Source organism: Malaclemys terrapin, chromosome 13 (assembly GCF_027887155.1).
Source record: "Malaclemys terrapin pileata isolate rMalTer1 chromosome 13, rMalTer1.hap1, whole genome shotgun sequence".
NCBI lineage: Eukaryota > Metazoa > Chordata > Testudines > Emydidae > Malaclemys > Malaclemys terrapin.
The window spans coordinates 25,790,414-26,078,771 of record NC_071517.1 but is presented as its reverse complement, the minus strand read 5'-3'; the positions used below and the strand labels follow the sequence as shown (position 1 = coordinate 26,078,771).

Below are 288,358 nucleotides of genomic sequence, written 5' to 3'. Positions count from 1 at the left end.
ATGTAGTAATCTGGAATGATTACTTTATGAAGGATTAAGAGTATATTTAAAATATAAAATCAGCTTAGAAATACTGATTAAGAAAATGTAAAAAAGAGAAGAGCTGCATCATGTTTTCCATAATATTTAATGTTGTATTCAGCAAGACAGCTGACTCACCCTTACTACAAAGTTTTAGCAAATAAATGTCTGACAAACTTCAGGGCATATCAAAAAACCTGTGACTGACATTTTTTATTCCCAAGTTTAGTGCTTTTAATTAGGTACTTTCTGCATGTCCATTCTGTGTGAGTGAGAGGGTACAGGGGTCTCTGCGGGGAACTGTGACTCTCCGCCACCGTAAGGCGGGCCGGGCGTCTTGTTGTTCTTTCTGCCTTGTCCCTCTGCCCCTGCCCCTGCCCCCGCCCCCGCCGGGCTGGAAGCTCAGGCTGCCGTTGGGCATAGGGGCACCAGTTTAATAATACTGCATAGGGCTTGCAGGGGCGGTGAGCCCCAGCCATGGAGGAGCCGGCGCGGCGCAGGGGGGCAGGAGCCGTGCAAAGGTGGAGGCGCCGCTAGCGGGGAGCAGTTGCACCCCCCTGCCCCTCCTGCCCAGGCTGCGGCCTGGCGCCCCCCCGGGGGGCCCCAGCAGATGCATGCAGGCAGAGGCCCCCGTGTGCCCCCCAGCTCCCCCACCACGCTCAGGCTCTGCAGCTCCCAGGCATGTGAGCCGCTGCCGAGGTGCGGGACCCTGAGACTGCTCCAGGAGGGGGAGGGGCGGCGGCGGCTCAAACTCCCGGGAGCCGCAGACCCCGAGCGCGGCGAGGGAAGAGCCGAGGGGGTGGTGCACGGGGGCCTCTGCCCACATGCATCTGCTGCAGGAGCCCCCAGAAGGCAGCTCCTCCCTGCCGAGCTGCTGCAGCGGCCCAAGCCCGGCAAAGCCAGTGAGTGGACTCGGGGTGAGGGCTGCCAGGGTGGGGGGGGGGAGGGCTCGTGGGGGGGGGCTGTGCGCCCTCCAGGGGAGTTCAGGGGGCAGGGAGGGGGGAACCTGGTCTGGGGAGCAGCCCCTAGGCACAACTGGCCCCTGGGGCCTATAAAGGCTCATTGGGATTTGCCCCTCAATGAACCGATGTTACGGGGGGAAGGGGGAGCAAGGTGGAAGGGCGCAAAATATCCTTGCACCGGCCCTGCATGCCCTCAACATGCCCTCTACTCCCCTGCCTTCTTCTTCTCCTTCTCCCACCTTCACCCCAGTATGTGCCCTTCACTAGGGTTACCATTCGTCCGGATTCCCCCAGACATGTCCGGCTTTTTTGAGTTAAAAATAGCGTCCGGGGGGAATTTGTCAATGTCCGGACTTCCCCCCCATGCAGACCGTGCGCGGCTTACAGGGCAGCCGGCCGGATCCTGCCACTCGCACGGGCTCCGGCAGCCAGAGCCCTTCCTTCACTTCCCCCTCCTCTCCCCTGAAACTTGAGACCAGTCCCCTCCTCTCTCTCCCTCCCCCTCCCTCCCTGCATTCGCAGATCGCCGGCCTGCCGTTCGCCTCGGCCTCCGGCAGTCTGGAGCTCTGACCCTGCTCCCCTCCCCCGCTTCCGAGCGCGCTGCTCTGCAGCACAGTAAGGGGGCCGGGGGTCAGAGAAGTGGCAGAGAGGTTCTGCGGGGGGTAGTCAAGAGACAGGGAGCAGGGGGGAGGGTTGGATGGGTCAGGAGTTCGGGGGGGGGCTGTCTGGGGGTTGGGGGTGTAAGGTTTTGGGCAGTCAGGGTACAGGTGGGGGGGGTCTCAGGAGGGGACAGTTAGGGGACAAGGCACAGGGAGGCTTAGGTAGGGGGTGGGGTTCTGGAGGGCAGTTAGGAGCAGGGGTCCCAGGAGGGGGCAGTCAGGGGACAAGGAGCGGGGGGGGGTCGGGAGTTCGGGGGGGGCTTTCTGGGGGGGGGTGAATAAGGTTTTGGGCAGTCAGGGTACAGGTAGGAGATAGGGTCCTGGGGGGCAGTTAGGGAGAGGGGTCTTAGGAAGGGGCAGTTAGGGGACAAGGCACAGGGAGGCTTAGGTAGGGGGTGGGGTTCTGGAGGACAGTTAGGAGCAGGGGTCCCAGGAGGGGCAGTCAGGGGACAGGGAGCAGAGGGGTTTAGATGGGTCAGGAGTTCGGGGGGGGGCTGTCAGGGGACAGGTAGGGGGTAGGGTCCTAGGGGGCCAGTTAGGATGTGGGGAAGGTCTCAGGAGGGGGCAGTCATGGGACAAGGAGTGGGGAGGAGGGTTGGGGGTTCTGAGGGGGCAGGAAGTGGGAGGGAGTGGAAGGGGAAGGGGCGGGGCTAGGACAGGACGGGGGCAGGGCTAGGGCGGAGCTCCTCCCGTCCTCTTTTTTGATTGTTGAAATATGGTAACCCTACCTTCACTCCCATATCCCAAACACAAGCCCCCTGCTAGCCCCACAGACCCTACACACTTCCAAGTAATAGCCACAAGACCTTCTGCCCAGCACCACCAACCAAGAGAAACACATGCTCCCTCTGTATGCAACACAAGAGGGCTCTTCATTCTGGCAAAGGGAAAACAAAAGCCAATGGATAGAAGTTGAAGTCAGCAAAGTGCAAACTGGAAATAAGAATCAAATTTGTAACAGTGAAGGGAATTAATCACTGAGATTAATAATCAGAAGGTATGGGGGGAGAGGGAGGCTCCGTTAATGCACAAGTACAGGATCCAGGGTGAATGCAACAGCACTAGTGCAGCCAATGGCACGTCATGGCCCCAAGAGTGTGTGCCCAGGCAGATTAGGATCCTGCCTCCTGAGGTCTGCTAGTGTTTGTTATCAGGAACTGGGGAGTGCACGTCACTCTGTATGGGAAACGCAATACAGCCTGCTCAGTCAGGTCTTCCTCAGCCATTCTGCCCAGCGGAGACACAACCCAGCGCACCCCTACAGGCACAGTGAAGAGCACAGTTGCTCTTTGGTTCTTTATCTTTCTGGGAGCAAATCTTTCAGTTCATTGTGCAATGAATGAGGCCGGACGGGTGCTGTGTGGTCTCTTGATTGCCTTCTTTGTGACATGCACTGCTCTGTGCAAAGCTGAGAGACTGCAGCTCTGTGCTGAAGAGCAGTTTGCGTGCTGTATTCCACCCCCGTCACTGCAAAACTGCTCTCTTTTAAGGTAACAGGCAAAGCAAAGTCAAAGTTGGACAAATGTCTGTGCTTTTTCCCAGCATGTTTTTTCATTGGAAATTGAGATATGGTCTACCCACGAGCAGATTATATGGCACATAAGAGAACTTGTATGTTCATGCAATCCTAAGGACAAAGGAACTGAAACCTGATTGAGATGGGAAAGGATTTATAATCAGAGGTTCAAGTATCTTTCTTTGGTAGCACACAGAAAACATTTGGGAGAAAAGCTCTTGGCTAAAGATCACACACCCCTGTTCCTTCATTTATAGCCTGAGAAAGTTCCCACCCTCCTACTCTGCCCTCCAAAGAGACATCAATTAAAGGCAAGGTTTGATGTTCCTTTTACTTCCAAAGCTTTTTTTTAAAAAAAAAGAGAGGCAGAAAAGATTTTTTTTTAAAGAAACAAACAAACAAAAAAGGACAAACCCAATTTCACCTGATACTTAGAGCACTCCTAAAGCACACAAGGTCTGATATTCTCCTGGGATCTATTCTGGAATACTCATAAAAGTGTGTTTTCTCTTGCCCCTCTGAGCATACTAACTCTGAGGACGCCCACCTGTGCTGTCCCTCTTAGTTTTGAGGGACTCGCAGACTCTAGCTAATTCTTACATCTTAGCATTGTCATTCTATTGGAGAAGCACCCTTTTTTAGCTCTTCATGCAGCATGCCAGGAATGCGTTGGGTGGGCAATTGCTCCTCAAGAAGACAAAAGGAGCACTTTCTCATTCTTGAGACGTCTCTCTCATCTAGCTGGCATGGAATAGGCTATATGTAGGATGGCTGCAGTGCCAGCTCATCTTAAGAGATGCTATTTTCCACTGATGTTTAAAAAGAAAAATAGGCTGAGCCAGGATGCAACATGAACACAAATAGACTACTATAATGCAGATTCTCATCTAGCATGATTATATTACATTATTCATTTGTACGGCGGTGGCACCCAAATGCTCCAGTCTTTCTATTTATCTAGATACTCACCCAGTCCTCATCACAGTACCATCTAAAATTTGCATGACATTCTGACAAAAATTACCACTATAAAAAAATCAAAGTAGTCCATATTAAATGGATTAAAAATCTTTTAACTGGTAGATATCAAAAAGTAGTTGTAAATGGGAATTGTCATCCAATGGGAGAGTTTCTAGTGGGGTCCCACAGGGTCCAGGGATCTGTTCTTCACCCAATTCTATTCAATATCTTTATCAAAGATCAGGAAGAAAAGATAAAATCATTGCTTGTAAAGTTTGCAAATGACATAAAAATTGGGGGAGTGGTAAATAATGATGGGGAAAGGCCAGTTATATGGAGTGATCTGGATCATTTGATAAGTTGGACACAAACAAACATGTTTTAATACAGCCAGATGTTAGAGCATACTTCTAGGAACAAAAAAGGACAGAGTCAAGCTGGGAGGTCAGGCTGTATCCTGGAGACTAAGACTTTGAAAGAGACTTGGAAGGCATGGTGAATAATTAACTGAACATGAGCTCCCAGTGCAATGCCATGGCTAAGAGAGCTAACAGTCCTTGGATGTATAAGCAGGGTAATATCAAGTAGGAGAAGGGAGGATGCTATTACCCCTATATAGACCACTGGTAAGACCGCTGCTGGATATTCTGTCCAGTTCTGATATCCACAATTCAGAAAGGATACTGAAAAATGTGAAAGGGTTCAGAAAAGAATAAAAAGAATGATTGGTAGTTTGGAAAACTTGCCTCACAGTGAGAGACGTAAGAAGTTTAATCTATTTAGCTTACTCAAGAGAAGGTTAGGCATTGACTTGATCATGGTGTACATATATCTTCATGGGGAAATTATTTCTGATTGTAGAGGGCTCTTTAATCTAGTGGGCAAAGGCAGAGCAAGACCCAGTGGTTGGAAGCTAAAGCTAGACAAATTCCCTGTTGTTGCTGGTGGAGGCACGGCCAGACAGCTCTGCACGCTGTCTCTGCCCGTCCCCCTCCCCTGAGCGCTGACTCCGCGGCTCCCAGCCCATTGGCCAGGAACTGCGGCCAATGGGAGCTGCGGGGGGCGGTGCCTGCAGACGGAGGCAGCGTGCCTGTAGAGCTGCCTGGCAGCGCCTCCACATAGGAGCCAGAGGGGGGCCATGCTGCTGCTTCCGGGAGCTGCCTGAGGTAAGCGCAGGGCCGGCTCCAGGCACCAGACGAGAAAGCATGTGCCTGGGACAGCACATTGTAACCAATGCCGTGGTTTTTGGTTTTGTTTTTTTTTGGCAGCCCCCTCAGACTCCTGGCCGGCTCCCCGTGCTCCGCTCCTAGCCCAGCCCAGCCCTTCAGGGGCATGGACCCCAGCCCGGGGGCAGGAACTAGCAATCCCCGCCACTCCCCATGCCACCGGGCTCCCCGGGACGCGCCACTCCCCGCCTCCTGCACCGGCCTCCGCTCCCGCACCGCTCTGAGCCTGGCCCGGCCGAGCCGCCTTTAAAGGAGCAACTGAGCCAGCACCTCCTGCAGCCCCCGGGGCTCTGCCTGCCCGTCTGGGAGAGGCACCCCAAGGTTGGAGAGGGGAGCCCCTCTCGCCCGGCTGTGAGTAAGCTGCAGCGCCTGGCTGCCCACAGGTGGAGGGAGTGGGCAGGCGCGGCCCTTCGCCCCCCTGCGAGCCACCTTGGCCGCCCTCCACGTGTTCCCTGCGGCTGCTGTTTATTTTTGTTTGGTTTTTTTTTGCTTTGGCAGTCCGGCCGTCCTTTTTGGGGGCGGCAAAAAAGCTAGAGCCGGCCCTGGGTAAGCGCCACCTGGAGCCTGCACCCCTAGCCCCACCTCCCAGGCCACACACCCCTCCCAGCCCTGATCTCCCTCCCACCCTCCGAAACCCTTGATCCCAGCCTGGAGCACCCTCCTACACCTCAACCTCCTTACCCCAGAGCCCGCACCCCCAGCCGGAGACTTCACCCCCACTGTGCCCCAACCCCCTGCCCCAGCCTTGATCCCCCTCCCGCCCTCCGAACCCCTTGGTCCCAGCCTGGAGCATCCTCCTACACCCCAAACCCTTCATTCCCAGCCCCACCCCAGAGTCTGCACCCCCAGCTGGAGCCCTCACACCCCCCCACACACCCCAACTCCAGCCCGGAGCCCCCTCCCACACTCTGAACCCTTCAGCCCCAGCCTGGAGCCCCCTCCTGCACCCCAAATCCCTCATCCGCAGCACCACACTAGAGCTTGCACCCCCAGCTGGAGCCCTCACTCCTGTTTGCACCCTGAACCCCTCATTTCTGGCCCCACCCCAGAAACCACAGCCTGTACCCTCTCCCACACCCCAACCCCCCTGCCTCAGCCCAGAGCCCCATCCTGCTCCCTTCCCCCCCCCCCCCAATGTCCATCACTAAGTCCGGTAATTTTGTCAAGTGTCCATTGCACAACATTGTGGTGCTCATCCCTGGTGCAAATTTGAAACAGGAAGGGCAATGAATCATTGGAGCAATTTATCTTGGGATGTGATGGGTTCTCCATCTCTTAACATCTTTAAATGAAGCAGTTTTCATTATCTTTCTAAAATACATGCTGTAGTTCAACCAGAAGTTACAAGCCTGAGGCAGAAACCAGTGGGTGAGATTCTAGAACTTGTGCTATGCAGAAAATCAAGCTAGATTATCATCACAGCTTTTATCCTCACAAACCCCCAGAAAGGTAGTAACAAACTAGCCCCATTTTACAGCTGCGAACCAAGGCTTAGGATAGCGTACCTGATGTAATCAAGTCACAGACAGAGCCTCTGGCTGAGCTAGAAATTGAATCTCATGCTTTTGTACCCCAATCTGCTGCCCTTCCCACTCCACAATCCTCTGTGCTCAACAGGCAAAGACAGACTTTGCCCCAAAGAACTTACAGTCTAATGTGAAACTAGACACAATATCGGAACATAAGAACCACAAGGAAGGAAGAGAGAAAGGGGTGAGGGCCCACAGTTTCCAAGCTTTTCTCTTTCAGAGGAGACTAGCACCCCAAGTAATAATCTCTCAATACAGACGCTTCTTCCATGCAGTTGTCATAGGGGTAGTGTTGTGAGGGGGGCTGTGTTGACCCCGGCTGCGAGGCTGCTCTACCCTGCATCTGATGGGGGTTGTGTTGACTCTAACCATTGGACTAAGCAACCCTGAGGCTGGGCGCAACCCCATTGGCTTCACCGTGGGGCTAACACACCCTTGCCCCACCCCCAGGGTGACTGGGTGTACTGGCCCCAGGACGCACCGCCATAACACTTCAGTGTTGACACTACCTATGCCAATGGGAGGGATTCTCCCATCAGTGTAGGTACTCCACCTCCCCAAGAGACTGTAGCTAGGTTGACAGAAGAATTCTTGTCGACCTAGCACTGTCTACACAGGGACTTAGGTCAACTTAACTACACCATTCAGGGATGTGGATTTTTCACACCCTGTGCGACAGTTATACTGACCTTATTTTGTAGTGTAGACCAGCCTTAGGCCCCAATGCACAAAGGTACTTAGATGCCTAAATCCCAGATTTAAGTGCCTAAAGCCCCGTCTACACTAGAAAATTAAGTAGACTTAACTTCGTTGATCAGGGGTGTGAAAAATCCACACCCCAGAGCAGCATAGTTAAACCAACCTAACCCCCAGTGTAGACAGCGCTAGGTCAATGGAAGAATTCTTCTGTCACCCTAGCTGCCATATTTCAGGGAGATAGATTACCTACACCAACGGGAGACCCTCTCCCTCCCATCAGCATAGGTAGCATCTATACTGAAGCATTTCAAAATGAAGCCATACCCTAAGTCTCCTGCTTAGGTGTCTAGTCACAGTTTTAGGCTCCACTATAATCCACAAAACTGCTGATCCCTGTGGGAGCCTAAACTCACTCAGCACCTACATTTTCAGGGGAAAAGTTCTCTCAGCACCTAAGTTTCTGCCTCTGGGCATGTACATGGCTGCCTCCCACTAGGCATCTGGGTGCATGTATCCCACCTAAGCTCCAGAGTGACTCTTAAACCAAGGAAGACAGGCGTTCGTCTGCCTAAGTCACATGTGGGGCCCGATCCGGCAGGGATGCTCAGAGCCTGCCCACAGATGAAGTCCCATTCAAAGCCTGGCCTCCAGAGAAGGAGACAGTAGTACATAACTTGTAACCCAGTGGTTAAAGCACTTGCCTGGGATGTGGAAGACCCAGGTTCAATTCCCCCCTCTGTGTGCGGAGAAAGGATTTGAAGGGGGATGTTTTACCTCTCTGGAGAGTGAGCTCACCACTGAGCTGCAGGATAGTCTGATGGGAGAGGGGCTCCCTCCATCTCTTCTGTTGAAGCTGTTCTACTGTGGATAAATAGAGACTGGAGCAGGGTGACGGAGGGGGGAGACCCCAGGTACACAGGTGGGTGCCCTAACCATGAGATTACAGATTCTGTCTCTGGCCCAATGAGAATTTAAGTGTTTATCCACAGTAGAATCATCACTGGACAGAGGGAGAGCAAGAGTGAATAACCCTTAGTGGTTAGAGCACCCAGGGTCTGGTCGCTTCAAGGAGAGCAATTGAAGGACTGCTGTCTGGGAACACCCCAGAGCTCAGTGGTTAGCACACTCGCTGAGAAAGAGGATTTGAACAGGGGCCTCTTTCTCCTCTTCTGACACAGGGGAACTGAGCCTGGGGCTCCCACATCCCAACTGAGTGCGCTGACCACTGGACTACAAGTCATACGGTGGACGCCTCCTCCAGCCATTTTGTGTGTAGCAAGGCAGGCACCTAACCCATTGCAGCAAGAAACTGCCGGAGGTCCCCGTTCATAGACGTTTGCACAGCTAGGTCTCCCACATCCCTATCTCCACAAGAGGGATGGGACTTAGGACACATCCATCCTGCCAGCATCTCTCATTGGCTAATTTAGACGGCTCCTGCCTAGTCTGCTGGCATTTGTGGCTCGCATTCTGAGACCTCTCTCTCTCTCTCTCTCTCTCTCCCCAGTCGCTGTATAGAGAGTCTCAGCGCCTAATTCAGGCTTATTGGATCAGTGTTCCTGTGACTTTTCTGGGCACCATGATGCTCAGTGTGGCGATGCCTAAGTGGCTTTGTGGATCCAGGGCATAGAGTCTAAGGCCAGAAGGGACCACCAGATCTAGTCTGACCTGCTGCACATCAGACACTAAACTCCATCCCACTCTTCCTGTGTTGAACCCAATCATCAGGATTCAAATATCACATCCTCCTTCTATAAGTTGTTCTATGTGTTGGGTCATATTTGGCCAGTACAGTATCCGCCTGGCTTGTGTTTGTTCTCTGAATGCCATGGTATGACTCATACAAGTGGTTAAGCATTTCCTGCCTTGTATCGTTAGGAAGAACGATCTCGTCACCAGCCATTAACAACCCTTGTTGTAATGAAATATTGTCTTTCAAAGCTCAGTATGGTGCAGTGTGGGATTCACCTGTCTTCTTCTGCATAGCCAGTCCTTGTGTACAATATTGTGTAAAGCTTACATTACAGGGTTTTTCTGTGTCCTCCTTCAGTTTGATTACAAATCTGGGCTGAGTGTAGGGTGGCCTCAACTACCTAGAGCACCTTCGCATCAGTAATTTCATCATCTGGGTCTGTAGTGTGTCCCACTGCAGCTTTTGATAATGTGTCTGCAATTAACATGTTGTTACCAGAGACGTGTGATTTTAAGATCATATTTCTGTAACTGAAATAGCCTATGTTGTAGCTTTGCACGTGCTTTTCCAAAAGGTTTGGAGAACATTGCCTCCAATGGTTTATGATCAGACTACTTCAAGCTATGCGCCATATATATATATCTATGTATCTATCTATATATATAGATAGATACATATATATACACACACACAAGTGACATTTCTGTGTGGCAAACACAATAGTCAGTAGTTCCTTCTTGATTTTGGGTTTAATTTTGTTCTGCCTCTGTCAGAGCTCATGATGAATATAAAACACTGCCTCTGTCTGGCAGAAGACAAGCTCCTAAACCATCTTTAGATGCCTCTGCTTGAATAGTGATTGGTTTGTTGGGATCGTAGAATCTGGTGTGTTACAGAACACTGTCTTTAGTTGTTGCAGTGTGTGAATGGACACACCCTCACCCTAGTATGAAGGAAGCTAATGAACGGACTGGGCCTGTTCCACACCGAAACACACCGAAACGCTGGTGATGGAGGGAATCCAGCCAAGGAGGAAACAACCATGAGACACACCCCTCCTGAAGCCATCCTGGCTGTTGGTATACAACATGCTGCAGGAAGAAGCATAGAAGGTAAACCCCATGAGGAGGCAATAGACTCTGTGGGACTGAGCTCTTAGAGCTGACTTTCCAGGGGCTGCCGGAGAGACTGATCCTTGTACCAGCCAGAGCTTCCCCCCTCTCACAAAGGAAGGGGAGGAACAAGAGCCAAACCCTGGCCTGTGGGCAGCAGCCTGCAGAGAGGTTCCCCCAAAGACTGCCAGCTGGGGGAGAAGAGGGGGTAAACAAAAGACAGTAGGACCCTGGGGTGAAGGGTCCAGGAAGCCCCCCTCACGCACCCCCTCCCTCCCCCAGTGCCTTAAGTTCCTATGACCATTGCCAAGTTATGTTCTCACATAGTAATTGTCTCAGTGGAACAATCAAAGTTGTTTCACCTGGGATGTATTGTGCAAGAAATCTAATAATCTGTAATGCCTTCTTGTCCTGCAAAGCTTTCATGTCAGCTATGTCATCTGTACTCTCATCTGGCCTGATTCCTTCTGATGGGAGAATGTGTCCCATGTATTTGACCTCTTTTACCATGAACTGGATTTTATCTGGGTTGAACCCAATAGTCTCTGCTTGAGGCCTTGCCATCAATTTCTTTAGTGACTGACCGTGTTCTATGTAAGTAGTTGTTGCTGCTATGACCATTTTGTCTGCTAGTACGTGGACACCTGCAATACCGCCAAATGTTTCATTATTCCTTTGTTGAAACACTTCAGTAGCTGACTTTATTATAAAAGGTAGATGGAGAAACTTGCCCCAGGGTGTGTAGAAAGTACATGGTTCTGATGACTCCTCATCTAATATGGTTTGCCAGTGTACATCTTTCCAATCTAGAACAGTGAATATGCTTTTACCAGCTAGTCAGCCCTGGATAACTGTTGGTTTGGGATGGAGTAGTGCTGCCTCACTATAGCCTGACTAAGGTCTCTGGGATCCAAACAAATCCCTAGTCTTGCCATTTTTTTCTCACTAAGGCTCTTCATTGTCAATTTTTTCCTGACTTTTTTACCAAAAAATTCCTGGGTTATACAAAAGCCATTATTCAGTTTTTACCAATTTTCACCCAAATTTTGGAAGTGCCAGAGCTGCCTGGACCCAGGGCCTTTTCCAGAAAGAGAGATGGAGGCTTGCCAACCTGAGTGGCCCACAGCACAGCCTAGACCTCTACCAGTGCACCTATAGGAATAACTGGTGGGGGAATTATCCTGTCATCCTCTATGAGGAGCAGCCCATAGAGGGAGCAGACACTTTATCCTGCGTTATAAAACCCTTGTGAGCTAGTATTAGAATAAGGGGTGTCAGGACTCCTGGGTTCTAGGCCAGGCTCATAAAGCAGAGTGTTATCTGTAGAGGACACCAACTAGTCCCCCATATTGTGCTTTATCTGCTAGGACATTGTTCCAAAAGTATTTAAATTATTTTCTTACAAACTATCTGTGACTCAGAAACAGGTAATGCCATTTTGACATACAGTGTCACTCCCCCTCCCCTTTTGCCTACTTGATCCTTCCTAAATAGGTAATAACCATTGATTAACACTCCAGTTGTACAGATCTTCCCACCAGGTTTCAGTAATACCAGCTGGATTGGATTTATGCCCATAAATGAGCAATTCCAATTCCTGCAGTTTGTTACCCAGGCTCCTAGTATTGGTGTACAGGCAATTCAAGAATTTCTTCTTGTATCCTTTGGTTTCTGGATGAATTTTGTTCTCAACATCACAATTTTGTGCTGAGTGCTCAGATATTCCCTCTTTTTACCCTCCCCTTTTGCTATTAGTTTAACCACCCCCCCCACAACTCTAGCCAGCCTGTCCCTGAGGAGATTGGTTCCCTTTCTACTGAGGTGGAGGCCATCCAAACTATACAGCTCCCTCTACATAGAAGGTGGACCAATATTCCATAAAACCAAAGCCCTCTACCCTATACCAGGTAACTAGCCAACAATTCACTTCCAGAATCTTCTGCCTTTTTGGTCTTCCTTTGCTCGTGGGACAGGAAGGATCTCAGTGAAGATTGCTTGGACATTCTTCTTCTTCCTTCAGCACACTTCCGAGTTCACTGAAGCCATCTACTATCTGTGAGATAGCATGTGACGCAATGTCATTAGGGCCAGTATGAACCATTACCAATGGATCCTTGCCCATAGTCTTCAGGAGCTTGTCCAATCTTAGAGTGATGTCTCAGGTCTTGGCTTCAGGAAGGGCAGCACACTGTCCCATTGTCTGCTTGTCTCTTGCAGAATGTCCTTTCTATTCTTCTGAGTATTGAATCGCTAACAAGGATCAACACTCTTCCTGGTGTAAGGGGACTGTTGCCCCCTTACTAACATTCAGTGGGGGTGTTTTGGTTGCTAGCTCCCAGCACTAAAAGGGGAGGGGTCGATGGGAAATCAGGACCCTGAGACTGACAGTCCCCAGGAACAATGGCGAGAGGCCAATGCTCCAGGTAAGCCTGATTGACAGGGCGGGCAGGCTAATCAGCATGACAGGAGGCCAGGGTGGGTCCCGTCCTCCGTGTGAGTTGGAATTGCCTGGGTCAGACAGAGTGGGGCCGAGCTAAGGAGAGAGCAGGGGCCCAAGCTGAGCTGGAGAGCAGAACCGAGCCAGAGACGCAGCCCAGGGGGAGCAGATCCTGTGCTGGGAGCAGAGCTGCAGCCACAGAGCCAGAGACGCAGCCCAGGGGGAGCAGATCCTGTGCTGGGAGCAGAGCTGCAGCCACAGAGCCAGAGACGCAGCCCAGGGGGAGCAGATCCTGTGCTGGGAGCAGAGCTGCAGCCACAGAGCCAGAGACGCAGCCCAGGGGGAGCGGATCCCGTGCTGGGAGCAGAGCTGCAGCCACAGAGCCAGGTGTGGTGAGCAAGTGGGGCCAGCCAAGGGGGGGCCTGGGCAAAGGGCCCAGCACAGAAAGACACCCCCAGACAAGGGCCCTTGCAGGCCAGACCAGGAGGGGGACCTTAACCCTACGGAGGGCTGACGCAGGGAAGAAGGGTCCCACCACTCAAAGCCCGGAGGTGTGTGGCCACCACCATTGCAAGTGTCCAACCCGCAGCATCTCTGCAGCACGGCCAGGGCCTGAGAAGGAGCCTGGGACCTACAAGGAGCAGACTGTGACCTGCCCTGACGTTCCAGAGACACTGTTTGTGATGTTCCCTGACACAGAGCGGGGTGATGTGTTTTCCTTTAACCTTTCACATTTTTCCTTGTTCTTTTCTTTAGATTAATTGTTAATTAAATAACTTGTGTTTGCTTTAAATTGTACGGAATAATCAGTGGGTTAGGGAGGTGCCCAGTGCAGAGAGAGTACCCCGGAGTGGGGACACCCTAGCCCCTGCCCTAGGTGACCACAGCAGGGTTGGGGGTCGAGCCCCCCCAGGAATCCTGGGCCCAGCCTTGTTGGGGTTACGAGGACTCAGACAGACGGGAGAGTGGAAGGGCAGGGAGGCCTCTGGGTAAAGGAAGTGGGAGCGGGGACTCAGATCCTTTCGCTAGCCCACCTCACCGGGGTAGTGCAGAAGTCAGGAAAGTTCCCCACAATAGCGGGACCATACCCCCGCTTACATAATTGGCGTCACGAACAGGATCCTATCCACAGGATCCACCCCATTGGTTTACTTGTTGAATTCTAGTTGCACGGTCCGGGCCTGGTTGAGCATCCTACCATGGCTGGAATTGAGGAACTACGGGCCCAGTTTGCTGAACTTCAGCGCAGATTATCAGACCAAGCTGAGGCATTACAGCAAGCTAGAACAGAACAGAGAGAAGCCTTATCACTGGCTAAGGCAGTAATAGACCAACAGGCAGCAGAAGCTAAGAAACCCCCTACTATTTATGTCCCACGGGAGCAGAAGGTCACAGAGTTTGGTGGCTTCCCGACAAGACCAGGAGACATTACGGTAGAAGAGTGGGTCAAGTCTGTGAAGGCGGCTCTGCGTGTGCTAAGAGTACCTGAAGAAGATCATGTAGACTTCATAGAGGAACACCTCAAGGGCCAGGCCAAGGCCACAGTAAAGTTCATGGCAGTGGCGGACAAAAAAAATGTGGAAAAAGTATTTGAACTCCTCCTAGAAGTGTATGGGGACAAGGTACCTATTGGAACCCGACTAAAGGAGTTCTTTGAGAGAAAGCAGGAGCCCGGTGAAACTATCCGGGCATATGCATATGACCTCCAGGAGAAAATGAGCAGAGTGGAGCGGCGAGACCCTCAGCGGGTTCCAGACCCAGATACGGTTCTGAAAGAGCAGTTAGTGCTGGGGCTCCAGGATGATTCCCTCCGCCGTGAAATGAAAAGGAGGTTTAAGGAAGAGCCCAGTAAGAAGTTCCATGAACTCATGCAGGCTGCTATTATGTGGTCAGAAGAAGAGGAAGTTCCTGTGGCAGAGACAGCCAAGACTAACCCCCGTACACGAAGTGGCAGCCTTGTGAATGCAGCTGCTGGGGAAAAAGCCCTGCCCCAAACACAGCTAACATTGGAAAGCTTAAGTGAAGCTGTCCAAAAACTGGCGGTCCAGCAGGGGGAGATGCTGAAAATGATGACTGAGGTGATGAAAGGAAAACCTCCCACTAATATGCCAAGATATCCAAGGGCCCCAGGATCCCGAAGATCTCCACTGAAGGACGAGCTGGGAAGATACATTTGTTATACTTGCGAAAGGCCAGGACATACCAGCCGAGATTGTACACTGAGAAGGAGACTGGAGTCCCAGGCGCCTGAAATTCAAGAGGCACCGGGAGCAAGCAGCCAACCATCAGAAGGCCAAGTGGGGACTGAAGGGTTTCTACGGCTGTCCCTAGGAAAAGGGCAGTGTGTCAGCAGCGAGGAAGAGGACCCTGATGATGTTAGTGTATTCAACGACTTCTGTGGCCGAGCTTTCGGGGACTGCTTGACAGTGGATATAACCATAGCAGGGGTGAGAACCCGCTGTTTGATAGACACTGGCTCAGAAGTCACCACTATTTCTGAATCATATTTCCGAAACTACTTAAAAGAGAGAGATCTGACCATGCATAATACCAGATTTGTACAGCTAACGGCAGCTAATGGACTTGCCATCCCTGTGGTGGGGTGTCTTGAAGCTGATGTAGGGTACATGGGTCGAACAATCCCTGGGAAATGCATCTTTATCCTAAAGGACACAGCTTCAGGAAAGACTTTAATGGAGAACAGAGTACCGGGAATTCTCGGGATTAATATTATAAGAGAGCTGAAAGAATTACTGTTGGTAGGAGAAGGAACCTTGGAGATGAACCGTCACGGGCAGCCTAGGAAGGACGCTACACTGAAGCGGGTACTAGCCCAAGTGGAGAGACATGGACGTTTCCCGGGTCCAACGGGACAAATTGGCTATGTTAAGGTGGCAGGGAGACAGAAGGTGATTATACCTCCCTGGAGTGAGAAGATTATTGATGGGCGCTGCCGGGTGCCAAGCGACTTTGACGGATACAGAGTGCTTGTCGAGCCAACACCTGGGGCCAGTCTCCCTAATGGGCTCCTGGTTGCAAATGTACTTGCTAATGCCAGCAAAGGAAAAGTGCCAGTCAGGCTGTTAAACTCAAGTAAGAAGGCCATAAAATTGTGCCCCCGAACCAGAGTGGCAGAAGTACACCGTCCTGAAGGAGTGGTGCCCCCAGTAGGGGTGGCCTTGGAAGAAAATGGGGATGAGCTGCGGGTGACAGAAGTAAAAAAAGGCACACAGGTTATCACATCGCAAGCGGCACCTGATGGAGAGCTACCCATTCCAGTCCAAGTGGACCTCCAACAGCTAACCCCTACACAGGTTGGCCGTTTGCGGGCGCTACTGGAGAAACATCGAGAGGTCTTTTCCAGGGATGAGCGGGACTTTGGTTACACCACCACAGTGACACACCAAATAGCCACTGGAGATGCTGTCCCGATAAAACAGAGACACCGGCGGATCTCACCACGAGTGTTCCAGGAGGTAAAAAAACACATTCTGGACCTAGTGACTCAAGGTGTCCTTAAAGAAAGCCACAGTCCGTGGGCATCACCCGCAGTGATTGTAATAAAAAAAGATGGTGGGGTGCGATTTTGCTGTGACTACAGGAAACTGAATGAGGTAACGCACAAGGATGCCTACCCGCTACCCCGGGTGGAAGAGTCACTGGATGCATTAGGAAGTGCAAGAGTGTTTTCAACCCTCGATTTAACTTCTGGTTATTTCCAGGTTGCAGTGGAAGAACGAGACCGGGAAAAGACAGCAGTGACGACTCCGTTTGGGCTGTTTGAATGGACACGTATGCCCTTCGGCTTGTGTAATGCACCTGCTACGTTCCAGAGACTAATGGAGGGGGTGTTAGGAGACTATATCTTAGACACTTTGCTGATATACCTGGACGATGTTATTGTGTTTTCCAAGGATTTTGAGAGTCATATGGAAAAATTGGACTTGGTTTTCACACGATTGAAGGAACATGGATTGAAGCTGAAGCCGAGTAAGTGCTGCCTCCTACGTGAAAAAGTCAAATTCTTGGGCCATGTGATTTCAAAGGATGGAATCCAGGTAGATGAAGAGAAGACCAGGGCGCTGGAAAATTGGCCGGTCCCCAAGAATGCCAAGCAAGTGCGGCAGGCTCTAGGTTTCATGAGCTATTACAGACGATTTGTTCCAAAGTTTGCGCACATTGCTGCACCGCTATATGGACTAGTGGGCCAACCTGCCCAAAGGAAGGGAAGGGACCAATGTTTTGTGTGGGATGATGCCTGTCAGACAGCTTTTGACAAATTAAGACATCGGCTGATGTCACCACCTGTGCTTGCATATCCTGACTTTAGCCTGCCATTTATAGTGACAACGGACGGGAGCCTGCACGGCCTAGGTGCGGTGCTCAGCCAGAAGCAAGAGGGGGCTGAGCGTGTGATCGCATATGCGAGCCGAGGGCTGAGGAGGTCAGAAAGAAATGACAAAAACTACAGTGCTTTTAAACTAGAACTGTTGGCCTTGAAGTGGGCTATCACTGAAAAATTTAAGGATTATTTAGTGTACTCTAAATTCACGGTAATCTCAGACCACAATCCACTCCGATACCTGGCAACGGCTAACTTAGGTGCAATGGAACACCGCTGGGTGGCCCAACTCGCTGAGTTCACTTTTGAAGTACAGTATAAACCTGGAAGGCAGAACATCAATGCTGACACCCTGTCTAGATTGCCTCTGGAGGAGGAATCAGAAGAGGGCGAGGATCTGGAGAAAGACTTCCTAGTCATTCCTGCAGATGTCGTGCGTACGTGTTTGTGGCTAGAGAATCCAAAGCCCGAGGACGAAGTGACGGCAAAGGATGCAGTACAAAACCTGGTAAGAGGGGAGAGCGCAATAATCTCGGGGTACTCATGGGAGGAGATTCAAACTCTGCAACGAGAAGGTGATGTTGGACCTGTCTTAGTGGCAGTCATGAGCCAAACGAGGCCAGACAGGAGATTTGGGGCCAGATACCCCCAGTCTAAGAAGCTAGCCAGACAGTGGGAACGACTTAGATTACATCGTGGAGTGCTGTTCCGGGTAACATATCATCCCCGAGATGGTGAAGAAGTGTGGCAGTTAGTGGTGCCTGTGTCACTCCGCCGTCAAGTTTATGAAGCCAGGCATGATCACGGGGGGCATTTTGGAGACAGGAGCACTCTGGAGGTAATGAGGAGAAACTATTACTGGCCCACGATGGGTAGTGACGTGCAAGTGTGGATCCGTCAGTGCAAACGGTGTGCCTTAGCCAAGGATGTGTTTCCTCCCAACCGAGCCCCTTTGACCTGTACTAATGTGACTGCCCCAATGGAGGTCCTAGCGATGGATTACACACGGCTAGAGAGATCTTCAGAGGGGTATGAGAACATACTGGTTCTCACGGACATGTTCACCCGATTCACTGTTGCAGTTCCAACTAGAAACCAGACAGCGCGGACAACGGCTGAAGCCCTCATAAAACACTGGTTTGTGTACTATGGTTGTCCGGCACGGTTACACTCGGATCAGGGGAGGAATTTTGAATCAGAGGTGATATCTGAATTGTGTAAACTGAATGGCATAGCCAAAAGCCGAACAACACCCTATCACCCGCAAGGAAACGCTCAGTGCGAAAGATTTAACCGGACAATGCATGACATGCTAAGAACGCTCCCGCCAGAAAAGAAGCGAGCCTGGCAGGAACATCTCCCTGAGCTGGTGTTGGCCTATAACAGCCATGTTCATTCGTCGACAGGTTACGCTCCTTTTTATCTCATGTTCGGGAGGGATCCCAGGTTGCCATTGGATATTCTGGACAGAGAGGGCCCTGAGGAGGATGAGGTGACCAATTTGGATGACTGGGTCAAAGGTCACCATGACAGGCTGAAGATAGCCTGTGACGTTGCTCTCAATACAACTAAAGACACAGCCCGAAGTAGGAAAAGGACTTATGATCGCAAGTCCAGTGGGGCTCTCATCAGGCCTGGTGACCGTGTACTAGTTCGTAACCATAGACACCGGGGGCGTAATAAAATACAGGACAAATGGGAGTCAAATCCCCACATTGTAGTCGCTCACAACAATCCCGAGCTACCAGTTTACACCATCCGGCCTGAACGAGGAGGTCCTGAGAGAGTAGTACATAGGGACCAGTTGAAACATTGCACCCTTAGTCCAGACAGGGACCATAGGAGGCGTAGATCAGTACACCCTGAGGAGGCTGAAACCAATTGGGAAATGGTTCTAGTCCCACAAACCGAATACAGAGGGGGACAGAGTGGGGCAAACCCAAACCCTAACGAGAATGGCCAGATCCTTCAAACTGACCCAGTATTACCCGAGGATAGGGAAATAGAAAATATGGGTAACGAACCACCAGTCTTAAGAAGGTCCCAGAGGGCTAATAAGGGTGTACTTCCTGTTAGACTTAGAGATAATTATATTATTGGTTCTATGTAGTGTTTTAATGAATATTGTTATGTATGGTATTAAGAAGTAGATGTGGAATGTTAGGTATGTTAAATGTTCTTTTGATAATTGTTAATGGGTTTTTAATATAATATGATGTCGGTATATGTTGTTATTATGGGGCCCGGATGTACTGGTGTGAATATTGTAGCTGTGGCAGAATTTTAGCAAGGGGGAATGTAAGGGGACTGTTGCCCCCTTACTAACATTCAGTGGGGGTGTTTTGGTTGCTAGCTCCCAGCACTAAAAGGGGAGGGGTCGATGGGAAATCAGGACCCTGAGACTGACAGTCCCCAGGAACAATGGCGAGAGGCCAATGCTCCAGGTAAGCCTGATTGACAGGGTGGGCAGGCTAATCAGCATGACAGGAGGCCAGGGTGGGTCCCGTCCTCCGTGTGAGTTGGAATTGCCTGGGTCAGACAGAGTGGGGCCGAGCTAAGGAGAGAGCAGGGGCCCAAGCTGAGCTGGAGAGCAGAACCGAGCCAGAGACGCAGCCCAGGGGGAGCAGATCCTGTGCTGGGAGCAGAGCTGCAGCCACAGAGCCAGAGACGCAGCCCAGGGGGAGCAGATCCTGTGCTGGGAGCAGAGCTGCAGCCACAGAGCCAGAGACGCAGCCCAGGGGGAGCAGATCCTGTGCTGGGAGCAGAGCTGCAGCCACAGAGCCAGAGACGCAGCCCAGGGGGAGCGGATCCCGTGCTGGGAGCAGAGCTGCAGCCACAGAGCCAGGTGTGGTGAGCAAGTGGGGCCAGCCAAGGGGGGGCCTGGGCAAAGGGCCCAGCACAGAAAGACACCCCCAGACAAGGGCCCTTGCAGGCCAGACCGGGAGGGGGACCTTAACCCTACGGAGGGCTGACGCAGGGAAGAAGGGTCCCACCACTCAAAGCCCGGAGGTGTGTGGCCACCACCATTGCAAGTGTCCAACCCGCAGCATCTCTGCAGCACGGCCAGGGCCTGAGAAGGAGCCTGGGACCTACAAGGAGCAGACTGTGACCTGCCCTGACGTTCCAGAGACACTGTTTGTGATGTTCCCTGACACAGAGCGGGGTGATGTGTTTTCCTTTAACCTTTCACATTTTTCCTTGTTCTTTTCTTTAGATTAATTGTTAATTAAATAACTTGTGTTTGCTTTAAATTGTACGGAATAATCAGTGGGTTAGGGAGGTGCCCAGTGCAGAGAGAGTACCCCGGAGTGGGGACACCCTAGCCCCTGCCCTAGGTGACCACAGCAGGGTTGGGGGTCGAGCCCCCCCAGGAATCCTGGGCCCAGCCTTGTTGGGGTTACGAGGACTCAGACAGACGGGAGAGTGGAAGGGCAGGGAGGCCTCTGGGTAAAGGAAGTGGGAGCGGGGACTCAGATCCTTTCGCTAGCCCACCTCACCGGGGTAGTGCAGAAGTCAGGAAAGTTCCCCACAATAGCGGGACCATACCCCCGCTTACACTGGGATGGTTGGAAAATGTGTTTTTGGGCAAGCTTGATTTTTCTACTCAAGTGGTAAAGGCACAGTGCTCAAGTGGTAAAGGGTCAGGCTTTTAGATCCAGAGCCCCAGTTCAGTGTCTGTAGATGGGCCATGTGTGGGCTTTGTTACACTTGGCTATGTTGGTTCTAGCTGCTAGATGACACTCTGCTCTCGGAGCATTGACTAGAACCAAGGAGTCCTGATACCCAACATTCTAGTGCTAGCTCACAAAGGGTGGTATAACTCAGTGATAACGTATCTGTGGAGCTCCCTCTATGGGTTGCTCCTCATAAGGTGCATTTACACTAAACACTCCTTCCAGCAGTGGGTACAGTACATACACTATGCACCCCTAGCCTGAGTGTAACCCTTCTGCCAGGTGGAATCGGCAGCAACAAATGCCAGGTTCAACAGTCAAGGGTTCCCCTTAATAACACAACACAAAATCAGCTTGAGCCCTCACCCAGTATCCTGGGCACCACCCCTGGGCACCTCTAAGAGGCCATACTTCCCATCTTGCAAGCACTGAGTCTGTGTATAACAGAAGAGAACTTCTATTAAAATGGAAAGGGAACCAAACATTAATTTTGGTAAACAGCACAAACACATTGAAAAGCAAATCTGACCCCACAGTGCATTGGGCAGTGTCCATGCCTCAGTTTCCCACCTTTCAGTGGAAAAGTCCGACAAATGAATGTTCCTTTAACACATCACTCCCATCTCCCTCCACTGCACCCACTCACAGCTGGCTGTCCTTGGTCAGCGAAAATCCAGAGTTCAGAGGTACATTCATGGGTTTCACCTTCCACCCCAGGGAAGAGGCATCAAGCAATACTTCTGCTGCTCTCTCTGCAATGGGGTCACAGCTGCTGCTGTCTCTCTACTGCTGCTGGCCACCGCTGCTTGTTGCTCTCATGTTGTCACATCCTGAGATTCTACCTGTTACCCAGTTCTGAATGATTTCAGCAGATAGTGGGGAACCTCATAGAATCATAGAATATCAGGGTTGGAAGGGACCTCAGGAGGTCATCTAGTCCAACCCCCTGCTCAAAGCAGGACCAATTCCCAACTAAATCATCCCAGCCAGGGCTTCGTCAAGCCTGACCTTAAAAACCTCTAAGGAAGGAGATTCCACCACCTCCCTAGGTAACCCATTCCAGTGCTTCACCACCCTCCTAGTGAAAAAGTTTTTCCTAATATCCAACCTCATGGCCAATGTAGCCTCTGTGTTGTCTTTCCTGTCCCCACATAAGGTCTAAGGCTTCGCTCCAAGACCAGCTCAGCAGAGATATCAACTCTAGGGATCACCAACCACAAACAAGGACTCTCAATTGAGCCTATCCAGCTCTGCTGTTAAACACTGGAAAGGGACAGTCCAAATGGGGTCTAGGAATCTTTAGGCAGAGTCGATACTACCACATAGAAACACCTACTCCTCCTCCCCTCTTTGCTCAGATCTGGCATCTCTAACCCCTGCTTAGCAAGTGAGGTTCAGCTTAGGCTGACACCCTCAATCAGGGCCAACTAAGCACTGTTCTGCTGCCCTTTACTCGTACAATGAGGATAACAACATTTCATTACCCCTGCATTCAAATACTCGGGGACTCTCTTTCTGTCCCACCATCCCCATGAACACGATACAGTTCTGCGGTGATCTGGAAGCCTACTTTCGTTGTCTCCGACTCAAGGAATATTTTCAACGCACCATTGAACAGTGCACTGACCCACAGGAACCCTCCTACCAACACTACAAGAAGAAGAACTCTGCGTGGACTCCTCCTGACGCTCGAAATGACAGACTGGACCTCTACATAGAGTGCTTCCGCAGACGTGCACAGGCTGAAATTGTGGACAAACAACATTACTTGTTCCATAACCTCAGCCGTACAGAACGCAATGCCATCCACAGCCTCAGAAACAACTCTGACATTATCATCAAAGGGGCTGACAATGAACAGGTCGGATTATGAACAGGAGGCTGCCAGGCAACTCTCCAAGCCCACATTCTACAAGCCACTATCCTCTGATCCCACTGAGGAATACCAAAAGAAACTACACCATCTGCTCAAGAAATTCCCAGCTACAGTACGGGAACAAATCTACATGGACACACCCCCAGAACCCCGACCAGGGGTATTCTATCTGCTACCCAAGATCCATAAACCTGGAAACCCTGGACACCCCATCATCTCAGGCACTGGCACTCTTACAGCAGGATTATCTGGCTATTTGGACTCTCTCCTCAGACCCTACGCTACCAGCGTTCCCAGCTATCTTCGAGACACCACCGACTTCCTGAGGAAACTACAATGCATTAGTGTTCTTCCTGAAAACACCATCCTGGCCACCATGGATGTAGAAGCACTTTACACCAATATTCCACATGACGATGGACTACAAGTTGTCAGGAATAGTATCCCTGATGAGGCCACAGCACGCCTGGTGGCTGAGCTTTGTGACTTTGTCTTCACCCACAACCACTTCAGATTTGGGGACAACTTATACCTTCAAGTCAGTGGCACTGCTATGGGTACCCGCATGGCCCCACAGTATGCCAACATTTTTATGGCTGACTTAGAACAACGCTTCCTCAGCTCTCGTCCCCTAGTGCCCCTCCTCTACTTGCGCTACATTGATGACATCTTCATCATATGGACCCACGGAAAGAAGGCCCTTGAAGAATTCCACCTGGACTTCAACAATTTCCACCCCACCATCAACCTCAGCCTGGACCAGTCCACACAAGAGATCCACTTCCTGGATACTACAGTGCAAAAAAGTGATGGAGTGTAACATCACCTGGCACAATGGGGTACCTTTTCTGGTTGTCCCTGAGGCACTATTTGTAAAGAACATAGTTAAGAATAAAAGCAGGGCAGGGCACAAACAATAGGTTTATGTGAAGAAGCCTGAGAACAGCAGGTAGGAGATGTTACTTGTTAGTCTCTCTAGACAGCTGCTTGGCCCCTCGGTGACAACTTCCGTAGGTGCTGAAACTAGGGATGCTGCCGCATCCCCTTGCTCGAAGTGGATTCCGTCATATACAGCAGTTTGCCTCTCAGCACCCCCACTGTACAAATTGTTCCAGCCCCCCTGACAACTTCTAGTCTCCATCTCATCCAAGCCCCGATCAAGGCATCAGCTCACATCACAAACCCTTTTAGCCTGTTCATGTAGCTGGGCCAGACCCAGAGCCTCTGGTGGCAACTCAGCTCAGCAGTGTGTTAAAAAGCTACAGCACATCCCTTGCTGTCAGAGAAGAACTCAGTTTCTTCTAATTAAGGAGGTGAAGGTGGTTCATCCTTCTGCCCACAAAAGAACTAAGGCAGGAACTGACCACTAGGCAAAGGTGTGCTGATGCCAGTACAAAGTCCCCCGTGCATTTAGGGCTCAACCTTCATCTCCTGGGAATCTGCATTGGAATGTGCCATTCGCCTGCAGCAAAAGGCTTTGCAAAAGAAATCAATCTGACCAGCATATTAGGAAACATCTGAATTCTCCCACATCCCTGTGCTGAGTGCTTAACCCCATCCCCGTGGATATGGGCAACGGAGACAGCTCCATGTGATGCTTTGACTTCATTTCAATATCATTTCCACGTTTGAAGACACTTTATAGCAGTGCAAACTTCTCCTGTGTCTTGGACCAGGCTCCTGAAGAAAAGACCAAACCTTCCCCCCAGCTATGGCTTTGAGTGGCCTCTTCTGTCTGCTTAGGGTATGATTCACCCAGTGCAGAGAAGAAAGGGCTCCTGCCCAATGACTGTGACTCTAGTTATTTGCAGCAATTTACAGACAGCGGAAGGAGTGCCAGAAGGAATCCATTTGCCCCTTGGAATGCTGCAGATGTCTCTAGTGTAAGGAGATCCCAATGGCCCAAGCAAGGAAAGTGCTGACAAAAGCAAAAGTGTAAAGGGCACAATGTGTGGATGAGCCGCCTGGCTTAGGGACAACAAGCCCCTCCAGCTCACACCCCAGGAGACTGGAGCCATTCTTGTCAAAGACAGCCACTGTCAATGGGGCTCCTCCAGGATCTGCGGAAGACACTCTTATCCCTAAGCCTGACACCAGCTGTAAGGGCCTGAAGCGTGTCCCCTTTCTGATAACCCTGCTCTGGTCATTAATTGTATTCTCTTAGTGCCCAGGAGTCTCAGGCCCAGACCAGGGCCCCACTGGGCTAGTGCTGTACAAACACAGAACACAAAGACACTCCCTGTCCCAAAGAGCTCAGAAACTCAAAGTCCAAAACAACAGAAAAAGTCTACAGACCAATCAGCTAGGAAACAAAGAGACAGCACTGGGCAGCACGCTGAGCAGTTGGCACAGGACACCAGTCTCCTGACTGTCGTCAGGTTTTTGCATGCATCCGAAGAAGTGGGTATTCACCCACGAAAGCTCATGCTCCTATACGTCTGTTAGTCTATAAGGTGCCACAGGACTCTTTGCAGCTTTTACAGGTTTTTGTAGGCATTGCATGGCAAAGGATCAGCTGTGCAAGTAGGGTGGCACGGTATGGTACACTGTACCAGTAAGATATTTATAGATGGTATGGCGTACCGGAAAGAGGAGCAGCAGAATGTGGGACCACTGGGTGGCCCCATGCCAACAGCTCCTCCGGCCTAGCCGTACCGCCCCCAGCCCTTCCACACAGGGTCTCCTCCATCTGTACAGCAGCCCCGCCGGAGAACAGGGCTGGGGGCAGTACAGCCGCCAGAGGAGCTGCGGGCATGGGACCGTCCGGTGGCCCCATGTTCTGCTCCTTTCCCTGCTGCGGTTCCAGGTCTCTCCCTCCCCCTCCATGGATGCTCCTGGATGCACTGGTTGCTGGGTCTGTCAGCAGGGGTTGGGCCCTGCCCCACTCTGGACATACCTGGGGCACAACACTAGAGGAGCAGCTGGTGAGCTCCCCCTTCCCAGGAGCAGTGGGACTCAGGCTTTGGGGTTCAGGCTCTGGCCGTGAGGCTTAAGGGTCCAGCCCTGGGCTCTGGCTGCACAGCGGCAGGCCCCAGGCTCCAGCTGCCTGGCTTCAGGCTCTGTCCCCCGGCCATGGGGCTTTGGGCTCTGGCCCCCACTGCCTCTCCCGGCCCCCAATCTAGGGCTTAATTTGTCTCCAAACTTGCCAGGGCTGAATAAGTCTGCTGTGAAAAGTGCTACTTGTATGTTTGTTAATATCACTTTTCACAACAGACTTACTGGCTGGCAATAAATAAATGACAATGATTTGCACGTGTATATGTGCATATTTATTTGTTTTTCCTAAAGCTAATTAAGTATTTTAGGAAAAAGTGTGAGAGCAGCCACCAGTAGGAGTTTGTGGCCACACTCTGAGGCCACACCTGCCCTTGAGCCTAGTGCTGATGCTCTAAATGTCAACACTAACTGCTTTTCTGCTGCTTGTTTAGCAGATGGGCTAGAGAAAGGAATGGAAGGGAAGCCCATGGGGGTGGAGGGGAATGGGGAAGGAAAAGGGAGGGGAGAGAAAGAAGGAGACACACAAAGACAAGGCAGAGAAGAGAAACAGAAAAAGGAGATTGGGGAAGGAGGAGGCACACAGGTCAGAAATAGCAGCAGCCCAAGGAGAAATATTCCCCTAATGGAAGATGGAGAACACAGAGTTCATCCTGGAAGCACTGGGCGTGACAGAGATCACCCCACCTGCAGATCATGCTGCAGAGCCTTCACCAGCCTCAACAGCAGCAACCCTGCCCCCCCCAGCTACCAAAAGGAAGCAAAAAGTGGGGAGGAGCAGCTGTCTCTTTTGTTCCCTCTCCAACCCAGAGAAGAGCAGGGAACCATCCCAGCAACCCCAGGAGAGGAGGCAGAAATGCCACCCGCCTTGTGGACCCTCAATCTAGTTTGAGGGGTGCCTAGAAGATGCTAGATTGATAGCAATGATAAGGGACTTAAGCGGTAACCCAGGCAAACCCACTGATCTATGGGGGGAACCCACTGTACAGAGTGGTATTGGCCCTAAACTTGTATCTGGGCCATGGAGCAGAATTCAGCTCTCATTGCACCGTGACTTTAAGAGCCCGGCTCCACCCCCAGCTCGGTGCTCACCACAGTGCAGTCTGAGCACCCAAACGAGTCACGTGGGTCCGCCCCATGGCTCCATCCCTGGTTTTGCTTCCCCAGACTTTTCCCTGGCTCTTCTCCCAGAGCTGTGATGTGTGAGTGGGGCTGGCTGGCTGGCTATGGACATGGGCTGGCCAAGGTGCTGAGCATACTATGTGGCCCATGACCAGAATGGAAACAACCCAGCTCTGCCCTATTTTGAGCTGCTGTGGGGCAGGTGCACAGGCAGCATTTCCACCTGATGGAGTTCTCAGTTCAAGAAAGCAGCTTGGAAGCTGGGAACTAGATGAAGGGAATGAAGCCTGAATTGCCCTGGTATAAATCTAGGCAACGGTCTCCATACAGCCCTGCAAAAGCCAGCAACATGGTGGGGACTCTAGATGGTGAAAATTCCAGGACAGAACAAAGTGCATGGCCAGGAGCAAGCGAACACGGGGAGCCCTGGGAAACAGGCAGCTCACGGTTGCTGCTCTGTCATGCTGCCAGCCTCAGCATCTTCACTCACAGGCATTGAAAGCCCCACTCCCCAGCAAGCTTTGGGACTCTCAGACAAGACTCTTTGGCAGCCCAGGAAGTAGCATGTACATTAGGGACAAAGGCAGCTCCCTCTCCCTGGATGTGAATGGTCTCAGAACCTCACCAGCCCCTCCCTCGAGAGACCACACACAGGATAGTGTGGTTAATCAGTCTGGAAAGGAGAGCCTTGCTGGGGCAGCAGTCAGGGGGAACATTAGGGCCTGAAGCACAATGGGAAGAAAGAATAGGTATGAAATAAGCTGTGTGTCAGAACCTGTCTCTGCATCAAACATCACCTGTATCAATGTCACCTGCAGCCCACTGCAGAGGGCTTCTCCTGTCTTGTCCCGTGGAAACCCACTAGCAGTCTCCTGAGCTCTTTCGGGATGTGCCAGGACAAGACTGTATGGATACACAACTTTAAGGCAAACTGTGGGATAAGAGAGGACAGAAACCTCAGGCTCTGCCTATTCTAGTGTTGGGAAGCAGTGGCAACAAGCTTATGGCAGCAGCTGCAGACAGGGTGACCTTGTGCCCTGAAACGTCCATAAGCAACAAAGTCCAGCACCTGCTGGGAATTAGAACTCATCAAAATACTAGCCATGCTCAGTACAATTAATGAGCTGGCCCTGGTTCCCCAGCTCTAGCGGAGGGGGTTGGAAGCACATCGAGCAGCGCTGGCCAGTTTGTTCACATGCAGATCACTCTCTCCCCTCATGCCCTGCTCAGTATAAGCCAAGGTTTTCTTCTTACACTTGTTAATTAACTAACTGTTCATCTTATAGGAAACAAAATGTTTTCTCCTGCACACGGTGGACAGGAGATCAAATTGCTCCATAGAAGAGAAGGCTGACAAGCAGTGCAAATGAGACCATGGGTAATCAGAGAAAACAGAGCTTCAATTGGCAGCAGTTCTTTCCACTATGCTGTTTATCAGTCATGCAGCAGCAAGTTTAGAACATAGACAACCTAGTACAGTCTGTCTGATCAAAAACGAGCTGACTTTTCCCCACAAATGTATTAGAGAAGTAACAGTGACACCTGAAAGTCCCTGGCAGGATTACTAGTACTGTCCATTCATTTTTCACTTGCTGAAGCACCCTCTATAAATTCATTGGCAAGAGTTTCGTAGTCAGAGCTGCTTTCTCTTACCATCTCATTGTATCTCGACATCAAGCTGTCACCAATCGATAAAGACTCCCTAGAGGGCACAAGGCAGATCATGATCACAGTGCAGAAAATTGGCGGCGCAGTAGGGCTAAGGCAGGCTCCCAGCCTGCCCTGGCTCCGAGCTGCTCCAGGAAATGGCTGGCACGTCCCTGCAGACTTGGGGGGAAAGGGGGAAGTTGTCTCCGCGCGCTGTCCCCGCCTCGAACGCTGACTCCACAGCTCCCATTGGCTGGTCCTGGTCCCCCTGCCTAGGAGCTGATGTGCTGGTCGCTTTTGGGAGCCACCTGAGGCAAGCGCTGCCCGGCTGGAGCCCGCACCCCCCTCCTGCATCCCAACCCCCTGTGCCAGCCCAGTGAAAGTGAGTCAGGGTGAGGGAGAGCGAGTGATGGAGGGGGATGTAGTGAGCGGGGTGCAGGAAGAGGTGGGGTGGGGATACAGCCTTTGGGGAAAGGGTGGAGTGGGGGGCACAGCCTGGGGCTGAGCAGGAGGGTTTGGGGGGGGTCCCTGAAAAATTTTACATCGAAATGGGGGTCCTCAGGTTGCTAAAATTTGAGCACCGCTGTGCTAGAGGAATGGGTGCAGAGAAGTGGATTGGGAACTTCTTCAGTCCGTACATGAAGGCAGGGTTTGAATCCTTAACAAATCCTTAAAGAGCTTTTCTCCCCAGTGTTTCTCAGGCATTTGAGTTAAATAGGTGATAAAAAAAAGAAAGACTTAAACAGCCCAACTAAAAACTCCTTCCCTGAGTGCTCACGTCTCAGTTCCCTACCACTTGTGATGCCTTAATCCCACTTGTTCTCCTGTCATACATAGAGACCTCTAGGAAAGGCCGGGTAGACACGACCTGAATCTCTAATATAAAACACCAGGAGGAAAAAAATTTTAAATAAAAGACCTTCAGCCCCTTCTTGATTCACCTCTCCTATCCTCTCTCTCTCTCTCTCTCTCTCTCTCTCACACATATACTCACCCCCCCCCCCCCCCCAAAGGCACTAACTATTTGTCCCCTAGGCAGAGCACTAGCTTCAGGGGACTTTAACAACTAACTTGAGGGAGGCTGACAACCTACCTGGTAACCTTACCAATGCAGTCTCCACCACCACAGGACCAGTAGTCCCCACTAACTGTTATTAGTCAGGAAGTAAGGGATGCGTTTGGAGCTTGCAGGGCAAAGCTCCCACAGAGCATCCTGAGTTTCAGGGAATACAAACCATGAAAAGAAACTGGTGAAGACACTATTTTGAAATTGATTTGCTCCTGCTACTCACTCCGCTCCTCCTGCATCCAGAGCTCCATCTATGATCCCCCAATCACCTTCAAAGCAACTACTTCTGATGACAGGAGTTCAAGCAAGGCTTAAGCTGATACTTTCCTGCTAAAGGCCCTAGTAAGAAAACATGGAAGTACAACAGAGGCCAAACAATTTCTGACTATAATGCTGAGAAATATCAGCAGGTTGCACTGGGTCCCTAATGGAGCAAAATGTTTAATGCCCACAATGTGTTCTACACTGTACAGAACACAAAAATAAGGACAGGCCCTGTCCCAAAGAGACTACAGTCTAAAGGACTATGACATGCAGAATGAGGACTTGAGGGTTTGGATTTTCTTTTAAATCTTTCTCATAATTATTTACAACCTCAGGGCTTGTGGGCAAAAAAACATTAAATGGGGGATAAGGATTTTGAGAAACATCATAGTGGCACTTGCACCTTTAAGGAAGCTGTGTGGCATCCTTTAAAATGAGATCTAGTCTGTTTTCGTGTTATGGTTACAGGCAGCAGGGAATGGAGAGTCCTCAACATAACGACAAGATTCTCAACAGAGCTAGTAAGGAATATTTCGACTTTTTTTGGGGGGGAGGAGGGGGACCCATGGGTTTCAATGAAACTTTCATTGAGGTTCTCTTGTCCAGCAAGAGAGATCCCAGAATAGCCAGATGGATAGGATATCTAGGCAGTAGGATAGCCAGCTTCAAGTCCCTGCTCTGTCCTAACCACTGGGCAATAGGGTCAGTCTTGCTCTGGGCCAGTGAATAATGTATACAAAGTGGAACAGCTTCACCAGGAGAGAGAGAGAGGCAGAATAGCCAGTAGTCAGGGTGCTCACCTGGGATGCAGGAGAAGCAAGTTCAAGTTCCTGCTCTGACAAATAAGGCTAGTCTGGAGTTGTTCTTTCTTTCTCCCACCCCTTTAAATAAAAACATTTAGAAGGTCTTGAATTCATCCCAAAGCAGAATGGAAAAATTTTTGAAATCTCAAAATTTCCATTAAATAGAAAAACTGTTTCCTGCCCAGTTTGAATTATGAATAACAGTCTGGATTTGACAGTCAGTGTCTACAAACAGATCCTATGACAGATACAAGATTTAAACAGGAGACTTCCTTTGGAAATCACTTCTCCTGGAACATTACACATGACAGCCACTACTGGACTGCCACCATAAGGAATAACCCTCAACAGCTGAGAATGAAGGTTAAATTCTACCAAGACACAAACACACACAGTGCAAACTGATCCAAGGAAATTCTTGGTGAGAACTTAAAACAGAAAAAAACTTCTTTAATCTATCCAGCATTTCAGAGGTAGGAAAGATATCTTAGTTCCACAAGAATCTTCTTACATTAGAATGCACCCCTTGACAAAGATCTGTTGAAGCACATTCCAACTAATACTCCTTTCTGACATGCAACTTGTTCTAAACAAAGTAACCGTTTCACTTCCCCAAACCCTCTGCAGGAAAGAGGGGCCTAAGATGCACTGCCATTTCCTAAAGCTTTGTAATGGCATGTCTATTTTCTAAGCTTAGTTTTCATCCAGTTATTCAGGTTTTTTGAAAGATAAAAAAAATACATATTAGACACAGCACTTCTTCGTGAATCAGAAAATTGGCCATCTACTCTTCGTCCTAGGACCAGTACAAGACTGCTCCTGATTGTACGTAAAATCATAGAAAGGTAGGGCTGGAAGAGACCTCAAGAAATCAAGTCTAGTCCCCTATGCTCAGGCAGGACCAAGTATACCTCTAGACCATCCCAGAGAGGTGTCTATAAAACCTGTTCTTAAAAAACACCAATTATGATGTTAGGGTTTCCTCCCCATCCTAAACTCTGGGATACAGATGTGGGGACCCGCATGAAAGACCCCCTAAGCTTATAAGTACCAGCTCAGGTTAAAAACTTCCCCAAGGCGCAAATTCTTTCCTTGTCCTTGGATGGTATTGCTGCCACCACCAAGTGATTTAGACAAAGATTCAGGAAAAAGACCACTTGGAGTCCCTATTTCCCCAAAATATCCGTGCAAGCCGCTTCACCCCCTTTCCTGGGGAAGCTTGAGAATAATATACTAACCAGTAGGTTAACAAAATGAGTACAGACCAAACCCTTTGGTTTTTAGGACACTAAAAACCAATCAGGTTTTTAAAAGAACTTTATTATAAAGAAAAAAGTAAAAGAATCACACCTGCAAAATCAGGATGGAAGTCAACTTTACAGGGTAATACAAGATTTAAAACACAGAGGACTCCCCTCTGGACTCAACTTCACAGTTACAATAAACAGGAATAAAACTACCTCTTAGCATAGGGAAAATTCACAAGCTAAAACAAAAGATAATCTAATGCATTTCCTTGCCTTTGCTTACAATTTTTGTAATTTTAGATGCATAATTTCAGCTATCTTTTTAGGAGCTGGTTTACCTGCTTGATCTCTCTCTCTGACCTGAGAGGGAACAAAAAGAGAGCACAAACAAACCCCCCCCCCCAGATTTGAAAGTATCTTCTTTCCCCATTGGTCCTTCTGGTCAAGGGCCAACTAGATTAATTGAACTGATTAATCCTTACAGGTAAAGATTCAGTACATCTGGCCAGGAGGGATTTTATGTTACTGCATACATAAAGGTTGTTACTCTTCCCTTTATATTTATGAGAGATGGGAATTCCACAACCTCCCTAGGAAGCCTATTGCAGGGCTTAACTACCCATATAGTTAGAAAGTTTTTCCTAATATCTAACCTAAATCTCCCTTGCCAAAGATTAAGCCCATTACTTCTTGTCCTACCTTCAGTGGACATGGAGAACAACTGATCGCTGTCCTCATTAGAGCAGCCTTCAAGTATAGTGCTGTTATCAGGTCTCCCTTCAGTCTTCTTTTCACAACACTAAACATACCAAGTTTTTTTTAACCTTTCTTCATAGGTCAGTTTTTCTAAATCTTTAATAATTTTTGTTGCTGTCCTCTAGACTCTCACCAATTGGTCCACATCCTTCCTAAAGCGTGATGCCCAGAACTGGACACAGTACTTCAGCTGAGGCCTCAGCAGTGCCAAGTAGAGTGAGACAATTACCTCCCATGTCTTACATACAACACTTCCGTTAATACTCCCCAGAATATTAGCTTTTTATTTTTTTTGCAACTGCATCACAGTTGGCTCATATTCAATTTGTGATCCACTATAATCACCAGATCCTTTTCAGAAGTACTACCAGCTAGTCAGTTATTTCCCATGTGATATTTGTGCATCTGATTTTTCCTTTCTAAGCATAATACTTTGTACTTGTCTTTATTGAATTTAATCTTGTTGATTCTAAACCAATTCTCCAGTGTGTCAAGGTGATTTTTCATTCTAAAGTGCCTGCAACCACTTGCTGTCATCCACATATTTTATAAGCACATTCTCCACTCTATTATCCAAGTTATTAATGAAAATATTGACTAGTACTGGACCCAAGACTGACCCGTTAGACCTCACTAGATACGTCCTCCCACTCTGACAGAAACCATTGCTAGCTACTCTTTGAGTACAGCCTTTCAACCAGTTGCACACCCACTTTATAGTAGTTTCATCTAGACCACACTTCTCTAGTTTATGAGAATGTCATGTGGAACTGTGTCATATGTTACTAGAATCAAGATACATCATGTCTACTGCTTCTCCCTTTTCCACTAGGTCAGTAACCCTATCAAAAAAGAAAATCAGGTTGGTTTGGCATGATTTGTACTTGACAAATCCACGTTGGTTATTCCTCATAATCCTATCATCAGCTAAATAATTACAAATTAATAATTTCTTGCAGTATCTTTCCAGATATTGAAGTTAGGCTGGGTAAAGTTTTTTTGTTGAAGATTAAAAAAAGATTTGTTGAACAAAAAAAAAAAACCTTAAAAAACAGCCTTCAACGAGAAACTGCAGAACTGGAATTAATGTGCAAACTTAACACCATCAAATTAGGCCTGAATAAAGACTGGGAGTGGCTGGGTCACTACAAAAAGTAATTTCCCCTCTATTGATATTCACCCCTTCTTGTCTACTGTTGGAAATAGGCCACATCTACCCTAATTGAATTGGCCTCGTTAGCACTGACCCCCCACACACACACTTGGTAAGGTAACTCCCATCTTTTCATGTGCTGTGTATTTATACCTGCCTCCTGTATTTTCCACTCCATGCATCTGAGGAAGTGGGTTATAGCCCACAAAAGCTTATGTCCAAATAAATTTGTTAGTCTCTAAGGTACCACAAGGATTCCTCATTGTTTTTTCTGATACAGACTAACATGGCTACCCCTCTGAAACCTGTCATCATGCAAGGACTGTATGAGGCCACCATTAAGGCCCTGTGGAGTGCTGAAGAGTGTTATTGACAACATTGTAGGGGATGTCGAAGTAGCAAGGAATACAGGAGACTCTTCCCTTAACTTCAGAGGGGTTGCCGTGTTAGTCTGGATCTGTAAAAGCAGCGAAGAGTCCTGTGGCACCTTATAGACTAACAGACGTATTGGAGCATGAGCTTTCGTGGGATGCAGCTGACGAAGTCGGTATTCACCCACGAAAGCTCATGCTCCAATATGTCTGTTAGTTTAGAAGGTGCCACAGGACTCTTTGCTGCTTCCCTTAACTTCTGATTTAAGGCCTGAAGAATCTTTAATTGTCATTGATAAAGTTTTAGTTTGTGTTATTTTGCTAAGGATTGAAGCTCTCCTCAGAGCAGTTGGCTGGATCATACACAAATCTTGATAAGGCTTGGCAAATAGTTCTCAGGCTCTTTAAAACACAGTAACTGTACAAGACAGCTTTAGACTGCCAAGCTGAGCCGCCTCTCTGCTGTGAATGTGCCAGTGACAAGGAACACATTGCCACTCTACTACCCATAAGGCTACACTGTGCACTTCTGACCAGGACTGTTCACATGCCCATTTAAATATGGATTTTAGCCTATTCAAGGCAACTGTCAAAGCACGGTGAGAAGTCATTGCATATATCCAGTGCAGCACACTGAGCGCAGAGAATGCAACACTCACACTGCTCCCTTTGAAGGTGGTATTCAGATTTGATAGCCGCTGTGAGGTCCACAAAAATCAACTGCATGCAACATAAGAGTCATTCCTTTATTTTACAATCAGAGCATTGCACACATTTTACCTGATCAATAGCCTTGGGCACATACACCAATCGCTGATCATTCCTCCACTCCATTATTCAGTGCTTCATAACTGTCAGACTAAAAAGCTGCAGGCGGCTGGTTGCACCAGAAGAAAGTCCATCCCCAACTCATAACCTATTTCATTACTAGTAAGAGTAACACCATTCTACATTAGGACATTGGAAACCTTGCCTGGAAGTGATGCTGCATCCCTGGGCTTGAGCCCAAAGATACTCAGTCATTGTACAGGGCTCATCCCACAAGTGGAAGAGGATGTGCCTTCAGTGCTCTCCAGTAAACCACAGGGTAGGAGTGCTATTAAGGCTCGTTACTGTAGACGGAACATTACAAGTGTCTGTACAAGAGCGAAAGGCACTGCAGGAAAGGGGTGGGGGGGAGAGAGCCCTTTGGGATGCCAAAGTCTCCGCAACTCACATCAGAGAACAGCCTTTCCTGCAGAGAGTAGTTCTCACTTATCTCTTCCCAAAAGTGAGCGCATAACTGATATAGAGGTACCTTCACCAACAAAAATAGTTTTGTAAAAATATTAAATTCTTTGCTCCCGTGTTCCATAAGCGTCTCAAACGAGTTCCGTATTCTGCAGCATGGTTATTGCTGCCAAATACACCCAATGGGAAAGGTTATGTACAAATTTCTGATAAGCAGCTACATTTCACAGAAATAAACACAATGTACCTTTCTTATATGGAGAGGAAATATGTGAAATAAGGACAGTCTTATAAGTTCAGTGCAGTTGAAAGCAAAGACATGTCAGTCCTATTGGAGCCTGCCTTACAGTTTGACTTTGCACCGTTCTTTGCAGATCTTGTATTTTAGCTGGGCTTATACTGTCTCATGTGTGCAGCAATAGAAGTGGCAATCTCAGAATTCTTCTTGTTCTGGCCATAGTAGTCCACAAAGCCTCCATCTGGCCCAATGAGGTACATGATAATTGTGTGATCCACCTGTAAGACAGCAGAGAGCAAATTTGTGCTGCAGGTCCTGAGCGTCACTCAGAGGGCAGTAAGGGTTAGTGCCCTGATTAGCCTTTCAATCCGATTATCTCTGACTGGAGATTTACCAAGAAGAACAGACTTGTTACAGACTAGAAATGGGCCAAGCAGGAGGAAATTCGAGAACAAGCTGTAAATAGATAGGGTGAAGAAGCACTGCAAGTAGGAGAGCCTTGCAGGAGCTGTAGGCAGCTTCCCCCGTTCCAGTCTTCAAGCAGGGTAAGTACAGAGGACAAGATGGAATGAGAAAATGAGACTTGACCTGTTTTCCCCCTAACTTTCCCTCCTCCCAGCTCTTCTGATGCCCGGATTAAGAGGAGAAGTTCTTCCTGCTCCTGCCGGCCTAACATCTCAGAGCTCAATGTTTGCGAGACCCTCTCACTCCTTGCTGTCCTACACCCCCGGCTCCTGCAGTGAGACAGGCACTCGGATCCAGACCTTCGCCTGATGTAAAAGAAAGGGATATGGTGTGGGGACGCTGCAATAAACCAAATTCACTCTCAGAGGAGATATTGCTCTCACTAACATTACTGAGAAAAGTGAGCTATGGAGAGAAGGCCTTGTGTGTACTGGGAAAGGCATAAGTACCCAGCTATGGGGCTCCCTCTGCTGGCTACACTGTGCTAGCATTCAAAGAAGCTTCAGCTGCCTTTCAAGCAGGGTGGAAAGGTTTAAATCAAGGCAATATAAATTTTTTTTTTTTTTTTTTTTTTTTTTTTTTTAAGTTCACTCATGTAAATCAGACTGAGATTTTGCAAAAAAAGTCTTTTTAAAATATGTGCTATTGCAATTTAAAACTTAAATGTATAATTAACTCAGTTATTAACAGTTATAAATGTTTAAATAGCACTCTCCTGGTAGGGTCTCTTCTCTGAGCTTTACAAGATTGCTATGGGCAAAAGTAGAATTGAAAACTAAGGCCGTGATCCTGCAAACACTTACGAGGGTACCTAATTTGATTTACGTGAACAGCTCCACTGACTTCAGTGGGGCTACTCATGTGCTTGAAGTTAGACGTGCACATAAGTGTTAGCAGCATCACAGACAAATTGTATTTTTATTAAAAACTTCTCATAGCTGCATAAAATCTTTGAAACTTCAAAACAAAACTGCTTCAGTGTTAACAATGAAAAGTGTACGCAGTGTTGTAGCCATGTTAATTGCAGGATATTAGAGACACAAGGTGTGTGATACAGTATCTTTTATTGGACCAACTTCTGTTGGTGGAAGTTGCAAGCTTCTGAGCTACACTGAGCTCTTCGAGTCTGGGGAAGGAAGAAGAGTATCTGAGCTACACACAGGTTGGGACAGATTGTTAAGCAGGAGGCCACGTAACTTGAAATGAAGTGGATAATTGGGGGTTAGGCTGTTATGCATGAAGGGTTTGAAGTGTGGGTGAAACCAGACAATCATTACATTCTAGAATGAACTTACACAAAAAAAAAGCTATAAGACAAAACCACCACATCACCCATGGGCAGACACTTTTCACAAAGTGATTACTCCATATTGGATCTTTCAGTACTTGTCCTCAAAGGAGACCTGTACAACACCTTCAAAAGATGAGCCTGGGAACTTAAATTCATGACAATTCCATGGGACAACTTCCTTAGCCCTCTCTATCCCAACAATCTGCAATCCACTCTATTGAAAACGGAAGCCACTGACCCTTTGCAAAGGGCAGCAGCTCAGGGGAGCATCAACCCATTTTCTTCCGATCACCGATCTGCAAGCACACTATCATGAGAGCTTCCTGGGTTTGCAATGGAGAGCAAACTGATCAAGCTTTTTGCAAAACAAGCTGCTTCAAACTACCTGTAACTTGCAAGGCAGGCAGTAAAGTTTTCCCACAGTCCTGGGGCTAGAGCAGCCACATTTGAGCAGGGTCGTGGGGAGAGAATGGTGCTTCTAGGGACTCGTATATGGTTACTTTGACTTGGGTCTGCATGCTGCAGTGTGGACTCCAGAGCCATAGGTTCGAGCATGGGTTAGAAAACAATCTTCAGGTAGGGTTAAAAAAAATGTAGATGCTCAAGTCCAGGGTTTCCTAACACAGGTCAGCTGACTCAATTTCTACTAACTCTGGGCTTACACTGCAGTGCAGACATCCCTCTGCTACCTTACAGACCTGAAGAAGAGCTCTTTGAAATTGCTCTCGCCCACGTATCTAGCATATGTCCACACAGAATGTAAGCCTAGGCTTTAGCCTAAGCTCAAGCCTAATGCCCCTTGCGTCCACACACCAATTGTGTTAACCCAGGGCTCAAACCTGAGGTCCCAGGACTTTGCAGAACTGCAGGGTCCAAGCCAGTGTTAAGCTGGGATCTAGGGTCCAAGCCTTATTGCTTTTCTGTGTGCACACAGCCCCAGAAGTCTTCCAGATGTATCCCAGAGTTCCTTGGGGCAACTTCCTTAGTCCTCTCTATGCCCACAATCTGTGGTTCTGTCTATTGCACTCTATTGCAAACAGAAGCCACATCTCCTTTTGCAAACAGCTTGCACCCAGCAGCTCAGATCAGTGTTAACCCATTGTCTGCTGAGCACCACCAGTCTGCACACACACTACCAGAGATCTTGCAGAGTTTTCAATGGAAACTGATCAAAACAAGCTTTTTGCAAAGAGAGCTGCTTCCTGGTGACAAGAGCAGAGCCAGATTTTGGTGCACACTGCCCGGGCACCCCTGCACATGCAGCCCCAGGGCAGGGAGGGGCAGAGAGCAGAAAGGGGACTAAGCAGCTGCCGTGCAGGGAGGGGGAGCAGCAGGGCTCCTGGCTCAGCATGGTGATAGAAGGGATGACCCCTAACACCTCAACTGCTCCTGCTCCCTGCAGGGCAGCCGCTTGGTCCCGCTCTGCTCTCTGTCTCTTGCTCCCGGGCCCTCCTGCCCTCACGTGGGCTGCGTGTTCAGAGAAGCCTAGCCAGTGTGCACTGTAAGGTGGTGAGTGGGAGCCAGCCCCAAAACTTCCCCACAGCCTCCCAGGGATCCCTTATCCCTGCCTCCCGGGGGTACGGCTGGGGCAGGGATAAGCGATTCCTGGGGAGTGCTGGAGCACAGTACACCCCAAGTCCTGGGGATACCCTTCATAGCCAACTAACCAAATACACTTTCATTGAACAGCCCATTTTAAAAATTAAAAGTTGCAAAGTTTCATTTTAATAGTTTGGCAGCCCTGGAGACTGATGTCCTAATTATCCTCAGAACAGGTGCACATGGGCATTTTCCTGCCAATGTGACTCAGCGTAGAGGGAGAGAGCCCAATTCTCAAATTAGATGGTAGAGTTCAGTATAAAGCTTTCTACTGACACAGCCAAAGGAAGTAATTATGCAGTTTATGTACTCCTTATTGACCCGAGTCCCATCAACAGCACCGTCAGTTAGGAAAAAGGGTGGGCATTAATGTTTTCCCACTGTGCAACACATGCTCAAGTGCCGAGGAGGGGGGGGTAGGAGGGGGCAGATGCTAGGCACTCTGGGTTAGGGTTACTTTGACTCAGGTCTGTGCACTGCAGTGTGGATTCCAGAGCCCTAGGTTTGAACATAGGCTGGAAAATCCTTAACCTAGGGTTAAAATGCAGTGTAGACGCTCAAGCCCAGGGTTCCCTGACACAGTTCAGCTGACTCAAGTCCCACTAACCCAGTGGTTCTTAAATTATGCATCAGGCACCCAAAGTGGGCTGCAACCCTGTTTTAATGGGGTCACTAGGGTTGGTGTCAGATTTGCTGGGGCCCAGGACCAAAGCCATCCCGGGGTCATGTAGTAGCTTTTGTTGTCAGAAGGGGGTTGCGGTGCAATGAGGTTTGAGAACCCCTGCATAGCCTTGCATTGCTGTGTAGACATACCCCTAGTGACTTCATCCTGGTCAGGTCTCGCGGCTACTACTCCCTCCTCCTCTTGGCTACTGACAACACTTCCTATTTCTTGAAATCCAGCTCTGCACTCGCACCATCTTCTCATGGTTTCCCTCCTACTTCTCTGATCACTCCTTCAGTGTCTCATTCAGTGCATCCCCTCACCCCCAGTCATTGTACTTGGCCCACTCTTCTCTCACTGCCTCTACATCAGGGGTGAGCAAACTTTTTGGCCTGGGGGCGACATCAAGGTCTGAAACTGGGCAGGAGGGATAGTTCAGTGGTTTGAGTATTGGCCTGCTAAACCCAGGATTGTGAGTTCAATCCTTGAGGGGGCCACTTAGGGATCTGGGGCAAAATCAGTACTTGATCCTGCTAGTGAAGGCAGGGGGCTGGACCTTTCAAGGTCCCTTCCAGTTCTAGGAGATAGGATATCTCCATTAATTTATTTAGAATTTAAACTGTATGGAGGGCCGGGGTGTAGTGTATTAAATTGCTCCCCATAGGAATATGCTACTTATGGTATACTACTTATGGCTGCCAGTCCTGGTGCTCCAGCTCGCAGCCCCATCCCCCACAGCGCTGGCGGCACGGCAAGCTGAGGCTGCGGGGGAGGGGCCGGGGGCTAGCCTCCCCAGCCAGAAGCTCAAGGGCCGGGCAGGACGGTCCCACAGGCCAGATGTGGTCTGCGGGCAGTAGTTTGCCCACCTCTGCTCTACATGCTCTTATCTGCAAGCACAACCTTAAATCATCTACCTCTCAGTGGGGAAGCTCTCCGCCTCCTTTCAATCCCATATCTCAGTAACTGATATCTTTGTGGATATCCAGCTGCCAATTTAAACTCAGCACACAAAACCAAACTCTTGATCTGCCATCTCCCCTTCCCACCACTACAACTGAGGACAACACCACCTTCCTCCAAGTTACTCAGGCCTATAACCTGGGTGTCGTCTTTGACTTCTCTGTATTCAGGCCATCTCTAAAGCTTGCTTATTCTTCCCATACATCCCTTAGATCCACCCTTCTCCCTTTGCCAATATTGAAACTCATCCAAGCCCTTATTTAGTATCTTGACTACTATAATCTCCTCTTCTCTGGTCTTGACTCCTGTAATCTCTCATGCCTCAAATCCATTCAAAACACTGTTGCAAAACTCTTCTTCCTGGCTCATCACTTGAACTACCTCACCCCTTGCTGAGTCCAACATTGGTTCCCCATACTTCCACAAACACAAGAATTTTGTCTTCACCTCTAAGATCTTTCACAGTACTACCCTGCCCCACCTACCTAATTTAGTCACTTGTGGTGTTAATCCTCCCCTTCACAATGCCAACGATCCCAGGCTTTACTGTGCACCGATCCTTAAACAGCTCCACATTTTCTGCATGTGTAAATTGCAGCATGGGAGAAAGTCTCCTATTGACTGTAGACACTGACTTATCTTCCTTCAAATCCCACCTCCATCTACAAAACCCTGCCAGTTGATCATAGCTAGGCAGTGATGAGCTGACCATCCCTCTTCCTACTCCTTTAATTCCCAATTCCTGCCATTCCCCCTCACCCTACCTCCACTTCCACTTAAAAGCGAGACCAAAACAATACAACTTGGAATAAAATTCATGTAAATTCATAACCATGAGTTGTATGTTATTCCCCATGCCCACCGTTTGTGTGCCTCCTTTAGAACATGAGCTCACTGGAGCAGAAAATGCCTCTTTGGGTAAGTCTACACAGCAAAGAAAAAACCACAGCTGGCCCATGCCAGCTGACTCAGATTCATGGGACTTAGGCTGCAGGGCTGTTTCACTGCTGTGCAGACTTCCAGGCTTGGGCTCTCTGAGACCCACCCACCCTGCAGGGTCCTAATCTACACAGCAATGAAATAGCCCTGCAGCCCAAACCCTGCAAGCCTGAGTTGGCTGGCATGGGCCAGCCGTGGGTTTTTCTTTGCTGTGTATACATACCCATTATCTGTGTTTGTACCATATCCAGCATAATGGTGCCTTGGTCCCAGTTTAGGTCTTTGGGGTTAATTCCCCTAATGTAAACATTTAGTAGTAGCGATAAATATAAATAGGCATTTGTTATGCAGGATCTTCGATTAGATTATCAGAATGATCTCTTCTGGCTTTAAAATCAGTGAATGAATCTGAATAATAGAGCACTCGGGCACAGGCCCTGCTTTTACTTACTATGTAGTCATTGTCTTCATCCTTGGGGCCGGAGCTGTAATACACACGATAGGCTCTGGACACCTGCTCAATCTGCTCTTTGGTACCAGTCAGTCCAATCAGTTTGGGAGAAAACTCTAAACAGAAATGCAACACATTAGCCATGCTAAGGATCCTGCCACCCAGAACCAGCTTTGGTAGAGCCCAGCCACCATTTTAATCACAAAAGAAAGCAACGAGTACAGAACAGCTACACAGTGCAAGGAAGAGAAAGGCAAATGGTACCTTTAACATATCTGGCAACGGCTTCTCCAGTGTCCCTCTCTGGGTCGATGGTAATGAAGAGTGGGGTCACATTTGGCAGAGATGGGATCTTGTCTGTCACCACAAAGATTAACAGTTAATATTGGTCTCAGCAGGCCCAATGCCACAGCTCATCTCCCACATAATGAGGCTATAGCCAAACTCATAATACACAGTGAGTATAAGGGGCCCTTTTTGGCACAGACTGAAATGATGACCACTTTGGAATGATATTGGGCAGGTTAAATGACATCTAATGAACTTTTTTAAAGGCCAGGGAGCAAGTGCAATGAGATAAAATGGAGTTCTCCAAACCCTTGTGTCTGCCCTGGGGGTCCCTTCTCCTCAGGTGGCGATCCTACCTCTATTTACCAGGGCTGATAGGCCAATTGACGTGCAAGGAATGCAGATTATAACCAAGATCAGGCAGCTTGAGAAATAATAACCACTTCTCCCTGTTGAAAGGAGATGGTATTTTCCATTTCACCATCTATCCTGCTACCGCCTCCTTCCGAGGGAGCAATGCCACATCACTGAGACATGAGGGAAGCCTCCTCCTGCAGCAGTAGTACAAGTAGCAGCAAAAGCTACTTGCTGCTGCAACATTGCACATTCCTAGAGGGGAAAGGGTTATCTGCTTCTCCTTAACATATTAGGTTTGCTTCTGGAGAAGCTTACAGAACCCATCGTCAACAGAACCTACAACCCACCTGGCCCAGAGGCCATCTTTCAGCCATCCCCATTGTCACAACAGAGCTGGACTCACCTTTCTGCCCGCCTCCTTCCCTCACCCCTTTGACCAGAGCACATTAGTTTCTTTCCTGCTAGGAAAGGCTCCATCCTGCCAGTAGTTACTATCCATGCTTTTCCTCCTTTATTCAAGGTGCTGCTGGAGGGCCCAAATCTCCCTCCTCAAGAAGCAGATGTGGACCTCGCTCAGCCTGCCATCTACAATCACACCCTATCAAGTGGCTCAACTTCATTGGTGCTGGGAGTGCCACACAGGGGCAAGAAGCTAGGATTTTAAACATTCTGCTAGACTTCTTCTGTACCCAAGAAATATTAAAGACTGTAAAAAAGAGAGCATCCATCGCAAAACCTTTTTGTCTGAAAGGAAGTTTTGAGCATGCAGAGTATTGGAAATAATCCCTGTCCTGCAGAGCGAAGATCTTTGCCACAGGATCTTTCACCTATTGACAGTACCTCCTCTTAAATGAATGTTATTGGTAAAATTGTAACAGGAATGTTTGTGAGAGTCATGAGAGTTCTATAGGGGCCACCTCACCCGAACAATGGGGGCTGCAGCACCATAAAGGCATGTGTACAGCCAATTCAGGGGCTCCCGGATATTGCCCCATAAGATGTTGGGGTAAGTTACACTGATTGCTGCTTCCCCGGCATTTTTGCACGTGGACATAAGGTGTTTTTCAACAGAATGATAGGGATGAATGGGAAGATTTTTCTAATGTAGACAAAGCTCTATCTTGAGAGAGCTCTGTTCTCCAGATTAGATCCAGCCTTTCTTTAATCAAGAAGCTGCTCTTGGTTAGCAGTCACTACTGTATTTCCTTAACCAAGAAAACCCTCTTCTAGCAGGACAATACCACATCCCAAAGGGTAGTGCCAAGTACAAAAAACTATAGGAACCCAACACTGACTCAGAGCATGCCTTATATGAGGCTTCCCCCAAGATCAAAGCATGAGGCCCAGTTTGACCTTGTTTTCTATAACTTTGCATCTAATGTGAAGCAATGCAGAGACACAGCCTAAAAAGGCTGAAATTTTCACATACATTAAGGAGCTGGTCCCATTGCCATTTAGTAAGCTGGGAGAAGCACTGTAGTATTTCACTACATGAAGTACAGCCTATTTTAAGTAGAGTTAGGATTCTGACTGGATTCATTTACCAATTTCATCCACCGCTAGAATCATTTTCTCCAGTTCCTCTGGACAGATATCAGGGCAGTGCGTGAAGCCGAAGTAGATTAACACCCACTGGCCCAGGAAGTCCTTGTTGGTCTTGGGCTGTCCCTGGTGATCCACAAGTGAGAAAGGGCCTCCCAGCAATGGCTTCCCAAGAGCCCGCTTCTGCTTCTTCTCCAGCACTGAAACCAGACAGCAATGGAAGGTTACTACCAGCTGTGTCACACACGAGAGGACAAAAGATCCCAGAAACCAAAGACAGTTTGAGTCATAAGGCTCTCAAAGGCAAATATGTCTAGTAGGACAACAGTAATGTAACACCTTGAATTTCAAAGCCCACTGCAAAATATAAGCCCAACATGGACAAGACAACTTTATAGTAAACAGAACAGTTTTACATTGTGATATTTTCCATATAAACGATATCCTACTGTGCTCCAAAAGGAGCTTATCATCAAGATGGCACTGAAGCTCATATGCTGAAGTCAGGAAACATGAATTGAGATGGGACGCCTGCAGTTAAGATTCAGGCATCTTTTAGAGACTTAAGGGAGGAAGGGAAACTGCTGTGCTGCCATGGTCTGAGTTTCAGTATCAAGACAAGAATTAGGTAAGTGTTCACTATAAAGAGAGCATTAAACAGTATGTGGTTAAAAAAAGCATACAGGGGTTAAAACCAGAATTGGGAATCTAAGCTCTTAAAAAGTCTTACACATACTTCCACATAACCTGGCGAAACAAACATACACACACACACTTTCATCCAGGAAGTTTTTGGAAAGTGTAGGGGACAATTTCCTGGTGCAAGTGCTGGAAGAACCAACTAGGGGCAGAGCTCTTCTAGACCTGCTGCTCACAAACCGGGAAGAATTAGTAGAGGAAACAAAAGTGGAGGGCAACCTGGGAGGCAGTGACCATGAGATGGTTGAGTTCAGGATTCTGACACAAGGAAGAAAGGAGAGCCGCAGAATACCGACCATGGACTTCAGAAAAGCAGACTTTGACTCCCTCAGGGAACTGATGGGCAGGATCCCCTGGGAGAACAACATGAGGGGGAAAGGAGTCCAGGAGAGCTAGCTGTATTTTAAAGAATCCTTATTGAGGTTGCAGGAAAAAACCATTCCGACGTGTAGAAAGAACAGTAAATATGGCAGGCGACCAGCTTGGCTTAACAGTGAAATCCTTGCTGATCTTAAACGCAAAAAGAAGCTTATAAGAAGTGGAAGATTGGACAAATGACCAGGGCGGAGTATAAAAATATTGCTCAGGCATGCAGGAGTGAAATCAGGAAGGCCAAATCACACTTGCAGTAGCAGCTAGCAAGAGATGTTAAGAGTAACAAGAAAGGTTTCTTCAGGTATGTTAGCAACAAGAAGTCAGTCAAGGAAAGTGTGGGCCCCTTACTGAATGAGGGAGGCAATCTAATGACAGGGGATGTGGAAAGAGCTAATGTACTCAATGCTTTTTTTGTCTCTGTCTTCACAAACAGAGTCAGCTCCCAGACTGCTGCACTGGGTGGCACAGTATGGGGAGGAGGTGATCAGCCCTCTGTGAAGAAAGAAGTGGTTCGGGACTATTTAGAAAAACTGGACGAGCACAAGTCCATGGGTCCGGATGCGCTGCATCCGAGGGTGCTAAAGGAGTTGGCGGATGTGATTTCAAAGATAATAGCCAATGGCTCTGCAAACTCATGGCGATCAGGTGAGGTCCCGGATGACTGGAAAGGAAAATGTAGTCCCCATCTTTAAAAAAGGGAAGGAGGAGGATCCGGGGAACTACAGGCCAGTCAGCCTCACATCAGTCCCTAGAAAAATCATGGAGCAGGTTCTCAAGGAATCAATTCTGAAGCACTTAGAGGAGAGGAAAGTGACCAGGAACAGTCAGCCTGGATTCACGAAGGGGAAGTCATGCCTGACTAACCTAATTGCCTTCTATGAGGAGATAACTGGGTCTGTGGATGAGGGGAAAGCAGTGGATGTGTTATTTCTTGACTTTAGCAAAGCTTTTGATATGGTCTCCCACAGTATTCTTGCCGCCAAGTTAAAGAAGTATGGGCTGGATGAATAGACTATAACATGGATAGAAAACTGGCTAGATGGTCGGGCTCAACGGGTAGTGATCAATGGCTCCATGTCTAGTTGGCAGCCGGTATCAAGTAAAGTGCCCCAAGGGTCGGTCCTGGGGACGGTTTTGTTCAATAACTTCATTAATGATCTGGAAGATGGCATGGACTGCACTCTCAGCAAGTTTGCAGATGACACTAAACTGGGAGCAGTGGTAGATACGCTGGAGGGTAGGGATAGGATACAGAGGGACCTAGACAAATTAGAGGATTGGGCCAAAAGAAACCTGATGAAGGTCAATAAGGACAAGTGCAGAGTCCTGCACTTCGGACGGAAAAATCCCATTCACTGTTACAGTCTAGGGACCTAATGACTAGGAAGCAGTTCTGCAGAAAAGGACCTAGGGATTACAGTGGACGAGAAGCTGGATATGAGTCAACAGTGTGTCCTAGTTGCCAAGAAGGCTAACGGCATTTTGGGCTGTATAAGTAGGGGCATTGGCAGCAAATTGAGGGACATGATCATTCCCCTCTATTTGACATTGGTGAGGCCTCATCTGGAGTACTGTGTCCACACTACAAGAAGGATGTGGAAAAATTGGAAGGAGTCCAGCGGAGGGCAAAAAAATTATTAGGGGGCTGGAGCACATGACTTATGAGGAGAGGCTGAGGGAACTGGGATTGTTTAGTCTGCAGAAGAGAAGAATGAGGGGGGATTTGATAGCTGCTTTCAATTACCTGAAAGGGGAGTCCAAAGAGGATGGATCTAGACTGTTCTCAGTGGTATCAGATAACAGAACAAGGAGTAACGGTCTCAAGTTGCAGTGGGGGAGATTTAGGTTGGATATTAGGAAAAAACTTTTTCACTAGGAGGGTGGTGAAACACTGGAATGGGTTACCTAGGGAGGTGGTGGAATCTCCTTCCTTAAAAACCTCTAAGGTCAGGCTTGACAAAGCCCTGGCTGGGATGATTTAGTTGGGGAGTGGTCCTGCTTTGAGCAGGGGGTTGGGCTAGATGACCTCCTGAGGTCCCTTCCAAGCCTGATATTCCATGCTTCTGGGCTTTTATACTCTAATCTTGTGTAATGCTTACATACCACAATAATAGGTACAATATAACAACTTAAACTACAAGTTTTAAAAGAGGACTTTAAAAGAGCAAAAAGAAATCAAAACAAATGTAGGAAAAGTAAAATACTGGATAAACTGAAAACAGATAACGGTATAAAATATGTATATATGCACACACGGGGTAAAAATACAAACTGACAATCAAAGAGCAAATGGAAAATAAAACTAAGTGGGTAAAATAGGCCAGAACAGAAAAAAAGACAATGTGCCAAAAGTCTTGTGCTCCATCTCATTCCATGTATATTTAGACCAGAATCTCTTTTGGACAGGGAGCTATCATCCTGTGTCTTTGTGAGGTGTCTAGCACACTGATAGGCAGTCTGCTAAAATCAGCATATCAATCTCTCATAGTTGTCACCCTTCAGAGTAGCAGTACCACAGCTAACATGGCCACAAGATCTTTTTGTCTGCACAGCTATAAAGGCTTGGAGGGAGAATTACAAAGGTTTTGGGGTGATGATGTAACATATACATACTTTCTTCCTTTTTTTTCTTGAAGTATTTCATCCCTGCCAATAAAGCTCCACCAATCGCAAATGTGAGTGCCAAGGACTTCCAGGAAACTGGCTACTAGGAGAGAGATTCCATAAAAATTAAACTTCACCATCTTCAACTATTTTTTTGTAAAACATAGGAAAGTACTAAGTATGTATTTATGAAATAAAACTCCACTCTTGCGATATGACAGAATACCTGTATCCAAGATCAACCACAATTCTGTTTGAAGAACCAATCCACAAAAACCAAACCCAGGTAGTTTTGTAAATACAACCACTGCACAGAGACTATCAACACAGGGGAGAAATTCCGGCTATGGCTGCCACAGAGGAACCCTCCCCACCCTGGCTTCCCCCTTGACCAGGAGAGCAGGGCAACTCTTGCTACACACAAGGAACATGAGGGAGTTTTAGGCCTTAGCCCGCAACCCCTCTTTGTTTAGATTAAGGACATGACTATGGCCGCCATTGGGAACGTGGCCTCCTTACCCCGGGCTTCGAGGGGCCCGTCTTCGCTTTGTCTCCCTGAGGTGCAGTAGCCAGGTGGCGAGTCACCGCCAAGGAACCCGGGAGATCCCAGCATGATGAGCGGCGAGCAAGGCTGACAGCGAGCAGCTACACAGAGAGAGATGAGATGACCAGGCGGTTAAGGCGTGAGGCTGCTCGGGTCTGGGGGCGCGCAGGCGGGAGTCGGGCCCGGCCGGGAAGGGAGGGGGCTCAGGCACGGGCCGGGCCCGGCCGGTGGACGGTCGCCGGGGCGCGGAGCAGTTGTGACATGGCTGGGCCCTAGACCTGCCCCCAGGCAATGTCGAGCCGGGTCAGGCTGCTCAGTGCAGGAAGCAGGACCCCACCAGTCCCCAGGGGACGCGGCTCCCCGGACCGGAAGTTCCCCTCACCGGTCGCCTCCACCCGCCTCTATGTCCCGGACCGTGGAGTCCCAGCGCCCAAACGAGGGAGACCCGCCCGGCCGCCGCCATCCTGCAACCGGCGTCACCGCCAACTAACCCCGCCCTCCGCGCAGCTTCCGGCGTCACCGCCAACTAACCCCGCCCCCCCTCAGCTTCCGGCGTTACCGCAATTAACGCCACTCCCCCCCGCAGCTTCCGGCGTCTCCGCTAACTAACCCCGCCCTCCCCCGCGCAACTTCTGGGGTTACCTCAATTAACGCCGCTCTCCGCGTAGTTTCCGGCGTCCTTCAGTTTCTGTCAGCGGGCGCACAAGCAGCAGCCCGGCCCTGGGGCGTCAGGTGGGGGCGGTGACCGGCTGTAGGGTTGCCAATTCCTGGAGCTTTCATCACATGACAACCTTCAATTACAGATTAATCTTTAGTTCCTGGCGACTCCAGGACAATCATGGTGGGCTGGCAACCCTAGACAACGGCCAAGCGTGGATAGAGCCAGGTTCGTAGTTTGCGGACTTGCTCGGTGGTGGGGGATATCCAAAGTAGGAATGGGGTCCGGGCGAGGGTTGTCACCTCTCTAATGGCTCGTAACCTGCCCCCTGAGGTCCTGCCCCTCTCCTGCCTCTTCCCCTAAGGGCCCCCTCACGCACCGGATTGTCTCTACCTCCCTCCATGCCGCAGCTGGGCTCCCTCCGCTCTGGGGCTGGAAGGGGAGCTGCTGCAGTCTGACAAGGAGCTGCCCGCAGGTAGGAGGTGGCCCCAGCTGGGAAGAGCTGGGGTGAATGACCGGGCACCTCCCCTCTCCCTGCAGTAACTGGACTTTAAGTGTCCAGTCAGTACATCTGACTGGACGCTGTCAGGTTCCCTTTTTGGCCGGACTTTCCAGTTGAAAACCATGCACCTGGCAAAACATTTCTCCTCAGGAAATGGGTTAGAACCAGAAACAATATCAGTTGAAGGGTGATGTCGCTGTTCCATATGATGATATCATGCCAGAGATTGTGGAAGTGACATCATAACATGGTGACTTGTGTTACCGTGACAACCCCAGACTCTCCTTTTTGGTCCAGACCAGATGACCACCCACACCTCTCATCAGGCCATGCTCTTTCCTAGAGATTGTCCCTGCCCCATGCAATACCTGGCACCAAGCCGATGCACAGCCTGTGGAGGATGAGGCTGGAACTGTGGTTCCAGACCTGTCTTGGAGAACTGGGCTCCATACCTGCCTCTGCCAGAACCCCGCTCAACCAGTCAAACTAAACCCTCCACGGCTGGTCTCAGGCTGCATGATGCACCTTTCTAGATGTCTAGCTTCAACTGCTGCAGCCCTGGTTTATAGAAGGTCTGAGCACAGTACTGGGAAACTTGTGTGTTCAAAAATGATGAATTGACCCTCAGAAAATCATGAAATTGGCTTAAAAATCATGATATTTTTAAAAATAAAAGTTGGATTCTTTTTGCCTTCTGGTTTTCGAGCCTTTGGGATTTCCAGCTTCAAGCTTTTCTCGTCAGCCATGAGGACTAAACGTCTTTTAAAATCAGTTTAAACTAATCCAGGACCACACTCTTAATAAGCAGGGTTTATTTTTTAAGCTCAACCTTAACTCTGAATTTCTTGGGTTGGTAGTGCTTATTTTGGGGATAATTACATCATCCTTACAATGTTTTTACCCTTAAATTACTGATATGTACTCTCAACTCAAACTCTAGTTTAACATAGTTTTTAATCTGGGAATGTCACATATTGAAGGAATATTACATGTCTATTACTGTACAAACGTGCAACCCCCTGCCCCCTTTGCCTTTTTCAAGAGTGGCAGGCTCCTAGTGCTTCTGCTTTTTTATGAAGTGACAACTCATGCCAAAGAGTTCTGCAGGTCTCTAGCTGTATAAAAATGAATTTGGAGAGATTTCTCTGTTTCTTCTGGGTGTTGCAGCTGATTTTTTTTTTTTTTAAAGCACCCAGCTTTGTTTGAACTGAGTCTTTCTTCTCTCTTTTTTCCTGCATTAGATTTTGGGAGCCTGGTTGACAGTTATGGATGAAACTCCTTCCTGGAGACGTGGATCCTTGACAGGGAATTCTGAGCTGTGCTTTTCCTTTGGAGTCATAGCAGATATTCAGTATGCTGATCTAGAGGATGGTTATAACTTCTGGGGGTCCCGGAGGAGATACTACAGACACAGCCTTCACCTTCTCCAGAGCGCAGTTGATGAGTGGAATAAGGAAGACGGTCAACTTGAGTTTGTGCTGCAGCTTGGGGATATTATTGATGGTTTTAATGCCCAACATAAAACATCAGAAAGTGCTCTGAGAAGAGTTATGAACAAGTTTAAAAAGCTTAGAATCCCAATCCATCACACATGGGGAAATCATGAATTGTACAACTTTACTAGAGACTATTTAACACAATCTGAACTTAACAGCAAGTCTTTAGAAGACCAGATCTTCCTTGGCTCTGCTGCCAGTGGCCAGGACTCTCCTGGAGCCACTGCTGAAGAACATTACTATGCTTATCATTTTAGCCCAGTTCCAAAATTTCGGTTCATTTTACTTGATGCTTATGATTTAAGTATCCTTGGGAGGGATAAATCCACCCAAAAATATCAGGATTCTTTGAAGCTGCTGAAGGAGAAAAACCCAAATGAGAATCTGAATAGTCCCACAGGTATTGCACAGCCTGAGAGAGGTTATCATGCATTCCCAAAATTCTGCTTCAAATAATATTCCTCTTCATAGGAGAAAGACTTATAATTAATGTAAGATATGTTACTAGGTGGTAAATCAGTGTGAGCTTCGTTGACCTTGATCCTTTTTGCATAATATACACACAGAATTCCCACTCTTGGACATCAACTTCTTAGTGCAAGAAAAGTCAGAACTTTCTTGGCTCTTAGATTTGTCCTGTGAGGTGCTGGCCATTATGCACAAGTCCCTTCTTTAAGTTCTATGCCAACTTTCTCAGCTGGGTTCTTATTGAACAGTCAGAAAAAGAGTGCCACACATAAGCTGCACGCCAGATTTTTTTTTCCCCCAGTGCTGTTCTGGTGCTTCCTAAGTCTTATTTTAGACACTTCCACATATCATCTTCTGATCTCTGTCTTCTGTGGGGCTTATCAATACTAAAACACATGACCATGGAGGGGCTTTGGAGGCATGCCTTGACAAACCAACTGATGACTAATGTGGGGGCGGAACTATTCTGCTCAACATCAATGCCTTGTTTTGGTTACACTGTGAGACTTTGTCTAGGCCAATGCAGAGGCTGCAAGCCTAACATGTTTCTTGGAATAACCCCATTTCTATACTTTAGAGTTGCTGTCTTCCAAGGCAGAATGAAATAATATAGATTTGTATGGTTTACAAATCTACATTCAAACAGTGCCTTGGGAGCACAGTTCACTGGTGAATTTGGCAGGTCAGGGCTGGGCTTTGTGGATACAGGGGTTTGGTGCCCCTTTGTACCTTTTAAAGTAGTTAGCCCTGCTTTTTCAACACTAGGCCAGTCTGTTCCAGGGAACTTTTTGGTGGGGAGTAGTGTAGATGGTCCTGCTTACAGGACCTAAGCCAGACAGAGCTCAGGAGCTATCTGCCAGCTAGAATTCAGCAGCTCTATGTTGCCTGTTCTGAGGCTTCCTACATGCCAGATTTTGTGGCTACTGTACCCTGGGTGAAGATTTTTCTTTAGGCACTCGGGGACAAACACCTTTTCCAACACCAGATGCCTTAGCACTGTAGACCAGGGGTAGGCAACTAGTGGCACTCTCAGTGCCTGGGTCCTGGCCACTGGTCCGGGGGGCTCTGCATTTTAATTTAATTTTAAATGAAGCTTCTTAAACATTTTAAAAACCTTATTTACTTTACATACAACAATAGTTTAGTTATATATTATAGACTTAAAGAAAGAGACCCTCTAAAACTGTTAAAATGTATTACTGGCACGCAAAATCTTAAATTAGAGTGAATAAATGAAGACTCGGCACACCACTTCTGAAAGGTTGACAACCCCTGCTGTAGACCACTAATATTCTGGGACCATTGCACTTTTCCCAAAGATCTAGCTCACTGATGTCAGCTCCGGCACCTCCAAGGAAATTCATCTTATTTGAAGTGGGCTCATCCACTTGGCCCTGGAACAGGGACATTTCTATGAAGTGCCAACTTAAACAGCATCTACATTACTCAGGGAGTTGAAAAATTCACACCCATGAACATTGTAATTAAGCTGACCTATGGGAGTGGACAAGCAACTGAACTACTTTTCAGCTGCATGCCCTCAATGCTCTGAGACCTTGATGGGGTTTTTAGTTCATAATGAACCCAAATCCACATCTTTCAGCATTGTAAAGGTTTTGGAACTTCACAGCAGAGGCAAGGGCAGAAGTGCAGTTTAATGAACAGTCTGACAGAATTCCATACAACACTGTATGGCTTGATCCAGCAAGGAATACAGGAGCCCAGCACACGCATATGTGGAAGCTCTCTGATGGGTGGTTTCTTTCTCCTTGGTCTGGGTCCATTAGCCATCCTTACGAAGGCACTCCTGAGTATGTTAAGACATCATTACCTTTTTTCTGTCAGGAAAACTTTGGGGCAAGAGTCCAATGTGACATATGCCATTGTACTCACCCCTGTGTTTAGGAGTCATTGTCTTTAGGTCACCAATACAGTTTCCAGAGCAAACTTTGACTGGGCAGTGTATGTTCAGTGCCATATGAATAAGCTATTTCATTCAAATAACGCTCCAAGGACTAGAATTTCTATGATGAATGTAGAGGCAGAACTTTTTATCAGTAACTATTTTGTTGCTTTTTTCACCCGGAGAACCACTGACCTAGATGTTGATTTGGAACTGACAGTTGTTCTTAGACTGTCTCATTTCTTTCTAGACACGGAAATGTTTGAAGGTCATAGAGGTACTCTTTCAACTGATACTGCCTGACAATCGTACAGCAAAAATCTTGGTACAAGCCTTGTGTGTTTTCAGTTTACAGACAGTTGCATAATTGTTCTTACATACATTTATTGAGCTTTATTGCCTCCGCCTGCAACCAGTCTCCTGGAGTGACCCCTTTAGTGGGCCGGGCCCCAAGGACCAACAGTCCACAGAGGCAGGTCTGTGCCCTTCTAGGATGGGCCTTCAACACCAGCTAACCCTGTCTCTCTACATGGGTCCCTGCAGCAAATCCAACCAAACCAGATCCTGCGGGAGGCTTGTACTGTCCCCTTCAGGACACAGGGCTCTCAGTGAGTTTACAGTGACACAGGCAGTCATTTCAACACAATTTATTAGTCACCTGGCTACAGAATCTAAAAGTCCTTAGGTCAACGTAGAGAAATGAAAGTTAAGGCATAGCCTGTTCTGGTTACCCCAGAGCGCAGCCAAGCTGTTGTGAACCCCATGTTCAGGCTTGGTCTCTCCCTCTCAGGCCATGTCTACACTACAAAATTATGTCAACCTAACTTAAGTCGGCAGACAGTCACTGCAGTTATTAAATCGCTTATGTGTGTGCACACGTCAGAGGTGTGTATTCTCACCAGGAGTGCTTGTATCAATTGTATTATCAGTGGGGGGCATTTTGAGATAGGGCCTGAAAGCTAGTAACAGTTGATGTAAGCAATGCAGTGTCTACACTGACATTTTGTCAACCTAATTACACCGACCGCGACTACATTGCTCGGGGAGCTGATGTTATTAAATCGGTATAGAGAGGCATTATATCAGCGGGAGTCATGTTTACGTGAAGACACTTCCATAGCTAGGCCAACACAAGGCAGCTTACTACATGTATAGTGTAGACCAAGCCTCAGTCTGACCTCTTTAATCAGTTCCCACATGAGAGAGTACAGACTTCTTCCAGAAAGTAACTGTTTATTCCACATCTCTCCAGTCCTTTGTTCTCGAGCTGTGATCTTTGCTCAGCTGAGCAGCTTTCCAGCTGAGAGATGGGAAAATCTATCTTCCTCTGAGTCATTGGTTGCTAGGTGCCAGTATCCTGGAGATTGGGTTTTCCATTGTCTTCTTGGATTTTCCATTGATATGGGGTCTGCTTCAGCCAGTCCTTTTTAATGGCCCATTCAGGCTCAGACAGGTAGGCAACACACACACACCTATGTCTCTTAACCTACTCTGAGAGCAAACTGTAGGGGAAACTGAGGCACCCATAGGGTTCATAAAAATATTTCAGAAAAGTCTCACTTTGTCACAACTTAACTTTAGCTTTGAAAGTGAATATGGGATCACTCTTAGCACTTCAGAGCCTACAGGTCAGCTATGGAGTATGCTCTGTCTTTGTAATGTTTCTTTCCTGATTGGGCCTTATTTTTCTTTGCTGTAACCTCCCACCATTCTTACTGCTACCTGCAGTATATTTATCAGTTTAGCATGAGACATCCTTGAGCTTTTTACTGTTCAAGAGTGGGAATCCTGTGTGTAATGCATCTTTAAAGATGGACAAATTACTTCTATAATTCTGCTTCTTTGACTATATCACACCAGATTCACCCTTACCTCCCCTGGGTTTGCAAGTCTGTTCTAAAAGGGTGTGCTGCTGTCATTTCGGTCCAGAAGATGGCCATTATCTTTTGAAAAATTCACACACATGCTTTTGTTTAGTTTTAATTTTAGAGGAGCCCTTGCTTCTGTCTTGTAGAGGGTACTAGATGATATGGTTGCCAGGCGTACAGTTTTCAACCGGAACGCCCGGTCGAGAAGAGACCAGGCCACTGACCGGGCTGCTAAAAGTCCAGTCAGCAGTGCAGCAGCGCTAAGGCAGGGTCCCCGCCTGCCGTGGTTCTGCACGGCTCCTGGAAACATCCGCATGTCCCCCCTTTGGCTCCTAGGTGTAGGGCAGACAAGGGGCTCCAGCGCTGCACCTGCCCCAAGCACTGGCTCCACAGCTCCCATTGGCCAGGAACTACGGCCAATGGGAGTTGTGGGGGTGGCGCCTGCAGATGGAGCAGCCTGCGGAGCCACCTGGCCGCACCTCCGCATAAGAGCCAGAGGGGGAACATGCCGCTGCTTCAGGGAGCTGCCTGGGGTAAGCACGGCCTGGAGCCTGCACCCTTCACCCCCTGCCCCAGCCCTGATCCCCCTTCTGCACCTCATTTCTGACCCCACCCTGGAACCCACACCCCCAGCCCAGGGCCCATACCCCCTCCCACACCCCAAGCCCCTGCCTCAGCCCGGAGCCCCCTCCCATACTCTGAACCCTTCGGCTCCACCTCCCAGCCCAGAGCCCCCTCCTTCACCCCAAACCCCTCATTCCTGGCCCCATCCCAGAGCCCGCACCCCAAGCCGGAGTCCTCACCCCCTCCCACATCCTAATCCCCTGAGCCAGCCTGGTGAAAATGAGCGAGTGAATGAGGGTGGGGGAATGGAGTGAGCGGGGGTGGGGCAAGGGTGTTCAGTTTTGTGCGAGTAGAAAGTTGGCAGCACTACTAGACGAAGCTGTGGCAGTTGGAATTCAACACAAGCAAGGGACTCGTGTCCAACTGCCAGCTCAGAAAGCCACTCATGAAGTTCTGGACTGTGTTCTGCTAGGCTGCAGTGATGCAAGAGTGGGAATCCTGCATGCGTGGCATAGTCAAAGCAAAATTACTAGTAAATCACTTTCCCCCATTTACTCATGAAGACTGTGAATTTTTGGAGGCACAAGATACATAAGAGCCTGTCAAGGGAAAGGACGCTGCACAGATGTACATAGAAAACCAAAGCTGGTAGGGAAGCAGCTATTTGGGTGTGTGTGAGCTTGACCTTCTTTCTTCATTACAGGACTTGCTGAACCACAATTTGTAGAGTTCAATGGAGGATTTAGCCAAACACAGCTGGATTGGTTCAATGAGGTTCTTACATTCTCTGACACTAATCAAGAGAAAGTCGTAGTTGTGGGTAAGTCAGCTTTTTTTATGTGTGAATGCATGTGAATTGAGACATCTGTGAGGGAATAAACCCCAGTGATAAACTGATAGGATGCTGCACGTAGTCCAGTGGAGTACTCCAATTTTTCCCACTCATAAGCTTTCCTACCAATATGTTATATTCTAGAATCATTCAGTTTCCCCCTCAAACATACATTTCATTTTTTCCACAACAGGAGGAGGAGACTGTGATAGACAGGAGCAAGAAACGGGGTTGCAGATTTGAGGGGGTCCTAGGTGGGGGGCAGTAGGCTGCTGCGAGGTATTGGAAGTTGCTGTGTTAGGGGAGCAATGGTGCTGGCATTTGGGGGAAGGAACTATTAGAGACTTGGGCAAGGGAAAGATTTTGCATTAGAGGGTGTCTAGATCCCGGAACTCCTTGATCCAAGTGGCAGGGATTTTGTTCTTGGAGCCAAGTGCCCAGGGCGGTGAAAGGCACTGTGTACCAAAACATCTGAGCTGCTGTGGACCATGGAACAGCAGTAGCCACAGTGGGAGCTCTCTTCCTCTCCTCTCCCTGGGCTTTAGTTGACACCTCCACATAGCCATGCAGCTAGGTTGTATGCCAAGCCAGCTGCCCAGCCAGAACAAGGGCATGGCAACTGAGCTGGCTGCCCAGCAAAAACAGGTACGCTCACTGAGGATGCTTCATAACTGGAGCAAGGGCATGCCCCACCCTGAAGCTAGCAACCATTTTACATCTGGTAAAGAGTGATGAGAACATTTTACACTACATGAGCTTTGTGAACAGAAGTGTAAATCAGACTGTTTTTCCAGCAGTGAGTGCTGTAGGCACCTCAAGAGGCTGGCATTATCATGTTCAGGCTATGTCTACACTGCATCATTTACAGCAGTGAAGAGGCTCTACGGCTTAATAACTCCTGCCTCCAAGAGGTGGTCGCTGTGTTGGCGTGAGAAGCTCTCCCACCGACATAGTGCTGTCTACACTGGTGCTTAGGTCGGTATAACTTACCTCATTCAGAGGTTTGGATTATTCACAACCCTCAGCGATGTAAATTATACTAAAGTAATTTGTAGTGTAGACATAGCTTCAGTGCACAGTTTTAGATTTGATGACCCAAGGCAGTGGTCTTGTGAGCATAACTCAGCTGGGATTCAGTACCTAGATACCTTCGAAATACCTGAGAGATAGAGAGCGTTCTCATTATTCCATATGACTGGACAACCTGTGTGCAAAACCTCAAACTTAAAGAAAAGTTCTATGGGTTTCACTGCACCCCAAGCCTCTAAGATTCCAGCATCTATAAGCAATTTCCAGATGGGGAGATCTTATAAAACACTCTTAACTGTGGTTGTTACCAATGATGTCTCTTACCATTATTCTTGTTTTTTTCCAACTGCAGGTCACATTCCAGTTCATCCAGGTTCTTCAGAGAGTGTTTGCCTTGCTTGGAATTATAAAGATGCCCTTTCTGTCATCCATTCTCATCAGTGTGTGGTGTGCTTTCTCGCAGGGCACCTCCATGATGGTGGTTATTATTTAGATTCTCATGGAGTCCACCATCTTACTTTGGAAGGGATTGTTGAAACTCCACCAGAGAGCCATGCCTTTGGAACGATATATGTCTATGATGATAAACTGGTATTAAAGGGAAGAGGTAGAATTCCAGACAAAGTAATGTATTACACAAAACATTAGGATAGTTGTAAATACAATTGTGCATGATCCAGACAATGCTCCAGAAATTAGTTTAATAAATAACAGCTGACCATTGCAGCCATGGTGTTTCTGTTTATAGAAAATCTGCACGATGATGCTTACAGCTTCAAGCCTGATAAATAGAGCCTCAGTGCTGCCCACCTTCTCCTCTCAGAGCTGGTATCTTAGAAGCTTTACTTCTTCAAGAAGCAAGAAACAAGATCTAGCTTCCTGCTATAGGGCACAGGAGGGACAGCCAACAACTCAACACAATCTGAAATAAATGCAAGTTGATTTGGACAACTTCTGCTTGAAACAGTTAAAAGTGAACAATTTGTTGTTATTGTGGCACAAAAGGCACAAGCAACATTAAAAGGTATGTGATCACACTAGCAAGGAGTTATTAGTGCATCTTTATTAGTCACACTGTGTTATGAAATGAAAATCTTATCCCTATCAGGTGTGATTCAGCTTCTTTTCAAACACTAACATTGATGATATTCTTCAGCCTGCCAGTAGCTTGCTTTCTGAAATCAGCAGAAATTGTAGATACTCTGCACCTCTAAAAACCAGATTCCTTGGAATGTTTTTCTTTTTTTGTCTAGGGAGGGGATTTATGATTTTATAGATGAAATGCTCAGGGAGATTATCCCTGTATTGACTGGATATATGTCACCTCAGGAGAGGATGCAGAAATAAAATGTCTAGATGCCATAAATGACTACTTCTTGGATCTGATAGTCCTGTAAACCAAAAGGGGAGAGACAAGTCTTGATTAAGTCCTAAGTGGAGCACAGGGTCTATATATATATATATAACTGATCCGCTGAGTAATAGCGGCCATAATGTAATTAAATATAACATCCTTGTAGGGGGAATATACAAAAGAAACCCACCACAGTAGCATCTAACTTCAAAAAGGGGAACTACACAGAAATGAGAAAGCTAGATAAACAAAAATTAAAAGGAATAGTCACAACAGTGACTGCAAGACACCTTGACACTATTTAAAATAACTATAATAGACGCTCAAACTAAATGTATACCCCCAAATAAAAAAATAAAACCGTAAGGTATGCCACCATGGCTCAACAGCAATGTAAAAGAGGCAGTTACAGGCAATAAGACATCCTTTAAAAATTGGAAGTGAAATCCTACCGAGGAAAATAGAAAGGAGCATAAACTCTGGCAAGTCTAGTGTAAGTGTAATTAGGCAGCCCAAAAAAGAATTTGAAGACCTTCTAGCAAAGGCAGTACATCAGATGCAGGAAGCCTGCCAAAAAATCAGTGGGGCCACTGGACAATCAAGGTGCTAAAGGAGCACTCAAGTAAGAGAAGGCCATTGAGGAGAATCTAAATTAATTCTTTGTATTAGTCTTCACTGCAGAGGAAGTGAGAGAGATTCCCACATGAGCCATTCTTTTTAGGTGACTAATCCCACATTGAGGTGTCAGTAGGGAAGGTTTTGGAACAAATTAAATTAAACTGTAATAAATTACCAGGGTCATGATATTCACCCAAGAGTTCTGAAGGAACTCCAATATGAAATTGCAGAACTGCTACGGGGAAGGTAGTTTTTGAGTTGGGTGAAACCTGGGGGTATGCAAGACAAATTAGACTTCTGAAAGGGGTACAGTAATCTGGAAAGGTGGAGAGCTGCTGGCTTAAATTACAATTGTGTCCAAAAGTCCTAATCAGGGTTTGGACAGCCTGTTGTTAGTTTCTGACAGTGTTGGTGGATTGTCTTGGAAATGTGTTAATTAAAATATCAGAGAACCAATATCTGCTTAGAGTATGAACACAGTTTTATTGAATAATTCTGTAGTTAGGAGGGTTTGCGTATCATTCATATGCTTAATTATTTTAAAAAATAAATTCATATAGTCCATGAGCATATTTTCAAAAAGTCAGTACAATAAGCTAAATATATTGGAGTGGAGGACTTTCAAAACAAAAATCAAAGTTATGCTTGTACTTTGAAGCTGTTCATCCGACCATCCCATTAGGCAGGTGGTGTTTAGCATGATGATGGCAATTTCTTTGCTTGAAGTCCTGTGATATGAACAGAGCATGTGAGAAGTAAAGTAGGGCGGTATTTTAAACCAGTGGTTGTGGTAGATCAAGACTAATGGAGAGCTTAAATTACTTTTGATAGCTGGTATGGGTGAAAATATTAAGTTAATGTTTTGTTTAGTTTGAGTTAAAACTTGATTAAAAATAATTAGTGGTCAAAAGCACCCTTTTTCTTTTGTTAGAAAGGCCACTATTAAGAGTACTGCTTGATGCTGCTAAGTAAAATAAGCTATTACTTTGATTTATTTTGTCTGTGATGCAGAATGCTTCTAGCAATTGGCTTATCTGGTGCACTGTTTCTTTATTCTGTCCCCACCCACCCTGTCTAAATTTGATGCAAGATCACATGTATCCCATGCCTTCAGAGCCTGCTTCTCTGCCATCTATTTACACCCGTACCAATTATAAAAATTGTTGAACAAGAGAATCTTTCACCATATGCTCATGACTGTGCTTTCTTCATATACCACTTTCACTCTCATGCTATCACTGATCAGAAACTGATGAAAGGTCATGCAGTTCTCATGAGTTTTTTTTACTTTGCTTCTATTTGCTGTGTTGTGAAAGTGGTATGTACAGGAATAGTACAATGCTATTGTCTGCAGTGGTGGAGGGAAACTGAAGGTGGAAAGAAGAGGGTGAAGATTACTGGATGAACAGGTGGAAGAAGACAAAACTAAAGAGGGGGATGACCAGTGGTCTAGTGCAGTATTTCCCAAATGGTAGGTCTTGACCCGCCAGTGGGTCATGGGAAGATACTAGATGGATTGCCACATTCAGGGCTGGATTAACCCATCACTGGGCCCTGGCCTGGGCAAACATACACTATTCCTGGCCCACTGTGGGTGGAGGAGGTATGGGGCAGAGGGAGGACTGGAGAGCAAGCCCACCCTGCAGCAACCGCTCCTATTCTACGGGACTAAGCCCAGCTCCCTGCTCTGGTGATGTGACCAGGGGCATAGCATCACTTAAATTTGGCCTGGCCACTCTTGATTGATGCTGTGACCCCATGCTCCACGTCGCAATGCCACTCAAATTTGGCCCAACTGGCGGAGGGGGAGCCTCCCATAACACCTCCCACAGGACAGGAGCTGCCACAGTGAAGTGAATGAGGAGCGGGGTCACTTTCCAACCCTTTCTTCTCAGGCCTTCCCTCTGCATTGTGCCTGGATTAGGGTTGCAGGGCTGGGGCAGAGAGGACATGTGTAATGGTGGGTCATTAAAAAAAAAAAAAAAGACAAAATGGAATTGGTGGGTCGACTTAATAAAAAGTTTGGCAACCTCTAGTCTAGCAGTAGTATATCTGGTTCTTGCTGAAGGACAACCTAAAAAGGTGTAATATTGACACTTGGGAGACACTTGCCCAGGATCGCTTAAAATGGAGTGAAGTCCTAGATGGTGGTCCCCTGCATTTTGAACTTGCTCACCGACAAGCTGAAGAGGACAAGAGGCGCAGGAGGAAGGAGACTCGTTTCCAGTCATGGTCAACAGCCTCCTGCTGAGCCTGAAAACATCTGCCCTCATTGTAATAGAACTTGTGGTTCAAGGATTGGCCTTATTAGCCACCTGAGGACCCATAACTCCCATGGAAGATGATCATACTCAGTAAAGAGTGATTGCCCATCATCATCTGGTCCTTTTCTCTCTGAGCCAGCTGTGGATGGAATACTCCTTTGGGAATGGGGGCTATGTCTTGCCTCCCCATCTAGTGACCTCCACCTTGCCCAGAGTAAAGTAGTAGCACAGTAATAGTTTTAACCTAGCTTTTTTTTTAAAGTTTTGACACTTTGCTGAAATCCCAGCATGTATCATTCTGTGATGACATATTGAGAGAATATCTTCAGCAAACCATTCAGTACCAGTAAGAAGTCAGAGCCTAGTCTTTCCCCACCCCCCTTCTTCTTTTAGAGAAAAAAAAATAGCCATGTATGTGTTATGTGCCACTTAGAGCCTAACTAATGGAATTATTTAGCGTAAATTTAATTTTACATGGACTGTAAAGATAACACTTAAAATTCTGACACATTCTGTTGGCATATCATATGTTGGCATATGTTAAGGGCTCTTATAAAGGTGATGTTATAAACTGTTCTCCTGAATCTGATTGATTTAGGTAAGATATTTGGGGGGGAATTTTCTAACTATAAGGATAGTTAAGCAATGGAATAGATTTCCAAGGGAGGTTGTGAAATCTTCCTCATTAGAGGCTTTTAAGAACAGGTTAGATAAACATCTGTCAAAAATGGTCTAAGTAGACTTGGTCCTGCCTCAGTGCAGGGGCTTGGACTAGATGATCTCTCAAGGTCATGTCAAGCCCTACATTTCTAAAATTGTATAAGTGTGGTAATGTAACCTATCGCTTAAATTAGCTCCTCTACCAGATAACTGGAGGAAAGTTAATGCAATGTCAATTTTTAAGAAATGCTTCAGAGGTGATCCTGGCAATTACAGGCTGGTAAACTAACTTCAATGCCAGGCAAATTCGTTGAAATTATAGTAAAGAACAGAATTATCAGACACATAAATGAACAAACTATATTAGAGAAGAGTCAATATGGGTAAAGGGAAATTGTGCCTCACCAATCTATTAGCATTATTTGAGTGTATAAAGAGCATGAGGAAAGGGTGATCCAGTTCATGTAGTGTACTTGTACTTTCAGAAAGCCTTTGACAAGGTCTGTAGTGAGGCAGAGTGGCCTCCCTCCAGTACAGAGGGGGTTAATTCCCCCTGGTGGGTACAGCTAACACCACCTCATTCACAGGAAAGGCAGGGGCACAGCAGGAAGTATAGGAGCAGGATCCTGTAGCTAGTTGGGGTTGGACCAGGGAAGGAGGCAGACGTCCCTCCCAGGGAGTTGAGCCCTCAGTCAAGCCTGTGACCGGCAGCAGAGAGAAAAGACAGACCACTGCCCCAGGAGACAGGAGGAAGGGCTGCCTGACCACAAGTCTGAGAACCAGGTCAAAGTGGTGATGGAGCAGCGCCAGCAGGAAATAGCCCAGGGAAACAAGAAGTTGGTCTGGTTGTACTGCTGAGACGTGAGGCATCTCGTCAGATGTTCGGCTGCGTGCGTGTGCTCTCTCTGCATGCTGCACTGACTCTAGCTAGATAGCCCGTGCAGCAGGCTCCGATCAAACTACCCAATAAGACCACCAGACTTGGTTTAATAGCGAAGGCGCCTGGCCAGGTTTATTACCGACAAAGCACAGTGCTAATGCCCCTGCTCAATGGTTACAGGTACACTAACACGTATGCCCATGACAATGGATGTAGCTGTCAGTGGCGGGACTTTCCACTGCCCCCTCAGCTGGATAAAGACACTTCCTCTGAGATACATCTTTATATACTGATACAAACAAGTTACGTATCACCCTTGACGTATCTGATGTATTAGGGTGCCCCCCATTGCCTTGTACCTGTAGGTTTGATCAAAACAGCTCTATTCTTCATGCTATCATCCTGACCTTATCCTTAAGCTGCGTCAGCATGTTCCTGTTATCTTTGGGGAATGTTTATCAGGGTGTTCTGGTACCACCCTTCTGGAATGTGCTTGTGTGAGTGTTTTGTGCCTAGCACCTCTTAGGAATATGTGTTTTTGCAATATCAGCCCTATGCTAGCTAAATTCTCTGAGCAGGGCCTTCCTCTTGCTCACAACTTAACTTTCTTTTATATCAGCAAGGTTTTGACTATAGCGCAGGCCTCATATCAGGCCTCTGATACATGGGCTTATGTTTCAGGCCCTGTTCCTACTACAGCATGTTTCCCCACTGACCCCGTGTAGGATTACCCATCACTTCTAGGGCTCTGGGCAGGGACTCAGTGGAGCAGGATGGGCCTGGCTCCCCTTGGCCCTGTATGTGGGGCTGGGTGCATGCTAACCTTTTGCCTGGAAGGCTGAAAATGCTGCCTGTTTGTTTGCTCAGCCCTCATCTTAGCAGGCCTGAGATATAGACTACCTGTTAACATACTGAACCTGCACCCTGCAGGTTGAACTGTCAATTGTGTGACTGCAAGCCAGGCTGCCGACCACTTCAACTGGCAGGTGTACCAATCCCCTAATGCTGCCACAGGGGGTGCCCTAACAGAAAGCTTACAAAGTCCCACACCAAAGGCTTTTAAGCAAAGTAAGCAGTTATGGGATAAGAGGGAAGGTCCTCTCATGGATCAGTAACTGGTTTAAAAGATAGGAATCAACAGGTAGGAATAAATGGTCAGTTTTCACAATGGAGGGAGGTAAATAGTGGGGTCCCCTGCTCTTTTGGGACCTGTTCTGTTCGATATATTCATCAATGATCTAGAAAAGGGAGGTAAACAGTGAGGTGGAAAAGTTTGCAGATAATACTAAATTACTCAAAAGAGTTAAATCCAAAGCAGACTGCAAAGAGTTAAAAAGGGATCGCAGAACCTGGTTACTGGACAACAAAATGACAGATGAAATTCAATGTTGATAAATGCAAAGTAATGCACATTGGAAAACATAATCCCAACTATACATACAAAATGTTGGGGTCTAAATTAGCTGTTACCACTTAAAAAAGATTTTGCATTCATCGTGGACAGTTCTCTGAGCACACCTGCTCAATGTGCAGTGGCAGTCAAGAAAGCTAACAATGTTAGGAACCATTAGGAAAGAGAGAGATAATAAGACAAAATATGTCAGTCTAAATCCATGGTATGCCCACACCTTGAATACCGCATGTAGTTCTGGTCACGCTATCTCCAAAAATATATATATATATATATATATAAAAACAGAAAAGGTACAGAGAAGGGCAACAAAAATGATTGGGAGTATGGAACATTTTCCATACAAGGAGAGATTAAAAAGACTGGGACTGTTCAGTTTAGGAAAAAAACAACTAAGGGAGAATATGATAGAGATCTATAAAACCATGAATGGTGTGGAGAAAGTGAATAGAGATAATACAAGAACTAGGGGTCACCCAATGAAATTGATAGGCAGCAGGTTTAAAACAAACCTAAGTACATCTTCACATAATGCGCAGTCAAACTGTGGAACTTGTTGCCAGGGGAAGTTATGAAGGCCAAAGTATAACTGGATTAAAAAAGAATTAGATACGTTCCTGGAGGACAGGTCCATCAATGACTATTAGACAAGATGGTCAGGTATACGACCCCATGCTCTGGGTGTCCCTAAACCTCTGCCTGCCAGAAGCTGGGATTGGAAACGGGGTGGATCCTGTTCTGTTCATTCCCTCTGAAGCATCTGGCACCGGCCACTATCAGAAGACAAGATACTGGATTAGATGGACCCTTGCTCTGAGCCAGCATGGCCATTCTTATGGATTTAAGTAGTTAATGTTAAGCACCTTGTTTTGAACATTTTTGTCTTTGTGGACATGGGCACTGAAATAGGCATGCCAGAACAGAGGGGGCTAGAGGGCCATGGCCCCATCACTTTTAAAAGTGGGAGGGCTACACTCTCCCTCTTTACTGGCTGTAATGGCAAGCAATGTGGGGAGGGAGAGGAGCAAGCAGGGGCAGGACCTCAGAGGGGAAGGGGTGGTGGCAGGAACAATGCCACGGTTCAGGTACCAGTATGCCCTCCCCCACTTTTAGGGAGCTTCCACTGCTCCTGCACGGAAAGATCTCTGACCTTGTAAGGGAGCCTGCTATACTTGTGCCACTGTGAGATAACGGAAATCTTGGCAGGTGCCAGAGAAAGTGGAGGGACTACAAACCCATCCCCCTTGATGCAATGTAGGATGCATGTTATTGCACCTGTCAAAGTCCCATTAGAGTTTCCTCAATACTACTGGGAAAGAGGAAAATGGGTCAGATTCTCATCAGATTCTTATCCTGCTGTAAAACTGGAATAAATCTGGATCTTGCTCCATTTACTCCAGACTTACACTGGTGTATGCAAGATCAGAAGCTGGTCAATAAGCACATTTACAAGTCTTAACAAAATTCTGAGCTAAGCCAGTGGTTCTTACAGTGGGTATGTCTATACTGCATTTAAAAACCCATGACTGACCCCTGTCAGCTGACTCAGGCCTATGGGGTGTTTAATTGTGGTGTAGACGTTCAGGCTCAGGCTGGAGCCTGATCCCTAGAACCTTCCCCCTCCCAGGGTCTGGAGCCCAGGCTTCAGCCCACACCCAACTGTCTACACTGCAATTAAACAGCCAGGGCTCAAGTCAGCTGACATAGGCCAGCTGCAGTATCTAACTGCAGCATAGATATACCCACTGAGCTATGCAGAGCTCCTTTTTCAATGAAGATGTGACAATTAGGGGATTGTGTCTATGTACAATTTATGAATTCCCATTTGATATTATAAACTCTCCATATAGATTATCAATCTATAAATGCCATTTTGATTGGGAGGCTACTCTGCCTTCTCTGCTGACCTTTTACCTCCATCTTGGACTGAAATTCCAAGGAGGAGTGACGCAGACTAACAATGGAGGGTCGTTAAACCTTGACTATTCTCTATGCCCATGGAAGCACCATTGGAGGGATATCACAGTTGTCTGAGCCTGAATGGATCACTAAAAAGGACTGGCCAAGGCCAACTCCATGTCAGTGGAAAATCTGAGAAGCCCAGGCCAAACCCTGTCTCCAGCACATTGACAAACCTACAAACCAACAACCCAGAGGGAGATGGATTTCCCTGCCTCTCAGCAGTGAAACTGAGCAAAGACCCCAGCTCAAGATCAAAGGACTGGAAGATGTGAGATGGGGGGATAAAGCGTTGGTTTCTGGAGGAAGGGATAGACACCTGGGAACTAAGAAAGTGAGAGAAAGTGCATGAGAGCTTGCACATGCGTTCACAACAGCTTGGCTGAGCTCTGGGGTAATTAGCATGAACTATGCTTTAACCTGTATTTCTCTGTGCTGACTAAGGATTTTCAGATTCTGTTGCTGGGTGACTAATAAATAGTACCTTGTTTTGCAAAGGCTGCCTGTGTTGCTGTAATACTCACTGACAGCCCTGCACCATGGAAGGGACAGTACAAGTCTCCCACATGAGTCTGACTGGGCTGGATTTGCTGCAGGGAGCCATGGAGAGACAGGGATTGCTGGTGCCAACAGCCCAGTCTTGGAACCTACAAAGCCTGTGGACTGCATGCACCCTTGGGGCCCAGCCCACTAAAGGAGTCACTCCCAGGAGACCTGTTACAGGCTGGGACACAGACCAGACCCTGTGACTCCACAATGACAAGGGCATAGAAGTGTTTTATTGTTTTTGTCTAAATCTGTATATTTCTTGGGGTATCTAAAGAGTATTTGTGTTAAACCTTTGCAAAGCCTGTGTGTTATGTGCATCAATTATCACATAGCCCTGGAGAGAGACACCGTAAACCAGACTGCCCACAAGTTTGGAGCACTGGGAAAAGGTTTGCTGAGGTTATCAGTGTGTATTGTGGGGTCAGAACCAGCCAGGATGTGGAGCTGGGTCAGCTGGACCACCAGCTCCACTTATCTAAAGGGGCAATAGGTAGAGTCTGGGCCCACTAAGCATGCCCGAGGGGCCAAAGACTCAGACAAACCTTGCTGGATCCTTCCGAGACCAAGGGAAGCTTAAGAGCACGTGGTTCCCCATTAGGACCCAAACAGCAGCCTGGTGAGTATCCAGCAGGGGGAGCTGTACCAGAGCTGGGACAGAATGTCAGTCTTCAGGCAGTAACTTCCTGCTAAGTCTAGCCAAAACCAGGACCCTCTTAGGGCTTCATGACCAACTAAAAAGTATTTCTCCCCCCTCCCCCAACCTCTGCACAACTGACTTGTGTCCTCCTTTGTTGAGTGACTATTTACTGAAAATTAAACTATGCTCAAATTTGCAGACAACTCCAAAATTAAAGGAGGGGAGCAAATGCACAGGAAGACATATCCAAACGGCAAAGAGAGCTGCAAACAGGAGAAGAGACTGCCCCTCAAACAAAATATTTTGGATTAATGATCATTGTTTGCCATTATTTTTCACAGCTGAAAGTTTGTCAGTAGAGAGAGAGACCTGAAGTCTTCTCCAGAGAAACTCACAAAGAGTTGCCCTTTTTTTCAAAATAGCCATCATCTCCCGTTATTCTCAGTAGGACGGAGGGCAAACATTGCCCTCAGTTAGGATGTCCTCTTTCAAAATGGTGACTGCCTCCCATTGTTCCCAGTGAGAATGAATCAAAACAGAACTCAGGGAAGAGGTATGCAGGCTTTTGGGAGGCAGAGAGGAAACTGTGAGGAGCAGTGGCAGTGCCATATTTCCTGAGGGCAGCTTCTGCTCTCAGTCCCATTGAAAACAACATGAGATGGCAACCATTTTAAAAGACAGTAGGACTTCATGGAATTTGGTAGAACATTTATCAGCACTGCTGAACATTCAATTATGAAGAACAGCAAAAAGTGACCAATACCCTTAAAATATTTCTCCAAATGTAGTCAACCTCCCTAAAAGCTCATGCACAAAAAGTCTGTTATTCCATTAATAACATCAATAGGGACAACAAAATATCTTCACATAAGATGCTAAATTTCTAAAAATACCCATTTAATTTTAACTAACAATTACTTGTAAATGCTTAGAAAATTAATTCTATATTCAAATGGCAAATATTAAGCTTGAAGAGGACAGTCTATTTTTCATACACGGAGGCTGAATCCCTGCTTTTAGTACAAAACCAAACTTAACCTTAACTATGAAACTGGAATTGGTGCCTCCGTAATAGACAAAGCAGACAAAGGGCAGGAAGGGAAATCAAAGAACAGCTTGGTGTAATGACTTGGTTAAGGTCACACAGGAGGTCAGTGGTGGAGTTGGGAATAGAATGCAGGCCTCTGACTCCTAGGCTGGTGTCCTCACCACTGGACCATAGTACCTGTCAATCCTTCCCATAGTCCCATGTTTTAGCTGGCCCATGAGTCAGTAACAAAGACCACAGACATACTTGACACCTTTAATACTTTGTGGAGAAGATTTCTAAATTTGTGATTCAGCTGAGAAGCAACTCCGCAGTTACCCAAAAACCTTGAATTCCGTGTCCACTTTCAGCCTAGGCATGATGGAGACTGAGCTATTCTCATTGACTAAACAGAGAGAATAGCTATCCCTGCTAGTTGTTTCAGATCTCTCAGCAGCCATTGATATCACTGTCCATAAGAGTATGGCTGCTCACCTGCAGGCCCTGAGAGAGGAGAGGATCATATTTGAATGCTTCTGTCCTTTCTAGGAGTTCCTAGCAGATGCTGCTGTACAATTGCTCATCCAAACTAAGGGCACATATTTACTGGGATCTAGTCTGCCCCTGTTCCTGTTCATTGTGGTACATTGTGGAGGAGACAGTTATACAGGGGCTGTGGTATCATCATTACATGAAGGACACAGGTTGAAATCCACAGGTTGGTCCATGGAAAGAGGAGATGGCTGGATAATAATGATAACAAATCTCAAACTGCGCTGTTTGAGGCAGTAAAGTGCTCTTGGTCCATAGCTGCAGTTCCTGTTGGTCTGATACCAGTTTTCAACTGAGAACTGAAAGCTGAAGGCAAACAGCTGTTAGAATATTTATTGTGTGTGTTTGTTCCTTTCTGGTTAAATCACAGTTTTGCAGTGAGTTGGCCAGGATGATCGCATCTCTGAGTTCATGTAAATGTAAAGCCATGTTACAAAGGGGAAGAGAGAGAGAGAAATTGCAACCATCAGACGAATTCCACCCAAAGGATTTCTAGAAAGAACAAAAGACAATGGTGTTATTTCAGATCAAACCCAGCTAGCAACAGAGGGGCCTGGGCTTGGGGTGAGATTCCTCATCACACTGAGGAGCCTGGAGAAAAGCAGTGCTGATGAGCTGCAATCAGCGTGCCACAAAATCTCCCTGGCCGCTGCTGCTATAGGTGGCTTCTCTGAAGCTTTTGTGTCTGCTCCCAAACCCTGCCTTTACTGTGACCGGAGAACGGAGCAGGCAGCAGCACTTATCCAGGAGCCTGCCCACTTGTTCCCCTTCTCTGCTCCTTCCCAACCTGCACTGAAGAGCTGCTCAGCTGTCCCAAGTTCATGTGGCTACATCCCCCTCAACTTTTAGGGATGGACATCAAAGACTCCCTTCCTGCAGCAGCAGCACAGAACTAGACCTCTGTTCAGCAAGTAAGAATCCAGGCAGTGTCAGAGCAATGGAAGGAAGAAAGGCAGGGATTTCAACCCAGAGGCAGAAAGCAGCCAGATTTTCCTAGACTGATAGTTTGGGAGTACTACTTTTTTTCAGCTTACACATGCAGATTCCCCAGACTATATTTTCACTGGGCATGTACCAAAGTATAATTCTTAGTGACCTGGTGTAAATGAGGCAAACATACATGCTGCACCTCCACTGCTGCATCTTTACTGATGGGGGAAGTGACTACCACAAGGAACAAAGACTGAGTTAAGAGTATTTTTGTGTTTGTTTCTTTTTGAAATAAGGGTATATTTTAGTCCTTAAAAGTGAGGTCAAATGGCATGCCCTAACGGCAGGCATACTCTTTGCACCCTTTACTACGCTAGGTCTAGGCCTTCCTTGATTTGAGGAACTGCGCTGAGATTTTGTGGTGTGGATAGAGATCACCACACTTGTGCTGAGTCTGGATTTGATTTGATTTTAGCTCACCAGAAAAGCTTATGTAGTAACACTCTGTGCCATTTAACTCTTCTCTAGACAAATAACAAAGCAGATGGATAGTCTCTATTGCTACTTTCCTTTAAACACTGGCTCCTAGCCTATTACAGAAACTATTTCCTTGCAGTGCATGGCACACAGGTACTGCTCTCTAGAGATAACATCTCTGTAGGGTTCCTGGATCTTTTCTCTTTAGTTCTAATGGAACAGCCCTTAGGCTAGGTCTACACTACCCGCCTGAATCGGTGGGTAGAAATCGATCTCTCGGGGATTGAATTATCGCGTCTCGTCGGGACGCGACAATCGATCCCCGAATCTACGCTCTTACTCCACCAGCGGAGGTGGGAGTAAGCGCCGTCGACGGGGAGCCGCGGAGGTCGATTTTGCCGTCGTCCTCACAGCGGGGTAAGTCAGCTCCGATAGGTTGAATTCAGCTACGCTATTCGTGTAGCTGAATTTGCGTATCTTAAATCGACCCCCCCGTAGCGAAGACCTGCCCTTAGCTCTTAAGGCTTTCTGATGGATGAGAGCAGTATTAGTGGGACAGAGCACAAGACAGAGCCCCTACTGGGCATCACACACCACTCTTTTTAGAGCAGTGGTTCTCAACCAGGGATACATGTACACCTGGGGATACACATAGATCTGCCAGGGGGTACATCAACTCATCTAGATATTTGCCTAATTTTACCACAGGCTACATAAAAAGCACTAGCAAAGTCAGTACAAACTAAAATTTCATACAATGACTTGTTTATACTGCTCTATATACTAACTATACACTGAAATGTAAGTACAATATTTATATTTCAATGTATTTATTTTATAATTATATGATAAAAAGGAGAAAGTAATCAATTTTTCAGTACTAGTGTGCTGTGACACTTCTGTACTTTTTTGTCTGATTTTGTAAACAAGTAGTTTTTAAGTGAGGTGAAACTTGGGGTACACAAGACAAATCAGGCTCCTGAAAGGGGTGCAGTAGTCTGGAAAGGTTGAGAGTCACTGCTCTAGGGTATAAATACTGCCCTCGAGGCGCTCAGAGGAGCAGGAACTGCAGCATGTTGCAGACTGCTCTGGAGTCTAGCAATGCTCATTGAGTAGCTGTTCATTTTTCAACCCCATCTTAAAAGTCAGACCTGGTACAGTTTTTCCAAACACTGAGGTCTTTGCTTTGATGCTGGGTTAATGCCCAGCACAATTTTGTCATCTCCCTCCCAGGCTCTGTCTTCCTCTCCTCCTAAGACGACTGCAGGCTGCAGAGAATCTGCTTATGCTGATGGCACCGGAGTCGGCCCACTCCTCATTAGGGTCCTTTCTTACGTACGTTATGCCCCATTACTAGTGTGCGGAGTGGGAGGTTGGCTGCACTGGGCCAGCTACCAAGCACTCTCCTTGCTCCACCAGGAACTCTCTCACTCAGCAGGGACTCAGAGTAGGTAACACAGGAATTGCTGCCTGCATCTGGCTGCTATGTGCATCCCACCTCAAGGAAACAATCAGACAGCACTCCACTCCAAGGATGTGGGCTGGCAACCTAAACAACAAAGGATATTCCTAGTAGGGTGACAGATAGCAAGTGTGAAAAATCAGGACGGGCGTGGAGGTTAATAGGCACCTGTATAAGACAAAGCCCCGAATATCGGGCCTGCCCCTATAAAATCGGGACATCTGGTCACCCTAATTCCCAGTGAAGGCTGCCATACAGCAAATGCCACTGTGTGGAGGTGCTGAAGCACATGCTGAGGTCCAGCAAAGAGGCTCTGCGCAATGGGATAGGCAGATCAAATTATAGTCACATTACAAGGAAAAAACATTAATACAACAGTAAGGTAACACAATTGAAATAAAGTTAAGGGATACAGAAGTGAAGGTTTCCATAGCAATGACACCTACCTCAGCATAAAGCACTAATCACTGTGCTATCTAGCTACCAACTCAACCCTACTGCATTTTATTAGAAACGTTTAACAAAAAACATATTAAACAAGAAAACACACTGAGTGAGAGGGGGACAGACAAAATGGCACGTGCACTTCAACCAAGTTACTGTTCAGGTTTCTACAGCAACTTTTGCAAAGGGTTTACAATTTAAAGTCAAAAATGCATTTACATGGTCTTTTGCAGTTAATTCCCTACACTTGTTTTTGTTTTGTTCATTTGTTTTTTTAAACAGAAAACAACAAATGGACATTTCTCAGTTACATGGCCAGAGGCCACGTTATCTCTAGTACAGGGATGGGCAAAATACGGCCTGTGGGCCGGATCCAGCCAGTCTAACATTTCTGTCTGGCCTCCTCTGCCCCCTCGCAATCTCTAAGTCCGGGCCGCTAAAAGTCCCACGGCACAGCGGGGCGCTCAGCCAGGCTGCCTGCCTGCCGTAACTCCATGCTGATGCCAGAAATGCCCGGCTGCTGCTGGCAAGTCTCTGCGTGCCCCTGGCGGAGGGGGCTGGGGGAGAAAAGGAGGTGGCTCTGCACGCTGCCCCCGCCCTGTCCTCACAATTCCCAGGAGCTGTGGGGGCAGTGCTTGCAGGTGCAGGCAGCACATGGAGACCCGCTGCCCCCTTCCCTCCAAGGGGTGCGCAGAGACGTGCCAGCAGCAGCCAGCCACAGCAGGCAGGCAGCCTGCCTAAGCCCTGCTGCGCCACCTGTGGTAAGCGCCTCCCAGCCAGAATCTTCACCTCGGACTCTCACCCTCCCCACCACCACCACCCCAACCCCAGGTCAGAACCCCCTCCTGCACCCAAACTCCCGCACAGACCCTGCTGCCCCTCCTGCACCCCAATCCCCTGCCCCACCTCAGAGCCCCCTCCTGCACCAAACTCCCTCCCAGAGCGCACACCTCTCACCCTCTCCTGCACCCCAACTCTCTGCACCAGCCCGGAGCTCTCTCCTGCACTCAGACCTTGCACCTCCTCCATTAATATAGTAGCAATGTGCGGCCCGGGACGACTTACCAAAATTCGTGGAACGGCCCCCTTACGTAACGTATTGCCCACCCCTGCTCTAGTACCTATCAAAATCTTTCCCAAACTGCACACTTATATAGGGAGCAGGAACCAATAAGCCACAGGCTGACAAGTGCCCTGTAGCTGCTGGGCAAAGCTGTGCATGGCTACAGTTGTGGTCCAAGACGCATTTTAAGTGTGTACCTGGAGAGCAGCATTTTCATGTGCTAATTGAAATAAAGTTTATATGAAATTTATATAATTAAACTGTCAAAATGCTGTACAAATAATCAAAACAGTATTTTTCCAACCTATCAGGGGTACACGCTCCTCGACAAGGTATTTGACATTTCAAGAGCCCAGTACTGAAGAGTCTTGCTCACATGAGTCCTCTCTACTCAGAAGCAGTCACATGGTCACATAAGACTTATAGAATTATTATTATTCATTTATTTTTGAATTGCCTATTTGGAAAAACTGGTGGTCAGAATAGGGGGGGGGGAATTGATCTTCATATAACAACAGATGAACAACATTTGCTCATTTTCAAAACAAAACAAAAAAAATCACCTTGGGAATTAAAAAAAAACCTCAGACCATTTTGGCTTAAGTTCACTTATCAAAAAGTTCTGAGATCATGTAAACAATGTTCTAATGGAAACACTTTTGCCACCTTGGTTTTTGCAGTTACTGCCTGCACCCACTATAACACTATGCTACCTGTATACAAGACATACAGTCTCTTTTTATGAAGAAACATCCCCATCTTCAGATTCTGCAAGAGGAGCACAAGGTTTCCTTCAAGTTGTCCGAAGGACAAGGCTTGCCTCACCCTTCTTCCCTTTTGCTTTACGCTGCTTATGACCAGCAGACCTTGTCCTTCCAGAAACCCAAATGAACATGGTGCTGTGCCAAAGTCTGAGCAGGATTTAGACAATAATATGCAGCAAGGCAGCACACAGCCAAAATCACCTATGGATAGGAAATGGCTAGCTGTAGTATATACCCTTTTACTATCACTAACCAGGAATATACAAATAGCTTAAAGACTTACTTTGCTGAATTGCGACAAAGATTCATCCATATTGTAATAATCACCAGACCAAACAACTCTCTATACAAAATAAATAAATAAATGAAAAAAAAAATCAGAATACAATGTGCACAAGTATTTGCTTACACAAGGGACAAATTCTCTGCAGAGAAGGGTAGGCATGCAAGCTTCCCCTAAGGGGAAGTAGATTTACTATTAAAGCAGGATCTGAGCTAACAGAAATCTGAATGAAATTCCTACCCCTCACTCCACATGCACACAACCAATTTACAGAATCTGCAGAGATTTCTGCTTCTGTTTTCTATTAGACTCCTTTTAATTCTAAATAGAATGATATGATAGCTGAATATGTACAAACTCACACCACAGCCATTGAACCAAAATTTTTACAGAAATACAGATAAACCTGTAAACTACACCTCAGGGTGTCCATTTAAACAGCAACATAAGACACCATCACTTTTAACTTGTACACAAGCAAGCACCTTGCTTACTCAAACACACAAAGGAATATCTGAGTCTCTGCCTAGTGGGAGTTTGCCTCCTTCACTTTCAACCCCCTTTCCCCCAGGCTTGACAGCAGTGGGGATTGTGCCATCAAGTCTCCAACAGCTTGACAGTATTCCAGCCCAGACAAGCAAGTACATGGTACCATCCAAACAAAATTCAGGGGATACAAATTGATTTTTTTTTTAATTTTTTTTAACGTTTTCTATTTTGTTATTTAAATTATAATATTTTTTTCTTATTAAAAATAAACCAGTTTAAAATGAAATCTGAATTTAATACAAAATATGCTAAGGCCTAAACTACTTATATCTTTGAACATTTAAATAAACAATAAATATACTGAATCCATGAGCCTCTATGAATTAAAGGCTTCTTTTCTATATAGAGAAAGATGTTTTGCCCCGAGTCTAACTTTTGAGGTCAAGCTTTATAAATATGGCACAATAGTTCAGCCTAAGTGATTTAGGAGACTCTCTCACTTTCAAGAGACTTAGGTGAGAGGAGGAATTTAAACTCCAGTCACTTTTCAAATATGCTTGTGTAAAACTTTCCCGGGCTGACCTGAAATAATCCATTTAATTCACGGATCACAGTTAATCCCTTTGTTTAATAAATCGTTTAGTTGTGAATGTGAAGCATGTTTTGATATGGGAAGTTTATTTATCCAAAACATTTAGGTTTGTTTTAATAAAAAATACATTTTATATGCTGTTGTATGTGTTTAATTAAATTCCTGTTACCATCCTAATGAAGTTAACTTTTTGCTCATGATTTGTTTAACTATCTAGTAAATAAGCAATATATCATTTGCCCTTTTCTGACATACTAAAATGTATGGTTAATAAGAATTTGAAAATATTAAGCTATATAATTGTTTACATAAATGTATATAGTTATAGTGCACCCTCTCAGGTAGCAAAGAGATGTACCAAATCTAGTGTAAAGGCTCTATTTAGTTGTAAATCAACACGTAATGGTTATATCAACCAATGAAAGTGCACCTTTCTTCAGAAAATAACTGAAGTGCAAATGGAAAAGTTTATCAAAACTGATGATTTAAATCACTTTATTTACATCAATCCACCCTGAACACAATAATGAAAACTTACCCAATTCCCGCCTCTAAAGCTCTGGAGTCAGAACACAGGGGACTTTCAAGGTGCACACTGCCAGTCTTGCGAGTTTTGAAAGCCAGAACCAACCCCTACCCCATCCCCATCTGTGACTGACCAAAGCAAAGAGAACAGGGGATTCAGCCAAGCTGCAACCTGTGCTCACTGGCCCCTTCGTCAACGGTTTGTCCAACATACTGCTGGACTAGCAACGCCCAGGCTGAGTTCCTTACTAGCCTGACTCCCTTCTTTTTAGGGCCAACTCACTCACTACAGCAACCAAAAACTGAAGCTTGGTCTGCCTGGGAGTGAGCTGCCAGAAGGACAATCTGCTTCATGCATGGGCTGTATGGATTAGGACAGAACAGATGCATTACTCACCTTCCTTCCTCTTCATGCAAGATGTTACTTTTTGCATAAGCGAACAAAGAGCACCCCAAGGCAATGGTCCCAACTAAACAAGCAGCAGAATGCAGATCCGACAGGCTCCTCCAGACAACATTATCTGGGGAAGAACAGACTGGAGCTACTAAATGTGTATGAACATATTACATGAAGTACATCCCAAGTCTTCCAGACTGTAAAGAAGCTGTGTGAAAATGGACCCTTCCACAAGCACTAGGAAGGAGGGATGCAGGAGCATCTGCTGCAATACTAGGCAGGACTTGCTCTTTTATATATACAGGTGTTTGGAATGGTGAAGGAATTCTGGTCTAGAAATACTGTTGACAAATGCAAGCTCTGGGTGGATTTCAGATTCTGAGTTCCTGGGAAACATCTCCTTGGCAGCTCCACAGCTATGAAGACCATCACAGATCCTCCCTAGGAAACAGAAACATGCTCCACTGTTCAATGGCTTCAGAAAAGGCCATGGAGAATTACAAACTGAAGCCTCCACATAGCAAGGAGCATGACTTCCTGACACCCTATGCCCACTATCAGGCTCTTGGCAGTGACATCAAGGTGCTCCCCAAAATTCTAGGGCATGAGCTGTCCCTGTCTCAAGCAAGGAAAATATTCCAGGAAAGATTAGAAGGGGTCCGGACACAGGATCTTGTGGCTTACAGGTCCATACCGGAAGGCTATGGGAGGCCGAGGTAAGTGAATAACAAATGGTTCTCTGGCTGACCTCTATAATAACAAGCCAATAAATGGAAAACCAAAAGGCTTAACAAACAAAATCTCTTCAGGGCTGAACCCTCATTACAGGCTCCCAGTATAGAAGAGAGCTGTGTATGACTTTTTTTACTTTGCAATACGTCTACATAGAAGGCTGATGGTTCTGTTGAACTGGCTGCAGCTCAGGGCCTTTCACAGCCCTGATATGAAATGCTTCTTACTGATTTGGCAATATCAAGATAAAAATAATTAGGAAAAACAAATGTCCTTAAAATGTACAAGTATGCTGAAAAGAAACTTTAGGCTATCTAAACCCAAAGAATCTGGAAAAATTATTTCCCTTTCCAACACTCCTGTTTGTTTACATTTGGCATTTGTCTCAGTTTGGGCCCTGAAAATAGACTTTCAATTTCATTTTCAGGCTCACACGCACTAGCAAAATGCTGCAATGTTGAGGTTGCAAATGCTGCAGAGCAAGGTTTATTTATGAGCAGTGACTGTTACACTTTTATTTAACAAAGCCAGCATTTTAGGAAGCAGAGTTGATGCAGCATGTTACAGAAGAGACACTGTGCCCTCTCATGGAGACTTTACTTTGTTTTTGTCGGGATTTTCCTTAATTCAAAATAATACTCATTCAGCGTATAGGGTTGTCATTTAGCATACAGAAAACAATTTTTCAAAATTCTTTCCAATGAGAGAAAAAAAATCAAGGAAACACTGCTAGTGATCTTAGATTGTATAAATCTTACTTTTATTTTCTGGGCCAAATTTGGCCTTACAGGGTCCCTGTAAATACAGCCGCACCAGTCTCAGCCAGCAGATAACATTCCCCAGTGACTATACAATCTTAGAACTCCTACCATGCCATATTATAACCACTAAGAATACAACACTGCTGTATGTGCACCTTGTGTGGTAATCACAGTATTTGGTAATTATACTTTTATCTCTTCAGAACACTGTACAGACATTAACCCTCAGCCCTCCTAGGAGACAGGTAAGAATGATGCCAATTTTACAGCTGGGGAAACAGAGAGAAGTTCAGTGACTTGCCAATAGGAGTGGCAGAGCCAAAGACTAAAACATGGAAGTTTCTGTCTCCCAATCTCATGCTCAGCCCAATAGATCACCATTCTGTACTAGAACCAGACTGTTGCAGCATGGGTGCAGTAATAAGGATGTGTCGGAGCAAGGAATTTATGCAGAGACAATAGACTAAATACATTTCCAGGACGTCCACCTGCAAACAGGAAAGCAGTCACCATCACTCCTGCGAACGGGCACCTCACTACCTGCAGTTGTGGACAGCTGAGCACACTTCCATGCAGCCCTGGGTTTGCATCCTACCACGACAAAAAATTAAAACCAATCTCTTTGGGGTGAAGATCTGACCAGCGAGTCCATTTAGAATGCCAATATCATACCTGTAATTGATGGATTAAGGCCAACAAGCAGTGTAAGGACAGCAGGTACAACGTAGACCACCTGTTAGTGAGACATTGCAAGTCCACTCTGTAGCATGAGAAGGCAGAGCACAGAGAAGCAGCCACATCCCATCCAAATCATTTACACAATGCAGCAGAGCGGGTGATCTGGAGCGATTACAATATAGAGAGGTTATGTGGAGCCCCGAGGTACTCAGGTCAGGAGGTATGAGCCCCAGGGAAGTAGGAGAAGAGATAGTTGGTGCCTGCCCTAGACAAAGATGGCCGGGGGTGGGGGTAAGCAAAGTGGAATAAAAAACCCTGGAAGTACCATGCAGTTAATGAAACTTGAGTAACCTGTCCACCGCCTCCCCACACCCAGGGCACTATTCAGAAGGAAGATGATGGTCCCAAAAGGTGTCATTTTAAAAATCTGCTTATTTTATCAAGGATGAGGATTTAAAGCTCATCCAAAGCAGGCTTCAGGTTTACCTGCTCCAGGCAGAATTACAGAACCCAATCAGATGGTTTGAAGTCACCCACATGTTGTGAACTTGTGCGCCACAGGTCAGGCCGAAGCTAGAAGAGCCATTGTAAACCTTTCAGAAGGGGGTTGTAACAGAAAAGAGGGCAGAAGTTCAACAAAGGAGCGAATTTAGGATTCTCTCCTATAAAATGCTCCAGATTCTTCAGCAGCTAGGAAAGTCTGTAGTCATACTCACTATCCACAGTCCTGCATCAGGGTCATTTATCTGGAATAACAAAGAGGTCGGAATGAGCACTCAGACAAGATCTTACAGGCTTTCACCTAGTGTCAGGATTCTCAAACCTGTATTTGTCCTCCCAGTTCGATCAAGAATAAAAAGTACTTTATTAAAAGGATCCTCCTGGTTCAGATTTCTCTTATTTTGGAGAGGAGAGTTGGTTAGAGCCAGCATGTGTGCATAGGCACCCTGCACTGCTCTTATCATCATCTGGATGCACGTAATAGAGAATCCAAAGATCAAAATGTTGTTGTGCAGGGGAAGCACATTTTCCCCAACTATGCCAACTGTCACCAGTTTAAACAGAATTATGGGTGACAGTTTCTTCTTGATAACACCTAAGAATAAGAGCAGGGGGCAGCTTTCAATGCTAACACTAGGGCAAAACTGCCAATCTGAGCCAGCTGGAGTTTGGACTCAGTCAAGGAAGATTGTACTTTGGATTCAGTATTATCTTGCAAATAAAGAGACCTGGGCTCTGTTCCCAACTGTACTTGGTGGGTGACGGTTCCCTTGAGCAAGTCACTTCCCCTCTCTGTGCCTCAATTGCTCCATCTGTAAAACACATCACCTCTTCAGAGACTTTTAATTTTCCATAATATTATATTTTGGTCAAAGATTTTCTAGATTTGCCTAAGGAAACTCTCCCCTGAGAGTCATACTTTCTCAGGTCCCTCTGGCTTGGAGGCCCAGTCATCACAAATGCCACAGTGCACACACACTTTTTTCTTGTGCCAAAGTGGCACAATGGGGTTCAATTACAGCTCAGGATTTATTTAACTTACCCATTAAAAAAAAAAAAAAAGACTGATGGCAAATAAAACATTTACCAAACAGTCAATAAAATGTCAGGACAATCAGGAGCAAGCACTTTCCAAAGTACCCAACCAGGTCTAGGACAATGATTAGCAAAACTGTATGTTTTTCATGTGTGAAAGTCTGAGCAATTTAAAATGACATTTTACTTTGGGGGGGGAGGGGGCTGTTTGGTGTTCTGTAATGTAATTTAAATGAAAATCCCGGATTATAACTGGAATGCAGGGTATTAGTTACCAAGTGTTTGTAACTTAACTTTCATGTGTTTAGGAACTGCTGAATAGTTATTGTGACTTTTTTCTACATTATAGTTTAAATAAATTACCAAAACAATTGAAAGTAGTGTAATTATATTGCATTGTTTTGACAAAATGTGCAGAATTCTGCAGAATTTTTAATTTTTTGGTGCAAAATTTTTAATTTTTAGTGCAGAATCCCTCCAGGAGTAAATCCTGCCACGTATCTCCACCCTCCATACGTGGAGTCATTGGCACATTAAGGGTGCTCCACGGTTCTACTGCCTGGTGAACTGGGAAAGCCAACTCGATGTCACAGGGGAGCTGTACATGGCAGTCATGAGGATGGGTTAAACCATTTCTGTTGTACTGGGAGAAGTGGGATGGAGAAGAGCCGGGCTTTGACAAACCACCTATGGTATCCAGCAAACCCAGCTCCTCTCCAGCATGCTTCTCCACGTCTCACATCAGCTGGAGGTTGAGTAGGATGGGTGGAGATAGGGCAGCAAGCTGACTCTGTGGTTGTGCATAGCCCTGTTACCTAGCCCAGCTCCTCAGCTTTAATACACAATCTGATGCAAAATGTAGGTCCAGTTTGCCATAGAGTCCATGGAGCCTTGCTTATGGCTTGGCTGAGGTATAGCGAAGTAACTTATCTATTTTGTCCACCCTGGGCAATCTGATTTAATGTCCGTCTAGATTGAACCTGCATTATGTACACACAGGCTATGGTGGTGGATTCCAGTCACTGAAGAACTGTATTTCCTCCTTTTCAATTTCCTTGTCTATTTCAAGTCCCATTTTATGCTGTAATAACAGTAGGTTTCTCCAGCATTAAATTATTTTTCTTTATGTAATATTTATTAATTACCAATTTTCCTATGTTCCCTCTTCAGTCCTGCATATAGCCAGGTTTGATAAAATACTGTCCTCTTTCCTTCTGATTTTATCACTGGAATATACATACATTTCCTCTCATCTGACTTTCCTCGTATGAATTGCTCCACCTAATTAAAGGGAATGACAATCCCAAAGAGAACTGCTCCCCTATAAAACTACACTTCCACTAAACCCCTTGAGGGGCCCAGGAAGCCCCACTCCACCATGAACAGCCCCACACTGGCAGTGTATGATGGCAGGGTTAAGCCATGACAAAGGTTCTCTCTTATGACAGATGAAAGCTACATCACTTCTTGATGACATTCCTCACAACATCTGGCCACAATGGGCTGCAGCAACTAACTACATAGCCAAAACCACAGGACCTCTGACTACATGCAGTATTCCACAGAACAGAACATCACAGGGAAGTTTACACACTGGCCTGTTACACAAGCACAGGAGCAAGCGTCTCTATGAGCCATTTCCACACCAAACTCCATGAACAATAACCTGCAAATGAAAACACCAGTCTTGTGAGCTGGCACGGGGACCAGATTATCATTAAGGATGTCAAACAATTACAAAAATTAATTGCAATTAGCAATTATTCATGAGCCTAAAAAAAAAAAAATCAGTTTTTAATCACACTGTTAAACCATAACAGAATAACATTTATTTAAATATTTTTGGATGTTTTCTATATTTTCAAATATATACTAATTTCAATTACAACACAGAATACAAAGTATACAGTTCTCACTTTATATTATTATATCAGATTACAAATATTTGCACTGTAAAAAGATAAAAAGAAATAGTATATTTCAATTCACTTCATGCAAGCAGGGCCGGCTCTAGGCACCAGCAAAACAAGCTGGTGCTTGGGGCGGCACATTTTTAGGGGCGGCATTCTGGCGCGGGCCATGCCGCCCCTAAAAATGTGCCCTGGCCGCCCTAACTCACCTCCGCTGCTGCCGCTTGCGCACCCGCCCTCCCAGGCTCTCAAACCCGGGAGGGAGGGGGAGATCCCGAGCGGCCACAGCGCGCGAAACAGCTGATTCGCACGCCGCAGCCGCTTGGGATCTCCCCCTCCCTCCCGGGTTTGAGAGCCTGGGAGGAGGGGGATCAGCGGCGCACGAATCAGCTGTTTCGCATGCCGCGGTCGCTCGGGATCTCCCCCTCCCTCCCAGGCTCTCAAATCTGGGAGGGAGGGGGAGACCCCGAGTGGCCGCGGCGCTCGCGCTGCTTCTCCCTCTCCCTCCCTCCTAGGCTTGAGAGCCTGGGGGGAGGAGACAGGGCCGGGGATTTGGGGAAGGGGTGGAGTTGAGGCGGGGCCGGAGGTGGGGTGAGAAAAAAACAGGGGGGGGGGGGGGCAAAATTGTTTTTGCTTGGGGCGGCAAAAATCCTAGAGCCGGCCCTGCATGCAAGTACTGTAGTGTGATCTCTTTATTGTGAAAGTGCAACTTACAAATGTAGAATTATTATTTTATTTTTGTGTATTCAACCCCCTCCCCCAAACCCCTTTCCCCATTCACCCCCAGCCTGACAGACCCCATCCCCATTCACCCTCCTCCCCCAGCCCCTTTCCCCATTCACCCCCCAGCCTGACTGACCCCATCCCCATTCACCCTCCTCCCCAGCCCCTTTCCTCATTCACCCCCAGCCTGACAGACCCCATCCCCATTCACCCTCCTCCCCCAGCCCCTTTCCCCATTCACCCCCCCAGCCTGACTGACCCCATCCCCATTCACCCTCCTCCCCCAGCCCCTTTCCCCATTCACCCCTCCAGCCTGACAGACCCCATCCCCATTCACCCTCCTCCCCCAGCCCCTTTCCCCATTCACCCCCAAACTGACAGACCCCGTCCCCATTCACCCTCCTCCCCCAGCCCCTTTCCCCATTCACCCCCAAACTGACAGACCCCATCCCCATTCACCCTCCTCCCCAGCCCCTTTCCTCATTCACCCCCAAACTGACAGACCCCTTTCCCCATTCACCCTCCTCCCCAGCCCCTTTCCCCATTCACCCCCAAACTGACAGACCCCGTCCCCATTCACCCTCCTCCCCCAGCCCCTTTCCCCATTCACCCCCAAACTGACAGACCCCGTCCCCATTCACCCTCCTCCCCCAGCCCCTTTCCCCATTCACCCCCAAACTGACAGACCCCTTTCCCCATTCACCCTCCTCCCCAGCCCCTTTCCCCATTCACCCTCCTCCCCCAGCCCCTTTCCTCATTCACCCCCAAACTGACAGACCCCGTCCCTATTCACCCTCCTCCCTCCATTCGGCCTCGGCCCGGCCTCACCTGAACGGCGGCCGCCAGCCCGAAGAAGGCGGCCATGAGCAGGTTGCAGAGTCTCCATAGACGGCCCGGCCCGGAGCAGCTCCCCGTCATGGTGCAGGCCGCGCCGAGCTCCACCTCGCCTAGGCGGGCCCGGCTCGGAACCGGGGCTAACGGGACGGGACGGAGCTCGTCCTGCTCCTGGTCCGGGGGAGTGTAACGGGGCGGGGCTCGGGCCTGGGCCTGGTCAGGGAGAGTATAAAGGGGGCGGGGCTCGGTCCCTGGGTGGGGGTAACGGGGCGGACGCGGTTCTTTGGGGCGGAGGACAGTAAGGGGGCGGCCTCAGTCCCCTGAGGGCATGTAGTGGGTAGGGGCTCCCCCCCCCCCCCCCCCAAAAAAAAGACACAGGACGTAGCAAGCTGAGGACGGAGTCGCAAAAGCCGAGGATAGTGTTCCAAGGAGCCTGTGATCAGCCGCATCGAAAGCAGCAGAGAGGTCGGGGCAGACCAGAGCCCCTGTGATACCGTCAGGAAAAAAGCCATTAGAAAGTTTGGCCAGGTCAGTTTCACAGGAGTGGAGGGATCCAGGATGGAGCTGGAGGAGAGAAATCCAGGCGTTGGTTGCAAATTGTGTCTGAGTTTAAAAGTGAAAAGAAGAAGGGGGGGATGGAGCTGGATTCTGCTTTGGGAAGAAGAGCCAGTGCAGAGAGCAGTATATCAGGTGGCTGGCACGTTCCCAGTGACCCCTGCTGTTGCTGCTTTCCAAACCAGCTGGCGCTTTCTCAGTGCATGGGGCTTCATTCTGAAATACAGAGAACTACAGTAGCTGCCTATAGACATTACAGAAGTATGGATCACTGTGGAGAGAGTCGAGTGTGATGGGACTGGATGTGAGCTTCTGGCCAGCTGAAGGCTTTCACACACCCCGCACAGAGGAAGTGGACGATCAGCTCTGTGCTGGCTCTTCCTTTCTCCTACAGCAGGGGTTCTCAAACTGGAGGTCGGGACCTCTCTGAGGGTTGCGAGGTTATTACATGGGGGGTCGTGAGCTGTCAGCCTCCACCCTAAACTCTGCTTTACCTCCAGCATTTATAATGGTGTTAAATATACAAAAAAGTGTTTTTAATTTATAAGGGGGGGGGGTCACACTCAGAGGCTTGCTATGTGAAAGGGGTCACCAGTACAAAAGTTTGAGAACCACTATCCTACAGCTTCTTTGCTGAACTACAGGGCTGTCTCCTAGGGTGAGGGAGGGGTGTAAAATGAGCAAGCTCAGAACTGCTGTGGGTCTGCACTGTGCACCGGAGAACACTGGATGGCAATGTTGTGCAGTCCTGTCAGGCACAGCTTTAGAGCAGCAGCAGTAGCTCTCATGCAATACAAAGTGACCCTCCAGTGGGACACAACAACCACCCAGCACAGCCCACGTTATCAGGAAGAGCAAGGCTTCCCTCCACCCTGGGAAAGGAAAGTAGAGGGAGCAGTACCTGAACATCAAATTTCTGCCCTTCCCTGTTATCCTCTGACATTTACCTTTCAGGGGTATTGAGAGGCATAATGTATTAAATGTTCAATAACATACACTGATATCTTTGCATGCAAGATGCTATACACAATACAAGGGCAAAGTATAGTGGCTTGTTTTGTTTAGCAAATCACAGAAAGACTAGTCCTTAATGTAGGTGCAATTATTGTACTTTCACAGTAATATAGTCAAATTTAGGCATGTAGGGTATAGGTTCTTAAGATGTGAATTGTGACAATGGTGTGTGTGACAGGGTGCAAACAAAAGAAGAAAACAGCATGTACTAAAGGACTTTTTAACATAGCAGGGAAAGGCATAACAAGAGCCAATGGTTGAAAGTTAAAGCCAGACAAATTCAAATTAGAAATAAGGCACACATTTCTAACACTGAGCATGATCAACCATTGGAGAAAACCACCACAGGAAGTTGTGTATGCTCCATCCCTTGAAGTCTTCAGATCAAGAGCAGATGCATTTCTGGAAGGTATGCCTTAGCTAAACAAGTTATTGGGATCCTTACAGAGTAACTGGGTGAAATTCTACAGCCTGTGTTATACAGGTCGGACTAGATGTTGCCTTTTGGCCTTCAGTGGAAAGGCTGTAAACATGAAGCATCAGACTTGGTGTCACTGCAAATAGAAAGCCTCTTTATAACTGGGGAAACATTGACTCCGATGTTGGGATGTGTAGCTGCCAGTCAAGTGAGAGTAATTCCCCTTTCCAATGACAAAGTCAGCTGACAGATTCCTGAGTTGTCTGCAGGTGTTCATAAACATCTGTTTAGAAGAGTCCAGTATAACTATTACTTCTGCAGTTTCATCCAGCTGTACTGAGCTGTCTTCAGCTCAACTTGTAATATTTGTCCAGTATGAGCAGAAAAGATTGATCCATCCACAAGGACTTCCTGTTTTGCTGTCCATGGATAGGACATTGTATAGAGGGAAAAAGATCTTTGAAGCTTTCCAACAATCAGTTTTGAAGGTGTGGTAGATTGGCATAACTACATTGACACTTATACTGATGATTAGAGCCCTGCGCGGATACAAAATGCATATCCGCCTCTGCTCCGTGATCCACAAACATGGTCCACAGATATAAAGTGAATATCTGCAGATTTGCAGGGCTCTACTGATGATGCTTAAGCTATGCTAGGAAAACAACATGACTTTTATGACTAACCAGTTGGATACACGGTTCAAAGTGTAGGCTGAGGAGCTTGCTGAACCGTTAATGTTGATTTTCAATAAGTCTTGGAACACTGGGGAAGTCCCTGAAGACTGGAAAAAAGTTAATTGACAATATTTTAAAAGGGTAAATGGGATGACCCAGCTAATTGTAGGACTGTCAGTCTGACACAGATCAAGGCAAGATAATGGAGAGCCTGATAGAGGACTCAATTAATAAAGAATTAAAGGAGGGTACTATGCCAGTCTGCATTGTGTCATGGGTCATAGGGTCTGGTGTATGCCCCAGACTGTAACCAGTCTCCTGGGAGTGAACCCTTTAGAGGGCCAGGCCCCAAGGAACCCCACAGTTCCACAGAGGCAGGCCCCTGGACTCCAAGACTGAGCCTTCAGCATTAGTGTTCCCTGTCTGTCTCCGTGGCTCCCTGCAGCACCAGACTCCTGCAGGAGGCTTGTACTGCCCTCTTCAGAGCGTAGGGCTCTCAGTGAATAATGCAGAAGATACCCAGCCCTGTCTCCAAGACTCTGGTGTCCCAGGGTCTGGTGAGGCAGCAATTCCAGGTGCTCCCCCATCCTGGCAGGCCCCTCTGGAGCTGTGTCTCAGACGCAGGGCTGTGTGTATGGAAGGAGCTGTCTCCCCTGTTGGGATTAACCCATTGCCCTCCCTCCCCTCAACAGAGTCCTGCTGGGATGACATTCCCCAAAAGGATATCAAAGCTGATATCCCAGAGAACCCCAACTACTAGCCAATCTGATCCTTCCTGGGTTTGCACAGAGATGTGAGCCATGGGTAAGGCAAATGGCTTTACATTTGTAACCTCATCCCAGGTTACACAGCCCTTCAGCATTCGATGGGGCTATACCACACATGATTTGACAAGGGTTCTCTCTGCCCCAGAATCTTTCCACCCCATGAATATTTTCCCATTAGCTACCACCTTTCACTTTCACTGAGGATCAGACAGATCTGAGCCCAGGAGAGTATATCAGGACATGTATACCAGTGCCTGGAGTGGGAGCCCATCTGCCACCACCCCTCTACCCCCCTGGCTGTGTAACTGATTTCCTCCAAACGTTCAGTCACATAGTTTGTTCTCTGCACCTGAGATACTGGCTGCCTTCTTCTAGGCTGGACAGAGGAAGAGTTAGCTGCTCTGTCCTGGGCAAACCTTATTTCATCAAGCTTTGGGCATCCTGCCCACTTATGCCTGGTTTTCCTACAAATGTTGCACCTCCGGTCCTTGCAATCTCTTGGGGATGGTCTATCCACATTGGCCATCCCCCCTAGGTTCATTTTACCTAAACCCCCATTTGGGTCTGCTTCATAGTGCCCCCTTGTTGCGGCCTCAACTGAGGTCACTCTCCTTTGGGTCTCTTTTAGTGGCCAGACCTACTGTCCACACACTGACCCACCAATCAGCCCGTGCTACGTGAGTCCTTAGGTGATTATTCCAGTAGCCACATTTTAAGCTCAAGAGGACATAGGCCTTCCCTAACCTTATCAGATCATACAATGATTCCAGGGTAGTGACACCAGCCTCTTTACCCCACTTGTGGGGGTACTCATGTATCCCGCTGCCAACGTCCATATACGTTGCCCCTTGTTCTTTTGCACACCCTGAAACCTTTTCTTATAAGCCTCAGGTGTTAACTGAAATTTACACAAAAAGCCTCCTTTGAACTGTTCATAGGTCCCAGTCTCAGTCCCATCCGGTTGGTTATACACCTCAATGGTTCTGGAACTCAACAAGAGAGTGAGACTACACGGCCAGTCTGCAGGGAGAATTTGGTTCAGCTCAAGCCTTTTCCAAGGTGGCGAGGCAGGCATCTGTATCTTCCTGTTAGTATATATATGTTTGTCAGCCTGAGATAGAATTTTGGGTTTGACTTTTTGATACTCATATCTTATACTAATATATGTGAACAAAGGGATCCTTACTAATATGTGTAGTCAAAGACAATGTGTATGTTGCTTCTGCCTAGCATGGGTTTGTTACAGATAAGAACAGTTCAAGTGTAACTGGGCATGATGGGAGTATAATATACAGGCGCACACTTTGCCTCAACTCCTATCTCAAGGCAAGGTCAAGCAACCAGTCGGGAGGGGCAAGGGAGGGGGAGCAGGCATAAGAAACACTAAAAGCCAAAGAAAATACCTGGCCTTGGCCAGAACACAACCTCACTCCTTACCCCTCCCATGGGATACAAAAGAGGTGGGACGAAGACCCTAGACTCACGACCCTCCAAAACGGAACATGACTATGAGTTGTAAGGGGCGGGACCGAGGGTGTGCATTGTAGGTATATTCGGGCCTGCTAAGAAGGAGCAGGTGGGAATGGGGACACAGGCAAGGCTCTGCAGTGTCAGAGCTGGGAAGGGGGACATGAGGTAAACACTCTGCAGTGTCAGGGAACGGAACACTGGGAAACAGACTGCCGGCGTGTAGAGCTATGAATATGCTTGCTTGGAACTAACCCCAATAAACATTGCATTGCCTACATTTCGGACTTCTGGTCTTCTGCTTTCTGTCTGTGTGACAAGAACCAGGGGAGGAGGTGAAGGGAAAGCCCTCTCACACTCCTGGAATGGGGCCAACAATTTATCATCTATGCCCCCTGCAGAGTGGGCACTTTCTCCACTGACTGTTCCCTCCTGTGTTTCAGTCCCCTGCTTCTGCACACCGAGACTTCTTGCCTCCATCTCTAGCCTCTGCCTCTCCAACTCTCAAGATGGGTCGAGGGCAGGGCTGTCCTTAGGCATACGCAGCATAAGCGACTGCATACGGTACCCAAAAATTTGGGGCACCCCAGGATCTTAGTGTCCACCCTCCCGCCTCTTCCTATCCCTATTCTGACTCTTCCTGCAGGCTCCCACCACAGCTAGCTGCTGCAGCCTGGCGAGTCTTCCTCCTGAGGGGTTCTAGTACTTAAAAGTGAAAAAGCCTTCCAGCCTGCCAGTCCTATTAGCACAACACTGAAACAGTTAAAGAGCAATTCAAGGGGTACTGAAGCCATTTAACAGGCATTTGCCAACCCCCGGGTATATACTGTCAGTTTCTGAATTTACTGACAAAAACAGTTGTGCATTACTGTAATATTTACTCAGAACATGTTAGTTGACAGAACCTTAATTTAAAGTTTGCTTTACAAATATTTCATTAGTGTGTTGCTGAAGATTATAAAATCACATCTCTAAAAAGTCCTTGCATAGATGCACAATCTGAGTATTCATCTTTAGCCTTAAATGCTTCGATCTTCAGACATACAGTTTTTTAAGTAAATCCTTCAAAAGCCCACCCTTATCTAAAATACGCATGCGAGCCCGGGCTGCCATCGGGCATAGGGACACCAGTTTAATAATACCGCATAGGGCCCCATAAACACTAAGGACAGCCCTGGTCGAGGGTCTGCCCTGTTGGTGCTGGGGCTGCTTTGGGGGGGAGATGGGGGTACTTCCCCTGGCACCTTCAGACTCTCCCCCTTCTTCAGGTGGCTCTGTATCTACCTGGCTGATGCTGGTGAGCTGGGCCACATGCCTGGAGCCCCATCTGGGACTGGACTCTGGTTCTTGTCCTGTTTGTCTTTTTCATGCAGTTCCATCAGCTGCATCTTAGCCAACTTTCCAATATTTAACCTTGACTCTGCACAGCTCCATGAGCTGCTCCTTAAAGAAGTGATCGTACACCATTTCTCTTAGCTGGTTCCTTGCATTAATCTTGTTTTTGCTGCTGCAATTCACATAATATTCCTGGTGTATTCAGGCAACCTAGCAAAATATTCCTGGTGTATTCAGGAACCATCCTCTGTCTGGCTGTCACAGTCACAGGGTCCGATCTATACTCCAGCCTGTAACCAGTCACCTGGGAATGACCCCTTTAGTGTGCCAGCCCCAAGGGCCCACACAGTTCCACAGGGGCAGAACCATGAGTGACACTATGTCCCATATCCTTCATAAAGATATTATGATATGACTATAGCATAAGATCTGTTTTATGCAAGATGGGTCATGTAAGATATCATTGGAAAGGTTATGATTTACTGAATGTGATTATCCTATTTGTATGCTTGTATCATTTCTGTATCTGAGGTTAGGAATATTGACTGTATCAATTGCAAAAGTGTTTGCACCTGGGGAACATGCACTAGACAAAATGCAATCAGTCCGGCTGGTTAGTTAATAAACCATAGGGAGAACAATAGGGCTTTGCAGATGCTAATCTCCCACCTTCCTGAGAAGCTTCCTGGGATGCTTCTTTGACGCTGCAGAGTCATGTGATTCTGTCACCTGGTACTGGACACCATCTTGGACTGCTGGTATTTTTCCACTAGTAGGGAGTGGGGGGTCAAACTGGGAAGCAAAGGATTCCCACCATATGTAAATCATATTTAAGGCTGGCTGTAATAATAAGTAACCCTGTGCTGAGTGGGAACAGGTAGCTAGCAACTCATGGAAATGCTGCTACCCAGAGCACAGAGGCACCTCAAGCAATTGTCACTTATCACACATGGTTTGTAAAAATAGCCACTGCACAGCCTGGCAAGATGCACATAAAGTCTGTCAGAATTAATGGGAAAGAGCTCCCTGGATGGGGAGATACTGGTGCAGAAATGTCTGTGGTCAGGAGAGACCTTGTTCAGGAGAAAGACATACTGCCAGGACAGATGGCAGAGCTTTTGTTAGTAGGAGGTCACAAAATCCTTGTGCCTTTGGCTAAAGTGCACATGGATACTGAGAATTTGGAAGCTGAATTAACTGCTGAATTAATTGCTGCTGTTCCCCATAACCCAACACATATATTATTGGGGGACAACTTTTTCAGTGTGGCTCAGGCTGTCCAGGGGTCTGTAAGGAACAAGGAGGAATCTTGTGCTGAAGCCCCAGAGGGAAAGAGTAAAGTCACAGAAACTGCTGAGGAAATGGGAGAGTGTCTCTTTAATCCTCTGTAGCAGTGGATATCAGTCTGCTGCCAGGGGTGGGTGTGGTTGAGACTAGCTCTTACAGCTAAAGACAGGTTTTTCTCCAGGGAGGAAGGAAATGTTTTGCTTATCTGTGAGAAAACTGTCCAGGTTGCAGTTGAGCAAGGGATAGACCTTGCTCTAGAATGCATAGGAAGATGTATCCTAGAGGGAAGCGCCGAGGAGGGTGGTGGAGTTCTACAGACCGCTGCAGTGGGTAAGGGTTCCATGGGCTCTGTAACTGAAGGCAAACCCAATTCAAAGAGGGAGGAGGGTACAGTGCTTACTACCGAAAGGTCTGCTCTGGCTGTTAGCTGTGAGCCCACAGCTGAATGGGATAAATCCCATTCTAGAGAGCACAGAGGTGTATGCCTCAGAGGGGGACTCAGAGAAAGAGGTTAAGAAGGGATGTGAGGGAGTACAGGAATGTTTCCTTACTGATTACGTGGGAGGGTTTGCCCAGGAGAGATTAGCCGGAGGGAACTGTGTAACTGACCTCCCGGAGGGGAGCAGTCATACAACTGACCTCTTGGGAACAGAGAGAGGGGTAACAGTGGGTACCCCAATCCAGTTCCCACTTTTGCAAAATGTTGTTCCTGATGTATTTGTAAAAATTAACTCTGTCTCTTTAAGGCAGGATGAAGGTCTTTCTAACGACTCAGTGAAAATGCTAATGACCCACCTGTCAAAGGGGAGGAGCCATCCATTTCCTGGGCAGGTAAACTCCTCCAACAGCTAAGCATAGGTCACTAAGTAATGGGAGTAAGAACCACAAAGAAACCCCAGGAAGGAGGGGGTGGATTCTTTGCATGGGCTTAGCTCTGGAGATGAAATGCAACTCCACAGTGGGAGGGCCAGTAACATGCAAGGTCTCCTTACACCCTTTCCTCCCTAAAGACATACATGAACTAAGAACCTTTACTAAAGGGAAGGGAAAACCTGTATCTAAACACATACTATGATACAGGAAGGGGTTGGAAAATACAATAAATGCTGAACAAACTGGACTGCCTAAACAGAAAGTGTGGTATGATAATCATACTTGGAAGTGCCTCCCTGTCATGAATTTGCTGTTACTATTATGTCTCTTCATACGCAATCTATGGGGTGAGACAAAGAATTTGGTACCGATGGTAAATCCCTTAAAAATGTGTAACATGCATGATTTTTGGAAAAATTTTGTACATGCTAGGAGTGGTAACAAGGAAGTCCTATAAGAATACTGCTTCTCAGCTAGTACCTGTAAACAGGCTTAGAGCTTGGCACAGCAGAAAAGCATAACAAATCTAGGCTGCTGTGTGGAAGGGGAAATTGAGGCACAACACCTCATGGCATAGGTGGCTAAGTGCCAAGACACCTACACTCTAAAATATATTAATATCTACATTGTGTTAACAATGCTGTACACTAAAAGGCTTTCAGGTAACTTGGAAAAAGGAACCCTGAGTTGGTCTACACAGTAAAGAAAAACCCATGGCTGACCTGTGCCCAGCTGACTCAGGCTTGTGGGGCCCAGGCTAAGGGGCTGTTTCATTGCTATTTAGATATCTGGGCATGGGCTGGAGCCTGAGCTCTGGGACCCTCCTACCCCACAGGGTCCTAGAGGCCAAGCTCCAGCCCAAGCCCCGAAGTGCAGTGAAACTACGGTTATCATATTTCAGATTCCTAAAAAGGGGATATTGGGGCAGGGGGAGCAGGGACTTTGACTCTTATTTAAAAAATCTATGGGATGGAGGGCGGACTACCAAAAAAGAGGCCATGTTCAGAAAACCTGGACATATGGTAACTCTAAGTGAAACAGCCCCGCAGCCTGAGCCTCAGTCGGCTGGCACAGGCCAGCTGTGAGTTTTAATTTGCTGTGTAGACATACCCTAAGACTCGAAGACTGGGCTGTTGGCACCAGAAATTACTCTCTCCCTCCGTGGCTTCCTGCAGGGAACCAGCCCAGCCAGATTCCAGCGGGCAGCTTGTACTGCTCCCTTCAGTGTGCAGGGTTCTCACACACAGTGGCACAGGCAGCCTTTGCAAAACAAGGTAACCTTTATTCATCACCTGGTTATAGACTCTGCAAGTCCCTAGGTCAGCATAGAGCCATGAAGGTTAAAGCATAGTCCATGCTGGTTACCGCAGACAATCTGCAGTGTACCCCATGTTCAGGCTCTGTCTCTCTCTTTATCTGTTCTTCTATGGGCTGGTCTACACTAGTAACTTATATTGGCATACCTACGTCTCAGGGGTGTGAAAAATCCACAAAACAGAGAGCATAGGCGCCGAGTTTCTAATCTGCTGGGGGTGCTCCCACCTGGCTCTGCTCAGGCCCCACCCCCACCCCCACTCCACCCCTTCCCCGAATGCCCCACTCCTGCCCTGCTATGCCCACGCCCTGCCTCTTCCCGCCCAGTTCCGCCTCTCCCCCAGTGAACTGCGTCCTCGCTTCCCCCCGCCCCAGTGCCTCCTGATGCCACGAAACAGCTGATCTGCGCCAGGTAGGAGGCACTGGGAGGGAAGGGAAGGCGCTGATCCTTGGGGCTGCAGGTGGGCAGGAGGCGCTGGGAGGAGGGAGAAGCGTTGATGGGGGGCTGCTGGTGGGTGCTAAGCACCCACCATTTTTCCCCCCCATGTGTGCTCCAGCCCCAGAGCATACATAGAGTCAGCGCTTATGACTGAGAGATATAACTATGCCGACCTAAACCCCATTGTAGACAGTGCTTGGTTGACAGAACAATTCTTTCATTGACCTAGCTACCACCTCTCAGGGAGGTGGATTGCCTACATTGATGGGAGAACCCTTCCCACGGTGTAAGTAGTGTCTATGCTGAAGCGCTTTTTTTAGGCCTGGTCTACACTATGGAGTTAGGTCTACGTAAGGCAGCTTACATCCACCTAACTCTGTAAGCGTCTAAACTAAAATGTTGCTCCCGCCCATGTAACTCGCCCACTACACTGACTTAATAACTCCATCTGCATGAGAGGCATAGAGTCAATGTTGATGTAGTTAGGTCAACACAGTGTCGGTGTGTTGCTTACATTGATTGTTGCTGCCTTTCAGAAGCTGTCCCAAAATGCCACACACTGACAGTTAAAATTGGTGCAAGCGCTCCTGATGAGGACGTGCACTGCCGACACAAGGAGTGCAGGGTGAAAATGCAAAAGCGATTTAATGACTGCGGTGGGTGTACATCAACGTAACCAAGGTTGACGTAATTTTGTAGTGTAGACATACCCTTAGCATTTTAAGTGTAGACATATACTACAGCGGCATAGCTGCACTGCTGCAGCTATGCTGCTGTAGCGCTTCAGTGTAGACACTACCTATCCTGATGGGAGGGCTTCTTCTGTCGGGCCTGGTCTAAACTACAGAGTTAGGAGTGACGTATGGCAGCTTACATTGACCTTACTCAGTGAACGTCTCCACCAAATTGTCATTCCTACCACACTGACTTAATAACCCCACCTCCGCGAGACGCATAACTCTTAGGCCAATGTACTTAGGTCGATGCAATGTCAGTGTGGACACTGTTATTTACATCAAATTTAGTGGCCTCCAAGAGGTGTCTCACAATGCCCCACTTTGATCATTTGGGTCAGCATTGTGAACTCCACTGCCCGGCGGTGGCTAGGAACACAGTTATATATCCCTCTCTTCTAAATCCCTCCAAATTTTTGAAATTTCATTTTCCGTTTGCTCAGCATGGAGAGATTACCTAGCAACTGCCTAGCTGACCATCCCGGCTACACACTGCAGACGTGCTCCTGCCTGGAGTACACAGGAGGTGGTGGATCTCCCAGTTGAGGGGGGGGGGTGTGCAAGGCAGTGTAGGCACAGTTCTGATCCAGCCATACCATAGAAACATCAATATCTAGGAGCAGATCGCTGGGGGCATGGGGGAGAAGGGCTACAAAAGGGATCCACAGGAAAGCCAAGGGGCTGTGGCAAGCGTACCAGAAGGCAAGGGAGGCTAAGAGTTGCTCTGGTGCAGAGATGCCGACATGCTGCTTTTACGAAAAGCTGCAAGCCATCCTTGGCAGAGACCCCATCACCACCCCCAAGAATCCTGTGGATACGTCAGAGGAATCAGAGTCACAGGCCTCTGAAGTGAACAGTGAGCAGCAGGCGTTGGACGAGGAGGCGGGGGAGTATGGGGGACAGGCAACCAGGGGAACCAGTGGCATAGTGAGCCAGGACCTGTTTGTGACTCCAGAGTAGTTAAGCCAGTCCCTACAGTGCAGCACGGGTGAGTCTGATGCAGGGAAAGGAACCTCTGGTAAGTAGTCAGTTTGCATTGGTATTGCAGGGACACAGCTGTTCATTTACACTTTGGGGTTTTTTTAATCACGCTAGAAGAGGTAGTAAAATAACCAAGAGAGGTAGAGTTGCTGTCTGCTTCTCATTCCCCTGTACAGTTAGGCAAAGGGGGCCCTGCAGAACAGTTTATGTGCACCAGGATGTCCTGTGAATCCTCCATAGAGATGTCAAGTATACTTTCCTGGAAGTATTCTGCAATCCTCTCCCAAAGGTTACTAGGGAGGGCTGCCTTATTTCTTCTGCCATGATAGGACACTTTTCCATGCCACTCAGCAATTACTTCAGCAGGCACCATTGCAGCACACAGCCTAGCAGGGTATGGATCTGGTCTGCAATTGGACGCACGTAGGAGCTGTTCCCTTTCAACCTCTGATACCCTCAAGAGTTAGATATCAGCTAAAATCACCACCACGTCAGGAAAATGGTGCCAGTATTCAGTTCAGTTGCTCATACCCGTGAGCCAACCCCCCCCATTTATTGTCCCAACACGCTTCCCTGCCCCCGCCCCTCCCCCCACTGGTCCGTACTCACCAGGGCTGGGACTGTCACTGTGCTCTATGAATCCCAAGGAGAAGTGAGAATGTAGTGATTGTAACCTGTGTGGATCAAAGGGAGTGAGTTCAGTATACCAAGTTCCATTTATCTTGTGACTACACTCACAATAGTACCTCTGTAGTGCATTGTATCTTTTGCAGCTGGAAATGTGGCCTTCAGGGTCTCTCCACACCAGTGAAGCAGCTCAGCCAGATAATGAGGAGAAGGAAGAGGACGTGGGATGACATGTTTCAAGAGATCCTTCAAGCCTCTAGTGCTTCAAATACTGAGCACTGGCTATGACGGAGTCAAAGGCCTGATGCTCTGTATGAAGCCAGACAGAACTCGAGGTAACGTGACTCTCCTTAGGGCACGCTATCCAGGGCAAGTAGCCTCTTCGGCTATGGCCTTCCTGGGTCTGAACTCGGAGCATTCGGCATCTCTGTTCACACCGTATGCTTCCTGGAGCGGGTCCAACTGGATGGGACCCCTGGGGAAGCCAGAGGGCCCTGCCCCTCAACTCCGCAGTCAGCTGTGACTCTCTGCCAGCATGTAACACAGAAGGTTTATTAGGCAACAGGAACACAGCATAGAACAGATCACCTTAGCACAGAAATAGTGACTTTCAGCAAAGTTCATTTTGGGTGTGGGAGGGATTGCTGGGTCGGACGCCCTGGACTACCCCTCTGTGAGTCCCCAACCACAGACTGCCCAGCTTCCAGCGACCCGACCTCCAACACACGTCACCCCACCTCCTGGTCTTTGTCTCGCTTCCCAGGCAAAGTATGACCTGGTCGCATCCCCTCCCCGCCTCCGCCTCAGGTTACGAAGAGCATTGGCCATCACTTATGTGCAGGCAGCTGGAGCTGCCTCACCTGCCCCTGAGGGCCTCAGCAAAAGTCACACACCCTTATTCTCACCACCTAGGCATTGGTGCAATACACAGGGAAACTGAGGTACACACAGTATTCATGCAAAACATTAAGACTCACATAGGCTCAAGTACAACATAATGAGGAGGAAAAACCTACTTTGTCACACAGGGCTTGGAGGATCACCCTCACGGACAGCATGAACAGGGATAGAGTGGAGATGAGAAAAGCACAGGAAAAGGAAATAGAGGTGCAGCAGGAGAAGTTAGCACTTTTCAAGCGGCAAACAAACATACTGGAGACACTTGTTGACCTTCAGATTCAACAGACCCATGTTTGCCTCCCTCTTCAGCCCATAGAGAACTGCATTCTGGGAATCTCCCTATACTCCCGCCCCTCCTCCTGCCCCCATACATTCCACGTGGCGTCCGGAGACGCTGCAATACCCCTACCACTCCACGCCGGGGGAGAGTACAGACAATCACAGCCCCACATACACTGACCTGTGAGAGACACGGTTGGTGTATGTGTTTGTGAAATGGAAATGACTGTTCTTTCCCCTTCAAAGGTTTTTCTCCCTGTATTTATAAAGTTTCATTCAGCTATAAATATGTCTGTTTGCATGGGTTTGGAATAAAAGTCTATTTATGGAAACTTAATTCATTTTTATTAGTTCACAATATATGCTGGCTGGGGCTGACATTCACAGATAATAGCAAAAGATGCATTTGCAGTGTTTTATTACTACACACACAGAACATTCATTACAATACTTATATCGGGATAGGCAACCTATGGCATGCGAGCTGATTTTCAGTGGCACTCACACTGCCCGGGTCCTGGCCACCGGTCCGGGGGTCTCTGCATTTTAATTTAATTTTAAATGAAGCTTAAACATTTTAAAAACCTTATTTACTTTACATACAACAATAGTTTAGTTATATATTATAGACTTATAGAAAGAGACCTTCTAAAAATGTTAAAATGTATTACTGGCATGCGAAACCTTAAATTAGAGTGAAGAAATGAAGACTCGGCACACCACTTCTGAAAGGTTGCTGACCCCTGACTTATACAATACACTACAACACTTATTATTACAATATACAACACTTACCCTGTGTTATAGGGCTAGCTCAGTGGTTTGCGCATTGGCCTGCCTAAACGCAGGGTTGTAAATTCAATCCTTGAGGGGGCCATTTAGGGATTTGGGGATTGGTCCTGCTTTGAGCAGGGGGTTGGACTAGATGACCTCTTGAGGTCCCTTCCAACCCTGATATTCTATGAAACAAACTATATCTGTTTTTTATGAGATTACAAGTTTGGTTGATAAAGATAATAATGTTGATGTAACAGATTAAGACTTTGCTAAGGTGCTTGACTTGGTACCGCATGACATTTTGATTAAAAAAACTAGATTGATATAAAATCAACATCATATGCATTAAATTGATTAAAAGCTGGCTACATGATCAATCTCAAAATATAATTGTAAATGGAGAATAACTACAGAGTGGGTGTGTTTCCAGTGGGGTGCTGCAGCATTTGGTTCCTGGCCCTATGCTCTTTAACATTTTTATCAGTGGCCTAGAAGAAAACATAAAATCATCACTGACAAGGTTTGCAGATGTCACAAAAATTGGGGGAGTGGTAAATAATGAAGACAACAGGCCACTTACACAGAGTGATCTGTATCACTTGGTAAACAGGGCATAAGCAAACAATATGTGTTTTAATATGGCTAAATGTAAATGAATACATCTAGGAAAAAAGAATGTAGACCATATTACAGGATTGGAGACTCTGTCCTAGGAAGCAGTGACTCTGAAAAAGATTTGGGGGTTGTGGTGGGAAATCAGCTGAACATGAGCTCCCCTGGCAGTGCTGTGACCAAAAAGGCTAATGCAATCCTTGGATGCATAAACAGGGGAATCTCAAGTAGTAGTAGAGAGGTTAATGTACCTCTGTATCTGGCACAGGTGTAACTGCTGCTGGAATGCTATGTCCAGTTCTGATGGCCACAGAAGGATGTTGATAAATTGGAGAGAGTTCAAAGAAGAGCCACGAGAATGATTAAAGGATTAGAAAACCTGCGTTATAATGATAGATTCAAGGAACTCAATCGATTTAATTTAACAAAGAGAAGGTTAAGTGGTGATTTGATCACAATCTGTAAGTAGTTACATGGGGAATAGATATTTAATGATGGGCTCTTCAATCTAGCAGAGAAAGGCAAAACAGGCTGGAAGTTGAACGCAGGCAAATTCAGACTGGAAATAAGGCATACATTTTTAACAGTGACAGCAATTAACCACTGGAACAATTTACCAAGGGTCCTGGTGGATTCTCCATCACTGGCAATTTTGAAATCAAGACTGGATGTTTTTCTAAAAGATCTGCTCTATGAATTATTTTAGGGAGGTTCTCTGGCCTGTATTATACTGGAGTTCAGACTAGATGATCACAGTGGGCCCTTCTGGCTTTGGAATCTATGAATTATGTGAAGGAATGGGCACTCAGCACCGGCAGCTCTTTTATCACCCCAAAATTTGTTGGCGTTCATGTGGCAAAGTTTTCAAAACATTTGTTTGAGCTCAGAAGATGCTAGGATTTTCCTGGCTAAATGAGATTCTGCCCTTATTGCTTCTCTCCAAAGATAAAATATGACATAGGTTCTCAGCTAGGGGACACAAACAGGCTTTGGGGTTGTGACCCCATTGCTAGACGGGAGGGAATCTGAGTTAGAGAGGCAGGGGATCTAAGGCAGTCCTGGTGGGGAAAAGGAGTCTGGGTATGGAAAAAAGGTAGCAGACTCCACAGTGCAATGTCATCAGAAAAAAATCAGGCTTAGTGCCCATATCTTCCACTGATTCACATGCAGTAGCTAAGATGGATGGGTCTGTTATTCCGTAGCCCCATATCCTAACTTTAGTTATGTCTACATTAAACTTTAATGTGAGTTAACTGATTGCAAGTTAACTTGAGTTATCCAACACTTTGAGGTATAGCTGGTTCAGGAAGGACAGACAGGGAAAAAAGGAGGTGTTGCATTACACATCAAGAATATATATATTTGTTCTGAGGTCCAGAGGAGGTGAGAGACAGACCAATTGAAAGTCTCTGGGTGAAGATAAAAAGGAGAAAAAAAATAGGGGTCACAGTAGGAGTCTATTACAGACCACCAAATCAGAAGGAAGAGATGGATGAGGCATTTCTAGAATAATAAAAATGTTCAGCACACAAGATCTGGTAGTAACTGGGGACTTTAGCCACCCAGACATCTATAGGAAAAGTAATACATCAAAGCACATTATGTCCAATAAATTCTTGGAATTTATGGGACAACTTTTTGTTTCAGACAGCAGAAGTAGTAACCAGGCAGGGGATAGATATTTTAGTCTTGATTCTGACCAACGGGGAAGAATTGATTGCAAATCTGAAAGTTGAAGGCAATTTGGGTGATAGTGATCGTGAAATGATAGATTTCATTAATCTAAGGAAAGGAAGAAGTGAGAGCAGCAGAATAAGCACAATGGACTTCAAAAAAGCAGACTTTAAAAACTCAGAGAACTTCTAGGTAAAGTCCCATGGGAAGAAAATCTAAGGGATAAAAGAGTTCAGAAGTGCTGGCAGTTTCTCAAAGAAACAATATTAAAGTCACAACAGCAAACTATTCTGACGAAAAGCAAAGACAGAAAGAGGAAAGTTAAGAGGCCAACATGGCTCCATCAGAAGCTCTTGTTCCACAAGCATATAGGGACGAAATCAGAAAGGCTAAGGCACAAAATGAGTTACAGCTGGAAAAAGACATAAAGGACAGTAAAAGGTTCTATAAATACATTAGGAGCAAGAGAAAGCAAAGGAAGCATAGGTCTGCTACTTAGCAGGGAAGGACAGCTAACAAAGGATGACATCAAGAAGGCTGAGGTGTTTAATGCCTATTTTGATTCAGTCTTCACTAAAAAAGTTAATGGTGACTTGATACTCAACACAGTTAATATTAACAAGGGGGAAGGAACAGGTTAAAGAATATTTAGTTGTATTCAATATTTAGATGTATTTAGATATGCAGGGCCTGATGAAATTCATCTTGGGATACATAGGGAAGTAGTTGAAGCAATCTCAGAACCATAAGCAATTATCTTTGAGAATTCCTGGAGGGCAGGTGAGGTCCCAGAGGACTGTAGAAAGGCAAACACAGCACCTACCTTTAAAAAGGGGAACAAAGAGAACCTGGGCATTTACAGGCCAATCAGCCTAACTTCAACACCTGGAGAAATATTGGAACAAATTATGAAACAATCAGTTTGTAAGCACCTAGAGGATGATAAGGTAATAAGTAATAGCCGATATGGATTTGTCAAGAAATCATGCCAAACAACCTAATTTAGTTGACAGGGGATAGGGGATGGAGAAAAGCTGTAGAGATGATATATCTTGATTCTAGTAAGGATTTTGACACGGTGCAGCATGACATTATCTTAAGCAAAGTAGGCAAATGTGGTCTAGAGATAAAATTACTATAAGATGGGTGCACAATTGGTTGAAAAATCAGACTCAATGGTTCTCCGTCAAGCTGGGAAAATAGTAGGGTCCCTCAGGGGTCTCGCCCTGGGTCTGGTACTATTAAACATTTTAATTAATAACTTGGAAAATGGAGTGGAGAGTATGCTTATAAAATTTGCAGACAACACCAAAATGGGAGAGGTTGCAAGTACTTTGGAGGACAGGATTAGAATTCAAAATGACCTTGACAATTTGGTGAATTGGTCTGAAATCAACAAGAAGAAATTAAATAAAGAGAAATGCAGAGTATTTTACTTGGAAGGAAAATGAAATGCACAGCTACAAAATGGGGAATACCTGCCTAGGTGGTGGTACTGCTGAGAAGGATCTTGGAGTTCCAGTGGATCACAAATTGAATATGACTCAACAATGTGATGCAGTTGTAAAAAAGGCTAATATCGTTCTGGGGTGTATTAATGGGAACGTCATATTTAAGATATGGGAGGAAACTGTCCCTCTCTACTTGGCACTGAGGCCTCAGTTGGAGTACAGAGTCCAAGTTTGGGTGCCACACTTTTGGAAAGATGTGGAGAAATTGGAGAGAGTCCAGAGGAGAGCAACAAAAATGATAAAAAGATTAGAAAATCTGACCTACGAGGAAGGTTAAAATACCTGGGCATGGTTAGTCTTGAGAAAAGAAGACTGAGTGGGGACCTGACAAGTCATCAAACATGTTAAGGGCTGTTATAAAGAAGACGATGATCAGTTTTTCTCCACGTTCACTGAAGGTAGGACAAGAAGTAATGGGCTTAATCTACAGCAAGAGAGGTTTAGGTTAGAGATTAGGAAATAGCTTCTAGCTATAAAGATAGATAAATCTCTGGAACAGGCTTCCAAGGGAATCCCATCATTGGAAGTTTTTAAGAACAGGTTAGACAAACACTTGTCAGGGATGGTCTAGGTTTACTTTATCCTGCCCAGTGCAAGGGGGTGAACTAGATAACCTTTCAAGGTCCCTTCCAGCCTTATATTTCTATGATTGACCTGACCTGAGGCAGAGTCACAGCAATGTAAGTTTAGGGTTAGTGGGACTCGAATCATCTGACCCATGTCAGGAAAACCTGGGCTTGAGCATATACACTGTATTTTAACCCTAGGTTAAGGATTTTCCGATCTGTGCTCAAATCTAGGGCTCTGGCATCCACCCTGCAGTGCACAGACCTGAGTCAAAGTAACCCTTTCTTAGAGTGCCTAGTGCCTCCCCCCCGGCACCCATCGTCACTCTAGCCCTACACATGTGTTGCACTGTGGGAAAACACTAGTGCCCACCCTGTTTCCTAACTGGGATGGTGCTGTTGATGGGACTTGGGTCCATAAGGAGCACATGAGTACAAAACTATTCCTTTGGTGGCTGTGTCAGTAGAAAGCTTTATACTGAACTACCATCTAATCTGGGGCTTCTCAAACTGTGGGTCAGGACCCTATTTTAATGGGGTCCCAAGGCTGGTGTTGGCCCTGGGCCCCGGCAAGTCTGAAGCCCAAGCCCAAGTCCAAGTCCCAGCCCCACCTCCCAGGGCTGAAGCCCAAGCCCGGCCGCCTAGGGCTAAAATTACATGCCCCCTGCCCAGGGCAGAAGCCATTGGGCTTCAACTTTGGCCCCCCTGCCTGGGGCGGCGGGGCTCGGGCAGGCTCGGTCTTTGGTCCCCTCTCCTGGGGTCATGTAGTAATTTTTGTTGTCAGAAGGGGTTCATGATGCAATGAAGTTTGAGATCCGCTGATCTAATCTGAGAATCGTGCTTTCCCCCCTCTACACTGAGTCACATTGACAGGAAAATGCCCATGTGCACCTGTTCCGAGGATACTAGGACATCAGTCTCCATGGCTGCCGAACTATTAAAATGAAACTTTGCAACTTTTAATTTTTAAATTAAATTTTTAAATGTTCAATTAAGGTGTTTTTCGTTAGTTGGGTTTTTATTTATTTTTGTCTCTTAGTTTTGACGTTTGACATAAAATGCAGGTTTCAGAGGAAAAAGACACATACACCCCCAGCCTGGCTGCTGCCAGCTGCAGGGAGATGAAGGGCATCCCCAGGACTTGGGGTGCAGTGTGCTCCAGCCAGGAGCGCCGCCAGCTTTTTTGCTGCCCTAGGTGGCGGAAGGTCCTGCCCCCAAAATGCCGCCCCCAACAGAGGCGGCGGAAGATCCCGTCCCTGAAATGCCACCCCTGACAGAGGGGCAGAAGGTTCCCGCCCCCGAAATACCGATGACGACCGAGGCGGACGAAGATCCAGCCGCTGCGGTTGCCGCCCCCCAAATGTTAGTGCTCTAGGCAATCGCCTAGGTCGCCTAATGGGTTGCGCCAGCCCTGGCTCCAGCACCCCCAGGAATCCCTTATCCCTGCCCCGGCCATACCCTGGGAGGCAGGGATAAGGGATCCCTGGGAGGCTGTGGGGAAGTTTTGGGACTGGCTCCCACTCACCACCTTACAGTGCACACTGGCTAGGCATTTCTGAACACGCAGCCCCAGGGAGGGCAGGGAGGCCCGGGAACAAGGGACAGAGAGCAGAGTGGGACCAAGCGGCTGCCCTGCAGGGAGCAGGAGCAGCTGAGGAGTTGGGGGTCATCCCTTCTATCACCATGCTGAGCCAGGAGCTCTGCTGCTCTCATCCCTGCAGGGCAGCTGCTTTAGTCCCCCATTCTACTCTCTGGCCCTCCCTGGGGCTGCATGTGCAGGGGTGCCCCAGCAGTGTACACCAAAATCTGGCTGTGCTCTTGTCACCAGGAAGCAGCTCTCTTTGCAAAAAGCTTGTTCTGATCAGTCTCCACTGAAAACTCTGCAAGATCTCTGGTAGTGTGTATGCAGACTGGTGGTGGTCAGCAGACAATGGGTTAACACTGGTCTGAGCTGCTGGGTTCAAGCTGTTTGCAAAGAGAGGTGTGGCTTCTGTTTGCAATAGAGTGCAATAGACAGAACCACAGATTGTGGCATAGAGAGGACTAAGGAAGTTGTCCCAAGGAACTCTGGGATACATCTGGAAGACTTTTAGGGCTGTGTGCACACAAGAAAGCAATAAAGCTCGGACCCTAAGTCCCAGCTTAACACTGGCTTGGACCCTCCAACTCTGCAGGGTCCTGGGACCCTAGGTTTGAGCCCTAGATTAATATAACTGGTTTGTGGGTGCAAGGGGAGTTAGGCTTGAGCCTGGGCTCAAGCTCGGGCTTACATAGCTGTGTAGACATACCTTTAGAGTCAGCCTGCTTGCCTCAGAGAACTTTTTAATCAGAATTTTAGGAAAAGCAGTGAAATGCTCTCACATCTTACTTTGCAAAACTCTGTCACTTACATTGACCTCTGAGGAAGAAACCTTCAGTCTCTCATGCACACAGAACTTGTTTCTGAGGTAGGGGAGCCTAAACTCTCCCATCAACTAGTCTTTGTGCCTTTTTAATTTTCCCTTGTACTGTATAGAGAATGGGGGGTAGGGGAGTGGGATGATGACCGAGAGTGAGAATTCCTTGTGATTATATGCAATGAAATGTTTAGGGGAGCTCTTGCCTCCCACTCTTAAAAAGAATTGCTGGGAATGTTTAGGGGCTGCTGAGATATCTGGGGTTGAAGCATACTCAGTAGGGCAGATCCCAATGAGGCAGACACTAGAAACCTTAGAGATCCCCAATTCATATGAACTAAAGGAGTTTCCTGGAGGACTGAGGATGGAAGCATGAGACCCACCCAGGAGTGAGAATCCTGTGAGATGCATGTTTAGGGAAGCAGAATTACCTGCATTATTATTTATCCCAGGCAAAATCATAATAATAATAATTAAAATGGAAATAAGGGTAAGAGAACATATCAGTATTTGAGAGTATAATTAGGGCCCTACCAAATTCATGGTCCATTGTGGTCAATTTCACAATCATAAGATTTTAAAAATAGTTAATTTCATTATTTCAGCTGTTTAAATCTGCAATTTCAAGGTGTTGTAATTGTAGGGGTCCTGATCCAAAAAGGAATCATGGGGGGATCACAAGATTATTGTAGGGGAAGTTGTAGTACTGCTATTTTTACTTCTGTGCTGCTGCTGGCAGCGGCACTGCCTTCAGAGCTGGGCAGCTGGAGAGCAGTGGCTGCTGGTCAGGAGCCCAGTTCTGAAGGCAGAGCTTCTGCCATCAGCAGTGCAGAAGTAAGAAGGCACGGTATGATATTACCACCCTTACTTCTGCGTTACTGCCTGCAGAGCTGGGGCCTCAGTTAGCACTCGCTACTCTCTGGCTGCCCAGCTGTGAATGCAACAATGCAGAAGTAAGGGTGGGCTGGTATGGTATTGCCATCCTTACTTCTGCACTGCTGCTGGCAGGCCGCTGACTTCAGAGCTGGGTGTCTGGCCAACAACCGCTGCTCTCTGGCTGCCCAGCTCTGAAAGCAACACAGAAATAAGGGTGGCAATACCATGACCCCCCCTAAAATAACCTTATGACCCCCCTGCAACTCCCTTTTGGCTCAGGACCCTCAATTTGAGAAACGTTGGTCTCCCTTGTGAAATCTGTATAGTATAGGGTAAAAGCACACAAAAGACCAGATTTCATGGGGGGAGACCAGATTTCACAGTCTGTGACGTATTTTTCATGGATGTGAATTTGGTAGGGCCCCAAGTATAATACATTACGAGGCTGTTGTAATTATCCCCAAACCAAGTATTATAAAACTAGGAAATTCAGATTTCAGAGTAGCAGCCGTGTTAGTCTGTATCCGCAAAAAGAACAGGAGTACTTGTGGCACCTTAGAGACTAACAAATTTAGTTGAGCATAAGCTTTCGTGGGCTACAGCCCACTTCATCAGATGCATTGAATGGAACATATAGTAAGAAGATATATATACATACAGAGAACATGAGAAGTTGCCATACCAACTCTAAGAGGCTAATTAATTAAGATGAGCTATTATCAGCAGGAGAAAAATAAACCTTTGTAATGATAATCATGATGGCCCATTCCAGACAGTTGACAAGAAGATGTGAGGATACTTAACATGGTGAAATAGATTCAATTTGTGTAATGACCCAGCCACTCCCAGTCTCTATTCAAGCCCAAGTTAATGGTATCTAGTTTGCAAATTAATTCTAGTTCAGCAGTTTCTCGTTGGAGTCTGTTTTTGAAGCTTTTCTGTTCAGAGTTAATGTTAAACTTTTAAAAAATCCTACCATGTTATGGTATGGAAATGCAGTGAGAGCACCTAACCAATATGATTCTGCTCTGTTGTGACACAATGAAAACAGCAAAATGATATATATGTAAATAAAGAGTGAAATGCCTCTTCCCTTCCAGTAACTTTGGCAGTAGTCTAACTCCCTTTCTAGCCACCAAGCATCAAACTTAAGAGTTAACAGATGTATGGTTATCTTGAGCAGCTGACCAATTTCCTGCTCGTTTTTCCAATAGCATGTTATTAAACCAAACCAACATATTTGTACAGTAAACTTCTCAATAACTGGTCACAATACACTATGCATAAAGTATTACAGAGAAGCCATGTTCTACCACAGTCTATACCACCTCTTGCCACAAAGGGGAGCCCTGAGAGGGGAACCAAGACCACTTAGAATGCTTGCTCTTGTCCTGGCTGCTTGGAAGTGAGTTCTTTACCACAATGTAGAAACTTTTCCCCTGCTCTGGGAGCCCACTATCCCCTCAAAGCCAATTTTACATATAGTTATGGTGACTCCCCATGTGTCACTAGGAACTGTAGATTGGTAGCCTATGCAAATTAAGCAAATTATGGCCACAACTTCTCTTTTCATCAAAAGGATTAGAGACCTCTTTCCCCTCTGTAGCTTCTGGCCATAGGTCTTACACTGATTATTCTGACTCCTCTCCAATCCCAAGCACCTAGGGTGACCAGACGTCACGATATTTAAGTGTTTGTCCCGCGTCCCGACCGATCTTTGGTCGGGACGCACTTTGTCCTGATATTTGCTTTGCCGGCAGCACTTGGCTTTTTTTTTTTTTTGCCACACTCCTCCCCTCACCCCCAGTCCCGATATTTTCTTCCTCAGCTTTTTTTTTTTTTTGCGACCCCCCCCCCACCCACCACCCTGGTCTCGATATTTTTTTCCTCGGCTTTCCCTCTCCCCCCCCCCCCTTCGCCGGCAGCACTCGGCTTTTTTTTTTTTTTTTTTTGGCAACCCCCCCGTCCCAATATGTTCTTCCTCTCATCTGGTCACCCTACAAGCATCTGCCAATTTTCTATTTAAAGAAGTCAGCACGATCCTTTGCAAGGAGCAGGGAAGGGGGACAGGTTGAAAGTGGAAGGCTAACAAGGAAGGAGTCAAAGACTGCAAATAATGTATGAGGATTTTTTCACAGGGTGCAGTGAGGGACAGGAAATATTGTTGTTTGGCCAGGGAAATGGTGGAGCTGAAGAAGGAGAGAAAAAAACTGGTAGGAGAGGAAGTCAGCATGGTCACAGGGCCTCTTCCAGCCAGGCCTGGGATTTCCTCATGGACCAAAGTGTTCCAGACTCTTCTAAGGGTCATCAAGGTTAGGGGGAAATTCTCACCAGCCCTGTAGCAGCATCACCAACTCTTGTTACATTTGTGGGGCAACAGGATTGGTCATTGCTGGAGCCCATCTGTGATGGGACAAGGACCTGCATCCCTCTAGCAAATTTTAGCATGCTGATTGGCTGCCTGCCCCACTAGCCCATGTCCTGTGGATGAGCACCAATCAGAGCTGCTGCAGACAGAGCTCCCCCTTCCCCTCCCCTCAGCAGCCAGAGCTGTCCTCACAGGAGGGGAGGGGGAGATAAAGAACCCAGCTGCTCTAGGCAGCCCTGCCCCTCCCACTGTTAGCAATAGGGATGGGACCGTTCCTCTTCCCCTCCCCCTGCCTTGCAGCTCCTGCCTGGGCTGGGGCAGAGGTGGGTGAGGGGGTCCTGGAGCCTCCAAGCCTGGAACAGGGAGAGGGGACCCTGCTGCAGCCCCCAGACCTGGGAGGGCAAAGAGCCCCGGGGGGGGGGGGGTGAACTCCTGGGGGGAGGCTGCAGGGGGGCAGCATTCATTGCTGGGCAGAGATGGGCTGTGGCACTGTCCCCCTGACCAGAAGGAAAGGGCAGCCAGAGCCAGCTGCAGGAGGCAGTGCTTGCCCCTGCCAGGAAATGTCAGATGGGGATAGGTGAGGGGTGCGGATAGGTCCGTACCATTGTTATAGGGGGCGGGGCATAGGGAGAGAAGCAGAAAAAGGTCAGCGGCTTAGGACTCACTCTGCTCCCTCCCCCTCATCACAGGACAAGTGTGTATCTCTGCCCACCCCACTCCACATGAGGGAAGCAGAAGCCATGAGCATGGCTGATCTGCTCAATTCTTTCTATGCCTGCTCCCCCCTTGGTGACAAGGACAGGTTGGCCCAGCACTCCTGCCAGGGATGGCTCTAGGTTTTTTGCCGCCCCAAGCAAAAAAATGTTTGGCTGCCCCCCACCCCAGCCCTGGGCTCTCCCCCCCACCCGCACCCCCTGCCGCCCCAACCCTGGGCTCTCCCCACCACCCCACCCGCACCCCCTGCCGCCCCAACCCTGGGCTCTCCCCCCCACCCCACCCGCACCCCCTGCCGCCCCAACCCTGGGCTCTCCCCCCCCACCCCACCCGCAACCCCTGCCGCCCCAACCCTGGGCTCTTCCTCCCCCCACATCCCCTGCCGCCCCAACTCTGGGCTCTCCCCCCCCCCCACCCGCACCCCCTGCCACCCCAACTCTGGGCTCTCCCCCCCACCCCACCCGCAACCCCCTGCCGCCCCAACCCTGGGCTCTTCCTCCCCCCACATCCCCTGCCGCCCCAACTCTGGGCTCTCCCCCCCCCCCACCCGCACCCCCTGCCACCCCAACTCTGGGCTCTCCCCCCCACCCCACCCACACCACCTGCCACCCCAGCGCAGAGCTTTCCCCCACCAGTGCTGACTCTGCCCATTCCCCCCTCACCTCCAGCCGGTCCAGCGCTGGCAGGGTCAGGGTAAACAGCAGGGCTCCCGGGCCGCGCCTCAGCCCAGGGTCCCTCCAGACAGGGCAGCCGCCCCCCAGCGCCGCCTGGGACCCGGGAGGGCAGAGCCGGGGGACTGCCCCGGCAGGGGGCTGAGGAGCCGGGGCAGGGCAGCCCCAGAAGGAGCGGAGCCCCGGAGAGCGGGACGTGTGCCCCACACAGCAGCACCCCGCCCTCTATGGCCCTGCTCCTGCTGCTGCTCCTGGCCGCCCTACCACAGTCCCTGGGCGATTCTGGCCGCTTCGCCCAGCCCTGGCTGCGGCGCTGGGGGGCGGCTGCCCTGCGGCACCTGCAGGTGGCTCCGTGTGCCCCAAGGGGCGGCCCCCAGCCTGAATGACTCGCGCTCGGAGCCCGCCCGGCCATAAGGTGCGGGCACTGCTCCCTGACACGAACCGTAGCGGCCCCGGGGCGCCGCCGGTGCAGGACGCGCTGCTGCTGCCAGGGCCGGCTCTAGGCTTTTGCTGCCCAAGTGCCAAAAAAAAAAAAAAAAAAAAAGAGGCTGGCTGGAATGCTGCCCCAAGCATCTGCTTGGTTTGCTGGTGCCTGGAGCTGGCCCTGACTCCTGCACCCATGCCCCAACCTGAGAGGGGAGTCACAAGGGCCCTGCTGGTGCTGCCCTGCCCTCTGGCCTGTGAGGGGAGGAGAGAAGAGGCCCCTGGCGAGGAACTGCTTCCCCCAGGCAGTGAGTAAGGGGGAGGCACACAGTGAAATGCTGGGGTTCCTGGATCTGAGGGGCAGTGAGAGGTCAGGGGAGCGAGTTGCAGAAAAGGTGATGGCCCTTGCCTCATGGCCAGGAAGGGAAGTAAGTGCCCCCAGTTAAACAGTTGAGTCCAGGCCTCCCAGTCCTACAATTGATCATTCTTCCTCCTCACCTCATTGTCCCTCCGTCAGTTCCTTCTTGTCTCCCTTCCTGCAGCTCCCTTAGCAGTGGAGGAAGAGGATGCTGGGAGTGAGTTAATAATAATACCTAGGTCTTACATAGCACTTTTTGTCAATAGATCTCAAAGTGCTTTGCAAAGGAGGATAGTATAGTTATCCCTCTCTCATAAATGGGGGATGGAAATACAGAGAGATGCACTGGCTTGCCCACAATCACCCAGGGAAAGAATTGGAACTAGAATATAGGTCTCTTGCGTCCCAGTCCAGTGCTCTAGTCACTAGGCCACACTCTCATCCCACAATAGGGCTATGATTTAACAAGGCATACTTGACAGTGAGTGAAGAGTGTGGGAGTCAGAGAAGAGAGAACAAATAACAATAGAATGAAGTAAAGAATGAGAGAGATGGGAGGAAGGTCTGAGGTTGGCAGAGAAGTAATAGATATCAATAGATTGGATCTTTTGGAAGACCTCATGGAAAGGGATGCTAAACGGGCAGTAACAGTGAAGGAATTCAGATATACCAGTTTCTGATGAAAACAAAGTTGAGTGGCCATTGTGAGTGTGGCAGAGAACATGGGTGAAGATCATAAGAGGAGATGAGGACAAGGAATCGGGCATTTCATGGATTGGGTTAGACAGAGTGTCAGCACAGATGGGAGACTAAGAGAGGAAAAGGGAGAACTAGAAGGAAGGTGTCTGGGGAGAAATAGAGTGGGAGTAGGTGACAGCTACATGGAGAGTAGACCCTGATGAAATGTTATTCCAAAGAAATGAAGGAAGAGATGGAGCAAGGGGCTGGAAGTGGGGAGGAGAGGAGTGGAGTCTGACATCCATATAGTGGCCCTTAGGGAGTGACATGTGGTGTGTGTGAAAAAATGAGAGTGCAGCTGCAGAGTTAGTGTGTGTTGGGATGTGTGTGAGGTAGATTTCCATGAGTGCTAGGAGATGGAGGGAGCAGGTAATAAATAGGTGGTGGATGACAGTGACCTTCCTTGGCCATTCCAGAGGTAGCAGGAGAATGGGAAGGGAAAGGGGTAACAAGAAGGGCAGGGATAGAGAAGGAATATATGGAACCTAAGAGGTGAGTGTGGGTTGATGAATTACAAGGTAAGCAGCTTCCCCTCTTCGTCCTCGGGAGTGACTTGGCCCAGAAGTCCTCTTGGACCATACCTAGTATGAAGCCCATACAGTCGGGGCTACAGAGGAATCAGCCATGTCCAGTTGTGTGAATCTCTTGCCCCCCAGAAGAGATCACTTGCAGCCAAGACACTAATGAACGACCCTGGGCTAGGATCTGGTCAGGAGATTCTCCCTTCCCTGCAAAGGCAGTAGTAGGGCTCGGGCTCGGGCTCGCTGGGCACGGAGGAAGCCCAGACGCGGGGCCGCAGATCGCTTTCGGGGGACTCAGGGAACTCCCGCTGCCAGGGGGGACGGACGGGCCGGCTCAGCGCCTGCCCGGCGCCCGCACGGAGTCGGGCTCTAGGTGTCCTGCGTGGGACTGGGAGGGGTTAAGCCGGGAGCCCCAGCCCGGGGGACGGACAGGCGGACGGGCAGGCTCAGGCGCCTGCTATACGGAGTCGGGGCTCTAGGTGTCCTGCCTGGGAGGGTCCCTGCTGCATTGCAGCCTCTGCGCTGCTCCGTGTCTGGCGCGCACAATGGCGACTCCCAGCCCCAGCAGCGGCTCCGGATCCGGCTCCAGCAGCGGGAGCAGCACTCCGGGCTCCCAGGCGCACACGACGGTCAGCAGCATGCAGGGTGAGCGACCCCCGCACCAGGCCCCGCCCGCTCGGTCCCCCTGCAACGGCGCGCCCGGCCCGGGCTCCGCACCTCGGCCCGGCCGCTTCCGGGCCGCCCTCGTCGGTCCGGTAGGGCCGGCAGGTCGGGGCCGGCTAGGCCCCGGCTCGGCTCCTTTGCTCAGCGGCGGGAGCCGGGCCCGGGCCCGCCGAACCGCGATGGCCTGTAAGGCCGGGGCGCCGCGCAACCCTCGCGACGGACCCCGGCCAGCTGCCCCGAGAGGGAACCGGCCGACTCCCGCCCTGGGGGCCGCGCTCCGGGCCGAGAGGCCTTAGGTGCTGGGGCGGCCATGGGCCCCCGATTGCGCGGAGGAGGGCGGCAGGCTGGGGGAAGGGTGCGAGTGTGTGTAGGGGGAGTGCGTCCACAGTGTGTGTGTGTGTGGGGGGGGGGGGGAACGGACGGGAGTGTGCCCACTGTGTGTGTGTAGGGGCGGACAGGACGGGAGTGTACCCGCAGTGGGGTGTGGGGGGGAGTGTGCCCGCAGTGTGTGTGTGTGTGTGGGGGAGACGTGAGAGTGCCCGCAGTGGGTGCGGGGGGGGGGAAGAGTGTGCCCGCAGTGGGTGCGGGGGGGGGAAGAGTGTGCTCGCAGTGTATGTGTGTGTGGGGGGGCGGACGGGACGGGAGTGTGCCCGCAGTGTGCGTGTGTATGTGGGGGGGGGGGGGGAGTGTGCCCGCAGTGTGTGTGTGTGTGTGGGGGGGTGTGCCTGCAGTGTGTGTGTGTGTGTGTGTGTGTGTATGGATGGATGGATGCCCATGGGGGGGGGCGTGAGTGTGCCCGCAGGGTATGTGTGGGGATGTATGCCCAGAGGGTTGGGGTAGTGGAGTGTGTCCGCCAAGTGTGTGTGTGTGTGTGGGGGGGGGTGCGAGTGTGCCCGCCGGGTGCGTGTGTGCGGGGGGTTCGAGTGTGCCCATGGTGTGTGTGTCAGAGGGGAGACTGGGGTGAGTGAGTTTGCCTGAAGCATGGAAGGGGGAGCCAATCTTGGGGGAGTGGTCAGTGTGCTGGGGGGTTGTGTGGGTGTGCTGTTTTCCCTAGGGCTGGAGGTGTTTGAGTGCACACGGGGTGCTCCCTAGCTGAGTTTGGTGACTGCTTTGGGAAGTGATTGGGGAGGGTGGGGGGGCGGTCCAGATGCCTGTGCTGGCAGTGCTGTGTTATTCAGTGACTGCATACTATCTCCACTTGCCTTCTACTAATTAGTGACTAGCAGAAAAAATGTTGGTTTTACCATGTAAATCTCAGCTGATGTTGGAGCCTCATCTCCTATTCTGTGGGGGTGGTGCTCAAGGCTCAGAAATACACACTTAATGTAGCTTGAAAACTGTTGCATATATTTGAACATACTCCTCTTTAGGGGCAACTAGATTCTGCTAGTGGTGTTTTGACTGTCTCTGAAGATCTCTAAACAATAAGAAAGCAGCCATTCTTCTTGGGAAGGCATTCACTTCTGATTTCAGACTCCTACCCTTTTATTAGGTAACTACATGAATAGCAAATAGACTCTACTTTTAAGCATGAACGTGCAGGTTAGATATAGTTCTGCTGCAGCAGGTTATTTTGATGTAAGACTGGCGTTTTCCTCCCACTAACACATGTAAGCTCTGCAGCAGAAGAGTCATTGAGTTAAAGTATGTAAACGTGAACATTTGCCAAGGGTAGGCAAGTTTTAGTCTGGATTTTATGCAAGTTGAACCTCTCTAGTCCGGCATCCTCGGGACCTGACTGCCGCTGAACTAGAGAATTTGCCAAACCACGGAAGGTCAACGTAGAGTGCCAGTGGGTCTCCCTAGGCACGGGAAGTAGGAGTATGGGGGGTGCTGCAGCACCCCCAGGCTTTGCACCCAGCTGGACCCCCTGCTTGGGGGCCCTGCTGCTACCCGGAGTGCTGGCCCTCCGCCTGGGGTCTTAGCTGCCGGCCCCAGGTCCTCCCCCTCCCTCCCGGAGCTTGAACACCGCGAATCAGCTGTTCGCTGCGGTCCGGAAGCGCTGGGAGGGAGGAGGAGTTGGTAAGTGCGGGGCTGCCAGCACGCGGGGGGAGCTTGACGCCAGTGCATGCTCTGCACCCACTAATTTTTCCCCCTGGGTGCTCCAGCCCTGGAGCACCTATGCCGGACCACGGATGTTGCCGGATCAAGGAGTGCTGGATTAGAGAGGTTTAACCTGTATCTTTTTAGATCAGTGTTCTGTCTACTTCTTAATATTTCTTGTGGCAAGTGACTCATCCCAGTATGGCTGTTCTTTGCCCACCATTCTGGGCAAAGGTTTAAACTGGGAACTCCTAGAATGTTAGGCTGATCTGATGCAGAGCATAAGGCTTTTCTTTTCTTGTGTTACTTTAGGCTGCAGTTACTTCCTGTAGAATTTCCAGCAGCATGTGTGCCGCACAAACTCTGTGGCTGGAAGGGAATGACGGGCATACATTTTTGCCCTGCCATGAGCATAGTTGGAAACTAGTACTGGGAGCAGCCAGGCTCAATTTATCCCTAATTTTCCAACACAAGGTCTCAGAAAACAAACCGTCTAATAGTGGGTACAGTTTTATTTAGAAACTGGTTTCTTAATAAAAAGCCAGATGAAGAATAGGTCTGTCAGTTGACCTTAGAACTGTAACCCTAGTAAATTGAACATTGTAAGTGTTGACTTGTAGCCTCTGCCCAAATGTCAGTTTCCGAGGGCATGTCCAGACTAGGCAAATAGGTTGTGTTTTAAGATGTTCGCTAACGTGCTTTAAGTAACGTGTATTTACACACCACTTAATATCTAGTGGGCACAAAAGCAGCAATGTTTAAAAACGTTAGCTGATTGTGGTAAATGCTGGGGTCTCTCTATGGTTTACCATAGTCCATTAATATGGTCGTAAACACAACCTTTCTGCACTAGGTACAAAATTGTGTTTAAATTTGCATTATCCAACATGTTTTGAAACACAACCTATTTTTGTAGCCCCAAGTTTGTTTCTGGATAGATACTGCAGTGTCTTGTGTTTATTCAGTAACAAACTAAATGGAAAGTGATATAGTTAAATTAGTGTAATTTCTGTGAGTAATCAAGGCTTGTGTCACACTTTATCAGCCAGTCTCTTGCTGGATTGGGGAGGAGCAGTTCTGATTTGGCTCCTAGTGACTACATCCCCATTCACTGAGCAGTTCTTTATTTCTTGATCCCTCATTTCTTTTACTTTAATATTTGCTTTGGGAAAATAGACTAAGAATACTTCAATGATCAATTTATGGTTAAAATATTAGTCTCTTATTTTGGTTGTGGCTAACATTTCAGCTTTTCATAGTGTTACTGTACGGTAAGGTAGCAGGTCTTTTCGTCAGTGTCTGAGGACTGACCCCTCTACCCTTGCAAAAAATTAGAGACTTGGGCAATGTCTACACTATAAAGTTAAGTTGTCTTAAGTTAGGCCGACATATAGCCACCATTGTAATTAAACTGCTGTTGCATGTTCTTTTTTCTGAGGAGTGTGTCCACAGTAGCAGCTCTTGCATCGACACAAAGAACAGTGCATCTTGGGTAGCTATCACACTGTGCAACTTGCTATCATCTGTCCCAGGGTGTTTTGGGAAGGGTTTGCAATGCCTCATGGGGGCAGTTTCAGCATTCCATGATGTAGTTTTCTCTGTCCTATCATTCCATGGGCTTCCTAGTATATTTAACACCACTTTTCAACAGCCCCTGTAACTTGTCCATCCGCCATCTCTCCGAAAGCACGGATCCTGCACTGCTCTCCAGTACTGTGGTGAATGTTATGAACACAATGCACCTGATCCTGCAGTATTTTATGAGCTGCGTGTCTGATGACGATGCCTTGGTGTCTGGCTTACAGTGTGCCATGGAAAGAAACAATTCAAGATTGCTGTTAGCATTCACGGAGCAGCTGCACATGATAGACCATCAGTTCTGGGCTCGAGAAACAAGCACTGAGTGGTGCGATCGCATCGTTATGCAGGTATGAGATAGCGAGTAATGGCTGCAGAACTTTCAGATGTGCAAAACCACCTTCCTGGAACTATGTTTGGAGCTCACCTCTGTCCTCCGGCGCAAGGACACCAAAATGAGAGCCGCATTCACGGTGGAGAAGCATATCCCTATTTTGGCACCAGACCACCTTTTGACGGCGTACATCAACAGAAAGGGCTACTTATCTCTGTGGATCACTGGGGTTGTTTCATCAACACGAGCTGGTCAGAGAAGGTCTGCATCTTTAGAAACACAGGCCTGTACAGAAAGCTGCAAGCAGGGACTTTCTTTCCAGACCAGAGGATTACCACTGGGGATGTGGAAATGCAAATAGTAATCCTGGGAGATCTAGTCTATCCCTTGCCGCTGTGACTCATGAAGCTGTACACTGGCATGCCTGACAGCAAGAAGGAGCGCTTCAACCACAGGGTCAGCAGGTGCAAAGTGACTGTTGAATGTACATTTGTCTGCTTAAAGGGTCACTGGTGCTGTCTCCTCAGGAGCTTAGACCTTAGTCAGGGCAATATCCCCATGGTCATAGCTGCCTACTGTGAGCTTCATAATATCTGTGAAGCAAAGGGGGAGAAGTTTCCCCATGGGTGGGGTGTGGAAGTTGAACAGCTGTCTGCTGCTTTTGAACAGCCAGATACCAGGGCTCTCAGAGGGGCTCAACAGGGAGCTATTCAGATCAGGGAGGCTTTGAAGGAGCATTTTAACAATGAGCCAAAGTAATGTGTGTTGCTGTAATGTGCTGAGCCTGGAATTGTTTTTTTTCACCGGGGTATGAACCTTGTAATGATTGCTTTCTGTGTGCTGCTATAACAATGCAAATTAATCTATTGCTATCGTCTCTGAATTAGCAACAGTCACCATGTGTTGGAGAAGAGTAAAGATTCATTCACTTTCCATAAGTTGATTTTTATTCCACACCTATGGAAACATACCTATGTCATGCTGAGGTAAACTTAATACATAGAGTATCTTTGAAGGAGAAGGGACAGTGAATTCACAAGCACATACGCCAACGAGGCTCTCGCGGCTGTCTGTGTGTCTAGCTGTCATTGTGCGTAATCGCCCGTGCGGTGGAGTGCCTGGGGTACTGTTGCAGCAATGGAAGATGTATGGAACATGTGTGGAGAGTGTAGGGAGGTCATCAAATGAAGTTCTCTATGGGCTGCAGCGGGAGGTGAGCACAGATGTGTTCAGCCTGAAGTTCAGTCGGAGATTGCAGCATATCTGTTTGTTCCCCGAGCTGTGTTATCATTTGTTTTGGCCCTGCTTCCTTTCCTCAGTATCCCTCCACATTTTCTCATTGATTGTCTCTCCCCAAGATCTTGGCTCGCAATCTGAAGCACCAGAGGATTGCAGCACCTTGAACATGTCTTCCTTAGACCTCTTCTGTCTTCTCCTTATCTGGCCGGGCTGCTCCGCCAGTGTGCATGAGGAGACCCTCAAGGCCACATCTGCAGCTTCTAAAGAAACAATGGACATAGGTCCTATTTTCAGTGTACTTGCACCGCTTGATCCAAACAAGTTACAAGCACAACTTTCTCGCTTTCCCTTACGAGTCATACAGCTCGGTGGCAGCCTCAGCCATGCCCAGAGTGGAGCAGGTGAGTTGGGACAAAGGGCAGGGGGTAGCGCTGGGTTATCAGTACAAGTGCATAGGATTATTGTACTGAATACTGGCACATTTTTTCACAGGCGGAGGTAATTGTAGCTGATATCTCACTCCTGAGGGTAAGCAAGGCTGCAAGGGAGCACTTCCTGCATGCGTGTGGCTACAGTCTGGATCTATATGCTGCTACCTTGTGTACTGAAATGGTGTCTGCTGAAGTAATTGCCCAGTGGTGTGGCAAAGTGGCCTACTGCAGAGGAAGAAACAAGGCAGCTCTCCCAAGAAATCTTCGGCAGAGGATTGCAGATTACCTCTAAGAAAGCCTCCATAGAAATCTCCAGGAAAATTCATGGGAGATCCCACTGTGCATAAACAAACTTTTCTGCTTTTCTGAGAAGCAGATAGCAGCAACTCTACCTGTATTGGTTATTTCACTACCTTTTGTAGCCTAATTAAAAAAGCATTACATGAGCAGATGTGTCCCTATGGTATTGAAGCAAATTGAGTACATACCAGAATTTCTGTCCCCTGCATCATGCTCAGCTCAGCTGGATTGCAGGGAGTGGCTAGATTGCTCTGGATTCAAAAAGAGGTCCTGGCTCCCCATGCCACCGGATCTCCCTGTTGCTTGTCTCCCATCCTCCTTCGCCTCCACTTCCTTGTTCAGCATGTTTTCCTTGAGGTTCACTCTGGTGGTCAGTGACTCCAGCCCCCCCGAAAAGTATCCACGGGGCTCTTGGTGTTGGAGGTGGGATCGCCACCGAGGATGGCATGCAGCTCCTTGTAGAAGTTGCATGTCTGTGGCTCTACACCAGAGCGACTATTTGCCACCCTTGCATTCTGGTATGTCTGCCTGAGCTCCTTGAATTTTACACGGCACTGCTGCGTGTCCCTGTCATAGCCTTTGTTCTCCATGGCCTGAGCGATCCGGCCTTAGATATCAAAGTTCTTGCTGCTGGAGTGGAGCTGTGACTGCACAGCTTCCTCTCCCCACAGACCCAGGAGATCCACCACTTTCGTTGTACTCCGGGCAGAAGTGCGTTTGCTGCGTGGTGCTGGCCTGGTCAGCTGGACAGTTGCTATGTTAGCTCACCTGCTAAGCAGACAGGAAGAGCAGTTTTAGAACTTCCCTGGGGTTTTAAAAGGGAAGGGGTGGATGCCTGTGATTGCTCTGCTTCCCTGCAGCCAGGTACACAATGGGCATTGTAGCACACCTTCTGGAGGCCACTTAAGTCAACACAAGCAATGCAGTGTCTACACTGACACTGTGTCGCTCTAACTATGTCCTCGTAAGTGTTACGCCTCTCGTCAAGGTGGTTTTATCAAGTTGGTGTAGCAGGTGTGTGACAGTGGCGGGCAGAGCATTGTACTGTGTACAGCTCCATAGTTAGGATGATGTAAGCTGCCTTATGTCGACTTAACTTTGTAGTATAGACAAGCCCTGGTTTAAAAAAAATCACTGTCTTTCAGTGCAGTTGGTGTGTTTTTTAAAGTTTTAAACCTTTGAAAAATCCTCTGTGCATTAGCAGCATTTACAGCTGCTTCAGACTGAGACTTTACTGTTTTCATACTGAGGAAACACTGTAATAAAATGCTATTTGCCTTGTTTTTTGAAATGTTGCATTCCTTTTATTTATAGCAAAAAATATAAACGATTGCTCTCCTTGTGATGGTGGCAATAAGGCAGAAGCAAGAACTGCTCTTTTTCTGCACAAGTGTGTCAGGGTTTGTCTGCACTTAAAATGCTGCACCACTTCAGTGATGACATTACTTACTGTGAGGAGAGGGGTTCTCCCTGCAGTTTAGGAACTCCACCGCCCCGAGAGGTGGCAGCTAGGTCTATGAGGAGTGCTTTCTGGCTAGGTCAGTTTAACTGTGTCGCTCAGAGGCGCAGATTTTTCGCTTTCCTGAGCGAAGTAGTTATACCAACCTAATTTCGTAGTGTAGACCAGGCCTCAGTTTGCACATGCATGGGTAAAGTATCACATGTGTAAACTAATGTTGACAAGACAACTTGAAGTTTTAACACTTGGTTTATCTACACTCAGCTGTTATGTGTATACCTTTTTTCTTAGCGAAGGCAGGGTCCAAATTGTTAGCTTGTCTTCAGAGCTGTTAAGAGGGCTTTCCAATTGTTATGTTAACTTGATTGAACTCATGAATGAAAAATACACTCTTTTTGCCTGTGAAGATAGGGTCATCTAAAGAAACAAAGTTGAATGGAGAAAGTCTCCCTTCTTTTCCTCTATGTAATTTTCAAAAGTAAGTTAGGTGGAAACACACTCACAATCACTTGTGTTTATAGTTCCTATATGTGTGGAATGTGGAGGGCTTGGGAGACATGATTGTAGTTGGAATGGAAGTCTAATATCTCAACAGAATTTATAGAGGAGAAGAGAACTTGCTTATGTTTAAAATAAAGCCCACAAAATATCAAACTAAAGCGGACTTTTAACGTCTACTGCTTTTGGAGCTCACAAGTTTTCTATGGATTTGGGTTTGATAAGTTTTAAACAAAACTTGAAATTTGTGCTAAATTTCATATAAAGTGTGCCTCACTAAAAAGTGAAATTAAAAGAGAAAAAAAACTGTCCAGTCTGGGCAATGCAGGAAGGAAACAGCACCAATGGCAAAAATTCATGAGGGTTTCAATGAGGCGATGCCTTGGTATAGAGTTGTTTTAGTCTCAATCTTTGGAGCACGCCTTCGTGGTGTGAGATGTTGTGTCAGCAATTCTGCCCCATTCTCTACCTTGTGACTTCAGTGATGTGGTATGGTGAGGGCTTGGCCATACAGTCAGGTGACAAGGGAGTTCAACCCCTTCAGGGGTATCTATGTCTCGAATAATGTCTGATAAAGTAATAGTAATCAAGACAGCATCTTCTGCCCCTCCTCGACTCCTCTTCAACCTCACTTTTCTTGAAGAGCAGCGACATGCAGAGCTTTTCCCTGGAGTCTCTCAGCAAAACCAAAAAACAGACAAAAATACAAACTAAGCAATGTCCACCCATCCTGGGCTTGAGCTGTTAGTCCATCTTTGGTTCTTCCTCTGCCTGTCTTCTGTCAGGCGCTTGCCACAGAGAAGAAACTCCAAACCACCTCTCTTCTGGATTTCTTTCTCCCAACTATACTGAACTCTTTTCTTTTAACTCCTCCCTGAGTCTAATACACTCTTCAGATGTAACAAGTTGAGCTAATAGAGTTCTCAGGCTCTAGTTAACCTCTTGTTCTGTGGGGGGTATATATACCCTTTCACGTCTGGGTAAGGAGCTTTCTGTATGAGTCTTATGTTTCCACTGTCATTTTAAAGTTTGGAGTATGCTGGTCTCCACCAGCCTTCAGAAGGAGTCCACTGTTTTGTGCCCTGGATTAGAGCCCTGTGTGGATTCAAAATTTAGATCCGTGGATATAAATTGGATATCTGTGGAGCTGCAGGGCTCTACCAGGAACCGCAGCAGCATGTCTGTCTGCTACTTGCAGGAGCCAGTGCCCCGCAGCCCCACCCACTGGGGCGGGCACCAGGCACATTGGCAGCTGTCACTGGTTGCCCTAGTGCAGGGGTGGGCAAACTTTTTGGACCGAGGGCCATATCTTGGTATGAAAATTGTATGGTGGGCCATGAATGCTCACGAAATTGGGTTTGGGGTGCAGGAGGGAGTGAGGGTTGGGGGTTGTGGGCTCTGGGGTGGGGCAGGAAAGGGGGAGTTCAGAGTGCGGAAGGGGGCTCCAGGCTGGGGCAGGGGGTTAGGGTGCGGGGGTGGGGTGGGGGGGGGGGGGAGTGCTCTGGCTGGTGGTGTGGGTTCTGGGGTGAGGCTGGGATGAGGGATTTGGGGTGTAGGAGGATGCCCCAGGCTGGGCCCAAGGGGTTCAGAGGGTGGGAGGGGGATCAGGGCAGGGGATGGGGGCATGGGCTCTGGGGTGAGGCCAGAAATGAGGAGTTCAGGGTGCGGGAGGGGGCTCCAGGCTGGGGCAGGGTGTCGAGGTGCAGGAGAGGGATCAGGCTGGGGCAGGGGATCGGGGCACAGGAGAGTTGCAAGCTCCGGGCGGCACTTAACTGAAGCAGCTCCTGGAAGCAGCAGCATGTCCTCCCTCCCTCCTATGCACGCAGCCCTGTCCGCAGGCACTGACCCTACAGCTCCCATTAGCCGCAGTTCCCAGCGCTTGGGGCAGGGACAGGCTGCCCCGCCCCCTGGCTGCCCCTAAGCTTAGGAGCTGGAGCGGGGACATACTGCTGCTTCCGGGAGCCTCGGCACCCATGTGCGCTGGGCTGGCTCCAGCAAACCAAGCAGGTGCTTGGGGCTGCACATTTTCAGGGGCGGCATTCCAGCCAGCCTCTCTTTTTTTTTTTTTTGGGTGCTTGGGCGGCAAAAGCCTAGAGCTGGCCCCGGCAGCAGCAGCGTGTCCTGCACTGGGGGCGCCCTGGGGCCGCTGCAGTTCACGTCGTGGAGCAGTGCTCGCACCTTATGGCCGGGCGGGCTCCGAGCTCAGGACACTTGAGCTGGGGGCCACCCCTCGGGGCACACGGAGCCGCCTGCAGGTGCCACAGGGCGGCCACCCCCCAGCGCCGCAGCTGGGGCTGGGTGAAGCGTCCAGAGCTGCCCAGGGACTGCAGCAGGGCCGCCAGAAGCAGCAGCAGGAGTGGAGCCATAGGCGGGGTGCTGCTGTGCGGGGCCCGCGTCCCGCTCTCTGGGGCTCCGCTCCCTCTGGAGCTGCCCTGACCCGGCTCCTCAGCCCCCAGCCAGGGCAATCCCCCGGCTCTGTCCTCCCCAGTCCCGGCCGGTCCTGGAGGTGGGAGCCTTGTCTGGAGGACCCTGGGCTGAGGCGTGGCCTGCGTACCCCGCTGCTTACCCCGACCCTGCCAGCGCTGGACCGGTTAGAGGTGAGGGGGGAGCGGGTGGAGTCAGCGCTAGTGGGGGGGGAAGAACCCAGGGGTGGGGGGTGTGGGTGGGGGGGAGAGCCCAGGGTTGGGGTTGGGGGTAGCCAACAATTTTTTTGCTTGGGGTGGCAAAAAACCTAGAGCTGGTCCTGTATGTGCAGAGCAGCCTCTGACCCCGCTCCCCAGCTGGAGCACGGGAGCTGGGCAAGCCCCAGACCCCACTACCCAGCAGGAGCTTGAGGGCTGGTTTAAACTGTCTGTAGGGCTGGATGTGGCCCATGGGCCATAGTTTGCCCACCCCTGCCCTAGTGTGTGCAAGTGGCTCTCATGCCCCCAGACGGGAGTTCCTTCCTCGCAGCAGTCTGAGTCTCCTGTGCGGGGGTGTGCGAGCTGCTTGCACACAGTAGTGTGACCAGGGACAGCTGCCGATGAGCCTGGTGCATGCCCCAGTGGGTGGGATTGGGGGCGGTACAGCTGTGCCGGAGGAGCGGCCGTTGCATGGCACTGGCTCCTGTGAGCGGTGGCCCGACATGCTGCTGCTTTCGCCGCTGCAGTTCCTGGCAGAGCCCTGCAGCTCCGTGGATATCTGATTTATATCCGCAACGGGCTCTACCCTGGATCTTTTTCTCCCATACTCAGCTCATTGTCTTCTATTAGTGAAGATAAACATTTCCTTACAAATATTTTCATGGCACTTCTGCCATGGTACTCTGTGCCCAGCTTCATCCTCAGCCTCTCTATTCAGAGCAGTAGCAATTGCAATGCTGCAACAGCAGTGTTATGGAGAAGGCTCTCTGGTACTTTCTCACAGTTCTTTCAAGGCTGGTTCTTTCATACATTTTAAGACCAAAAAGCACCATTATGATTATCTAGTCTGACCTTCTATATAATACAAGTCAGAGAACTTCATCCAATAATTCCTACATCAGGCCCAATAACTTGTGGTTGAACCAGAGCAGATCTTTTAGAAAGAGACATCCAAGCACAATGTAAAGACTCCAGGGGGTGGAGAATCCATCATTTCCCTTGGTAAGGTGTTCCAGTGATTAATTAGTTTTACTGTTAAAAATACACCTCTACTTCGATATAACCCTGTCCTCGGGAGCCAAAAAAAATCTTACCACATTATAGGTGAAACCGTTATATTGAACTTGCTTTGATTCACTGGAGTGCGCAGCCCCGCCCCCCCGGAGCGCTCTTTACCACATTGTATCCGAATTCGTGTTATATAGAGTAGCGTTACATCAAGGTAGAGGTGTAAGTGCCTTATTTCCAGTTTGAATTTGTCTAGCTTCAGCTTCCAGCAATTGGTTCTGGTTATTCTTTCATCTGCTAGATTAAAGAGCCTTCTATTAGAAATTTTCTCCCTGTGCGTAGGTACCTCCAGACTGATCAAAATTCCTCATAACATTGTATTGAATAAGCTAAGCAGAATGAGCTCTTTAAGGCAGGGCTTCCCAAAGCATTAGGCATAACTTCTCAGGGGCTCTCACATGCCTCTTGCTTGTTCTGGAGAGTCTCAGCTTTCACTTAAAAACTGTTGCGAGCTCCTGGTTGTAGAGAAAACCTTCAAAATGTTAATAGAGTGTAACCAGTATATCACTGTCTGCCTATGACTTTGTCCTCGCTGCTAAAAAATTGTATGTGTATGGCAAGATAACCCTCACATGTTCGTTATCTTGTGGTAAAATCCTAGTGGAGACAAGCTCCCTGTAGTTTTTACTGTGAAGGAGCTAGGCATGGGCAACACTATACTATATGCCATCAGGGGCTTGTTCACCTGCACATATGCCATCATGTGCCAGCAATGCCCCTCTGCCACGTTCATTGGCCAAACCGGACAGTCTCTACGCAAAAGAATAAATGGACACAAATCAAACATCAGGAATGGTAACATTCAAAAGCCAGTAGGAGAACACTTCAACCTCTCCGGTCACTCAGTAATAGATTTAAAGGTGGCAATTTTGCAACAGAAAAGCTTCAAAAACAAACTCAATGAGAAACTGCTGAACTAGAATTAATTTGCAAACTAGATACCATTAACTTGGGCTTGAATAGAGACTGGGAGTGGCTGGGTCATTACACAAATTAAATCTATTTCACCATGTTAAGTATCCTCACACCTTCTTGTCAACTGTCTGGAATGGGCCATCTTGATTATCACTACAAAAGTTTTTTTATTTTCCCTCCTGCTGATAATAGCTCATCTTAATTAATTAGCCTCTTAGAGTTGGTATGGCAACTTCTACCTTTTCATGTTCTCTGTGTATATATCTTCTTACTATATGTTCCATTCTATGCATCTGATTAAGTGGGCTGTAGCCCACGAAAGCTTATGCTCAAATAAATTAGTTAGTCTCTAAGGTGCCACAAGTACTCCTGTTCTTTTTGCAGATACAGACTAACACGGCTGCTGCTCTGAAACTTGTTTCCACTAGGATTTTACAGAATGGTAGCGAACATGCTTTAGTTATCTTGAGGTAAAAATACCCTTTTTTTGCATTGAAGACAAAGCCTCGGTTTGCAGAGAGACTAAAACAGTAGCTGTGAGGTATGAACCTCTCCATTCATTTCAATGGCTATGGTTGCCGATGCCAATGTAGATAGGTCAAACATAGATATTGTTAACTATTTCACTGCTCATGAAAGCATGTCAGAAATGAATGGAAGTATCTTGTATTATAAAGATCTGCACCATCGCTTTCCAAAGTGAGGAGGGCAGGAGCGTGTGTGTGTGTAAAGGATACCTATAATGATAGGTGGGCTTTTGACGACACATGGTGGAATTGCAAAGCAGGTCGTGTGATGAGTTTCATTCTCCTGAGAGGGGGGCTCGGGTTTCAGATGTTTGCACAGGCTGCTGCTCCCATTATTGGACAAAAGTGCTCAAGTCACTCTTGTGACTCTTTTCTGACTCTGATTTTTTCAATGTTCTCTTTTGAAGTGTGGTCTGGACACAGTATTCTAGTAGTGGTCTCACCAGTATTATCTCTCTGCTACTGTTTTGTATTCATTTCTCTGTCCCATCTTCTCAGGTGTGCTCTCAATTCATTATTGGAATTGCTTGGAAAAGTTTGCTTGACATCTGTTCATCTGATTAACATTTTTGTTAGGTGAACTTCTCTTAAAAATTGGGCTTAGAATCATTTTGACATCATGTGCTTGGAAAACTGAAACAGCTGATTCAACAGAGCAGACTTTGCCTAGGTCTCATTCTCCCCCATCCAAGATCATTCATGTCCCCATCAGAACACATGGTCTACTTTGTTTGCAGGTGGTCAGGTTAAGGGATCCACTGCAGTTACAGAATTCTTTGATAGAAAGACTTCTTATCCATTGGAATTTGCTACCAACCCTTTTTTGTCCTCAGTCTCTGACACAGTGGCTCCTGATGATCTTCTCCCTGACGTGAGTGTCACAGGTCATGTTGTGTGACAAAGTTCCTCCTCTATCTTGGTGGGTCCTGCACCTATTGGTGGATTTTCTTGCCTCAGAGATTCACCATGTGGGTTGGGGAACAGCCCAGAGACCTTCCCCTCTGGAAGAACCCACAGTCCAGGTCAATTGGGAGGTTTGGGGGGAACCCGGGCCCGTCCTCTACTCCAGGTTCCTGTGGACTGCAGCTGTCTATAGTGCCTCCTGTAACAGCTGCATGATAGCTACAACTCCCTGGGCTACTTCCCCATGGCCTCCTCCAAACACCTTCCTTATTCTTACCACAGGATCTTCCTCCTGGTGTCTGATAATGCTTGTGCTCCTCAGTCCTCCAGCAGCACACCCTCTCAGCTCCTTGCACCTCTTGCTCCCAGCTCCTCATACTCGCACCACAAACTGAAGTGAGCTCCTTTTAAAACCCAGGTGCCCTGATTAGCCTGCCTTAATTGATTCTAGCAGCTTCTTCTTAATTGGCTCCAGGTGTCCTAATTAGCCTGCCTGCCTTAACTGGTTCTAGCAGGTTCCTGATTACTCTAATGCAGCCCCTTCTCTGGTCACTCAGGGAACAGTAAACTACTCATCCAGTGACCAGTATATTTGCCCTCTACCAGACTCCTGTACCCTACTGGTCTGGGTCTGTCACAGTTGATATGCAGACAGCTTGTGGCAGATGGAGGGTGGAGGGAGAAAGGAGTTGAAGTGGGAGTCATTTGCTTAGAATTGGAGCAATCAAATTTCTGCTGTCCCGTCCCAACGATTGTGATGGAAGCTTCAGCTTTTTGTGTTCCTCAAACATGCTTCTCATAGTTTAGACCAGCAGAACTGCCCTGAGTGGTGGGCATCCTGATAAATGTAGGTTGCCTCCACTTGGATACAGAGTAGTCTCTTATGTGAAAATTTTCTGTCTACGCTGTGAATATTAGACAATTGAATCTGAATCAATCTGGGGGTCTCTATGACAGCAGTCACATTTGGACAGGACAAATACTCCCTGCCTTTTCTAGTTGAGTTTCAACCAGCCTCACTTATGGAGATTCTAGAGGTGCTATTAAGTGGGTAAGATTTGTGGTGTTAAGCCTAATAAGGGATCAGTGTAGCAGGTGCACTGGCATGTGTCTCAGTTTCCTCTCCTCTCTCTTGACTTTATGCATTTAGAGTAGCCACAGTTCTGCAGTGGGTGTCTTCAGAACTGATCCAGGGGCTAGGACCAGGGGCTGGGAGTTGGGAGACCTGTGATCTGTTCAAGCTCTGTTGTGTGACTTTTGGCAAGTCATTTAATCTCCATGCCTCAGTTTCCCCATCTCTAAATGGGATGATACTTACCGTCCTATGTAAAATGCTTTGAGATCTACAGAGTTCAGGCATTACTATTTTGTCACTGTTTGTATTATTCCCCTTTCTATTGTTCATGCTACATACAAACAGATCCATCATTCCCTTATCTAATGGTAATGGAGAGAAGTAAAACACCTGTGTGCTGCTGCTTCAGATCTAGTTTTGCAGCTGCTGTTACTTGTAAGCACTTCCTAGCAGAATATGGAGAAATGTATACGTGTGAGCTACTCCAGAGTAGTGCAAGAATGATGTGACTGACCATGAATAAAACAATTATATGACATGTACACAAAGTGGTGTTAAATGCAATAAGTAACTGAATCTCTTCTGGTTATTTCAGGGATTACTTGTAACACTAATAGTTATAAAGTTTTCAGAGACAATCATGAGTTTCAAGTTGATGGTGATCTTTCAACACAGATTTTCTTCTCCTAAGTGTATTTAGTTAAATAGGTGTTAACAAAAACAGAGTTTTAAACACCTGAATAACATGTCTCTTCCCATCCCTGTCAGGTTTCACTTCTTTGGTACTTTTGATGTTATCATTTCAATACATCAGCTGGAATCTTCTAAGACAGACAAGCCTTGCATTTCTAATAGGGGAAACAGGCAGAAAACTTCTTTTGTCTTAAGGCATGTTTGTAACAGGGAACACTTCACTCCTGTGCTCCAGGATCTACATTTGTTGCCAGTTTGTTGCCTGGTGCGGTTTTAGGATGTTGGTTTTAACTTATACAACCATAAATGTGTGGGATCCTGGTTTCTTCAGAGACCTGCCTGTCTCTTTGTGTCATGTGATTGTTTTTGCAATCTGAGGCCTTGGATACACTTGGCAATTCACAGCGCTGCCGCGGCAGCGCTGTGAAGCGCAATTGTAGTCGTGCCGCCAGCGCTGTGAGAGCTCTCTTGCAGCGCTGTAAGTACTCCACCTCTCCGAGGAGAGTAGCTTGCAGCGCTGCGAGCGAGCGTGCAGCGCTGCAGGCGCTGATTACACTGGTGCTTTACAGCGCTGCACTGGCTGCGCTCGGGGGGGGGGCGTTTTCACACCCCTGAGTGCAGCAAGTTGCAGCGCTGTACAGTGCCAGTGTAGCCAAGGCCTGAGGCACTGAAGGTAATGCCCTCCCTGCATTTAATTGCAAGGGGGCTGCAGGCAGGGCTTCTTGAGTGTAAGGGCTTGTCTGCATGATTAAGTTAATTCGGTACAAACCCTTGTGTGGACACATTCATTTTGGTTTGCACCAGGTTTATTTTGGTTTGTTTTAAATAGATTAGGAATTAGATTTAGTATCTGACTTCAGGTCCCAGCACGCAGTACTCCACATCAATCTGAGCGTTCTGGGACCTGTATTCTCCACAGGCTGCATTTTTGTCTTAAGCTTGAAGCTGTTTGCAAACTGGTTTATTTTATCATAATTTGATGCAGCTTTTGGGCTCCTGGTAAGTTGCCAGCACAGCCTTCAGTTGGGCAAAATTTGGGCCTGCCTTGGTCTCTAGTTTTTGAAGATTCTCTAGTGCACTTTTCCTGCCATTTATGGGCTTACAGTCTGCTCTGGGGACTCCAATGCTTCAAGCCAAGTTTTTTAATTACGGTCGTTGCAAAGTCTCAAAAGTGTAGATAACATTTGTGGCTCCTTACAGTCAGGTTGAAAGGCCCGGACATGACTTTGTCATAACATACACACCCAAGCAGCAGTTGACCTTCACTTGTTTAAAGAGGGTTATTGAGCTTTTCAGCCCTGACTGTCATTGTGTAAATGTCCTCATAGGAATCTCCTTCTGCAGCCTGCCTGCTTTGTACTTGCAAACCCAACATGAGGCATACATGATGCTGGCTTAGATTTATGTAAGACCTGACACATGCTGCTGCACAGCACTTCCTAAGCAAGGTCTCTGATCTGGATGTTCCAAGCTTCAGCCCTATTGCACAGATGCCTGTGCTGGTGCAAGGACCCAGAGTTAAGAATCATTTTGATAACCTGCTATTGTTTGTAATGCAATTGTGGTTGCTTGACAGCATCATATCTATCACTGTTTGACTCCCTCTCTGTGCCCTTGTCCCCACTTTGAATGGAGCTAAGCAGTCTTGCACCTCAGCAGGATAGGGAACATTAGCTGCTGCTGAATAAGCAGTAGGGGAGACTAAAATTTTTGTATACCTTACAAATGCTTATTTCTCACTGCTACATTGATTCTCCCAGATGATAAAAAACTACTCAAGATTGTTAAGTCCCAGGCAGACTGCGAAGAGCTACAAAAGGATCTCTCAAAACTGGGTGACTAGGCAACAAAATGACAGATGAAATTCAGTGTTAAGTGCAAAGTAATACACATTGGAAAACATAATTCTAATTATACATATAAAATGATGGGGTCTAAATTAGCTGTTACCACTTAAGAAAGAGATCTTGGAGTCATTGTGGATAGTTCTCTGAAAACATCCACTCAATGTGCAGCGGCAGTCAAAAAAAACTAACAGAATGTTGGGAATCATTAAGAAAGGGATATATAATAAGACAGAAAATATCATATTGCCTCTATATAAATCCATGGTATGCCCACATCTTGAATACTGCGTGCAGAAATGGTCGCCCCATTTCAAAAAAGATATATTGGAATTGGAAATGGTTCAGAAAAAGGCAACAAAAATGATTAGGGGTATGGAATGACTGCCATATGAGAAGCAATTAAGACAGGGACTTTTCACCTTGGAAAAGAGACAACTAAGGGGGGGATATGATTGAGATCTATAACGCATGACTGGTGTGGAGAAATTAAATAAGGAAGTGTTATTTACTCCTCATAACACAAGAACTAATTAATGAAATTAATGGGCAGCAGGTTTAAAACAGACAAAAGGAAGTATTTTTTCACACAACACACAGTCAACCTGTGGAACTCCTTGCCAGAGGATGTTGTGAAGGCCAAGACTATAACAGGGTTCAAAAAAGAACTAGATAAGTTCATGGAGGATAGGTCCATCAATGGCTATCAGCCAGGATGGGCAGGGATGGTGTCCTTAGCCTCTGTTTGCCATGGGAATAGATGACAGGGGATGGATCACTTGATGTTTACATGTTCTGTTCATTCCCTCTGGGGCACCTGGCATGGGCCGCTGTCGGAAGACAGGATACTGGGCTAGATGGACATTCGGTGTGACCCAGTATGGCCATTCCTATGTTCCCCCTTTCCAAATCAAAACCTTTGTATTTACATTTTATTGAAGATGGAGGTTGGCACTTTCAAAAGCACAATGTTCTGCACTGAATACAATGAGAAAAGAGTCCAAATGACAAGAACTGAAGCACTAAAAACATTTTCTATCTGGTCCTCTTTCTTAGGTGCACCAGGAGATGGCCTGTGGCAGTCTTCATGAATCTCGTACTGATTTCTCAAAATTTCTCCTTAGCATCTAAGAAACCTAATAACTTGCACTTATAAGAAAGAGAAAGTGGACACAGCCAAGCTGGGAAGAGGCCCAGTGAGCCCCCATCCTGGGCTTCAGAATCCAAGCTGCAGCTTCAAAGTGCTGTCTGCACAGAGGTTTTTACAGTATTAGGGCAAGCTCCACTATCCTGAGTCTGTTGAGCTGAGCTTGGAGGCTCGCTCCTGCTCAGACGAAAATGCTCTGTAGACATCCTCCTAGAGGCCTTGGTTTCCCTGCACCTGCAAATAAAAATATTTCTACATCTAACCAAATTCTGCACCAGTTGTCTTCTCCAAAATATGTCCCTAGTTACTGATTCCAATTTTTGCATCTTTTCATTAGGTGCTTCCCTGCCCTCTTTCTTAGGTCCAGTATAATTTAGATGTGTGCTTGAGCACTTTGATTTCCCAGTCTTTAATAGGGCCCTACCAAATTCATGGTCCATTTTGGTCAATTTCACGGTCATAGGATTTTCAAAATCGTAAAATTAATGATTTCAGATATTTAAATCTGAAATTTCATGGTGTTGTAATTGTAGAGGTCCTGACCCAAAAAAGGAGTTGTGGGGGGATCGCAAGGTCATTGTAGGGGGGTTGAGGTATTGCTACCCTTATTTCTGTGCAGCTGCTGGCAGCGGCGCTGCCTTCAGAGTTTGGCAGCTGGAGAGCAGTGACTGCTGGCTGGGAGCAGCAGCAGTAGCGCAGAAGTAAGGATGTTATGGTATTGCCACCCTTACTTCTGCACTGCTGCCTGCAAAACTGGGCCCTCGGTCAGCAGCCACCACTCTCTGGCAGACCAGCTCTGAAGACAGCAGCACAGAGGTAGGGTGGCAATAACATACCGTGCCACCCTTTACTTCTGTGCTGCTGCTGGCAGGGCATCGCCTTCAGATCTGGGCGCCTGGCCAACAGCTGCTGCTCACCGGTCACCCAGCTCTGAAGGTAGTGGAGAAGTAAGGTAGCAACCCCTCTGAAATAACCTTGTGACTCCCCTGCAACTCCCTTTTGGGTCAGAACCTCCAATTTGAGAAACACTGATCTCCCTTGTGAAATCTGTGTAGTAGAGGGTAAAAACACACCGAAGACCAGATTTCACGGGGGGAGACCAGATTTCATGGTCCGTGAGGTGTTTTTCATGGCCGTGAATTTGAGCTGCCTAGGGGGCTATTGAGCTGCCTAGGGGGTTATTCCCCTAGGCAGGAGCATGGAGACTAAATGCTTATTGTGCTGGTACTTTGGGCACACTGGTGCCAACCTCAGGTGTGGAATAAGAGGACTTTTTATATCAGATTGTTGATACATACATATAAAGTCTGATTGGTCTTTTGTTGGTGAAAGGAGCTGGATTAACACCTCTAGAGTCTGAAGTCCTCTCATTTGTCTGGTTATAACAGAGCCAGTGACAAGATAAGCGTCCTGCATATTAAGCTTTGCCATTGTGCCTCAGCCCTAACCTAGAATACCTCTAGGGATCAGAGGAGAGTTCAGTCTCTATGGCCTATCTGTAGCCTCTCTGCTTAGAGTACTGACAAGGATGATGGTTGACATGTTTTTTCTGAGGGCAGGTCTATGCTAAAAACGCTTCATCAGTGCAGCTACACTGTTAGAGGGCTTATTCCTTCACCTTCTCACTTCCCTGGTCCTTCTCTCGCATGAACAGAGAGCAACAATACCCAAAGTCCGAAGGTGCAAATAATTCAATGTTTATTGGGGTGAACTTCCAGCAAGCAATGATTCCAGTTTCCTTCCTCAGTGTCCCCCTTCCCAGCTCTGATGCCACAGAGCTTTGCCTGTGTCCCTGTTCCCATTTCCCCCCCCTTAGCAAAACATGTTTCCAATCCCCCCCCCCCTTTCTGATTGGCTGCAGACTATATAGTAAAACTTGAGTTCTGCTTAGCTATACCTTAGCCAATAATTTACTGAAATTTAACTAACCAATCCTAACATATTGTAACATGATTATCTATTGAATTATATCCCACCATCTTAATTGGTTTACACCCAACAAAATTAATTATACAGGAGACAGAAACAATCACAGAACCAGACAGAGATTATACAGACAAACAATAGGGAAGGGGGACTACAGTGAAAGAACAACAAAGAAATGAGGATATCATACCCCAGCTATTGATAAGTGAGTTCTTGCCAGACAGGATGCTGTCAAACTTAAGTTTTCTTTAAATCTTCTAGGCTCTTCCCTTTCTCTGAGGTGATAGATTGGATCACCTTTTTTACAGCCCAAAACTGCCTTATTTCAGTGTGACCGGTGAGGATGTGACCGTTTGCTTCCCAGCTAATGGCTGCCTCTGCTGTTTAGCCAAAGGCCTTAGCCTGAGAACAAGGCCTTAGACTATCATAGTGAGAGAAGGCCCATACTCAGGCAGACTGTGATTTTGCTTCTTGTTTTGTACCTCTATAACTAGCTAAGTGATAAGAATACACCTACATTCTTAAAGTATAGGCCTTTGCAGGCAGGCCTGAATATCTATAGCCTGACACTCCCCCCCCCCCCCTTTTTTTTTTTTTTTTCTTTCTTTTTTGGGATCCTCCTGTCCAGGTATCCCTGGAAAAGCATAGGACATATGGTGACACATTTCCTGATAGGGCCAGGCATCAAGGTGGAAGGTGTCAATATTCCATTTGTCCCACTGCCCCTTGTGTAGTACAGTGCCCTGCACCTTCTCTCGTATGGACATACCACACCTATTCCAATTATATATATCCAGACTTCCCATTATAGTGGGCCCAAGAAGGTTGGGTCTGGGTTGTCTAGTACACTATGGGGGGCTTACTACATTACTTATAGGTTATATCCATATGTATACTTAACAATACACCAGCCACTATAATAATCCACAGGAACACTAAGAGTCCTGACCACTGCAGTATGGTCCAGCATCCGAGCCACCACCAAAACACTGCCTCTCTTCTTTCGACAGAGTCAAGATTTTAATGTGTCCAGTTGCTGACAGTTGCAGCAAGCTGCCCCTGCAGGTTTTACGTGCTTTTGTCCATATCATAAGTCCACTGAATGTCCATAGAGAAATGGGTTATTGTCCAAACCAACTTAACCACTTGGTATGGAATCAGGCAGTATGCCCTGGTTCAATTATTTACAGCAATAAGATTCCCAGATCCATTTGTGCAACAAAGCCCAGATAACAGTGTGTAGATTGTTTGGTTATGGGCTGGTGTAATTGTGCCCCCTAGTAATATGTACATTTTCAGCAAAACACCTCATACACAATACACCCAATTGTCTACCCCTTGCCATAGACCATTGGGTGTGCTCCTCTATGGTCATCAGGGAGGGGCACATCCAAACATCTTTTCTGGATTTACACCATTTCATACACCCCTCCATTGATTCTCAGCAAGCTCCTCCCCTTCTCATTGTTCCCATAGGGCTTGTCCGGGGACCACCTTAGTTGGTGTTCCATTTCCAGGTTCCACAGTAGCTATTACACAGGTGCTGGCCTCCTAGTTGAGCATTTTGCATTCCCATACACATCTCCCCCCCAGGTTAGCCTTTTGAAGCCATCCCCCACCCACATCATAAGGTTTTCTGTTCATTGAAACATAACAATGCTAGCAACAAGACAAACACCACAAAACATAGATCCATGGTATTCTGGGTTATTCTTCCGCTGGCGCCAGCTTGCTTGTAGACTGTCTGAAAAACAAAAGAAACAATTTCCACCCCCTTGGTGGGGACAGATTATTGCTTAATAATACTACCACTTCCTTTTACAAATCTCCTTGCTGATTGCAGGAAAAATAGAAGAGTTACCTCCAGGCTGTACTTATTTTGTTCTATAGTCAGGCTAGTGAATTACCCCACTCACTGGTCATTTATGAAATTCATGAGGTGGTGTACCTCAGTTTTCCCTCTTGTACAACAGATCAGGTTTGCAATAGTTTGTGGTACTTAAGTGAAGATGCGTCTACGCTGATAGGCGAGAGTTCCCCTATCAGCAGAGTTAATCCACCTCCCCGAGAGGTGGTATGTATGTTGACGCTCTCCTGTCAACATAGGTGCTGTCTACATGGGAGGTTAGGTCAGTAGAACTATGTCACTGTGGGGTGTGGATTTTTCACACCCCTGAGTGATGTAATTATACTGATATAAGTCTGTAGTGTAGACCAGGCCTGATTTTGTGGGGAGAGTCAGGGAGGGGATGCTAAGCCAGTGAATTGTAGGTCGTTTGCCAGCTCAGATGTCTGGTGGAATTGGCAGCTCTGCTCCTCTTTCTCAACCTTCTTTCCCCAGGTTGCAAGGACTGTTTGAAAGGTTTGTGCAGGCAGCTCTGTACAAACTGGGGAAAAGATTTGGGGTCACTTGTTCCTTAATGCTGATAATTCAGTCTGTTTGGAATGTACCTTAGTGCCTCCTGCCTTGTCCCACAAAAATAAACCCAGGAGGTGCTTTTCGGTTGATTGAGGGAGAGCAAATGTTTCTGGGCAAGGTACATTTCTTTAGTATTGACAAGATCTTAGTCACACCTGACCTGGAGTCAAACAAGTGACCTAAGTGTGAGAGGCTTGGTATTGTCAATGTCTTGAATCATTTAACTCCTTTAGTGTTTTTAACCGTGATAAATCCTGGGGTTGTCCAGCCCAATACTTTTGCAGTCCCTCTTACATGGTTTTCTCAACCTCTTTCACAGTGATCCTGAAAATATATCACAATTACAGCTGTCTTCCTGTGCAAAGGGATTGGGTAAGAGGCTGATTTCCTGGCTGGCCTGTGCCAATCCTCTTCTGTGTTTGGTTAGGTAAATAATAATAACAACAATAATGCTTTGTACTTCTAAAGCTGCTTCTGTCTGAAGATCTCTGTGGTCTTTACAAACAATTAATTTAGCCTAGCAATACCTCTTCTGAGGTAGACAAATACGATTTCCCATTTTTCAGATGGGGAAACTGAGGCTCTGAGATATGAAGTGACCCATCACAGCCTTGACAGGAAGTCAGTGTCAGATCTAGGAATGGAACCTGCGTGTCTGATATCTCCCAGTCCTCTGATTTACTATCTTGGGTATTGGTAAATTCCTGAGAAATAGTAATACTGTAGCACCAAGTTACCCATCTCTAGGCTCTAACACCTGTTCCATTATTGCAGTATAACATTCCTTTCAGTAAAGATGGTGAGGATGTGAAGTGTTTGTGCTCAGCATTCATTCAAAACCCAAGTAATGAGTATAGCAATGTGAGCAGGCTTGTGCAGGTGATGAGGCCTGTGATTCTAAATCCCTTCTATTGTGTGCCTTCTGAGTGTGTTTGTGCTGCATGCTAAGGTTGATCTAAGTGTTTAAGCACCTGAACAGCAGTGTAAGAGTACATGTAACTAAGCACTGTAGAGGCTAGTCAAGATTGTGATAGAGTTTTCGTGACTTTAATGTGTAGAAATATTAGATATGCAGCAGAAAAATAGAAATTATGTAGTATTTGAATTATTCAGGTTGGTTTGCTGATTGGGTTGATTAACATGGAAAAAGACACCTGCTTTTAAAAAATATTTGGTGTTTCACCTTTCTTTGGATCCTTTTTAGGGAAAAGTATAAACTCATGGGATTCGATTTTTACTTCACACATTACTCTGCATCTGCTAAGTCAGGGTGGGCAAACTTTTTGGCGCAAGGGCCACATCTGAGTGGGGAAATTGTATGCAGGGCCATGAATGTAGGGCTGTGGCAGTGGGTTGAGGTGCGGGAGGGAGTGCAGGGTTCAGGAGGGGGCTCAGGGCAGGGGGTTGGGGGCTCAGGGCAGGGTGTGTGGAGTGCGGGAAGGGGCTCAGGACAGGGGGTTGGGGTGCAGGAGGGTGTGTGGAGTGCGGGAGGGGGCTCAGGACAAGGGGTTGGGGGCTCAGGGCAGGGTGTGTGGAGTGCGGGAAGGGGCTCAGGTCAGGGGGTTGGGGTGCAGGAGGGATGTAGAGTGCGGGAGAGGGCTCAGGGCAGGGGGTTGGGGTCCAAGAGGAGTTCGGGGTGTGGGCTCTGGCCCGGCACCGCTTACCTCGAGCGCTGCTTACCTCGAGCGGCTCCAGGGTGGCAGTGGTGCACAGCAGGGCTAAGGCAGGCTCCCTGCCTGCCCTGGACCTGCGTCACTCCCGGAAGTGGCCAGCATGTCCGGCAGTGGCTCCTGGTGGGGCTGCGCACTGCCCTCGTCTGTGCGTACCACCCCCGAAGCTCCCATTGGCCGTGGTTCTCCATTCCTGGCCAATGTGAGCTGTGGGGGGTGGTGCCTGCAGGCAAGGGCAGCGCAGGGAGCCCTCTGCCCCGCCCCCCTTCAGGGGCCGCAGGGATGTGGTGCCGGCCACTTCTGGGAGCAGTGTGGGGCCAGGGCAGGCACGGAGCCTGTCTCAGCCCTGCTGCGCCACAGGGCTGGCAATCCCGTGGGCTGTATTGAAAGCCCTGACAGGCTGCATCCAGCCCACGGGCCGTAGTTTGCCCTCCCTTGTGCTAAATAGATACCACTTAGAAGGTGATACCTCTTCTCTCTCTTGTTTTTTCTTCAGTTTGACAAGTTGCTCTTTTTGCAATATGTCATCTTAAAGCTGAGGCATTAAGTACTGTCTAAACTAGTCATCCCTATAGCAATTCAGATGACAGTGCTGTCTGCATAGAATGACAGTGTTTCCATTGCTAGCTTCTACAACATAGCTAGTAGCTGACAGAGACAGACTTATCTGCACAGTATTCCAGTAATATAGGGAAAAGTTCTGTGAGCTAGGAACCAGGATACCTTGAATTCAAGACCTGCCTTTACTGACTTTAGTTTTGATTTGTACGTACTTCTCTATTGTAATTAATAATGAAAGACCTCAGCACTAGATAACTGTCAGTTATAATCTACTGCACTCTATCCTTTGCAAATAAAATAATGGAGAAGTTATATAGGCCATGTTAGTTGCAGTGGGGAATAGAACTGAACTTTAGCCATTCTGTGACACTGCCTTTCAGATTGATTGATCCACATATATGTGCTTTGGTATCCTGCCTTTAGCCAGAATGCTACGCTGCACTCCTAAAGCTAGGCATAGATATCTGGCACTTACCACTACAATATCAGCTTGAGCACCAGAAGCAGACCCACCCCACCTTGGTACAATGGTTGGATCAGTAATGGGCAGTGACAGTCAAGGGGCCCAGGGTAACATTCACTTTCCGAGCAACCAGGTGGGAGTCCCACTAGGGCTGAGTGATTGTGCTTTTATGAAGACTGGTAAACTGAGGCTTGCCATACACTGTTCAGAGAACCCATAGCAGGAGAGACTCAGTGGGGGCCTGAACCAGGGGTTAACAGAGATGGGGAGCTGGATTTGGGGTTAGTACTAGAGTCTGTTATCTCAGGAAGGGTCTATGACACTTAGCAGAACCCAAATGAAGCATTTGGGGTTAGAGATATAGACCCTACAAGGCACTGCAGAATCTGTTGCTGAAGCCCGTCCCATGCTTCCAGGGGGTGGGGAGGGGCCCAGAAGGTGTCAAAGCCCAAGCAGGTCTCTGGAGAGGCCCTGTGTATGACAGGGATCTTGGAGGGGGGCCTGGTCTCTTGCAAAGATAGAGACAGGTCAAGGAAGAGCAAGTCCCTATGCTGTTTGTCTTGACTGTAGGAAGGCAGCACATGCTAAAAGGTGTGGCCCTACTGAGAACTTTCCTCCTTGGGAAGAGGGACAGTGGCAAAGGGAAAAGCCTGGGTCCCCAGGAGTGAACAAAACTGAGACAATCTTGAGGGTGGAGCGTCCAAACTGGGCAAATGGCAGCAGTACTTAGAGTCTCAGCTAATTAAGGGAGATACCTTGGCTCCACACTCAGCCTGGGATTTTGAGAGCTTGAGGTCTTGTATAAGTGATGAGCAGAACCATGGCAGCTCAGGAGCCTGAAACGACATGGTTGGAAAGGGAGTTAAAGAGGTGCTCAGTTTTCAGTGTCTGTGAGTGCAAGAAAAAAAGCTGAAACTGAACTTAAAGGATCTGGAGGGCAGAGTATCAAACAGCTCTGGAAAATGCAGGCTTATGTGAAGGGACTGGGCACTGAGGCAAAGACTCAGGAGGCCCAGACCCAGGAACTGAAACAGAAGCATTTCCAGACTGTGGAGGAGATGACAGCATTGGAACCAAGCTAAATGTGTGCAAGCAAACCTTCGGAGAAAGATCATGCAAAGTGGCCAATTAGGTGAACGTGCTTTTTCAGGATAAAAGGGACAAGCAGAATGAAGTAGGGACCTAGGTCCAAGATTAACAAGGGAGATGCACCAAGAGTGACAGTGCGAGAGAGGATGGATGAAGTGACTGAGTGGTGTAGTGGGTTAGGTAGTAACTCAGAGGTCTGAACCAGTCAGAGAGCAAGCTGATTAAGTTAGCAAAAGACTGCGGATCTGGGGTTACAGCTTAAACAGGATGCAGGAAAAAACATGCCAAAAGCAGTGGATGAAAATAACCATTTTGGAGAGCAATGATATGAAGGAAAAGAGGCACTTGGGGAAATTTATGTCTGCCTTCTGACAGCAGGTGGCTCACCTGGAAAGGCGAAACTCCAGTGACAAGGCTGCATGGCAGGATTGTATGTCTCATAGACAGATTTGGCCACAGACAGAGCAGAGAAGGCTTGGCAGTGGAATTAGATCCCCAGCAATCAGGAAGAAAGGCAGGAGGAGTTGAGTAGATGCTAGCCCTGGAGAAGAACTTCTTTGAGTGTGACATGTTGGTACAGAAGCTTGGGAGAGGAAGGGGAAAGCCCTCTCCCAAACCAGAGCTGGGGCAGAAGCTTTGGACTAGAAGGTGGAGCTAGAGCAGCTCAATAAATATATAAAATGTATAAAGATCAAGGGCTTAAAGAGATTCAGAGGCGCAAGGTTAGGAAGAATATCTGGGGTGGAGAAAGGAACAGCAGATAATGGAGATGAAATAGAACCTGGAAGCTGAAGCCTGCAAGCTCTTGAGACTGGCTGGGAAAGCTACACCTTTGAATGTCCTGGCAGCAGACAGCAACAATGGAGAGACGAAACCCAGCTGCACAGAATGCAGGCTGGAGCTCAGCAGATGTGTGAGCAGAGAATTGAAGAACCCAGGGAGATTTGAGATAAGGCCGTGAGCCCAGAAATAAGCAGTTGTCAGCTAGGGGGGTCAATGCAGAGTCGTTAGTGGACAAGTTGTGCCCTCTTACGATATTTCATTGAGAGAAACTGGCAGACCAACAAAGGAACAGGTGTCCTGTGTAATCCACAGCTGTTTGTGTGGCGCTCTGTTCCTCTCGTGTGGTGTCTTGGGCCTGGTCCATACTAACCCCCCACTTCGGACTAAGGTACGCAAATTCAGCTACGTTAATAACGTAGCTGAATTCGAAGTACCTTAGTCCGAACTTACCGTGGGTCCAGACGCGGCAGGGAGGCTCCCCCGTCGATGCCACGTACTCCTCTCGCCGAGTTGGAGTACCGGCGTCGACGGTGAGCACTTCCGGGATCGATCCCAGAACATCGATTGCCTGCCGCCGGACCCGGAGGTAAGTGTAGACGTACCCTTGGTGACATACGGAGGCTGATAAGCTTGCTACAGTCTTGCCTAGCAGAGCTGGGTCTCTAAGCTGCTCCTACTGTTAGATCCAGGGTTCCCAATCCAGATTTGATCTTTGCTGTTTATAAGCCACCCATGGACACAGCATTGGACCATAGATACAGAAGTGGTGTGCAGGGCGGGTTTGTCAGAGATTGCAGTAGCTCCTATTACTACCCAGCAGACCCACAGAGTAATGGACTGGAGAGATCTGAAGAGAGGGATGCTTCAGGCTCTGGGCTGAAATCATTGTACAATTTAGCAAACTGACAGATTAAGATGGTGGAGTGTCTTTGGGAGGTGGAAGATACATGTTCCTCAAGGAAAAGGACCCTGGCACAGGCCACATAAAGTGAGCAGGAGCTGACCTGCCTTGGAATAGAGAGTAAATGGAGACCTGCAGTATTAGTGGGTGGAACAGGTGAAGATGACTAAGCCCAGTACTGAAATGCTCCTGCACAGCCAGTTCATTGAGAACTTGAAGAGGCTGGAAGCTGAGATGCTTTAACAAAATAATTGGAATTGGTAAAGAAGAGAGAATTGGGTTATTTCAGGAGCTTGATTACCTGGCTTCAGGGTATACTGGCTGACCAAAGAAAACTCTTCTGCACCAAATACCATAGTGACCTCATGCTTTTTAATATAAATAGATCATCACATCTGCCTGTTGCACAGTCCATTCATTTGGAAGGTCATTCTGCCTTTTATTTGTTGAAGGTCCTGGGGATTACAGTGGATGAGAAGCTGGATATGAGTCAACAGTGTGCCCTTGTTGCCAAGAAGGCTAACGGCATATTGGGCTGCATTAGTAGGAGCATTGCCAATAGATTGCGGGAAGTGATTATTTTCCTCTATTTGGCACTGGGGAGGCCACATCTGGAGTATTGCATCCAGTTTTGGGCCCCTCACTACAGAAAAGATGTGGACAAATTGGACAGAGTCCAGCGGAGGGCAACAAAAATGGGGGCTGGGGCACGTGACTTATGAGGAGAGGCTGAGGGAACTGGTCTTATTTAGTCTGCAGAAAAGAAGAGTGAGGGGGGGATTTGATAGCAGCCTTCAACTACCTGAAGGGGGATTCCAAAGAGGATGGAGCTAGGCTGTTCTCAGATGACAGAACAAGGAGCAATGGTCTCAAGTTGCAGTGGGGGAGATCTAGGTTGGATATTAGGAAAAACTATTTCACTAGGAGTTTGGTGAAGCACTGGAATGAGTTACCTAAGGAAGTGGTAGAATCTCAATCCTTAGAGGTTTTTAAGGCCCCGCTTGACAAAAACCCTGGCTGGGATGATTTAGTTGGTGTTGGTCCTGCTTTGAGCAGGGGTTGGACTAGATGACCCCCTGAGGTCTCTTCCAACCCTAATCTTCTATGATTCTAAGTTGCTGTTGAATTTTTCCCGAGTGCGAGTTTGATGAAGTTGGGGTGTATGTATTGTTTTCAGTATCTGCTGGAGATGGAAGTCAAATCTCTGTGGAGTGCTGGAGTGTGTTATAGACAGCGTTGTAGGTGATGTGTAAATTTCCAGGAATGCATGAGACTTTTTTCTTTTGATTTCTACAGTGTGTATCCTGATTGCAACATTAATGATAGCCTATTAAGTTTGTGTCAGTATTGTTAGCATGATTTCTTTTAGAACTTGCACCTGTAAAATAATTTTAGCTGCTACTGTATCTTTCAGAGAATTGGAATAAAGGGCAAGCACAACATCAGCTTATCCTGGAGATTTTAGCTACTTAGTGTGAAATTTAATTTGCAAGTAGTGGACTGATAATTCCATGTGCTCAGCTTTTTAACACTGTAGTACAGTTGATTGTTTAGTGTTTAACAAACCTTTTGGGGTAAGTAGTTTATTTACTGCATAATGAACGTGACTGTACATTCTATATTAGGGATTTAGGTTTCTTATCTGAGGAATGTGATGCAGCATTGTCAACCCCAAGCATTCAAAAATTACGAGTCAGTCCTCCCCACCACCCAAAATAATGAGATTTTAAAGTATAACTATTCAGTCCTTTTTATTTGTCTTCTAAATTTTGAAACCTTTTAGGGTTCATGTTTTCCAGATTTTCTCTGCAATCATGAGGACTAGGGAAAAAAAGAATCTGAGATTATTACTTACTCACAGGGCTCTGGAAGCTGGGGCTATCAGAAAAGCGCCAAATATTGCAAGACTCAATAAAATTGTGTGTTGGCAACACTGGAGGTATGAGAAATTAATGCTACAAATCAGATGTTTACTACAGTGAAGATGGGCAGTACTGCTGATGATTTTATAATGTGAATAGACCTAACATATTTAATTTCCAGATTTTTCTTTATGAACACTGCATAAGTTGGATGTTTTGTTCAGTGAGAGTGAACTGGAGTAACATCAGTTCTCAAGTTCTTTCCATTTATACCCCAAAGGAACTGAACAGATCACTAGGACTTAGAAGAATTATTCCTGGTTGAAGCCTAGTTGGTGGGGGTGAGAGTGAGAGTGGAGGGAGAGGAAAGACTGCAACTGCCTGCATAAGTATCTTGAAAACCAGAAATAGAATATAAATCCTTAGTCTCACAAATGATGGGTAGGTTAGCCATGTAAATCACTTTTACATAATCAAAACCAGGAGGAGCACTGTCCGCCTCTTAAAGGAGAAATTGAATGTACCGGATATACTCGATCATAAGCCGGTTCGTTTATAAGCTGACCCCCTCCCCCCAGATGGATAAGTAAAAATGGAAAATTTTTATAACCCGTTCATAAGCCGACCCTATAATTCAGGGGTCAGCAAACATTGGCTCCCGGGCCATCAGATAAGCCGCTGGCGGGCCGAGATGGTTTGTTTACCTGGAGCATCTGCAGGCACAGAGGTAAACCAAGTAAACAAAGTGACTCGGCGCGCCAGCGGCTTACCCTGATGGGCCGGGACAGCAACTGGTGGGGAAATTTTTTGTGGGGGAGAAGCTGGGAGTCAGGGCAGTAACCTCTGGTGCTTCCCTTTTTTACTAAAAAAATTCGGCTTATGAATGAGTATATACTGTTAATTTCCCTTATTTCAGCTGAGAAAACTTATTTGATTTAGTCTGATATTTTTATTAGTGCAGGTTTTAACAGACCTGGTCCTCTATTGTTGCACAGATGTTAACAAACTGAATGTTGCTTGTTGGGAAATGCTAAGTAAAATACTGTTTGACTTGATGAAATATTTTCAAATGTCACTTACCTCAGTCAGAAATTAATTAACATCTTTGGCTTCATTGGGACACAGTATCCTCCTTAATGTCTTAATCATCAAGAATGTGACTTGCTACTGCGGAAGACTTATATTAGCAAAATTGTTTGAATGGATTTGCAAAGGTATCCAAGGAGTTATGACTGTTTTATTTTTATTAACATGACAATGAAACTAACACTCTCATAAGCTGATTCCCTCTTGACCTGATCTGGCCATTGATTGATTTCTTTCTTGGCGTTTTGGACAACACAGTGCTGTTGAAAATGCATGGGATGTAAATGAAGGAGATTGAGATGACTGCACTTGTTAGTTTCTCAGGATAACACTTTGCCCATGAAACCAGTTTTATTCAGAATTTTTAGACTCTAATAATGATAATTGAAACATGTGACTTTTAATAGTTATGCAATTCTGTGACTTCCAGTGAATGAACTAGAACTTATCTTTTTTGCTTTAGGCTTTCAGATAAACTTCTGTGAAAAGGCACAAAGTAAGCTACAAATTTTATAGTATTATGCTACTTTTATTTTTATTTTTTTATATCCGTCTTGGTTCTGGGAATGTATCCACTGTTGTTCCAACTAACCAACCATGGCAATTATACATTGATTGAGCTTCCATTTTTCATATTGCTTAAAAAGTAAAAAAACAAAACAAAAAAAAAAAAACCGCAAATGGTTTTCTATTAGGCCATTGGTTGTAAAAGTTTTACATGCCTTTTACACTTACATGTCTGTAACAAGTGAATAATGAACTAGAGGTACACAGATAGTTCTATTATTCACTGGAGTTTCACACACTGCCAAACTCCAGTGGTGTATGAATCAGGTGGGATTTGACTTTTTGAATTGCAGCTGCTTTATTAAACTAGAAGTGTTCCTTAAAGAACACTTTTTGCTTCTTATGTAACTATATTAAGAAAAATGAATTAAGTGAAACAGTGCAACATATTTGGTCTGAGCACCTAAAAAGTTCCTTCTGTAGGTATTGGTCACATTGATATTGATTTGGATCATTGTTACTATCTGTGCACCTCTGTGGGAGGAAGGGAGTAATGTAGATAACTTCCTAAACTTGGCTGGCTATTTCAATTGAGCCTAGACTTTTGGAAGGTGAGACTAAAATCAATCATTGCAAAGCAATTTTTGATGACTAATGGAAGCTCTTTAGGATTAATTTTTTTATTGTTTCTCTCATGGCTTTTCATACTTTGCATTGCTATGTCACTCAAATCACAGTACCCTTCACAATTGCCTGTCATGAGTTAGTGGAGTTTTATTGGAGACCAAAACATAGTTTTGATGGCACCTCTATTTGGTAAATGTTCTGTAGTTCAGTAAAAATCCACTCTGCATCTCATTCTGCATTTTAAATATATATTTTTAATTTTTATTTGCATTTGATGAATATGCATATTTAGTTTAACTGAATTCAGATATCTAGAGTTAATTGCTAATATTCAATAATTGATGTCTTGGAATTTAAAGACTGATATCCAATGTACATGCTTGCTAGAAAAATGAATATAAACTAATTTATTTTGAGATGCTCTAATGAGAATATCCTGCATTGTGGGATGACAGGGTTTATATTTCTGTTAACTGCTATTTGCAGACCACTGCATTTCTGTTTGGAAAACTTACAAGAGGTACACTTACAAAGGTTCAGTGCATAGCAGGCCAACTTGTGTCACCACTGTGCCAGTGGGATTGAACTGGAGAACAATACATGTCCTTTAACAATATGGTTTGTCCTAGAGTGTGGCAAATTCTAAAGTTCCTCTGGAAAGCAGTATTTTCAAATCCATTTTATAAAATAAAAACTTTACACAAAACTTATGTAAAACTCCCAAGTACTCGGTCTTCCTAGTGAATGCCTAGCTGATTGCTGCTCAGATCAAAAAATATTTTCTTAAAAACCGAACAAGCAAACAAATCCCCCATAATGTATAGTTAGTTTACTGTGGTGATAAATGGGTGTTACTGGACCACAGATGAAAGAGTTTGTTACACAGGGAATTTGTTTCTGAGAAAAGCTGGCACACTAAGTTCTGACATCAAACTTGACATTTTAAGAAAGGTTGCCTTAATATTTGCTCAGGACGCTGTCCTTAATCTTGTGTCAGCCTCTTACAGATCCTCTTCTGTACCATGGACACTGAAAACTTTCTGACCAGAAATACCTCTGCAGAGTTTGAATCTATTTATTTATTTATTTCTCCATTAGGGACTGTTGCATAAAACCAGGATCTTTTTTCAGTCCATTTGCTCCAACTTCTTATTCCCCACCTGCAACCAGAATGTTCATGGGGACATAATCTTTTCCACTAGACACGGTCTTGCTGTGTCAGAGGAGTCTGGCTTTGCAAAGGGAATAAGCAGCTGAACTCTTAAACAGAACACAGGTCCCTGATAATGAAATGAAACAAAAGTATGGGCTCTGCCAGCAGAATGGTTTGTATGCAGAGTAAGGGTCATTCCAAAATTTCACAGGAAGCACAAGCATGCAGACAAAGATCTCCCATCAGTGAACTGATGAGAGGACCTCAAAGAAGGAAGTTGTCATTGTGTCCCCTGAAGGAGCTGAGAGCTTCTAAGGTAGGAATATGCTAAGCATAGCGTAAACCAATGAGTAAGAGGGCGATATCTTTGACAATCCAGTGGGATAAAATGCATCTATCATCTAAGAGCTTGGAAAAAAATCATTTGGACTGTATTTCTGTCAATGACCTATGTACTGTGTATGCCAAACACCCCAGGAACACAGTACTAGGTCAGCCAGTGGGGACTCCAGAAGAAATGAGAGTTTTATCTAAAGTCATGTTACTGTATGTTTTGAGGTCTGTACTTTGGCTGAAAGCTGAAGGTTGAAATGTGATTTTAGTACAATCGTCTTGGCCGTGATGTGCACTCACCTTGGATGATGGAGACAGTCTCCCTAGTATATTGTTGAGATGGAGGATGTAGAGGTGTCTGTTGTGAGTTGTTTAGAGTTGCTGCATTTACAAGGTAGTGTTCCAGTTGTGGAAACACTTACACATGTACATAATGTTAAGCATGTGAGTAGCCCCATTAAAGTCAGCAGATCTGCCTTCACATTTAAAGATTTTGCAGGATCAGGACCTAGCAGCAAAGACAGAGGCATTTCACAGGGGCTGAATTCAAACCTCTTGCTCGTTTATCAAAGCACCTTAGTTCATCTTTAAATGCAGGTGGAAAATAATAGAAGTGGATTAAAAATAACTGATCTGTATTCAGAACATTTTACTAATGAGTAACTATCCATGTAGCCCTTTGTGTTCCTGCACACTCACCTGTTTCAATACAGGAAATGTTGGCAAAAAATAATTTTGAATTGAAAACTTCACATGTAAAAATTCCTTGGAAGTTTGTCTCACCTGGCAAAAAGAGCAAGGCCAACAAATGGGTTTACCTGCTTCCTTGATCTTGATCAGTCCTTGGAAAATTGAAAGTGATTTTGATCTTAGGTAAATTAAAATATTTATATTAAGTTTACTGCTAGTGTCCATTCCTGAAATGAATTCAATTGGCTTACATAATTCAGTTCCTAATTGTTCCAATAGGGTGACAAAATATGAAAGGCTCAACTGTCTTCAGAGGGAAGTGTTTGAAGAGTCTAAATCCTGCCACACTATAGACTTCTAAATAAATTGTTGTACACAGCCCTCTCCACCTTGGAAATCTGTATGCTAGAATGGGGAAAAAAATTGTTCAGAGGTTGAGAATGGGGGAGGAAAACCTCTAATGTATTTTGTTGAGACAGAAGTTTTACTTGTTAGCACAGTGGGCCCTCAGAGAGAAGATGCTTAGAAATACTTAAAGGGTAAATATCTGCAGTGTTTACGTACTTCTGACAAATCATTGCTCATCATCTGAGGGGTATTTTGTGCTGAAAGGAGTTTGGGCTTGTGAGGTGAGTATTTTAATAAGTGAAGTAGGTGAGTAGTTAAAATATCAAGGGAACTTTTTGACCAACAGAATTTGCTAGTCATCACAAAACAAGTTTTCAACAGAAAAGAAGCTTAGTGTGTAGTAAAAATGGCAGACTACTGAACTGAGTGCTTCCCATTATAAAGGATGATTTTTAAAGGGTGGCAATTTTGCTCACTTAAACTTATCATTAAAATAGTTTCCATATGTATTTTCTCATCAAAATTGGGTTTAGAAGAATGTTGGCAGAAGTATTAGCTGAATTTTTTGTGTGCATATTTAGCAGAAATGTCATGTCCTTTTGAGATTGTGTGAAAACATTTCAGTTGTTCTGTGATAACCTGCTCAAAGACTATTTGGCTTGTGCACAAATTTTTCAGTAGTGCTCCACACCCAGCAGCTCCCATGGAGCATTAGAAGAGCTGTTGGGTTCTGAGTATTTTTGAAAATCTGACCCTATATTTTTATGAATACAATATAAGAATTAAATAAGAGATAAGCTAATTGAATTTACAATTGTATTACAGCATTCTAGTTTGTTAGTCCTAAATAGCACGCAGCTCAGCTTCCCCTTCTCCTTGGCCTCCTTGCAGATGAGCAACAATTTATACCTCAGATCTGTTTTTCTGCCAAAGAAACACAAATTGGACTGTTTATTTGCAGATGTTCTCTCAGTTTTGCATGCTTGAGGGTGGAAAGCTGAAGCAAATGGGTATTGATATTCCATGCTGGGCAAAAGTTGTGCAATCTGAGTTTGTTTACAGATTCTCCCTTTTGAATCTGTGAAGCAGACACCTGAATTACTGTTGTATACCCACAGAAATTGGCAATATTTGATCTTAAATTCCCCACAATCCTTTCACAGGATCTGTTTGTTAAATTCAGTGTGTGTGCTGCACCCTTAAGAATTGCAGCTCTGCCTACTTTGGTGCTTTGTTTAAACTGTAGATTGCTGACTGAGGCAGATGAGATAGTGGTTTTCTGCCAAGCTGTGTGTTAGACACCATTGTGCTAACCAGTCTTACTACTAATATTACTTGACGAGGGGGAAAGCTGCAACTTCCTGATCTCCAAAAAAAATAAATCCAACTTTCCTTTCCCAGCAGCTTGTGCCAGCAGCTTCTGTCTTGTGCATTCAGGCACAGCTCCAGGAAGTAACTGAAAGCAAGACTGAGCATAACACTGCTATTTCCCCAGAGAAAGATAGTCTGTTTCCATTTCCCTTTTCATTTTTCTCCAAAGATGATATCCAAAATATTAAAATCCTCTGAATACCAAGCAGCAGGGTCCAGTTGAGGCTGAGTGCACAACCACACACCTTCAGAAGCCCTAAAGTTGATATCTGTTTGCTCTCTTGCTGTGTTGAAACGATCAGAAGGGGTGGGGCCTGTGTCCCCCAGTCTGGTTCTTTTACACACATTTTCCATTAACCACTGTTTGCTGATAAGTATGTGTGTGTGGAAAGCCAAAATGAAAAACATTGTCTGCTTTCAACAACCAGTAAAGTGGTCAAAAGACCTTTTATATTTTTATCTGCATTTTGTCTGTTTCTGGGGTGATTGTTTAAACGATTTGAAGTACATCTCCTTTGATAATTAAGATAGTGTTCCATTTAACTTTATTTTTTCTTGGTTGAGAAGCTGTAGAGTTTGCTCACAGCTGTTAGAAATGTCATCATCAAGAATTCTTTTTTAGGCTAGCTGTTTTCAACTGTTGCTACTCTGTAGGTTCCTTCTTTAATACACCTCTACCCTGATATAACGCTGTCCTCGGGAGCTAAAAAATCTTACCACATTGTAGGTGAAACCGCATTATATCCAACTTGCTTTGATCTGCCAGAGCACGCAGCCCCGCCCCCCTGGAGCGCTGCTTTACCGCGTTATATCTGAATTCGTGTTATATCGAGTCGCGTTATATCGGGGTAGAGGTGTACTACATCTTTCCCATATTATCTGATGTACTGTATTGTATTTATAAATTACCAGTCACCATAGAACCATCCTCCAAAAGCCTTCACATGTAGTTCTAAATGGCCACCTCTCAACATGTCTAGATGGCACCACAGAACAGTTATACTTTCCTGTAGTAAAAATATAAACTTTGATAACAACTTAAGTCTGTTTGTTAGTTTTAACATTTGTATATCTGAGCTTGAATTCTTCTTCTGTTCAAAGTTTATATAACTCCAATGCAAATTAATTGGATAGCACTTACTGACTTTTTCTACCCTCAAGTTCCACAGCAAGGGCGTTACAAAAAGCCTTTAGGACAGTGGTTCTCAAACTTTTGTACTGGTGACCCCTTTCACACAGCAAGCCTCTGAGTGTGACCCCCTCCCCCCCACATTAAAAACACCTTTTTTTATATATTTACCACCATTATAAATGCCGGAGGCAGAGCGGGTTTTGGGGTGGAGGCTGACAGCTCGTGACCCCCCATGTAATAACCTTATGACCCTCCCCGAGGGGTCCTGACCCCCAGTTTGAGAACCCCTGCTTTAGGAGACTGTTCAGCAGTCAGTCAGATCCCCAGCTGGTACTCTGTCATTTACATTCAGTTGTAAAGCATACATTGTTTGGGGATTAGGGACAATTGGAGGAGGCTAGGAGTGGAGGATTCAATCTAGACAATGTGCAAGCTCTAAAAGGAATTGAGGAAACGCAAGAAGCTGGGAACTGGAACAAGAGCTGTCTTCTGATGCAGTTGTTTTTTTAAGGGCTTTAGGAGGTGATAATTTCCTAAAATTGAGGTTAGAGTTGGAATTTTGTGTGTACCAGGATAAAGGTCTACCCTTGCTTACCTTTTGTTGGGGGAATTGGTTATATTTGAGCACAAAATGGTGTGTTCCATGGGTTTTAGATTTGGAGATCTTCTTCTGCAATGATTGTGTCAGTCAGTGAGATCAACTTACTAGATCTTGCAGTTTGACAGGAATACTAATAGCTGCTTTCACCTTTTTCTTGACCAGAAGTGAATGCTGGAGGAACAGTAAATCTTATTGAATTAGATCCCTGAAGAAGAGAATCCAGAGCTCTTAACAGAAGTGCTACCTGCAGATTGCAATTATATTTCTAGAGCCAAAACCTTCAAGGTGCTTGATGTAGACATCTTCAGAAGCACATTGGATTTTGTCATCTGGAACTTTGCATAATAGGAAAACCATTAAATCCCCATCTTCCTGTCTTGGTTTGCAGAGTGACCTGACACTGCGAGCTGCACTTTATTATCTACAAACACTTATGCTTCAACTTCCTGTTGTAAATAGAAATATTTGAATAAGCTTTAAGACCAGTTGTTCCCAATTAGTTTCCATTCAAGGTGCCTTTTTTCCTTGCACTTTACTTTATTTACCTCATTAACAACTTAAGAGTTCTGTTTTCAAAGCTGCACTAACTGTAGAAACTGTACAGTGTCCTATGTTTGAGACTCAAACAAAAGGCCTCTAATCGCATCTCACAATGACTGACTCTTCCATGCCCAAGAGCTATGTGAAACAATCCATTTTGTTTTTGAAACTTTGTATTGGAGAAATTTGTGCATTTGAACAAAGACTAGGCTATCATTTTCAAAGAGAATGAAAAAGCCCGGTGGCATGGATGCATAGTTACAGAAATCTGCAGTTATGGTGACAGCCAGTTATATACCCCAATTTGGAATGGAGGACAGTGCCACAAGACCATCAGTACCATCTATGAATTCTAAGGGAGAGCAGTAACTGAAAGCTATCGTATCCTATTTCCAGCTAGATTGAGAGCATCTTGATATGTTGATTTATAAGTAGATTGTCAGATCGTTCCATAAATGCAGTGCAGCTATAGAGCAGCAGGAAGCACTATTGAAATGCTGTTTGTTTCTTGATGGTTGAGAAAAATGTAGAGAATAAGACCTAAACTTGTGTATAGTCTCCAAAAATATCAAAGTGATGTTTGTGAGGGAGCTTCCTCAACTTTGAACAGACCATAAGTTACTTTGTTCCCAGTAAAAGTGTGATTTGGAAGTCCATCAGCTCCTGAGCTAGTAATGACTAATGACCAAGTAAATAAGACCTGCTTCTGAACCAAGGCTCACTACCCCAACATACAGGAACCTTCTGAGCCAAAGAGTGGGAGTGTGGGCTCTTTGCCTTCAAGAGCTGCGACTTGAATGACAACAATGACAGCATTGTCCTCCGCAGAACACAGGGAGCTAGAAGTCCCGGGAGTACAACCACCTGAGCTTCCTTTAAGAGGAAACCAACCATCTTCTGAGACTTCGTGGGCCAGAACAGGTTCCCACTGAAGTTGGTCTCAAGCTGGCTCCAGCCATATGGCACGAAAGCACCTTGTTCCAAAAAACAGAACTTTAGGAAACAGTACAGCACTGACCCTGGAACTATTTACTTCTTTTGGCACCAGAACAAAGCTGGTCAGGAGAGTGCACCATCACTGTAGTGGAGATTGGTACACCACCTTAACAAGACCCAGTTCCTGCACAGCTGTCTATTCTGCGAGGCACTGTTGAGATACTTGACACTGATGGACCTGCAGATGTACCTAGAACCTCAGTCCCCCTTGCTGTTGACTTCATCACAACAGTGAGCAACTATATCTAGTAGCGCAACACCATCGGTTCTTAACACACCGAGGGCCAGTGCACCAACCATGGGTCTGAACTATGCATTCTCCTTAGAGTCACCTTTGGAATCAAGGAAAGCAGAAATCCCACATCAGCAACAAGACTAACCCGGACTGTCACCACTGCGCTCAACATCTTATAGAGGATCCAGACACTCCTCACAGGAAAGGTTTTGGGACCCACAGATTCCTGGTTTATGGTTTCCTACGCCCCGGGCTACCAGTCTCTTATCCACCAATGCTAATGTAGCCTTGCTGGGTGCTCAGGGCAGCTTTGGTTCCAGGGATCAATCGCACAGCCAGACCATGCTGTGCCAAGCTGCCTCCTTCATTGTGCCATTCATTCAGATACCCCACCAGCCCTTCCCAGATCCCAGTTTCTGTACAGCCACAAGTAGAAGAGGCGGTAATGGAAGAGCAGGCATTGAAAAGTGAACTGCTGCACTGGTGACCGTTTCCTCCTCTTACCCTGATTAGTCCCTGTTGCCCCACAAATGGACAACTATAAGGGTTTCCAAGACCTATTAAAAAGGATGGCTGAGACCCTTCAAATCCCTATTGACACACAAACTGATAGATATACTTCAAGTCTCCACAATAGGCAAGATAGCCCTCCTAGCTAATGAGGTCATTATGGATTCAGCCAGAACCTTGGGGCAGACATCTGTCTTGGAACCACCTACATCCACCAGATAACAATATCAGGTGCCTCCTGAGTCTGTGGAGTTCTTTTACACTCACTTTATCCCATCCTTCCTCCCATCCACTGTTGCGAGCAAAAAGGCAGAACAATTCAGACCCACACAAAAGGAAAAAGAACAAAGAGACTAGATTTATTTGTCTGGAAAGCCTACTGTGATGCAAGAAGACCAGGTGCCACCAAATGCCAAGGCCCATAAGTCTCAACTGAAAAGTGACAAATACATAGCTGGAGCCAGTCTGGCTCACTGTGTGTTAGTATTGTTAAAATAGGCATTAGAGTTATACAAATGTACTTAGTGTTGAGACTTTATGGGATGCTTGTAAGTTGCTGCATGCATTGAGCTCACTTATAATATCTGTAGCCCATGTTATAAGGCAATATTTTAAGTGTTGACTCTCTTAATCACAACACAGGAGAGAAGCATTAACGACTGTGAAATACTAGTTTCCAACAGGAGCTGTTATTTTCTGCCCAACAAAACAACCCCCATCAACACCACGTGAATTGTTGTAGAATATCAGAGGATAAAAGACTTTGCTGATTGCTCCCCACCCCTCCCATTGCAACTTGAAGCAGAAGGGTCAGTGGATTTAGAAAGATCATGCTTGGGCCAGAGCATCATGTATCCTCAACAACAGCAGGAAGCCTTCTACAAGAAGGTCGCTATGTTGCCAACAGGAAACGGTTTTCCATCTGGTGTCAACAGCATAACGTACCTCCATAAGAGTCTGGGATCGCTCTTATTTTGGACTGCCTTTCTTTGAAGACTTTGAAGCCTATCTATCATTTCACTGCTCATGTATCTGGTATTTAGCAATGCCTTCTATCATGCGGTGGAAAACTCCTTGTTTATTACCCATCCCACAACCATGAAGTTCCTGAAAGGCATCATCAGAACCTTTTCCACGGGTACTACAACTTGCACCTGCCTGGGACCTGAACTTGGTACAGTACTTGTAGCACTTATTATTCTGCTGTTTGAGCCTTTGGCCTCCTGCTCTCTTTTGCACCTCCGTACGAAGGTGTGCTTCTAGAAGAGTGGGTGAGCTTGGGGCTCTCTTGGCAGACCGACCTACACGGTATTCTAAAGTAATACAGTATGCCTGAGACTTCATCCCAAAGGTTCCCTCTGATTTGTACTTGAATCAACCTGTTCATTTGCCCATCTTCTATTCAAAACCTCACAATAACAGGGAGGACAAGAAGCGCCACTTTTTGGATGTCTGATGAGCTTAACCTTCTGCTTGCAGAGGATGAAGATTTTAGGTCTCTGTGGCTATTCCTTTCCATCGCTGATAGAATGAAAGGAGAAGTGATTTCTTCAGAAAGACTCTTGAAATGGATTTCAGGGTGTCCTCCTCCTCTGTTATGAGTTTATGGAAGCCCCTGAGGGTGTCATGGCTCTACTAGAGCACAAGCTGCCTTGATGGCTTCCCTGCAGGGAGTTCCCCTCTCAGAAATCTGTGGAATGGTGACTTGGAACTTTGGTCACCTTTACTAGACATTGTACCCTTGTTCACGCTTTGTCTGTGATGCCTCCTTTGGTTCAACGATCCTGCAATCTGTGATGCAGCATAAATCCTTATACCCTCCTCTACAATGAGTACTGCTTGGGAGTCACCCATAGTGAATACCCATAGGGACCTGCACTTGAGAAAGAAATGGAGATTACTTGCCTTATAGTAACTAGAGTTTTTCCTAATATCCAACCTAAACCTCTCCCACTGCAACTTGAGACCATTACTCCTTGTTCTGTCATCTGGTACCACTGAGAACAGTCTAGATCCATCCTCTTTGGACTCCCCTTTCAGGTAGTTGAAAGCAGCTATCAAATCCCCCCTCATTCTTCTCTTCTGCAGACTAAACAATCCCAGTTCCCTCAGCCTCTCCTCATAAGTCATGTGCTCCAGCCCCCTAATCATTTTTGTTGCCCTCCACTGGACTCTTTCCAATTTTTCCACATCCTTCTTGTAGTATGGGTCCCAAAACTAGACACAGTACACCAATGTCGAATAGAGGGGAATGATCACGTCCCTCGATCCGCTGGCAATGCCCCTACTTATACAGCTCCAAATGCCGTTAGCCTTCTTGGCAACTAGGGCACACTGTTGACTCATATCCAGCTTCTCGTCCACTGTGACCCCTAGATCCTTTTCTGCAGAACTGCTTCCTAGCCATTTGGTCCCGAGTTGTAACAGTGAATGGGATTTTTCCGTCCTAAGTGCAGGACTCTGCACTTGTCCTTGTTGAACCTCATCAGGTTTCTTTTGGCCCAATCCTCTAATTTGTTTAGGTCCCTCTGTATCCTATCCCTATCCTCCAGCGTATCTACCACTCCTCCTGGTTTAGTGTCATCTGCAAACTTGCTGAGAGTGCAGTCCACGCCATTCTCCAGATCATTAATGAAGATATTGAACAAAACCGGCCCCAGGACCGACCCTGGGGGCACTCCGCTTGAAACCGGCTGCCAACTAGACCTGGAGCCATTGATCACTACCTGTTGAGTCCGATGATCTAGCCAGCTTTCTATCCACCTTATAGTCCATTCATCCAGCCCATACTTCTTTAACTTGCCGGCAAGAATACTGTGGGAGACCATATCAAAAGCTTTGCTAAAGTCAAGGAATAACACATCCACTGCTTTCCCCTCATCCACAGACCCAGTTATCTCCTCATAGAAGGCAATTAGGTTAGTCAGGCATGACTTGCCCTTGGTGAATCCATGCTGACTGTTCCTGATCACTTTCCTCTCCTCTAAGTTCATCAGAATTGATTTCTTGAGGACCTGCTCCATGATTTTTCCAGGGACTGAGGTGAGGCTGACTGGCATGTAGTTCCCCGGATCCTCCTCCTTCCCTTTTTTAAAGACGGGTACTACATTAGCCTTTTTCCAGTCATCCAGGACCTCCCCTGATCACCATGAGCTTTCAAAGATAATGGCGGATGTGATTCAGAGCCATTGGCCAACTCCTTTAGCACCCTCGAATGCAGTGCATCCGGCCCCATGGACTTGTGCTCGTCCAGTTTTTCTAAATAGTCCCGAACCACTTCTTTCTCCACAGAGGGCTGGTCACCTCCTCCCCATACTGTGCTGCCCAGTGCAGCAGTCTGGGAGCTGACCTTGTTTGTGAAGACAGAGGCAAAAAAAGCATGAGTATATTAGCTTTTTCCACATCCCCTGTCACTAAGTTGCCTCCCTCATTCAGCAACACTTTCCTTGACTTTCTTCTTGTTGCTAACATAACAAGGCTACACCTCCACTGCTTCCAGGGTTGGCTCAGAACCACCTATTGTCCAGCCAGAGACACCCTGGACAGGCATGTGGTGTTTCCTCTCCACGTGAGGAACTCCCTAGACTGGAGGAAAGATCAACTCAACATCTGTGCAGGTCTTCCCATCTGTCATCCTACTCCATCAGTACCTATGAGAACAGATTTATCACTATTGGAATGGGGAGCTCACTTCAGTGCCCTCATGACTCAAGGCAGATGGACTCCTCCAGAAACCAGTCTCTTCATCAGTCTGTTGGAATTCAGGGCAGTCAGCTGTCCCTGCTTTCATTTCTTGCCCCCATCAGGGGAAATCAGTCAGGGTCATGACAGACAACACATCCTGCACGTTCTGTATCAACAAGCAGGGAGGAGCAAGATCCCCCTGCCTGTGTGCTGAAACTATGGAACTGGTATATAGCTCATCAGATGCAAATTTCAGCTGTGTACCTCCCGGGTATTCAGAACACCACAGCTGATATTCTCAGCAGATGCTCCTAATAGGCCTATGAACAGGGGAGCTGGAGTACTGGGGTTGACCAGAGAGTGCTCTGCCATCGATTTAGTGGGTCTTCACTAGATCCGCTAAATCGACACCCACTGCATCAATTGCAGCAGCGTCGATCTCTCGGGTAGTGAAGACTCCCTCAGATCCTTCAAAGATGGGGACTTCTGGAAGTGGATCTCTTTGCCAACTTCAGGGACAAGAAGTGCCCTCTATTTTCCTCAAGAACTGAAGATAGTACTGCAGTACCAAGCAACCAGCAAGGCCCTGTCTCTTTCACTCTCTGTGCCTCTGCCTCAATGTGGAAAAGTCTACCCTAACACTGACCCAATATATAGACTTCATCAAAGCCACTCTGGACTCTTCTTTTGCCACAATATACCTACCTAAGGACAGATTCACCACAATGTCCAACCTTTTTTAAACAATTCAACAGAGCCCACAAACAACTGCAAGGGCTTGCCTACAACTCCTGGGCCTTGTGGCGGCCTGCACATTTGTCTTAGCAAGACTTCACTCTCAGTATCTTCAAGCATGGTTGAGAACCATCTGCACCCCCAACATAGTCTATTCAAGCAGGTGTTTGTATTTCAGAAGGTCCTTGCGTCCCTAAATTGGAAGGACCCACAAAACATGCATTCCTACATCCTCCTTCCACAAGGATTATCACTACAGATGTCTCTTCAGTAGGTTGGGGTGCACTCTTTCAGAATCTCACAGCTCAGTAACAAATGGATCCCTCAGGAGGCAATCCTCCATATCAACATAGTGGAGCCCAGAGCAATTTGGTATACTTGCCAACGATTCCTACTGCGCATCAAGGGTCACCCAATAAGAATAATGCTGGACAACAGAATGGCAATGCATTATATCAATCTGCAAGGAGGAGCAAGGTCCTAGTCCTTATGCAACAAATCCATAAAACTATGGAACTGGTTTTTATCACACTTCATACTGATCTCAGTGGTCTGTCTACCAGGATTTCAGAACACAGTGGTGGATTTCTTCAGAAAACATTTCAGAATCGACCTCACGTGGGTAATGGAAGCACTCACCTGGACTCCCACACTGCTCAGGGTACCTGGACCCCACAAGAGACCAGGCTGCATATAAATTTACTGGAATTGAGGACAGTCCGCCTTGCATGCAAGACCTTCCTTCCCCTTATACACTCGCTCTACATCGGACAATGTCACCATGGTGGTGTATATAAACAAATAAGGAGGAGTGAGATTTTTTCTCTGATGCCTGGAAGCAGTCAGACTTCAGATACTAGTGTATCAGAAATAACATCACAATACAAGCCACATACCTCCCAGGTGTTCACAACTCGCTAGCAGACAAACTAAGCAGAAGTTTCTTTTCAGACCATGAATGGGAGATCTATGACACAGTCCTAACCAAGATATTTATGCAGTGGAGTACTCCATTACGTGACCTCTTTGTCCCAGATGAACAGAAAACTTCACCTGTATAGTTCAGGGGGTGACGCTTTCCGGCTCTCCTGGACGGATGGCCTCAAATATGCCTTTTCTCCTGTCACGCTACTACTGCAAGTCATAGGAAAGATCCGTTGTGACAGAGCCACCATCATCCTTCTAACACCCTCCTGACCCAGACAGTTCCGGTTCATGGAACTTCTAATGATGTCTGTACACCGACCTATCAGGATGCACCCCTTTCTGGATCTCCCAGGAAATAGGAAAAATCAAGTACCCCAGCCCGGGCTTACGTCACCTTATGGCCTGGTGTTTGGGTGGGCATCAGAAATAGAACACTCATGCTCCGACCCATTCAGGAAATTCTTAACTAAAGTAGAAAGGATTCTGCTAGATTCTGGTACCTAGCTAAATGGAGGTGCTTTTCAGCCTGGGCACGACTCCATCAAAATTCACTAGATACCACAAGCATTCCAGTTTTCCTAGACTATCTCCTCTCCTTAAAGACTGCAGGTCTAGCCCTTTGTTCGCTGCAGGTACACCTAGCAGCGATTAGTGCCTTTCTCCCTCTGATAGAAGGACATTTTGTCTTTACTCACCCAGTAACTGTACATTTTATGAAGGGATTGATCAGGACCTTCACACCAATCATTAAACCTATTCCTCAATAGGACTGTAACCATGTCCAGTCAACACTCGCAGGTCTGCCCTTTGAACCTATGGCAAATTGTGCCAGTACCCACCTGTCCATGAAGATGAGAGTCTTAGTGCCATCACTTCAGGCAGGTACAGTGAGCTAGGAGCCATTATGGCAGGCTCTGCCTATACCGTGTTTCACAAAAAGATGATTTTCCTTAGGTTACATCCCAAATTTCTACCAAGATTGATGTGGAACTCAGAAACAATCAGACAATACACTCACCTGTATTTTTCCAGAAACCCCATGCTTCTTCCGAAGACAATAGACTTCACTCCCTGAACGTCAGGTGTGCCCTGGTGTTCCGTCTGCAAAGAACTAAACCCATTAAAAAATCTCCAAGAATCTTTATTGCCATAGTAGAAAGATTGTATGCGCAGGCTATATCCTCCCAGAGGATTTCTAAGCGGGTTTCGGGATGCATCTTAGGATGCTACAAAATAGCAAAAATTCCCCCTCTGACAGCTGTTACAGCTCACTCCACATGAGCACAAGCTGCCTCCATGGCATCACTATCAGATGTTCTGTTGCAGGACATTTGCAGGGCAGCAACTTGGGAGCTCTGTCCTCATGTTCACGACACACTATGCCGTAGTCCAAGCAGCAACTGCAGACGTAGCCATAGGGATGGTAGTACTACAAGCATTTCTACTGCCACTTTCCTCGCACCCTCCTCCAGTCTGAATACTGCTTGCCTGTCAGACATGTGGAATACACATAGAGACCATCACTTGAAGAAGAAATGGAGGTTACTTACTTTAACTGGAGGTTCAGTTCAGTTTGAGATATATGGTCCCTATTTGTATTCCACTACCTGCCCTCCACCCCTTCTGCTTCAGATCTGGTTGGATTGTGGTAAGAAGAGGAACTGGAGAGGTGTCAACCCACACTGCCTTTTATGCCCTTGGTCAGGAGCACAACGGCATCTACTGTGCACATGTGGGTCAACAGACACGGCTTTGATGTATTTTTGTACTAAGGCTCATGGGGCGTATGCGTACCCACATGTGGAATACAGATAGGGACCACACACCTTGAAGAACCTCCAGTTACAGTAAATAACCTCCATTTCTCTAGGCTTTGTAGTTAATGGCAGGACAGGCAAAGGTAGCACGTCTTGAGACACATTTCTCCAGATAGGAGATGGGAGACATTTATCTCTCTGGTGAATCGTGTATTGTGTGTCTCATTGTAACACTGGTTGCTGGTCAGACAGCCTCCTTGTGGTTCCTCTGGGCTCCTCAGCTTGCCATCTGGTCTGATGCCCCTTCCTGTGGTTGCTTAGCCCATCATCTCACTCACTCTGTGGCCTTTCATGCTTCTGGAGCTGCAGTGCTTTCCTCTTCATGGCTTAGCCCACCGCTCAAGTCACATTAAAGTTCTTCCCCCTTCCGGGGTATTATCAAAGTCTGTTTCCAGCCTCCTTCCAGGAGTCTCTAGTGTGCCACTCCCACAGTGGCTTGTAGGGGAGCCTGTGCCCACCTTCTACATTGGGTTCCAATCCAGAGACCCTCAACTCAGCAGCTCTGGGCTTTACTCTCCGAGGCCTTACTGCTCCTTCCCTGGATTCCTTCCTACACTATTATTACAGGTTCCTGCTCTTGCCCCTTATATCAGGGAATGTGTCGGCAGGCTTCCTCACTGCAGCCCCCTGTCTATGGCCAGTTTCCTCTCTTTATAAACCCCACCCAGCTCTTCTCCCAGCTGGACTTCCTCAGCAGTTTCCTCCAGGTGCAGCCTATAGGTTAACTGGTGTGATTTACCCCTTCAGGCCTCGTGTGGGGTGGGCATCCCATCACACTCACAATAGAAGGCTATTAGCATACTGAGTCAAATGCTAATGAAGAGTTTGCAGAGATTTCAGAAGAAAATTAACAGGAAGAGCTACGCAGCGGGGCGGGGTGAAAGTTGGAACCCTGTTTTCGGTGAATATCAAAAGGTCTGATCTGGTATATCTTGGTTGCAGGGAAACCCTAAGGTATCCTTCAGTCTGTGAGGACAAGCCACCAGTGGGCTTGATCTTAGGGGTATTTCAGCCAGTGTGGCTGAAACCCCAAGGGCTTTTCCCAGTGTTAAGTTGCCCAATGGGAGTGAGGAAATGTTTTGTGACTAATGTTTTTTAGGCTCTAAGAAGCATGTTATTTTTTTTGCATGTAACCATTTGTTTCCAATATTCTTTCTTACTGTCATTTAAATCTCTATTCTTTGATAATAAACTTTTATTCTTGTTTTCACTATAAATATTTCTAAGTGCTGTGTGTGTTTAGTGGAATGGTGATCCTGAGTTAAACTAGTACGCTGGTGTGCACTTCTCCTTTGGGGAGTAGTGAATCTGAGAGCTCTGTGAGTGGTCAGTAGAACAGGGCCTGGGCAAGCGAGGCCTGGGGAGACCGGGGAGGCAATGCTTGTGTTGCCAGAGGCTGTGGAATTAGGGAGCTGATCCACAGCCTGCATAGACAAGACTTCCTCACAATAAGGACAGGTGGTCGCAAGGTGCCTTGGGAAGTGTCACAGTTGTTCGTCCTGATCTCTAGTCTGATTTGGTTATCTGCAGCAAACCCCACCAATACCCCATCTTGTGCTTTAGCCGATAAAAAACTGATCCCTAAATATTCAAGAACCTGTGTTCCTGAATTGTCAATAACTCTATTGTAGCTATTGGTCCTACGATATAGAGTGTCACTCTTATCTTTTTTTATCCATTTTGTCCTTTCTAAATACGTTGTAACAAGTGATTTGGACATTCCAGTCACATCTGAATTATCAAAGATGTAGTAAATTTTTGGAGTCTCTAAACTGAGATCAGATGTTCCTTTTAAAAGATATACAGTCTAGTTGAACCACAAGTTATTGAGCAGATGTAGGAATCACTGGGCGAAATTATGTGGTCTCAGTTGTGAAGCAGGTCAAGACGACTAAAATCTGGTTTTAAAATCCATGAATCCTCAACTTGGTCAGATTTTTCTCATACACTGAGAATTTGCAATGCCTCCTGTTTATTAATGAGGCCCTAGAATTGGTTTACTCAAATGAGTTATTACCTTTATGTCATTTAACACCTTGATTTATTACATTAATGACTGATTCTGGATTACATGACTTAGTGTTTGCACTAGGGCTGTCAAGCGATTAAAAATATTAATCGCGATTAATCGCACTGTTAATAATAGAATGCCATTTATTTAAATATTTTTATATGTTTTCTACATTTTCAAATATATTGATTTCAATTATAACACAGGATACAAAGTGTATAGTGCTCACTTTATATTTATTTTTGATTACAAGTATTTGCACTGTAAACCCCCCCAAAAGAAATAGTATTTTTCAGTTCACCTGATACAAGTACTATAGTGCAATCTCTTTATTATAAAAGTTGAACTTAAAAATGTAGAATTATGTACAAAAACCCTGCATTCAAAAATAAAAGAATGTAAAATTTTAGACCCCACAAGTCCACTCAGTCCTACTTCAGCCAGTCGCTCAGACAAACAAGTTTGGTTACAATTTGCAGGTGATAATGTTGCCCCCTTCTTGTTTACAATGTCACCTGAAAGTGAGAACAGGCTTTCACGTGGCACTGTTGTAGCCAGCGCCGCAAGGTATTTTCATGCCAGATGCGCTGAAGATTCATGTCTCCCTTCTTGCTTCAACCACGATTCCAGAGAACATGTGTCCATGCCGATGACGGGTTCTGCTCGATAACGATCCAAAGCAGAGTGGACCAATGCATGTTCATTTTCATCATCTGAGTCAGATGCCACCTACAGAAGGTTGATTTTCTTTTTTGGTGGTTCGGGTTCTGTAGTTTCCGTATCTGAGTGTTGCTCTTTTAAGTCTTCTGAAAGCATGCTCCACACCTCGTCCCTCTCAGATTTTGGAAGACACTTCAGATTCTTAAACCTTGGGTTGAGTGCTGTATCTATTTTTAGAAATCTCACATTGGTACTTTCTTTGCATTTTGTCAAATCTGCAGTGAAAGTATTCTTAAAACGAACATGTGCTGGGTCATCATCTGAGACTGCTATAACATGAAATATATGGCAGAATGCTGGTAAAACAGAACAGGAGACATACAGTTCTCCCCCAAGGAGTTCAGTCACAAACGTAATTAACGCATTATTTTTTTAACGAGCATCATCAGCATGGAAGCATGTCCTCTGGAATGGTGTCCGAAGAATAAAAGGGTATACGAATGTTTAGCATATCTGACATGTAAATACCTTGCAATGCAGGCTGCAAATGCCTGTTCTCACTTTCAGGTGACATTGTAAACAAGAAGCAGGCAGCATTATCTTCTGCAAATTTTAATCAAACTTGTTTGTCTGAGCAATTGGCTGAAGTAGGATGGAGAGGAGTTTTACATTGTTTTATTTTTTGAATGCAGGTTTTCTTTGTACATAATTCTACATTTTTAAGTTCAACTTTCATGATAAAGAGATTGCACTACAGTGCTTGTATTAGGCAAATTGAAAAATACTATTTCTTTTGTTTTTTTTACAATGCAAATATTTGTAATAAAAATAAATATAAAGTGATCACTGTACAGTTTGTATTCTGTGTTGTAATTGAAATCAATATATTTGAAAATGTAGAAAACATCCAAAAATATTTAATAAATTTCAGTTGGCATTCTATTTAACAATTAATCGCCATTAATTTTTTGTAGTTAATCGTGTGAATTAACTGTGATTAATTTTCAGGCCTAGTTTGAACCCTTAACACACCTCCCCTTTTGTAGCTAGTTTAAGGCCCTTCTGACTTGTTTAGCTAGTCGGTCATCCAGAACATTGGATCTTCTACTACTGAGATGGAGGCTGTCCAAACCATACATCTCCCTTTCCCCGTAGAAGGTAGCCTAATGTTCCACAAATCTGAACCCCATTACACAATTTACCTAGTCAACAGTTGACCTCCAGTATCTTCTGCCATCTGTCCTCCCTGGATCATGGGACAAGAAGGATTCTCTGAAAAGATCACATGGGCTGTCTTCTCTTTCAGCTCTTTTCTGACATGGCTGAAGTGTTCACTCTTCTGTAGTGTTCTTGAATCCATGTCACTGGAAACAATTTACCTTGTCATATAACACAAGAGGTGTAGGGTTCACCTGATTAAATTAATAGGCAGCAGGTTTAAAACAAACATAAGGAAGTACTTCTTCACATAATGCAGTCAACCTGTGGAACTTGTTGCCAGGGATGTTGTGAAGGCCAAAAGTATAACTGGGTTCAAAAAAGAATTAGTCAAATTCATGGAGGATAGGTCCATCAATGGCTAATAGCCAAGATGATGAGGGATGGAACCCTATGCTCTGGATATCTCTAGACCTTCAACCGCTAGAAGCATCTCGCACTGGCCACTGACAGAGATAGGGTGCTTGGCTAGATGGATCATTGGTCTAATCCAGGATGGCTGTTTTTATGTTCTTATGTTAAATATGTAATAATGGCCCTTTACTCTAGCAGAGAGAGGTATAACATGATCTAATAGCTGACAGTTGAAGCTAGACAAATTCAGATTGGAAATAAGTAATTAACCATTGTAACAATTTACTAAGGGTCATGGTGGATTCTCCATTGCTGATAATTTTAAAACCAAGATTGGCTATTTTTCTGAAAGAAACCTCTAGCAATTACTTGGGGGAATTTCTATGACCAGTGTTATACAGAAGATCAGACTAGATGATCACAGTGGTACCTTCTGGCCATGTAATCTATGAATCTACCACAACCCTTGGTAAATTGTTCCAGTGGTTAAAATGTTATGCCTTATTTCCAGACTGAATTCCAGCTTCAAATTCCAGCTATTGGATCGTGTTAGATCTTTCTCTGCTAGAGTGAAGAGCCCATTATTAAATATTTGTTCCTCATGTAGATACATATAGACTATACTCAAGTTACAACTTAATCTTCTCTTTGTTAAGCTAAATTGATTGAACTTCTTGAGACTGTCACTATAAGGCAGGTTTTCTAATCCTTTAATCTTTCTCGTGGCTATTCTGTGACTCCCTCCAGTTTATTACCATCGTCCTTGAATAGTGTACACCACAGCTGGACATAGTATTCCAGCTGTGGTCACACTGGTGCTAAATATAGAGGCAAAATAACCTCCCTACTCCAGTTTTCCCTGTTTATGTATCCAAGGGTTGAACTAGCTCAGGGGTAGGCAACCTGTGGCACATGTGCCGAAGGCGGCACGCGAGCTGATCTTCAGTGGCACTCACACTGCCTGGGTCTTGGCCACCAGTCCAGGGTGCTCTGCATTTTAATTTAATTTTAAATGAGGCTTCCTAAACATTTTAAAAACCTTATTTACTTTACATACAACAATAGTTTAGTTATATATTATAGACTTATAGAAAGAGACCTTCTAAAAACGTTAAAATCTATTACTGGTACGCGAAACCTTAAATTAGAGAGAATAAATGAAGGCTCGGCACACCACTTCTGAAAGGTTGCTGACCGCTGAACTAGCTCTTTTGTCCACATCATCACACTGTGAGATCATGTTCAGCTGATTATCCACTATGACCTCCAAATCATTTTCAGAGTCACTGATTCCTGGGATAGAATTCTACATCCAGTAAGTGTGGCCTACAATCTTTCTTCCTAGTTGTATACATTTACATTTCATCATATTAAAATGTACATTGTTTGCTTGTGTCCAGATTACCAAATGATCTAGATGGCTCTGTATCAATGACCTATCTCCATTATTCACCATTCCCCCAATTTTTTTGTCATCAGCAAATTTTGTCAGTGATGATTTTGTTTTCTTCCAGGTCAATGATATCAATGTTATCATAGGGTGAAGAACTATCCCTGCAGGACCCCACTAGAAACACATCTGCGAAATAGGCTATGAATAAAGCCAGCAGCAATATTGCTTAGGGCTGTTTGTTAGAGAGCTGTAACAAGATGAATCCGGATACATACTTGGGTGGGAGACCTCCAAGAAAACCCTTACGCAGCAAGAATATGATTTTGGTGATGACAGTCTTTCCTTGAGCTAGTTTTGAGCAATGTCTCCACATGGAGTTGGAGCAGAGCTGAGGGAAGTCTTGGGGGTTGAACTCTTCCCCCCCCCCCCCCCCCCCGAAACAATCAAGCAACCAAAAATCAAGCAACCAAACCTGGATAGTTTCTGGGAAACAATCAAGGCCAAGAAGCTGTGACAGGCAGCTCTGAAAAACCTAGAGGGCAAGTTTCAGAGTGAAATTGGAGTCAGAGTTGGTGGCTAGAATGACTAAGACATGAGACTGTTCTCATCTTTTAGAGCAGTGGTCCCCAAACTTTTTACCTTGTGAGTGGGGATGCAGAGAGAGGTAACGGGGCTGAGGCCACAGCTGAGGGCAGGTGCAGGACTGAGGTGAGGCTGACTGGCCTGTAGTTCCCCGGATCCTCCTACTTCCCTTTTTTAAAGATGGGCACTACATTATCCTTTTTCCAGTCATCCGGGACCTCCCCCGATCTCCCTGAGTTTTCAAAGATAATGGTCAATGGCTCTGCAATCACATCTGCCATCTCCTTTAGCACCCTCTGATGCAGCGCATCCAGCCCCATGGACTTGTGCTCATCCAGTTTTTCCTAAATAGTCCCGAACCACTTCTTTCTCCACAGAGGGCTGGTCACCTCCTCCCCATACTGTGCTGCCCAGTGCAGTAGTCTGGGAGCTGATCTTGTTTGTGAAGACAGAGGCAAAAAAAGCATTGAGTACATTAGCTTTTCCCACATCCTCTGTCACTAGGTTGCCTCCCTCAGTCAGTAAGGGGCCCACGCTTTCCTTGACTTTCTTCTTGTGGCTAACATACCTGAAGAAACCCTTCTTGTTACTCTTAACATCTATTAAGAGTAGGGAGATGATTTTACCTCTGTATCCTGCATTGTGAGGTAGATACTGGAATACTGTGTGTATTTCTGGTGACCACATTTTTAAGAGGATGTTGAAAAATTGGAGAGAATACAGAAAAGGACCACAAAATAATTGAGGGGTGGAGAAAATGCCTTATAGTGATAAATTTAAAGAGCTCAATCTGTTTATCTTATCAAAATTATCAAGAGGTAACTTGATCACTATGGAGAAGTATCTTCACAGAGAGACAATACTGGATATTAAAGGCCTCTTTAATCTATCAGAAACAGGAACCAGTAGCTGGAAGTTAAAGCCAGACAAATTCGAATTAGAAATAAATCACACATTTTAATGGTAAGGATGATTAGCCATTGGAACAACTCAAGGGAAGTGTTGGATTCTCTATCTCTTGATGTCCTCAAATCTAGACAGAATGCCTTTGAGAAAGATCTGCTTTAGGCAAACACAAGTTACTGGGTTCAACATAGGGGTAAGTGGGTGAAATTCTGTGGCCCGTGATATACTGACGGTCAAATCATGGCTTGAAAAATCTGTGAAATCAGTAATCTGTGAAGGAAACTTGACCATAATGTATAGTATTGTGCAGATTAAAGGCTTGCCACTACTAATATACCTGCCTTGTTTGCCATTAGGAGCCACTACTGCCAGCACATCCACTTCAGCTGTAGCTGCTGCTGATGTACCCACCCTGCTTTCAGCCACTCCCTCATGATTTTATTTCCTTTGTAGAAGATGCCTCAAATTCATTTTTTTTCTCCTTTGTAGACCAGTATTTTGTGCTGAGCAGGCTTTATGGATGCTGGCTGTGTCTTCTACTATCTTCACGCATATAAACTCCAAGCCAGGTCTCCATTTTCAGAAGGCAGCAAATTACAACAGACAGTGTGTGCCTCTCACTATGGGCAAAATGATTGGATTGCGAAAGAGCTGTTCACTCAACAAGCTTGGACAGACCCAGAAAAACCTCCCATAGATGGAAAGATCTGCACTCTCTTTTATGGATTTTATAACAGTTGTGTTCACAGCAGTTCCCCCATTGCAATGCAATGCAAGCTGTTGAGCAACATGGTAAAAACACTAGCAGAATGAATAAAAACTTTTTAAAATGTAGTGTTAACTTTAATATAAGAAAAATGGGGGTGGAGTTTTCACAAGTTTAAAGGGGGAATTGGTGTTACAGATTTTAGCTGGAATAGCCATTAATACTAAAAAAGAGATGTTCTTCTCTCCCTTATGTGAAATGGGTGCAAAGGCAAAAAATGGCCATATACATCCATCCACCTACACTTGCCCTATTGCCCGTCATGCCCCACTGGCTTGAGATTTTTTTCTCCTATTTAGGTGATATCACAGCTGTATGTCAGTTTCAGATGATGTACAACAATAATGCTACCAGCCAGGCCCAGCTGGCCATTCTGAACGTGGATTTTGAAGAAGTGGGCCAAGATTTTCAGTAGTGACTGTCCCACAGTCTGGAATGGCTCATAACTGTGAGTGTTTATCTCAGGGCAGACTGTCAGAAAACAAGGGCAGATACCCAAACTGTTGGCATGTGCTATAATTAGATTTTACCAAGCCAGTAACAAATGTGAACTCCTGGAACACTAGACCAGTCTTACCATGGAGTCACAGAGAATCCCCTCAGACTCTTCTGTCTTGCCACCTGAACAAACTGAACTTTGTGATAAACTATTATTTAAACCAAAAATCACACATCAGTCCTAGTCCCAAGCGACCGCTCACTTACCCCAGATCATTTGGTACTTCAGATCTTACACCAAAGACAATGCTGGCAGCCAGTTCTATGGTAAACTAAAGATTTATTAGCTGAGAAAAAAGAATGAGAGTTATTGAGAGGATAAAGCAGTAAAATATATGTACAGCTGAGTCAGAGTCTATAATTACAAATACTAGCAGAAATGTAGTAATCTGCCAAGTATCGAGGGGTAGCCGTGTTAGTCTGTATCTACAAAAACAGCAAGGAGTCTGGTGGCACCTTAAAGATTAACAGATTTATTTGGGCATAAGCTTTTGTGGGTAAAAACCCCATCTGAAGAAGTGAGGTTTTTACCCACGAAAGCTTATGCCCAAATAAATCTGTTAGTCTTTAAGGTGCCACCAGACTCCTTGTTGTTTTAGTAATCTGCCAGTTTCCCAAAAGTCTCTCAGGGCTACCCAGACTAACTCTGGGGATCTTCGTCTTCTAGTTCAAAAGTTATTCTGCCCTGCTAGAATTCAAATAGTCCAGAGATGAAGGATCTTTCTTTGAATCCATATTTATAGTCTCTTCACACACAAGCAAACTGACAGTGTCTCTACGCATGTGGGCTTTTCCTTTGATGATGATGAATGAGGAATGCACTTAGCTTTTTGACCTCCGACCTTCACACATAATGGCCACTTGCTTTGAAATTAGCATTTTCTGTTAAAGTTCTTAAGTCCTTCATTATCATTTCACAAGATTTCTGTGATGGGTTATTTGGTTACGTGGATACACACAATGTAAATGTTTGCTATTATAAAAGGAACAGATAAGTGAAAACAATACAAGTAACATTCCACTAGCTTTCATTAAGTTTAAATATCTGAATACACACTTATACATTTAACACTTTGATCTATACTAACACACAAGTAAAGTGGCCTGGGTTCTGACCTGATATGGCACCTGGTTTGCCAGTGTCACAGTGACTACTGACTTCGGCGGCTTTGCTTTTTGGGTGCCCCAAAAGGGCCCTTATTTTCAACGGATAATTGCTTAGCACTGTCTTCAAAATATCCCCTTATTTGAAGGTTTTGAGCACCCAGAATCACTGGTCACTTTTCATAATGTTGGTCCTGGCATGTAAATCACACTCTCATTTAAGTTAAGAGGTTTGTGCTGTTTCCTGTGTTAAACCAAAAGCCAGGTATTTTTGTGATAAGTATTGTCTGGTCTTAAACTCTCTCATGCCTAATTAAATCTGATATGTGTGTGGGTGCTGGTATTAGCACATACTTCTCACCCCATCAGCATCTAGCACCAACTAGTGGAGCTGAATCAGTGGCACCAGAGAATAAAGGTGGTGACAGACAGACTTACAGACAAAGGAGATATGGGAGGAGGCAAGTTGAGAGTGAAGGACTATGGGCATGGCTACACTTGCAGATGTAGAGCACTGAGTTAAACCAGCCTTTGTAGAGCGCAGTAAGGAAAGCGCTGTAGTCTGTCCACACTGACAGCTGCCAGCGCACTGGCGTGGCTACATTAGCAGCTCTTGCAACAGCCACAGAGAGCAGTGCATTGTGGTAGCTATCCCAGCATGAAAGTGATTGCAACGTGCTTTTCAAATGGGGGGTGGGGTGGAGTTTGACAGGGAGTGTGCTGTGTGTATGTGGGGGGAGAGAGAGTGGGTTTTGAGGGGGCTGAGAGCATGTCAGCATGCTGTCTTGTAAGTTCAGACAGCAGCAGACCTCCGCCTCCCCCCCACCTCTCTCTCTCTCTCTCACACAGCATTCCACTGTAATGGTTGCTTTGTCTCGGAGCCGATAAGCATGCTGGCGGTCAAATGGAGCTTTCAAAGGGCATATCCAAAACAATGACAAGAGTGGCCACTTGACTTAAGGGGATTATGGGACTTTTCAGGAGGCTGATCAGAGCGCAGTAATGCAATACCTCGTTCAAACTGACGCTGGGGCGCTTCAATGGGGGCGCATCAAATGTTATTCTACTCGCCGAGGTGGAGTACCAGGACCGCTTTAGCCGTGGAGTCAGAGCGGTCTACGTGCCTTGCCAGTGTGGACGGGTAGTGAGCTAGTGTGCCCGGGGCTCCTTTAATGCGCTGTAACTCGCAAGTGTAGCCAAGCCCTATATCAAAATTGCAACCTTTGGAGGCCTGCGTCATGGAAGGGAAGAGAGGCCAATAATTAGAGTGCAGCAGTAGTGACTTCATAGTTAAAATAAAAATTCTGCTATAACCGTATCACCTAAAATTGTTTTTTCTGATAATTATTACAAGACCATACATGTACCCACTGCTTCCCTTTTGCTGTCATTGACATATCTAAGTAGACGTGAAGGTGGCACCTGGAAAATTGAAAGTTGTAAATTTAAACAAATGGAGTTATTAACTTTAACACTCTTAACATAATGCTTATTAGAAACCCTCTCTTTTATGTTAAAAGGAAATGATACTTAGGCCGAAAGGGAAGGTAAGAGGTGAATGTAATCCTGGATCACACAAGGCTTAAACACTCCAGTCAAAAGTAAACATAAAGATAAAGATGTTCTTTAAGGAATGTCTGAAAAGTAGCCATAAACAAAACATATGCATTAAAATTGTCAAAGTATTTTAATTTTCCATATTGGCTTGTTGCAAGTCAGGTTCATGCATACAGAATAATACCACTTTACAGTTTTGAATGAGGTGTCTCACTCTTTCTGGAGACCTTTAGCAACAAATCTGTAATATTTTGGTATTTTGCGGCTCTGATCTTTTGCCTCCTCCATGTACTGATTACTACTCTAGCAATGGCAAATTCTGTGTTTTATACAGTGACATTTTTCACCACAGAAACTACTATTACCCCATGATTCAGGCAAATGGGTCGAGGGGTTTCCCAACAAGAGTTGTTATGACAGAAGGTTTCAGGTACCCAGGTCCATGAAACAGGTTTCAGCATTCCTCTGACTCAGAGTTAATTGAAGATGATATACTAACCAGACCAGTTTCCCAACATGTTATAAACATGGTTGTTTTTGCAGAGGCAAGGGATCAGAAAATGGAGATTAGGAGGATAGAAAGATGATGAGAGTTATGTGAAAATGATCTTCAGCAAAGCTTGCAGCTCTGATCCAGCTCAGTCCCTATGTTGAAGAACAGCATAGTTGATCCAGAAACAAAGCTGTTCCTGTAGACTATATTTTTGATGTGCTGAACTCTTTCTTTGAAGAAAAAGGCAAAAAAAATCTTTCCACAAAAATACTATGCAAAATCAAATTAACGTGTAGCCTACAGTTACACACTGAATGGCTATAGCTCAGTGTCTTCGTATAACAGCAATGTCTCCAAAATATTGCAACACTCACAACTAACTTATGTCCACATACAGTCTTATCCACAGATTTTACTTATGCCAGCTGCACAGGTATGCCTGCTCTTTAGGTTTCTACAAAAAATTTAAAGTGGAATTAAAGTTGACAATATCAATCTGACATGTTTAGGAGCGACTGTATAATGTGCAGAGGAGGGTACGTGCCTTATTTAGTGTGGGTTGCAGTTCATTTATTGAAACACCTTAACGGACAAGACTTTCCTCTTCCTTCTTGCAAAGGAAGTGACAGAGAAGAGGACTTACATATGAAAATGGCATCAATCTAAGGTGGAAATCTGCTGGTTCACAAAAATTATCTCTCTCTGATCTACATACTTACACCAATTTTGTGAAATTTTCATTTGATTTTTAAAAAGCCTGTAAAACATGTGAGATAAAATCCAGTTTCTGTCAAAGTGAATGGTAAATCTCCAACTGACTTCAATGGGGTCAGGATTTAACTTTTGGAAATGTAATCCAAGTGAAAAACTTGGTAGGCTAGAAGATAAGGTTGGTTGACCAATAAAGACATACCTGAATTTTTTCATTTCCTATATTTGGAAAAAAATTAAAATATGAGCAATGAAAAATCAAGTTACTGTGAATGATAAACATAAGACATGCTGTACTGGTTTATTTACTCTCTGTATATAAAGAAACAAACAACAAATTATTCAACGAGACACAACAATTAATAAAAATATTATATTAATGAGGCAGCCTTGCCACTGACAAATTATCTACTGATGCAAATGCTACAAATATATTTTCTAACAAATTGCAAAGGAAATATTTTAATTATCATTACTATTACAGTATATATTTTATGCTTCTTATCTTGTCACTGTATTAGTCAGATTACCTAAAATCCCAACTCATAGAACACTATGTATTTGACATAGTGTTCTTACATTGTTTTTAAAATTTTTACATACTGTTACTCATGGATTAAACAGTACATCAGCAGGCAACTGGTTCTGCGATGTCAAGAGGGGTTTTTGCATTGCGTTCAAGCCCCAAAGTACAAACTGTAAATTGGAGTTAAAGCTGCCTCTTTTTTATTAATTTGTATGTTTTACAGAATATTTGCTATCCACTTCTTTATGTACATAGTGTAGAAGAATGTTAAGTTTGTTATGTGCTTGTAATACAACTGTTAATTTTTCATTTAATATCTTTTGGTTTTCAGTGATGTCTTCATGGTTCAAGCAATCTTATCTTCCAGCCAATGAAGATTTTTGTCTAGACTAATAATAAATACATACTAAGAAAATGTAAAGTTCTGGACAGATGTTTATAGACGTTGGAACTGATCCTCACAACACTTTCCTCGCCTTTCATTTGGGGGCTGTGGGAGTTAAGGTTGAAGGTAGAAAATAACATACAGAAATAGAAGGCTGAGAATGGAACCTGACTGAGGAGGGTAGTGCCAGATGGACCCACTGCCAGAGACAGAGATGGTTGTTGCTAATATTCCTCTTGGTTTTATTTTGTTTCAGACTCTGACTTACTCAGATTAGAAGTGCATGCTAGAATTTTGAGTGAAAGCTTTTGTCTATGACCTTTCTACTTACCCCATGTAACAAGCCCTGCTGGTTTAGAACCCATATGTTCAAGACTCTTATCCCAAGTAGGAAACCTAATGATCTCCAAATCTGAAATCCTCCCTCACAATTGACTCATGCATTGGTTGGTCTCTAGTATCAGCCTTCTCTTTTTGCTTGCACTTGGCACTAGGAGGACCCTTAAGAAGACCACCTGCATTGTCTTCACTTGTCTTAATAAATCCCTAGCATCTTTATCTGCTGTATCCTGTAACCCTCTGTTTGTATTGTTGGTTTCCATGTGACCCATACTAAGCGGAAATCCCCAGCGTTCCTCAGGATATCCTTTGCTTTTCTTGTCAAATCCTTTGTCCTGGCACCTGGGAGGCAGCAGTAAGCCATTCTGTTCTCGTTCTGAGTCATGGATACAAATGTTCCAGGTTACCGTCTAATACTAATCAAATTCACAGAAAATTCAAAGCTAATGGGCAAAGCTAGTACTATGGAAAATAATTAAAGTTCTATAGGCTCTTGGAAAGGTACTACAATAGAACACATAGAATGAAGTTTAATTGGGATAAATGCAAGAAAGATCTGACACACATAGAATCATAGAATCCTAAAACTGGAAGGGACCTCGAGAGGCCGTCTAGTCCAGTCCCCTGCACTCGTGGCAGGACTAAGTATTATCTAGACCATCCCTGACAGGTGTTTGCCTAACCTGCTTTTTAAAATCTCCAGTGATGGAGACTCCGCAATTTCCCTAGGTAATTTATTCCAGTGCTTAACCACCTGGACAGTTAGGAAGTTTTTCCTAATGTACAACCTAAACCTCCCTTGCTGCAATTTAAGCCCATTGCTTCTTCTCCTATCCTCAGAGGTTAAGAAAAACAATTTTTCTTCCTCCTCTTTGTAACAGTCTTTTCATACTTGAAAACTGTTATCGTATCCCCTCTCAGTCATCTCTTTTCCAGACTAAACAAACCCAATTTTTTCAATCTTCCTTCATAGGTCATGTTTTCTAGACCTTTACTCATTTTTGTTGCTCTTCGGACTCTCTCAAATTTCTCCACATCCTTCTTGAAATGTGGCGCCCAAAACTGGACACAATACTCCAGTTGAGGCCTAATCAGAGCAGAGTACAGCAGAAGAATTACTTTTCATGTCTTGCTTACAACACTCCTGGGAACACTACAGCCAAAATGCTTCTGAAATAAATGTAGTCAAACTTTACTAATTCTGGGTCACTGAGAACGAAAATGATGCTAAAAATTGTTGATTGGCTGTAGTTTTCAAGATATGCTATTGGGTTAGTATATACGACCCTTGACTTGGGAATGGCGGAGGATAAGTGAGTTATAAAGGGAAGGGATCTCAATTTAAACCAGAAATGACTAAAATACATCTTTGACTGAATCTATGAATAAATCTATGACTGGGTTTGGACAGTACTTGCTTTTTAGGCAAAACAATGAATGATGCAATCTGAAGCTGGTATTGCGTCATCCATTATATGAATTGCATCATGTTATTCCTAGAAGTCATGGATGATGCAATGATAACAAAGCTTACATCACTCTGCTGAACAAATTGCTCTATATCAGCTCTAGAAATCATACAGTGTTGTGCTCTCTTATTTGTCAGTGTTTGATTTTGCAAAGGGATACATTTCTGTTTAGCCAAAGTGAGCAGAGATGCCTCGTACTTGTGTGAACAGTGCAGATAACTTCTGCTATGTTTGTGGTGAAGTGACTTTTGCATCACAAAAGCGCAGTATAAGCACTATGGTTAAGAAAGCCTATCACCTTTATTTTGGCTGCAAAATTGGAGATCAGGACAAAAGGTGGGCCCCACACATATGCTGCAACACTTGTGCAACAAATCTTCGCCAGTGGTTGAACAGGAAAAGGAAATCTATGCCTTTTGCAGTGCCAATGATTTGGAGAGAGCCAACAGATCATACCAGCAATTGTTACTTCTGCATGGTGCCTCCAGTTGGGAAAGGTGTGTCAAGGAAGAAAAAGTGGACTGTGCATTATCCAAACATTCCATCAGCTATACGCCCAGTACCCCACGGAGAAGGACTGCTGGTTCCTGATGCACCAGAATCATTCTCACTTGAGTCAGATGAGGAAGAGGATGAAACTTCTGGTCCTGAACCATCAATGTCACAGGACCCACATTTTCTCCCATCCTCCTCCTCTGAACCACACCTCATAACACAAGGTGAACTGAATGACCTTGTCAGGGATTTGGAACTACCCAAGAGTAAGGCAGAGCTGTTGGGCTCCAGACTACAGCAGTGGAATCTCCTGGCAGGTGATGTTAGGGTTTCCATGTTCCGTGACCGTCAAAAGGATCTTGTCCCATTCTTCTTTATGGAAACTGATCTTGTAGCCTGCAACAACATTGATGGTGTGATGGCAGCCCTCAACATCCAGATGAGTGGAGACTGTTCATTGATTCATCGAAGACGAGTCTTAAAGCTGGTTTACTTCATAATGGCAATGTTTTGCCATCAATTCCAGTTGGTCATGCAGTCCATATGAAGGAAACCTATGACAACATGAAACAACTTTTGAGGTGCATAAACTATGACCAACATCAGTGGCAGCTTTGTAGCGATTTGAAGGTTGTTGCTCTCTTGCTTGGTCTGCAGACTGGATACACAAAGTACTGCTGTTTTCTCTGCGAATGGGATAGTCGTGCAAGAGATTCCCACTACATCAAGAAAGATTGGCCACTCCAACAGTCATTGGAGCCTGGGAGGAAAAGTGTTCAGCATCCACCACTTGTTGAATGAAGGAAGATTTTGTTACCACCCTTCCACATCAAGCTGGGTCAGATGAAGAACTTTGTCAAGGCCATTGACAAAACACAAGCAGCTTTCAAGTACCTCTGTGGAAAATTTCCAAGGTTAAGTGATGCTAAGATAAAGGAAGATGTCTTTGTTGGTCCTCAGATTCGTGAACTTCTTCGAGATGATGCATTTGACCATGCACTGTGTGGCAAGGAAAAGACGGCATGGAAAGCCTTCCAGTTAGTGGCAATACATTTTCTCAGAAACAACAAGGCAGACAACTACAGGTTGTTGGTGGAAAACCTCCTCAAGGCATACAAAAGCCTTGGTTGCAACATGTCACTAAAGATACATTTTTTGCATTCTCATCTAGATATTTTTCCACCGAACTGCGGAGCAGTGAGCAACGAGCACGGCAAGCGATTTCGCCAGGACATTGCAACAATGGAGAAACGCTATCAGGGCAAATGGAGTCCATCAGTGTTTGCAGACTATTGTTGGACAGTGACAAGAGATGCTCCATTTAATGAATACAAGAGACAAGCCAAGAAGCGCCGAATAGACACTGAATAGGATTAAACTATGTACATAATAGTTTTTTGCCTTTTGTTTCACAATAAATTTTATTTATAGAACCCTTTTGCTGATTTTTAAAGTGTTACATAAACAGGACAGGTGAAATATTATCATGTAAAGCAACCATAAACACATGAAAAGACCTAGGTTTACAATTTATGATTAAAACTCTACTATCTACACAATATACATAGACATAAAATGTAAAAACTTAAATATCTTAGAAACAGTAGCCAATCAGTTGTTTTAATTGTCATATTTGAATTCAGCACATCAAAATACATAATAAATAGCACATTTTATCTCTGAAGCAGACGACTTCTCAAAAATTGTAGACCAGTGTAATACATCCCAGAATGATATTTGCATTTTTTGCAACAGCGTTACACTGTTGACTCATATTTAGCTTGTGGTCCGCTATGATCCCCAGATCCTTTTCCACAATACTCCTTCCTAGCCAGTCATTTCCCATTTTGTATGTGTGCAACTGATTGTTCCTTCCTAAATGGAGTATGGTACTTTGCGTTTGTCCTTATTGAATTTCATCCTATTTACTTCAGACCATTTCTTCAGTTTGTCCAGATCATTTTGAATTTAAATCCTATCCTCCAAAGCACTTGCAACCCCTCCCAGTTTGGTATCGTCTGCAAACTTTATAAGTGTACTCTGTATGCCATTATCTAAATCATTGATGAATGTATGGAACAGAACCGGACCCAGAACTGATCCCTGCGGGACCCCTCTTCTTATGCCCTTCCAGCATGACTGTGAATCACTGATAACTACTCTCTGGGAATGGTTTTTCAACCAGTTTTCCACCCACCTTATAGTAGCTCCATCTAGGTTGTATTTCCCTAGTTTGTTTATGAAAAGGTGATGCGAGACAGTATCAAAAGCTTTACTAAAGTAAAGATATACCATGTCTACCGTCATCCACAAGACTTGTTAGCCAGTAAAAGAAAGCTATCAGGTTGGTTTGACATGATTTGTTTTTGACAAATCCATGCTTACTGTTACTTATCACCTTATGTAAAATGGGAGGAAGTTTAGGTATCAAGATTCTTGGTTTCCAATGAACACTTAAAGGCTGGTGTAAGAAAGAACTGCAGAGAAGAGGATACTGAGAGTGGTTGGAGTAAATACATGCATTTATGTCATCTATAATATGATAATGCCTTTACAAGGACAGGTATTTTGTTTAGATGTATTGTTGCTGCAGTTAGAAATGGAAAGATCCTATCATATCATAGTCCGTTGCCTTTAAAGGGAAGTTGTAGGTCTAGGGAAGGGATTATTGCTGCTGTATAGCATAAGAGCTGAATGTATGCATCGTTTACAGGAAAGGTGACTAAGGGATGACATAATCACTGTCAGTAAATACCTGCCAAGAATTAACACACAGTGGATAGGGCAGGACCTAACATGCATAAAAGAGCAAGGGGGAAGTTTTAAAACGTATGATGATGTTATTAGTAATACATACGTTGACTTTTAAACATCTGAAGTCCCCGGGGCTGCCACTGAGAATGGGGGCTACATTCTATGTTACCTTTTAAAAGGGAGAACTTGTAGCTGTTTAGCCATAAGAAGTTTTATAACCATGAGGTCAGTTAGACAATGGAGTGACATCAAGTATGTCTATTTGGCAGGTAAAACTGCAGATAGCACTGATGGAGATTCTGTGGAAACCTCAGTTCCCTCCTATAGTTATAGAGGGGGATAGGCCTGTGGCAATTGCCAGTCTCGAGAATGGCCAGTACCAGAAATCCCACGGTAGGCAGCTATGGTGTAGTCTGCCATCATGAAATGCTCATCCTAAATCCTAGTAGAGTTGATTTAAACCCTGAAGCAGGAGGGTTTATGTCCCTTCCAAAACAGCCTGCTCTGGATGGTGGCTAGTTGCGCAGTGTGATACTTACCCCCCGGTGCACTGCTCTTGGTGAGGATGTGGACCAATGACACAAGGACTAAAGTGTGCACGCGCACAAAAACTGTGTAATATCTGCCGTGGCTCTACGCCGACATAACTTAGGTCAGCAAAATTTTATATTTTTGGCATGGCCATGGTCAGAGAGAGTCCTTGGTCAGAGCTTAGGGCGTAGCTACATTTAAAATGCTACAGCGGCACAGCTGATCTGGTGCAGGTTTGCTGCTGTAGCATTTCAGTGTAGACACTACTTACGCTGACGGGAGGGCTTCTCTCATCAGTGTAGGTCAGTGGTTCTCAACAAGGGGTATGTGTACCCCTGGGGGTACGCAGACGTCTTCCAGGGGATACATCAGCTCATCTAGCTATTTGCCTGGTTTTACAACAGGCCATGTAAAAAGTACTAGCGAAGTCAGTACAAACTAAAATTTCATACAGACAATTACTTGTTTATACTACACTGAAATGTAAGTACAATAATTATATTCCAGTTGATTTATTTTATAATTATATGGTAAAAATTAGAAAGGAAGCAATTTTTCAGTAATAGTGTGCTTCCACACTTTTGTATTTTTATGTCTGATTTTGTAAGCAAGTAGTTTTTAAGTGAGGTGAAACTTGGGGGTACGCAAGACAAATCAGACTCCTGAAAGGGGTGCACTAGTCTGGAAAGGCTGAGAGCCACTGATACAGGTAATCCACCTCCACCTTCCCAAGAGGCGGTAACTAGGTCTACACCTGCAGTTGGGTCGGTACAGCTATGTTTCTCAGGGATGTGAACAAGCCAATGTAAGTTCTTAGTGCAGACCAGGGTTAGAGTCTCAGACTTTGTCTCTACACTCAAGTTTTGCAGCTTTAATTATGCTGGCATAGTTAAACCCTGCTATTGCAGATGCAATTATATGAGTATTAAAGTGCTTATCTTGGAAGAGCTTATTCTGGTTTGAAACATAAATACATTATGAGTGTGGATGCACTGCCTTGGATTAGCTTGCATTGAGTTAAATAGGCTCTGTCAATTGAAGTCCATAATACAGACATACCTCATAATGCAGGATATTAGGTGGTGCCCTCTGTACTATGATAAAGAAACTCTGGAAGATGCATCAAGTGCTGATCAAGAAAGTTAGCGCCATCCAAGCAATGCAGAAAATTACTACCTGCCTAGGACAGCTGCAATACAATACAGAGAGAGGTGGACCCAAATTTAGAGACCTCATGCCTCCAGGAGAGGCACCTTGTACTCCCTGCCTGACCTCGGTAAGGGGCTGCTACTTGGAGCTTCTGGAGCCACCCTTTCTCTCATGACGCTTCTTGCTCCCCTTTCAAAGCACACAGATGAGATTGCACCATGCCTTTGGTTTTTGTGACAGCAGAAGGTTTATTTGTTAAAGTTTAATGTGTGAAAAAAGTATAAGGTAAAAGCCTAGGTGTGCTGTTTTGCCCTCCTTAGAGAGAAGCAGTCCCCTCCCAAAGAAGATGTCAGTGTAAAAGTCTACATTGGGTTTTGTGTTTAAATCAGCATTCTTGACTTTCCTTATTAAGTAACTTATATCAAACCTCATATTATTTTGTCCCTAAGTCACCCTGTGTATTTACTGAGGACAGCTGCCTTATAAGAGAGTCCTCAACCCTTAATGAAAAATGGTAAAGCTTCTAGAAATTTTAAAATGTTTATGCAATTAATGCCTTATGCATTCTTTGTCAAGTACTGTATATAATAAAGTACACTCCAGCCAAGCCCCTTGAGAGAATTACAGACTGGGGTGTATGTGAGCTCAGTGTAAATTATTCTCTGCCTTAATTTACAGACGTCCACTTGGACACTTTTTCAGCAGAATCAAGTAAGTGTGAAAATGACTCTCTTTTATTAAGAGCAAAGATTTGGAAATGCAGTGTTATTAAATTAACTGAAATCCAGTTAATTGGAACCATTTATTCATTTTGCTACCTTGAATATGGATAAATTAGGAATATGAATGAAAGGCTCCCTGAGAGCAAAAGAAACATTTTAGACAGTTGTTGGGAATAGAGAGGTGTTTTAAAATAGCGGGCATTAGAAAGAGGGATATACCTACAGGTCCCATTTAGTAATTTTTTCATCACCAAATGTGGCAAGATTTCTGTAGGCTCACGCAAACAGACATATCTTTATCTTCTTGGGGAATGAGAGATCCATTCTAGGTTCTGATTGCTCTGACTGTTCATTGCACTCAGGATTGCAAAAAAAGAAATCCTTTACTGTTAGGCTCCCCACAGCACTGCTCCCTAGGCTGCATTGCACGCTGAGGTAGCACTATTAGGGGAGTTGGGACTGGAGCAGAGAAGCAGCCTTTCACGCATAGAGACACTGGGACTCAGGAACTGGGCACCCCCATCTCCCTGTCATGTAGCACAGGCTACTTAATACTGCCCCCTTCCCTAACCGCCCTACTCCTGCCCAGGCCTACACACATGCCTATGTCCCCCTCCCTTCTCTGTCAGTACAACTCCATTCTTTCTCCCTGCCTCACTCTCCGCTGCTCAGATGATGCAAAGCCATTGTAAATCCAGTTTTATTCACTGTGTGAATCTGCCCAGTGAATTTGTCCCTAAAAGTCCCTAAAATAGAAAATTGATTTCAGGTTGATACTACAACTTTTCAGAATATTAGCACTTGCACATGGCAGCATTTCCTTTGAGTGCCTTGTTTGGAGTTTATACATGACATCTTTAGTAATTTGAAAAAAAACAGACATTTCCAGACAAACCCTTCATTAAAATGGGGTTAAGGTTAGAAGTATACATAAGTAACTAAGGGTAAAAACATTACAGAAGTGTGGCAACTATTCCAAAACAAAGCTTTACAGAGCCAGAAAAGTCAGAGTTAAGGCTGAACTTAAAAGAAATCCAAGCATGTTAAGGTGTGGGTATGCACCGTTAAAGACACCCAAACATCCTTATCTCTGCCCTGTAGTGACACCAGGAGGGAAGTAATTTTTTTTTTTTAAACCAACCTAATATGTCTTTAAAAATCTGGCTAATCCAATTTTAGACCACAAACACTAAAATGCATTATTGTAATTGAATGGGTGTTGAATGGGGACAGTGCAGGATAGAGTTAAGGTTGTTTGGGTGTCCTAAGTGCACATTTCCAAATGTAAAATGTTGAATTTCTTTTAACTTTAACCATTAATTTTAATGTCCTGACTCTGTAATGCTTGTGTTTGGAATAATTACATCATCCCTGTAATGTTTTATGCCCTTAAATTACTGATGCGGTACTATGTAGTGTAGTTGTAGTCACGTCGGTCCCAGGATATCAGAGAGACAAGGTGCGTGAGGTAATATCTTTTATTGGACTAACTTCTGTTGGTGAGAGAGGCAACCTTTCCAGATTTGAGTGGTAGCCGTGTTAGTCTATATCAGCAAAAAGAACGAGAAGTACTTGTGGCACCTTAGAGACTAACAAATTTATTTGGGCATAAGCTCTTGTGGGCTAAAACCCTCTTAATTGGATAGAGGCAGTGAAAAAAAAAACAGTAGGAAGATATACACCTCTACCCCGATATAACGCTGTCCTCGGGAGCCAAAAAATCTTACTGCATTATAGATGAAACCGCGTTATATTGAACTTGCTTTGATCCGCCGGAGTGTGCAGGCCCGCCCCCCCTGGAGCGCTGCTTTATCATGTTATATCTGAATTCGTGTTATATCGGGTCGCGTTATATCGGGGTAGAGGTGTATATACATAGAGAACATGAAAAAATGGATGTTGCCATACCAACTCTAACGAGACTAATCAATTAAGGTGAGTTATTATCAGCAGGAGAAAAAAAACTTTTGTAGTGATAATCAGGATGGCCCATTTCAAACAGTTGACAAGAAAGTGTGAGTAACAGTAGGGGGGAAATTAGCATGGGGAAATAGTTTTTACTTTGTGTAATAATTGGCCAAACCAATCGGAGAACACTTCAACCTCCCTGGTCACTCAATTACAGACCTAAAAGTCGCAATTCTTCAACAAAAAAACTTCAAAAACAGACTCCAGCGAGAAACTGCAGAACTGGAATTAATTTGCAAACTGGACACCATTAAAGTAGGCTTGAATAAAGACTGGGAGTGGATGGATCATTACACAAAGTAAAAACTATTTCCCCATGCTAATTTCCCCCCTACTGTTACTCACACTTTCTTGTCAACTGTTTGAAATGGGCCATCCTGATTATCACTACAAAAGTTTTTTTCTCCTGCTGATAACTCACCTTAATTGATTAGTCTCGTTAGAGTTTGTATGGCAACAACACCCATTTTTTCATGTTCTCTGTGTATATATATCTTCCTACTGTATTTTCCACTACATGCATCCGATGAAGAGGGTTTTAGCCCATGAAAGCTTATGCCCGAATAAATTTGTTAGTCGCTAAGGTGCCACAAGTACTCCTCGTTCTTTAAGCTTTCCAGACACACACAGCTCTTCTGCATGTCTGGGGAAGGTCCTTCCAGCATCGCAGCTAAATGCAAGGTGGAACAGATTGTTTAACATACGTGGCTAGCACATATTGTAAGAGACCATTCAAAATAGATTTCAGAGTTGCAGCCGTGTTAGTCTGTATCCACAAAAAGAACAGGAGTACTTGTGGCACCTTAGACACTAACGCATTTATTTGAGCATAAGCTTTCGTGGGCTACAGCCCACTTCATTGGATGCGTAGAATGGAACATATAGTGGGGAGATATATATACATAGAGAGAACATGAAAAGGTGGGAGTTCCTCTACCAGCTCTAAGAAGCTAATTAATTAAGATGAGCTATTGTCAGCAGGAGAAAAAAAACTTTTGTAGTGATAGAGTGATAGTGAAATAGAGCCAGTACACAAGTATCCTCACACCTTCTTGTCAAACTGCCTTAAATGGGCTAGCTTGATTATCACTACAAAAGTTTTTTTTTCTCCTGCTGACAATAGCTCCTCTTAATTATTTAGCCTCTTAGAGTTGGTAGGGGAACTCCCATCTTTTCATGTTCTCTGTATGTATATATATTTCCTCACTATATGTTCCATTCTGTGCATCTGATGAAGTGGGCTGTAGCTCACGAAAGCTTATGCTCAAATAAATTTGTTAGATTCAAAGTAGAGTGGCCATTAACACCTTTACAGTCATAGGACAAAGAGAGGGGTTAGTGGGTTACAGATTGTTGTAATAAAACACAAATCCAATGTCTCTGTTCAGTCCATGATTGTTAGTGTCTAGCAGAATGATGAATTTAAGTTCCGAGGCTCAGTTTTTGAATATGTTGTGCAGGTTTACTTAGAGAATGAGGACTGATAGGTCAGTGATCACTTTGTGAAAAGTATTCGCCCACAGGCGATAGGGTGTTTTTGTTTTTTATCATTTTCCTGTGTGAGTTCATGTGAGAGCATAGTGATTGTCTGGTTTCACCCATGTAGTTGTTATTGGGGCATCTAGTGCCCTGCATAAGGTACACCACATGTGCTAGGCATGCATAGGACCCATGGATCTTGAAAGGTGTTTTGTGGGGGATGTTGATCATTTTAGCAGTGGAGATATGTCTGCAGGTTTTGCATCTGTTCTGGCAGGTCTGGTGCCGCTTTGAGTTGGTGTGTCCTGCTTTATGGGGAGTTTGCTTGATGATGAGATGATGAGTTTGGAGAGGTTTTAGGGGAGGGTTGTTTGAAGGTCAGAAATGGGGGCTCAGGAAATAATTCTTTCAGGACGGGATCCCCATCAAGTATGGGCTGTTATTGTTTGATGATACCCTGTATGGTTTCCTGTGTGGGGTAGCAGGTGACAACTAGGGATGTGTGGTCAGAGGGGATTTTATTTCTGTATTGAAGCAAGCCCTGTTGGGGTATTTGGGTGGCCCATTCCATGATGAGATCTACTTCTCTCGTGGAGTGTCCTTCTTTGGTGAAGTCAGTTTTAAGTATGTTAAGGTGTAGATCTTGGATTTTCTCCTCAGAGCATATTCTGTGGTATCTGAGTGCCTAGCTGTAGACACAATAGATTTCTTAGTGTGTTTGGATCTGTGAAGGTAGGTGTGGTGATCAGTGGGTTTCTTGTATATGGTTGTCTGTAGGGTTCCGTTGCTGAAGATGATTGTGGTATCCAGGAAGCTGATGCTAGTGTGGGAGTGTTCCACAGAGAGTTTAATGGATGGGGTGATGATTGTTTTAAATTGTGGTGGAAATCCATGAAGGAGTTTAACCTGTCAGTCCAAAGGATGAAAATATCATCAATGTATCTCAGGTATATCATTGGTTTCATTGTGCATTTGTCTTGGAATTCTTCTTCAAGGTGGCCCATGAAGTGGTTGACATATTGGGGAGCAGTCGTAGTACTCCTGGCTGTTCCCATGGTTTGGGTAAAGTGTTTGTTGTTGAACGGAAAGTTGCTATGGGTGAGGCTGAAATGGATGAATTTGGCAATGTGTGTTGGTGTGGATATCTGAGTGTTCTCTGCTGTCTTGTAAATATTTGAGGCAACCAGGTATGCTGTCGTTGTTGTATAGGGAAGTGACATCCCTGATGGTGAGGACAGTATTCTGAGGGAGTAAGGTAATATTGCGCAGTTTGTGGAGGAAGTCAATTAGGTCTTGGAGATAGCTGGCCCTTTGTGATGTGGTCTGTCAGCCTTAACTCCATTTTAGCATTGTTTTTTTGTCTGGAAGTTGCTGGAGAGCACATATTGGCATGTACAAGAAAGAACAATAGTTGTAGTACTTTTATAGATTCTTTCATCCACAGATTTCAAGTGCTTTACTGGACATCTCAACACTCCTGTCACATGAGAGTTTTGAGATGTGCATTTTACAGATGGGGAAAAACGCAGGTGCAGAGAGGTCAAGTGATGGGGAAAAATGAAGGTGCAGAGAGGCATCCAAAGTCATATAGTGAGTTGGGGAGAGTTAGGGAATGAATTCTGATTCCATTCCTCTTTTCTTGTCACTAGCATTGTGTGCTAATGCTAATGTGAAATACATTTCCCTTTCCTTACATTTTATGTTTTTGGGATTTTTGTTGTTGTTGTTCTGGTTAATTCCAGATGCTTGCAGAACAGGATATTTTATTGCCCACAAAAATTTTACTTTCTGTTCATTTCTCCCAGGTAAACGCAAAGCATTGAAGTTGAATTTTGCAAATCCACCTTTCAAATCCACAGCAAGATTTACTCTCAATACGTCTGGAGTTCCTTTCCAAAATCCTCACATGTGAGTATAAAATCAAGGCTCCACTGATGAAACAATTCTGAAATTATTCTGCTAACATGTAATGTTAATTTAAAAGTAGTTTCATTGCTTCAGTTATATTATAGGCTGTTCAAAAAAACCACTTGTTCGAATCAATGTAAAAGGGTTTGTTTTAATGATTTTTAATAAATTAGAAAAAGGATATGCTAGGACTCTTCCTGTCTTAAATTGGGGCTAGTGCCTTTCAGGATTGGATAGAGAGCTGTCACTTAAATTATAGCTGATACACAAGCAGATTGTGCCTATAACTAATTTCCAGTTCTGTTCACTGTCATTTTCCTGTCTCTTTATTCAGTGCTTATTGCTTTTCATTAAAGACGAGTTCTTGTTCCTATGTTTACTTGTGAAAGACATATAAATGTGATACACTGTGTAGCACTAAAATGAAAAGTAGTAGACTGAAAAATTTAATTTTACCAAAATCCATATCTTGGGGAATTACTTAGTGACTAGATCTCACTGAATTTCCAAGCAAGGTAGTCAGGGATAGTTTTATGTAAAAGTTTAATGTAAGTGGAGAACAGAACTGCTTCTGACATTAAACATGATAAAATGTCACAGAAAATATTAGCTTTGTATCCTCAGATCCACCAATCTGGATTGATGGGTGACCCACCCACAACCTGTAAGTGTGGCAGAGCTCAGCTAGTGTGCAAAGATGTCCCTAATTTTTCCTCTTCAGGTTTCTTTACCAGATATCAAGAGTTTTGCCAAAGGCGAGTCTCAGAGACTGTCCCTGATGTTTCCCCAGCTGTCTGTGGTGCTCCTGGACTCTTTGGTGGTGTTTTTGTTTTTAATATGCTTCTGCTTTGCATGTTGCTGCACCCTCCCTTTAGCTCAGTGCCTTCTACTTCCCCAGAATATATTCCCTGAGGTTTGTTCCTATCTCTGGTAGCTCCCTCAGTTTTGGAGCTTTTTGAGCAAGTTTCAGCTGAGTTAGGAAAATATTGCTGATACTCAAGTAGTCAGTGCTGGTAGGTGAAAAATACAGAAACTTCCTGTGAACACTTCAGCAGATCTCAGGGACATCATCCTCCCAGAACCAGGATAGAGGTATCCAGCTCTCTTTTCCTTAAAATGCCCCACACTTAGGAGCCATTCTCTCTCTCCCTTTTTAAGCACAAACAGATTGTGTCATTGGCTGGAGGATTCCAGAATTTTCCAGCTAGTCAGTCTCTTTGTCTCTGATGATTTTCCACAGGAGGCTACCTTGGAGCCTTTCCTTTTTTCAGGCCCTTCTCTCCACCCTACTTCATAAAGTATTCAGTCTCCCCTAGTGGGTCATCTCTAGTGACTTGCCTTCACAGTGTACCTACCTCCAGTGGTCTCTGTCTTGGAGTCTATCTGGGAAATAGTGGTTCCTGTCAAGCACAGACGAATCTTCTGCTGGAAGCAGTGACATCTTAAGTTCCATATTTATGCAAGTGACTCTGGTCACGTTGCTCTTTAGTAAGTATTACTCTGGTGATGTGGGCATTGCAGTTGTGAAGGGGGCTGGAGACCAGGATGTTCGCTAGGATAATTGGTTCTCTGGAGCACAGTGAATTTGGACTTGTTCTGGGTTAGATACAGTGTTAAACTAACAGAAGGTGAAGATGGAACAATGTGTCTGCTGTGTCTGTTTGAAGGGTGGATTAGCTCATTTTTATAGACTCAGGTGTGTGACCTGTCTCATCACGGATTGTGTTTCAGGATTGTTTCTTGCTATGGGAGGCCTGAACAAGCTGAGAGAACATCTTTTTTTATCTTTGTGCTCTTTATGGTTGTCCTTTGGTTATCCTTTCTGGGTTCTCTTTTTCAAAGACAACACTCTTGTCTTTTGATTGTACTCCTTGCCCAGTTCCACAGGTCCGTGCTCCTGTACACACTGGTGGTCTGCGGCATGTGACTCCAAATGCGCTTTTCCCTCTGTGGAGAGGCCTTTCCAGTCCCTGAGCTGGGTGGGAATTGTTTTTCTAACTTTTGATGAGAAAGATTGCTGGATGATTGATTTGGATTGGGTATTTCAGACCATCTGGCTCCTGCTTTTCAAGGGCCATTCTGACTGAGGTTGTTTTCTATTTATTATGTTGCTGCTTCTTCTCCAAGCCTTGTGGATTGAGTGGTGTTGGGCTTTTTGGTTTCATGTGTCAGTGCTGGCTCAGCACAGTAATGCTGACCTCCCGTGTCTTGATGGGTTTTGCTGTATACATCCCGTTGGTCCTGATGGGTGGATCTGAAGATACAGAGAGGTTAATTTCTCACATGAAATTTAGGTTTCTGTGACTTGGATCCACCAATCCGGAGGCTGTCCCATTGTATCTGCCTCCAAAAGGGCAGAATTTGATGTTGTCAAATTATTCTTTTACCTTTTTCTTCTTTGAACTCTGGAAATAACTTATGGGAAGCTGAGAGGAAGCGGTTAGTAGTGACCAACAGGTGCCACAAAATGTAATTGCCTATTAGTTGTATTCTGCTTGATTGACAGGTTGTGATCGGGGAACTGATCAGGCTGGATTGGTGGATTTTCAGGTAAGAAATTGTGGTTTCTTATTACGCAAATGAAGAGAAGGGTAATGAATGGGGTTTTCTGTTCTGTTGAGGCTTTTGTCAGGAAGGAGGACATGTCCGTATAAATTCTGCTACTGAAACAAAGACACCACTACAGAAGAGGTGACCAAAGTTTATTCCACAGGCCAAATGTGTGTATTGCACAGTGTAGGCTGAAGTCATCCTTATGTTTCATGCAGCGGAACACCATCCAAAGACCACAGTTCTCAACAAGCAGTGCTCTCCATATTGAGCCAAATGATCTGACAGAGCTGCCTGTCAGCTTTTAAAGTCTTTGTGGGCCATAGCTCTACTAAACATGAGTATGGCTGCAACCCAGTCCATTTTTATGCGGCCTAGATGTGGTCCTCCTACTCCTGCCAGTGGGCAGAGATTAGATCCCCTCCCCCACACTCTCCATCTGTGAGCTCTTCCTGTCATCTTGTTGAAAAAAATGGAGAACAGTGTGAAACAATAACATCCGAGATAACCTTGAGTTAGGAGCAGAGTTTTAGCTTCTGTGATTCTGAGGCAGCAGAGTAGCTATGTACATTGGCTGAGTGGTGCCAGAGGGAGGGGAAAGATCAGTACTAAACCAGCTGTAAGTGCTTCAGGTAGAGATTTGAGGTACACAGGGAAGCTTCCACAGTGACAGCTTTGTTGTGCCTGGCTCGGTTCACTGTGATGAGCGAATCATTTTATTTAGTAAATAAATATCTCAATTTTTTGAAAGAAAGTAGATTCTTTTGGGCAGTTTCAGTATGTGATCTGGGGTAAAATTTTCGAAAGTGACTTTGCGTCAGATTTTTAGAGGTATTTAGGTGTCTATCTACCTTTACAAATATGGGCTGTAGGCATTTAGGAGCCTAACCCCAATACTCTATGTGTGGTGATAGAGGGATCACACACTCACCTCCTAGCCCATTGGGGAAGTCAGTCAGGGTATCGCTGCAGGAGTTATGCTCCATTTCAAGGGACTAGAAAGTTGAGAGAAGAGCATGTTGATTAACCAAATACACTGTGCACCTACTCAGTGCAGAAAATGGAGGGTAACATCCATTGGAGTCAGTGGCAAAACTCTCATTGACTTAGTGGGGCTAGGATTTCACCCTAAACATTTTCTAAATTTGGGGTAAATCTGTTAAGATCTGGGGGGGGGGGGGTAGTTAGACTCACCTTTAAATAGAAGCCTGACTCAGAGTGACTTGGACTGAGATTACAAACTGGGATGTATTTCAAAACAAAGCCCTAACCAGTTTGGAGCTTGGCTCCCTGAACACCCACTCCTACATGATCCCATGGGGCAACACCACCTTAATGAAGTCAGCAGAGGGAGGGGAGGAGTCATCGCCTCTGGACCTTACTTGGTCTGACAGAACCTGGATTTTAACTTAAGGGCAGAGGGTGCAGCTCATCTGAAATATCAGGCTCCTATTGACTGGCTGGATGCAGTTGGAGGTTACTTTTTGAAGTGTCTTAGTGTTGGTTGGGTTAATCTCCCATGGACAATTCATGCTATAGATTTTGTCTTTAAAAACTCTCTTCCCCTGAATAAAGGGTCCGTGGCTGCTAGACTTGGGTGCTTCTGAGAAATCAATTTAATTGCCCTTGTTCTGGATGACATTGGTGTGGCTGCTTTATGGGAAGGTCCAGACTGGAGGATGTCAATGTGAAGCATCTAATACAGTGGTCTCTAACCTTTTTATGCAGAAGATCACTTTTTGAATTTAAGTGCAACCCAGGATCTACCCCACCTCTTCCCTGAGGCCCCTTCCCTTCCCCAAAGCTCCGCCCACTCCCTCCATCCTCCTCTCCCCCCCCCGTTGCTTGCTCTCCTCCACCCTTACTCAATTTCACTGGGCTGGGGGAGGGGGGTTCGGAGTGTGGGAGGAGGCTCCGGGCTGAGCCTGGGGCAGGGCATTGGGGTGCAGAAGAGGGTGAGGGGTCCAAGGTCTGCAAGGGAGTTTGGGTGCAGTAGGGGGCTCTGGGCTGGGGCAGAGTGTTTGAGTGCAGGAGAGGTTGTGGTGTGTGGGCTCTGGGAGAGTGTTTGGGTGCAGGAGGGAGCTCTGGGCTGGGGCAGAGTGTTGGGGTGCTGAAGGGAGTATGGGGTGCTGGCACTGGGACGGGGGTCAGGGCTAGAGCAGGGGATTGGGATGCGGGAGGGGGTACAGGGTGCAGGAGGGGGTATGAGGTGCTGGCTCTGGGAGGGGGCTCAGGGCTGGGGCAGGGGTTTGGGGTGCAGGAGGGGATTCGGGATGCAGGAGGGGGTTCAGGGTGCTGGCTCTAGGAGGGGGCTCAGGGCTGGGGCAGGGGGTTGGGGTGCAGACTCCCACCGGGCAGCACTTAACTCAGATGGCTCCTGGTTAGTGATGCAGCAGGGTCCCTGCCTGCCCCAGCCCCACACTGCTCCCTCCTGGGGAGGGCGGGGGACATGTGGCTCTGTGCACTGCCCCTCTCTGCAGGCACCCTCTCCTCAACTCCCATTGGCCACAGTTCCCTGTTCCCGGCCAATGGGAGCTGCGGGGTCAGTGCTTGCAGGCAGGAGCAGTACACGGAGATTCCTGCCCCCACCCCCCGGCCACAGGGGCGTGCTGGCTGCTTCTGGGAGTGGCGTGGGGCTGGGGCAGGCAGAGCCTGCCTTCGTGGCAGCCCCGCTACACCGCTGGACTTTTAGCAGCCGGAGATCGCGATTGACTGGGAGTGTCTCTAGGATCAACCAGTCGATCACTATGGACTGGTTGGTAACCACTGATCTAATGGAAGGGATTCGAGTGGAGGATTTTAGAGTGAAGATGGATTCTAGTTCTTACTCCTGTACATGGCTATCGGATCATGAGTAGGGCTCCGTCACGCAGGTCGCGGAAGTCACGGATTCCTTGACTTTCCAGAACCTCTGTGACTTCTGCAGCAGCCAGCGTGGCTGATCCCAGGGCCACCCAAGCAGCTGGCGGGGCCCACTGCTCAGGTGGCCCCAAGGCTAGCCACACCAGCCACTGCTGGAGTGGCCCTGGGGCTAGCCAAGCAGAGCCCACACAGCCGGTCAGCCACTGTCGACAGCCCCCAGCAGCGGTCCCAGGGCAGCCAGAGAAGCTACTGTTGGTGATTCCTGGCAGCTGGTGCCGCTGGCCCCAGCCCCAGTCCCGGCCCCCAGCAGCGCCTGCCCCCACACCCCAACAGCGCTCTCCATCCCCCACCCCAAGATTTAGTCAGGGGTATTTATAGTATAAGTCATGGACAGGTCACAGGCCGTGAATTTTTGTTTATTGCCTGTGACCTGTCCATGACTTTTAATAAAAATAACCATGACTAAATTGTAGGCTTAATCATGAGCCTTACCACTTAATGAAGCCTAAAAAGAATGAGCAGTTTGTTTAGCCCCAACTGTGGCCATGATTACTGTGTCTATTTAATGAGTTTAGTATGGATATTCTGGCATAGTATGATGCTTTTTTCCTGCATAGCTGTACAGTACTTAGCACTGTCATCATGATAATATAACGCAAAGGCAGAGAAATACCATAATATGTAGTTGTTTTGATGAGCTTTAAAAATATTGTATCTATTCAAGTGATTTATGTTGATGAAAAACAAAATTCATAGTATTTACATTACGCAGGGTGCAAGGTCTGTGCAGTGTTTCTGATCAGCTAATAATTCTGCCTCTTGGAAATAAAAAGTCTTGTTTAGAAAAACAGTATAATTCATCTAAATGGTATGTTGGTAGCCGAGGCCCTGATTCAGGAATGCACTATACGTATAAAATGATGGGGTCTAAATTAGCTGTTACCACTCAAGAAAGAGATCTTGGAGTCATTGTGGATAGTTCTCTGAAAACATCCACTCAATATGCAACAGCAGTCAAAACAGCGAACAGAATGCTGGGAATAATTAAGAAAGGGATAGATAATAGGACGGAAAATATCATGTTGCCTCTATATAAATCCATGGTATGCCCACATCTTGAATACTGTGTGCAGATGTGGTCGCCCCATCTCAAAAAAGATGTATTGGAATTGGAAAAGGTTCAGAAAAGGGCAAGAAAAATTATTAGGGATATGAAACGGCTTCCGTATGAGGAGAGATTAATAAGAATGGGACTTTTCAGCTTGGAAAAGAGACAACTAAGGGGAGATATGATTGAGGTCTATAAAATCGTGACTGCCGTAGAGAAAGTAGATAAGGAAGTGGTGTTTACTACTTCTCATAACACAAGAACTAGGGGTCACCAAATGAAATTAATAGGCAGCAGGTTTAAAACAAATAAAAGGAAGTATTTCTTCACACAATGCACAGTCAACCTGTGGAACTCCTTGCCAGAGGATGTTGTGAAGGCCAAGTCCATAACAGGGTTCAAAAAAGAACTAGATAAATTCATGGAGGATAGGTCCATCAATGGCTATTTGCCAGAAGCTGTGAATGAGCGACAGGGGATGGATCACTTGATGATTACCTGTTCTGTTCATGCCCTCTGGGCCACTGTCGGAAGACAGGATAATGGGCTAGATGGACCTTTGGTGTGACCCAGTAGGGCCGTTCTTATGTTCACTTAAACATTTGCATAAGTCTATGCCATTTAAGCATGTACTTAACTTTAAGCATGTGCTTATGTTCCATTGAAGTCAATAGGATTTAAGCACAAGCTGAAGTGTTGTCTTGAATAAGGAGGCTGCCTTTGATGGGGGCCTGACAAAAAGGTAAAAGTGAGTATTATGGATGAGGTGCTTTACTTAGCTATGAGGTGCATGAGGCAATACACAATCCTTTCATAGTCACACTTTCTATTATGGTTGCATTTATAGTTTATAAAAGTTTATATAATCAATGATTAATAGACATATACATGTTACAGACATTTCTAGTATGTGTTACAGATGATTATAAACTTTGGTGTTAGAAATGGTTATTAGCCATGATTATAAGCAATTTATTGATCTATAATCTATAATAACAATCCACTATTCACTCTTCCTAAACTATTTATAAATGGACCTTTAAGGTAAAGTGTGGCCCCTTTCACCTCTGTCTTCTGCATCCAAATGGAATTTAGTTCACAAGTAAAATTAATGTAGTCAGCTCAGCCAAGTTCTTGTTGGTTATTGGTATGCATTACACAAGATCTACAGTAATGGATGACTAGCAGTCCCTGCAGAAGACAGATGCAAATAGAACGAATACAGGAAGGATTCTTTGACTGGCGCGATGGTGTATGGAATGATTACACAGAATCTGTCTGCACTACACCTGGCTCTCATTATAATAGTTAGAACTGAATAGTTCATTGAACAAATTTAGTAGCATACTTTTGAATGCAGTGATTTAGGTTTTGGTACAGGCTTTCTGGGAAGGGTCGTTATTCCTGCAGTGTACTGGTATTTTGGTACGAGGTTCACACTGCACAGTTTATACTTGTGTACTAGGATATGAGTAGATGTAAGGACTGTGCCTTGGTTACCTATTCTTCAGTGTATTCTTTCTTGAGCATTGATTGAATGAGCACTTTTACACGGATAGCACACATCCGTCCGTTTCTGTGGCCCCTCGGTCATTAGGTTGTCTGAGCATATACCGTTACAAGCTAGTTTGGAAAGCTGTCAGGACTAAGTGACTTCTTGTAAAAGAAGAAGAAGTGGGCTGTAGTCCACGAAAGCTTATGCTCTAATAAATTTGTTAGTCTCTAAGGTGCCACAAGTACTCCTGTTCTTCTCTTGTAAAAGTCATGAGCCCGCCTTCTGAAGTACCTGTTGGACTGTCAATCTGTTTTACCTGCTGCTCATCCTCGTAGAATCTGAGCATCTGGTCTCTGATTTTTCCTGGCACTGGCTCATCCTTATGTAGGCTTCTGGCAGTGCAGTGGGAGCTGAAAGGACTCACCAAGAGGCTTTGCAGCTGGCTGCCCAGTGGAACAATAGGCTCGTGTTGTACAGTGTGCCTCCTCTACTGATGCAAGATTAGAGTCATAGAGTTTAAGGCCAGAATCCTTCATGAGCAAATTCAGATCCTCTTACAAGTGGGACTCTGCATCTTCCTTCACTTTTGTTCAGTTTAAGGAGGTACCAAGGATGTTGTTATTAAAGTGGAAAGTGCTTTTGTGGCTAGGGCCAGAATCTTGTGAATTTAGTGCCCCAAAGCTCTTAGATAGCTTCTTGTGCATTCTTCGTGGCTTTTTATTAATTGGTTGCCAGCTGCTTTATAGGTGAGATACTTACATCTGGGTGAATAAAACTTCATGGGTAAATTATTAGACAAATTTCATCTCTTTCTATTTGCAAATTGTCCAAGAACAAAAGTGGAATTTTCTTAAATGTCCTTGTTCAAAATTCCCAGAATTGTGAAATGTGAATAATTCTGGGTCTGTTGCTTGTCTGTAACAGTTTATCACATGTACTTGATATTCAAGCACACTTAACTGGATGCTGTTAATTGGGCACAGGTCATATGATACCTTTCTGTTCCCTGATGGGGTGAGCAGAGCTCACAGTAGGTTTTGGGTCAGTAGGATCTTTCTTTTCCATTCTTCATCACTAATAACTTTCTTGATAAATTGTTGGATTGTGTCTGGATATTTGCATCTCTTCAGAATATGACAGTTCAGTTAATCTGTGGCTGAAGATTGTGAAGAGCTGGTGTGGTTTGCAAAGCATCTTTGTTTAGTGTCTTTGGCCTGGTGAAGGGGACCTCCTCTTTGAAGAAAATATTGTTGAGATCATCTTTGGAATCTGGATTGCAGGTGCTACCGGAAGCTGTTTCTAGCTGCTGTTTTCATTTCTCCTACTGAGTTTTAGGATTCTCTCTTAACATGGCAGTCCTACAGCGCAGAGATGTAATAACCTCACGGCCCCCTGAGCGGTCCCAACCCCCAGTTTGAGAACCCCTGCCTTAGTGAATTCCTGCAGAAATCCCGATGGCTCCAGCAGCAATAGTGATATGAGAGGACTGTTTTTTTCTTTCTCACTGGTTTTGGCATATAAGAATCAGAAAGCACTATGCTGCCAGGACTTCTGGCCTTTCTTCTCTGACACCAGTAGGTTCTCTAACTTGTGAGATGTTCAGCTACAGCTTCCGTTCACTCCAGTGGGATTTGTGGATGCTTGTCACTCCTGAACACGTGGACACTTATATTCAGGTGCCTAAATCTAAAGTAATATGATATCAGGTACCTATCTGGCTCCCATCACCGTAGTATCTTAGTGCTTCATATTCTTTTTAATATATTTATCCTCACAAACTCCTGTCAGATAGGGAAATGCTATTTATCCCATTTTATAGAAGGGACTAAGTGACCATTAAGGACACACAGGAAGTCTGTTGCACAAAAAGGATTTGAAACTAGATCTCCAGAGTTCCAGGCTCATGCTCTAACTACTGGCCTATCGGAGCCTGACTTTAATTCCTTGGTTTTGGAAAAGTTGGCCCACCCCTGCAGTAGTTAGGAGCCCACTCTGCATCACAGTGGTCAGAGCCTGGATAGTTCAATGGTGGACCTTTGAATTAGCAATTATTATAAAAAGTAATCCCTGCTCTTGGGCTTTGGAATGTCAAACTGATTGCCAGTTCTGTCCTAGGAATTTGAGACCTCTGGCTTTTCTGCAAGGTGAAGAACTGAGCAGTCAGCAAGTCATGGAGAATGATAATTCCCTTACTTGCTGTAAGAATCAAGGAGGTACATCAGACTTGGAGCAAAGCCTGTCTGTTGAATCTCATTACCTCTGTGTGGTTCAGCTGCAGTGAGTTACAAGTTAGGGCAATTAAGTATGTGGGAGACTGGAAAAGTAGAAGCTGGTTGTGTCCTTGATAGTGGGAGGAAACAGAGGTTCACTGGTGCTATCAGTCATAGGGAAGGCCAACTAGCAGTTAGATATGTCAGTACAGTCATCTCCAGCAGGCTGAGAGAGACCTGGAAAATGGTAGTTAATTGTCAAAAGCTGTTAGATTAAAGGCCTGGCATGGACTTCTGCACACTGTCTCCTTGAGCCTTCAGTTGCTGGCATGTTGGAGGGATTGTAATGGCTTCATAACCATAGCTCGTTCTGGAAGGACTGCTACTCCCCACTTTATCCAAAAGCCAGTATTTTCAATAGTATATTTAAGATTCATAGATTCCAAAGCCAGAAGGGACCATTGTGATCAACCAGTCTGACCTGCTGTATAACACAGGCCAGAGACCTGCCCCAAAATAATTTCTAGAGGAGATTTTTTAGAAAAACTCTTTTGGACACAGTGTCGCACTGTGAGCTTATGTTCAGCTGATTATCCACCATGACCTTTAAATCTTTTTGAGAGTCACCGCTTCCCAGGATAGAGTCTCCCATCCTGTAAGTATGGCCCACATTCTTTGTTCCTAAATGTATACATTTACATTTAAACATATTAAAACACATTATTTGCTTGCTCCCAGCTGACCAAACTGTCCAGATCGCTCTGAATCAGTGACCTGTCTTCTTCATTATTCACCACTCGCCCAATTTTTGTGTCATCAGCAAACTTTATTAGTGCTGATTTTATGTTTTCTTCCAGGTCATTGATAAAAATGTTAAATAATGTAGAGCCAAGAAATGATCCCTGCGGGATCCTGTTGGAAACACACCTACTCAGTGATGATTCCCCATTTACAGTTACATTTTGAGATCTATCCGTTAGCCAGTTTTTAGTCCATGTAATGTGTGCCATGTTGATTTTATATTCTAGTTTTTTTAATCAAAATGTCATGTGGTACCAAGCAAATGCCTTACAGAAGTCTAGTATATCATGGCAGCACTATTACCTTTATCAGCCAAACTTGTAACATCACCAATAAAAGATATCAGGTTAGTTTGACAGTATCTGTTTTCCATAAAATATTTCTATTTTCCATATTGATTGGCATTAATTACATTACCCTGCTTTCATTCTTTATTAATCAAGTCCCATATCAGCCACTCCTTTATATTGCCTGGAATTGATGTCAGACTGACAGGCCTGTAATTAGTCAGGTCACCCCATTTACCCTTTAAAAATATTGGCACAATATATTTTCCCATTCCAATAGATTAATGAAGGCCTTTGGTATGTCAAAGGGTATGTCTACACTACGAAATTAGATTGAATTTATAGAAGTCGGTTGTTTAGAAATCGTTTTTATACAGTCGATTGTGTGTGTCCCCACACAAAATGCTCTAAGTGCATTAAGTCGGCAGACTGCGTCCACCGTACTGAGGCTAGCATCGACTTCCAGAGCGTTGCACTGTGGGTAGCTATCCCACAGTTCCCGCAGTCTCTGCCGCCCGTTGGAATTCTGGGTTGAGATCCCAGTGCCTGATGGGGCAAAAACAGTGTCGCAGGTGATTCTGGGTACATGTCGTCAGGCCCCCACTCCCTCCCTCCGTGAAAGCAACGGCAGACAATGGTTTCGCGCCTTTTTTCAGCCCAGACGCCATAGCACTGGGATCATGGAGCCCGCTCAGATCACCGCGGCAATTATGAGCACTATAACCAACATGCGCATTATCCTGGAGTATATGCAGAACCAGAACCTGCCAAAGCAAAACCAGGCGAGGAGGTGACGGCAGCGCGGTGACAAGAATAATGAGGAAATAGACATGGACATAGACTTCTCACAAAGTATGGGCCCCGGCAATGTGCACATCATGGTGTTAATGGGGCAGGTTCATGCTGTGGTACGCCGATTCTGGACCCGGGAAACAAGCACAGACTGGTGGGACCGCATAGTGTTGCAGGTCTGGGATGATTCCCAATGCCTGCGAAACTTTCGCATGCATAAGGGCACTTTCATGGAACTTTGTGACTTGCTTTCCTCTGCCCTGAAGTGCCAGAATACCAAGATGAGAGCAGCCCTCACAGTTGAGAAGCGAGTGGCGATAGCCCTGTGGAAGCTTGCAACGCCAGACAGCTACCGGTCAGTCGGGCATCAATTTGGAGTGGGCAAATCTACTGTGGGGGCTGCTGTGATCCAAGTAGCCAACGCAATCAAAGACCTGCTGGTATCAAGGGTAGTGACTCTTGGAAATGTGCAGGTCATAGTGGATGGCTTTGCTGCAATGGGATTCCCAAACTGTGGTGGGGCGATAGACGGAACCCATATCCCTATCTTATCACCGGAGTACCAAGCCAGCGAGTACATAAACCAAAAGGGGTACTTTTCAATGCTGCTGCAAGCCCTGGTGGATCACAAGGGACGTTTCACCCACATCAACGTGGGATGGCTGGGAAAGGTACATGACGTTCGCGTATTCAGGAACTCTGGTCTGTTTCAAAAGCTGGAGGAAGGGACTTTCTTCCCAGACCAGAAAATAACCATTGGGGATGTTGAAATGCCTATAGTTATCCTTGGGGACCCAGCCTACCCCTTAATGCCATGGCTCATGAAGCCATACACAGGCAAACTGGACAGTAGTCAGGACCTGTTCAACTATAGGCTGAGCAAGTGCAGAATGGTGGTAGAATGTTCATTTGGACATTTAAAAGCGTGTTGGTGCAGTTTACTGACTCGGATAGACCTCAGCGAAACCAGTATTCCCATTGTTATTGCTGCTTGCTGTGCGCTCCACAATATCTGTGAGAGTAAGGGGGAGACATTTATGGCGGAGTGGGAGGTCGAGGCAAATCGCCTGGCCGCTGATTACACGCAGCCAGACACAGGGCGGTTAGAAGAGCACAGCAGGGCGTGGTGCGCGTCAGAGAAGCTTTGAAAACCAGTTTCATGACTGGCCAGGCTACAGTGTGAAAGTTCTGTTTGTTTCTCCTTGATGAACCCCGCCTCCCCCCGGTTCACTCTACTTCCTTGTAAGCTAGCCACCCTCCCCTCCCCCCTTCGATCACCGCTTGCAGAGGCAATAAAGTCATTGTTACTTCACATTCATGCATTCTTTATTAATTCTTCACAGAAACAGGGATAACTGCCAAGGTAGCCCGGGAGGGGTGGGGTAGGGGAGGAGGGAAGGACAAGGACACACTGCACTTTTGTGCAGTGTGTCCTTATTGAAGGCCAGCCTTCTGTTGCTTGGGCAATCCTCTGGGGTGGAATGGCTGGGTGGCCGGAGGCCCCCCACCGCGTTCTTGGGCATCTGGGTGAGGAGGCTATGGAACTTGAGGAGGAGGGCTGTTGGTTACACAGGGGCTGTAGCGGCAGTCTGTGCTCCTGCTGCCTTTCCTGCAGCTCAGCCATATGCTGGAGCATATCAGTTTGCCTTTTGTCAGCAACATGACGCCACCTATCCTCTTCAGCCTGCCACCGCTCCTCGCGTTCATATTGTGCTTTCCTGCACTCTGACATTGTCTGCCTCCACGCATTCTGCTGTGCTCTGTCAGCGTGGGAGGACAGTTGGTGCTCTGAGAACATCTCATCCCGAGTGCGTTTTTTTCGCCTTCTAATCTTCGCTAGCCTCTGTGAAGGAGAAACATTTGCAGTTGGTGGGGGAACAGGGAGATTGGTAGTTAAAAAGACACATTTTAGAGAACAATAGGATCACTCTTTCCCGTTAAACCTTGCTGTTCATGTTACACAGCACATGTGCTTTCGTTACAAGGTTGCATTTTGCCTCTTATATTGAAGGCCTGCCAGTTTGGTGTGAGAGATCACTCACGCAGTGCCAGGCAACAGAATTCGGCTTGCAGGCAGCCATGGTAAGCCACAGTCTTTTGGCTTCTTTAACCTTCATAACATGTGGGAATGGTTTCAAACAGCAGCGCCCTCATTTCCCATACCAAGCGGCCGTTGGGTTGGCCATTTAAAATGGGTTGGCAGTTTAAAAGGAGGGGCTGCGGTGTGCGGGTTAGCGTGCAGCACAAACCCAAATTACCCCCCCCCACACACATACACACATACATGCAATTCTCTGGGATGATCACTTCACCCCTCCCCCCACCGCGTGGCTAACAGCGGGGAACATTTCTGTTCAGCCACACAGCCAAATGGCCGAGCAGGAGCAGGCACCTCTGAATGTCCGCTTAATAAAAGCACTCTGTTTCAACCAGGTGACCATGAATGATATCACTCTCCTCAGGATAACACAGAGAGATAAGGAACGGATGTTGCCTGAATGCCAGCAAACACCGGGACCATACGCTGCCATGCTTTGTTATGCAATGATTCCGGACTACGTGCTACTGGCCTGGCGTGGTAAAGTGTCCTACCATGGCGGACGGAATGAGGCAGCCCTCCCCAGAAACCTTTTGCAAAGGCTTTGGGAGTACATCCAGGAGAGCTTTCTGGAGATGTCCCTGGAGGATTTCCGCTCCATCCCCAGACACGTTAACAGACTTTTCCAGTAGCTGTACTGGCCGCGAATGCCAGGGCAAATTAATCATTAAACACGCTTGCTTTTAAACCATGTGTAATATTTACAAAGGTACACTCACCAGATGTACCTTGTCTGCCCTCAGGGTCCGGGAGCACGCCTTGGGTGGGTTCGGGGGTTACTGGCTCCAGGTCCAGGGTGAAATACGTATCCTGGCTGTTGGGGAAACTGGTTTCTCCACTTCCTTGCTGTGAGCTTCTTCAATCTCTTCATCATCATCTTCCTCGTCCCCAAAACCTGCTTCCGTGTTGCGTGATTCTCCATTGATGGAGTCAAAGCACAGGATTGGGGTAGTGGTGGCTGCACCCCCTAGCATGGCATGCAGCTCAGGGTAGAATCGGCATGTCTGTGGCTTTGCCCCGGACCTTCCGTTTGCCTCTCTGGTTTTGTGGTAGGCTTGCCTTATCTCCTTAATTTTCACGCGGCACTGCTGTGCGTCCCTGTTATGACCTTTGTCCTTCATGCCCTTTGAGACTTTTTCTAATGTTTTGGCATTTCGTTTACTGCAACGGAGTTCAGCTAGCATGGATTCGTCTCCCCATATGGCGAGCAGATCCCGTACCTCCTGTTTGGTCCGTGCTGGAGCTCTTTTGCAATCCTGGGACTCCATCATTGTTACCTGTGCTGATGAGCTCTGTGTGGTCACCTATGCTCTCCACGCTGGGCAAACAGGAAATGAAATTCAAAAGTTGGCAGGCCTTTTCCTGTCCACCTGGCCAGTGCATCTGAGTTGAGAGCGCTGTCCAGAGCAGTCACTATGGAGCACTCTGGGATAGCTCCCGGAGGCCAATACCGTCAAATTGCGTCCACACTACCCCAAATTCGACCCAGCAAGGCCGATTTCAGCGCTAATCCCCACATCGGAGGTGGAGTAAAGAAATCGATTTAAAGAGCCCTTTAAGTCGAAAAAAAGGGCTTCGTCGTGTGGATGGGTCCAGGCTTAAATCGAGGTAACGCTGCTAAATTCGACCTAAAATCGTAGTGTAGACCAGGCCTAACAGAGTTCTCTTGAGGCATGCAGGTTGTTTAAAGACTAGTAAACCATATTGCTTCCTCTGTGTAAAATAATGCTCTATATATGCAATGTGTGTACAGAAATTGAGCATTTATATACTATGTTGATGGGGAAATCCTGGAATAGATTAGCTAGACAGAAGATTTCCAAAGGGAACTCAGTGTGAGTTTGTAGGCCAACAGCATAAATATGGTTGGAGTACATGATGAAAAGAAAGAGGGTAGAGAGAGGTGGAATTGTTTCTGTGCAACCTCCCCTTCATCAGAACTACTTGAAATGGCCCACAGTTGGGCATGTGATGCTTCTCTTAGAAGTCTGTTTAGAGGCAAATTACCAATAATACCCCCTTTTAGTGCCTGCTTTCTCTCTCTGTGGCTTACTCTTTCCTCTTATCTAATAATATGGCTTTCAATATTACTTGTGCCTGAAAAGGGGGATTGAATGAGGGAGATTCTGTTGTCACAGTGTGTGTAATATAATGATAGAGATTATCTGAGAAATGTCTATTCCTTTCATCCTCTTGGATGATAGGATGGTTAGGGAAACCTTGGCCTAGCACATAAGGACTTTGAAAGATAGAGTTCTTGGTGCATCATATGTGAGATACTTCTTTGCTTTTTTATTTGAAGGTACACCTCTACCCTGATAAAACGCGACCCGATATAACACGAATTCGGATATAACGCGGTAAAGCAGGGGGGAGCCCCAGGCCCTTTAAAGTGCCACCCGAGACCCACTGCTTTACTGCGTTATATCCAAATTCGTGTGGAGCCCCGGGACCTTTAAATACCCGCCCGAGCACCGCTGCCAGAGCTCCGGCGGTGATTTAAAGGGTCCGGGCCGGCTCCCTGCAGCAGCTGGAGCACCAGACCCTTTAAATCACCGCCGGGGAAGCTGGTCCAGTCCGGCACGGTGTGCCGGCCCGAACCCAATATTACGCGGTCTCACCTATAAGGCGGTGAGATTTTTTGGCTCCCGAGGACCTCCTTATATCGGGGTAGAGGTGTAATTTAAGACTTTAGAAGGACTGAAACATTTGTGATTTTAAAGGCGTTTTTAAAATATGTATCTGTTTGCTGCACCTCTGTTTGCCTTTGTGTACAAAGTGCACACAGTCTGGTTAGATCAGTAGTCACAACCCTCTAACTTTATTAGGTTGTCGGGTTTTCAGAATGTAATGTAACTAAAGCTCTTTCCTAATCCACCATAGATATAGTTAAAAGGAAAATACACTTTTGTTTTTAGCATTCTATCATGATTCTTAAAGGGACACCCCCCAACTTGATACTTACTAAAAAATTAGTTACAAGTAATTTCAGGTTCTTCATCAGTCCATGTGTCTCCTACCTGTTTTTGTGATAATACAAGCACTGATTACTGATTTTTTTTTTAAATTGTCTTTGTCTCTTGCTGTGTGAAAGACCTGCACAAATGGAGGAAATGACTATATGGGATGGGACTACAGTGAAGACCATGTGCTAGCAAAAGCACACAGGGCAAGCTTTGTAAAAGTACTTAGCATTAGCCTATCTTTGCTCCCATTAACTTTTGCAAATCTCCATCAAAAAAACCTGGGGGAGAACAGTCAAAAAATGATATTAATCATAAATACAGTAATTCATGGGTTGTAGTCAGGAGCGAATAGTGAAACTGGTCAGATACATTACTTTCTTTAAAAAAAAATCCATTAAACAGTGCTGTAACAGCCAGCCTAGCAGAGAGGCTCAATCCTCCACCCCTTAGCCCATCTTCTGCTATCGTGAATCTTTTATCATGAGAACACATTTTGCTCTAAGAGAGAGCTTCCATGTAAATAACACCTGCTGCTTTCCCTTCTGCTACCAAGTGTGTATTTCTAGTCAAAACAGAAATCACATTTGCCTGATGTGCATCCAGGACACCACAGTGACACTACTGTTACCTGATGTGAATGGGTGCCTTCTGCCATTTCAAGATTAGTCCTTCCCTGACAGCCAGTAGACACACAATGCATTCTTTGTCGTGAAAAACTGCTGTGTGAGCGCCTATGATTGTGGGAAGCTTCCTGCCTTGTTACTGATTATTTGTTACTTTCTGCGCACTCAGTGTGCTTGGTGCTGTGAAGGGACAAGAAGAAATTATCTCTGTTGTAAGGTGTTTTTACAACCTAGCTGTAAGATTGAAGTCCACATCTACTGTAGATAAGGACAGATGCATTCAACGGTAATGCCTCTCCCATTTCCTGCTGCCATTTTCTGTGCCAATTTCCCTCAGAACCACAGAAAGCAGATCTCTTGGGACAGGCGCAAATACAAACTCTCACTCCTTTCTGTATATTTCATCTATTGGTGCTGCAGTGACACCGAAGATCACTATAACTGAAAGATTAGAGAGAAAATATATAATGTCTGAACATAGCTCTCTCTACATTTTGTTATTTAAATAAAATTTTAATCCACTTTATTTAATGACAGTATATTTTAAGTGTATTCAACTTTTTTGAAGTTGGGAAGCTGCTACAAGTCATTCTAAAAGTGATGCTTCACACCTAGCAGAGAAAATATGAGGCATTTTTCTCTTTGAGCCTTCATTGCCGATACTGTTAGGAACAGCCAGTAAGAGTCTGGAGCATCCACTTTCAGAAGTGTTGGTCTTTTTATGTTCAAGGACTATGTGCCTACTCTGAAGCCAGTGGCTCCTACTTTGTCAAAGTCTGTATCAATATTTCAGTGTAAAAGAGTGGATGGGTCTATGTTCTTTCTTTTCTATTAACAAATATTGGGTGAATAGTGATGTTTAAAAAGTAACACAGTACTAGCATTGGTTAGTCTTAGGTGCGTATACAGTACTAGCTGTGCACTTTGTTTTTGACCAGGTGTACTCTCTGCCTATTATTGCTAGGCCTCACTTGATTCATTTTTTGCTGTTTTTGTGACATGGAGAAATGTCTGAGAGGGATTACATAGAAGCCCCCAGAGTCGTCATATTTGTGATTTAAGATGGTCTTATACCCAGGACTCCAGATATGAAGGCTAGTGAATCATGATCTGAAAAAAGGAGTAAACCATGAGGTGGCAAAATTTGCAGATGATACAAAAATACTCAAGATAGTTAAATCCAAAACAGACTGTGAAGAGTTACAAAGGGATCTCACAAAACTGGGTGACTGGGAAACAAAATGGCAGATAAAATTCAGTGTTGATAAATGTAAAGTAATGCACATTGGAAAACATAATCCCAACTACACATATAAAATGATGGGATCTAAATTAGCTGTTACCACTCAAAAAAGGGAGCTTGGAGTCATTGTGGATAGTTCTCTGAAAATATCAACTCAATGCACAGTGGCAGTCAAAAAAGCTAATAGAATGTTGGGAATCATTAAGAAAGGGATAAATAATAAGACAGAAAGTATCATATTGCCTCTATATAAATCCATGGTATGCCCACATCTTGAATTCCGCCTACAGATGCGGTCGCCCCCTCTCAAAAAAGATATATTGGAATTGGAAAAGGTTCAGAAAAAGACAACAAAAATGATAGGGGCATGGAACAGCTTCCATATGAGGAGAGATTAATAAGACTGGGACTTTTCAGCTTGGAAAAGAGATGACTAAAAGGGGATATGATAGAGATCTATAAAATAATGACTGGTGTGGAGAAATTAAATAAGGAAGTGTTATTTACTCCTTCACATAACACAAGAACTAGGGATCACCAAATGAAAATAATAGGCAGCAGGTTTAAAACAAACAAAAGGAAGTATTTCTTCACAAAATGCATAGTCAACCTGTGGAGCTCTTTGCCAGAGGATGTTGTGAAGACCAAGACTATAACAGGGTTCAAAAAAGAACTAGATAAATTCATGGAGGATAGGTCCATCAATGGCTATTAGCCAGGATGGGCAGGGACGGTGTCCCTAGCCTCTGTTAGCCAGAAGCTGGGAATGGGCGACAGGGGATGGATCACAGGAGATGATAATTATCTGTTCTGTTCATTCCCTCTGAAGCACCTGGTATTGGCCACTGTCGGAAGACAGGCTACTGGGATAGATGGACCTTTGGTCTGACCCCGCCTCCCAAAACCCAAGTAAATTTTTTGCTCTGTTAACTTTTCTAACAATTAAAGTTTGTCATTCACAGTCTGATATTCAGACTCCTTCTGAATTTAATCAAAACAGAAACCAAGTACTTTGTTCTTTAAGTATTAAAGTCATCTCGTTGTCATATGAGCAGCAGTTTATATTTTTGTTTGGTTACTCAGAGCTGTTTTGAACCCTCTGGTCCACTGGTTCAAAACTGACAGTCATTTCCTCTGAAATCACGCCTTTGTCTTTTGCCAAGCACCATGAAATGGACAACAAAAAGAGGAAAAGATGCAAATTCAAAGAACCGTGGCTCACCCTTCCATGCCACCATTGTCAGATTTTTTTCCTCTTTGCTGATGTTATCTTTTCACCTTATAGTGTGGGAAATTGAAATAATCTGGGCTGAATGGATGAGCTGCATCAGAAAAATCTGCAGTGGTATCAGAATCCATCAAGAAGATCCCATGCAGAGGAGCTATTCTGCCATAGTAACACTGCATGCTCTGCATCAAGCTTTTGTGTAATTGGATGAGTTTGTTTTTTGGCCTGCATGATTAAATTATTCTAGCCACTCCACTCATTGGAGAAATAGACTTCGGAACGGGACTAAAATTAATTAGATTCCTTATGTATTGTGATTAGGTGACTACAGCCCTCTGTTGTGAATCTCAGATGGGTGGAATTGTGCCCCATCATCAAGGCTCTGCATGTTGGGAGGCCTCAAAGCAAAGGAGAGTCAGATGTCCCAGTCAGAATTCCAATGGATCTCGTGAATTAATGGCAGTCCTGGGAAGTTCTTTCCTTGAGCTAGGTCTGATTCCCTCCTTTGTGGAACACCTAGAATATTTGGAGTAGAGCTGGACAGACCATTTCTCCTTCATGCTTGGTCTCAGTGATACCTTGGCTGGCAAGCAGACACAATCAATTAGAGATGAGTAAAGTCCACCAAAATAGCTTCTGATTACCAGATTAGGACAGCTTGGTTACGGGTGATCGCCATCTTCCAGGAGGATGTGGGCTCCTGTGTAATCCAGTGGGCATATGCATTCTCTTTGATGTTCCAAACATGCATTTCTCCCTTTTTATCATAACTTTCACTTCCCTGTAGATTAAAGAAGATAAAATGATTCTCTGGTAGCTGTTGGCCTTGCTTCAGGAGAGCTTCCTTAGCTGTTTAGCCAAAGTACTTCGTAGATCTGAAATAGTCAGGGCAGACACAACCATTTTAAATGGACCCAACATTTAAAGTCTGTCACAATAGTACTAGACTTAGGGGACTATAGAGCATTGATACATTTGATGGTCAGTCACCTCCTCAATCCCATGACATATTTGAGGGTTGCCTTCAAAATACATGTCATGTTTGGTGTTGTACTAGGATCTTTCAGTTAGTCTTGCTATGGTCTCTCTTGTGGTCACTGAAGTAGTTGTGATAAATGCAGCCTTCTGGATAGGCAATCCCCCTTTTCTCTCCTAGCTGGATGATTCCCTTGCTTCAGACCTATCCTCTTCTGCAGCAGATACCAATGTGTTACTTTCAGGATCATGTTTTCCTCCAAAGTTGCACTGAATTTCAGAATTAGCCAAGAAGTGTCATTACCTAAACTTCTTCTACACCCTGCTCAAACGGAGAAACCAATGCAACCTAGAGCTTTTAGGTTCCGTAGCACTTAGCTTGAGTCCCTGAAAGAACCTTTTTTGTTAAGAGTGTAAGAAAAGTCACAAGGGCTACGTTAGCAAAATGGCTTTAAGAGCAATTGTAACAGATAAATTTAGTTTTAGGGCGTTTGCAGATGATGAGCTGAGCAAAGGCATGCATTTGTTTCTGAACGTTGTTGGTCATTGCTTTATTTGTATGTACGGGTATTTGAGTGATCATTTTCTGTCTGTCCTCCCCATAGCCCTTAGTAAGGGGTACAACCCAGAACCCATCAATGCTGAAAGAGTGGATCCTAGTCATGGGAAAGGGAAATTTCTTACCTGGAATGCTTGTGAGAGGCTCTAATCTAGAGCCTGATCACACAGTGTACAGTAATAGTTAGCCTTGAGCTCTTCTGTTAGCTGCAGAGATCTATCTGGAAATAAAAGGGAAGGATATAGTGTGCCCAAGGCATAAAAAAGTATTCAGTAGTGGATGGGCTGATTCACCTTGACTGACAGGTCTAAATGGGAATGGCCACCACTCCTAGATTGGTGGATCCAAGACACACTAGTTTTGTGGTAAGAAATTCTCCTTTATCAGAGCCAAGAGGAAGCTATGTGATGGTGATCAATGTGGTGAATCTATGCAGTCTGAGTGTTATTAATATTCAGTTATTTTGTTAGTAAAATTGATTCCAATGATTGGTGTTTTTAACATTACAACTGAAAATAATATTTCCATTGTTTTAAGAAAATAAAAGGCATACAATATAATGCATTAACAGTAACAGTGCAGCTCAAAGATCTTCAAATGCAAGAACTGCTTTGCTCCATTTGAAGAGAAGTGCATTAGTTAGGCTTAATGGGGAAGAAAAATATAACATGCACTAATTTCTTATGCTAGCCATGCCAAAGGCAGTATGTCTAGATGAGTATATGTTTTACGTTATTGTGTCATGTGATAACAGCACCATGTTTTCCTGTCATTTTCACAACTCTTTTCCTGGCTGAAGTGATACACAAGCAACACTGGGTAGTAATCACATTGTCCCGTTCACTTTCAAAAGGAGAGAAGCGGACCTCATCCAGAAACTTTCCAGCAGGCTACAGTAAGCTTAACTGTCTGTTAGCCATTGTCAAATATTTTCCATGTCAGCAAAAATGGCATCTATAAAGTATTGAAATTTGTCTCAGCAATACCATGCCATTCCATGAGTTATTTCTATGTAATGATATTATCACATTTCAGTATCATTTTTTAAATATATATATTTATTCTCCTTATTCTTATGTTGATTCTTAATGATGTGTTATGTCTCTGTTTTCTGTTCCCTCACTGATAGCTGGCAGTGGCTCAGGAGGAAGGGTTATTAAATTAGCTAGCTCTAACATTTTCATATTACTCTAAAATGCTTTAATCCAACACCAGTCTAGATGGTGAATCCTTTGTAGACTGGGCAAGTGTGTTACTGTCTGGCTGCATGTTTCACTCCAAACAAAAATGAGTTTGGTGTTCTGGGGATCTATACATAAGGCCAGATTCTAGTGTGAGTTACGCCACTGTGAATCAGGAGGACTCAATTGTCTTGGAGATGGTAATTCGGAATCTGAGTTACACCGGTGTAAACTGAGGGAAGAATCTATCTAGTTAATCAAATAAACTCCAAACAAAATGTTGGAGCTTCTGAAGGCCCGATTCAAGCCTCATTTAAGTCAGTGGGAGTCTTTTTGTGGATTTGAATGGGTGTTGGATTGAACTGCAAGAGCTGCAGATACATTCTGTACAGTTTTCCATGCATTGCTGAGATCTGTACTTTGAATAATGTTGGTGGAGTATAGAAAGCCAAAACAAGCCTCAGTTGAGCTTCTGCCATTTCTTCAAGATGAAAGTGAGGGACCTGGCCTTTGTTTTTTTTGCTTTGAGTTTTACTGACTGAGGGATGCTGAATGGAATTAATTCCTTCTTTTAAAGCTTTTGATGAATCTCTTCATAGATAGTGATTGGTTCTAGACACATGGCATCAAATAGAATGTGAGAATAAATAGCAGAAAGACTTACAAATGAGCAAGTAGAAGCAAAACCACTACATTCTGTGACCTCTGCCTGGGGCAAAAATCCCTATTAACTTGTTGGCTTGCTCAGTGTAAGGAAGATATTGTTCTCAGGACTCTGTTTAAACCTCACTAGGGAATTGACATTTTCAGGCCACTTGAAATAACTCTGCAGGATTGCTACTGGAGGTTTTCCCCTGCCATGAAATACAAAACATGGCTACTGTTTTATTAATGTTAGTTAGCCTCCAGGGTGTACAGATTGCTCAGCAAAGAAAGCTACATTTAAACAGAAAGCCTATAGAAATGCCACACTAGCTAATGGACTCAGTGCAAACTGATCAGCCAGAATCATAAACCTGCTTTTACTTAAGAAGTGTGAACAGTGCTGGTGCTTTGAGTTTACTTTTGGTCACTAATTTGGCTTATCAGCACATTGTCCACAAATTGGCTTCTGAAATGCCATTGTGAACAGCATCTTTTTACCAGGCTTGCGGAGAAGTAGAATGTGTGTATTTCTACTAACCTCTGTGCAGTTAGTGACTTCCTTCAGAAATCCTGCATTAGACCAATTTGTGAGACATAATTTATCTGTCAAGCTCTTTAAAATCATGAAGCACAGTCTTATAAAATCATAGAACCATAGGGTTAGAAGGATCGGCAAGAGTCATCTAGTCCAGTGGTTTGCAAAGTTATTTGATCGCGCCGCCCTTCTTTGTGTCTGTAGTAGTTTATGCCTCCCCATAGGCACCCAACCAGTAGCTGCCGCTCTCCGGCCACCCAACTCTGAAGGCAGAGCGGTGGGTGGTGGCTGCTAGCGGGTGCCCCTCTCTGAAGGCAACGATGCCACCAGCAGCAGTGCAGAAGTAAGGGCGGCATGGTATGGTATTGCCACCCTTATTTCTCTGCTGCTGTTGACAGCAGTGCTGCCTTCAGAGCTGGGCGGCCGGAGATCAGCAGCTGCTGGCTGGACACCCAGCTCTGAAAGCAGTGCTGCCTCCATACCACTCTCGCTTTTGTGTTGCTGCTGGAGGTGGCACTGCCATCAGTGCTGGGCATCCAGCCAGCAGGCATAGCTCTCCAGCTGCTCTGCTCTGAATGTGTGCAGCAAGTTTTTTCTTTCCCCTTAAAGCTTCTTCCGGTTCCGCAGAATACTTTCCGTGCCCCCCAGTTTGAGAACGTCTAATCTAGTCGCACCCCCGCCAAGATGCAGGATTTGTTGTGTCTAAACCATCCAAGATGGTTGGCTATCCAGCCTCCTTTTGAAAACTTCCAGTGAAGGAGCTTCCATGACCTCCCTAGGCAGTCTGTTCCATTGTCCTACTGTTCTTACAGTTAGGAAGTTTTTCCTGAGATTTAATCTAAATCTGCCATGCTGTAGTTTGAACCCATTGCCTCTTGTCCTACCCTCTGTGGTAAGAGAGAACAACTTTTCTACTTTTTAATGGCAGCTTTTCAAGTATTTGAAGAGCACTATCATGTGCCCCCTTAATCTCCTCTTTTCCAAACTAAACATACCGAATTCCTTCAGCCTTTGCTCATATGGCTTGCATTCCATCCCTTTGATCATCGTTGGCACTCACCTCTGCATCCTTCCCAGTGTCTCTATATCCTTTCTATACATTGGTGACCAAAGCTGGACACAGTACTCCAGCTGAGGCCTAACCAGTGATGAGTAGAGCTGTACTGTCACCTCCCGTGACTTGCATGCGATGCCTTTGCTAATGCAACCTAAAATTGTATTTCCTTTTTTTGCAGCAGTATTACATTGCTGATCCATGTTGAGGTTGTGATCCACCACAACACCCAGATCCTTCTCAGCAGAGCTCCTGCCAAGCCAGTTATCACTCATTCTGTATTTGTCCAACTGATTTTTCTTCCCTAAGTGTAACACCTTACATTTGTTTTTGTTGAATTTCATTTTCTTGTCTATAGCCCAGTTCTCCAATTTATCAAGATCCCTTTGAATATTAGCTCTATCCTCCAAAGTGTTTGCAACCCCCTTGGCCCTCAGCTTTGTGTCATCTACAAATTTGATCAATATGCTCTCTATTTCTACATCCAGGTCATTAGTAAAGATGTTAAAAAACACAGGACCCAGAACAGATCCCTGTGGAACCCCATTTGAGACCTCCCTCCAATTTGATGATTCCATTAATAGTTACTCTTTGTTTGCAGTTGTTTAACCAATTATGTATCCATTTAACATTAGTTCTGTGAAGCCCACATTTCTCCAGCTTACTTATCAGAATTTCATGTGGGACTGTGTCGAAAGCCTTGCTGAAGTCCAGGTATATTATGTCTACTGCATTCCGCCTATCTACTAAACCAGTTACCCTGTCAAAGAAGGAAATCAAGCTGGTTCTTAGTAAATCTATGCTGGCTGCTAGTGATCACCCCTTCATTCCCCAGGTATTCACAAATTGAATATTTTATACATCGCTCTAGTAGCTTCACAGCTGTAGAGGTCAAGCTGACTGGTCTATAGTTCCCAGGGTCCTCCTTTCCCCCCCTTTTTAAAGATGGGCACCACGTTAGCTCTTCTACAGTCTTCCGGGACCTCTCCTGTCATCCACAAGTGAGCAAATATTATTGCCAGTGGCTCCAAGATTTCTTCAGTTAATACCATCAGCACCTTGGGGGGAATAGCATCAGGCCCCGCTGACTTGAATTCATTCAGATTAGTCAGAATATCTCTGACACATTTTTTACTTACCCTGGTCTGCATCCCTTCCCTTTTATTGTCTATAGGAACTTCACTTGTTGTCTGGTCACATGTTATTTTTTTGAGAAGATTGAAGCAAATTAGGCATTGGGCAGCTCTGCTTTTCAATCATCTTCCATTACCAGCTCACCTTCTCCATTGAGCATCATCCTTGGTCTTTCTTTTCTGCTGACATATTTGTAGAACCCCTTGTTGTTGTTGCTAACATTTCTTGCCAGTTATATGCTCCCACCACAACATTTCATCCCTTCCCTTTTAGGTTTCTTTGCTCTGATACCCACAGCAACAGAAAGGAGCTCACTGAAGATTCACATACTTGTGTATGCCACCTTTTTGGCCTGGCCTTGCTCCATTATGTAGGGCCTTAGTGCTGTCACATAATCTTCAGGTTTGCCTGAAATTACCCCTCCACCTCTCTGCTTACCCCTCATAGGACTTCTTGCCAATGCCAAAGAAATGCTTGTTTTTAAAAGTTTCAACATTCCTACTGCTAAGATACTAATGGTAGAGTTTAATTACTGCAATACAATGAATTTATGCCTGTCCAAAAACATGTACATAGTTTTATTAGGACTGTCAAGTGATTAAAAAAATAATCACGATTAATAACATGATTTAAAAAAATTAATCGTGTGATTAATCATGCAGTTAAACCGTAATAGAATACCATTTATTTAAATATTTTTGGATGTTTTGCACATTTTCAAATATATTGATTTCAGTTATAAAACAGAATACAAAGTGTACAGTGCTAACTTTATTTTTGGTTACAAATATTTGCTCTGTAAAAAAGAAGCAAAAGAAATAGTATTTCAGTTCACCTAATACAAGTATTGTAGTGCATGCAATCTCTTTATCATGAATGTTGAACTTACAAATGTAGAATTATGAAAAAAAAAAAAAAAACACATTCAAAAATAAAACAATATGAAACTCAGTCCTACTTCTTGTTCAACCAGTCGCTCAGACAAACAAGTTTGTTTACCTTTGCAGGAGATAATGCTGCCTGCTTTTTGTTTATGTCACCTAAAAGTGAGAACAGGCATCCACATCACTGTTGTAGCCAGTATAACAAGATATTTATGTGCCAGATGCGCTAAAGATTCATATGGCCCTTCATGCTTCAACCACCATTCCAGGGGACATGCGTCCATGCTGATGACGGGTTCTGCTCGATAACGATCCAAAGCAGTTTGGACTGACATGTTCATTTTCATTATCTGAGTCAGATGTCACCAGCAGAAGGTTGATTTTCTTTTTTGGTGGTTTGGGTTCTGTAGTTTCAGCATTGAACCGTTGCTCTTTAAAGACTTCTGAAAGCATGCTCCAGACCTTGTCCCTCTCAGATTTTGGAAGGCATTTTAGATGCTTAAACCTTGGGTTGAGTGCTGTAGTTATCTTTAGAAATCTCACATTGGTACCTTCTTTGCGTTTTGTCAAATCTACAGTGAAAGTTTACTTAAAATGAACAACATGTGCTAGGTCATCATCCGAGATTGCCATAACATGAAATATATGGCAGAATGTGGGTAAAACACAGAGCAGGAGACATACAATTCTCCCCCAAGAAGTTGAGTCACAAATTTAATTAACGCATTTTTTGTTTAATGAACATCATCAGCATAGAAACATGTTCTCTGGAATGGTGTCCGAAGCATGAAGAGGCATATGAATGTTTACTTTATGTGGCACGTAAATACCTTGTAATGCTGGCTACAAAAATGCCATATGAATGCCTGTTCTCACTTTCAGGTGACATTATAAATAAGAAGCGGGCGGCATTATCTCCCGTAAATGTGAACAAATTTGTTTGTCTTAGCGATTGACTGAAAAGAAGAAGTAGGACTGAGTGGACTTTTAGGCTCTAAGGTTTTACATCGTTTTGTTTTTGAGTGCAGTTATGTAACAAAAAATAATCTACATTTGTAAATTGTACTTTCACGATAAAGAGATTGCACTACAGTACTTGTATGAGGTAAACTGAAAAATACCATCTCTTTTTATCATTTTTACAGTGCAGATATTTGTTATAATAATAATATAAAGTGAGCACTGCATACTTTGTATTCTGTGTTGTAATTGAAATCAATATATTTGAAAATATAGACAAATATCCAAAAATATTTAATACATTTCAATTGGTATTCTATTATTGTTTAGCAGTGCAATTAAAACAGTGATTAATCACAATTAATTTTTTTTAGTTAATTGCGTGAGTTAACTGCGATTAATTGATGACCCTAGTGTTTATGGTTATTTTTCAGTAGAGTTTTGGAATCTTGTAGGCTTATTAGACTTGCCAAGCTTCCTGTGTGGATCTAGCTCACCAAGCTAGCAATTAGCAAACTTCATGTTCTGAATTTGTGTGACACTGTCCTTGGCCCTGAACAGTGGTGCCTGGTTCCAGCAGTCCTTGTGGCTAATGCCAAGCTGGATCCATGAACATTTTTTCCTTCTGTCAAAGGGCAACTGTTGCGAAGAATAAATGCCTTGCTTGGTGTTCCTAATCCCTGGAATATAAATGCTGTGACAAAGCAAAGTAACCATTTGGAGAAAGGTCTATAAATTGGCATCTTACAAATGCAGTGATCCATATAGCACTAGCTGTCTTATCTGTTCAAGGCCCATGGGACTCCCAAGCCTCTGATAGTTTTGGATTAACATTCTAGACCGGGATTTTCAAAGGCACTAAAGGGAGTTAGAAGCCCAAATTCCAGTGAATTCAATGGGAACTCAACTCCAAAAAACCCTGGACTCCTTTAAAAATCCCATCCATAATTATTTGAGGCTGAGAATATTAAGCTAACCCCTTGTGTGTGGGTATTAAAAGTGATAGTACTAATAAATCTCTTTCCCCCACCCCCCGAAGTCCATCTTGGGGCATCCCTGGGATTCAGCTTGATCTTATGAGGGTTATATGCCCAGCATGGAAATGGCTTTTTACCCACATTCCTGGCCTGATACACGTTGATTGCCTCCTCAGAAAGCAGAAATGGATAGGGGAAGAGAAAGCTGACATATTATGACCTAAAAAGTCTATAAAGATTCTTATATATCACTAAACACAAGTGATTGAAATCCAGCCTCTAGCAGTGAAGCTGGAATCTGGCATTAACTACTTCTGACCTTCTCATCTGACCTTCACATTGCTCTCTAGAGTTACTCTTGTTATTTTAATTCTGAATTCACTGTGTTGGCTTTGTAGGGCAGACTTTAAGGATGCTGGCTGTAAGTGCTTGTCCACATTAGGGCTTTTTGCACTGATATAGCTATAATAGAACATACCCTATTGTAGATGCACTGACCTGGAATTAAATGGGGTTTGCACTTATCCTGGTTTCACACCAGTGCACTCCCATATTACACAAGTGCAATGCATCTACTCAGGGGTATGCACTTGTGTGCAGCTACACTGGTGTAGAGGTCCCTGCATTAGACAAGTCCTAAATTACCTTTCCACTGAAGAAATCACTATAAAAATCAAAATGCTGACAGGAATGTTTGAGCTCCAGACTGTGCTTCTTATAGGAAAATGGCAATATTTACTTTGAAGAGCTTCACTACATGAACAAAGTCTGTATTAAAACATGTGCCACTCTGTTAAACATGTCCTTTGGCCAAATGACCATTTCACGTGGGCATCTGAACAGGTGACTAAAAATATGATCAAGATTGTTAGTGGCATTTCACTAGGACTACAGCAAATTGCTTTCATGTTTATAGTTCCATGGAGCACCTCTACTTCTTGCTACCATCCTCACACCTGCAATCCCCTCTGTAGGGAGAAAGGCATTGCTAAAACTTCTTACCCCCACCCCCATGCTTGTGTCTTCCCCCTGCCACTGCAGGGACAGTGGCACAGTTTGCTAAAGCAGAACAGGAACCTCATTTTCCATTTTGTAGGAAAATCTGTGAGTTTGAATTCCTTTCCTATTCCGGAAAGGAATGAAAACAAAAAATTTTGAAATTTGCCTCAAAACAAAATTCTGGGGAAAAAAAAGAATTTGAAGTCAATCGAAGCATTTGTTGTTTAAAAAATTGAAATGTTTCATTCCAGTGCCCACATCTAAATTTTTGAATATTATAAAATAAATTTAAAAATAAAAAGTGATTTCAAACAGAAAATGGAAATGTTCTGTTGTGAAAATGTCGAAATGGAACATTTTGACTTATTGACCTTCCCCCGGAAGCAAAATTTTGACATAATTGACACGTTTCTGCTAAATGTTTTGCTTTCAACGAATTGGCATTTTCCAGCAGGAAAAAATTCCATCAGAAAATTTCCAGACTCTGCAGCAGCAGGGCTCCATCAGCAGGATTTGGTGTCACCACTGTGCATGTCTGCCTTCCAGTCCTTCCTGCTACTGCTCTGGCTGAGAAGACATGAGCAGGAGGGGCCATTTCCTAGCACCTTTCAAAGCAGCAGTTCACACCTACTAGCTTCTTCCAGCAAACGCAGAACCATTTTCAGATTACTGTCAAATCAAAATGTGCTAGCAGCAAGGAAGGCTCTAACTCTCATCACCCAGCTCCCAAGGTAAATTGTCTTTATGTTCAGCAGAGGCAGGTGGCAAAGTCTAAGGTGAGGTTTCTTCTGTTCTGTTCTTCTGTTAGTTTCTTTGAATTATTTTCACCTGCTCTTGTCTTCTGTTTCCTTTTTTCATTCCTTGCTTTTAGTTAAGTACATTCCATACAGAATCTATGTTATTGCAGTGTTTTATTTTGAGGAATTTAATACACAGAAATCAAGGAAGGCCAAGAACAGATAAGGTCTCTGCAGATTTTTGTATTCTTAATGTTTGTGCCATCATCAGCATGACAACCCTTGAATTGTGTTTAACTGCAAGGGTTTCAGAGGGTTTAGGTGGGAAGTAGCAGAGTGAGGGAGTCAGAATAGGAAAGCAATAACAGGGGAAGGGGAGCAGCAGCATCACAAAAAGTTGCTGAGAGAAAAATAGTGCTCACTGTTCAGTGAGATTCTTCTTCCATTGGGTCCAAAGAATGCAAATGTCCAAGGACCAAGAAGTGCAACACCAATGTTTCATAAAGAAGCTAGAACACAGCAGATGAGGTCATTTAAGCCTTAGTTGTTCCAGTAAATGGTACTTTGGGCCTGACCTTGCTGCCCACAAAGACCAATCTTCCAATGAAGCCCGAAGGGGTAGGCCTACCCAGCTGCTGGGAGCATGAATCTCAGCCTGGATCAACAATCACTTGCACTTGTGGGGCTCGGGCCAGCACGCTTAAAATAGCTGTGTAAACTTGGCTTTGATGTTCAGACCTGACCTGGAGTTCAGGCTCTGAAGCCAACCTCTGTCCCTAGGCTTCAGAGCCCAAGCGCCAACCCAAGTCAGAATGTTCATTTTTCTATTTTTTTGCACGCTAGCATGAGCCCCCTAACATAAGTCTGTCAACCCGGGCTGCAAGACTTGCTCCCATAAGCTGTGTAGACATACCCAAGGAGTTCAGGAGTGGGCCCATAGTAATATCAAAGTATGTGTCATGTACAGCAGCTGACTGATAGATGTTCTATTGTATTTATCAGCTGGAATACACTATAGTATGTTTATTCCTTTGGCTAGTTAACTTGAGAAACTTGGAGCATTGGATCAAAAGTCTATTCCTCATTATCGCTCATTTTACCAAATCCTGGAATTTTCAGCTGCTTGATCAATTGCTCGAATGGAATGGTCAGTATCCAGGTGACTAGTCTGACAGAGTCTCCTTGGCTTTCACAAATGCCTATCTGATATAATGCCTCCATAACACTGGAGGGTTGTGGTGTGAACGACCTTTTGATTAATGTGACTTTAAAGCAGGAAGCCCAGTCTCCAGGCATAGCTTATAACCAAGGAAGTGTTAATCAGCAGATGAACGCATGAGAAACACTGGAGACTTTTGCAATTGGTTTAAGGTAAACACTATTATTTACTAGGAATAAAGTGTAGAAAATACACATATGTTTTCTATTAAATCAATGTTAACAAAATTTGCAACAGATAATAGGAAGCGCCTTAAAACAACTGTGGAATTCTGTAACTTCTGTCACAAACTATGGGCATCATCCTGCACTCCTTACACAGACAAGTTCATATTGAGGGCTATGGGAGCTCTCTGTGCCCGAGGACTCTGGGCTCAGGCACTTTGTCAAGAAACATTTGGTCTGGCAGCTTCTGGTTTCTTGAGTAATAGTCAATTTGCATTATATTTTATATTAAAAATGGCTCTTCAATGCCTTTTTTCAACTAGATGAAGTGATTATGCACTATTTGAAATAAGTTACAGTTTTCATTAAGATCAACAAGCTCTTCATAAACCTGCTAATACAAACAGGAGATTTAGTTTGATTTCTGTTCAACATGAGCAATACAAGTAAGACAGGTAGTGACCAGCAAGTGCATTGCTGCAGGGGAGGTAACATGCATAGCTTTGTGTACATGGGACTAGGAGTGCTCTAAAGAATCTTGGTTCTGCATGCTATACCAAGTCCTGCTACAAGCCTGATATATTTTTATGCACAATAGAAAATAGCCATGTAAATGAGAGTAATTAGAATGAATCAAATCTAAGACATATATTAAGCCTTAAGCTGCAGTTAAGACATATAGCTAATTAAAGCTGTGACCAAATGTATTTCTTTGTTGATTTAACATTCTCCCTCAACCCTGCATCCCCAACTAGAATCCTCCCTGGAATCACATTGTTGCTGTAGCCTATGTGCACCCCTCTCTTTCAATGTTTAATCAAGTGCTGCTGAAAAGAGAAAGTTACAAACTATTTAAAATGTGGAAAAATTGCTTCCCAATATTTTTGACAGAGAGAGACTGAGAACACACAGCATTGAATCATCAGGAAAATTGAAGATTTCCCCTGAACAGCATTGGGATTTTACTGCAGAGGACTTGAAAGACCTTGGAGAAATTGGACGAGGAGCTTATGGTTCTGTCAACAAAATGGTCCACAAACCAAGTGGGCAAATTATGGCAGTTAAAGTAGGTGATGCCCATAATTGTGTTTGTACTTCAGTTCATTAAGGATGGAACGTGATGGAGAATTAATGTTCATCCGTCTGTCACCGTCTACTGTTCTGTTCTTTTTATCTCCAGTATAAAGGGTACTTGTGCTGAAAACACTGTGTGTAATGGGCATATCTGTCAAGTGAATTGTGAAGGTCTTATATCTTGCTTGTGCACTTTAAAAAACTGCCTCTGCCTCTCAGGAAGCAACTGCTGCAAGGGATCGGATGGCTCTGGAGACTGGTAATGGGATATGAGGCCTTTCACCTGCTAATCACTGGTTCAAATCCAGCCTAGGTTGGTAGTAAGCACAAATTAACATCCAATGGCAACTTGGTGTCCTTTGTGAAATGAGTTAGTGACTAAAGACTGGTTCCAACTGGACATCTATCCATGCTGCAGCAATTGACAGCCTCACCAGAGAGGGCAGGAAATGAGTGGGCATGTGTTTAGAGAGCATACTGCTCTCTCACTCTCACCATGATGTGGAAGCACAGAGTGCCTCCTCTGCTGACCCAGTTCTGGAAACACAGACGATATAAGCCTCCAGGGCTGTCCATTTGATACTTTATACCAGCACCAAACTCATGTTTTGTTTTGTTTTTTTTTAAATCTTGTTTTCCTAGCTCTTGTGTAACAAAATAATCTTTGTCTTTGCTTTAAAACTGCACGTGTTGGGGATTTTTGATTAGTCACTTGATGGTCCAGTTCGAGGTGAGATGGGCAGTGGATGTTGTTTCACTCTGGAAGTGATGAATTCTCTCTTCTTTGCTTTTGCTGTGTAACAGTTAATGATATCTGCCTCTTAAATCTAGTTACAGGTACAAAATAGTGACACATGCTCCACTGGCTTCACTGGAAGAGTAGAAGTGAGCTCTGAACCCAAACTACCTAGAAATACGTGTCACTCTCTTTAGTGGTCTCTCTCGCCGAACACTGTCTAAGTGGGTCTGGACATGTTAATTCCCAGTGGGTTCATGTACTGGTTGGAGCCAGTTTGGGGATGTGTTGCAACCCTCTTGCTAGCAGCCATTCTATATGATAGAGAGGCGGATAAGACCCCGTTGCCCAAGATTTGTGTATGTGCTGCCCCTGGGAACAACTAAAATGCTCTTGGAGTCTCCAGCATCACTCCTCTTTCCTCTTACTTCCCCCAGCAACGTGGCACCCTCCTTCCAGCAGACGGGTGTGATCAGTTACGCCTTTTGGAGTTGTTGGGATTGGCATAGCAGAATGATGCCCGGTACCTTTCCCGACTCAGGTACAGAGCTTGCTGCTGCTGCAGCACTCCCAGCCTCACCAAGCCCAGTGAGTGGGAGATGGAAGGAGCCACTGGAGAACGCTATGAGGCACTCCTTACCATTGGGCTCAGCTGGTGGGCTGTGCCACATTTCTCAAGGCAAGGAGCCTTGAGGTTGAAGTTGTTTAGGATTAGCTTTCCCCACAAAGCCGATCCTGAGCTAGCTGCTGGGGCGTGCACTGGACATGGCTTTCTCTGATTTCTGTGACTGTTGCTCTTTGGGCAGTCCGGGAGGTGGGTCAGTCTCTTGACCCTATTGTCCCCCATGGGCACCTGGTGCTCCGTGATGGGTCACCACTGGGTTATCCCTCCTCTCCTTCCTCGCACAGAGAGAGGCTCCTCTCTCTCTAGCTCACAGTGTGTCACCAGCAATTGACTCCGTTCCAACTCCCAGTGTCTTGCCTCTGCTTGAAGAAGCAGGCGGTGTGGTTCTCTAAGCCTCTCCACTTTCTGTCTGCTGGCAGGAGCTTTCCCCACTATATTTGGGTTTTTCTTCCTCTGCTTGGTGTCCCCCTTGGCAGGAAGCGGATTTTTGAGAACAGGAAACTGGTATTTAAAGAGAAAACATGGCAGTGCAGCAGGCCCAGCTAGGATTAAAGAACTCCTGCACATGCCCAGCCGCACAGTAGTGTGCTACTTTACAGCAGGGTGGCAGGAAGCAGAGAGTGAAATTCAGCAGCAGGAGCTGGCTTTGCAGACTCTCCAAGCCAGCTGTTCCTAGCTGCTTGGTGCTTCAGGCCAAGGTGAAGCATCGACTCCAACAGCAGTGATGTGGCAGACAAGCTTTCAGCTGTGCGGGCTGGTCATTCAGCAGCAGAACATAACATTTTGGAAGTAACAAGGCAGAGACCAGTGGCTGTTGTCTTCTGTTCTGACTGGGGTGAAATAAAGTTCCCAGGAATGTGTCTGTAAATGGTGGATTCTCTGTGACTTTAAGTCTTTAAACCATGATTTGAGGACTTCAATAACTCAGCCAGAGTTGAGTCGTCTATTACAGGAGTGGGTGGGTGGGCTGCAATGTGCAGTGGGTCAGACGAGATGATCATGATGGTCCCTTCTGACTTCAAAGTCTGTGAGAGGCTGGTAGTTAGAGGGGCAGGAAAAATCCACGGTGCAGGACCCAGTCCCCCCATCCCTTTCAGGCTGACATGGTAACCACTTTTGCCCCACTTGTTCCAGGAAGGGCCATAGCCAGTTCTGATTATGGTAGCTATCTTGAACCCCCGTCCCCTCAGTGGATCTCTCTGACCTCCAGGCCAGGTCTGACTCCTACAGGCTAGAAACAAACCACAATTTTTAAAAAATGAACGAACAAACCGAGTTTCCCTAGTCCAGTGATTCAGCTTCCCCATATTTACTCCCTGTTCTCTTACATTTGGGCACTATGGGGATTGGGCACTGAGCCTGTTCTCCTCTCAGCTTCCCTCAGATAGGTCATTTGTGCAGCATAGTCTTGCCTTCCATTTTCTACTTCTTTCACTGGCTTTTCCTCAGAGAGTCAGCGGAGTGGTGCAGCCCATATTACTAGCCTCCTGGTGCCTGTAAGCCCACTGTTCCCCTGGTGTCTCAAGTTTAGCCTACCTCAGTCTTCCATTTTACCACTGCTTTCTCTGATTCTTCTTTTTCGCAGGATGCAACAAAGTGGTCTAGCCCATACTGCTAGCACATCAGTGTCAGCAGAGCTCCTGTTTTCTGTTTGGCCTTCCTTAGGTAGCCACACCTGCTGCTGCCAGCCTGCATGTGCCAGTACCCACCAAAATAGCTCGTATCTGCAGGCAGAGGTACTATTAAGTTTTTGTTTTTTTAGTTTCCTTTCATGCTTGCTAGTTTGGCTTGGCCAACCATTTTATCGAGCCTGGAAGCAGCTTTCATCTAAGTATTACTGCCGAGGCTGTCTAGTTGCTCACACCATCAGCCTGTCAGTTTCAATGGACAATCTAAAAGGCTGTGATCCTACACTAAAATGTCAGCATTAAGGGAGGATTGTGCACCATTTTGTTGCACAGCTGTAAAAACACTGCAGCAAGGCTTTAAAGCTCACAGAGCATTACTGCATGTGCAAAGGACTTCAGCATGAGTGCTCATGCCCAGCTCTGCTTCCCTCTCTTTCCCTTATGATCCTCTGCATGTATATGTTTAAAAGTAAATAAAAAATATAAATGTGTCTCTCCAAGGGGCATGGCAGAGCCTGGGACAGTAGCAAAGCAGTAGCTGCAGAAGCAGCAGTCTTTAAAACTGTGAGGCTGGGTAGCTTAGTACATTGGGGGGGGAGCGGGGTGTTGTTCTACCATTTCTGAGGGGGTTAGTTCAAACCTTCACTATGATGCCTTTGTGTACCTTGATCAAAGGAAAAAAGTAGCATCCCAAGTGGGTAACTGGAAGAGGGGGTGAAGGGGAAAATAAGAGAAATACCATAACAAACAAAAACATGCACCTTGGGCTTCTCCATTTTTCCCTCTTAGAAGAGAGCTTTCTAGAATCAGGAAACCAATTATCTTCTGCACCACTGAGGGAGCCCTGGTAGGCCGCAGTCAATTCCAGGTCAGTGGTTGTCCCAGGAAGCTCATCAGAACAAATTCCTAGAGTTGCAAGCCGTTAGGAAGGTGAGCTCTCTATCCATAAGCCTCCCTCTTGATTTGTCTAGCACAGTGGTCTCCAAAGTGGGGTGCGTGCACCATAGGGCAAGAGGATCATTGGGGGTGTGCAGCAGGAGAAGTGCCTTTTTTTTTTCTTCTTCGGCAGTTTGGGCGGGAATCTGAGCTGCTTTTTTTTTTTTTTTTGCTTTGGCAAAAATGGTAGAGCCGGCATGGCGGGGGTGCAGGCTCAAAATTTTTTTACTGATAGGGGTGCGCGATCAAAAAAGTTTGGAGCCCACTGGTCTAGTGTATCGTCCAGCCATTAGCTCATGTTATACCCTTCGGCGCTAGATTGAAGAACTCATTATTAAATATTTGTTCTCCATATAGGTACTTATAAACTGTAATCACGTCATCCCTTAATCTTCTCTTTGTTAAACTAAATGATTGAGTTCTTTGAGTGACTATAAGGCATGTTCTAATCCTTTCGTCAATCTCATGGCTCTTCTCTGAATCCCAATTCATCATCATCCTTGAATTGTGGACACCGGAATGGGACACAGTATTCTAGCAGAAGTCGCACCAGTGCCAAATACAGAGATAAAATAACCTCTTCACTTCTACTTGAGATTCCACCGTTTTTACATTCAAGGACTGCATTAGCCCTTTTTGCCACAGCATTGTATTAGCTGATTATCCACCAGGATCCCCCAAGTCTTTTTCAGTCTCTCAGCTTCCCAGGATAGAGTTCCCCAGCCTAGTAAGGGTAGCTTACATTCGTTGTTCCTAGATGTATGTATTTACATTTGGCTGTAATAAAATACATATATTGTTTGCTTGTGCCCAGTTTACCTAGTGATCCAAATCTCTCTGTATCGATGACCTGCCTTTTTCATTACTTACCATTCCCCCAATTTTTGTGTCATCTGCAAATTTTATCCTTGATGATTTTATGTTTTCTTTCATTTCTTAAAAAAAATGTTAAATTGCGTTGGGCCAAGAACCAGTCCTGCAGAACACCACTAGAAACATACCTGTTGGATGATTATTTCCCATTTACAGTAACATTTTGAGGCTTATCAGTTAGCCAGTTTAAATCAATGTATTGTGTGTCATGTAAATTTTATATCTTTCTATTATTTTTATCAAAATGTCATGCGGTACCAAGTCAAATATTACATCAACATTATTATCTTTATCAACCAAACTTGTAAACCCATTGACTGGCATTAGTTATGTTGCCCTTCTTTAATTCTTTATTAATCAAGTACTGTATCAGCAGCTCCATGATCTTGTCTGGGATCAATGTCAGACTGACAGGCCTATAATTATCTATGTTATCACATAAGAACATAAGAACGGCCATACTGGGTCAGATCAAAGGTCCATTTAGCCTAGTATCCTGTCTTCCGACAGTGGCCAATGCCAGGTGCCCCAGAGGAAATGAACAGAACAGGTAATCATCAAGTGATCCGTCCCCTGTCGCCCAGTCCTAGCTTCTGGCAAACAGAGTCTAGGGACACCATCCCTGCCCATCCTGGCTAATAGCCATTAATTTATCTAGTTCTTTTTTGAGCCCCGTTACACAACATCATAGAATCATAGAATATCAGGGTTGGAAGGGACCTCAGGAGGTCATCTCGCCCAACCCCCTGCTCAAAGCAGAACCAATCCCCAACTAAATCATCCCAACCAGGACTTTGTCAAGCCTGACCTTAAAAACCTCTAAGGAAGGAGATTCCACCACCTCCCTAGGTAGCCCATTCCAGTGCTTCATCACCCTCCTAGTGAAAAAGTTTTTCCTAATATCCAGCCTAAACCTCCCCAACTGCAGCTTGAGACCATTATTGTTAGGGGGCTTATTTCTTCACCCTCTCACTTTCCTGGTCCTTCTCGCATGAACAGAGAGCAACAATACCGAAGTCCGAAGGTGCAAACAATTCGATGTTTATTGGGGTGAACTTCCAGCAAGCAATGATTCAAGTTTCCTTCCTCAGTGTTCCCCTTCCCAGCTCTGACGCCACAGAGCTTTGCCTGTGTCCCTGTTCCCATTCCCTCCCACTTAGCAAAACATGGTTCCAGTTCCCCCACCCCCATTCCCTGTTCCCATTTCCCCCTTACTTCCTGATTGACTGCAGACTATATAGTAAAACTTGAGTTCTGTTTAGCTATACCTTAACCAATCGTTTTACTGAAATTTAACTAACCAATCCTAACATATTGTAAAATGATTATTTAACCAATTATATCCCACCACCTTAATTGGTTTACACCCAACAAAATTAATTATACAGCAGACAGAAACAATTACAGAACCAGACAGAGATTATACAGACAAACAATAGGGAAGTGGAGACTACAGTGATAGAACAATACAGAAATGAGGATTTCAACCCCAGCTATTGATAAGTGAGTTCTTGCCAGACAGGATGCTATCAAACTAAGTTTTCTTTTGCATCTTCTAGGCTCTTCCCTTTCTCTGGAGGTGATAGGAATATCAGGACAGGATTGTATTCCTAACAGCCCAATAGCACCTTATTTCCATGTGACTAGTTTGGAATGTGAGGATGTGACCATACACTTCCCAGTTTATGGCTGCCCCTGCTGCTTAGCCAAAGAACAAAGCCTCAGACTGTCACAGTAAGAGAAGGCTCTTACACAGACAGACAGTGATTTTGATTCTTTCTTTTATACCTCTATAACTAGCTAAGTGATAAGAATACACATAAATTCTTAAAGTATAGGCCTTTTCAGACAAGCCTGAATATCTATAGCCTAACACTCCACCCCTTTTCATCCTCTGGCGTTGTGTAAAGAAATACTTCCTTTTTAAAATATTGGCACAACATTACATTTCTTTCAGTCTTCTGGAACTTCTGGAACTTTTCTGGTGTTCCAAGACTTATTTAAAATCAAAACTAACTGTCAGCAAGGTCCTCATGCAGCTCTTTTACAACTCTTGAATGCAAGTTATCTGGACCTGCTGATTTAAAAATGTTTAACTTTAGTGTCTGCTGTTTAACATCCTCCTGAGATACTGGTGGAATGAAAAGAGTGTTTATCATGTGATCTGGCTACATCATCTGTTTCCCCCCCAATACAGAACAGAAATATTTATTGAACACTTCTGCCTTTTCTTCATTATTAATGATAATTCTAGTAATGAACCTATACTATTGTCAGGATTCTTTTTTTTTTTCTAATGTACTTTAAAAATGCCTTCTTATTGTCCTTAACTCTGCTGGCCAGAGATTTGCACTTGCTTCCCTTAACAATTTTCCACAGTTCCTATCATCTGATTTATAGTTATTATTCATTTCCCCATTATTCCATTTGTTACATATTATTTTTTATGTTTTTTTAAGTAGTAAGAACCTTCTTCCTCAATTGTGAAATTGTGGCTTTTGGGTACTTAGTAAGGTGTTCTTAAACAATTCCCAAACATCATTCACATTTTTCTAATTAAATTTTTCCTCCCAGATGATTTGGCTCACAATTGTTTTCAGCATTGTGAAACTGGCTTTTTAAAACATCAAGGGTATATATCACTCATCTGGACTTTATTCTGATTGCACATTATAAATATGATCAAATCATGAGGTCTTGTATCTAAGTTACCGTTAATTTTTAGTTCTGTGATCAGTTCCTCTTTACCTGTCAAGATGAGGACTAATATAGAATTCCCCCATGTTGGATACAACAGTTTTTGAGTTAGGAAACTGTCATCTAAATTTAGAAATTCTAAGAGTGTTTTAATATTGGCAGCATGAAACATCCAGCATATGTCACTCAAAATCTCGCTGCTTTTTTCTTACCCATTATAGATAAGTTCATCAGGAGCCAGTCATCCTGTTCCCTTGTGTGATTTTGGGTTTGTAACAGAGACCAACTAGTACTCCATTTTGTGTTTTATCTGTTAGTACATTGCTCATTTTCATCCTCTGAGTCAGATGCCACCAGCAGAAGGTTGATTTTCCTTTTTGGTGGTTCAGGTTCTGTAGTTTCCGCATCCGAGTGTTGCACTTTTAAGACTTCTGACAGCATACTCCACACTTTGTCCCTCTCAGATTTTGGAAGGCACTTCAGATTCTTAAACCTTGGGTCGAGTGCTGTAACTATCTTTAGAAATCTCACATTAGTACCTACTTTGTGTTTTGTCAACTCTGCAGTGAAAGTGTTAAAATGAACAACACATGCTGGATTGTCATCTGAGACTGCTATAACATGAAATATATGGCAGAATGTGGGTAAAACAGCAGGAAACATACAATTCTCCTCCATGGAGTTCAGTCATAAATTTAATTAATGTATTATTTTAACGAGCATCGTCAGCATGGAAGCATCTCCTCTGGAATGGTGGCTGAAGCATGAAGGGGCATATGAATGTTTAACATATCTGGCATGTAAATACCTTGCAATGCCAGCTACAAAAATGCCATGCGAATGCCTGTTCTCACTTTCAGGTGACATTGTAAATAAGAAGTGGGCAGCATTATCTCCCGTAAATGTAAACAAACGTAGATTGGCTGAACAAGCAGTAGAACTGAGTGGACCTGTGGGCTCTAAAGTTTTACATTGTTTTGTTTTTGAATGCAATTATGTAACAAAAATATACATTTGTAAGTTGCACTTTCATGATAAAGAGATTGCACTACAATACTTGAATGAGGTGAATTGAAAAATACTATTTCTTTTGTTTATCATTTTTACAGTGCAAATATTTGTAAAAAAAAATAATATAAAGTGAGCACTGTACACTTTGTATTCTGTGTTGTAATTGAAATCAATATATTTGAAAATGTAGAAAAAAATTCAAAACTATTTAATAAATTTCAATTGGTATTCTATTGTTTAACAATGCGGTTAAAACTGTGATGAATCGCAATTAAATTTTTTGTGTTAATCAAGTAAGTTAACTGTGATTAATTGACAGCCCTAGTAATATTTAGACCAATCCTGATTGTTTTTTGTCTAACCTGTTCTTAAAAAGCTCCAGTGATGGAGATTCCACAACTTCCTGTGGCAATTTGTTCGAGTGTTTAACTACCCTGACATCTTTCCTAATGTCCAGCCTAAACCTCCCTTGCTGCAGTTTAAACCCATTGCTTCTTGTCCTATCCTCAGAGGTTAACGAGAACAATTTTTTCTCCCTCTGACTTGTAAAAAACTTTTATGTATTTGAAAACTCTTATCGTGTCCCCGCTCAGTCTTCTCTTCTCCAGACTAAACAAACTAAGTTTTTTCAATCTCTCCTCATAGGTCTTGTTTTCTAGACCTTTAATCATTTTTGTTACTCTTCTCTGGACTTTATCCAATTTGTTCACATCTTTCCTGAAATGTGGCTCCTAGAACTGGAGACAATACTCCAGTTGAGGCCTAATCAGCGTGGAGTAGAGCGGAAGAATTGCTTCTCATGTCTTGCTTACGACACTCCTGCTAATACATCCCAGAATAATGTTCACTTTTTTTGCAACAGTGTTACACTGTTGGCTCATATTTAGCTTGTGATCCACTATGACCCCCAGATCCCTTTCCACAGTACTCCTTCCTAGCCAGTCATTTCCCATTTTGTATGTGCGCAATTGATTGTTCCTTTGTAAGTGGCGTACTTTGCATTTGTCCGTATTGAATTTCATCCTATTTACTTCAGACCATTTCTCCAGTTTTCCCAGATCATTTTGAATTTTAATCCTATCTTCCAAGTACTTGCAATCCCTCCCAGCTTGGTATCGTGCGCAAACTTTATAAGTGTGCTCTCTATGCCATTATCTAAATCATTGATGAAGATACTGAACAGAACCGGACCCAGGATCAATCCCTGCAGGACCCCACTCGTTATGCCCTTCCAGCTTGATTGCGAACCACTGATAGCTACTCTCTGGGAATGATTTCCCAACCAGTTATTCATCCACTTTAGCTCTATCTGGGCTAAATTTCTCTAGTTTCTTTATGAGAAGGTCATGTGAGACAGTATCAAAAGTCCCACTAAAGTCAAGATATACCAGGCCTACTGCTTCCCCTCTATCCACAAGGCTTGTATTGGATTTATTTGTTCCTTGCTCTCTATTACTCTTGATCTTTGGAAGGTTTTCTCCAGGGGAGAGGCTGCAGCATGTTGTACTTGTGGTCTGCGTGTTAGTTGGCAGAGTTTTTGTACAGCCTTCACATGCTGTTGGGGAGCTGCTGCTGGTCACTCAAGATTCTGCAGCTTATTCCAACAGTTCCTTTTGTTCTTGTTACATTGCTAAATGTTTGCTCCTTAGACAGTTAATCAGGGTCACTGGGCTGTGGTGGAATGTCCCTGGTGCACTTTGGCTAAACAATACCATCTCTTTCTGGCCAGACCCACTCATAGCCTTCAGCGGTGCTGGATGCTTTCCCCCTATTTGGATCACCTATCTTCAGTCTCCAGCACTTTTGTATGGGACCTCTTCCTAGTCCCACCATCACGTCTTCCTCAGCACTCCTCAAAGTGCATTAGTTGAAGATATCATGCTGTCTTCTTGGGTTTTCTTGTAATTCTTGTGTCTGTTTGAAAGAGTTCTCCAGTATAACTGAAACTCTTTCTCTTCTCTGAGCCCTGCTGTCTGTCTCCTCCTCCTCCATTCCCGGTGAGAATGTACTTGGAAAAGACTAAACGGGGTGGTTTCTTGGTCTTGACATTCATTTCAGTTTATTGTTATAATAGCATCTTCAATATAAACTATATTCTCAAGTGCTTTACAGTGGTAAGTGATAAATAACAGCAGAGGTGGTAATGGCAAGGGAGAGAAGAGATGTTTTGGACTGAAGTTTGAAGTGCAGTGGAGGGCCAGAGGCAGAGAGATATAGGGATGGCAGGAGCTGTAGAGGAGGAGGCTGTTGCACTAGCCTTGATGAGATTGTGCAGGGGAAGAGGGAGAGGCCAGTACTAGATGACTAAAGAGAACACTGTGTATCTGGGGAGAATCCAGAAAAGGTCTTAAAAACAAGAAAGGTAATTTTAGGCTGAATCCTGAAACGAAAGGAAGTCAGTGCTATTGAATGTGATGGGGTGGCACAGCTGAACTTCTTTCTAGGTGTGGGAGAGCCGATCACAGCATTCTGTTTGTGCTGCAGCTAGGAGAAATTAGGGACCATTGAGAAGAGTGTTCTAGTATTGAAAGGAGATGGGCGCTATGGATGAGGGTTCAGCAAATGTGGAGTAGAGGTACATTTGTTGAAGGAAGATGAGGGGCAGAGGAGGTGGCCTCTGAGTCGAGGGAGATGCCAAGGTTTCAAACTGGAGAAAAGCTAATTTACGAGTCCCCACTGTTCATCTGCTTTGTAGAGGGAGATGACTAGCGGTGTGGCAGTGTTCTATGTGAATAGCTTTCTGAACCGGGAGCTGCCCAGACAAAGAGCTCAGTACATTCAGTGTTCTTGAAAGGTGCGAGGCTCATGGTCCTGGCTGCTAATGTCCTCTGTCCATACATAGCTAAAAGCAAAAGCAGCAGTAGTGCAAGCTTCTTGAGACCCCAACTACCTGACAGTCTGCCTCCCCCCACCCCCGCCTTGAGGGAGATGTTAGGTTCTTTCAGCCCTTGGCATCTCTGCAGGGGCAGCATACTGTATATTGTAGTCATGTCCTCTGTGATGTGTATATTTGATGAGGCATGGAACAGACTCACCAAACTCATTTCACATACACCACTGAACTGCTGTCAGATAGATTTGAACCAGTGACCTAGACATGAAAATGTCTGTAGCTGCATTACTAATCCCCCGAGCCATCCACTCTCTGTGCCTACAGTAGCTGTATTTCACCCATTTGGCTGCATTGGAGGGGTGTGTGGAGTGATTCCTGTGTATGCTGTGCAAGTAGCTTGCCAATTTTCCAGAGTGCTGTAGGATCCGTTGGGAAAGGAAGGAATTATTGTTCTAAGCTAAAACATAAGTTACTAGAAAATTAAGGCTGCATGGTGAAGCACTCAGAATATCAGGAAATGTCAAAGGTAAGAACAATTGTGCAACAGCTACTCTACCCCCTGAGTATGTATCATTACGAGGCAGTCTGCAATTACATGATCATACATTATTTCTCAAATAGTGCAGTACCAGAGCCTGACCCTGAAAACACTCTACAACCATCTGTAGTGCTTATTAATGAGTTGTCTCACTGATGTCCATGTTTCTACACTCAGTTGTGAACACTATGCTCAGTAGAGTTGGTAGGATGATGCCCTAGTGTCACAGTTTTTTCTACAAGTTTTGGCAAGAACTGGTTTATAATGATAAATTTGTCTCTTTTCCTCCCCTTCCCCCGTCTCAAGCTGGAAAACAGTTGAACTGTTTTTGATGAAGCTTTTGAAAAACAAAAGTCTTCAGGCAGAAACTGAGCATGGAAAACTTTATCCTGAAACACAAGTGTTGGAAAGCTATAATAGAATGCAAACCCTTATGTATCTTTAACTTTAGAGGCCACTACCAGACAAAAAATGGTTTGGTCTAGCACGGACAGTATAAATCATGGCATGAAACGGCCAACTGGTCTGAAAGACCTGTGGGCACGCTGTGATGGATGCACAGTGTAGGGAGTGCCTTCATCTTAATTTCCTTCCTTTAGTAAATTAAAATATAATATTTGAGGGTTACATTTAAAAGCAGTGCTCAGGTCCCAGCATCAATGGGAGCTGTGGCTAACTCATTCACTGCACGTTGCTTTGAACATAAAACCCTGAATATTGTTTTGCTGTAGGTTTTAAAGAGATAAAGAAAATCTTTGATTACCCTTTGCTGCTTACTGATGCTCCACCTGATAACGCTGAGATTTGGAGTAAAATTTGGCCAGAGATTTCATACTCTGAACTAACTTGCTTTAGATTTATATTAATTGCAATTTTTTTCTCATTTAAAAACATGGTCTAATTCTTTAAAGCATGTTGCTTTCATGTCTTTGAGACTCCATGCCCCACCCTGGGACTGGGGTCCTGGCAGGTTTCTCTTGAACTGGCTGAGGATGATGTAATAGTAGCATGTTAGTGATAAAACCTCTGCCATTCCTTACTCTTTCAGAGAATTCGGTCAACGGTGGATGAAAAGGAACAGAAACAGCTTCTAATGGACTTGGATGTAGTGATGCGAAGTAGTGACTGCCCCTATATTGTTCAGTTTTATGGAGCACTCTTCAGAGAGGTGGGCATTCAGGGTTTGTTTCATTTATACCAGAGGTTTTATTTTAATTTCAAATTTAATTTGCAGCAGCCTTCAGTTTATTATAAGAGAAAGGAGTTAATTTACTGGGGGATTTTTGAGTCGCAGGTTGTCATCAAACCCATTACTAGAAGGGAAGAGACTCTGGGTTCTGATTGCTGCTATGTATATATTTTGGTGTTCATTTATATGATCCCTGTTATGATTATTGCTGCTTTCCTGCCATGCTCTCTCATGCTCACATCTAGGATTTGGGGGCGTTTCAGTGGTTTGACTGTCTGGACAGATGTGGCACTCAGATACCTGACACATTTCACACATCTGATTTATAGATGTGCTGTACACAGACTCTCAAAGGTTGTGCGCTTTGCACGCTGCCTTGTGCTGGGGAGGGCTGGAGCTGTAAAGCCCCAGGAGTCGCTGCAGCAGGGGAGAAGGGGTGTGGTGCTTAGGAGGCACAATCCTTCCCAGAGCTGCTTGGCATGCATGCTGCACAATGGACATGCCAGACCCTCTCAACCAAGGCACTTCTTTTGGAGTGATTTGCACCTGAGGACACTAGTAGGGAGTCAGTCCTAAACTGCCCTGAGCCCAAGGCCTGTCATTACCTTTGGCCCTGTCACAGGGCTTGACTGTCCTGGGAGATTACATTGTGTAGAACATCCTGCTGGGTAACCAGGAGTTAGCACTTGGTGTAGATAAGGACTGCCCTCAGCTGGCTAGGGTTAACCTGAGCATGGGCCCTAGTGCTACCCACCACGTGGCGATGAGATGTTAATGCTACATGTCCTGACTATGCTGAGTGTTTACCACCATATAAGTTAACGTGTTTTCAGGCCATGTAATTTCTGGGTGTAGACAAGGACAAAGAAAGTGTAGCAGGGAGGGATTGTCTCTCTGCTCCATCCCCTGCACCCACAAGGGCGAAGCAAATCCAATCTTTAGTGATCAATAAAAACAATGGGGAAAGAGGCCCACTGCATGGGTGTGCACAGAGAACCTGTCCCTTCATTCTGTGTAGGCACAAACTGGGGGGATGGTCTACTGGAACTAGCACAACTGCCAGAACTCAAATGACAAGCCAGAGTCAATTGTAACTTCACAGTCTAGCCCATACAATTGGCATGGCGGGGATCAGATTGTGACTGTGAGCATCACGGTCTGGTTCCTGTCTTCCCCTTTCTCCAGATGGAAATGGTTCATGCCAGCCCTTTGCTGATACAGATTATTTCTCCCTTTGCGCTGGCTCTGATAGTTCACGTGATATGGTGGGGTGAGGGAGGAGGCAGAGACATAGGTCCAACCTTGCTCCACCACTGCCTTCCCACTCCCTGCATGTCTGCACTGGAGGGAGGGTAGCAACTCATGAGCAGCCTGTGCAGACAAGTAGAGGTTCATAACTGAGCTCTGAAAGATGAAGGTTGGTCTTGTAGGGTAAGTGGCTTACAACGGGAAAGACTCCACTTCAATTCCTGGCTTTCCAGACTCCCTGTCTGACCTCTGGCATGTCACTTGTTTCCCTGTGCCTTAATTCCCTATCTGTACAACCAGGCTAATAATCCTTCCTTTCTCCTGTCCTCTGTCTGTCTTGTAATCCTTTAAGGGTAGGGATTCTCTTAGTGTGTGTGTGGTACAAGCCCTAGCACGATGGGGCCTCGATCTTGGTTGAAAGCTTCTAGATGCCACTATAAAACAAATAATTATCAATAATTCTGATAAATTGGTTTGAACAAAATCCCTAGACAGGAACCTCTCTTGCCAGTTGCTGCTGAGTTACAGATTTATTGTTTTATGTCTCTGGCACCTCTCCACAGCTCTAGGAACACCACAAAATGAAAACACACAGCAGCAGTATGTTTTGATTTAAATTTCCACATAGAAAAATACCACTCTACAGACTTAGTTACTCGCTCTGCCGTATCATGAGCCCCCTACTGCATCATCCCCCCACCAGGCTCCTGCCTGTCCAGCTGCAGACCCCAGTGTCAGTAAATGTAGACAGCATGCCTAGTAGGCTGTCGACCTGGGATCTACCTTTGCCATCACCCCGTCCAGCCAAGATAGTTACAATAGAACTGAAAGTAAACTAATAGAACTGAGATTAAATAGCACATTTTACAATTGGTGAGTAACATCAGCCAAAATTGCCCCACCACATCCACCCTGCCAACCATTCATAGAGATTGAAGGGAAAAGTCTTCCCATAACCTTGCTCAGCCCTGCCATATCCCTCACAGACAGCAGGGGTGTTCCTCCTCACTCCCCGCCCCGCCCCACCATATCCCTCACACACACACACTCCCACCATATCTCTCACACACAGCAGGGGTGTTCCTCTTCACCCCTCGCCCCGCCCCGCCATATCCCTCATACACACACTCCCGCCATATCCCTCACACACAGCAGGGGTGTTCCTCCTCACTCCCCCCCACCATATCCCCTCACACACAACAGGGGTGTTCCTCCTCACACACACACACCCCTGCCATATCCCTCACACACAGCAGGGGTGTTCTACCTCCTCACATACACACACATCATAACCCTCACACACAGCAGGGTTGTTCCACCTACGTAATCATCACTAGCATTCATTCTAGACTACTTACTATACCTGAAACAACAGGGACTATCCGCATCATCTCTTAGGGTCCACCTGGCTGCAATCTCAGTGTTTCACCTGTGAGTGAACAGCCGTTCCGTGTTCTCAAACACCATCTGTAGTTGTTTTCTCAAAGGACTTGACAGCCATGACAAGCAGGCCCTCCCTGGGATCTCAACATGGTATTGTTGAGGCTCATGGATCCCCCTTTCAAGCCGCTGGCAATGTGGTCTCTGCTCTACTTGTCCTGGAAGGTGGCCTTCCTAGTGACCATTACTTCAGCTAGAAGGGTCTTGGAGATTGGGGCCCTCACTTCAGAACCTCCGTACACGGTATTCTTCCAGGACAAAGTCCAGCTGCATCCTCCTCCAACCTTCCTTCCAAAAATGGTTTCACAATTCCATAGTAACCAGAACATCTTCCTTCCGGTCTTCTATCCGAAACCACATGCCAACTGAAAGAAACAGAGGCTTCACTCACTGGGCGTCAGACCTGCACCAGCCTTCTACATAGAAAGGACTAAATCATTTCGGATATTACTCAACTTTTTGTGGCTGTTGCAGACAGGATGAAAGGTCTTCCAATCTCAGCCCAGAGAATTTCATCATGGATCACTTCCTGTATTTGCACATGCTACAACCTGGCAAAGGTCCCTGCTCCTGCCCTGACAGCACGTTCCACAAGGGCCCAAGCATCTTCGTCTGCATTTGTGGCACAGGTCACTAAACAGGACATTTGTAGAGCAGCAACATGGTTATCAGTTCACACTTTCCTGTCTTGATATGCCATCACTCAGCAGGCTAGAGACGATGCTGGATTTGGCTGAGTGGTGTTACAATCAGCTCGTCAATGAACTCTGAACCCTCCACCTGCACTACTACTTGGGAGTCACCTACATTGGAATGGATATGAGCAAGCACTCGAAGACGAAAAAATGGTTACTGATCTTTCGTAACTGTTGTTCTTCAAGGTGTGTTGCATATGTCCATTCCAACCCCCACCCCAGCCCCTCTGTTGGAGTTAGCCGGCAAGAAGGAACGGAGGGGGCTGCTACTTGGCGCTATGAGCGCACGACTCCAGGGAGCACTAGAGCCGACCTGACAGAAACCACTGAGGGAAAAAATTTCCGGCAGTGGTGCTCGGGGCTAGCACACATCTACATTGGAATGGTCAGCTCTAGGCCATATTTCTAATGCAGGCATCCATCCCAGGCCTGGAATAAAAATTCCTAACTGAACTGAGAGGCAGGTCAACCTGGCGGCAGCTATTGAGGCAAAAGATTTAACTCAGTAAGGAAAGGAATAGATTCCCCCCACTCCATCCTTTCCTCCTCTTTCAAAAATGGAAAATGGTGTACAGTCCAGCAAGAATTCTCCATCAAGAAGAGCTTACAGATGCATCTCCCTCTCTGGGAGCTGGGACACTTCCATTTGAAAATCCATTAGAAGCATCAGTGGTAGATGCAGCAGATACATTTTAAAGGGCAGTGGCTGTTGCCATTGTGATGTGCTGTGAATCATGACTTCACACTTTGGGGTTTCCCATAGAGGTCAAGAACGTCCTGAGGACCTGCCCTTTGATGAAACTCACCTTTTTAACCAAAAGACAGATGAGTCCTTACACACTCTACAGGACTTCAGGGTCACCCTCTGCTCCCTGGGAATATGTACACCTTCCCCAAACAACTCCACAGGTAAGCATACAAGCCTAGACCCAAGGCTCAACAGTTTTACCACCAGCATCCTTATGAGCTACCCCGTAATGGGCAAAGGATTCAGAAGTCCCATTTCTTACATTGTCTTACATGGGCAACATCATCACCCCAATCCCAGCCCCCATCTAAACAATATTTTTGATGAGAGCTCAAGAACTGCAAACCACCAAATGCTGATTCCCACACACCGTTTGGGAGTCATATAGTACTCTTTTTCCACATCTGGAGTGCTTTGACAATGGACAAATGGGCACTAAACATCATTCATCCTGGCTATGCAATCAAATTTACCTCCCTGCCACCTCTAAAATTCCCATCACCAGACCTTTTCAGTGGCCATTCTCATGAGGAGATTTTCAGACAAGAAATACAATCCCTCTTACAGTGGGGAGCAATAAGGGGTACCTCTTTAGTACCAAGGAAAGGGTTTTACTCAACATATTTCCTAGTACCCAAAAAGAAGGGTGGCTGGAGAGCCATCCTCAATTTCCATCATCTCAACTGTGTTATTCACACACTGAAATTTTGCATGATCACACTGGCATTTATAATCCCATCTTTGGAAAATGGCATGTGCTTTACAGCTCTCAATATGAAGGAAGCATACTTCCATGTGGACATTCACCCTGCTCACAGACATTTTTTTAGATTCATGATAGCCCTGAATATTTTCAATATAGCATGTTCCTATTTTGCCTTGCTTTCAAGGGTATTTACTAAGGTCATCTTGGTAGTAGCAGTCCATATTAGGCATTGTGGCTTCACCATCTTCCACATCTCAAAAACTGGCTTCTCATTGCCAAGAAGCCTACAAGTCGACTTCATCAAGGCTTCAACTTCTGTCTTTTCCCAGGGGTCAGTATAAACTTGGAAAAGTCTGTGCTCACCCCAACACAGACTTTAGATTTCATCAGAGCATTCCTAAATTCAGTCACAGCAAGGTCTTTTTTGCCAGTGGATAGGTTCCAAGTGATGAATAACCTCATAGATCAGGTCAAGAGCAACACTTGAACACCCTTTTTCTCCTGGGACATATGGTTTCATGTACTTATGGCACGCCATTTGCCAGACTCCATCTTCATTGCCTCCAAGCGTGGCTTCAAACTGTGTGCTCACCAAACCAACAGTCTGTGAATGCCACAGTAACTGTTCCCATCAAAATAACAGAATCCCCACAGGTATGAGTGGGCATTCGTTTCCCCCTTACCAGTCAATACGATCTTTACAGATGCCTCCCTTTTAGGCTGGGGAGCTTATATGGAAAGTCACACAGCTCAGGGCACTTGGACATCTCGAGAGACACATCCACATACTGGAATTCTGGGTGGTCCAAGAGACTTGCAAAGCCTTTCTCCCATTAATTCAAGGTCACCATATCTTCATAATATCGAACAACGTGACAACTGTCTTTTACTCAATAAGCAGGGCGGAACAAGATCCATTTCCTTGTGTGCAGAAGCAGCCACTCTAGAATCAAATCTGCCAGGGAATCAAAATGTGCTGGTGGACTTCCTCAGCAGACACTTCACTAAGGATCATGAGTGGTAAACAGTACTTTTGCTCTATGGGGAACCCCCACAATGGGCCTGTTCACTTCTCAAATGAACAGAAAGTGCAATATATAGTACTCCAGAGGAGCCCTAAGACATAACTGACAGGCTAATGCTCTACTTCTTCAGTGGTCAGACCATCTGAACTATGCCTTCCTCGCTTACTGCTCCTATCTCAAGTCTTGGGGAAAATTCATCAGGACAAGGCACAAGTCATCCTCAATGTCTACAATTGACTCATCTCTTTATAGGCATTGCCTGACCCCTTCCCAATTGAGTTTAATAATCAAACAGGGCTGGCTGGCCTTAGGCCTCCTGGTCCTTGAAGGCATGGACCACCCTGTTACATCTTGAAGCTTACCTAACTAGTATTGCATCACCGCATCATAACAACCACTCTCAGAAGCAGATTTCTGGTAGAAGAGGGCTCCTTAATCTAGCAGACAAAGGAAGCATGAGATCCAGTGGCTGAAAGCTGAAGCTAGATAAATTTAGACTGGAAAAAAGCACAAAATTATAAGTCAGGGTAATTAACCATTGGACCCATTGAACCATTGGAATAGCATACCAAGGGTTGTGGTGGATTCCCCATCATTTAAAAGGCTTTAACATTGGATGTCTTAGGATATGCTCTAGCTAACTAGAAGTTTCAGGCTTAATGGAGGAATTACTGGGCAAAGCTTCTGGCCTGTTTATGCAGGAGATAATCATAATGGTCTCTTCTGGCCTTTAAATCTGTGAATCTGCATGAAAGTTATTAACATCTAGACGTAGATTCAAAATTCCCCCTAGGACTCCTGGGATTTATCTCCAGGTGAACATGGCCCCAGCTCTGTGAAATAGGAGTGAAAGAGTTATAACACAGGATTTTTTTTCCTCCTCAGAGAAAACAATGAGTTTTCAATAACTTAAAGAAAAGTTCTAGTCTTCTCTTAAACACCTCCCCATGTATTAGCAAGCAAGACCTTTTCTGATGTCTAATCAAGAAAAATCTATCACAGAGCTGAGAAGACTTCTTTGGAGGAATCTCCTACATTTGTTGGACTGTAATTGACTTATATCAAAAGTTTGTACCTTATTCATAATCACACACTCTCAAGACTCTGAATTGCCAGTCATGGGCCAAAGGTCTCAAAACTGTGATGGTAGGTATACATATTGCAGTACCTGTTTGAAACCACAGTGCACAACACTTACAAGCATAGACTCAACCACTCACCTTTTAATTCTGTATTCAATGCAACCAGCCTTATGAACTGCTTTTCTGAAGAGTTTGCCTCGTCAGTGCTCTGCCTCTGCCCCGTCAAACATCTGCTCTGGGCAAGGGTCAACCAGAAGAAAAAAGACTAGTTGTCTGAGCTCTAGAACCATTTGATGTTTTAGGCCAACATGCTTACATGATTAATTACACTAAAAAGTGTTTAAGTTCAAGAATGCAGCGCTGCTGTTGGGCAAAATACCGATCCTATATAATGCCTGTATTTACAACAATGAAGACATGCCTCAGAATGCCGAAATCCACCATAAACAGCTCAAACTAAGCCATTTGTCATCCATAACAGTTAGCACAGAAGACTTTGGAACAATAGCCCTTAGTTTGGACTGAGAGTTGGTATATTTTTGAACTTTTTATTCCAGTGAAACAGTCTAATTTAATCATGATTTAAAATGTCATCATTTAAAAAAAATCAATTTTAAATAACTTAAATGTTGTGCTATAACTTAGTAAAATGCTCAGCCTCATATTCTTAGTTTCTCTGGTAGCTGTGGAATCCACACCTGTGTAACACATTTAAGGTTACGTTTTGCCTTTACCACTGAACTGGATATAATAAATGCAAAATATGAAATCCTTTGCAAATCACCTTTAAAGATAGAGAACTAGTCTGTCAGTATTAACAGGGGCACTGTTTGAAATGAGGGGATATTAATCTCTCATGGAGGTTTGCTTCAGTTCTGGGTTTGAATATTTTATCTGGGGTTCTATGTTCTGTGTAATTTTTAGCCTTTACATCTTTTAAATAAAATGATATAAATCATGGAAAGCGACTCAGACCTGGGCTTTAGCATCCAATTCTATTTCCAGTGACCTGGCATCTTACACACAGGAGGGCATGAGATGCCTCTCCTCCCTGTGGTCTTCTCTTTCTTCTAGTAGGGCAAGGTTGTCTGTCACAAACCGAGAGGAATATCTTTACTTTCACTGTACACGTTAGTATATGCACCCAAGGTTCTTCAATATGGCTTCAGCCCCCCCACATGGGCCAGACTGTTGGAGCATAATAAATGTTGCCCGTTCATCCCGATCAGATTCAAAGGGTCTCTGCATTCTGTTGATTCTTATGAATTATTTTACCGTGACATATGTTTGTTCTTTTTTTAGGGTGACTGTTGGATCTGTATGGAGCTCATGTCTACCTCGTTTGATAAGTTTTACAAATATGTATATAGTGTATTAGATGATGTTATTCCAGAAGAAATCTTAGGCAAAATCACTTTAGCTGTAAGTATTTAAATTTTGCTGCTCTCTTTTTGCACATTTTTAAAGATCATTTAAAAAGTTTATGCTTTTGACTTTTTAGCCCTGTTCCCTCTGGTTTATTTGCATTCTGTAGAATCTTTATGGTTCTGGTTTTACCATTGCTTTATTATTATGTTAACTCCATTACTTGGTGGAGATGCAGTCAGCAGCCCTGGAGGGAGAGGCCTCAGTGAATAAAGACACCCCAGAATCTTTTGCCTGAAATTCAAGCTGAATCCAAAGGCCCTCTTTTTGTTCTGGTTCATTGACATTCCCGTAACCCTCCCTTCGGATTGTCACATTAACAGATGGCACTAGCCTAGGCTGGTTCATTGCTGGGCAGGAGGTTCTCATTCTAGGCAGGGCCAATGGAGAGCCAAACTCTTCTGGTTTGCTCTCTTTTCATGCGGCTCCCATGTTTTTCAGTGCATCTGGAATTCATTAAAACGGTAATTTAGAAAAAAAATCACGAAAAAGTGCAAGTTTTTGAAGTGAAAATATTTTTGTGTCTGTGATCATATTTTATCCCCAGAGTTTCATAAAGAAATGGGATGGATTTTGAATCCGCAGTGAAAGACAAAATGTTCAAATTTCAGGCATTTTGTATTTTCTTGTGACTGTTTCTTCCACCTCCACTGGCCACTGAGACATGGGAAAAACCTGACCTTTGGGTGTTTTGATCAGGCAGTTTCAGAGCACGTAAGAGTTCTGCACTTTTACATTCTCCATGTCAGTAAACTTTGGAGTGAAAAGATACTGCCAAAATCAAAGGGAAGACCAATCCTGGGCAGAGTGGAAGTGATGGGGTGTGTCCATGCAATACTGGGGCTGGCACTGGGTGTCCAGCTCATAGGGTTTTATCTCTTCTGCTACCTTTACTGCAAATTCTCAAAAATAAGGGCAGGTCTTCACTACCCGCCGGATCGGCGGGTAGAGATTGCTCTATCGGGGATCGATTTATCGCGTCTCGTCTAGACGTGGATAAATCGATCCCTGAACGCGCTCTCCGTCGACTCTGGAACTCCAGCTTGCGAGAGACGGAAGCGGAGTCAACGGGGGAGCGGCAGCGGTCGACTTGCCGCCATCCTCACGGCCAGGTAAGTCGACCTAAGATATGCCGACTTCTGCGATGCTATTCGCGTAGCTGAAGTTGCGTATCTTAGGTCGACCCCACCCCCTAGTGTAGACCAGGGCTAAGTTAGGCTTTTGGAGCTGTGTTTGACACTTGTGAGTTTAAGGCAAGATAGCTCAGGATCCCCTTGTCCCCAGAGCCAGCCTGTCAGTGTAGTGCCACTGGGACTTGTTTGTAGCTTTTGGAGGGATGGCCAAAACTGAGTGGACAACACAGACTCCATTTCACCTATTGCTATGGAGCGAGAACGGTTTCTCCTTAGTACCCCTAGCAATGGTTAGATTGCTGTATAGAACCATTAATGCCCATCACTTGCTTTGTGGGCAGAGTGTGAGGCATGCTGACTGCATGGAACAGCCGGCAACTTCTGAATCTTTCCCAGTGTCCAGGAGCACTGATGCTTCATTTGAATGGAATCAGGAGGTCAGTGAACCTCAGCCAATTACACAACTGGCTTCTTCAAACAGCCTTCCACAAGAGAGGCACAGAACAGTGACACAAGCAAAAATAACCCACCCCAACTCTCACCCCCACACACACACGCCAAGGTACAGGCCTTGCAGAACAGTGGGACAGTGACAGGAGAACACTATGTATATGCATCATCATTTTGTTAGGTCCTTGGATGCTGCTGAATAAGAACTTAGGTAACGGGAGATGCATGCATGAAATATCGTAGCAATTAGCTGGGCCTGACCCCTAGAGCCCTGCGTGGATACAAAATTTGTATCCGCATCCAATTCACCATCCACAAACATGGTCAGCGGATATCTGCAGTTTTGCAGGGCTCTACTGACCTCTCTTTTGGAAATGTCGGAATAGGTTCTTCATTAGCCACACAGAGAAATAGCTTGACAGACAGCTTGTTAACATGTCCATATGATCCACATTACTCAAGAGTATTGTCTTGTGTATACATGAGGGAAGGGGATTGGGGTATGGAAAAGTAGAGAAATCAAAGTGACATCAGTAGCACCAGAAGTTTGTAAGTAAAGTGCCAGTCCACCACTAGTGTCAAAACCCACCTTTTTCAAAGGGTGACTGAACTGCAGCCTGCTGCCTCAGTGGCTGTTGGCACTGCAGCCCTCTGGCATTTCAGGTGAGCTCCTAGTTCTGAGTGTGTGTGGTTTTTCCTCCAGCCAATTTTCAAACTTGGGTAACTAAAGTTAGGCCCGTAAATCTGTATTTAGAGGTGCCTAACACAGGTTTAGGTGTGGGCCCAAGGAACTGAAGTGTGAAAACTGAACTAAAATACCTCTCTTGACTGTTCCTCTATAGCAGGGGAGAGCTGCACATACAAAGTTCACCATCCCTTCTTTAGCCTGTTATTACCATAAAGCCCGAGGTTACATCAGGATGGAAGGTGTGTTGGTGGTTGTGTTTAGTTTTGATTTGGTTTAGATTGGTTTTCTATGGACACACTGAACTACCCCCTAAATTCTCCTCCCTCACTAGCCCCACAGGCTGAGATGAGGAGGATTTTTTTAACAATGTTCTGAGTGTTGGGTTCTTCTCTCTGTGAGAGCATAACTGATAGATAGACAGAGGTACACAGGGACAGGTTGTCTAGCCCCCATGTTAGCTCTTAACCATACTGTTCAGCTTTCTTCCTGCATACCACAGTTCCCCACTAGCCTTTGCAAAGTACTACTTTCCCACTGTGTTGCAAAATCATTTATAATAGCAGAGCTAAGGTGGGGAGTGAGTAGTAAAGACCTCTATACCTAAACAGACGGGCTGTCAAAAGCCACGCCTCTTGGGACATTATGATTGGTTGAGGAAAATGCAATTCTATGACTTGTCTAAAGAACAGCTTCTGATTGGCTCAGCCAAGAGGCATAGCTTGTCCAAGGCTGACTGTCCTGGAATTACTGGCTGATTGTTGGCAGCTGCCGGGGTAAGTGCCTTTCTTCTCTCTCTGCCTCTTGGTCAGTGACACAGGCTTTCTTCCTTTCCTGTTGTTTTAAAACTTTTCTGCAGTTTATCTGAGTTTATTTTCTTTTTGTTTCTGTAACAGGCTGAACAGCTTTTGCTTTTCTTGGCTGTTCTACAGCCTCTCTCACTTTGTGTTGTATTAAAACCTATCCCACTTTATTTTCTCTAAAACACATGTTCTGTTACTAATATTTAATACCTATATTTCTAAAAAAACTAAGTGCATAACATTCTTTTCTAAAAATGCATGTTCTATTTCTAATATTTAATGCCTTTATTTTAAAAAAATACATGCAATATACAAAAAGGCCTTTTAACATATATATGTTGTAACACTTTATTCCTCTGTTTACTAAACTTTATTTAAAATGTGTAAAAAGCCTATTTTTTTCTTAAAATCTTCAAAATGGCTGTAAATGTGAAAAAGCAAACACATAGGCAGTCCTAATGCTCCCCATAAAAATTCAAATGGCCACTATTGCAAAAGTGTATATGTCCAAAAATGAGATTGGAGAGTGGGCGTACACCAAAAATGGGGTGTGGAAACCTGTCAAAATGTATATGGTGATGACAGATATAGAGGTCTTTATTTTACATTGTTTCCCTTCAGACACTCAAGATTCCTCTTTATTGTTCTGGCTCATGTTGTTTAATGTTTATTGTTCTGCCTCATGTTGCTCACATAGTTTAATAGTCACAGGAATCTCATTGCAGTAACTTATTTTTCATCCATAAAATCTCCTCTTTTCTCCTAGACTGTGAAAGCACTAAACCACTTAAAAGAAAACTTGAAAATCATTCACAGAGGTAAGTCTGTAGGTTTCTCTTCTGCAAAGGAATTATCAATTATTTTTCCTCTTAACTACAAAAAATTAATTTCACAGAATTTCATGGTTAGTCCCTATTTTAAGTAAAAGTATAATTGTGAATTATCATTAAAATTAGTTTTATAAATATATCAAGTAAATATTTTAAATTCATAGTATTTTGTTTGTGAAGGTTTCAATCATTTTTCCATTCTCCCTTAACTTCTGAAGTGTGTAAATGCAGATAATGAGAACATACATCTATACAGAGTGCCTTTCATCCCAAAGGCGCCATAGTGTTTTACAAATTATATGATACTAATCTGTCATCTGCGAACTTGCTGAGGGTGCAATCCATCCCATCCTCCAGATCATTAATAAAGATGTTGAACAAAACTGGCCCCAGGACCAACCCCTGGGGCACTCCACTTGATACCAGCTGCCAACTAGACATCGAGCCGTTGATCACTACCAGTTGAGTCCGACAACCTAGTCAGCTTTCTATCCACCTTATAGTCCATTCATCCAGTCCATACTTTTTTAACTTGCTGGCAAGAATACTGTGGGTGACCATAACAAGACCTTTGCTAAAGTCAAGGTATATCACATCCACTGCTTTCCCCATATCCACAGAGCCAGTTATCTCGTCATAGAAGGTAATCAGGTTGGTCAGGCATGACTTGCCCTTGGTGAAGGTACTGCTCAGCCTATATGAGCTGTGAAGCATGCGGCCCTCTTGTACACATGCTGTAAAAAACCTTGGATGTGGCATGCCACAACCTTAGCTGCCACTAAACACAGGTTTTTTGCTAATTAAGAGCCAAACACAGTGACTAATGAGGCGTCTTCAGAAGGAACTTCAGAACCAGGACAGTCTCTGTATCTCCTCCTGCTTTCCCAGCCACTGCTCCCAACATAAACTGCCAGACATCTCTGTGATGGGGCTATGAGACAGTGATAGCTACTGCTTTTGGGAAATATGTGATGACATCACCATTGAACATCAATGTTAAGAGGCAGAGTTGACATTGAATGTTCAACCTTAGCTCTGATTTTCTGATGTCTGTGTCTGTCACTGTGCAGCCATGTGGCTGTTGAAATGGAGATCGCCAGCCACGACTTACCTGTTTCTCTCTTTCTTTCACTCACAGATATCAAACCTTCTAATATTCTTCTGGACAGAAATGGGAATATTAAACTCTGTGACTTTGGCATTAGTGGACAACTCGTGGACTCCATCGCAAAAACAAGAGATGCTGGGTGCAGACCATACATGGCAGTAAGTGGGATCTGACAGTGTTGTCAAGTGGGCTGGGATGGGCACGGGATATGGAGCCTTTTGCCTTCTAGCTCAGGCTAAAGTGAGGCCCAGCTCACTAGTGATTCCCACCCATTGGCTGAGTTGTGCCTCAGTTGAGTTCCCCAGGGGCGGGCATCCACATACCAGAAATAACAATCGCAAATCTAGAACGATCTGTCCTGCTGGCAGCCTCAATAGGGACACCAAGGACAAAACAGGCCACAGAGATCGGGCTCCCTTCTGGCCCTGAAGGTGAGACTCAAAGCTCATCTGCCATCTTACACTGCTGCTGTCTGGGCTGGCTGTTGTTCTGGGACAAAGCGAGAACTTCATGCTCCACCATCTTCAACCAGGACCAAATTTGCATGTGAAAATAAACAGCATGGCACAGAGAAGGAAACTCAGCAGGAAGTGTTTTTGTGTCTATAATGAACCTGTTTTTGTGAGGTTCTGTCATAATTAATACAAAGCAAAATCTTTCATAAGTATTGTGATTCAGTCAAACAGCCAAATTTCCAAATCGTACCCGGAAGATACAATTCTGGCGAGCAGCTGAATGGAAATGGCTCCATCTGTGTAGCAGTTTTTGAAGAGTCACTTCATTCCACCATTGTGATTTTCAAAGCAGTCAGTGGATTTAGGGACTTTTTCCGTTCCCTGGGCTGCTCTGAAAATCTCAATCCATATTTTTATTTGAACTATGGGATTGGGGGCTGGTTATGTGCATAGCTATTGCTCTTCTGAGATGAATGTAACACAGCCCAAGGGTCACACATAACTTTGCCTGCTTGTCTTTAAGCATTTTGAAAAAGCTCTTTCTTTAAATCTCTTCTTCTGACCGAGTCAGAAGGCAAGGATTTACATACAGTAGTGACTGAGGATTACACTGAAAGGAGGTTGCCTCAGCCAATCAGAATGTGGGGCTGTTCCTGATCCAAGTCTGACCATTTATTTACCCCCCAACTATTCGTCTCCCCTTCCTGCCTATTTATAAATCTCTTGAATGATACCATTGCTAGTATTGATCCCTGCGGTACACTCCATTATTAAACCCTGTCCTTTTGGCCATCACTGCTACTTTTGATTCCATACTGCATCCTTTCACCACACTGAATCCAGTGGGCTTCACACTGTGCTTTCTTGCAGTCATTCTTTGTCTAAATTAATTGTGTCCACTCGTTCATCCTCTTCCACCATCTCCTGGCATTCTGCACAGGTCACTGCTACCGAAGTTGTGCTGGTTTGTCCCTCTCGTTTTATACCCGGCTAGCTGTTCCGTAACTTGTTCTGTAATTATTTTCTGATCTCTTTTTTGTTATGTTGAAGTCAGTGGGCTTTTTTTTTTTACTTTTAAAGGTGGGTACAATGTTAGCGTAATCCAGGCCTCTGGTTTGGTCACTCTTGTTAAAGATATAAGGCATGTTTGTTGTATCTCTGCTGCCTCAGTTCCTTTATAACTTATGGACGGCTGGATGGATGCCTTCTCTCTCATTACTAGGTATGTTGGGAAGGATTCACATATACTTCTGTGTTCTCTGTCTAGCTCTCTCGGATCAGGTCAGGATGGAAGTTTCACATTTGTTGACTTTTTAAATGAGACAAAATGATTGACTATAGTTTGCATTGGTAAGACTTTCACGTGGTATGTAATTTGGGGGAGAGGCCAGCATGCTGGCATTGGGTGTGGCATGCTGGCACCTTTCCTTGTAGTCACTTGGTTCAGTGACCATTCGCTGAGGGGAAGGGGGAGTGTAATGGAAACATCAGGAATTTGGGCTGCATAGCCAATGTTCTGCATGATGGTAGAGGTGGGTTTACAATTATGCTCCTTAGCCTAGGCAGAGTTCAGGATCTGTGAGTGTTTCTGTGATCAAGCCTGTACTTCAGGGATTTGTAATTGGGAGCGGGTGTGCCAGCTCACATTTCATTCCTTTTTCCTTGTGGAAGGTAATTTAATGTAGAGCAACTGCAAGGCACCAGACTGCATCTCTGGAAACTGATGTCCTATAGATGTCAACTAAGTGGGTACAACAGGGGCCACAGCAATGTAAGCTTTCCCCAGAGGGGCCCTTTCTGAAGGTGGGAAGATGTTAGTTTCCACTTCCCACTCAGTCCTTGGTTTCTCTGCCAATTTTGGCCATTTTTGTGTTGTGGGCACCTGACCACAGGGGGAGGGAAGGACTGACACAGTCCTATGCATTGGAGCTAGGCCCCTGAAGAGCCAATGGACGTAACAACACTGGATGGCTACTGATGTTGACTGCCCGTGAGCCAGTGCTTTAGTGAGCAAGACTCCCTGTCCCATTATTAACCAGAGGCACTTGTTTTTTAAATTAAATTGTACGGGATTGAGGCTCTAAGGGCTAGATCCTCCTGTGCTGTCAGCCAGCCTAGTAGGTCCCTTGAAGTTAGCAGAGATATGTTGATTTACACCAGCAGAGGATCTGGGTCTGAGTTTCCAGTGCTGAAAAGGATTCTTTGCTTCTGTCTCTTTGGTTTTCCATGTGGCCATTGTATTGAAATGGAAAACACACTCTTGTCACGAGCAGAAACTTGTGTTTTGTTCTTACTTCTAGAAGAAAACCACATAGGAAATGCAAAACAAAGGAACAGTGGGCATCCAAATAGAGGCCCTTGAGGTTGCAGAGTTGAGACTTCATCTAGAGTGGTTCAGTTTGCAGCATGTTTCCATGAGTAGCGCATCGAGGTGGGCTGAGCTAAGAGCCCCCCATCATCACCAGGCTTCACTCTGCCTTTAGCCCTCAAGCTTCCCAGTGCTGGGTCTCCCTTGCTCTCATTTTCTGTGCGCGTTGCTCTGTTTACATTTGCCTAGGAGAGCTCTCTTTGGCCTCCCCTCCTGGGATGTTCATTGTCTTGCCTCTTGGAGTATTAAAATTAGCCCTATTCTCTTGTCAGTCGCAACAGAGCACAGGGTGCCTGGGCCATTCAACCTGGGATAAAAAGGTAAAGGGGCCACAATCAGTGCTTGGGGAAGAGTATCTGTCTGGGTTAGCTCCCTTTGTGCCCCTCAGGCACCATTCCCTGCTAGGGATTGCCCTGGTGTGGAGAGACGGGGCCAGTCTAGCCAGCTAATACACCACCTTCCCCATGGGCTCTGACTCACAGGTCAGGTTGGGGAGTGGCTGCACTACAGTGTATGTGGTCCCTAGGGCATCTCTGCCAGATGGTGCAAATTAGAGTAGTACCCAGGCATCTGTAGTCTATGCGTGGGCTGGAACTGGAACAGTTTGGCTTTCTGTTGCCCCACTTTTTCCTGCCCTTTCATGAGCTGCCTGGGGGGCTATGTGATGGGAAGCTGTTCTTTGCTAGTGGCTTCCCTAGGCTTGAGCTCCTGTCCTGCTCACGCTGGGATACCCAGCCTGACAGGGAGGCAGGTGATGGAGCAACCAGACTTCTCTCCTCCCACCCCAGTGATGTAGCAGGCCTCAGGGAAAGAATAGCAGCTGCTCAGAGCACTCTGGGCTCACTCTGGAACTGCTCCTGGGGTTTCAGAGACAGGCAGCTAGGGAGGCCGTGCCCCATGCTGCTTTTCCTGTTGATTTGTCCCCTTTGAGGACTGTAGTTTAGAGTCTTGAGGGCCACAGGTTCAAAACCCCATTCTTAAAGGGAACAAAGACATGTTTTTCTTAATTCCAATGAAACAATCCTATAGCAATCCTATATCAAGTATGAATTCTTGACAGACTGATCCAGTCATCACACTTCTGTTGAGAGGAAGGGTTTTTGACACCTGAATTAAGGTGGTGTTCATTTCTTCTTGCAAAGCTATCAAGGTCAGGGGACATGCAAGGGGATAGCGCACAGCGACAGATTTTGCAACAAGGGGGCAGGTGTAGCAATGTGAGAGGGAGCGACCTGGCTGGGGATGTGGATACAAAGCTGATTTTCTGCAGTTGGAAGTTGTATCTGTGACTTATCACATGCCCTTTGCTTTTGCCAACTAGTCTACACTATTAGACACTGCAGTGCAAGACGCATCAGAAATACCTCTGAGAGATAAATGAGACTAGGATTCATTACCTCTGTCTGGAGCAACTCATTTCTCCCCCAACAAGGGAAATCTTCCTGACCATATGGAAGCTCTGTCACTGCATTCAAATAGCTAACACTCTGGGTATGACAGAGTTCAGCACAAGCACCGAAAGAGGGAATTCCTAAGACTAGTAACAATGCTGCCTCTGTACTGTGCTTCACGTGAATCTCCATGTGCATGTATGTGGGAGAGACTTCATGGTGTCTGAGCTCTGCGATCCATTTGTACAGACAGAGCAGCAGCATTGGCTGCAGTGAGACTCTATATTTGATCTGCAGCAGCTTCACACTCCTGATCTGATGACCAGGTTCTCTTTGGGCTCAGTCGTTCACTTAACCGAGCAGTCAGGCTGTTTCTTGATCGTACATCATACAGTTAAATCCCCTCAGATGCTTTGGAATTAAATGATTGTTATTTCTCTGAAGTTGGGCAGTCAGAAATAGCTTTATGATTAAGTAAATGTTTTTTAACAGGAACTAAGACACGTGCAAATAGCCTCAGGGGGAGACATCCCAGTCCGAGTTTCATGGCATGGTTCCATGCGTCTGACACAAGCAGCGTAGAGAATAACTCCAGAGATTCCTGAGCTCTGAGCAAACCCTTTCTGTCAAAGGCATGCTGATGATGTCACCCGCATACTTTAGTGGTTTAGGCTGAGAACATACCTCTGCTTACTCATTCATAAACTAAAAATGTTGATGAGGTTAGCCCAGCGTGGGACCTCTCCTGTCTAAACTTAGCTCATTACATCACTTGGTGCATAGCCCACATTGAACAGCTTCCACTGCAGACAGTTAGGTCATGTCTGCACTTCAGTTGCCCCACATCTCTCTTTCTGTGGAAGAAAGCAGGAACGTTGTTTCCATCCTGTACATTTAGACATCTGGCTGTGGAGAGAATTTATACAAAACGAGCAAGACCTGTGACCAGCCACATGTGTAAGCAGGCCATTCAGCCCGAAGTGCCTTATCACTTAGGGCAAGGGGTGATCTTTGCAGAGAAAAGACGTTTCTCTGTCACTGGGAGTCAGGTGCAGAGTGTTTAAAAATTGGCTCCTAAGGACAGCTCCTCTACAAAGGCACTGCAAGTCAATAAACAGAGCCTATATTATTACGTGAACAGGAAGTATAGAGTTCTGATATGATTCACATTCCTTTTATGTGAATTAAGGCTGGGAAACAACCCAGCAGCATCCACATGATGTAGGCACATGGGTCCGTGCAGTTCCAGCTCCCAAACTGGCGGGACAATGACTGAGCCCAGATGAGCTGTTATTCACTGATACATAGGCAGTAGGAGGTTATATCTAAATACTGAGGTCATGGAGCACATGTTAGTGGGGATATTCACTACTGGTGAAGGTTCCTAAAGGGGAATAATGCCAGATTCAAAACCACAAACAGTGGGACATAAGGATTAATCCCACAGGAACATTGGCATTACACATCGGGCAGGATTAAGGGTACCTGGGCATGGCCTTGGTTACTACAGCTGGCTAGGGTTGGTTTCCTGGCTGAATGAGAGCAGGTGTGAGTGTGTGTGTGTGCGAGAGAGGGTGATGGATGTAGGTACATGCCTTTATGCTGTAGTTATTGGGTTCGTGGCTTTGAGTTTTTCATTGCTGTCCCTCAGCCACCTGAAATGTTTTCACAAAGTGGCTTTTATCATTGGATTGGCCTGTTCTTTAAAAAAAAAATATTGAAAATAGAGGGATGCAGAGAGTCAGTGTCAGGGAGACTTGACAGGGATCTCTGCAGGGAGGCTCCCCTCCTGTACAGGTGAGTTTACCCTGTGCAAGGTCGGTGTGTACCTGCTGTGTGTACAAAGACGGGTGAAGCTAGGCTGGCACTAAGGAGCTGTACAGCTCCACCAAGTGAATTGCATCAACCCAACTGGCCCCCGAGATGGGCCTCTGTGACGTCCTCACCCCATGGAAGCTGCTTGCTGGGTGACGTCAAGGGATGCAAGGCTCTAGGAAGTCACCGCCTCAGCACAACCTCAGGTACTGGGCTACATGACAGCTCCCAGCCCCCTACAATCATAGATTCATAGATTCTAAGACTGGAAGGGACCTCGAGAGGTCATCGAGTCCAGTCCCCTGCCCTCATGGCAGGACCAAATACTGTCTAGACCATCCCTGATAGACATTTATCTAACCTACTCTTGTGGAATCTCCATCTCTGGAGATATTTAACTTACCTAGGCAGTTTATTGCAGTGTTTAACCACCCTGACAGTTAGGAACTTTTCCCTAATGTCCAACCTAAACCTAGCTAGCTAGCTGGGGCTGTGTTAAGCTCTGTAAAGTCATTGGCGCATCACACCTCTATCTGCTGGGCTAATGTGTCAGTAGTGGCCATGGCTGTGATGATGTCACTGCTGCACCACAGTCTGGCTTGCTGGGCTGCTGTCCAGGCACTCAGGGCTCTGTAAAGGATAGCTAGCTCAGGTAATGTGAAGGCATACATCTCTCTTAAACTTAAGCTTACTTCTGAAGCTTCTCTTTGATAAGCTAAAAAGCTCGAGCTCCTTACATCTCTTACTCAGGTGGGTTTTCCAGACCTAGAATCATTCATGTGGATCTTTCCTGAACCCTTTCCAATTGTTAAACATCTTTTCTAAAACGTGCACACTAGAATTAGACACGGTATATGGCAGTGGTCTCACCAGTGCCATATACAGAGGTGATACTGTCTCCCTATTCCAACTAAATATTCCCTTGTTTATGCCTCCAAGGACCGTGTTAGCTCTCTTAGCCACAGTGTTGCACTGGGAGCTCATGTTCAGTTATTCACCATGACTCTTAAGTCCCCTTCAGAGTCCTTGCTCTCCACAGTACAATCCCCCATCCTGACCTACATGTTCTGGAGATATGGTGACAGAGAGCAAGTGTGAAAATCTGGGATGGGTGGGGGGCCCTGGCAGGAGATTGGCGCCTGGATGCCCACAGGGAGGCAGACGTGCCTGTCCAGAGACAGAAACATAGGCACCAAGGGAACTTTTACTGTAGAGTCTTACGCACTGAGTGAGTTTAGGTTCAGCTGGAGCTTTGTGCATTGCAGCGGTCCCAAAGGCAGGACTTCGGCACCTAAAACAGAATCAAAGGCATCTAGCTCCTTTTGTGCACCCAAGCCTTGGAGGGTATGTCTACACTGCAATTAAACGCCTGCGGCTGGCCCATGTTTGCACTCGGGCTCACATGGCTCAGGCTGCAAGGCTGTAAAATTGCAGTGCAGACATTTAGGCTTGGGCTGGAGCTCAGGCTCTGGGACCCCGTGACGGGGGAGGGTCCCAGAGCCCAGCTCTAACCTGAGCTTGAACATCTATACCACAATTAAAGAGCCCTGTAGCCTGAGCCCCGCAAGCCCGAGGCAGCTGACATGGGCCAGTTGTGAGTGTTTAATTGCAGTAAAGTCATACCCAGAGTCTAAGTCCCACTGGCTTCCAGTGAGTTCTAGGCTCCTAAGTGCCTAGATCACTTCTGAAAATGGAGCTTAGTTTCCTAAGTCACTTAGTTGCTTTTGAAATTTCAGCCTTTACTTCTTGTAGCAGTGAGTTCAACAAGTTAATTGTATTTCACATGAAATGTTTTTCTTATTGTCAGTATGACATTTGATGCTTTTCAAGTTCATTTAATATCCCCTTGCTTTTATATTTTGAGATCAAAGCAGTCCCAGTCTTTTCAGGCTCTTTTCCTAAAGAAGTTTTTCCAGGCCAGTAAATCATTTTCTTCTCCTGTCATTGGACCCCTCCCTCTGCTTCTTCTGCAGTCTTTTTGAAATGGAGTGAATAGAACTGAGTGATGCTAGTTACTCCTGGGAGAATTCTGCGCCAAAAAATTAAAAATTCTACACACAATATTTTAAAATTCTGCAAATGTTATTTGTCAAAATAAAACAATATAATCACACCAGTTTCAATTATTTTGGTAATTATTTCAAAATACCTGTCAGCAAGTATGTCTGTAACAATACAGACAACGACAAAGATTCCCCAAGGAGCAGAGAGCTAAAGAAACCCCTACGACAACTCAGTCCCTGTTTTTCTGTTATGCTTTCGTTGGTCGCCTCAGACTGGATGTGTCACACGTGCCAGCTGGGCACATCTTGGGGGAAAACTCTGCCCCTCGGTCTTTTAGTTGATTCTCATTGTTTTACTCTGCCCCCATAGGGTCACTATACAGAGGTTCGCAAATAGAGGACACTGCCGGGGGCAGGAGGAGCTGTAGGGGGTAAAGTTGGGGGGTGCTGGAGGGAGTGTGTGTGTGTACTGGGAGGGATATTTTGGGGATGCTGGAGGAGGTATTTGGGGGACCCTGGCCCCGACACCTGCACACCCTCCCCCAGAGTCCAGCCGTGGGACACCCCCAACCCAGATGCCCACAACCCCTCCCCCCAGAGCCCAGTTGCGGGGCCAGACACTTGTACGCCCCCCCTCCAAGCCCAGGGATCGAGACAGAGAGACAGCCTGATGCTGGATCTCAGGCTTGTATTGAATTTCCTTCACACTGCCTCCTTCCTTCAGGGCCTGCAGGGAACTTCAGCTGTTGGGAACCCTCCAGCTCCTTCTCCTCCTGGAAGTGACCTCTATTTGCAAGCTGGGGAGCCAGGCTCTGCGAGGTCCAGCAGCCCCTAGTGGCAGCCAGCTGCTCTGGAGCACCAATTGTGTGTGGGGGGAAATTCTGCACAGAACATTAATTCTGCACAAATTCTGCATTGCACAGTGGCGCAGAATTCCCACAGGAGTAGCTGCAGAATTCCCACAGGAGTAGCTTGTGTACTGTTGGCTATGAAACTGGTGTGCCTTAACCTTATCAGCTAGATGAGGCATTGGCTCAGGGGAACTTGAAACTGAGCACAAGAATCAATATGATGGCATACTGTGGATTTAAATAAAGGCATTGATCTGCCCACAGTGACACCCAACTGTCTTTCTAGTAAGAAGAACCCAGTAAGGTGTATGATCAGTGAAAATTCTTCCTTCCAGGATGCATTATGCTGCCTTTGTTAACACTGATTTTCACCTACACTCATGTTGCCCAATCACCCAACACTGTTAGGTTCCTCTGAAGTTCCTAGCTGTCTTTTCTAGTCCCAATCGACTGAAATAATATTGCACTGTCTACTTATTTTGCCAGCTCACTGCTCCCCACTTTTCCAGATCATTAATAAATAAACTTTGCTTTGGGGCACCTACTTCCTACTCTGTTTAGTCTCCAGTTTTCCTTGTAAAAGAAAGTTTTATGTGAGAAGTTTCTTACAGGAACAATGCATGGCTCAGCTTTAAAATAGTCCAGTATAAGGATGTTGCATTTGCATGAAGAGTGGGTGCTAGCATTTTTCCTAGACGCCCTGGCTAAACAACACAGTAATTTCCAAAACTAGTTAGTTATGGTTCTAAAAACTGTTTTCTTAGACATTGCATAATCCTGCCATCTGCATGTTCAGAACTATTGTCCCCTCTCTTTCTGTGGCTTTAGTCGGGAATCCTTGCAGGAGCTGAGTCATTTGGACAGTGACAAATGCATATCTTCAGTAGTTTCCCTGAAATCTCTCAAATGATGCTGTGATACAAGTGATAAAGCCATGTTAATGGTTAATTCCCAGGGGGCCCTAAATACTTTTGTTTTGACAGTTTCTAAACAGATAAACATTTAGTACAGGATCTGCGGTTAAAATAACAGCATAATGACCTAGCACACAGGCAGATGGGATGTTGATATCCCGTCTGTGTTAGAGTACTGCAGAGGTCTTGGAACCATTCAGCTTGGTGTTTACACCAGGGGAATCCATACTATGGCTTACAGCCAAATGAGGTGCAGATAATTGTACACTGAGACATACAGCAAGCCCCACAAACAGCTGTGTCCTGCAGGACTACAGTTCTTGGTATGCAGTGTTTCATTTTGATCTGATCATCTGTCAGAATCCTGGAAATCCCCAACCTTCAGTCTGAGCTGTCTTCAGCCATGTGCTAAATGTCTCTGAGAGGGCAGAGGAGGGAGTATCCCAGGAAGGAGGACAGCTTGCATCTCACACCCATCTGCTCCTGTTTTTACAAGGAAAGAAGGGTTAAAGTGCGCCATTCGCTTACAGATCTGCTCCTGCTTTTAAATGAGTACATTTTAGATCTTTATGGTGACTTCCCTTGCATTTACTGTCTGTCAATTTACAATAGCTGGTGGGTTAGGAAGAGAGGTGAGGTTTTTGTGCTATATAAAAAGATTGTTGAATTTACAGTGTGTGCAGTGTAATGTTCCTTGACTGTGTAACCACTAAGAATCAGAAGAACTCACGTTTTGAGGACTGCATTTTCCAATAATATATCTTAATTGCATAGTTATGTGCAACAAACCAACACTTTGTAGAGAGGTGTCTGTAACTTTACAGCTGGGTTACACATACAGATGCATATGTTTATATAAGCACTTGGTCCGGGAGGAAATGGGGTTGAAGAGGGAGCAACAGCTCTGCTAATTTTGAAGACAGAATGCTAGTCCTTCTGCTTAAATGGAGACTGTCAAATGGCAACAAGGTCTCATTTCAGAAGATATTCCCATGTTCGATATATCCAAACCCTGCTTCTTTACAGTGTCCATTGGATGACCTCTGCCTCTGCCTCAGCCTTTTCATTTCTTCACTCGCACTTGGCATTGGAAGGATCTCTATGAAGTCATCAGTGTTGTCTGAAGCTCTTTTTCTGGGTCCCTGGAGTGTAACTGCATTGAATCTTATTTCATTGGGAGTCCATATGGGAATTTCCCAGAATCTTTTCAGAGTAGCAGCCGTGTTAGTCTGTATCCGCAAAAAGAACAGGAGTACTTGTGGCACCTTAGAGACTAACAAATTTATTAGAGCATAAGCTTTCGTGGGCTACAGCTCTGTCCACATATCTATTCAAGTGACATCATCATAGGACCTAATCACATCAGCCATACCATCAGGGGCTCATTCACCTGCACATCTACCAATGTGATATATGCCATCATGTGCCAGCAATGCCCCTCTGCCATGTACATTGGCCAAACCGGACAGTCTCTACGCAAAAGAATTAATGGACACAAATCTGACATCAGGAATCATAATACTCAAAAACCAGTGGGAGAACACTTTAACCTGTCTGGTCATTCAATGACAGACCTGCGGGCGGCTGTTTTACAACAGAAAAACTTCAAAAACAGACTCCAACGAGAGACTGCTGAGCTGGAATTGATATGCAAACTAGATACAATCAATTTAGGATTCAATAAGGACTGGGAATGGCTGAGCCATTACAAACATTGAATCTATCTCCCCTTGTAAGTATTCTCACACTTCTTATCAAACTGTCTGTACTGGGCTATCTTGATTATCACTTCAAAAGTTTTTTTTCTCTTATTTAATTGGCCTCTCAGAGTTGGTAAGACAACTCCCACCTGTTCATGCTCTCTGTATGTGTGTATATATATCTCCTCAATATATGTTCCATTCTATATGCATCCGAAGAAGTGAGCTGTAGCACACGAAAGCTTATACTCTAATAAATTTGTTAGTCTCTAAGGTGCCACAAGTACTCCTGTTCTTTTTCCAGTATCTTTTATCATCCTTATTGAGATACAATTTATTTTGGCCATTTGACAGCAGTCTTCCATCCAGTTTTCCCTGTAACTGTGCCACAAGTCACTAACTCATTAGAGTAACGTGTGATCTCTTTCTTTCCAGGAGGCTCCTTTTTGGTGTAAGTCTCTTCCATGGCTGTTTGTTTCTCTGTCCTGTAGGGAGAAGAGTGTCTATGACTTTATCACTGTTTCTCTTCTGCTCTTCTTTAATGCCACATTCTTTCATCTTCTAGTTGTTGATTGCAGTTTCAGTTTTCTGTGTCTTTCTGAATCTTTTGGGCTAATGTTCCTAATACCTTCTTGATAAAGTTTTATTCCTTTTTATCTTTCAGAGACTTTTACTTCTGATCAGGCCTCTCCATGTTTTCTTCCAGAGCAGGGAGCAACTTGAGTTGATGTTCTTCATGCACTTGATTTATAAGCAGGAGGATTGTGTATGCTCTATATCAGTCTACCTTGGGTGCTCCAATAGCCATTCTTTTAAAGAGTGTTTGCTTCTCACATGGGAATGTCTTCTCATGTATTGGAGCATCTGAGTGTCGAGATGCTCTGCTCTGCCAAGGACTCATCTCTGTGCAGAGGCCTGTTCGTTAGTTATTGAGGTTTTTGGATGATCTCTGTTAATCAGTTCCTTCCTCCCTTAATCATTATGTTGCAGTATGCACCTTACTCCCACTCAGCTCCAGACTCCCTCTTCATGTTTTCTCTTGCTCTGTCACGCACTCTCCATCTCTCAGCTTCAGAATTCAGAGGTATAAAATGATTCAGTAAAAGAACTTACTTTTCTCAGACAGTTTCTGAAAGAAGAGGCTGTTTTGTGTTTGTTTTTCTCCATTTTTTGGAAAAGGAATGAAGAATGATATTAGCAATTTTTGTCTTCCAGTTTAATTTCTTTCCCCAGTAAAATAATGGAACAAATATTAAGAGACAAAAATCATTAAGCGCACAGATAATAATGGAGCCGTAAGCAGCATGATTTTATGAAGAACTAATCTGGACAAACATGATTGCCTCTTGGCTGAATTACAAAAGAATGCGTGAAGGGCTTGTGGGCGAAACACCAGAGTTAGATATTAGTAAAGCCTTTCACATGGTGCCTCGTGGAAACTTAATTGAAAAATTAATTAAAATTGATTTAGATTGAAACAGTGTCATGTCATTGAAAGCTGTCTGACAAATCATAAGCAAATAAATAGCAAAGTATTGAGTCTGGGAGAGTGTTCAGTAAGGCATTGCTGTTAGGTCCAGTCTCATTTAATATATATAACCACTATTATCTAGAAATGGAAGTAAAAACGTTAATGAACTTTGGCAGGAGTTAGTGAATTAGGTAGTGCTATGAGCACTAGTTAGGACAGAAGAATAATACAAAGGCCCTAAGAGAGGCTACCAACATTGGAAATGCAGCTATCATATCTCAAACACAGAGCTGCTAGATATTGGGGTAAGCACCAGCAGTGCAAATTGCTATTTCCCCTCTCTGTGCTCAAGGTTTGAACCCGTGTAGCTATGTTGCAGCTGCAGCTGGACTCTGGAAAATAGTCTATGTAGACAAGGCTGCAGCACGTCAAGGTGAGGGAGGGATCTGGAAGTGGCAATGGCTGAGACACACCCACACGTGACAGTGGGCTGCAAATAAGAAATGGGTTAGTAGTGGGATAAGGCAGCAAAAAATGTTTTCGAACTACACAGGTGTCATATCATGGGCCGGGGTGTTGGTGTTCCCCCCATTCCCCTGTATTAGAGGAACTCACACTGTGGTCCATGGGGCACTTGCCAGTGGCCTGTGGAGATCTGGCTGGTCACATGGTGCTGGCTCCTTCCCTTTCATGATTTCATAGCAATTAAAGCAGAAGGGGCCATTAGAGAATCTATTCCGACCTCCTGTATATCACAAGCCTTTACATTTCACCAAGATGGTTGGTTGGTAGTCCATCGCTGACGATGATGACGATATTGTCACAGTTCTCGTCTATGGCTACGCATATGACTCGAAGTCTGAATCCTGATGCACAGAGTCGGCCGCACTGAGGGCATGGGAAGTCTGTATTTATGATGTTTGATGATGCAGGTCTGTGGCACCTTTCACGGGCAGCCTGGAGATGAATTTGTCAATCCTGCTCAGACCCGTTATATGCTGATCATGTCAGAGATCATCAGTGTGTCCTATTCTGAGCCATTTGCTCAAGTTCTTTATGATTGATGACAGGTTACTGAAGACTGCTCTTCAGATTATCTTTGAAGCGCCTGTATGGACAACCCTTCTTTCTTTTGCCCTGACTCAGCTCCCAATACAAGATCTGTTTTGGGAGACAGTGGTCTTCCATTCTGATGACATGTCCAGTCCACCTAAGTTGTGCTCTCAGTAACATTTCCTCACCACTGGTTGTGTTTGCTCCTTCGAGGACCTTAATATTGGTCACTCTGTCCTGCCAGCAAATGCTCATTATTGAACTTAATGTGACATCTATAAAGAGTCCACATCTCAGATCCATACAGGAGAGATGTTAGAACCACTGCACTATAGATCTTCAATTTGGCAGAGAGACTAATGTTGTGTTGGTTAAGGACTTTTGTTCGGAGTTGGATGAGGGCCTGGCTGGCTTTACTAATTCTGGAGGAAATTTCTTTATCAAGGGAACCAGCACTTGAGATAGTGCTGCCCAAAAACTTGAACTGATCCACATTTTTCAGCTGTGTGCCTTGGATGAAGATGGCTGGTGCTAGGGCATTGGAATGAGGTGCTGTTTGGAACAAGACCTCTGTCTTCCCGAGACTGATGGTGAGGCCAAATGGCTAGGATGCTTCAGAAAAATCTATCAACAATGACCTGAAGGTCTTCGTGTCTATGAGCCATCAAGGCGCAGTCATCTGCAAAAAGTGCCTTGGCGAGAAGTCTCTCCAGCGTCTTGGTCTTAGAATTGAATCTTCGAAGATCAAAGAGGGAGCCATCAAGTCGATAGCGGATGTATATCCCTTGATCCAAGTCCCTTGTGGCATAGCTGAGGAACAAGTTGAACAGCACTGGAACAAGTATGCAGCCTTGCTTCACTCCATTCGAGATTTCGAACACGTCAGAAAAGTCACCACTGGTGAGCACTTGCACTGTCATGTGGTCATGAAACAGAGTGATGATTTATATGAACCTTCTTGCGCAGCCCAGTTTATGTAGAATAGCCCATAGACTGACTCTGTTCACCGTATCAAAAGCTTTGGTCAAATCGATGAAAACTGCATACCGGTCCATGTTCTGCTCTAAACATTTTTCCTGGACCTGCCTTACAACAAAGATCATGTACACAGTACTATGACCTGGTCTGAAACCACACTGGGCTTCTGGCAGATTCTCCTCAGATATGTTTGTAATGAGTCTGTTCAAATAGAATGTGAGCTAGTATTTTCCCTGCTGTACAGAGGAGAGCAATGCCTCTGTAGATTCCGCAGTCAGCTTTCCTGACTTTGTTTTTTAACAGTAATACAATAATAGCATCTTTGAAGTCTTGTGGCATTTCTTCTTCCTCCCAAATGCTACTTAAGATGTCATGAAATACCTGGATGGCCTCGGGGCCTGATACTTTATACTGTTCTGCTGGAATACATCCTTTTCAGAGCCTTTGCCAGAGTTCAGTATTTGATGGCTTTCATAACTTCCTCAACTGATGGAGGGAGATCGAGATCCTCTTTGATGGGTTTCTCAGGTGAATGACACGCAAATCAATTGTGGATGGTCTATTGAGTAGACTATTGAAGTGTTCAGCCCATCTCTGTACCATTCCCTCCTTGTCTTTGATGAGGGTTGTGCCATCTGCCAACTTCAAGGGGGCTGTGCCTGATTTAGATGGTCCGTAGACTGCTCTGAGAGAGTCAAAGAACATCTTTGCATTGTTTGGATCTGCATAATGCCGAACTTCTGCAACTTTCCTCTCCCACCATTCATCCTGCATTCTCCTCAGTTAAGACTGAGCCTTGCTCTGTAGGTACTTAAACCTATCTTTCTTTGATGGAAATTGATATGGTGAGATATGCCCATAGGATCCCAGCAGGCGAACCATGCCCCATGCTGCAGAGGAAGGCAAAACACTCCCAAGGTCACAGCCAATCTGACTGGGGGAAAATTCTTTCCTGACCCCAGTCTGCTGGTCAGTATGATCCTGAACATGTGAACAAGACACACCAGCCAGGCATGTAAAAATGAAGATTCTTCTTCAAGTGTTGGTCTCTATGTGTATTGCACACATGAATATGCATGCACACCATATGCCAGAGTCCAGAGATTTCTAGCAAATAGTATCCATTGGTCTGCAAATGCGCAGTTCTCTTCATGCTCTGAACCGAGGGTATAAAAGGTGGTGCGGACCAATGCCTCTCCAGTTCCTTCTTACCAATGCACAGCCTTGTGTGTCCATAGCTCCCTCAACTTAAACCATAAAAATATATTGTAAATAGTTCTTAGTATTGATAGTTTTTAGTGTGTAGCATAGTTAGTATAGCTGCGTTAGTTTTTCCCTGCCTTGGGGAGTTTTTTCCCCACAGACAAGTACTGTCCCCAGAATCCCGGGATTTAAGAACTGCATGCCCTGCCCCCGCTCCTTTTCAGTGAGCGACAAACACCAGTGCTACCTTTACTGCCTTGGTGAGGCTCACTTCTTACTAATTGCAGTGTCTGTCGCTCCTCCCTCCTTGAACCCATGAGGACTGAGAGCTCTGCTAAGAGAACATCTCATGGAGAAGGCCATGAGCCCCCACTCAGATCTGGGCCAGGGAGGCCATCATGTACACCAAACTAAGCCCTCTGAGCACGAGCTCAAGAGCTGAGTCTACAACTCTAAGCCTAATGAATCCCTTCTCAGGGCTTCTGATGAGAGTAAGGGGCACACTCACAAGCACAAGGACAGATCCTCTTCAAAATCTGCTCCCAGAAGAAAGGATCCCTCTCAGACTCTGTCCATGTCGGGTGAGTCCTCACACTAAGAACTTAGATATACTTAAACCTCCTCATAGAATCATAGAAGATTAGGGTTGGAAGAGACCTCAGGAGGTCATCTAGTACAACCCCCTGCTCAAAGTAGGACCAACCCCAACTAAATTATCCCAGCCAGGGCTTTGTCAAGCCGGGTCTTAAAAACGTCTAAGGATGGAGATTCCACTACCTCCCTAGGTAAACCATTCCAGTGCTTCACCACCCTCCTAGTGAAATATGGTTTATAACCTGTCCTTTAAATCAGCTTCTGTATTCAATGACTGGAAGATAGCTAATGTAATGCCAATATTTAAAAAGGGCTGTAGAGGTGATCCTGGCAGTTACAGACCCGGTAAGTCTAATGTCAGTACCGGGCAAATTAGTTGAAACAATAGTTAAGAATAAAATTGTCAGACACATAGAAGAACATAAATTGTTGGGCAAAAGTCAACATGGTTTCTGTAAAGGGAAATCATATCTTACTAATCTATTAGAGTTCTTTAAAGGGGTCATTAAACATGTGGACAAGGGGGATCCAGTGGACATAGTGTACTTAGGTTTCCAGAAAGCCTTTGACAAGGTCCCTCACCAAAGGCTCTTATGTAAATTAAGTTGTCATGGGATAAGAGGGAAGATCTTTTCGTGGACTGAGAACTGGTTAATAGACAGGGAACAAAGGGTAGGAATAAATGGGAAAATTTTCAGAATGGAGAGGGGTAACTAGTGGTGTTCCCCAAGGGTCAGTCCTAGGACCAATCCTATTCAACTTATCCATAAATGATCTGGAGAAAGGGGTAAACAGTGAGGTGACAAAGTTTGCAGACAATATTAAACTGCCCAAGATAGTTAAGACCAAAGCAGACTGTGAAGAACTTCAAAAAGATCTCACAAAACTAAGTGATTAGGGGGAGGGATAGCTCAGTGGTTTGAGCATTGGCCTGCTAAACCCAGGGTTGTGAGTTCAATCCTTGAGGGGGCCACTTAGGGATCTGGGGCAAAAATCAGTACTTGGTCCTGCTAGTGAAGGCAGGGGGCTGGACTCAATGACCTTTCAAGATCCCTTCTAGTTCTAGGAGATAGGATATCTCCACTAATTTATTTATTTAACAAAATGCCAAAGAAATTTAATGTGAATAAAGGTAAAGTAATGCAAATTGGAAAAAAATAACCCCAACTATACATACAATATGATGGGGGCTAATTTAGCTACAGCTAATCAGGAAAGAGATCGTGGAGTCATCGTGGATCGTTTCTGAAGACGTCCACGCAGTGTGCAGCAGCAGTCAAAAAAGCAAACAGGATGTTAGGAATCATTAAAAAAGGGATAGAGAATAAGACAAAGAATATCTTATTGCCCTGTGTGGCAGTGCGAGGCTCACTGGTGCGGCGCCTCCTGCTGGTCGTCCTGGGAATGAGCTCTTCCAGCTTGGAGCCTCCCGGACCTTGGTGCCCTTTTACGCGGGGGTTCTGCCCCCAGCAGTAACCCACAATCTGGGTCTCCCCACCCAGGGGAACCCCCAACCCTCTATCCCCACCTTGCCTCAGTGGCTACTGCCAGTTTCCATTTAGCCCCTGCTCACTGGGGCAGACGGCAGTCTGTAAACCACTCATCATCGGCAAGGGGGCTTGGACCAGCTGCCTCTGCCTATTCCTGGCTGCCCCTCTACAGCCCTAATACCCTTTTGTGGGCCCTTAACTCGGCCTGCAGCCTGGAGCTTTGCTAGGCTGGAACTCCCCAGCTCCCTCTGCCCTTCCCCAGCACTGCTCCACCCTAGGTACCTGCCTCAGCTTCCCAGGCAACCAGGGCCTTCTCTCTCAATGAAGCTAGAGAGAGTGTCTGTTTCTGGCCCACAGCCCTCTTATAAGGGTCAGTTGGGCCCTGATTAAGCTGACCACAGCTGTGGCTGCTTTCCCAATCAGCTGCATCCCTCTCCAGGGCTACTTTATCCCCTTCGGGCAGGAATGGGGTGACCACCCCGCTACACCCTGATATAAATCCATGGTATGCTCATATCTTGAATACTGCGTACAGATGTGGTCTCCTCATCTCAAAAAAGATATACTGGCATTAGAAAAGGTTCAGAGAAGGGCAACTAAAATGATTAGGGGTTTGGAACGGGTCCCATATGAGGAGAGATTAAAGAGGCTAGGACTTTTCAGCTTGGAAAAGAGGAGACTATGGGGGGATATGATAGAGGTATATAAAATCATGAATGGTGTGGAGAAAGTGAATAAGGAAAAGTTATTTACTTGTTCCCATAATATAAGAAGTAGGGGCTACCAAATAAAAGGTTTAAAACAAATAAAAGGAAGTTCTTCACACAGCACACAGTCAACCTGTGGAACTCCTTGCCTGAGGAGGTTGTGAAGGCTAGAACTATAACAGGGTTTAAAAGAGAACTAGATAAAAATTCATGGAGGTTAAGTCCATTAATGGCTATTAGCCAGGATGGGTAAGGAATGGTGTCCCTAGCCTATGTTTGTCAGAGGGTGGAACTGCATGGCAGGAGAGAGATCACTTGATCATTACCTGTTAGGTTCACTCCCTCTGGGGCACCTGGCATTGGCCACTGTTGGCAGACAGGATACTGGGCTGGATGGGCCTTTGGTCTGACCAAGTATGGTCATTGTTATGTTCTTATGTCTTCCCATCAACATCTGACCATTTGTGGATCTATTGACTCAAGAGAATGGCATGACCAGACACTCCAACACAGGCCCTCTTCATTTCACAGCCTGGTAATTGGATGGGGTGTCAGACCTAGAGCATTTGTATTTGGTATCTAGTCAATCTATTCTCAATCAAACAGAAAGATTTCCACCAGAAAATTCTATCTGACTAAATGGAAACATTTCTCCATCTGAATACAACAGAATCAGTTATCCCCACAACCAGCAGGAATTCCTGGTATTTTAGACTACCTACTCACTCTCAAGACATTGAACCTTTCCATTAGCTTGCTACCGGTCCATTTTGAACTAATCAATGCCTTTCATCACACAGTTGAGGGTTATACTGTTTTTACTCTTCCAACAAGAACCAAATTCCTGGAGGGGCTCATTAGAATTTCCCCACCGGTGGAGAAATCAACACCACAAGGGATCTTAATCTTGTTCTTTCAGTACTTACCAGACATCCCTTTGAACGGCTAGCCACCTGCTCCATGTCCTGCCTTTCCATGAAGGTTGCCTTCCTAGTCACTATCACATCAACCAGAAGGGTAAGCGATCTGGGGGCTCTCATAGCAGATTTGTCTTATACCACATTTCATAAGGAGGTTTCCCTTCATCTCCCATCTGAAATTCATCCCTAAGGTAATTTCTGAGTTTCACATGGATCAACCTATTCATTTACCAGTATTCTTTCCAAAACCTCATGCTTTTGATGACAAGAGAAAATTTCACATTCTCAATATCTGATGGACTTTGATATTCTATCTGTAGAGAACTAAACCAATTAGAAAGATGCCTAGACTAGGACACCTTAGCAGAGCAATCCAAAGAACAAGCATTATCTCCTCAGAGACTCTCTAAGTGATCTCCAGCTTCATCATTCTTTGTTACCAGCTGGTGCATATTCCTCCCCACAATGGCGAGAGTCCACTTCACTGTGACAAGTGACTTCTGCAGCATGACTTCGAGATGTACCTTCATTGGACATATGTAGGGCAGCTACATGAAGCTCTATTCATACTTTGACGAAACTTTACACAGTATTCCAGATCTCTTTTGCAGCTGCAACTGTGGGGACAGCAGTATTATATATATCTGTACTATCTGCATCCTTGCACCCCCTTCTGTTTGACTATTGCTTACCAATCGCCCACATATAGAATACATATAGGGACCACGCATCTTGAAGAACCTCCAGTTATAGATAAGGAACCTCCATTTCTTCTTCAAGTGCTGGTCCCTATCTGTTTTCTTCTACTACTACTACTGTACTCTTCTGCTGTGGACCATGATTGCATTCGCAGTAAGAGGAGGAACTGGAGAAGTGGCAGTCTGCACTGCCCCATATACCCTCGGGTTAGAGCACAAGGAGAATAACTTTGCATGTGCCGACCAATGGATACTACTTACTATAAATCTCTGGACTCAGGCACATATGTGCATATGTACCCACGTGTGAATACACAGGGACTACACATCTTGAAGTACTTCCAATTACAGGTAAGTAACCTCCATTTTTCTTTGCCACCTCACAGCACTGGTTCAGCCTGTCTGGCATCCTGTCTCCGTTTGTGGCCAATCCCTGATGCTTCGGAGAAAGGCAAAAAATAATTCCAACCCAGAATACATCTGGCCAATTGTGCATGAGGAAAAAAATTCCTTCCTGACCCCTGCAGGCAACTGGCTGAAGCCCTGAAGTCTGAGATGTGACTATAGTCATCTTAATGCAGAGCTCCAAGTGTTCTGAGCATGGTGAGAGCAATGTAGGCAATGCTGTTCTCTCCACTGTCCATGAAGGAAGGGGATGAGCAGGAGGACTCATCGATACACAGATTCCAAGGCCAGAAGGCACCACCATGACCAGACAGGCCATAGTATTTCTTCTAGAAGCTGGATTAAAGCATATCATTTTTAATTTCAAGGTTGAATTTGTTGAAATTCCAGCAATTTGATATTGTTATCCTTTGTTGTCAAGACTGAAAAGCCCCCTGTTCTCAGATCTTTTTTTCCATATGTCAGTACCTATACACAGTGATCAAGTCACCTTTCAGTCTTCTCTTTGATATGCTGAATAAGTAGAGCTTTTTTTTAAGCCTCACATTGTAAGGCTTATGTGTTTTCCAGTTCCTGGGTCTTTTTTGTGGCCATCCTTTGAATTTTCTGCAGTATTTCCACATCCTTTTTGAAGTGCAAACAACAGAACTAAGCACAATATTCTTGCAGTTGTCTTTCCAATGCTGTGTACCCAGTGAAGATCACTTCCCTATTTCTACTTGATATTCCAAGGATTGCATTAGCCCTGTTTGACACAGTATTGCACTTAGAGCTAATATTGAGGCAATTATCTGATTTCTGAGGCACTGCTTTCCAAGACAGAATCAACCATCTTGTAGGTATAATCTGAATTCTTTGTACTTGTTTTTAGCGGTATTAAAACTTTTTTGTTTTGTTTAATTGCGTTGTAACCATTTAACCAAGTGATCTACATCACTCTGTAACAACATCCCATTCTGCTGCCCCACCAATCTTTGTGTCATCTGCAAACTTTACCTACAAAGGTTTCGTATCATCAGATCACTGATAAAAATACTAATATTGGACAAAGAACTGATCCCTGGGGGGCCACATTCAAAACAGCCCCCATTCATTGATATCTCCCCTTTAACTACATTCTGAGATCTGTCAGTGAGACAGCTGTTAATCCATTTTATGTCTGCCCTGTTAGATACATACAGTGCAAGTTTTTAATCAAAATGTCATGTGGTACTAAGTCAAATGCCTTGGCGAAATCCAAATATACTGTATCAACACAGTTACCTTTTTCATCCAGACCTATAATCTTTATTGTCTTCACCTTCTCATTTCATTGATTCCTTTGGCTTCCCATATCAGCTGCCTACATTTTTAACTTGTAGCTTATATTCATTACCATTTACTTCCCCTTCTTTCTGCCCTTTATGTATTAGTTTTGTTATATTTTATCGCTGCTTCCACACTTACTTTTAAACAGGATAGCTCATTGACCAGCGTAACTTTTTTTTTTTTTGTCTGTGTAATCATGACTTTTGGGGCATCCAGTAGGAGCACTTATCACAATGGGATCCTGGTCCATGATGGAGGCTCCTAGGTGCTATGATAATACAAATAATAAGTCATAATAATAATGTCCTTGAAAAACAGCATGGTTTATATTTCTTGCTGCTAAATTACATTAAAATACAGGTTAAAAAGCACTCCATGGTTGTCTAGCATTATTCTTCCCTGTTAAATTTAAATCATTTTTTTTTAAAATAAATGATAAATTGTTGCTTTAGTTGTCATAGGAAGGTCATGCAATTTTGAATAGTCCATGAGATAATCTCTTTATGAAAATGTGGTCCACACTTTGAAAACATGCACATCCCAGTCTGTGCAGTTGAGGTATGACTCTCCTGGGAATATTGGGTTCAGTGCAGGGCAACTTGTTACCAGAAAGACACTAACAAATAGATGGGAATTTAGAGAGAGCAGCAAAAACAATGAGGGAGCTAGAAGCGCTGACTTGTTAGAAAGATAAGAAGAGCTTAATGTTGGTCCTTGACTGTTAAGAGGATGAAGAGGAATTTGGCTGCTGGGATGGGTTAATTCCTCTTGGCAAAGGCAGGAGTGATCATGGCCCAGGATATTCTCTCCCTATCTTTTTCTGTTCTCCATATGTTCACTGTTCCTGTTCACCTGGAACAGAATTGGGTAAAGAACCCAAACTAAACACAGAACTGAACTCACGTTTCCAAATGAGTCCTCTTCTCTGAAGGCCTTAGCAACAAGCTCAAAATGTCATCTCTTGCACATCATTTTTTCAGTGCTTGGAATATAACATCTATGAGCATTGGGATTGATATAGGTAGTTTTGGTAATTTTTCACATTTACTTGGAAGTACATTTTCTATCTACAGTATGTGTAAGTGCATCAGGCATGATTTCTGATTTCCAAAGGGAATTTTAAAAATAACAATGAAAACACTTTCAAACTAACCTTCCACCTTGGTTCTCTGCCTGAGCAATCTGATTGATTGGCAGTGGGGATCGACGCGTGACAGGCAGGGCATTTCACGCAGTCTTCAACCTGCAAACCTATGAGAGCTTAATCCCCTAAACACCATGAAGCCAATGGAAAGTTTCCCAGTGACTGCATGGGCTTTGGAACAGGCCCTTGTTGCCAAGATATGTCTCTAACTACAAGGAGAGCTTTATAGGCCCCCTTCCACCACTGTGTACTGAGCTGTACACATCTCATTGGCTAACAGATTGGTTTTATCCCCTTTCTCTGATGTTTCGGTTCTGTAACTGATAAATAAGCATTTGGTTGCAATTTTGATCTCTGTGTTGAAATGGGAATGGTTTCTAGCTTTACCCTTGTAATAAAATCTGTGAGAGAGCCTACTTGGCATTTTACTAGCTCAGTAAAAGAAAATGCAGTCAGAGTTTTCTCACCAGGGTGACCTGCAAAGTGGGAAGATGGGTTTGTGCCCGTTTCTCTTCTCTGTGGTGTGTAATTCTACTGGAGTTTTACACATTTGGGTCCTGGCTACCCTGTTTTGGGATGTCAGCAGGACTAATAGCAACATGATCTCCCAAGCACCTGGAAGTGAGTTCTGGGCAACTGATAGCAAAGGGATTTGTAATCAGATAATGTAAAACCCATTTTTTGGTTTGGCTTTTTGTTAACAGCCATTTAACAGCCCGACAGACAGCTGGGAGGGAACAATTGTGCGCAATGCGCGTTGGCACCCCCAACAGAGGGATGAGCAAGTGCTCATTTCCGCTCTCTCACTCTCCAAGGAGTCCTCCTGCAAACACAAGGAAGGCCAGATTTGATAGCAGGGAGAATTTCTGAGGTTACAAAACCTCAAATAATAAAACAATAAAACCACTTAAAGGCCACCTTTCTGCAAGCAAAGGGAGACCGAGCCCCATTGTATTTCCTTTGCAGGTCACCTTGGAGTCTAGTCTTCAGTACAATGGTCAGGACTATGTTCACTGAACTGTCCCTCCTGTGGGGCTGGATGTCTGCCTTAGAGAATTTTCTGGGGGCACGCGGGGCTTTGTCCCTGGGTACCGAGATATCGTTTATGTTTGCAGAAGTGCACTCATTCCTTCCTGTGCTGCATACTGCTTGACTGTGGCTCCTCTTCTGTTTCAGCCTGAAAGGATAGACCCCAGTGCATCCAGACAAGGCTATGATGTTCGCTCAGATGTCTGGAGCTTGGGAATTACGTTGGTATGTGAGTGCTTTCAACTATTCTGTGGGACAAGTCTTTTCTATTGGCCAGCTTTATGGGCTCGCTTTAGACAATATTAGTGTTGACCAACTTTCTAAAGAAGGGGTGGCCAACCTGTGGCTCCGGAGCCACATGCGGCTCTTCAGAAGTTAATATGCGGCTCCCTGTGTGAGCAGGGTCTTGGGGGGCCATGCCCCTTTGCACTCCAAGATGGAAATAGACACCTCCCAGTAGTTAAATAATTGGTTAATTCCCTGTACTGATGATGGCTTTTCTGAATCCTTAAAGTCCACACTTAGCTATGGAACAGGAATAATAACTTGCAGCATAAAGATAAGAGAGCATGAGGAAGGGCTTGGATCTTGAATGCTGTTTTCCCTTTGTGGCATGCTAGAGGGTCGTGACATCAGGTGTGCCTAAATAACCCACATAACAGCCCTGGCTTTGGGTGGACCTTTATTACTCAGAAAGTTTCAACCAGTTCTTGATCCCACCCATTGGCCCCTCTCTGTTAACCACATTACTGCAGTGTCTGCATCAATGACCTTGGAGAGCACTATTTCATTCCACAGGAGGGTGGAGCTGGTGACATAGGGAGTGAATAGTAAGACGCAACCAGAATTTGCTGACCCTATCTGTAGAATGAGCTACTACTAACATGCTCTCTTCCCCTCCTCAGGTTGGGTAAAATGTTCATGCAGCCAACTGTCTCTAGGGCACTAAGAAGCTGGGGCTCATGTAAGGGAGGGTGTCTCACTCTCGCTCTCCCCCACCCTATATGTTCCTTGGGCATCTGGGGATGACATTTGCCTACCCTGTTTGAAGGAGCTCTTTGTGTTACTCATACTAACCCAGCCTGCGCTGTTGCTGTCTCTGCAGTATGAGCTGGCCACAGGGCGATTCCCCTATCCCAAATGGAACAGTGTATTTGATCAGCTGACACAAGTAGTAAAAGGAGACCCACCACAGCTGAGTAACTCAGAGGAGAGGGAATTCTCCCCAAGTTTCATCAACTTTGTCAACTTGTGGTAAGTGTTTCCTGCTTTAAAGGTTTGGAACAGACTAGCCATGTGAATGGTTTGCAGCTGGCTGAAATCAAGCTCCCAGCATTTTTTCAAATTGATTTAACTTACGTGGAGTATTTTAGGTCTGCAAAATTAGAGTGACTCCAGGAGCTGTACAGTAAAACCAATGTGTAATATTGAATTAAGAACGAAAGATGAGCCAGCCTGATTATCCCTCCCCGTGCCAAAGGAGCTGGCAGTTGAACACATGCACCCGACGCTCTCCCAGCTTTATAAATCCCACTGCACCCGACATCCCCTTGGGTTGGGCCCGCCACATGGTTACAACTGGCTGCCTGCAGCAGAACACACAGCAGAGATAGGCAAGGGCTAGAGAAGCACAGCCCTGGGAGCGATTGCCACAGTCTGTGTGTCATGCACTAGCTGTCTCTATGACCTTAACACAGTCATTTGTCCTGCTCTGACCAGTGCTGGTCACCTGCTCTAGAGGGTCCAGGTGAGGCTCCCAAGCTCTCCCTGTAAGTCCTGTTCTGTAGGCTGACATGGCAGGCTGGAGCTCTGCTAGGGCTCTGGGTTCATAGCAAACCTCAGGCAACCCAAAAGAAAATCCCCTCTGACCTCGGCTATGCTGCATAAGGAGACACAGTCTGTATTGCTGCATTTACCACCTTAGGGCAAAGAAGAAATGTGCAGGGGAGTGTCCACAGCAGCCTTTAAACAATCCATTAACTCAGGCCCAGAAGAATAGTGTAGACAGTGCCCCGTGGGGGTCTCCCCACTCCTCGCCCCCAGAGCTCTGTCTTCAGTCCCCTGGTCTTGTTGAGTTTCCCTCCCAGACTCGCTCCCATGTTCTGTTGTGGGAATTGCTTTGCTTTGTTGAGGATTTTGCTGCCACCTGCTGGTCCCTTGCGTGACTGTGCCAGTTTCAGTTGGCGATTGAAGGGTCCATGTGGGGTGGGACATCTGTTCTCTCCGATCCACTCTGCCAGTAGGGTGACCCTGGTGCTCCCAGCATGGCCCCGGTGGACATTGTATATGTACAGACTGGGGGTTGGTTGCAGCTCCTCCCGGCCAGCCATGGAGCAGTTCTCCTGGGCCAGGCGTTGTGGATTTGGCAGCTCTTTTTTCACACACATCTCTGCAGGCCCCATTTGCCCTCGCTGTGGCAGGGTGAGTGTTTAGTGCTGTTGCTCTGTAGTGTCTTTGCAGGGCTTAGTGGCATCTTTCCAGCCCTTTGGGCGTGTGTGGGTTAAGAATGGTGCCCGAGGTGGCCTGCCCAATATGCCTCCCGAAGAAATGGCTCTTGTGCCCAGCTGCCCTTTGTGGCAGCGCTCTGCACATAGAAACGGATGCCCTGCTGAGCATGCTCTGTTGGGGCTCTGGACATGGCGCAGGGGCTCTGCGCGTTGCGTTCTCACATCACACACATGGGCAAATTTGCCCTGGCATCCCTGGCCCTGGAGCTGGCAGACACCTCTTGTGCAGCTTGGAGCCCAGCTGTGCAGTGTCTCCCTGGGTGCCAGCAGGCAGGGGCAAATGGGGATGGGGGAAGCAAGCCATGGTGGCATTAGAGGATCTGCTCCTGTGCCCCTTGGCTCCCTCTCCCTTCCTGCCAGCCTGGGAGACAGCATCAGGAGAAGCTTGAATAGGAGGCAGGGTGTCCCTCCCCACAAACCCTGCAGCTTCCAATGGCTGCAGCTTCTCTCTTTCAGCAATAGGAGGTTGGGGGACGGGGAGGGGGCAGGAGGCTGTGGCGGAAGGTGTACGGGGTGAATCAATCAGTAGGGTCGGGTGCAGCTGGGGATCTCAAGGAACATGGTGGGTACGTCCTCCTGCCCTGTGTTGGAGGGAGGATGCTGTGGGCCAGACATAGTCTGTCTGACTGGGGTGCCAGGATGGTGGAGGAGGGGGACAGGAGATGCAAGTTCATGGGGAATAGATCCAACAGTGGCTATTAGCTAAGATGGTCAGGGACGCAACCCCATGCTCTGGGTGTCCCTAAACCTTGGACTGCCAGAAGCTGGGACTGGATGACACGGGATGGATCACTCGATACATTGCCCTGTTCTGTTCGCTCCCTCTGAAGCATCTGGCACTGGCCACTGTCAGAAGACAGGCTACTGGAGGGACATTTGGCCTGACCCAGTATGGCTGTTCTTATGTCCCTAAGCCTTATGTCCCTAAGCTGTCTCCTCCGATGTGTGTGCAGCTGATGGGGCTGGGCACAAATAATCAGTGGTACTAACACACTGCTGCTCCCTTTGGGAGGAAGCACATCAGAGCTACAGGAGCCCGCAGCCTCACAGCCTGTGCAGCTCCTCATGCCAGCGCCTGTGCCCAGCCTGGGTACACAGGCTGGAGGAGTGGATATGGCCCAAAATGCATCAACCCTCCCCCAGCCCAGGACATGTGCCTCCTTTCCTGGAGGCCTTCGTCCTTCCTCCCTTCACTTGTGTGTTTGTTTATTTTTAAGCCAAGGAAATGTAATTGTAAAATAAAATAGTGACTGCAGGGCAGAGCCTCTGAACAGTGCACCCGGCCAGGGACAGAGCCCCGTGGTGCTGAGTAGGCTGTAGCACGCACCAGGGGCAAAATGCTCTGTGCAAAGCTGAGAACCCACAGTTGGTTTGTCTTTCCGATCTGGCCTGGTTAGTCACTGCCTATGTTCTTCTTGTGCTTTGACTACATCCTCGCACAGTGACCTTCCAGCCCTGGCCTCTGCTTGTCCACAAGCACACCCGGCCTGCCCAGGGACACCAGATGCTGCTTCCTGCCATTGTGCCCCACCCCCGCCCCAATGGGGGAGATGATGGCTCTGAGCAGTCAGTCCTTCAGTGTGCTGGGGTCTGGGAGGTGGACACAGGTGATCTAGGAACTGTGTCGAGTTCACTGGTCAGCCTCCAAATGGCTCTTGGAGAGCAATGACGTTGGGCCACATTGGCACCCCTGGCCCAGTTAAAAGCTCTTTACACCATCGACATCCTCTGGAGCTCCCCCGAGCCCTAGTCTGGGGGGATGGTGGGTGGTTGCTATAAAGTGTAACAAGGCTGTGTCCCTAGCAAGTGCAGGGTTCATTGTCCTCTGACTAGTTGCTGAGGCTCTGGCTCTGTGCACATACTGACCTTCCCAGCTTGCAGGATCTATGGAACCGCCTTGTGTGGGCGACTGGAGCAGGTCACTGGCCTCATATTTGTGTGTCTGGGATAAGCCTCTGCAATAGGAGCCTGAGTGTCTCCCTACAGTGAGTGCAGTGGGGGTTGTGGCAGAGCTGCCCTGATTTCACCCTGGGATTAACTGCTCACATAGCCCTGGTCTACACTGTAAATGTATGTTGGTATAACTATGTGGCTCGGGTGTGGATTAGGTATACCAACCGAATCCCTGGTGTAGACAGCTCTATGTCGCTTCTCCCATCAACACAGCTCCCACCTCTCGGGGAGGTGAATCAGAAGCTCTCCCGTCGGTGTAGGTATCTTCACTAAGCGCGACAGTGGCGCAGCTGCACTGGTGCAGTGCTTTAAGTGTGGACAAGCCCTGACTACATGCTTCCCCCGCTGTGGAAAGGAGGCGAGTTCAAGCGTAGGGGCAAATTATTAGACTTTGGACAATAGTCTGGTGGTGAGTGGGGCTATCAGCATAGCTAGCCAGGTCACGGGCTCGGGATCTACGCAATGGGTTCAGTTTTGTGTCCCATACACAGCAAATGTTTAATCTCTTTGGCACATGTTTACAAATCCGCCTTTTCCTAATCCTTTTTCTGATCTTTTTAGCCTTACAAAGGACGAATCCAAAAGGCCAAAGTATAAAGAGCTTCTGGTGAGTGTGGAGGTGTTTGAGTGGGCGGGCTGACAGGAGGGAATGATTGCAACTGTTCTGTATTGCCTGATATCAAACAGTGGGATCAAGGCTAGACGTTTATGTATGAAAGTGCTGTTTTCTTGGGTGATCAGTACAGTGTGGGCTCTACACTCGCAGGGAGCTATCTCCTTAAATGCCATTATCCATCCTTCTGCGTGGAACACTGCGCTGCCCGAGGAGCTGCATGAAATAGGCTTACAGCTCCTGTAGCCGCTACAGGGATTTCCTCCTCTCACGTTTGAAGCACAAGATGGCTTCCAGGTGGCATGTCCACCCAGGACTTGGCATCCTGTGGCAAAAAAGCCCCTGCACCCCGGGCACTGCCAGAGTGACAGCTTTTCCATAAAGAAGCATGGATCCAAGGCCCTGGCTCAGAACGGTATTTAAGCATGTGCCTAACTTTAGCCAATTGTAATTAAAGTCAGTAAGAAGTCCCCCTGCTAGGCTCGTGCTTACATGCCAGGGTGAATCAGGGCCTAAATTCTGAATAAATCCATAAATAGGTCCGCTTAAGTGCCAAGTTAAAAAGTCCCCTAGAGAATGGTTTGTGCTCCCCCTGGTGGTTGTGCAGCAGCAGTTCACTAACCTGCCAGTCCTAGGGAGTTCATTGCAGGCTGATGCACAAAGAAGCTGGAGATGGTGAAACTTTAGTTCAATAAAACTTGTGTAAATGTCTGCTCAGTTTTAAATCCTGGGCGATAATCAACATTTGCCATATAGTTTCTCCAGGGGTGGAACAAATAATAGGAGTGTTAGAAGCAAACCAGCACCCCCTTTCAGGTTAGTGGTGTCAACGCTCTGCCAATGATCATATTATAGCAAATCAGCGAACTGAACTCAGGTTAGACTGAATTAACGCTGAACTGTACACAGGTTCAAACAGAAATGTACCCCCCAAATACCACCCTGGCCTGTGATCCTCAGATCTCTGAGCTCAGCTGGCTCAGGTGCATGGCTGGGAGACACTGTCAGGTATCAAATAGTCACAGTGCGTTCAGTGCTCTGCAGCCCTCAGGCTCTGCCCCAAGGACAGTGCAGTCACAAGGCTGCACACTGTGGGAGGAAAGTATTGTTACCTAAAGTCTTGTCTGCTCCACCATTAATTCATGTTGGGGAACCTGCTAAAACCCCGGGTTCTCTTAACATGGCTGTACCATGATTTGGGGATGTGTGCACAGCAAACCAAATCACAGCTGCTACAAGTGGATTCTTCTCCATGAGGTAATTGGAGAGCAGGCAGTTCTCTCCCCCAAGGGAAGCTCAAGTTGCTGCAGGAAGGGCTGCAGATGACTCAGGAGGTGGCTGAGCCAGTGCCGAGCCACGATTCCTGAAGTACTGCCCAGCAGTGTTTGGGGCAGTGGCTGCTGGAAACTCCATCTCCAGATGGCAAGTCTGGCATTGGAAGTCACTAAAGTTCCCATGCAGGTTTTCAGGAGGTGGGGATGGTGCCATGGCCTCAGTCCCATTTGGCTAATTACATTTTTCTGGAATGCCCTCATCAATTTCATGTGACTGTGTCATCCATGTCATTCCTTGGTCTGCCCAGTGCTGCTGAGCAGTCTAGGGTCTGCAAGGGTGAGGAGCACAGGGACTAATGGAGATCCCAATCGGTGCTGGGTGCTGTACAGACTATCCCTTCCCACAGAACTCTCAGTCTCATCATGTTGTTAGTCACTGGTCCCCCTGCAACACTGTGTTTGCTATAGGCCGCAGGGCCGTCTGGATAGAGCACTGGACTGGGACTCAGGAGATCTGGGTTCTATTCCCAACTCTACTTCTGGCCTGTTGGGTGACCTTGGGCAAGTCACTGCCCTGTTCTGTGCCTCAGTTTCCCCATCTGTAAAGTGGAACTAATACTGACCTTTTTCGTAAAGCATTTTGAGATCGTATGGAGATACCAGGATTAGGTATTACAGTAGAAAGTCCAAGTTACAAACACCAGATTTATGAACTGACCAGTCAACCACACACCTCATTTGGATCTGGAAGTACGCAATCAGGCAGAAGCAGAGACCAAAAAAAAAAAAAAAAGCAAACAGTACAGTACTGTGTTCAATGTAAACTTCTAAAAAGATAAAGGGAAAGTTGAAAAAAAAAGATTTGACAAGGTAAGGAAACTTTCTGTGCTTGTTTCACTTAAATTAAGATGGTTAAAAGCAGCATTTTTCTTCTGCAAGTAAAGTTCCAACGCTGTATTAAGTCAATGTTCAGTTGTTAATTTTTAAAAGAACCATAACGTTTTGTTCAGAGTTATGAAGAACCTCCATTCCTGAGGTGTTGGGAACTCTGAGATTCGACTGTATTATTATTATTATTATTATTGTTCTTATTCCCACTTCACTACTTCTGAGTCAGGATTTCCCGACCCCTGACAACATCCCATTGTAAGTTACCCTGGAAACATATTATAATTAATTATATTGTGGGTTTAAGAAATGGAGTTCCCTTCCTTTAAATGCCATCAGAGCAGGCTGTACCTGGAGTCCTATGATGTCACCCTCCAGCCCCCAGTGTATCTGGGAGCAGGTGAATCCCTGTGCTGTATCAGTTTCTACTGGGGCCTCATTTTTATGTCACAAAAGTGAAACTAACTTCCTTGTTCCCTTTTTGGCTTCCAGAAACATCCCTTCATTCTGATGTACGAAGAGCGCACGGTGGATGTGGCCTGTTATGTCTGCAAAATCCTGGATCAGATGCCAACAAGTCCCAGCTCTCCGATGTATGTCGATTGACACTGCTGCTTCATCCAACTCTAGAGAAAGGGCGGAGAGAAAACAAGCTGTAAAGAATTTTCCTCACATATTGCAGTGTTTTTAATGCTCGCCCAGACACCATGTGCAATAATATTGGTGTTCTTTCCATCCTGTCTGTATACTATTGTCACATATAAAGTGCATCCCTGTAATACCTGATCACACAGTGTTAGTGTTGGTCAAAGAGAGACCTCGTCTTGCTCTTTTGTGGACATATTCATGAAATGTGGAAATAAGTACATTTATTTGTTGACCGTGATTGGATAGCACCTAAAATTCATTTCTAGACTCAAAACTTGGAGACTTCTCAGCGGCTACTGGAAAGATTTTTCTCTCAAACTCTTCCAATTATTGTTTCAAGTAATAATAATAATAATAAAAAAGTTAGGCGTTGTTTGTCTGAACATAATGAGACTTTGCCTGGAGGAAGAAGAACTTGCATAACCAACAAGATACTTTGCCTCCTGGAGTTGGAAAGGCAAAGGAGGATTTTATTCTTCACAAAGTGCAATAGATTTACTGTTATGAAATTCTGTTGCTTTACAGTCATAGTGTATTTTTTGGGGACAGTGCTCAGCTGAACTTCCTGTTAAAGAGAGATCATGTTAAATATAGCGAATATGTCTTTACCAAAAATATGTTGCATTGAAAGAGGCTAACATTAAAATATTCAGAGATGAGACATAATGTATTCTTCTCTCCTTTACCAAGCCAGCCACTCTTCATTATAACTAGGTGTCCTGTAAATTGTTACCTGCTAAGATAAGACCTTTGACCTGAAAAATTATTAAACTACTCGATTGAATTTAACCCGCTTGTGACCTGATTTATAGCTGCACGATGCTCACTAGCTGGCTTTGCTTTTACTCCAAAAAGTGCAGTGTATAGACTCTACAACTGTTTTTGATAAGCCACAATTTAATCAATCTCGTGATTATTCAGTAAATATTTGTAATTCCTCTCCTGTTCCAAAACCATAATCTAGCACCTTCGATCACCAGGCACTCCTTCTTATCAATCTAGTATCTGTCATAAGACCAAATCTCTCTGGCTTTGCTTCCAGCCACCTGTATCCAGGACTAGGACTCAGAGCCCTTCTCCTCCAACTTGACCATGGCTATTATACATACTGCTGCAAATAGTATGTTCTGTTTAGTTTGTCCGATATTTCATTCATTTTTTCCTGTGTAAGTTCAACCTCTTCTGTGATTCTGAGTGGCCCTAATTGTTGTATTCAGGTCTGAATTGCACTTGAATTGTTCAGTGCACGCTGGAGGTCTGGGTACCCTGGAAATCAGCCTGGTCTTTTAGCATCCAAGATGTGCTGTTCTGGCCAACAGTTAAACTCTAGAGCTGGTCAGAATTTTTGAAATTTGGTCTCGTTTTTAAAAATGACAAATTTCATGAAAACATTTAGATTTTTTCAAAATGTTTCATTTTTCAGAAATCGATCGATTGTAAATGACAAACTAGTGCCTGTGGCTGGGCCTGGAAAAGAGTTCCCAGTTTTCATTTTGTAATTTTCAACTGGTTGGCCTAGCCACTTAGTGGGGTTTTCTCAAAATCAGAATGTTCCATTTTCATAAACAGTGCTTGGAAAAATTGGAAAACAAAACCTGGAGGGTTAGAAACATAATAGGAAAAGCTGCCGCATTGCCGGAATTCTTGTGGAATGTTTCCCCACTTTTCAGCCAGCTCTACCAAACACAGAGGCTATGTCAAGACAGCTGCTAAACAGCACCCAACCCCTATGCCCTCCATGTATTCTCAGCTGAGAAAGGACAGAGCAAAGTCTGTGACCAAACAGGAGCACTATACTATTGCCCTTGACTCACAGCACTTCTCCAGATTTTTCAGTGATGTCTTCGTGTGTGGCCTTGAGGCAAGGCTCTGTTCCTAGCTTGCCCATGTTAGCTGTCCTGAGCAATTGCTTTTGGATACTGCCGAGCGTTCACAGCCAGACATGTTGGGCTTGCTTCTCTAGGGCACTGAGTGTCTTCAACTTCTACTGAAGTCTATATGAAATCAGGGTTCTGAGCCCCTCACAGGCTCCGGCCCATTGTGTATTGTATTCCTGAAGCCTCTGTCTGTCATGTGTGGCCATAACATCATGCGGGGGCGAAAGTTTTGCCTGTCTATGCTGGCAAAGACAAAACCAAATTCTCTTAACCAATGACTCGGTTCCCTACACCTTCAATTAATCAGATAAGACTAACTCGAAAGTATTAGCCATGCAAAATACCAAGAGAGCAAAACATGCTGTTATCTAATCCTGTCCTGGCATCACTATGGTAACAAATTTCCCCCTGGACCCTCACACTGGGAAATTTCCACCTGCTCACTTGGCAAATCACAGTATCCATAGCCATCCCCTGCAAGCACGTGTCGCCTTGCTCCCTATCCCAAACCCATCCCACCATTGTTAGCAGTATCGCCAAGTTTCCATTCAGTCGATGGGAAATGGAAATTAGATGCTTTGAATTCCCAGTGTCAAAGCCAGGTTCGAAATGTGCAGTGGCATGGATGGCTGTACAGAAAGGCAAATCTAGTGTATTAATCATAGGTTGTTATAAACTATTAAGGTGCAGCATTTATTACAATGTATCTTTATTTTTTAAAAAAAAAGGTGTATAGTGTTCAGAAGCTGTGAAAATAGTGTAAGAACTGTACATTGTGAGCGCTGGTTATTTTTCTTGTACCATAGACAAATGTATAAAAATGATCACGAAGCTGATGTGCAGGGATGTTGCCTTATTGTCTGTACAATGGAGCTTGGTAACGTAAATTGCTTCAAAGAGCTCCAGAATATTTTCTCCTATATTCTGGTTTGACTTCCTCCTCTATTTAAGATATTATACATGGAATCAGAGTGTCTATGTAATAGTTCTATCCTTTTGCCTGCAGGTCAGTTGTAATAAAACTAGGATGCGACTGTGACCTTGTTATTTTTATTTTATAAGGTCAGAGACACAATGGGAAGATCCAGTAAATGCTATTGAAATACACAACCACCCTCCCCTTCAGACAGCTGTATTCTGGGGACATCGACCCATATACGATGCAGCCTTTGTTTCTAAATCTGTTGTCAAATAAAAATCAAGTGTCCAAGGGCTCCCCTGCTCTCTCTTCCTTCACCTTCTGCGGCGGCAGGGGCTCAGCTGGTCTGGCAGTTGCTGTGTGCTGTCAGCTGCTGCTCTAAGGCTTTGGGGGAGCAAACTAGACAGTTGTCCCTATTTGCTGCCCCACAAACCATGTTGCTGTCTTAAGGCACTGCATGCCTTTCCCAGGACGGCAGAGGGTCAGGCCTTTGCTATAGATCACCACTAAAGTATTGTTGTCCCTTTGGATCAAGCAATTAGCCAATATTTGGGGCCTTGCCAGGTTCTTTCTGTTTGGAGCAGAGGTTGGTAATATGAGTCAGGTCTATTCTTTGGTGCAATCCTGTACAAAGAATGTATGGAAAGTCCTGTTTCCCTGAATGCTGTAGGAACAAACAATAGCAGGCAGTTTCCTTGCTCAGACATGCCTTTCCAGCATGTTCCATGACCCAGAAGCTCTGCTTGTTTCTCAGTGTCTGCTCGATGTGTCCTGGCTTTCCCTTTCACAGACAGTTTGCCCAACATTCCTTTAGCCCCTGCATTTGCACCAGTCCCAGGAAAACCCCTCTTTTTCTCCTTGCATTAATTCTTGCTCAGGCCTTGACATGTGGCCCAGTGCCTTGGGCAGTGTCTCCTGTTATTGTTATTTTTCAGCTATTGTTATGTAAAAGAGGCTTAATGGCTCCTTCCATTTAGCCATAATGAAGGGTGCATAGCACATCCATTGGCATTAACCATATTTTTACTTAGCTATCCATCCAGAAACAAGAGATTCTTACACTTCTTGGTGGGCCAGTGCAAGATACTTTCCTTTGGACTTTCAGTGGCCATAAGGGTCTTTGCAAAGGTCATGGGGATAGTAGAAGCACACTTCTGTAAACAACTCTACAATATATTTCCCTACCTGGACGATTGGCTCCTCAAAGATTGAATGTATCCGGAAGTACAGAGGGTGACCACCACTCTACTACACTCATGGCAGTCCTTGACACATCAAGTAAACTCAGAAAACTCTACTTGCCTCTTGCCAGTCCAGTCACTCACATCTGTTTCTTGGCCTACATTTGCAGAACAGCAGGGCTGAACCAATCATCCCAACCTGGCATCCTTCCATCTGGCAGCCTGGTTTTTGGAAGGGCAATGAACATTGAAGGGCCTTGCTCAACGGAGGTCCAATTCATATTGCTCAATAGTAGGAAAACTTCTACACGGAAGTGTTATGCTGCCAAGTGGAAGTGGATCTCCGTGTGATGCCAGCAGCATCATTTTCCCCAGAGGAACCTGGGATTCCTCACATCCAGGATTAGCTGCTGTCATTAAAATCATCTCATTAAAGGTACATCTAGCTGCTATGAATCCTTTTCACCCTCTGGTAGAGAACTGTTCAGATTTTCCCCATCCCACAACAGTGAGGCTCTTAAAAGGCAACACTGGATCATTTCAGACAACATCAACACCTATGCCTACCTGGGACTGACCTTAGGGCTATCAGCACCTATGAACCTGCCATCTGAATCCTTGGCCTCCTGCTCCCTCTTGCACTAATCAGTGAATGTGGCCTTTCTGCCAGGGATAAGCTCAGCCAGGTGAGTGGGTGAGCTCAGACCCCTTCTGGCAGAGCCGCCTTATATCATCTTCCACAAAGACAAGAGATCTCTGAGATCGCACCCCAAGTTTATTCCCAAGGTTCCTTTGGATTTTCATCAACATCAGACAATCTACCTTGTATTTTACCCCAAACTGCACAACACTAGAGAGGACAGAAAACGCCACTCTCTAGATGTTCACAGAGCACTGGTCTTTTATCTAGACAGGACAAAGCCCTTTGGAAAATGCCTGAGGCTGTTTATTTCCTTTGCTGAGTGGATGAAAGGAGAAGCGATTTCTTCCCACAGGCTCTCAAAGAGGATTTCCACCTGCATGTTCTTATGCTGTCAACCAGTGGTGTTCCTCTGCTCCGATGGGTCGAGGCGCATTCTGCAGCGCTCAAGCTGTCTCAGTGGCCTGGCGACAAAGACTCTTGCTCTCGGAGGTCTATGGAGGGCGACTTGGAGCTCCGTCTGCTCCTTTACCAGCCACTAGGCTCTGATTCAGGGATTGGCTTTTTTCATTAGGTATAAAGTCTCACTTTACAGTGGAAGGCTCAAACCAGCGGTTCCCTTCCTGAACCCACAGCTTCAGGGCTAGACAATACTACTGCTTTTGAGGAGGAGGAAACCAGAGCTGGCTGTGCAGCCACATCCTGTAGGGCAGTGGTTCCCAAACTTTAACAACCTGTGAACCCCTTTCACTAAAATGTCAAGTCTCGTGAACCCCCTCCTAAAAATGAATATTTCCAGGGATTTTCTCCTTTACCTGTGCATAAATTATAAAAGCAGTGATCTTGGAACTATAACATTTGTTTTTATGATATGCTTATTATTCATTATTATTTATCATTACACTATTTTTATATTATGCAAATGGCAACACACGTCCAAGATCTCACTTTTGTAGCTTGAATAATAACTTTGAATAAGCCTGTTATAAGACAAGGCTCCTATGTTTCCTCGAGGAGTATCAGATGTGAAAGAGCATGAAGGTATTTAAGAAGCCAACTCAACGAGTTCCCCCTACACAAGCATTCAGGTCTTGAGAAGTCCAGGCAAACAACGCTCGTTACAACAAAGCTTAAACTTGATCTTCATCATAATTTTAAAAACAACACTAGCTGCCTATTTAATTTTTAAAACCAAAAAATATCCACCTCCCTTTCCATTTCTTATGAGTCTTGAAGTTTAAATCTCCTCAGTGTGATAGATGTGCTTGCTTTGATCTGCTTTGCTCTTGGAAGTCGAGGGGCTCCGGGCTGCTGGCCCCATGCTGCCTGGGGTCCCTAGGGACAGCTCTGTCTCCCATTAGGGAATTTTTTCCAGAGAACCCCCTGTAACATTTTGCAAACCCCCAGGGGTTCACGAACCCCAGTTTGGGAACCACTGCTATAGGGTGAGCTGCTCTCTCTGCTGGGCAAAGTGCACATATCAGGGCTAGCCTTTAATTTACACATGCTGCTAGCAGAGAAGCAGCCAGGTGAGCACCTGGTGCGAAGAAGTCAGTTCCACTCAATGCATTATGAAGCTTTTGCTAGTTCAACCTGAAAATATCTGTCCCATCTGAGCAGCAGCACCAGAACAGCAGGGTGAGCTGGCAGTAGCCCTCCAAGCAGGGGTCCTGGTCCTCTCCCCAGTGGTCATGGAAGGGTGGGTAGATGCAGGGTGGATGCATGTGTGTGTGTTTGGAGTATGGGGCTACGTGCAAAGAGCGGGAGTAGAGGGTGTATGTATGGGAGATGTATGTGTGTAGGGGATGTTATTCACACACCCATACTTGTTTGTAGTTCACCAAGCTGAGAGGATTCTGTTGACAAGAACTGGGTATGTGCCAGCAGGCTGTCAGTTGGGAAAGGTGTGTGTGCACTGAGACTCTGTCACCTCCGGGCTGAATCAACAGCATGCCATCATTGAACTCTGCCAGTGTCAGAGCCCTGAAAACCAGCACTGGCAAATAGCTTAAGATGTCAGAGATTCAATCCTGCAGAGTGATTTTAAAATCAAAGTAGTTTAAGTCTCAGAGTTTTCCCTGAAGGGAGTGGTGGGGCAGATTCAACCAGCTGTCACCCGTTAGCCTGTGACTGTGCCATCCCCTCAAGCCAGACTACACCAATCTCACTCTTTCTGACAGGGGTGTCTGGTCCTCATGTCCTGCCCAGAGCAGCCTTGATTTCCCCTGCTTCCCTTTGATCCCCAAATTTGGTTCATCCCTGCTGCAAAGGCAGCCCTCGTCATGCCTTCAGCGCTCCATCCCACAAAGGGTTTCTGTGCCTGCCAAGTGATTTCTAGGGCACAGCCATCACACTCAGTAGCCTGTCACACATCTAGCAGCTAATCTCTAGCCAAGCATGTTGGGAACATTGTGTTTATACATGCCACGGCAGGGCCAGACACAGGCCAGTGCAATTAGGGTGGCTTCTGCACCTCATCCTGCAGGGCTCACTCTTATCATGCCAAGAGCAAAGGCAGAGTCCGGTGCCTGGAGCTGGATGGGCTCCCTCAGGGCAGGACTGAATTGCTCTCAGTTCTCTGTCCCCAGCCTGGTCATTTCTCCATCTTTATCGGATCTGAGACGTGGTGCTGAAAATAGGCTGAGCAGAGCTGAAAACAGCACTCGGGATGGTGGCGTCCCATAAGTCCATAGGCATCCAGCAAATGTGTATGGGCTCAACATTGTGGTATCTAGGTGGCTGCTTGCAAGTATAAATATGAGGACATGCCCCAGACCCACCCACTGATTTTTCCGATCTCATTTCAGTGTCCAGTACCTGGAAGGCTCCTTTAATTTCCATCTATTTAACTAGCCACAGAATTCAGATCTAGGCTTCAAACCAGGTGGTGAAAGGTGCAGGACTTTGCCTGGGGAAGGAGGAGTTGGTGTGTAGTGTGGATCGAGCTCTGGGTTTGAAGCCTGAGTGTGGTCTTGGCTGGGGACCATTGCTAACAGTACCCTCTGCATGAGAGCATTTCTGGGCCTGCCCAGATCCGCACAGTTGCCAGCTGGAAGCATCCAACTCAGGCATATAAAGGAAAACACTGCTCAGTGTCTGGCAACACCCAGGAAAATGAACAGGCCATCGGGGGCCTACTCTGGGTGTGACGACCGTGAGCTGCTGAGCCTGGGATGGAGACCAGGGTCGATAGCTCGGCTGCTCTGGTGCAGTGGAACTCTCTATGATAAGAGCAAAGCGCGTCCGTGCAGGAGACAGAGCTTTCGCGGGGCTGTTCCCAGGCTGTGGAACCAACACCCCCAAACGAAGCACCAGTCCAAACCTCCCCACCTCCTACTCCAAGTGCCCAACACACGTCTCTGAGTGGCCTCCCCTAACACCAACACAGTGATGCCTGCAGGGAGTATTTACAAAGGAGCACTAAGGAATGAATGGGTAAGGCAGGCCGCAGCGCTGTCAGCTCCACACCCAGCCATGGGGACTCATGGGGTTGGGGTAGGATGTGGGAACTCTAAGGTGAGCCAGGCTCCAGGGTAGGGTACCAGGGAGCAATGCTCAGGGCTCTGTGCACTTTTCAGTTAAGAAAGAAATGGAAAATTTCTTCGTCTTGAATGTATAAATCTGTGAGATGTCCCCAGGCCCAATGTGTTCACTTAGCCCTGTGCTCTCTACACACACGGCACGGCTGGGACAGCCCTTGTCCAGGAGCTCTCTGCTGCACATCACCTGGTAGGGGAGCTGCTGTTTCATGATCCAGGGAACTGGCGTCAGAGGGCCCATGTTCCTTGGAGGAGCTGTTATTGAGGGGACACCAGGGAAACTGGCCATGCTGGGAAGTTAGGCTGGAGGCCACTCGGCCACATGAACAAAGAAGGGCACAGAGTTTGATAAAGTGCCACTTGTTCAACCTAACCTGCATCCAGCTTCTCTCTTTGCTAATGAAACAGCTCCTCCCACTGTTAGGTTTGCCAGTTTTGGTTGGACGTATTTCTGGAGGTTTCATCACATGACACAATCTTTAATTAAAGATTAATCTTTATTTCCTGGAGGCTCCAGGCCAGTCCTGGAGAGTTGGCAAGCCTGTCCACTGTAGAGATTCTGCACTTGCTCTTGGAGCCATGTGTACAGATACCGTGGGCTCCCCAGTGGCCATCCCAGCTCAGCAGCCGCCCTGCTCAGGAAATGTTGGCCCCGCTAAAATCTGGGAAAATAAATAAAAACATTATTTGGTTCTGAGTCACTTGGTTGTTTTCCCCCAGCTTTCTCCAGTGACTCACCAACCATCCCAGAATGAACTCAACTCCTGCAGGCAGGCGGGGCATAGCGTGACCAGGCCCTACACCAGGTGCACTCCTCATGGTACAGAGCAGAAACGCTCGCTGAGCCCGACATTCCTAGGAAGGGCTGCTCAGAAAGGCTGTCCTGGCACCTGAGCATGTGTGTGTGGGGGAGGCATATCTCGCTTCGCCCACCCTCTTTACGGCACAGAGCTGTGAGCCATGGCTGAGGTGCACAGGTGCCTTATTTTCTTGTGCTCTTAGTTTGAATGCTGCAGTTGGGTTAGACACCCTCCTATCAAAGGTGGAAGCTCTTAGAGGGTGGGGAGAGGGCATGAGCTGTCGGGGAGCACCACAACGCTCCTCGCTTGCTGTGAATGGTGTGTGAGGGGCTCTTTCCCTGCTCCGTAAAACTCCACCAGCCATTTCGGCCTACGGAAAGTGAGATGGGCTGGGGTTGTTTATTGGCTAGTAATTTCCTCCGCCACTGTGTGTTCTGCACTGGAAGGAGAAGGAGCCGCCTTGCTGCAATCCCAGCTGGAGCTACTGTCCATCTGGATAACTTTCCAGCTGCAGAAACTGTTGCAGTGTTAGGAATGGAAGAGTCATAGCACAGTGCTCCCAGCTCTCTGCAATGACTCCCTGCTAGGGTGACCATACGTCCCATTTTGGCCAGGACAGTCCCTTTTTTAGGCCCGTCCTGACTTTTTTGGCAAAAGTGGGCATTTGTTCCATTTGCTCTTGCCAACTTGACTACTTGGCAAGAGCAAACGGGACAAATGCCCACTTGTGTCAAAGAAGTGGGGTGCGGAGGAACATGCTGGGGGGCGCATGGCGATGCCAGCCCTGTGCAGGTGGGGAGACAGGGCTCCAGCGGGGGGGCAGGCAGGGCTCAAGCGAGCAGCGATGCCAGCCCC

The 288,358-nt window shown here is 45.5% G+C and overlaps 4 protein-coding genes and 2 long non-coding RNA genes across 16 annotated transcripts; 3 read left to right on the top strand and 3 right to left on the bottom strand.

Annotated features, from left to right (window-relative positions):
• Positions 1 to 34,864: 34,864 nt before the first annotated feature.
• On the bottom strand, positions 34,865 to 48,864 carry LOC128848147 (protein SCO1 homolog, mitochondrial). Its single transcript, XM_054047946.1, has 7 exons — positions 48,761 to 48,864; positions 48,354 to 48,479; positions 47,844 to 47,934; positions 44,159 to 44,356; positions 42,234 to 42,326; positions 41,970 to 42,085; positions 34,865 to 35,878 (listed from the first exon to the last, which is right to left on the bottom strand). Exons 1-7 carry the CDS (start codon positions 48,839 to 48,841, stop codon positions 35,747 to 35,749), a joined length of 837 nt encoding a protein of 278 aa, XP_053903921.1. The 5' UTR covers positions 48,842 to 48,864; the 3' UTR covers positions 34,865 to 35,746.
• Positions 48,865 to 48,995: 131 nt separating this feature from the next.
• On the top strand, positions 48,996 to 65,144 carry ADPRM (ADP-ribose/CDP-alcohol diphosphatase, manganese dependent). Its single transcript, XM_054047053.1, has 4 exons — positions 48,996 to 49,264; positions 50,780 to 51,434; positions 56,541 to 56,657; positions 58,051 to 65,144. Exons 2-4 carry the CDS (start codon positions 50,804 to 50,806, stop codon positions 58,344 to 58,346), a joined length of 1,044 nt encoding a protein of 347 aa, XP_053903028.1. The 5' UTR covers positions 48,996 to 49,264; positions 50,780 to 50,803; the 3' UTR covers positions 58,347 to 65,144.
• LOC128847555 (uncharacterized) lies at positions 50,941 to 58,107 on the bottom strand. Its single transcript, XR_008446917.1, has 3 exons — positions 58,023 to 58,107; positions 57,660 to 57,828; positions 50,941 to 51,022 (listed from the first exon to the last, which is right to left on the bottom strand). It is a non-coding gene; the product is annotated as an uncharacterized LOC128847555 (long non-coding RNA).
• On the bottom strand, positions 60,131 to 84,432 carry TMEM220 (transmembrane protein 220). Of its 3 annotated transcripts, XR_008446916.1 has the most exons (7): positions 84,204 to 84,432; positions 79,923 to 79,952; positions 79,201 to 79,261; positions 77,036 to 77,159; positions 75,033 to 75,092; positions 72,356 to 72,565; positions 69,928 to 70,101 (listed from the first exon to the last, which is right to left on the bottom strand). XR_008446916.1 is itself a non-coding variant. In XM_054047055.1 (6 exons), exons 1-6 carry the CDS (start codon positions 84,291 to 84,293, stop codon positions 60,254 to 60,256), a joined length of 510 nt encoding a protein of 169 aa, XP_053903030.1. In that variant the 5' UTR covers positions 84,294 to 84,432; the 3' UTR covers positions 60,131 to 60,253. The 3 variants fall into 3 exon arrangements, 2 of the variants coding, with proteins under 2 accessions (XP_053903030.1, XP_053903031.1); XM_054047055.1 differs by lacking the exons at positions 69,928 to 70,101; positions 72,356 to 72,565 and adding an exon at positions 60,131 to 60,398; XM_054047056.1 differs by lacking the exon at positions 72,356 to 72,565 and having other exon boundaries at positions 69,320 to 70,101; positions 84,204 to 84,427.
• A 7,484-nt stretch (positions 84,433 to 91,916) lies between these two features.
• On the top strand, positions 91,917 to 98,318 carry LOC128847860 (uncharacterized). 2 transcript variants are annotated; one of them, XR_008446958.1, is made up of 3 exons: positions 91,917 to 92,059; positions 92,480 to 92,560; positions 96,844 to 98,318. It is a non-coding gene; the product is annotated as an uncharacterized LOC128847860 (long non-coding RNA). The 2 variants fall into 2 exon arrangements; XR_008446957.1 differs by having other exon boundaries at positions 92,476 to 92,560.
• Positions 98,319 to 112,501: 14,183 nt separating this feature from the next.
• MAP2K4 (mitogen-activated protein kinase kinase 4) lies at positions 112,502 to 281,463 on the top strand. Of its 8 annotated transcripts, none has more exons than XM_054047061.1 (14): positions 112,502 to 112,726; positions 144,643 to 144,675; positions 180,965 to 180,997; positions 186,261 to 186,363; positions 209,014 to 209,055; positions 219,541 to 219,715; positions 232,649 to 232,768; positions 241,036 to 241,155; positions 244,996 to 245,047; positions 246,198 to 246,325; positions 270,812 to 270,889; positions 271,770 to 271,918; positions 275,686 to 275,731; positions 278,392 to 281,463. In XM_054047061.1, exons 1-14 carry the CDS (start codon positions 112,627 to 112,629, stop codon positions 278,503 to 278,505), a joined length of 1,293 nt encoding a protein of 430 aa, XP_053903036.1. In that variant the 5' UTR covers positions 112,502 to 112,626; the 3' UTR covers positions 278,506 to 281,463. The 8 variants fall into 8 exon arrangements, with proteins under 8 accessions (XP_053903036.1, XP_053903033.1, XP_053903034.1 ...); XM_054047058.1 differs by having other exon boundaries at positions 208,960 to 209,055; XM_054047059.1 differs by lacking the exon at positions 144,643 to 144,675 and having other exon boundaries at positions 208,960 to 209,055.
• Positions 281,464 to 288,358: the final 6,895 nt, after the last annotated feature.

Excerpts from the sequence above, each read along its gene's own strand:
- TMEM220 (XM_054047055.1), bottom strand. The coding sequence starts at position 84,293 with ATGACGGGGAGCTGCTCCGGGCCGGGCCGTCTATGGAGACTCTGCAAC. Across the intron at positions 75,093-77,035 it reads TTGCATGAAGAGGAAGGAAG|AGAGTTGTTTGGTCTGGTGA; the intron begins GTGAGTAATGCA and ends TATTTTGTATAG. Across the intron at positions 60,399-75,032 it reads CTTTGTCGCAATTCAGCAAA|GACTTCAAGCAAAGAAATTG; the intron begins GTAAGTCTTTAA and ends TTCATATCACAG.
- LOC128848147 (XM_054047946.1), bottom strand. The coding sequence starts at position 48,841 with ATGGCGGCGGCCGGGCGGGTCTCCCTCGTTTGGGCGCTGGGACTCCAC. Across the intron at positions 47,935-48,353 it reads CGGGCCCCTCGAAGCCCGGG|CCAGTTTCCTGGAAGTCCTT; the intron begins GTAAGGAGGCCA and ends CTCTCCTAGTAG. Across the intron at positions 42,086-42,233 it reads CGTTGCCAGATATGTTAAAG|AGTTTTCTCCCAAACTGATT; the intron begins GTACCATTTGCC and ends ATTTCTGTTTAG.
- ADPRM (XM_054047053.1), top strand. The coding sequence starts at position 50,804 with ATGGATGAAACTCCTTCCTGGAGACGTGGATCCTTGACAGGGAATTCT. Across the intron at positions 51,435-56,540 it reads GAATCTGAATAGTCCCACAG|GACTTGCTGAACCACAATTT; the intron begins GTATTGCACAGC and ends TCTTCATTACAG. Across the intron at positions 56,658-58,050 it reads AGAGAAAGTCGTAGTTGTGG|GTCACATTCCAGTTCATCCA; the intron begins GTAAGTCAGCTT and ends TTCCAACTGCAG.
- MAP2K4 (XM_054047058.1), top strand. The coding sequence starts at position 112,627 with ATGGCGACTCCCAGCCCCAGCAGCGGCTCCGGATCCGGCTCCAGCAGC. Across the intron at positions 245,048-246,197 it reads CTTGAAAATCATTCACAGAG|ATATCAAACCTTCTAATATT; the intron begins GTAAGTCTGTAG and ends TTTCACTCACAG. Across the intron at positions 270,890-271,769 it reads GGAGCTTGGGAATTACGTTG|TATGAGCTGGCCACAGGGCG; the intron begins GTATGTGAGTGC and ends CTGTCTCTGCAG.